Raw genomic sequence first — 256,225 nt, 5'->3', positions numbered from 1 at the left:
ATGCCCAGCCTGTTCCTGAGGCAAAAGACAACTGGCTACCTAAACTGCACTCCTCTCCACTGCATTGCTGAACAGATTGTTATATGGCATGGAACATTGCTTTGGACAGTTTGGGTTGTATCTGCCTCTATCCCTTCCCCACCTCTTGTGCACCCCTGATCTATTCACTGGTTGGGTAGCAGGAGAAGCAGAGGCTGCCTTGATGCTGTACAAATGCTGCCCAGCAATAAAAAGAGTCTATATAGCAGCATTGTTTTGGTCACAAATCCAAAACATAGCATCATACAAGCTGCCATGAAGAGAATTAACTCCATCCCAGCCAGACCTAGTACACACAGATGTAGGAAAATCCCACTGAGGATACAGTGTGCAGAAAAACAGAAAAAAAACCCAACATGACTGACTGTATCAGAAACCTACATACTTCAAACTAACAAAGTAGCATTATTATTATGAGCTGAAATATTTTACAATATATGTTTCTGTATAAATGGTGTCATCTCAGAGATTCTGCTGGGCAAGTACAGGTATGCTAGGTTTGCAGCAATGGGCTGAGGTGCTTTCCAGCTTAAAATCACCTGGCTACCTAGCAACATAGCGTTGATACTGGATGTTGCTCCTGTGAAATAAGTGGAAACACCTTTTAGTGAGCTCATTTTCTTATGCTATCTTGATAAAAGTCTAGTAAAAGGGGAAATGGGATTTAATATGCAATGGCCCCAACCATCGTGATTTTAGATACAAATGTTTTGAGGTCACCTAAATATTCAGCAAATACTCATGATGAAAATGATGCAAAATGAAACAGCAGGAGGGCTGGGGTTGATCCACTTAGATGCATGAAGAAAGCAAGTGTGCATTATGTCATTTTATCACAAACATTGAATAAAGGGTGTTTACTGTAACAGCACAAGTTTTCTTCACAGCAAAATCTCATCAGCACTGTAGCATTTTTTGTGCAACTCAGAGGTCTGTGCCTCTACACATACAAAGCCCAACTGATTTGGGCTGGGAAAATATGATAACTGGCATACACAGCCTGGGGAAATTTCTCATGGACAAGGGTCCTCTTGTAGGTAACCCATGATTTTGAAAACTCATAGGCACACAAAGCCTATGTTGATTCTAGGTGTGAATATTTAAGCACTATGTGCAAAATTAAAAACCAATATACTGATATCTCTTGGAAACAAGCTTGAAATATTAACCCTACTTTATTTCTAAGATATCCCAACTTTCTCTTGCTCTGCTATTTTTTCCCCATTTCTTAACTAGTAAAATCATTTGTAATGACTATTAGCAAACATGCTATAGAAGCAGCTGAACTCCATTTACACATATTTCTCTGTACCCTTTTGGACTGCTTGAATCTGTAGGACAGAGCATAATGGGAATGTTATCTCCCTGTGGAGAGAGAAACTCTCCCTCAAAAATAATACAAAATATTTGCAAGTATTATACATGAAAGGCTTCTTTGTCACAATGGAGATCTGCCCGCTTAACGTGAAAATCTGGATGGACTTGAGGCATGCAGGAAAACATTGCTTGTTCCTTCTGCTCAGTTCTATCCCAAAATCAGCACCTAAGGCAGTTAAAAACAGTCCAGCCCACATGGCAGTCTGCTAAGGGAAGGTTTCAGAACCTGCACCTTACAGTTTTATTTAGTTCCTATCACTGTGGTAACAAACTACTGCACAAATTAAGTGCCACAAATTCACAACTGAATACAGTCCTTCACTACCAACTTGCAATATCGTTGGTCTTCACAGAATCACCACAAATGAGTGCTCCTGATCTCTTAGTCCAGGTCTTTCTTACAGTGCAGTAGCAGTAAAGGCTCTGGTTGCCATTTGTGGGGTTTATATAGTGATAAGGAGCCACACAGAAGTGATGTCTCTGCAGGTAATGCAGGTATGGTCTCTACACAAAAGTGTTGCAGCCAAAATTTCCAATGGAGGCTGGCCACAGAAATTGTGAGAGTTGAAGGATGGCAGTACCCATCCTCAGCAAAGAGTCAGAAGCACAAGAAACAGCAAATTGGCCACTATGGAGTATAACTCCCAGGCAATATGTGATTTTGAGAAAGATGAAAGAGAGGCTCTGTGTTTGTTTAAAGCCCTGCTTCCAGGAGTTAGGGGGGAAAGTATAAAGACATTTTAAGGAAAATTCAACTGAAGAAGAGCTGGAAACACTAATTAGAGGCAGGGGTTGGTGTCACCACAGAAATTGGGAAATGCAAAGATTTATGTAATTAGGAGTTTTAAAAGGAAAGAAAAGGTGGGGTGTTCAATGCAGCAGAAGGTGGAGAGGCAGCAGAAAGAAACAAAGTGGAAAAGAGATACTCAGGATGATGAGCTGGAAAGATGACCTATAAAAGAGATTTTGGAACCTGGATAAAGAACCTTTATCAAAACTGAAGGTTAGGAGCTTGTGGCAGCCAGCCTGTGAAATGAAGAGGATTTTAGTTGCATGGAGAAAGAGCAAAAGTCACTCTGTACAAGAAGGAGCTGCCAGATTTAAAGTACCTGGACCTGTGTGAAAATTAAATGTGATCCTCCCTTTTGTTTTAAAATAATGTATGAAGTAAATGCTAAAAGATGAGACCTCCTGCAAATTTAGGAGGAGAAAAGCCCAGGTTACTGTAACAAATTTGTGATGGTCTCCAGGCACACCAACTAATTATGGCACTTGTGACAGTCTTGTCGGGACAGTCCTGTGAAAACGCAAGGTGGTTGACCTATGAGCCAGTGGCAACAGGAGTTATTTTAAGGAAGTGTTGTTCATACAAACTAGCAAGAAACAAGTCAGAGGAGAGAGCATCTGCATTAGATGTTGTGGCATCTTCATTCAGCTCACTCCTGTGGGCTGAGCTACTCAGAGTCCATCCCATGCATTGCCTGAGCACTGTTTGACCAGTGCTGCACAGCAAGAGCCCCACTGGGATCCCACTGCCTCTGGAGAGGATTGTGTGTAAAACACACAGCTCTCCAAGGGTCATGGAAAATGGAATGATGAGCAAATATTGTTGGAGCATGGTGCTAATAACACCAAGGCTGTGGGTTTGGTCCCCATTTGCTTAACAGCTGGACTTGATCCTTGTGGGTCCCTCCAGCTCAGAATATCCTGTGGCTGTGATTCTGTGAGATGTGCTGGGTGGAGGGAGTGCTCTCCAAGGGCCCAGCAGTCTCTTGGAAACTTGCATTTTTGAGGTTCCAGGGCTGGATGCAAGGAGACAGAGCAGAGGGATGGGTGAGAGGATGATATGAAGAGGAAGGCAGTGGACTGGGATGATCATCTGGACACACAAGAGGAGAGAGGCAGGTTCAGATCTGAGCAGAAGGAAGTGGGTCTGACACAGAGAGAAAGACCTTAGAGTCATCCCTGCACAGCTGGTAACCAGAACTGCACAGTGGCTTCAGAATTTAATGGTTAGAGGTCCTGGTACCCCATTGAACTCTCAAATTAATTATTGTTGTTGGTCTACATGTAAACATGGACTATTACAAGATAAGTCTGCTTGCATCAGTCATGAATTGATCCCAAAATACATGCAATATTGCAACTAACTTTATTCAGCATTTACATCCTTTGATTATATATTTTACTGAGGATTTAAATAACACATTTAAAAACCCATGGATTTCAAGCCTGGGGTACACTCATGTTCACTAACCTCAAATTTGAAATTAGGTACCTAACCCCTTTGCCTAATTTATGAAAATAAGAAGTTAATTATCATTCTTATTTTTAAGTTTATAAAATAAAAATTTGCTGCTCAAAAGCTACTCTAGCAGGACTTCATTTACTGTACAGAAATTTCCAGAATATGTATTTATGTTTCTCCTTTATAAGGAGAAGCATTGACAATGTGGTAAAATAAAGAGGACTTTCAGTGTGGTTCAGTTTACTACAGTAAGAGGTTAAAAAGTAAATAATCCTACATTACTTGCTAAAATATTTACAGTATTTCTGAAATTCCTCTTTCAGTTACAGACATCCAGAATGGATGTGTCTTTAAGATTTATAAAAAGTGATACACAATATAAATAAGTGCATATACCCAGGGGGAAAGGTCTCTGAGGAGTGATTCAGAAGACAAATTCACTGCAAAGTAATTTTTTTCTAATGAAAGCTTCACTTGACAGAGTCCCTGCTAAGACAAATCTTTCAGAAAAAAAAAGTTTGTGAGTGATAGAGTCCTAAGGAAAGCCCCTGATAATTCCAGCTTCCTGAGTTCACAACACAAGACTCTCATAATTGCATGTGGTGCTCCAAGCATCCCAAAGGAGGTGACACTAAGCCCTCATTCCTCCACACCAATTAAATGAAACAAAATCTCTGTTGTTTTAGACCCATCTTTTCAGCTAGTGCCCCCAGTTCATATCTAGCTACTTTGTCATAGCAGAACCTTATGCTGATTGAAAATATTTCAGTCAATTTCTCAGTTGTTGTTGGGATCAAGAAGGGGAAAGATGGAAAGCCAGTAAATCAGAATAACTGATGATGCCACAAGAAGCTCCTTGTAAAAAGAGCAACAGCAGAGAAAAGAGACTATCAAGAGGAAGAGAGGGGAGCATATTCTGAATATTCTTCAGGGTAAAACAGGTAAGGTGTAGGACAGGGTCATTCAATGAACAGGGAGATATCCACAGCTGCATCAGAATGAAGGAAGGAACTTAGCTGTGATATGACCTCTTGGGTAACTTCTTGCCATTCTTTTACTGCACAACAGAATTACTCTTGGTGCTGTTTCCCTCTGAATCTGGGTCATTTTGAACTTTCAAACCAGCAGTGTTGTAGTGCCCAACCATTGCTATAAACCAGATCCTTCTCCAGTGTGCTCCAAGGCACAGCAACCACAGATCCCCTGTTGCTCTCAGAGGGTTCATTGTACCTGCAGCTCCAGGTGCTGGACAGAAATGAACATTTTCTGTCATTTAACTGAGTCCAGTGTTGGGTGCTGTCTAAATTTGATTTTTATTTGTTGTGTACTCAAAACAGGATGATTCTACAGCATCACTCTATTTTTTTTCAACTTTTACACCAAGGACTAGAGATTGGCCTTGGGAAGTGATAGCCAGTGACCTAGCAGGGCCTTCTGTGGTGCAGTGTTATCCAAAGATTATCTATCTTTCCAAATAAACAGCTCAGCTGCTGTGATTCATGGTCTGTGTTTGATGTCAACAAGAACATTGGTCCCAGTAACGACAAAGAGCTCAGGCTGCTTCTAGCCTTCCACCCAGCTGAGCAGCTTTCATGATGAGTAAATGAGTGCACTTTTGTATCATAGATCTTCAGAGAATAACTTGAAGAGAAGACTTGCCTTACTGTGTTCAAAATGATTTTAAAAGATAACTGATACTTTTTTTGCTGCAAGTCCCAGTTCCCAAGTTATGTTCCTTGCTGCTTCAGTATTGTCCTTCATTAAGTGTATTTTTGTCTGTCTTAATTAGGCTGAAGTCATGTATCTGTATTTTAGAGTAAGAGTTCATCAGGTAATGCAACTAGGGAATAAAAGGAAAATATATTTTCAGTTTATTTGGTGTACTGAAAAGAATGTCAGGAAGGAAATTTTTAATAAAAGACAGTTTTATGGCTCCTCTTCTTGCTTCACAACATGATCTAATTATGTACTCGTTCAAATGACAGTTCCCTTGTGATTCTCATTTAAGAGAAGTGCTAACCAATGCAATGATCAAAACCAACACTGTAGAACAATTCCATCATATTCAGGATACAAGTCCATCACGGGACTGTCTGATCACCAGATTTGCTGGTGTCTAGCCTGAGGGCATTAAATACATGACTGACACATTTGTCTATTTGCAGAGTCTATCTATTCATGTTTTCCAAAGTTTAAAAATCTGTTCTTCTGGAAAAAAAAAATCTTTCCTCCTGAATAAAAATTAAGCCAGCACTGTGCTTTTCTTCCACTGTCTGAGCACTCTGGTAGTGCAGCCAGGCCACGGGCAGGCAGCTGGAGCATCCCTGCACGGCTGTGATCTGGCACCCAGGCTTCTGTGCCTGCCCCAGCAGTGGCAAATACAGAACACTGGCTGAAGGTTCATAGATGGCAAAATTCACCTTTGAGTGTAGGTGAGCAACAGGAGTCAAAGGGATTAATTTATTTCCCTACTCCCCCAGCGGTTTCTGAACTCCCTATTTATCCTCTGAGGGAGAGGGCTCTAGTGTTTGTGATGCCAAATTCAGCAATACATGTCTGAAAACATCACTGACTTCCTGTACTCTTTCAAATGAAAGCAGAGAGATTTCTATTTCCCTCTGTTTAAATCTGATTTATAATACAGTTTAACAAAGTACCTAGAAGCATTTTAAATACCATGTTAACATAAAAACAAGAGCCCAAATTCTTGTAATTCTTTGTGTTCTTTTTAATTCCAGTCTGAAAATCTATGCAGATAACATACTATATAGATAACACTTTTAATTTATTCATTATATCCTGATAATTTTTCATATAAGTAATTACATTAATAAACTCAGCATAGTCCTTTGAAGTTCAATTTGGAAAGTACCATGTTATCTGCATGTAATAAACCTCATGTATCTATCCTCCCTCTTCTACTATCACATCCAGTGACGACTATTACAAGCTTTTTAAAACATTCCTCTGCTCAGTTTAATAGGGATTTTTACAGTATCATTACACATTCTAATTGGGCAATTAGGGGTTTCATGCCACTAATCGAAATGCAGGGCGAGTGACTGAACTAGTGCAAGTGATGTCAAAAGAAATGAGCTAAAAGGACAGTCACAGTTTTACCTACAGAGTGACAAAACCCAGAGTCATGTCTCAGGCATGTCACTGCAGCCCAGAGCAAAGCCCCTGAACGAAATGCATCTGGTCAAAAATTAACCCATGGGAAAAAGGATTCTCTAAATTTCTCTGTGAAGATGGATTTGTACTATGCCTCACTACTATTTCAATTTTGATGCCCAAATCCCCTTGTGCTAGAGGATTTCCTGCAAACAACCATTTTATTGCCTGTTTTGGAATACATTCAGCCTGGGCAGCTTTGGCCAACCATTGTATTCTATGTTTGATGAGGGGACAAACTCATCAGCATTGAGCATTGGGATAATCTTGAATTCTCCTTTTTCACTTTCATAGCCCCATGTTAGAGCACTAAACAGTCTCTTCTCTGACACAGGGGCCCATATGAATATTTGGTAAGCTCCAGGGGAAAATATTCACTTCTTTTGCTAATATCAAGCACATTGCAGTCTGATGAAGCTGATGCTTCTGATATTCCTAGAACATGGACACATAATAAAGGCAAGAGTCATCACAGCTGATGGGTTCTGCTTAGGAATATACTCCTATGTTGATCTGTTTGTTATTAGAAACATGGGGGTTTTTTCCATATTATTTTCTTCACAGATGGGAATGGCATTTTGATAAAAGGGGAATTGGAGAAGGGCTTGGATCCTGACTACCTCAGGATAATTTGGAAAATTTCCCCCTTAGAAATCATAGTCTGTCTGATCCCACTGACTCAAATTCACTATGTATCAACCTACAACATTTTAGTTCTGTGAATCACCCTCATCTTGAGGACAGAACTGAAAACCTAAATGAAGTCTGTGTTTCAGCAGGAGCTATTCAGAGCACCAGCTAGTCATGACTTTAGCAACCCAGGACAGATGTTCAGTCTGTTTAAAATTATTTAAAAAACACTCCCTAAATGTCTTTATTCTTTGTTATTCAGGTGTGAAGCTCCCTTGCAGCAGCAAGAGACACTCAGGAGGATGACACTTGACACTGCTGTGCTGACATTTGGATCTTTGCAAAAATTCCATCAGACCAACAGTAACCCTTGAGGGAAAACTTGGGGATATCACTGAGACCCAGAAAGAAGTTATACTAAAACCCAGAAAGAAATTGGTTCTCCTAATCCACCACATCTGATCTCCGCTGGTGAGTACTGAAGAACGGAAATGCTTTTCTAGACCACCAACTCTGTCAGGAGCCCACTCTGCACATGGTATTGCATCTGAGGGGAGGCCTGAATGAGCCATCTCTTCACCAGCTTGCCCAGAAATGCAGCCATGACAAGATGGTGCCATGCAAATTCCATGTGCCTCCTCTTGCTTTGCAACTGCAATGAAAGCATCGTAGCCATACCAACAACCGTGTCCCAGGAATGAGCTGAGGTTGAGCCTTTGTCCTGCTGTTCAAAGAAAGCATAAAACATCATAAAAACAAAGGCTGTGTGCTGTTCAAATAAAGCATCAAAGCACTGTACTGCTCTGTTGCAAAAATTTCAGCTCTGCCACAAACCATCTTGTTTAAAATAAGTTACTCAGTGGTGGTAAAAAAATTTATTAGGAGTCAAGTGGATTTTCCCTGCGTGCTCACTAACACCTTCTTACAACCCAGGAGGTCTGGGAAACAGGATTTCCCTCTGCAGATGCCATGCTGACTCTTCCACAGCAGGCTCAATTGTCCAGGGTAACTGATCTGAATTCACACTGTAGTGATCTAGGTTATTGGAATTTCAAGAATATACGTGAAGAAAGCAGCATTAAAGAAAACTATGGTATTGCAATATAAGAGGCAAAATCATTACCATGGAGATTACCACCTTGAAATGTTGCAAACCCTCTTTTGCCAGGACTGAGAACTTAGGTCATCTGGTAACAAGAATTGTGATGTTCATAAAAAGGAAAAAGAAATAATGAAACCAAGTAATGGGAACTTAAAGGACTCTCCTTGAGGGCAAAAGTGGTAGGTGTGTGTGATTCCTGAACTGAAGCATGGGAAATGAGTAACTAGGGCTGCTCTGAGAACACTAAGTGCCAGATACTATTTCAAGCCAGGTTACCATTAGGGGTACACAAAAGGTTGCCCTTGGGATGCAGGTCAGAGAAGTATTGAGCTTAGCAACTGTGACAGAAAGAGTGGTATGAAATCCACATCAGCTTGAGGTAATTAAACATTTCCTAATCCTTTTTGCCATGCTGCTACTTGACAACTCCTTGCAGAGATTGGACTGAAGGTCAAATTAAAAAGAAAAGAAGAAAACAAAAACCAACAACAACAAACAGCTGCCAAGTCTTTGGACCAACTGTAAATATCTTTATCTTCTTCCTGCATCTTACTTCAACATGTTAATACACAAACAGATTCAAGCTTACAGGGTTCTCTAAGTGACTTTGCTTAGTCTATCACCCATTTATCTGCCATGCCAGCACTTGACTCAAAGTGACAGCTTAGAAATTCTGCCCTCTATTACTTTTTCTTGTTTAAAAGCAATTGCTATATCAGCAAGAGAAAAGTCACTCCATTTGATTAATAATACATACTGATGGTCGAGACATTCAGTCAGAAAACTGATAAATTGTTAAGCTGTTGAAATCCACCTGCAGGTTTCTTTAGGTCTAGACTTACCTTCTGACCTTCCCATTTCATGGAAGCTCACTTAGGACACCACCAACTATTTTCTCTGAAACTATGTAAGATAGAGAAAAGGAAAGTTTGTGCTTTTCAGACAGCCTTTCTATAAACAAACACTAAGCCTGGTTATTGATGCAGCAAGTGAATCAACCTGGGAATTTCTGATGCAGCAATACAATGTAGTTGCATATTTTCATTTCTATCAAAGATGACAGGACATAACAAAATACAAAAATGCGAATCTAATCAGAGTTGTGCAAAAGAGAACACCATTTGTTGATCATTGCTTTAGTGTTTTTCCACTATTTCCCTTCTGCCTCCTTTCACAACTCACAACTCTTCCCATTTATGGATGGTTTGGCTCATTCACTACTTGCACATATCCTAGCCTGCACCACTTTACTATGGCTTAAAACAACAACAAGGAGTCAAAGTGGAACAAAGAATTTTGTTCTCATCTCTGACATTCAACATCTCTTGTAGGAACTCAGCATCAGAAAAGAAAGCAGAGTTTATTTTTCTTGATAACTAAGGTGTGTTGTTGAGGACAAACACTTGAATTCACACATGGCAAGGCCTAGCCAGGAAGCTAACACTGAGTTGACAAAATAGAGCTCTGGGTTTCAGAGTCAATGTACACTTCTATACATTTAAACATTTAATCCTCTCATGCCAAGTCCAAAGCCTTAATGATGCCACAATAAGGACTAAATGTATTTGCTCAGCCAGATATTGAGTATAAACCATGTGAAGCCATTAAAATAAATAAAGGTTTCCAATGTTGCTTGAAGGCATCAGAATCACGACCCCTTCTTTTAAGTTTTGGGTGAAGGAGCTTTGGAGGAAGGGTCTCAGAAGATTCTGTCAAGTGCCAGCAAGCAGAAACACAACTTTAGGAATACTCTGGAGATATTTATACTTCAGTCCTGACATGCCACTTTCTACATAATTTTGAGAAGTTCCTTTCTCTCTGCCCTTCAAGTGGTTGTTCTAGCCCACACAGAAAGGATAAATCAATCACCAGCAAGCTTGGCCCTGCTGCATTTGGAAAGATGGGAGCCTGTGTGAGCCTTGAAAAGCTTCCACCCATGTAACCTCCCCAGCTCATGATTTGAAGCAGAGGGGCAGTCTGAGATGCTGGCTGATTAGAACCCCAAAACCAAAGATGATGAAGCCCAGATTCAGACAGGCACTGTGGGAACAGCCACATGCAATTCCTGCTAGCTTCACTGTCTCCCCAGACTATTGACTTACCCTCTCCTCATCACTTTTTCTCAAAGTGTCTTTCATCCTCTCTGTTCCTGTTTGGCCCCTGACACTCAAAGACAGCAAGAAAAGCATCCTAGCTGTTTCTGCCCCATTTCTCTCTGGACTGGCTCAAATCTAGAGAACTGTATGTCCAGCAGCTCAGCTGGGGCATCCTAGGATTGCAAGCCACAGGCGCACAGCCCAGAGCCACTCCTTGTGCACCTGCTTGGCATAACAAGAACTTTGAAAGGATACATGAAGAAATCTATGTATGGGAGTCTGAAACAAAGATACCCTAAGAAAAAATATTTGACCATTTTCCAAAATTACTTTTGTACATCTACTTAATAATCGAATAACAATTAAGAAAGGCATGTTACAGACAACTAAATGGAGTCATCAACAAATCCAAGATTCCTGAAGTGGCAAAAGTGTTCCTGCACTATGACAAGTTAAAACAACATGCTTCAATTTTCCAAAATTTTCTTCACTAATATAAATTACACCCAGCAATATCAGTCTCAAAAGGTAAACACAAATTTTAATTTTTTCATTTCCCAGACTGCTCTTCTTTTCAGACAGCAATACCTTCACTACTAAAATTTAAAAGCAATAACCGGTAAAACTGTAAATAGAGGAAAGGGAATAGATTTTGAATGAAGGGGAAATCAGAAAATCACAATGAACAGAGATACAACTCTCAGGCCCAGGTTATACTGTTTCCCTACTTTTATTTTGTTATTATGTTGCATACCTTCTGTTTCTTTTGTTGAAAAAGTGTGGAGGAGGGGAAACACACCCAAGATGATAAATGCCTTTGTTCATACACCTGAGAAACAAAGATACAATGATACCTTTCTAAAGCTGTTTTCCCAATTGTGGCTACACTGAATACAAAGGCAAATAACCCTTCCTGTGGTAAGCCACAGAAAGAAATAGTGACATACAAAAAAGCAGAGAAGCTAATTAATGTAATAAGGGTATTTTCCATCCAATTATTTGCTCCAATGAACACAGAAAAGAAAGGTTAAATAATCTGAAAAGTCCAGGGATTTTGTGAGGATTTTTGCATTTTCTATTAAGCTCTAAAGCTGGTGTCCACAACAGTCTCATTAAATTAGTAGTCTTAACTGTGTAAGCAAAAATATACCATACTGGATGTCCAGCTTAACATTTTGTACAAAGTTAAAGCTTACCATAAGGTAAATTTGACCACAGTCATTACCTTTTCATGTCCACAACTGCCACAACTATTTTGGTTCTCTGAGTACTTTACCATCTTTGAAATTGTAAGAAAGGTTGTTCCTCCTGCCCTTTTTGATAGAATACACAACAGCCTTTCATACACGGTAGCAGGTGCTGAAGAAAAATGCTTTTCTATTAAGTCAGGAATGTCACTCCTTGGTCATGAGACAGCAGACAGACCTTCATCATTTTTGCAAAAGTTATCTCCAGGGAAAACCATCAGCATGTTTCATTTCCACACTATCAACTCACTCTTATCACAGACCATCATTCTTCTGAGACAGGCATTTGAATAATACTTCAGATTTGACAATGGCTGACAGATAAAGAAACATGAAATTAAACACAGTGCCTACTAATAAAGCACTAAATGTGAGTTAAAGAAAAAAGAAAAAACAGACCAGTATTTCATTAACACTAATTACAATACAGATTCAGAAAGTAGGAAACCTATTTTTATATACATTCCTGAGAAATTGTACAGAGAAACAGTATGAAGAGGTAAAGCCAGTGAAAGAACACTGTACCAAAACCAGTGATAAGTGTTATTTACTAAACCTAAGCAGATTCTTAGACACTGCAAGGAATGGCAATTTACATCCTCACCCACAGGCATGATCTAATTCCTGCCACAGACAACCAGCAAAGATGCACTTTTTTCCTTCTCCAAAGTCATACTCAGAAACTTCTTTTAAACCAAGTTAATTTAAAATGGTATGGAACAACAGAAGTAAACAGAATCATATTCAAGATGTTAAAGATTCATATTCAAGATTCAAGATGTTAAAGAGTTTATTTTAGGAATGTGGACAAAAATAACACCAACATCTTCAATACTGTACATTTGTTTAACAGATAATAAACAGCAAGGGAGATGATTTAAAGTGTGCAGAATAAACAAGAACATTAGACTGGGGGGACAGAAGAGCTCTTTGCTTGTCACATCGTACTGGTAAGCTACTAAAAGTGCTCAAGGAAACACCTCTATGAAAAGTAAGACAGGAAATAAATCACATCATGGAAATACCAAAAGAACAATAAAAGGTTAAAAAAAATACTGCCTACTTATTGTACTGGCTCTGGCAGGGACTGAGGTAACTTTCTTCATAGCAGCCCTTATGGTGCTGCTTTGCTTTGGATTTGTGGCAAGAATAGTGCTGGTAACACACGAGTGCTTTGGCTTTTGCTGAGCATTGCTTGCACAGCATCAAGGTTTCATTTCTCCCCCACTCTGCTTGCTCCAGCAACTAGGCCAGGGGGGAGCAAGAAGCTGGGAGAGGACACAGTTGGCACATCTGGCCAAAACTGACCCAAACTGATCCTATTCCAGGCTCACCAAGACAACTGGAGGGGAGGCTGGGCAGAGGTCTGCTTCTGGGAGGTGGCAATTGCCTTGGCAGAACTTGTTCCCTGTACCCTCCTGCTCCTACTGTGCCTTTATCTCAACCCTTTGCTGTTCCCATTCTCTCCTGCATCCCCCCAAGGGAGGGAGGAAGCAGCTGGGCAGTGCTTCAGCTGCTGGCCAGGGTCAGCCCTGGTAAACTGCAGGATCTGGGCAACTTTATACTATTGTTTTTTTCAATATACATTAAGTTTGCAGAAGAAAGTGCTCACACAGGCTGATGTTTCTTAAATTTAGGAACACCTAACTATGTTTGTTTCAAGATCAACTTTCCTCCAATTTTGCTAACTGTATTTGAAGTACATATTAACATTCCCACAACTGAATTTAATTATTCAAAGACAAATATGCTCCTCTCTGTCAGCCCTTACACATTACACTCTTGGAAGATGCTTTTCCAGGCAAAAGAATCTCCACCCACAAGAATATGCATGATGTATTTTTCATCAACTACTTCTGCTATGTGGAGCTGTGCTTCCATGTTGCTTTTTGTTATATATATATATAAAATCTCTATTTAGGAACATGAGAACAACTGCTTTAAGTAGCAGTTAAGACTGAATTCAAAATCACACTATTGTGACTATTAACCATCTAAGTCAAGTAATAAAATATAGATTTTAAGAAGAGGAAGGATAAACTTCAGTGAACATTTCAACAACAAAAAAACATTTATGGAAAATTAGTTCCATACATGTAGGAGATAGAAAGATGTTATTTCAGAAAGTCTTGAGCTGCTTCTAGTTTTACAACTAGGAAAAAACACTTTGGAGAGGAAAAAACACTTTGGAGAGAAAAAACCAAAAGTGAAAGAGCACAAAGGGCTAATGAAAACAAACTGTCTTCCTGGATTCTGGAGTACAGCTCTTGTGGAAGGTGCTCATCTTCATTCATTCTCAAATCTGCTGTAAGGGTTATCAGAATCCTGGAGAAGACCTGTAAAACAAAATGGGACTACAGTTATCATTTTCTTTTTACAGAAAAACTCTGAGTTACTGACTTCACTGCTATTGGTAACTGCATGTAACAAATCCAAAAGGCAATTCTTGTAATAACTGCTCTATTACCCAGACAGTCAAGTACTATAATAAACTGCAAGTGTTCTTAAGCACTCTTATTTCTCAGACAATAATAACAAATAAGTATTTAATGATTTAGCAGGGAGAGAAGATTTTTCTATGAAAAATTATTACAGAAAAACCATTACTCATCTGTGATGTATACCCCAAAAAATGCACTTGTGAGAGTCAAGTTGAAAAGAATCCAAGTATAGAGATGCGTCAAGAAGAACAGATTCCGAGTGGCCAGTTTATAAATGCAAGTGACTATAAGATCATCATCTTTTTAAAATGTAAGATGTTGCTACTTTGACTTAGTTCTACTTCAATTATACCCAACCATCTGTCACATTCAGCCACTTACAGCTTATCTGCAACAGGACAATAATCTCTAAGAAAAAATGAAGATCACTTCTTATGTGCACTAAAACCACCAGGGACCAGAACGAGAGCATCACTTAATCCAAGCTACAGTATGCTTCCCTCATGAAGATTCTTAATGACTTTATACTAGAATACTGTCACAGCAAGCACTGCAAAGCCATCCAATTATGCTGAGTGCCTGGATATGCAGAGCATCCTCTGTATAGGTTAGCTGAGCAGTCACTGTGCCACACAGAAAATAATTTCAAAGAGGCTTCAAACCACACTTTAAAGCTGGGGTAGGCAGGAGACTGAAAATAAAGGAGTCCTATAAGAGTGCAGAGGCTGACCTTATGCTATGAAAGGACAGGACACTATTGCTATCTTTTCTGCCAAGGTTTTTATACTGATGTGTAACAAGGACTCTTCCATGGCTCATTTGTCTAAGTGTGGAGACAGAGGACAGTGCAGCTGAGCAACTCCAAATCACAAATGTTCAGATTCACAATAATGAAAAAAAATATTTCTAGTCACTGCCAAACCTTGTAAGAACTCCTCTCAGTCCTTTTCACAGCATACCTCTTTCCACATGTACCTGCACACAGATATTGAACATTCACAGTTTTATCTGGAAGTCAAAACCTAATGGTGCTGGAGGCAGACTACACTATTGCCTACCTTGTACAGTTGGTGAGCTTCATTTGAACTGCCAGGTTATTTTAAGATGCCAGTCAAGCAGCACAACTGCTCAGGGCTGATTACTGTATCAGTTACTGCCACTAACTACCTGATAGGGAACAGTAAATATTTGGAATAAAGAATAAATATGACAAGTCCTATAATCACTCAAATAAACAAGATTACACGCAGTCAACTTGCAAAATGTTAATATCCAAACTATCCCTCATATATATGACCCTTACTTGTCCAAGGAGTAAGCCAGTAACATCTTTAAAGCTGCAGCCAGGTAACATGACACATAGTCTATTTACCTGGTATAATACCTTGGTATTATAGAGGTACTATCCATTTCTATAATTGTTTTTGGAAGAATAAATAAATAAACAAAAATTAAGCATTTGCTTAAAAAGAATGTGCTTAGATGATATAATTGCCAAAATAAACTACAATATTTTCAGATTTTGAAATTTATATATTTTAAGCTTCTAGAATGTGGTTACTTCTCAGATTTTAGTATTACCTTTCATGCACTTAACAAGCAGTTGTGATGTCCACTATGTCTATTCTAGCTGTCAAGTAAACTAACAAGCAATAAAAAATCCTCTCTTATCCTTGGCCTGCCATTCAACCTTCAGCCCCTTCAGGTAATATTCCTGCATTAATTTAACCCCAGCCCAAAGAGAGAAGAAACATTTATTTAATACCAGATTGTCACCACTCCCACCCTTCCTCCAGACTTGTTAATACTTTGGCAGTTAGGATATATGGCTCCTAATATATTTAGTTACATGAAACACAACTGAGTAGTCCAATTTAAAAAAAAAATTGCAGTACTCCTGTATTTCACCCCTTTGAAACACAAAACACATTTACCAAAAATCAGCATCAATACTGGAAATTACCACTATTACTACAATTACCATTGCATAAACTCCCTGCACTCATTAAGTTCCATTTAGAAATAAATGCACCTAACTTCAAGAAGCTTTCCACAAAGCAGCAAGATGTGGTACCATATTCCCTGACAAAATGAACATAGGCTGCAGACTTTTCTCTGTGGAGTCTGGCAAGTGCTTATTATATTTTTTGCTATTTCATTCAGGACACATACTCAACACTTCACAGGTCTGAAAGTAGCACAGTAAACCACTAGATACTGTTCTTTACAGCTTGAACAGCTGAAACCCAATGGATTTCAAAAGATTTTCTACATCCAGTACTGCCAATTTCAAATTAACCAGAGGATCATGTAAGAATCCTGATAAACCTTTCCTACATCATTCTGAGGAGTGAATATACTCTCCTCTTCCCCTGCCCCAAAATACTCAGCTAAAAGCCATTTTAGAAAACTAATCCTCATATTTCAAGTGAATGTGTCATTTTTACTTCTCACTCCATATGCAATTCCCAGTAGTACTTGCTTTAATTTTACTGAATTATGTTTAGGAATGAACAGATCTAATCAACACCAATCAGGAATTAATATGCCTAACTTAAAGTACTCTCACCTGTTTCATCACAAAATACTGAAACTAAATAGGCTTTAAGAACTATGGGTCAATCCAGTGTGAATATTTTTGGTTCTGACTTCAGAAATTGATCTCCCAGGAAAAAGGGACTCCAAGAGAAATGGCAAGCCCTCCTTCCAAATGAGGATAACCAGGGGTTACAATATCTGATACACTTTGCTTTCAGCCTTGCTCTCAAGCCTGCATCTAGCATTAAATTTCTTTTATCCTCATAATTTTAAGTACATCATAAGATTACATAAGAGGAGTGAGACAGCAGCTCATCACTTGCACCAACTCTTACTGAAGAAGTATCAGGCTCCAGTAAGTGGAAAAAACTATATGGAGAGACATACAAAAATAGGAGCATGACAAAAACCTTCTGTCAGCTGCCACAGCTGCCCTGCCAGTGCCACTCTGAGGAGCTGGCAGCCCATGCTAATGGGGCAGCACATCTGGTTCAGCTGAAGCTCTGCTGCTGCCTGGAACCAGACAGGAGTTGTCTCTCCACTGTTTCCTGTCTGATATGAGAGCCACTACCCAAGTTGTCATTTACCCTCAGGGGTTCAGAGAAACCAGATGTTTGCATCTTCAGGAGCCTTGTTTGCAATCAAGTCCATTGCATGTCACTGGTGAACTTGAATATTGGCACACAGGTCACTTAAAATTCTTACTTCTATTTGCCTTCATTTTGAGGTTAGTATTTGACCTACTTAGCAGTATCTATGAAACACTCAAAAATTTGAAAGGTATAGTAAAGTATCTTTCATCAGTTTATAGGAAACAATGAAGCATATTAGTAAATATGAAATGACAAAACAATGGTCAAAAGAAATTAATACCTCTTTCCAGCATATTCATTTATATTGTATACTAACTATGCATGTTCCCAGTCATTGAGATCTGACTCTCATCATGTATCAACAGTGCCCAAAAGAGAGAATTAACAACTGAAATACTTACACGAGACTGTGTATAGCTGAAAACAAAAAAACCAACCTAGTTTGCTGCATGTCTCCACCCCTTATTAAACTTTTCCTCTTTATTTCTAGACCCCCATATTAACAACTGTATTCTTAACAAATAAACTAAATAGCTTTCAGTGTTTGGCAATGTAAGGTTCTCCTGCCTTGCATTCAGAACACTAAAGGTGAAGACAAAGTATCTACTTTGAACAGAAGAAACATTTACCGTCATAAACTACTGAATATAAAAACCAAAGCCTTACATAAAATAAAAAAGAAAGGATTATATATCATTAAAATAGCTAATCAAAACCTTTGCAGAACTAAAGCAATGAAATGATAATCATTTTGCAAAAATTAAATGAAAAAAATCCACTAATACTTTGCAAAATCCTCAAATAAATAAATAATAAAGCAGCTTCTCACTAATGCTATACTGAACACACAATAGAAGCAAATGCAGCAGGAATTAAATTGTAGTTCCTTTGTGTACTACACAAGCTGCAAAGTACTCCGAATTCTACTTTAAATTTTTCCTAAGAGTCAACATATAATTTGTGTAATCATATTGCATTCATATATGTGAGCAAATGAAAAATACTATCAAATTGTGCAACAAAGAAACAATTGAAAGTGTGTACTCCTGGTTGCTAAAGCTCTCTATTGCTTCCAATGCTCCCAAAGGATTGTGGCTAGAGTGACACCTGCAGTGCATTATAAATGTGTAATTACCATTTAAATGGAGTATGGAAAGCTGGGGATGAAATGGGAAAAGGCATTCCCTTAAAGCCAACCAAATACTGAAATTTCGGGCATCATCATCTTTATCTACAGTCAGGTTAACAAAGTCATTGTCATTCTGCCACTCATCCATGCCTACTTAACTGAGAATCCTCTCTGCAGTCTGTAAGAGTGCAAAATAATCTAGTGCCTCCATAATTATTTGCAGCAATTTTTATTAGATTATGTTTAATATACTAACATCTGTATTTTCTAGACAGTAAAATATGTGACAGAAGACCCAAGTCTCACGGAATTATTCTGACCACCATTTGTCTATTATCAGAATGCAACCCTTATATTCAAAAGCAATTATATTTTCGAATTTCAAAATTTATACATATTTTGTATTTAATTTTTCCTTAGTTACATACATCCTTTAAGTATGTTATGTGAGAGTTAAATTTTTTTTAAAAACAAAAATTAACCATGAGATTCCAGGCCTTAAATTGATATATCTGATAATATAAATTAATATTTGTTTTAGCAATACAGCAAACCTGTCAATAAACTTTATATGGAAATTTGCTAATAAAATTTAAGTTTCATAGTCCAATTGCAATCTTGTGCAGGTAAGCTGCATTGCAAAACCTAAGTGAAGAAAGAAGTGAGTATGTCTGACTTCTTACAAGAAGGAACACTTTCCATTAACACAATGAATGTATGAACTTGTTTCTCATTTATTCATTGATAGTGGAGGCAAAATGACACGTAGCTCTCCTATGACTGTGGACAGTATAGCTACAAGCAATACTTGATTTATTGAATTTGATGTCTGTATTCTCAAGGCATTGCATTACACAGTTTTAAATTTCAGGGAACTCAAGTATTCCAACAAGATCCAGCAAAGCATCCCACAAAGCTCTGGAAGTAGAGCACTGAACAGACAACTGTCTTCAGTAAAATGCACGGCCATGCAGAGACAAATGAACTGGTTTCAAAGCAGAACATAACTTTCACATCCCTGAACCCCAGATATGGGAACTGCAATTCTGCACCCAGGACTGCATCTGGGCTGCATCCAGAGATGCAAAGGTCCATCTGCACTGAGTGCTGCAAGTTACTGTGAGGATACAGCCATTGCCCTAAGTGCTTCACCAGATCTTTCCCAATGATTCCAACTTGCTGAGATTTACTGTCAGGTCTCTTCTAAGGAGAAACAATCACAAAAAGCCTGTATTGTTTTATGTTGTGCTTGGATTTTGTTTGCTTTTGTCACATCTGGACTATTGTTGTCAACCACTCAAACAACTCTTGATACTGAACTGTGGTTGAGATACAGGGTTAATTTTCCTGTAAAACACCACAGAAGAACTTCCTTGACTGATGTTTAACAAAAATTACTTCCAGTTTCCACAACATTCTTTCCTCAGTAGCTCAAGCTTCACAGTGTAGTTTTCCTCCATTCCAGCAAAGGATCATTCTTTTACAAATGTTCTCCAGGCAGAGAATTCCCTACAGAGTTTGTCTGTATCACTTCTGCATCAGGCAAAGGGCAGGCTGCAGATTCATGAAGGCATTCCTAGACTCTGCCAATCAGTTTAACAAGAGGATGAAAATCAACAGCTTTGAGTGATTGTTCAGACCCCTAGAAACACCTTCTCTGACATTAGTGCAATTTGCATAATAAAAAATGCAGCAGTTTTAGCAGATCTGTCTCTGAATACACAGTACTGTTAACCCTATGAACAAATCAAATGAAAAGTGCAAGCACTGACAAGCCTACATAATAAGAGCTCCCTACACAACACAGCAGGTCCTACAGTCTTGTGATGTGATATTCTTCTACAACTGGACCACAGCTCCACTTAAAAACAAAGAAAAAAATAATTTATCCCTACATTAGGCTGCATCCTCCACCCTTCTTTTTCAAGCTTGATTTAAAAAGCTTGCTATCTACTAGTCAGTCTGTCCTCCTTCAATAGCCATGACTCCAGCAGCAAAGTTCAAGTAGGCTGATTTATCACATTCAATAACAAACAAAAAAGCCCCCAAACTCAGTCTTCTTACTTAGGAACAGACAGAACAAAACACTTATTTTAACCAATATATTTAAATGCCCATCCCAAGCACACTGTCTTCTTGACCAGTTGGACAGTTAGTGCAGGAAGAGAACAGGAGCATAAACATGCAAGAATCAGGTGTCAGAAGACAGGCATCAGCAGAAGACTGGGCTTGGTTACTTCTGCTGCTCATAAAACAGGTTATTTCTGCTGTGAATTTTAACAATCATTAGGGAAAAGGAATCAACTTAGGCAGAGTATCAAAACAAGATGATACTTACCATACTTCTTACGTATTTCATCATGCTTCATTTTTCTTTCATGTTTCCTACAAGAAATAAAGGCATCAGAAGAACATTCAGACTCTTTTGAGCTGTAAGCAAACTATAATTACATCCAAAAAGGACATCAGCATTTTTTACATTAGTACTAGTAATCACATACAATTTAAAAAAAAAAATCACACTTAGCAGTTATATATTTATTATATATATATATATTATCTTTCTATTTACACTTCATCTGTAAGTATTTACATACACTGTGTCTATAAGACTTACCACAAATTCTTATCAACATAATTTAATGTGAACATAAGATGTATGACAATAAAAAGAAACACTTTTCTAGGTAGAAGTAAAGCATCCACATATATGCACCCATTCACACTGAGGTGTTCATCTATACATAAGAAAAAAGGCACTACTCTACACTGGAACACTCCTTAATGCTTTCAAGCAGGGAGCATAATTGTAAAACTTAGCTTTGCACAGAACATACTTTGAAATACTAATTCAATTTAGTAATTCTAAAAGTGTCGCAGACATCTTTTCACTAAAAATCCTTTCTTTAGGACTTTTCCTTCTGAGAAGCTAAGAGGCCTCAAAGACAGAATGTAAACAATGGTTATCTGCTGCTGTGGAATGCAACAGGTGCACCTGTGATTGGCCCATCTTGGATGTGTATAATTAATGGCCAATCAAGGACCGAGCTATCTCAGACAGAGTCCGAGAGCTGCCTTTGTTGTCATTCTTTTCCTTTCTATTCTTAGCTTAGTTAGCATCTGGGAAAACCTGTCCTTCTTTTTCTTTTTAGTATAGTTATAATGTAATATATATATATCATAAAAAAATAAATCAAGCCTTCTCATCATGGAGTCAACATTCTCGTCTCTTCCCTCATCCAAGAACCCCTGTGAACATGGTCACACTAAAAGGATAAAAAGGTGTTTTACTATTTTGCTTAAGATGTACAGCAAGTGTAAGTGAAAACTACTGCTTTCTAAAATCCTGCATGGCATCCATGCAGAGAATAAATTAAAATCTTGTGCTAAATATAAATTGGTTTTTATGTTGTCTGACCGTAAGACTGTTTTTAAGGCTGTATCTAATATTGACAAACTTAAATTATTCACATAAACCAACTGCTGATGAGTCGATTTCTCCTTCCCTTTTGCAAAGGTGAAGGGGGGAAAAATGAAATATGTTTAAATGGAAAAAATTCCATCTTTTATCAGATAGGCTTCCTATATTACAAAGGAAGGATCTATTTTGCTTGTTTTAAAAAACAAACAAAAAACATAACTGCTTAATGAGTATGAGCCGGGATCTATGTATCTTGAGGAAAAGACATGGAATTTGGGAAAAAAAAGTTCCTCTAACAAAAATTAAAAAAAAAAAAAAAAAATGCACCCTTTGCTACCCCCTGTCAAAATTCAACCCAGTTAGACAAGTTGTGACTTCTGCCGGATTCCAATTTGCACGTATTCAGCAGAAAGCTGTTAAGCACTGACAGCTTAATTCACCAAAGATTCCATCTGCCCTATGCATATTCCACCTCCAAACAATTCCTACTGCTAATCAGACCCTGTGTGTCCTCAGAAGCAATTATCCTGCTTCCTACAGAGCTGAGGGTTGAAGTGGCCTTTTCCAGCAATTGCACTTCTGGGAAAGCATGCAGATAAAGCACAATGAGAAAAACCAAACAAGACAGACTCAAAAGCTTCCACTACTGTTTCCCAGAGACACCCATGTCCCTTACAACCCCCTGCATTATTAAGCCCAGGCAGCATTGTAAACAAAGCAACCTGGCCAAAATGCAGTAATGGAGGCTGGAGAGTCAGGGGAATGAAATTCATGTAGAAGAACAAAGTCAGGATTGAGACATTGAAGAGAAGAGAAAAAAGAGGAGACAAATGTACCCACTGAAGGTAACCTGATAACAGGATTTCTGCTTTCTGTGGTACATAACAGGAAGATATTATATGGGGCAAGGGATCTCAGGAAGAGAATAGAGAAATTCTGCTTAAAGCAGCCTTCTCCAACATAAAGCTAAATCCTTCTATTGTATAGTTTGTGAGCTCAAACCAAGTTTATTACAGGTGGTACTAATGGCATTTCTTCCTTGTTTTGCATATGCCTGTCTGAAGACTCATTGCTGCAGTTTCAGCTACTGAAACCTCAGTACTTCAGCAGCCAGTGTGAATCAGTTCTGAATTCAGAAAGCACCTGCTTAAGAAGGGGATGGTGCAAAATCAAGCTCTGTAGGCTTTAAACCTCAGAAAGGTTAGGGATACTTCCCTAGGCTACTCAAAACAAACCACCAAATATCTAATTAAGTTTGAAGGGTAAAACCATTAATATCAGTGAAGCATTCAAACTGACAGGCATCACTTCACCCACGAGTAAATCCTTGCTCAGTAAATAAGGCCTAGGTACACATCAACCCAGAGGAACCAGACACAGCTCTGAACAGGCAGTCTCTGAATCAGCCACCCAGAGTTACTGTACCACCCACATCTCACATGATGATCAGCTCAAGTCACTTCAGTCTTCTGAGTTGGTTGTTTCTTAACACTGCTGCTATTACTCCATCTTATACATGCTGAAGTCTTGGCTTCTCAATGCAAGCTGTCCCCACTGCCATAAGCTGAGGAAGTATTTTTCCCAATACTAACAATTCACATAATAATTTTCCATACTTGGTTCTTCACAAATAAACTGCCATCCTTTCCCTGGCCTCTCTCCTTGTTCTTCCTTCTATCAATTTATACTTGGCACTAGATCTTATTGCTTAGCATTTGTTTATAAACTTCTAAAACAAGTAATTATTTATAAATTATATAAATCTAACCTAAAATACAAATACCATGTATTTGAAGCAGTAAATAATTGAGTGTATAGAAAAAGACTCACTACTCAATGCTATACTTAAAAATGATTTTCCATGTTAGAGATGATGAAGTCAAATAAAGGACTAAAGCTATGCAATAAGATACCTGTTTTGAGTCCAAAATTGAACTCCAGACATCCTTCTCTTTATGCCCGTCCCTATAAGTGCAAACTCAAACCATCACCAATGATTTTCAACCCTCTCAGTAAACTGACAGCTACTTTCAGCCTTGTGTAGACAAGTAGAAAGCCAACATAATTACCCTTACTTTTCACTTTAATATGCATCTTCCAAAGAGACACTAAAGTATCCATAATTAACTGAATTTCAATGCAAACAAGTATAAAACTTAAAAAGCAGACTTTTACAGTGTACCTGAAAGACAGAAAATACTAGGTGCTGCAATCATCTTAAACCTTCCACAAAAAACATTTCCATGGAACACTATGGAACTTGGGCCTCCTTGCTTTGTTTTTACCATTCACTAATGGAATCATGAAATGAAGCTCAGGCTAGTCCTCTTCACCTTTCATTGCAAACTGATATGAACCATACACGAGCCGATTAAGCTGTATTTGAAGTAGCTGTATCCCACAGAAAAAACAAACATGTAAGATGACAAGAAAAAAACAAAGCCAGATAGACACAAGGTCAATGCTGTGCCTATTTTCCTCCCATATTTATCTGAACATTTATCTCATATTTATCTGAACATCTATTCAGCTATTTTCACAAACTATGTGAAAACTTCACAGTAGAAAGGAAGGACTACACAGTACAAGGCAGTGCTTTCCTCTGCAGGTTGCTTGTCAAAAATGGGTTGTTGAGAATATTTATTTGTTCTACAGCCTGCTAGTAGCAATTCATTCTCCAAAGGTTTTAGAGGAAGCAGGCAGTGGGTAGGGTGAGGTGCTCTAGGTGCTGGAAGTGGCTTACTCCTCGTGTTTTCCCATGACCCCCAGCCACACACACAATTGGTATGCATGTTCAGAACATGGAAACACCCCAGGGCTGCTGCTAAGCTCCTGCAATTAAAGCAGTTTCTGTTTCACAGACGAACTCCTGAGACAAGCTGGGAAAGAGGAATGCTGCTCTAAATAAGGCTGCAGGAATCATTCTGGCAAAGCAGCTGCTCCCAGTGATCTCTGTTCCTAGGCTGAATTCAAGAATGGAGTTGATATTAGCTCTAGGTTGCACCACTTGCTTGGTGTGTGCACAGCACACCTTACACTCCAGATGCATCAGACTTCCTACAGATTAACTGTACCAAGCTGATACACAAATCACAGTGGAAAGGTTACAGAACACAATCATCCCATTATGCACGTAGTCAGAAGTCTTTGCTTTATAACAAACACGGGTAAGTACCCTCTTAACTAAACAAAGCAGCATGATTAAGGATGTACATTTCATCACAAGGTACATGGTTTTGGCATACAAAAAACTGTTGATATTCCTAACTGGTTCCCTCCTCTTTAGAAAGAAACAAAAGCATTATAGGAGAAACATCTCGTTCATACTAGCACTCGGCCTACTGTGCTGTGACTAGTTATAACTGGATTAACAAGAAGAGAATTCCCCTTTCTTCTGATCCATTGCAAATATTCAGCATAACTTATCTGAGAAACTGTGTGTGAGCATACTACCTGAACTGGACACCTATTTCTTACCCTTTGATGCACATTCAAGTCTGTCACTTTCAGCTAACAAATTCAGATGTTTATGAAAACAAATTTACATCTGTTCTCTTCTTGGATAATGTTTGTCATTACCTTGCAATGATGCACAGAGCAGTCATGGTACCTGCCTCACTGAGCATCAACTTGTTTGCTCCCTGTTCATTTACAGCAATATAGCTCCTAATCAGGTTCATCAATCTCATAATAAAGCTCTGTTTGGTAAAAACCTGACACTGTCATGCCTAACATCACAATGCCTCTTTGTTTAGTACTCCATGTATTTCTTAGAAAGGCAGAATACTCCTACATCATCAGGAAGTGTATAGCTATAGATCAAGCTGTCAAGACTTACCTCTGAAGAGACTGTAGCCTTCTCTCCTCTCTCTTCCTAGCTAGCTGCTCCTCTTCTTCCTCTAGTCTGTTAGAAAAATGAGGGAAGGAAAGCATAAGAGGAGGAAAAAGCAACTTTATTGCTAATCTATCATTATTTACTACTTCATAGCCATGTAAAATTTCACAGCTGAGTAAGTTTGATTTACAAGTTTGTGAATTTATCCTTTCACATTTTATAATATCCAAATGCTCTATTCATTGCAGTAATATGCCCTTCAGCCTCCACAGAACTATTTACAGCTTCTTAGGAAGAGGATGCAGACTGTTCCAGAAGCAGGATTCCTAACTGCCCTTTTCCCCATGTGTCACACCCCATTTAAGAGTCACTGTTCTGCTTGTGCACAGTTAAGTCCATTTTTGTCCTTTGGAAGATGATTGATGCTTCATAAGCCTTTGATGCCAGAACAATTTATCTTTCCAATAACCATTACTATCCAATCTCAAGCTGCCCCCAGGAAATGAGTCTGTTCTGGAATGAGCAAGGATTTACCTGAGCATCAGCTGTGTGATTCTGGGAAATGCTGAACCTACACAGTACATCTGAGCTGTGCTTGTGCAGATATGCTCTACTGAATTCTCTGCTGCACTTTAGCTTTGTGTCCTGCCTTGCAGAAAGCTCAGTTTCACTTAACCATTAGACAGACTGTGTAAGACTTGTAGGACTCTAAAGCAAATTGTCAAACCATTTTTCTGTTAGTTCTTCCCTGACAGAATTTATGATGATTCTTCAGGATTGGTAAATGGACAACTGCCATGCTTGCTAATTAGTAATTAGTAAATGGACAACTGCTAGGTGCTAATCACCTTCCAAAAGGGAATAAAGTTCTGAAGATGTCTGAGTTGAATAATTACAATATTAATACACCTAAGCAGCATTACCACTCATCTGCAGCCACCAAGATCCAAGTTAAGCAAGAGTGACATCCAGTGGTTAATTACAGCATGTCAAACGCTTTAATATACAAAATTCAGACATATTCAGCTCTGGAAATATGAACTCAATTCCTCCATGTGCTCAAACAGTCCATATATCTCTCTCAACATTTTAGTTATTTCAATGCAAGCCAGTACTTAAAAGTCCATGCAATGTTTCAGAAACAAATTTCTTAGTTCCAGCTTTTTCCACCTAAAGAATTAAAAAAATCTTGGGGGAGCAGGAAACACATGCAACAGGTCACTTTTATTTGAAAACAATGTTAGACTCTTTTGGAAAACGAATCAATTCTCCACATCAGCATGTCCAGCATGACTAAAAGCTCCCATTCTTGGGCACCCTTCTGTAAAACTGCTTTACTGGAGACTCCATGTCTTATAATTATGCAATAATCTTCACAATTGGTGTTGCAAAATATGAAAGCATAAAATAAATCAAATGTTGATGTATGATTCAGAAAATACATTTCTTCCCTGTAATTAAACAGTATTAAGTATCTTCTGATTTCTGGACACTTGGAATGAATTGTTCTTCCAAATTCAGAAAGTTTGAGATTATACAAATAAAAGCATGGTTGATAACTGAAGTTCATGAGAGTTTAGTAGTTTCACAAATAATAGCTGTTCATGGAACTGCCAAGTACAAGGAAGCAGACCTTAAGAAGTCCAAAATCACAGGATAAAAATAAAAACTATGCACCAATATTGCTAGAATTCCTGGGGTAGGACAGACACAGATGAGCCAACTGCATTACTGATGTGGGGGATGATGCATATAAGTATTCTCTGTGTTCAAGGAAAACCTAAGTTCAGGCTTCTCAAACACTTAAAACACCACAGTTGAAGAACTCCCTAAAGAAACACTGATACTCCTGCAAAACAAGGTTACACCTTAGAGCTCAGAGGATACATCTAAAAAAGAATCAGCTAAACAGATCCAGTACTACATTTCCACAACCCTTCCTTCCTCCTATTCACAAAAAAAAAAGAAGTTTCTTTTGTGGAAAATGAGTCCCCAAAAATAAGGAAGAAGACAGCAGAAGAATTCCTGCTGAGAACCACTGGGCTTAAAGCAAATAAGGTACCACGCTTCAGTGTAATAACACATTCTGACTCCTCCTGAAATAAGCTGGACCCCAGATTGACAAGACCTTTAAATCCTCTAAGGGTCACAAGATTAAGCTTGACACCTTTGGAGTCTTGGCATAAGATGACTCTCAACTAACCCTCTAGTTTTAGAATTAGATGTTACAGTATGGATTGACAACTTAGCTACTAAAACTGAAGTCCAGCACAAATATCTCTTTTCACAGGATTCAAGCTTTATTTGCTGACATGTCAGCTACAGGGGCCTACTCAGTTGTTCTGCAGAGGATGCTGGCAGATCTTATGTAAGATCTAAACCTGTTCTTTACATCTCCAGGGCTTATCAGCACAGGTCTAAAGAGTATTCATTTTTGCACTAGGGCAGATTTGGTATACCAGCCTACCAACAGAACAGGTACACACTTCTTTCTCAGGAAAGAAAGAAAAGAATGAGGTGTTATTTACAATTATTTTCACATTTCTTTAAAGCCACAGATGTACTGTATTTCTCTGGCTTTAAGGTCAGCACTAAGCAATGTACAGTTACATAAGTTCTTTTGAAAAAAACAAAACCAAATCTCAAACAGGAGCGACTCAAAGGTATTTTAAAAAATATAGGAATCATTTCAAACCAAGAAATAAGGTTGCCATTTTACTCATACAAGAAGTACTGAAAGACAAAAAGAACAGAGCTAGCTGAAACTACACTGTCCAGAAAGCTTTAAAACTGGAGTGATAAAGGGAAGCATGTTGTGTGTCCCACTTCACACCACAGTACTGACATACCTATTTTAGCTACTCATCAACTGCTTCCCTCCTTTTAAGAATATTAGCTACTCAGAGAAGTCAGTTTAAAAAAAATTCTACAAGTTCTCCAAGATCTCAAGAACATTTAATTTTTGCAGTACTACTTTCCTTGAAAATAGGTAAATTATTCTTAGTATCTTAGACCAAAGAAGTATTATTTTACATGTAGAATATCTTTTTGAATTGGCAAAGACAGCTAATCCCTTATATACTGACTGCTGACAGATCCTAGAGCAACTTTGAAAGATGGATACCAAGTGCCATATAGGACATTGTTGCTCAGTTACTTTCTACTCACCTGGTCCATTTTTGCTGTACCATGAGCTTGCCTTGAAAGAAATTATTTACACCATTATCAGAAGAAGCAAGGATTTACTTGGTCACTGAAAGATTTCATGTCCAATGTTAATAAGACAGTGTAAAATGTAGAAATGTAAAGCAACAGCTTACCTGAAGTCAGACACATCAGTGCTGTTACCACTAGAAAAATCACTTCAGTGTCATTCCAGCATCATTTCCAGTGTCATACTACTTGTCACTAAATATCTCTTATCTTGTTGTCTTTCTCAAACAAATAAAGCAAAGTGATCAAAACTGCTTCCAAATGAAAATATTCTTAGTATACTGGAGACTAAAAATTGTGGGTAGATAGGGAAGACCAGGACCCAGTGTTGGTAGAGAAAACAAATACACGTTTACCTCCTCCTCCTGGATCGCCTTCTGCAGTAAGAGCAGTAACAGCAACAGACTGTGAGTGACACCAGAATGAGTCCAGCTACCACAGCCATAGCAATGATTAAAGCCTCAAAGTTTACTGAAAAACATGAATATATTCAACTTGTTAGACTCCATCAGTAACATTTATCTTTCTGATAACTCGTCCCTTCCTTCCCACATGCTTGTTCATCCCTATATGCAAAACACGATTCTGTTGAACTACCCCAGATGAAATGCAGTATACCACATTAAAACTTTGTTATCATGAATAATCTACACTGAATAGACATTAAGTAAAACCACATATCTCATTCTGTTACTTCCCTGCAAGTTACAAAGAAGTATACTTCATCCCATAAAGTAAAACTTTTTCAAAAGATTTGTTTTAAACAAAATTTATTTTTTTCAAAAGTATACTACTTAACTGAAGCAAAAAAGGTTTTTGGACCTATTAAAGTGAAGGAAAAGACTGTCAGTTTTCAGTCTACACTCCTGGCAACAGTACCTATTTCATCTGCTTACTATTCATGAAAACACCCAACACAACTAAGCTACTTTGTATTACACACAAGTTCTTCACTTCACTCTGATTAATAATCTGTCAACACATGAAATTCATATAAAATTGTAACTGGAAGCCAGTAATTTGTTTTTGACTTTGAAAGCTGCACTGTTCACCTTCATTTTCGGCAATGGTGAACAACATTCATCTCTTAATTTTATTTGCTAAAAGAAAAAAAAACAACATCACCACCACCTTCACAAGTTAATTAATTTTTGTGCTGTGTTTGTAGGTGACAGTCCCATATAACCCCACTGCATATTGCTGCTTGTAATTTGTAAAAAACCTATTAAGGAGATGCATATTTGAGGGTGTTTTTGTTGTTTGGGTTTGGGGGTTTTTTTCTACTTTTTTTTTACTGAGAATGTGCTCCATTATGAAGTGTTCATTCTATGTTTAAGCTACAGTCAATTTAGAAACACAAATGGCACAGAACATAGAAGCCACTTCCACAGCAGCAGTAAACTGTCAAGACCACCCTGAGTATCAGTAGAAAAGAATGTGCTTCTCTACCTGGTGTGTTTGAGAGTGTTAACTTACTTCATAGCAGCTCATTTGATGCTGGGTTTTGGATTTCTGGCTCAAACATGCTGGTAACACACCAATGTTTCAGCTGCTGCTGAACAGGCTTGAAGAGCCTGTTTTCCCAAATATTTTCCCACCTCCTCCCTGCCCCCTTCCCTCTATTCCCCCCAGTGAGGAGGGCTGGACACAGGCAAGAGAGTGAGAGAAGTCGGGGGGGGATGCAAACAGAAGGCTTGAGCCAAACTGGCCACCAGATAATGTCATGATCAGTGAAAAAATCTGAGGTAAAGGACAGGTAAGTGGAGGGCAAAACTGGCTTCCAAGGGGAGAGCCAATTCCAATGGGCACTTATTGTTTGAGGACTGGCTGAGCACGTCTGCCTAAGAGGGGTGGTAAAAAAAATTGTGTTTTTTTCTTCTCCCTCCTTTTCCTTCCCTTTTTAAACTGTCCTTATCTCAATCAAGGAGGTTTTCTGCTCTTGTTCCTTTTTCTTCCTCCATCCCACTGGGGCCATGGGAGAGAGGGAGGAAGCAAGCAGCTCTGTGAGTACTCAGATACTGGCAGGAGTCAGCCCTCCACACTTCCAGAAAAGTCTGCTAAACATTTCATAATAAAAGCCTTTACTACAACACTGCAAGCCCAGTTTTCTTAAAAGTGAGTTTTATCACTGAAATGATATTTGTATCATACCCTAAAAAACTCTAACAAAAGTTTAAACACAAATGCCTGTTCTCAGAAAACAAAGCACAAAGCCTTTCTCTAAGAACATAGAATTGATAAAGTTCACCTGTACTTTTTCATCTAGTCACTCTGCAGCAGTCATTAAGTGGCAGTGTTCAGAAACTTGCATGTTCCACTTTAACAGCAATCTTCTACTTCTGCTACCCTAAATTTAGACTGCTGCAAAATCTCTCTGCCTTAAGCATGGTAACTTTCTTCGGTCAACAGTGTCACTGATCGTTCACCCCCACTTGTTTTTGTCCTTTAGCCTCCTGGTGTCCATGCACAAACACACAGAAAGCAGCAAGTCTTTGCTCTGCTGGACTCAAGCTGTACTCTTGCTTCACACAAGAAGCTTTCCCATGCCTTAGGTGTTCTCTGTTCCAGTCTAGTCTGAATCTAGATCTGTAAACACATTAGTACAAAAACACCTCCAAATATTTCACCCTGATGGCAGCACATGCTCAGCCGTGTATTTTGTAGTAAAACATGCACAGCAAATAGAAACTGAAGAACAACTACACCATGCAGGATTACAACCCACAGTGGCACCATGCATGTTCCTTTTAAACCTCATCTACATTGCCTTTGGTACCCATCAATTTCACTGTTATTTCAGTTGTTTAAGCAAAAACAGCATTCAAGAATTTCTGTGTGACTCTATTCCTGTGGTATTGGTTCACTGCTGCCATTGGAATATTATAGAACTGTGGATCTAGACAAATCATCCAACACTTTCAGAAATTTTAAATAAAGTAAAAATGCTTTAAAGCCATTGCATCACCATACCTACACTGACTGGGGCTATGGCTCCAAATCATAACCACTGCCTCCTTGCCCTGCACCTCCAAATAAATTATAAGGAAACAGCTCTAGCAAGCTTACTTTAATCATACTCATAAATAATTCTCTACAGAAAAAGTAAAATTAGTACCTACTCCAGCAAACTCCCCATCGAGCATTTGAGAGAGAACACAATGAAGATGGTGGAAAAATACTTCTTACAGGGTAATCAATACATGTGCTGTTGGTGTAACACCAAAGGCACTGTGCAAAAGAAACAAGAAAAAGCCCAAATTATTAATCTTCAAAAACAGTTAACAATTTAGTGCACCACTACAAAGACAGTCTTCTCATGTGAATGTAATACTAGAGAAATGGAAGTGCTTTGTCTTCAACAGTCTACAGAAGTCCTCATGCAATTTCTCAGTAAAACCTAAACTGAATGGTGAATAAGAACATTTTGTACTTACAAGTAACATTAGCCTGAAAATATCTGGAAATATATTGAGGTACTCTGCATACTTGAGGGTAAAACGGCTTTGGGTTTAAAAATACTGGAATTAACAAATATAAAACACAAAATCAGACTGCTGACTGTTCAGACTGCTGAATTTTAAAACACTTCATATCTTTAAGGAATAAAAATATACCTATAATCTTACTTCAGCCTTGCATTTGTTTATCAACAGAAAGAAAATAGTAAAGAATTCTTTAAAGTCTGCAGGAGCTTTTGCTGCAAGGTAATGAATGATACAGCCTCATCCAGTCTGAGTTGCAAAGTACTCTGTGTACCTTAATTGCACATATCTGTTCACATATCTGGATATTTTTAAATTTCAAGTTTTATGTGTATTATAGATAAAATTCCAGCACAATATTTCTGCTTCTGAAGCCATCTCTAAGCATCAAGCTTAGGTTCCGGTTTTCAGCTGTTAAAATAAATACTTACTCAGAAATCATTTACCACACAACTCAAACAAGGAAATAGTTTTGAATAACAGCAATAGGAATCTCTCACAGGACATGTTTTTTTAGGATTCATTATAAAAAGAGTTCAGCCAGGAACTATGCTTTATCTAACAGTACTATCAAGAACATCTCTGCCATACATCCTCAATTACACAAAGCCTGTTATCTTGCTCTTAATAGATTACAAAACATTAAATACAAAGGAAACCATTTGTAGCAGATTCTGCTTTCTTGAAAAGCGTGGACAAAAGAAGAATATATTACTATTTTGTAGTTGGTGTACTGTACAATTTAAACATACCCATAAGGACACATCAAGAAAAAAAACTAAGAAAAGAGAATTCATTTTGCAAAAACTGTGTCCTTTTAATTATGAATGCTAGATGAAAACATGCTTTTTTTGGTTCAAATATTTAATAAGAATTAACAGTTCAAAAATAGTAACCAATAGGGGGCATAATAAAAGTCACTGTTAAAACTCTGAACATAATGTAGACCCTGTTTTGAGTAGGAAGCTAGATTAGGTGGCTCATGAGGTCTCTTCTAGTCCAAATGACTGTACACTGCTGGTGACAACTGGGAGCCCGAAAGGCCAGCTGTATCCCTCTGATACAGAGACTCCTGCATCTAACTACTGAAAATGTGTCTAACCCAAAAGGCAATATCTGACACAGCTACTGGCTGGAGCAGAGGCTGAAGTACAAGAAAATATTTCTGTTGACTCATTCTCAATGATAAAAGAATCTGACAAAACACGATCACCAATACAATTCAATTAATATTTTTCCCTTAAAGCCAAAATATGCATAAGAGAAGCAGGTAAGTTCAGATATTTCTCAGTCTTCCCTGGTGAAAAAGTTTTCCAGTAATGGAAACTTATATGCAACTTCACGACTCCTGAAATGTTTCTTTTCAGTGACATCTGAAGTTTGAATTTGAAATAATCTCTCACTTCTGCTCTGCAGGGACTAATGCCTTCTGCATGCCTATCACAATCCTTATCATAGAGCTAAAGAAGTTTTTAGCAAAGAACAGACACAAATTCTAACATTTAAATGTCTGCCTTATTGCAATCTCATTGGAAATACACTTTGCTACTAACAGTGGCTTAGCCTGGCAGTCTTCAGCACAGAGTCAGTGGAGGGACCAGCACACTCTGCCTCAGTCACAGGCACTTCTTGCAGCCTCTTTAGAGAAAGGCACTTCCAGTTAATTTGCATTAATTAGCAAATAAATGTTGTGCATTATTAGAACAACACAAGAAAAGGTGTTTTAAATGCCTGGGACTGAGTTTATTAGATGGACATTTAAGCAAGTGCTGTCCACAAAATGAGGATGAGTCTGAGGCAGCAGCAAAATCAACCTGCTCAGGTGAGCTGTAAAAGCCCTGAGCACACACTGACACTGGAAGCCTGGACTCGGTCTGTCCTCTCCAGACAAACACAGAACACCCTGAGTGAGCAAACCATGGAGCAACCCTGGCAAAGGGAAAGCACGCTGGCATCACGTGTGACAGATGGGAAGCAACACATCAGTTGATTCTATCACTTAAATAAGACACAAGCAGCCTAAGAAAGCCTAACAGTTTGATTTCATATAAAATGGAAATTCTTATCAATCAAAAAAGATGTTAAAATACCTTACCGAAACATTTTTTAGACATTCTTCACAGGACTTCTGGGAAAATGCTGAACATGCTAGAAAAACGAACAAAACCAAAATACAGAGATTATATACTTATTTTTATTCCAAAAGGTCAAGCATTTATCACAATATTTAAGCTTTTTTTTTTTCCTAATCCTAGATACAAGCAATAATTTTGACTGAAGTAATGAAATCTCAGTAATTCCATTCCAGGAGAATTGCAGCAAACAGAGATAAAACACATTTAAGTTCCACCTAAGACACAGGAAAAGATCACCAAATGGAGCATTAGTCACAACAAGTTGTCAATTTGAGGTACAGTGAGTTGCTTGTGAAACAACTATATATTTCAATGTTTTCTTCTCATAATTAACTATTAAATATTTTTGATACTAAACATTAAATGCATTTTATGTACCAGTATATTCATCTTTAATTTATATATGCATATAGAAAACCCCCTTACCAGTTAATCTAGTAACAAATTGTTACAGGTACCAATTCACAGCCTAAGTGCTGTTAAGCCCATGTACCAAAAAAAACCAACTGAAGAGAAGCAGGTTCAGATATACTCAAAAATTTTCCAACAGTTTTCAACATGGAGTACCACCATGCTTATTTAAAAAATTACTTCATTACTTTTTCAGTGTGAGATTTCAAACACCCAAACAAACATGCTTTCTGAGCATCAATTAGTAAGGCTAATTTGCTTCAAGTTAGTTGTCTCAAAAAACTGGAGGCTCCCTATTCAAGTATAAACCCTTCACTAAAGGAAATTCAACACCTCTAGCTGGGATCTAGACACACCTGTCAAGGTGCACTTGAGATACCCACATTTGACGCCAGCCAACCTGACACACACCTTTGTGGTCACATCTGTTGGCGGCAACTAAATCAGCGGAGGAGCTTCACCACCCGACTGCTAAAAGCAGCAAAGAGATAAATGATTCCAACAGAACAGAAAGGGACGGGCACCTCCGTCAGCTTCTCCTGAGCCACATTCCTTATTATCTCCCAGGGCTGAACAAACCCTGGCGACTGTGTACTCTAGGATAACCCTGCTTAAGCAAGGGAGGTTGGACCAGGAGACCACTGTGGTCCCTTCCAATCTGCTCCTGTGATTCTGTGACTGCTGTCTCCGTGCTAAGGTCAGACATCCCCAGGGCCCCGCAGGCGGGCAAACCCCAGCGCCATCAGCCCGTCCTTCGGCCGGGAGCGGGCTGCTCCTTCCCGGCCCACGGGACCCCGCCGGACACAGCACCACGGCAAGCCCCGAGCTCTCCTCATGGCGCTCCGGACACAGCACCACGGCAAGCCCCGAGCTCTCCTCATGGCGCTCCGGACACAGCACCACGGCAAGCCCCGAGCTCTCCTCATGGCGCTCCGGGGACAGCACCACGGCAAGCCCCGAGCTCTCCTCATGGCGCTCCGGGGACAGCACCACGGCAAGCCCCGAGCTCTCCTCATGGCGCTCCGGGGACAGCACTACGGCAAGCCCCGAGCTCTCCTCATGGCGCTCCGGGCGCCGCTGGGCCCCTACAGGCCTCGGGCGAGCCCGAGCCCGTGTCCGCCGCCGCGCCGCTCTGTCCGAGCGCGGACCCCGGCCAGGCCCGCCCGGGAAGGCCGCACGGCCGCACCTGGGCAGAGAAGGGAGCGACGCCGCGCCGCCCGCCCCTCCTTACCCTGCGCCGGCGACGGCGGAACCGTGGTGCGGATCTGCTCCAGCCCCGCCGCGGCGCGGCCCCACAGCAGCGCCAGGCCCTGCAGCCACAGCGGCCACCGCCGCGCCGCCTCCATGGCCGGGAGGGCACCGGACAGAACCCGCTCGCTCCGGGACCTGGCCCCGCGCAGCCGCCGCCAGTGCCGGGGGCGGAGCGGGCTCGGGGCGGAGCGGGCTCGGGCCGGGCCGCGCCTTCCTCGTTCTAGGGGCGCGGAGTGAGGGGCTGGGCTGTGGCTGCTGCTTGTCCGCAGTCACTGGAGGGCGAGATCTGACATACACAGGGCCTTCTCCTCTCCCTTCTTCGTCTGATGTGACGCCCTTATGCCTGTGAGGGCAAGGAGGTGGCGAGGATCCTGGCCCTGCCTCCTGGTTTCGTTCCTTAGTGAGGATGCCCAGCAGGCTGCCAGAGCCAACGGAGTCAAAGACATCCCCAAGCCAGGGCTGGCCAGAGAAATTAATAAAGAGATGGCAGCAAATAGAAAATTTGCTATGACCTCCCCATTTTAAAAGACTAAGGAGGTGTTGGTTATTGCATGGTGATGCGCTTCTCAGGGCCTTTGGGAAGCATTTAGCACTCTTTCAAGTGCCAGGGATATACAGAACACCCAGATAAATCTGCAAGATACAGGAACAAAAGAAAGACCCTAAATCCTCTGAGATGGCAGGGTAAGGACACACAAGATATTTTGGGCATCTAAGTGGCCTTAGCTGTGGCTAGGCACCAAATTGAGTCCTCAGTGGGCAATTAAGTGACTTGCCATGCTGTGACAGCCAACCTTGCTTTAGTTAAACAATCCTACTGCTGAACTTCATTGGCTTCTCTGACTTGTTCAGGAATTGGGAGTTTGATATTTATCAATCAACAGCTGGAGTAACGGTGTAGGTTTTGTTAGTGCTCAAAGATTCTGCTTCAAGCAGGAAGCAAAAACTCCTGCCAAGTATGGCATTGTTCGGTTAGTAGTGACTCCAGCTGCTTGTGACCTCCCTTCTCAAACACTCCTTCTCTTCTATTTGGACCATTTTTATTACTCTTGTGTAATAAGGCCATTGTTGCTATAGAAAGTACTGCAATTGGTTTGTGGACATAGGGACAGCAGATCTGGGCTGTTAGAGAGGTTTTTGTAAACATATTTCAGACTTAACAAGAAATAAAGGGAATGTTTTTCACAGTGCTTGACCTTGCCATCCTATCTGGTTTTAGACACTTTATTCACCTTACTGCACTTTAGAGATTAATCTCCCTGAAGTCCTACATGGTAAGAGATGAGTAGCTCCAGGAAAAATTCAGAGGGAATTAGGATAACTGCTAGTATCTCTGGTGGCTTAGGCCAATGTGTAAAACTGACGAGATCAAACCTAAATAAAGTGCCCTTACCTTAAATTAAGTTTCAACCTATGCATTAAAAAGTTGTTTACATTTGATTTTGTCTGTTATCTTCAGATTTTTGCCAGCAGCACTAGAATCCCTGCTTCTTGGTCGTCAGGGATATATTAGCTATAGTGTGGGATACAAGTCATATGAAGACAAAGATTTTTTTTTTACCTGAGGTTAAATATAGGGCAATATTATTATGACTTCAGTGTGCTTCAGTTGGCAGAATCCTTGAATTGCTGGGGTTGGAAGAAGCCTTTAAAGGCCATCTAGTACCACGCTGCAATGAGCAGGGACATCTGAAGACCAGGTTTTACCATATGTTAAAGCCTATAAATCTTTATGCTCTGAAAAACTTTTTTTCTTGTTTCTTGAAGTCACTTGGAACAGGCTCTTGGGATAGCAGAGAGACACAGGTGACAAAGAGTGCCAAAGATAAGGAACTGTTTACAAGTAATAATTCAATAGACTGTAGCTAGGGAGGCATATGACAGAGGTGTATCAAGTCATGAATGGCACAGAAAAAATGAACACAAAAGGGCTTTTTTCTAATAGAAGAACTAGAGGGCATTAAAGACAGTTATCATGTAGAAGACTGAAAAAAAGTTCTTAGAAGAAAATAAAGCGCCTTAAATTGCAAAACTCTGGATATTAAGGACATGAAAAGTTTAGATTAGGCCAAAACTTTAGATTTTTTTCCATAAATATGTCTGTTAACAGTTATTAAATATCCAGATACCTCTGGTTCAGAAAGTCCTTGAATCACACTGCTTGTAGTTGTGTGCAATTGCTGAGGAAGATGCATTATATGATTGCTTTGTTCTGACAGTCTTCCTTAGGCATTTGTTGCTGACTGCCATTTTAGGTGAGATACTGAGTTAAAAGTGCCCTTGAAATGACTTTATAGAGCTGTTCTTATTAATTTTCTTTTTCTTCAAAGCTTATGTTATATTCCACCTGATTGCACTGAATTATGTTTAAGGCAAAGGGGAAATCTTTTTGCTTTTTTTTTTTTAATGGTATCTTTTTTTGGATGTTTTTATGTCTTCAGTGAAGAGTGACTAGTCATAAAACAGCTCGAATTCCAAGCTTTCCAAAATTTGGGATTTTTCATTGAGTTGCTTCTAATACAGTTATGTTAGAGGAAGTGTTTAGCTGCAGCCAAGTGGGAGATGAGGGGAAAACAGAATTTGCTGAGAGCTCTTCAGAAGTATGGATACATCCATCTTCTCAGATTTAGTTTTATTATGCCTTTGGGGGAAAAAAACTCCATTAATATAATTTATGAACAGCTGTGGTAATTCTCTCACACTAACTATTCCTACAGTAATGAAATACTTTTTCTTGGTTAGGTAGCCACTCCCTCAGCAGACATAAATTGCCAGGAAATGGAGTGTAGATGACAAGAAAAAGTGATCTACCAAGAAACTGACTTTGGAACAAGTCAGTATATATAAAGATTTCAAAAAAAAAAAAAAAAAGAAATCTTAGCACTTAAAACAGTTTTTGATTATTTTCTAATTCCATACATATTTCAAATGATAAAGATTTTTTTTCAGCTCTATAGATTTTGCCTGGGGTTGTTTCTACTCATGCATTTTCAGCATCACCTCTGGCCCCTTTGCCTCATCTCTGCTCTACCCTTGTGATAGAACAGCTTAATGAGCCATTCCCTGGGTACCTGAACAAGGAACAGATTGGGCTGACAGAATCTTGTCTTCTTTTTTTAGCTTGTTTATTTTCTGTTATCACAAGTGCCAACAATCTCAAAGGTGATATATGGTGTGTTTCAAAGGTGAAACTGGGTGTGTTCAGTTGATTCCCTTAGTGGCAGTATTACTTCATCACTGTGGCAGAGTTTGCCCATCTTGCCTGATTGCAGTATGTGTAAATAATTCAGCTGATGAGTCACAAATGATGATTAGAATGCCACTGGGTTTTTTTCTGTGTTGGGCTTAGGAACACAGGCCTTGGTTAGAGACTTTTACTACAGCAATACGTGTTTCAAAAAGCTTTTTTTGAAAAAAGCTGGACCACAAATGCATCTTCAGGTTGCAATTTGATTTGTAATTAGATCAGTGTTCCCACAAAAAGCAGTCTGTACTTCTCTCTCCCTGAATAATTGTTCTTGCAGCTGAAAAACGCTGTGGTACATGCAACAAAAACATATCTGTAGTCCTGCAGAGAACTGATGCAACTGGAAGTTAGTTTTTCAGTGAGATCAGGGATACTCTATGGGTTCACTGAGCAGGGGACCAAATTCTTGTGCTGGCACAGCAGAGGAGGAATTGTACCCCATGGGCTTTTGTTTGTTTGTTTGTTTTCTCAGTTCCAGAACCAGCTTAAATGTCTGATGGCTTCATATAAATGCTTCAGGGCATTGTTGAAGTGATGTGAGAGGGTTTGTGTGAGATCTAGTACTTTATTAAAGTACTAAGTGATTAAATACCTACAGGGAGCAGATCTGCTGAGTAAGGACATGCACCATGATATAGTCTTCCTTAAGAGTCTATTCAAATTTTAATAAAACAGTTTTTACAAATATCTTCTTAAAAATATTAATAATACTATTTTACAAAGCAAAATGTACAACTATGAGTTCAGACTATTTCTCAGGGTCAGATACAGAAAATTAGATCTTCCAGGTCAATATCCACCTTCTGTCATATAATAACCAGTCTTCCATAAATAATCTTCAGTGAAACAGATCTCTTGGAGGTGCTAATAATTAAAAGTGGGAAGTATCATAAACAACCAATCTCTGATCCTGCAAAAACAGAGATAGCAGATATTTGCAGAGATCAGAGCAGTGTGGTTTATTCAAGGTTTTTGTGGGTTTGCTATAAATGCAACAGCCCAATTTCAGCTTTCAGACAAACTCTGGGATTAAACCAGAGACTGGCTTTTAAATAGTATTATTCAATTCAGATATGATCAGCTGAACACTGCTGGGACAGTTATAGAAAGTCAATCTCCTCAGCTGATGTGGGGTTTTGCTGTCATGGAAGTAAGATTTGCACCTGTTGCAGACATCTTTTCACTAAAAATCCTTTTTTTAGGATTTTTCCTTCTGGGAGGCTGGGAGGCCTCGGGGACAGAATGTAAACAATGGTTATCTGCTGCTGTGGAATGCAACAGCTCCACCTGTGATTGGCCCATCTTGGATGTTTATAATTAATGGCCAATCAAGGACCGAGCTATCTCAGACAGAGTCCGAGAGCTGCCTTTGTTATCATTCTTTTCCTTTCTATTCTTAGCTTAGCTACCTTCTGAGGAAACCTTTTCCTTTCCTTTTCTTTTTATTATAGTTATAATGTAATATATATATATATATATCATAAAATAATAAATCAAGCCTTCTGATCATGGAGTCAACATTCTTGTCTCTTCCCTCATCCAAGAACCCCTGTGAACATGGTCACATGCACCCACAGTGAGTTTTTGCTTGCAAAGAGGTAGCCTAGAGGAGCAGTTCAGTGTCTCTGCTAAAGGTCCTGGTAGCAGATGATGTTCCTTTATTTTCATTGCACAGTACTCAGGTGACCACACACAATGTTTGGGGAATAAATATACTTTTAGAAGAGTATCTGCATAATTACTCAATTATCTTGTGATTATACTGAGAGATAAAAATACTAGTCTCATCAAAAAAGGCATATACTGAAAATTCTTGCTTTCTGACCTACATGTTCTTCTGACATAAAGGGTTTTTTTTTTAAGGAATAGTTGAGAATAGCTTTATGTGCACTGTTCTGCGAAATGGTTAATAGTCCTGAATTTCAGTCAAATTGAATTATAGTCTCTTATTAGTTAATTATAATCTCTATTGTAATACTAGTATCACCAAAATGACAAGCCAAGTGCTTCAAACTTTTATTTCAAACTAAAATGCACTGCCAGTCAAATCTGGCAGTGCATAAACAGCTGTTAACATTTAGTCCTCACTAATATTTCAAGAAAAGATAGAGTAATGAATTTTCTAATATATCGTGTACCAAACTGATCCCTCCTAGCAGGGCTAACTAATTTATTTTGAAAAGCATTGAACATATTTAGACAAAGACTAATTGTTAAAAGCAGCATTTCTTCAATGGCAGGGCTGATTTGGTTTCTGGCTGAGCAGTGTTGCGTTAAAAATGGACAGAGTTTTCAAGAACAACAGTGTCTGGGGCCTTGGCATAGGCTATTGCTCAGACCCCCCAAACAGGCGGGCTCGTTGCAGTCTGGGTAGTGACAGGAGTTACTGGGTCAGGGGAGACTCCCTGAACTGCTTCTCTGCTCAATTCTCAATTGTCTCTCATGCCAGCTGGCTCCTGATCCTGTGAGACTACTTCAGCATGTGCATTATCCATTGTCATAGAGTACTTTAAAATAAAGCATCTTGCTGTATTAACTATGTGCAAAAAGACTGCCCTGTGTGACCATGTCTGTATTTACAAGAACAGTTTCTAAAATTTGCATGCATCCTACCTGCAATCCCAGCAGTTCTGCAGCAGGAACCACCAGGAGGGTCTGAAAGGGCCAGATTCTTCACCCAGGATGTTATGGGACAAATTCAGGTGTAGAAAATTGACTTGGAACCAGTAGGAGCTGCTTGGGAGGAACCTTCAGGACTGTCTGAATTCCTCACCTGAAAATCTTTTGCAATAGTTAGTCAGATATTTTTATTGTGGAGCTGAGGAGGAGCCAAGTCTGTCACCTTGCTTTTGCTCAGCTGTGTGTCTCTTCTGTGCAGGGACTAGGTGAGGAATTCCTGGAGCAGCCAGGGAGTTAAGGAGTTTGGGGCACTGAGTGTGCATACAGGGACACCCCTAGGACCCAGCTACACCACAATTACAACTAAAGGACAGCTTGACTTTCATCCATTTATCTCACACTAAACTTGGATACCAAAGCTCTTGCCAGAGCACCTCTGTAATTAAAACCTTGCAGAACAGCATCCAGCTATGAAATAAGATAGGCAGCTTGTGATTTCCTGTGGGTCTGTCTTGAGATTTAACTGAACACAGGTTTTTCCTGGGAACGTGGCTATAATGCCATGCAGATCATGCTCTTTCAAATTGCTATTGCTCTCTTGAGAAATCTATTTCCACAATTCTGCACTTTTTCCCAGAATAAATTAATGTAATGATACTTAATTGCATGTTTTGTATTTATCATTGGCTTTTCTTTATTTTGTCTTGCCTCAGTCATAGCTGGGCAAGAGAGACATTGTAGTGCAACAGTCACTTGGGATAAGGTAAACGGGAGAGTCACAAAACAAGAGCCCAACAAAAGAAGGGTTCTGTTGCATTCCAGAAATTACTAACTCCACTACTGGTTTAACAAACTGACAGATAATATCCTTTGGCTGTTATTTCCCAGGACTTATCTTGCATGTGAAAGACTTCCATTGTCAAAAAACTGGCAAAAATCAGCCAACGTTTTAATGCCAAAGTATGGGATAATTATTTACCCACACAGATGCTCTTATTTAGTCCATTTTATAAACTGTGAGAGGACCAGATTTTTTCTTGGCATTTCACAATATATATCATATGAGTTAACAGACTGTTTCAGTTGGACATCGGATCTTTTCCTTAATACTGTGTATTTCCTGCCTTGTCAGCGCTTCAACTTTTCTTTCCCCTGCTGTAGACTTGGATTTGGTTCAGAATGCCATATAGCTATGCAAAAACTCGTACTGAGATCTCATATATCTCTGTTCTGGTTTTTTTCCATACAAAGTGTTAATATAATTTGCTTCTTGGATCAACTTAAGTAATTCAAGATTCCTAATACCAAAACACCCTGTTGTGGCTTTGGGCTATCTTCCTCCCTCCATCACTTTAATTCAGACCAATTAAGAAATAGTATCTGTGTCTAATTATTGCCCAGAAATTTCATGTAATACCAGTTCTACACCATCGCAGAAAAGGAATCCCTTCTGTCATATGCAATATAAAATTCCCAGCCTTATTAAAAAACAGGAATGTATCATTCCAGCACACATCCCCAAATTACCTCATCTGGAATTTTGACTGTAGCAAGTACTTATATGTTGCTGCTATGAAGAAGTTAAGATACAGAAGTTAAGAAGCAGAGAAGATACTGCTGATTACCCTGCTTAGTCTCACAATATACACTCACCTGTATTGACCAAAGCAGATAACTACTATTTTAGAAAGTTGCAGCTTTACAAATGTTACCATGAACACAGCATCCTGTCCAAATCTCCTTGCTTGTGCCACTGACCTGTAATGTTGGGAATCTGGGAGTTTACAAATGTCTGCCTTTACATCTCAGACATTTTCAACACAACTGTGATCAAATCCTTATTTTGATTTACAGATCTTTCTAGGCAGTGGGTGACAGACTTGTTTATAGAGGGGTTATATACTGACTGGGGATTTCCAGTTTGAACTCTATGTCCAAATTTCTGATATTTTCCCTCCATGCCTGTGCCAAGGGAAAAGGAAAATCCTGCCTTCTCCGACATTCTCCCTTCTTATGTGCAGCCAGAGTTGTGCACTTTGCACAACAGACACAACAGACACAGTAGCTGGACACAGACAATATTTTCAGGAAATGTAATAATAATTTAAAGTCATAGAGCAAACTTTAAGAGCTCAAGAAAACAAATTGATAAAACAAATTGTTACCTCCCTACCATTAGGAACTTGTGTTTAATCCTGTTAGAAAGATGTGACACCAGAGCCAGAAATAAACTCAAGAAAATGTGCTGAAGTATTTCAGTAAAGGCTAATATCAAGATGAAATGCAAAACATTGTAAAAATAGCTGTAAGAAAAATATTTTCCAGAACCAATACAGGAAACATGACCAATTTTAGTTTGCTAACTTACAATAATATTCAAGCAAATCTAGGCTTATATTATCTTTGACAGACTACACAGGAGCTTCTGCAGCCCCTTATGCCATCTTTGGGGCCCTACAAAAATAATGAGATGTCACCTGAGATATTGTCTTGTAAAAAATGGTTCCTGGAGGGCTGCTGTGGACTTCTGGACCCAGAGAACTGACTTGCCCATGCTAGGAAAGCAGGAGAAGGACCCTGAAATTCTTTAGGGAATGAAGCCATCCATGAAAAAAAGACAGTGATGATGTACAGAAAAGCTATTAGAAGGACAATTTTCTAGGGACAGAAAATTGTCCAAACTGTCCAAGGCAACCTTTTTTCTCTAGAAATGGTAATCTAGTTGGCTGACCAGAGAGTCAAAAACTGCAGGGTTTTAGTACTTTTGTATGCACACACAAGAAGCTCAGAGGCATATTTAATCAAATCATGTTGTTTTCATTTTATTTGTCTAATAAGACCTTTTTGAGTTCTTTTAGTGAGTTTCAAACCAAAAAGTGATTGTGATGTGTTTGAATCTTACCATGAGCAGTGAAATTCACTCTGAGCAAATTCTGTTCTGCCAAGTGTTCAAGATCTTCTGTAGCAGCTCTAAGTAGATTAGTGCTGAGAGCCTGAGAGAATGACAGCTCCCAGAGGACCTCTCAAGCGAGGCATGCAGGCATCAGCCACCAAGATTAGCGGATCTCAGGGCTCTCATAACTCCTGGCTAATTAAGGTGCAGCCACACAGCATCTGAAAGTGTACATGCAAACTAACTGGGACTGCTGCAGCTTAATGACTGATGAGCTCCATAGCAGCTGACACAGGAACTGCTGAAAGCCCCACCAGCATCTCAGCTTAGCCACAGCACCAGAAACCCCATGTTGTGGCTGCCAGTGTCCCAGTGTACCATGAAGCTTGCAGAGCCAGCTCTTTCCCGGCTGTTCAGCTGACTGTCCCAAGTATTTGCAAGGGAAATGTCCTCACCTCTGCAGCTGTGGAGGTCAACAGAATTTGGTCAGAGTTGCAGGTAAGTTAGATCTGAAGGTGCCCCCACCACAAGCCTAACAAAGAGCAGAAAGGTGAGTATGTTTTTTTTGTTAACTGGGCTTGTATTCCCTGGGAGATGTATAATTGAATCAGACAGAATAGGCAGCTAAATTCGTGCAATCTCACTTACCTGAAGCTGTATTGTAGAAAACATGCCCTCCACTAAGCCCATTTTGTGAGACTGCAATTCCTTCCAGCTGCTTCCTGAGATAACAGTTTTGCCAGGAAATTCAACCTGTCTACAGAATACCATGGCAAAACAGTAGAAAGAACCTGAGCATTTTATTGTTGCTGACTTGAATGAAGAGTCAAACAGTGAAATGATAGTAATCCATGGTGCTGAGTCCTAGAGATAACACTAAGCTATTCACATCTAGCCTATAAATTAATATAAATACCTTACTATCTGGCACTATTAATCTACTAAAAAATTAGCTCTTTTCTTACTAATATCATCATCAGTTTCTGCATACATACATAGTCTAAAGCAGTGTGATCTTCAAATTCAATAGAAGTCAACTCCTTTTTGTGCTTCATTACCTTTTTTTTTGCCATTCTGTTTTTCTGAGTGAATTAGGATGAAATGAAAGAAACAAAGGAACAAACTTTGAAGTGTTTTGAAACATGATTTTTTTTTTGGTCTGGCTAATAAATGTTCTGTGTTTTTCTCCAAATGCAGCATTTTTCAACAACTTCTATGATTGATAAAATCAAACCACCTTGGAAAATTTTCAAATTAACAGAATCTTTCTTATGCAAATTGCTCACTAAGTGAGAAAACAAAGGTATCAAAGTAAGGCTTCATGAAGAATCAACCTAAGACTGCCATCTTGCCCTTCTTCCACTCACATACTCCCACTGCCTCCTTTGTGTTGGCAGTAGAGCTTGTGACCAAGAGGCAGACCAGATTAGCCACCTGGGGGGTTGGAAACTAAATAAGCAGAAAAGAAAAAAAGCAAAAGGAACAATAAGACATGATTTCATCTCCTGGTAGCAGACTATATTTACATCTGCTTAAGCCCATCAAAAAAAATCACACGCTGAAGCCTCTTGAATAGTAAGTCACAAAGGGTCTGCAGTAATAGGAGATAGACCCAGGACCTGTTTTAGGAAACAACTTATTTTTTACATAACTGCTAGTATTTATTTAAACTCCAACGTGAATTTGTAATTGATCTTACACGTTTGCTTATAAATATTTTGTGGCTTTTGCAACAAAACTAGAGCAGTATCAATGGTTACCACTCTGACTGGTGGAAGGGCTGTAATATGGGGTGATAAGATCACAGAGAGACTGGAGAGCACCAGGCTTTGGTGCTATAATGTCAGTGATGGCTACACAGCAGGCACAGCATAAAGCTAAGATGTGGTATTGAACACTTGGGTCAATGACTGTGATCCCCAAGGACACATCCTGTCTGGGCAGTACTTGCATGCTGTGTTTTACAAGTTTGCTTGGATTCCTCTAGGAGTCTTGGATGTCACATAAAGCTTATTCAAATACTTAGGGCTTTCATTACATATTTTTCTCTTTGTTAGAACAGAAACTAGGACAACAGCATCTCTTGGAAGTCCAGTTGTCTGGTCTCTCTCCTCAAAACTCATACACTACAGCTCACCATAATTTCTATTGCCCTTTCTCAGCCTCTACATCTCCTTGCAGCTGCCACACCCAAAAGACAAGGGCCTGAGTACTGCCCAGCCTGAGTAACCAAATTGACTCTTTGGTACAGAGACAAAAAGCAGTTTTGAAAACAGTAAATACTTCTTACCCTCCAATGAGGCCTCTGTTATGTCCCTCTTGATGAATAATGATGCAGCAATGGAACAAAAATCTTACAGGAAAGCTTATGCTGCTTCTGAGGTGCACTGCTGCTCAGTAGGTACATGAAGGGATAAGTAACATTACACACCTAATGAACCACACATGTGAACTCAAGTCCTGTGAAATAAAACAAGGGAAAAACTGCCAAGACATTTGTTTCCAATGAGCACAAATAGGTGGGGTAGTTTTACAGGAATTTTAATATTAAAAAAATGAGTCACTCCCACATTTTGGGAGAAACTGAGTTCTCTGCATTCCAGTATTTACGCCAACATCCAACCAACCCCTAGGTTTATACCAGATCAAAAAGAGAGGAGGACTGTCTGAAAGTGACAGCAAAGGAGGAAATCAACCCGCTGAAGCAGAGATTATAAAATCATTTTTCCACCCCCTCAAATGAGCTGTGGTACTGAGACAACTGCTTTTTACTGTGCCTACTGCACAAGAACAGTTCTCATACAATCTATTTCCCAAAACAGATAAAACCTAAATCTCCTAGAATGCCAGCTGGGAAGACTAGAAATCCTGAGGAATTACCAGCAAGTGTCACTCTATTCTGCAAAAGAATTCAGATTTTGTGAATTTGAACTATGGTATCAGCATTTTTAACACTCAAAAGGATTTTGTATTTTGCTCCTTAACATTGGGGAAAGGCTCAGTGTAGCAATGTGGGTTTAGATGGTGGTCACTGCTACCTATAGCTATTCCCCAGTAAGTATCTCCTGTGGAAAAGCTGCCTGGGGAAGGGTTTGGGCAGGGCACTCAAGTCCACACACCCCACTCACCATGGCTAGCTCAGTGAAGAGAGGCAGAAGGGCCAGCTCCAGCAAGGTATGGCCAGCTCCAGCAAGGTTTATTGCATCCACCACACCAAAGGAAACCGGGGACAAAAGACCAGGCCATGTGGTGTGCACAAGGTGAAGTATGGCGTCAGTGGCCAAGGGTTTGAGGGCACTGGGGTGGCACAAGGGGCTGGGAAAAGGGCATCAGCCTACAGGGAAGATGGAGCTGCCACCAGGGATACCAAACCAGTGAGGAAACAGGGAAAGGAGAAACTATGAGAATGTGGGACACATGGGGAAAGGAATGGGATGGATCATGGTGTTGTGCAAGACTCCATGGGGAAGTCCTTTCTGTCCACTTAGGTGGGGAAAACTCTATGGTATGTCTTTCCAAGGCAATGCCCTGGGGATTTCCCTGAGGGGGAAGGACTCAGAGGATTCCACAGCTCTGTACTGAGTCACTGTAACCTGCTGAGCTGTAGTAGCCAGGAGCAGCACACTAAAGAAGTGAAGCATCAAGAACCACTACCATCCACTGGAGTGCCACAAGTCCCTGGGATGCCCAAATGACTTTCACAGGTCAGGAGGCAGCATAATCTCCAGCTGACAGCACATCCTGTACAGCAGATGGGAGGGCAGGAGTTTGGCTTATCCTCCCTTTTCAGAAGGGCTGGTTTGGGGCTTTGTGATACTTAAAAAAAATTGTTTTGTTTCGCTCAAAGCAGGAGTCCTATAAAATTAGGCAGCTAAAATGCAGTATACACATTTTAAACCAGTTAAGGTTTAAAATACTTGGGTGATCAACAGTGGTCACCTGAAACAGTCTGGTGATCAATATCGAAAGGTAAAGTCGTTCATATTCTAGTAGCTACTGTTTTCAACAAAATTAATCAAAATACACTGCATCTGTATGAGACTCTTTTATTAAAAATACATATCTTCTGTTTCACATAAAAAGAACCAACACTTAACACAATTTAAAAGAAGTTGGACAGGAACTACTTGAAAAAAGACAGGTTCCTGTAATCTCAGAGCACCCAACCTTTACTGCACAAGCTACAAATTAAAATCTTTCTGGTTTTTTCTGTTAAAGTCTTTCACAGCAGTGCCCAGGAAGGTGCAGCTGGTCAGAGGCAGGGGTGCTAACTGCTCCCCAAAGGCTGTTCCCTGGCAGACATACCTGCAGGACACATGTGCTCTCTTCCAGTCCAGGGAGGCCTGTCACTCCCCAGCCCTGGTGCTGGGCACGATGGCAACCTTAGCAAAAAATAAAAAAAGCTGGAGTGGCACTCAGCTCAAGTGTCACAGGTTGGCCATGTCTTTCTGTAACAAAGGAAATACAGCACAGCACTTCCAGGTAATTTCACTTAGGATTCAGCAGAAACATAATAACAGCATTGATGAAAGAAAACCAGCTATGCTTCGGTGATAGAACATGATGCAACAGTCTTCTTGCTAACTGAAACCTATGCTGGAATCCATTATCTTCTGGAGCCCTACTTTTCATAACTCATTCATCTCTGGCTTTTAGAAAGACACAATTTTCACACCAACAAGTTATCAGCTTAGGCAGCAGCAAATACTAATTAAAAGTTCTGTGCATAAAAATCAAAGTCAGAATACAAAAGAGCTGTCAGAGGCATCTGCTATTAAAGTGCACAGAGAACAACACTGGCTAAACTTATATTCTTGTAGAAAGCAACAGTTTGCCAGGCTGTCATTCTTGTTCTGGAGATGCTGAAAATTCAGCTCCTTTTTAAGTCACCAAGAGATACATTCATCAACTCTTAAAAATGACGAAAATGCTTGGCAAATTCAGGCTCAAAGAGTTTATCAGAGGCTGACTGTAACATTTACTGGCCAACTCATAACTGAAGCAAGGCACAAAGAAGAAAAGACACTGAAGTGATGCAGAAGCAAGATGACATTAAATCACATACCAGTGGCCCCTTTGCTTTGACCTTACAAGGCATTAAGGGAGATGGGCAGCTAAACCAGCAACAGTGTTGGACAAGCAGATGAACAGTAAAGCAAAGTTCAGTTTTGAAGAAAAAAAACTTGGCTTGCATGTCATTACACGTGTTCTAATCCCATGCAAGTCATGATCTGATTAAAAAAGATACTTCATACTCTCACACCCTGTAAACCTAAGAGAGTATCATGTTTGGAGGCATATCTCCCCTTACATACTTTTTACTGTCTACAGTGTTAATTCCTTAAGACTGCTGTTAAATCAAGCACTGTGTTAAAGGCCTGGCTCTTTACTGACTATGCTCGCAATTATGATAGAGATCAGCTTCCTCCCTCAGTCCACTGAAGTCTGAGATCTGCCAGCTAAAACACAATCTTTCTTTGCATACTGTTATTTCACAAATTTTAACAGACCAAGATTTGCCCAGTACAGTACTTGTTTCTATTCCTAACACCTAGAGGAGGAAACTAAATGGTTTTCAGGACCTTGCATGAATCTTCAGAACTGGAATTAAAGAAACTGACTTTTTTTTTAGAAAACCAAATTTATTCTGGGGTTAATGAAATGCAAATATCCACTAAGCTCCAGAATGCCACCAATCAAAACAGCTTTCCTTACTGGGATGACATCTTAAACATAAGATCTTAATTTACCAAAACCTGAGAGAATCAAATGCTTGCTTTAATTATAGCACTCTTCAACTCACTGTCATGGAATTTTCAAGTAATGTCAAAGCCCATATTAAAGAGCTTGGATCCTTAGGGCTCATCTGCTGCTCTGTATTTTAGAAGGCAAAAAGTGATTTAAAGACATCCCAGGTTGGGAATTTACAATCCCTCTTCATCCTTGTAGAGCTACACAGTGAAGCTCAAAAGTTATTCAAAATAGCATCTTACGGAAAATAGGAATAGGGAACTTTCTGCATTTATGAGGCGGCAGCAGGGGAAATAACTGGATTTTAAAACAGCTGAATTTGAAAGTGTTAAAGAACCAAGCTGAAAAGGTTAAGTCTTAATCAGTAATGAAATAAGCTAGAGCATGAAAAGTCCATCAACCATAAAGATCAACTCTGAAAAAAACACAAGCTTATTGGTCCTTGTATATACACTTTTAAAAAACATCTAGATTAAAAAAAAATCTCTCCCCAGGGTTATAATTCCCCTTTCAGAGAAATGTTGTTATAGCTTGTATACAGTGTTTCAAAAGGATCTTTGATAGTCTTCATAATGCTCTGTGGTTTTCCTAACCCTTTTTGTAGGGAGTCACATTTCTCTCCAGAACTGAACACTTGGTATCATACTTCAAAATCCACTTTTAAGAAGGCCTTCAAATAAAAAGACATCAAAGGTTCTAATCACAATTTTTAAATACTAGTGTTTTTACTTTTAATCACAAAATAGATCTTGTGAATTTGCTAACTTAGTAAAAAACAGACTAGAAATAAAATTCACAAAAGATTTCTAGCCCGCAGTAATTCACAAAATGCTATTAGAGCACAGAACAACCTTCATAGTTAAATCAGTTGTATTCCTTCTGACAGTTACTTCGAAAATAAAGGGTATTTTGGCACTAATTCTGTTACAGAAGTTCCAAAGCAGGTATCTGTTTGTGTGTACAGCAAAAAACAAAGAACAGTGCACAGAACTGAAGTAGTCTGCCAAACACCCTTTTCAGACATCACATATTACAATATGTGGATCTGGATGAACAAGAAACTCAGTGAAACCCCTACACCCAGTTCCACTGCCTGCATCTGGACAATACACGGGTGCAAGGGTCATACAATGAGATCAGAATTTAGGAATAGCTTATTAAATCTCAAAGACGTTCAAACCTCCTTTGACATCAGCAAGCAAAAGGATGGATACATACAATTGTTAGTGTACTGATCCAGCATTAGCAGCAATTGTGACTGTAGTGAGCTCAGAGTCAAAAAAATAAGAAGAAAAAAAAGGAAAGGTGGTCAAGAAGTAACAAACAGACCAGAACAGCAACAGACTTGCTGAACTCAGGCCTCCATGGCTTTGTGCCTTGGGAAACTTGACCTTACAAAGAATTATGCTCAGTGCAGGGCAGCACAGAGAATCAAGCCTACAATTTTCATGGCTTGAATGAACACAAGAACTTGGCTTCCAAGGCTTTGTCTCCTTAAGATGAATGTGTCACAACAGGAATGTCGATTTCTACGGCAGAGAGGCGAGAACGTGCGGAGTAGGGCTGAGAGGCATAGCTGTGCATGCTGGGGGCGTGGGAATACAGGGGCTGCCAGAAAGGAGAAGGGAGGCTTTTGCATGCACAGTACCACAGGAACAGCATGATGGAAGTGAAAAACAGACCGCCAGCACTGGCAATGGCAATAAATACAGAGATGTCAAAGCTGAAGACGGGCTCGTATTTCCTGTTCAGATAATTGTTATAAAAGATGACCCAGATGGACGGAGTGAGACAAATGGCACAGGCAAGCAGGAACAAGAGGCCGGCCACGAGATGGCAGCCTGCGCTGTTTACCAGGCACTTGGCCAGCTTGACGTTTGGCACGGTCGATACAAAGGCTGTGTTACACATGCCAATCATGCACAGGAACAGAGCTGAGACAGCAGTGAACATACTCAGAGGAAGGGCAAACTGAAGAACGCGCAAATCCAGCTGATCCACAGCCGTGTACCACTGTGGGTCATAGATCACACAGTCTCTGCTCCCATCAAAGCGCGCACACTTAATCCAGAGTCCAGTGTAAACCGTCACATTCCTCTCATTCTTGTTGTACGTGTACAGTCTCATCTGCCTCCAGTTGGGAAGCAGAACTGCTGCAAGGAGCCCAGCTACTGAGGCTGTTCCACTGAGGAAGGCCAGCACGGTCGCCGCATGAACATCCCGGCAGCCCATATTTGCCCACAGAGGTTGCTTCCTGCGATTAGAAAGAAAAATATAAACGAAAACCATGGACACAGGACTAACTACAGTTGATTGTTGATTTTAATAAACTTAGATGACAGCTAGTAGGCACTAACTTTGTGGCACCTTCTTTGTCTGACACGCTTAAGACAGTGGTAACACTGTCTTAAAAACCACTAAATTCATGCTTTAATGAAATGTCAGCTTATTTCACAGACTTACGATTTCTCAACTGACAGACTGCTGAAGTCACTGTGTTCAAGGTAAAAAAACAAGCACATTTGAATGTGTGAGTCTACATACACAGCCATGATTTAAGTTCACCTGTCCTCAGCTGGCAGCTCCTTGTCTTTAGCCCAGATACAATATCAGAGTGCATGCTCAGTCCTACCATGCTGCTGCGTGAGTAAAAGGGAATTGTTAATCCTGCATGAGTAAAAGGGAGTTGCTTAAAATTTTCATCATTAGACTGGCAGGGAATGCATATAGGCATGTAGGCAGTTATACACATTTTATATAGGCCAAACTGTTGACAAGAGCTGTGAGATGGTGGTGGAGGATCTGTTGAGTAACTTACTATGAATTTTTCAACAGCAACTAACAGTTCTGCCACACTACTCCTGCCTTTCAGAATCAACTGGCCAAGCACACAATTACAGAAAGCAGATGACTTTTCAGCTTTCACATTTTTCACTCCAGAGCAAGTGTTAATACTGATTCCTTTTCAATATTACCACTGTCTGCATAGCTACTATAGCCTCTTGTCTATAGAGATGCTGAGAAACAGTCTCAATGATGGCCCTTTACAAAACAAACAAAAACTTAAAAAAAAAAAAGACTCAATTCAAGTTATCAGTTATCCCGTCTCTGCATGACCAAGATATTTCAAAGAAGCCTAATACATAACAGGCACTGAGCATTTACCCCAGAGTGTACTTGAAGCTGGACACTAAGAATTATAGTACCTAAAAATGAACAGATGCTTTGCAAATTCTTACTGAGCACCATTCAGTTATAAACTCCTCCTGAAACTTCTTCCAAATTATTATACAGCACTGTACATATCTATCAAATGTCCAAAGTCATAAGTACCAGAAGTTCTGCTTAATGCATATACAGGTAACTGAATATCTGTATCACAGAAAGGTTACAGACATGGCTGCAAACAAAAAGGCAATCAAATCCGATCCCTCACTCTCCTTTTATACCTGCAAACATCCAATTACCAGGGAGGTCCAGTTTTCAGGTAAGGAATTCCCATGTATATTGGAAACACACTAAAAGCATTATCAAGCCATACAGCTAGCCAGCATTCTATTGATTTATAGACAAATAAATGAAGTTCAATTTGTTTCCTAAGAAACCATTAGGCAATTATTTTATGCCATCTAACCCTGAAGAATTGCACTGTAATGTGGACACTTTCATTTAAGTGCTGATCACAGCCTAGATTCCAAAGAAGCACTCTGGAAAGAAATAATGACAACCACATTTATGCTAACAACTACCTTATTTGTCAAAAAGACAGCATTACATTGTTGCTAAGGATAGCTGAGCGTGGGCAAGCTTCTCTTCCCATGGCAGTAAACTTTTCAGATGGCAGGTCATTAACAGGATAGCCCCTGGGTGGGGGGGGACCAGAGAAGTATTTCCATTATGATTATTTTAATATGATGCCTAACTTTAGCTTCAGTAAGGTAAAAACAATCAACTTGCAAGAAAATGGAACCATAACAAATGATCTTCAGGGGTAAATCTAATCTTACATCAGATTTTGCTTTCTTCAAGCTTGATGCTTTTGATCTTCCATAAAGAGCTTGCCTTACCCTGGATAAAACTTCCATGCAGACGGGGCATACTCCAAGATAGAGCTATACGTGAACCAGCTGAAATAAACACATGACTGACCATTTTCAGAAAGCTGCTGTTTCTGAAAATTCATTTGCAGTAGTAGATTACAGCAAATAGGCATGTTACCCCCCATCCCTTCCATCAGGGGAGACCTATCCCATCTTGCAAATATTGCTGGCTTGATGATTGTAATTATAGCTTTAGAGCCCTGATGAAGACAGCAACAAAACAAGTGTTGTCTTAATTAGATGGCTTCAGTGCACTTACCAGCAGTGTCCTCAAACCAACAGAAACTTTAGCAACTTCTCTAAGCAGGAAAAAGGTGTTACTGCATCTAAGAAACAGAACAAAGAAAGAGTCAACATCACATTTGTTTCATGCAATTTCAGCAACAGCATTTACATTGCAATTCAGGAATTAGGAATATCAGTTATGTTTGCATTAGGCCAACTCCATCACCTTCTACAATTTGCTCTTATTTAAAAAACACAACTCAAACTACTATTTTTTCTTTCTTCAATTTTTTTCTCCAGAGCTTGTTCTCTATCTATTCATCTCAAAAGCCAAAGGTGCAAAAAACCTGCTTCTCTCATGGGTGTTCCAAGACACAGAGTTTGCATCCTGAATTTTATGTTTTTAGCAAAAAATCTGTAAGAAGTCATACAGAATGATTACTGCAGATGTTAAGGTTCCAGGCTGCACTTAAACAGCAGTGAGGAAAGGGTGCAATGATTATTTAATGTCAGAAAACAAAGGACAAACTCTAAACTGTTTATATATCTCGTGGGTCTCTATTCCTTCCTGCCTTCTACACAAAGGTTTCAAGGAAATTGGAGAAAACCAGGAAACACTGGTAATGCCTTTTCAATGGCTGTCCAGCTTTTCCAGAGGAACAGATCCTCTTGTGGATTTTCTACCCCCACATCTAAGTCCCAAGATCAAATCTGCAGGTCATAATAGGTACATCATTTTACTACTGGACAGCATCAGACCTCCAAGTATGTCAGTATGCAACTGTTAAAAGTTACAACCTACAGCCGAATTTGTTGGGCAAAGAAAGAGTTTATTCTAAACTACCCATATCAAACCCTGAAATATTATAAAATTCATAAAATATATGAATAGGCTCCGTCACCTACAAAAACATCAAAGAAATCCTTCTATCAAACTATCTAGGCAAGTAAGAGACTTTACAACACAGTCATGAACCCTGATTTTTTCACTGAATGAGAAAGAGGGTTTCAGATTTGGAAACTCATTAATAAGAATGCTATTGCACATAAGACACAACTGCAGACACACAGCCTGGAGCAGCAGCTTTTGTTCACTAACATTACTGATGAATTTTCAAGCTTTCTGTGCACTTTGCAGCTGAAGCCAAGATAAACACACAGACCTCCCTCTGCAGGTTCACACCCATGAACAACCACAACAACATAATTAAGTAGAAAATTAGTGCAGGCAAACAAAGCTGTCAGAGGGAGCTGTGCCCAGCCCTGGAGTCCCTCCCATTAAATGATGAAACCTGTGCTATAATAAACAGATTCAGAGCAGCTATGGAATATTCCCCAATACCCAACTCATTTTTGCAGAAATTGAGTTTCTTTTGGTTTTTTCTTCCTCCCTTTAGTCCATCTGATTTTACTGTCTAATCCTGGTGGTGTTTAACAACTAGGGACCTCAATCACTTGTCAGCTAGTTGTCCAAGGGAAGAAAACACACTTTGGCCAGATAAAACCCTGCCTTGCCTTAGATTCTTGACTTCAGCTTCTTCCATCCCAAGGATTTTAAAGCTGTACTGTGAAAGGCTCTTCTATGTGATCCACAGAAGCTACCAGTCCTAATAGCACCCTTTAGTAGGGACAGATTTTACCCCCAATTCTAAAGATCCATGTTGCTGTAATGAGAGATGTTGGATGAAGCTGGTTAAAAACTGGTAAGTCATTAAAGGCATTATTTTATTACAAGATAAAATAATGAAAAAAAGACAACAAAAGGGACATTTACTGTAGACATAATTCAGAAATGAATAAAACCAGCTCTGTTCCCTTGCATGGCCTTGAAAAGCCCACGGTCTGGGAAGCATCACTGTTTTGTAAAGCCCTGTAGGAGAGAAGTCACAGTATAATCCATCAACACAAACGACTGCCTGACTATCCACAACAGCATGAGCAGTTCAAAATTTTTCACGAGTTTTGGCTAACTGGCCACCAGAAACTGGAGGCCTAAAGCTCGCCAGTTTCAAGGGACTGACTCAGAACCACTGCCACCAGTCTTTTTTTTTTTTGATTCTGGGAATCAATCATGCAGTTCTACGTTCTACAAAACTCCTATTAAAATTAAATACACATGTACCAGGTTAGAATTAACGATCCTAGTTAAAAAATTAGGACTTCCAAGAAAACCTTGGAGCAGGGGTAATTATTTTACCGACTGAATCGTCAAGAGTAGCTGACGCACGGAGGGAACACACAGCGTCCCCCCGGGGAGCACCGCCGATCCCCGCCCGCGACAGCGAGCCCGGACTCGCGGGGGAGCCGGGAAGCGCCGCAGGGCCCGGGCTGGCCGTGCCGGGGCCGCGCCCGCTCACCGAGCCCGCTCACCGAGCCCGCTCACCTTTCCGCCGCGCTCATGAGGCGCCATGGCCGCCGCCCCGGCCGCGGAGCCGCCGCGCTGAGGGGAGGCCGCGGCCGCGCGGGGCCTTGTGGGGCGGGGCGGCGGCGCCGGCGCAGTGCGGGCCCGGGCCGGCCCGGCGCACCCCGGCTCTCGGCCGCCCTGCCGGGCCCGCCCGCTCGGCGCTCTCCGCCAGCCCGGGCTGCAAACGCCGGTGCTCTACCACACGTCCCTACGGTAAGGCAGCTGAGCGCAGGTCCGAGGAACCTGACTGCGGCAGGCAGCTGCGGCCCGCGGCGGACAGCTCCAGTAAACCACGCTGCCTCTCAGTACAAACACACCCCCTCTCCTCCCTTAACCTCACTCATTAAGACCGGCGTTCACAAAGTCTGGAAAAAACAAAATGCTGTTTTCAGCTATGAAATAGCCTGCAGAAAAGGAGCCTCAGGGGTGATGAGATCACTGTACAACCCCCTGAAAGGAGGTTGTAGCCAGGTGGGGGTCGGTCTTCTCTCCCAGGCAACCAGTGACAGGATGAGAAGCGATGGCCTCAATCTGTACTAAGGCGGATTCAGATTGGACATCACGAGGAATTTCTTCACAGAAAGGGTAATGGGCTACCCAGGAAGGTGGAGGGAAGAGGTGTTTAAGGAAACACTGAATGCCATGGTCTAGTTGACAAGGTAGTGTTTGATCATTGGTTAGACTCAATCTCACAGGTCTTTCCCAACCTAATTCATTCTGCAACTCTGTAAAACAGACAGCCTATTCTTAGCATCACTGAAAGCATATTAGCCCCGAACAAACACAGTAAAATGAGAGGAAAATCACAGTAAGAACCAATACCAATGATAAAATAAATGCATTATTGTGGAGGGATAGAATGTAAGAAAATAGTGCAGAAGGTAGTCACACCTGAGGAGTTGCAGCTCCACTAATCACCAAAGATTAGGAGCAACCCTGCCCTTAATAGGCCACAGCTGTGTCCAATAAGACAAGCACTACAAAAGAGTGGGTTAGGTGGGTGAGGAGAGAGTTAGTGTTTGTTGGCTGTGCTGTGCGGAGAGTTGGAGTTTGTTGTCTGTACTGAGAAGGAGTCAATGCTGTGGGGAGCTGTGCGTGAGAAATTGCTGACAAGGTGTGGGACTTTTGCAATAAGATAACAATGCATTATGAGAAACCATACCTTTCCTCCCAGTGACTGATTTAACAAAATCTAAAGAAGCAGGGTATGATACATACATTACAAAACCAAACCAAACTAGAAGGCTTTGATGTATTCAATCTTATTTTGCTTTGCAAGCAATTTAATAGCTTTGAAGTAGAAAACACCCTGACAATAGAGGACTTTGAATTTTTTTAAAAATTAAAATGTGATTGTGACTTCTTGTAATATATAATCTAGAACACTAAATATTTCCAAAAATGTACAACTCTGTTGAGAAGAAACCACTTTCTTCACTGAAATGTAACATAAACCAAATAACTCCATAAAAGGAGGGGATCACAAATTAAGCATGGGAATTTGAAATCAGGATTTATACAACTAAGATTACAGTAGGCACCAGCAGGTGCAAAAAAAACCTCCAACATTACAAATCAGTCTTGCTTTTTGTGCTCCTACAAGTCACTTCCTAGTAGCCATTTATATGTGTTTTCCTTTAAATCCTTAAAACCAACAAAGCCTGTCACAATAGCAGAACTTATGTTCACCTTAGAAGGCCCAGACTCTGGAAAATTCCTCCACCAGAAACTTCCTTTGGTTCTTCTGATGCCCACAGGATATGAAGAGTTGTTGAACTTGCTCCTTCGTGCAAGTTCTATTCCCTCCATTCCTCTCACTTGGCAAAAATATTCCAGGGATCATCAGTTGTTAAGCAGTGCTTTGAGTTACACGTACTTTGGTCTTTACATTGTTGAGCTTTGTAGCCAACATAAATAAAAACCCCTTGTCTCTTTCCCCACTGTGCCCTACCTACATGCCTAAACAAATAGAGGGAAGCAGGCAGTGAGGGAAGAGGGAACAATTAAATGGAAAGTCTGCACAACAAAGGCTTCATGTGCATAGTTAAAATACGAAAATGTGCTGGACCCATTCAGGAATGTCAGCTTCTATTCATTTGTTCTTCTTTGGGAGTTTGTAAAAGCAGGAGCTTCTTTTTCCGATATTCCTCATTCACCTGCTCTGCTTGCTCATCTATGGATTTTCTTAGACATGTTTTGAGTTCCTCAATTCCTTCTCCGGTATACGTAGATATAGGAATCACCTCTCTGAATTCAAGAGTATTTTCTGGAATCATTTCTTCCTCTAGTAAGTGAAAGAAGTCTGAAAAATTGTATTGCAAGAGTTAGTACAATCCCCAAATACTGTATCACTACAAAGCCCATAAAATCCCATTAAATGTAGAAAATAAACTTTAATAAATTACAGTAATAAACATAGCTGCAATTAATATACATACTATCTGCATAATTAGTCTTCTCAAATCTCAGAAGACAAGCACTGATATAGCAGTTATACTATTCTTAATGCATAATGCTGCCATGAGAAGATTCTATACACTTCCAATGAGCACAAAGATATCCCAAGTTGCAGATTATGGGAGAATAGGGTCTTAAGCTTTTCTGGTTTCTACACACTCCAGGAAAGAGAAAGCAATTCACCCCAATGTAATTGCAAGACTAAAATAAACCTACATAGACCTTTCCAGAATTTTCATGTGTTTAGGCCAAAATCACATGACAAATGGTACATATGTCAGTGCCTGTGAGGGGACCTTCGATGCAGGTTACTCTTATTCCAGACACCTAGACCAGAAACTTACTCTCCCATATCATGGTTGGGAAAGATCATCTGGGATATCTCTATTTTACTACAATCTTTTCAAAACAGTGAAGCCATTACAAATGCATATAAACAGAGCTCTTAATGCAGGAACTGATTTTAAACATATGTTCAAATAATACATTTAATAGCTGACTTCAGTTTCAAACAACTCTCTGCCAATGCAGCGTTATCCATATGAAATCTTACTACTAATTTTGATGAAAGTTATTACTGGAATTTCCTTTACCCTGAGGATTCTCTAGTTGTGTCAAAAGTTCATCCAAGTTATCCTTTGCACAAGGCAAATCCATTTTATTGATGGCAAGAAGTGCAGGCTTTGTTACAAGTTCCTCTTTGTAGAGCTCCAGTTCCTTAAAAGAAAAGTAAATTTCCCTTAGTAAGTATTTGTAGTTTAACAAGTGCTACTTCAATTTTACATCTCCTCTTGCATTTTTAATTGCCTAAATAGCCCTTCTTGCCCAAGCAGCTGTGAGTTTGACTCAGGTGCTCAAGGCTGATCTATTACAGCACAGAAGAAAATAATGTTCAGTGATTCATTTTTTTGCTCAAAGACAGATTTCAGGTAAACAGGCTAGCTCATTCTGAAATGCCAGTTACAGAAAGAATGACAGTTTTGGTTTTTGTTTATACTGACATCTATGAACACAAACTCAATTTCAGAAAAACTTCAGACCTATAAAACATATAAGAAAATCCTTTGTAGAGTGTTATAATTCTTAAACATTTTAATATTAGAAAATCCCAACCTGAATAAACGAAAAATAAACAGCAATACCTGAAATGTATAAGATTAATCAATTTTTTAAAATTACATAATATTTATTATTTGAATCAGAAGCATAGTTAAGAGATGGAAACAGTGAATGTCTGCAAAGCTGGGGCCTGATGTCGGTCTATGCAGTAAGGGCATCAAGGCAGGCTTTAACTGTAACCACACATTTCTACTTCTTAAAATGCTACTGGATTGGGGAACTGAATATTATGTCTCTTTTTACCTTTACTTGACTGTAAGAAATATCCCACATGCTGCACAGGTTAATCAATTCTATTAACAATTGTGTGGTACTCAACATAAACTAGAGCGGTTTAACCTGGACAAGTAAAAATTTTGGAGAATCTCTTTGGTCACTGTCCTTATATTATAAATCCAGAAGACACCCCAACATTTGAATGTTTCTCAATCAAAACTAAGCCATTCTCTTGACTCAACATAACTACAGCTGTCACATAGGAAGATGAGAACTTACCTTTGTTAGAAGCAATATCGTTTCAAAGGCTGTTCTGAACTGAGTCTTCATAGACAGCTGAAACCCAGAAATATCAACCTGAAAAAGTTACACAAAAACAAGTTTTGTGGTGTAAAATTTTGTTACAGTATCAAGGTACTCTTCATCACTTTGCCCTGGAATGTCCATGGCAATGTGTTCACTCCTGGGCAAATAACAGAAAGCAACTAAACAGCAATGGAACATCAGACACTGTAGGCACAAACTCATTAATTCTCATTCAGTGTTTCTCAAAGGTCTGGTTTTTAAACTTCTTATGGGACTCTTATAGAAAAAAAAATCATGCTTTTGTTATGCTTGGAACACTTCACTGTTCTAAATTAATTGGAAATTTTAAATGATAAATTCCATTTAAGAACTTAATTTATCATTAGTCATTTGAATGGTCCATTCTGTAAACACAATTACAGCTATAGTTATCACAATCACACAAATTACAAATGACTTTCTAAATTCCAACTACATTGCAATTAAGATATATTTTATTTATTGCACTTTGATTTCAATAAAATGTAAATTTTATTTAACTTACAACTAAGAGAAGTTGTTTGGTTCTCTCTACATGTTTGAGAAATTTATGGCCCATTCCTTTGTTTGCATGTGCACCTTCAATCAGTCCTGGGAGATCAGCTACTGAAATCTAGGAAAACAAAAGTTTCAAACAAAATACTTCCAGTGAGCAAACCCAAGGGCTTTCAACTATCAACAGTGATTATCACTATACATGAACAAAAGAACCCAGACAAAATAATATGCATTGGCTGTTTCAATACATTTACAATCTAACATTAGAAGTAGATTAAACAAAATGCTGCTATTACACAGACCCGCTGCTCCTCATGTTCCCCTGTCTATTTTTTATAGCCATCTGCAAAGTACAAAATAGAGGGTAATAATACCTCAGCAGAGATCTTACAAGATTTAGCTATTACCTGAGAATAAAACAGACTCTGAAAGGTGAGCAGCTTAGGCTATCACATTTGTAGAGAATTCGTACTGTCACTGAGACAGCAAATAAAGTCTGTTCCTTGTGGCTACAGAGTATCATTACTCCAAATACAAACCCACTTAACACTACTCCCCTGAGCATGAGAAACTACAAGAATTTGATTTCTGCTCTTCAGCTCAAATGAGACTTTGATTACTCAATCAGCTTCCAGACAGAGCCCAGCAAAGACTGCCACAATGAACAGGGACCTCGTCACTTTCTCTGCTGGTTGAGAGACCTGTTGGACAGCTGAGGCAGACCAAAGAAAAGCAGAATGATAATGAAACCCCCAAAATGGCTACTCAGTAAGTCACAGAAAGCTAAGACAGAGAGTGAGGTAAAGAAGAGCAAAGGTAGGGTCTTCAAATCTATCCAATGCCCATTTAGAACTGGATTAAACTGAACAATCCCTGAAGCGAGCATATCATAAAATTTCCAGTGTGCTACTTAGTGCAGAAGGGGGCTCAGATACTCTGGTAGAAAATGTAAGTGATTATGTTAGTTTTCATGATCTAGCACTGAGACCTGAAACCCAACTCTACTCAGGTCTTCTACTTCTGTGTCTTTTTTTTTTTTTTCCCAAGCAGTAACTACAGACAGCACTAGGAAACTTGCACATATTTTCTTTTTTATATTGTACTATGATAAAATGAGCAAATAGTTACATATCTCTTTAAAAATATCAATGTTCTTTAGGAAAAAATGAATCATTGTCCTTTGAGTGATACAGAAAAGACACCTCAATTATTGCTGTTAATTACATGGTTTATATTTTGGCTTCAGCAGTTGCAATATGGAGAGTACTTCCTCTTACCCCTAGAAATTCCCCGTGATCACAACCCTTAGTTCCCTTGACTTTAGGAAACAAGTATTTTGTCCATATGGTTCCTATATAGCCCCCAACAGTGTGGTATAAAAACCATGAACTGTAGAAATGGCCAACAATAAGGATCACCGGCTATGACAAGAAAAAGACTTCAGAAAAGAAAGCCAGGAGTTCAAGTAGATCTCTTGCTGGAGAAAGATACACCAGTATGAGCAAGAGATCCTCATTTATGGTAGACAGTTTTTTGAAAGGGCTATGAAAAATCCTGTTTATTTGCAGCATAGCTTTCCAGGATAAGCTACCCTAAACTAGCAGATAAAATGAACGTAAAACCAAAATTCCCTTAGACATATTGCATCTCTGCAGGGAAGCAGACAAACTAGACTTACTTTCTTTAATACACAGTTTACTTGAAGTTTGTTAAATTAAGGTTTCAAGCATCAGCTACTGAATCTCCCTAGCATTAGTGGTTCTGAAAGCAGAAACAATAGTTTTTTGTCTTTTCATATCTGGGGGTTATGTTTTCTGGTTAACTCATCTGAAACCCTTTCATGCACTCGCCTTTTATCTTGAAAATGATGAGTCCAGTGCTGCATGTATCATACACTTCAAAAACAAAGTAAAAGCACATCAAAGAAGATTCAAGCTTGAGGAATGAAAATGTTTGCTGCAATTTTTAAGTGAAGCTGGGGTCCAAAATCTATTAGTCTCTCTAGTCTCATTTAACACTGGTTTCCCCATCAGTGGATACTGTACAAAGGATTCCAGGAACCACAGAATTAATCTGACAACTTTTATCTGAAGAAGCTGGGTGGAACAGAGCTCACAAAAATTTAAGTGGTAGGGCCATAACTCCAGCAGTCTTTCACAACCACAGCCTATTTCAAAAGGAACTGGACCCAGGTGCCTCACCTCTCAGGTAGTGCACTATCCGGGCTGTTCAGGTAATCACTATCACATCACACTATTTCAGTTTTTAATTCAAAAACCCAACCCACTAAACAAAAAAAAAAACCTATGCCCCCAAAAACAAACCAAATCAACAAAAATGCCACAAAGACAAAAAAAAACCTAAAAAAAAAGTTAGAACAGCCAATCTTGAAAGTCATAACAAGAAGTTATGGTGGCAGGGTTATAATCACAAAACTCCCTGCCATTCACTAATGTAGATCTTCAGCTATTGGACAAATCTGCCATTATTTGCATCCTGAAAATTACTCAGTCCAGAGCTCTCTGTACAGGCAACTTGCAAAAAATTTGCTTCTTCTAAATAAAAATAATAGGCTGATTTCTGAAACGATTTTTTTCCAAGTCCTAAACTTTTAAGAGTACACTAGGACACTGCAATCTCAATTCCATAAACAATTTCATGTCTCTAAGATTGTAAACCAGGATTAGAACCACAGAAGGAAGGGAAGGGAAAATGAGAAGCCATTTATTAAAGTGACTTGAAATAAGCTCTACATTATAATACTGTATTTGGCTATGAAACTCTCTTATTATTACTTCATAAAACAGAACTTTTCTCACAACTCCTGTTAAGCCCATGCAATTTCATTTGACATGCATATGCATATGAAAATACCTACAAGTTTTCATTCTCCTTCTGAAATTCTGTTAAGCAACATAAGTAGTCACTCCATATAACTTTAACAAACAATCAGAGTGAGGTTTCATACTGACCTGCTTATAATCTGCATACATGATCTTTCCTAGTTCAGGCTGTATTGTCGTGACTGCAGCAAGGGGACAGGAAGAAAACAAAATTGGTTTCAACATTTAAAAAAAGTTAAACTTACAAAACATTTAAATACTGTAGAACTTTCTCAGTGTATTTAAACAAATGTGCAGTAGCAAAAAAAAAATAAAGAAGGGAAAAGGAATAAAGAAAAAGCAAAATAAAATAGATGAAAATTAGGCCAAAAAAATCCAGTGCTTCACCAAGTCTTATCTCTTTCTGCAGTTCTGCCCCAGTCATTCCAAAATGGGAACAGGAAGGTAGAGAAGTCTCAGACACAAAAACTATTACCTAGACTATGGATTAGCTTCCAAACAGGGATAAAACAATGAAAGATAAAGTGAGATATGACTCTTCAAACTGAGAAAAGGCTGTAGAGGATTGGGAATGGTGCAAAAAGGTCAGTAGTAATTACTGGTACTTGCACTCTTACTTTTTAATTAAAGAAGTTCAGATAACTAATTTGAACTTACTGATAGAAAAACAAAAATTTTCTATTTTTCAGTGGACAGATTAAAACCCCAAAATCTTCTCTGTTGCAAGTGACAGTAAGTTCTAAAGCATATAAGATGTTTAGGCAAAGGAACTTGACAGTATGTATTCTGTAGACTGAGGATATTGCACACCACAGAGAATCTCAGTTGCAATACAAGGGGCTGAGACAAAAATAAATGTTAAATAGACCCTGCATTAACAGGTTGAAGCGTTATGGGGGTGTATACATGAAAAACTGAGGTGGGTAAAGGAACTGGACACTGAGGCAGCAAGTATCTCCTTAAAGTATTTCTTATAATTAAAAAGCCAGGCAACATTGCTACCCTATTCTTTATTATAAACCTTTACTATAAGCAAGTTAGCAAAAAGACTTATTTTCTTTCTCAGGAAATATTACTGCTCTAAAAATAAGAGTATGAACTTACATGCATAATTTGCAATCTCAGGTTTGGCATGAGAAATCTTGCTTAACAAGGATGACTTTCCTGCATTTGGAAACCTAGAAGGAAAGTCAGGATTAATACACTGAACAAACACCTGTATTGTGATGGTGTTCACAGGGGTTCTTGGATGAGGGAAGAGACGAGAATGTTGACTGCATGTTTCAGAATCCATGATTTATTATTTTATGATATATATTACATTAAAACTATACTAAAAGAATAGAAGAAAAGGTTTCATCAGAGATAACAAAAGCTTCTGTCTTGGACAGAGTCCAAGCCAGCTGACTGTGATTGGCCATTAACTAGAAACAGCTCTATGAGACCAATTACAGATCCACCTGTTGCATCCCACAGCAGCAGACAATCATTGTTTACATTTTGTTCCTGAGGCCTCTCAGCTTCTCAGGAGGAAAAATCCTAAGGAAAGGATTTTTCATCAAAGTTGTCTGCAACACTATATGATTCCTGTGTATTTATTTCCAAACATGCTCTTTGATGCTATCAACTCATTCTTGCACCCATTTACTCAGACTATTTTTTTTAATATAAAACAAACAAGCCCCAGATCACTATGATTTACTTTTTGACATCAAATCTGAATAATTTTTCTATATCTAACGATGCTTCCAAGGATGCAGGCAGGAGAGTTATGTAAATACATGTGTAATATATTTAAGGGAAATCTTTCAAAGTCAGACAGAAATACAGCATTACCATCCAGGTACACTTGGATTCACTCTTAACATGCTACAGCTAATTTTGTAAATTATGCTTCCATTCTAAAAAGCTGTCATGCAAATATATCTTACCAGTTGAATTTACAGTCTCTCAGCATACACATCAGAGTTTATGAAGTCTACACTTTTAGTACCAATGATACCTATGCTAGAGTTTAGCTAACAGAGCAAAACAAATGTGAACTCAGAGAGAGTGGTTTTAAGGCAGTTGTATGAGGGATCCTGAAATTAGTCCCAACCTACCTATTCTGCTACCAAGTAAACCTAAGAGAACACCTAGGAGCTGGTCTGTGCACACCTGTCTGTTATAACATCTTCACTTTACAAGGGATAGCTATACCTGCATCCTACAACAAGTGTTCCTTAAGGGATACACCAGCTTTTACAAAAGCTTCTTCACAGAATACACCCACTGAAATGAAAACCTAAGTTAAGACTGAAATTGTAACACCCACTTGTTTTAAAGATTAACCTGAGCTGGAAAAGGCACAATAGCTTTGATGCACGTGACACTTGAAGTTAATCCTGACACCCAAGGATAGACTACAGTTCTTATTCTTAGCACATACTCCATTCAGAAACTCCACACAAGACTTTATTCCAAATTCACAAATATTCATGTCAGAATGATCCAAGACAACTCTGTCTACAGGGAACTCAACACAGTCACAAGATACAAAGGCAGGTGTCCCACAGAAAACCAAACTGTCTCTACTTGAATGCATGGAGAACCATGGCCTGTTAACAAGGCTGGTATTATATTGTAGGCCTATATAAAGGGACTGTACATAAATCTTTCTTAAAAAAATGAAAGCAACCTAATGGCTCTTGTTATAAATAGGGAAACTATGGAGTGTAGTTTTCATACACTCTGATGTTGAAAGGTGCCTTAAAGACATTCCACAAGGTTACTCTGGTCATGTACTCATGAAAGCACTTTGTTTCCACTGAAGTAGATTATGTTCTTTGAAGTTTAAATTGCAACCTAGACTAACACATCACAACCTGTACCCAAATTTGATGGGCCTTTCTCAAGTATACATAGGTTTTTTTTTTTACTTGATCTAATAGCAAACCACTCACAAAAAAGGCAAAAATAGCAAACAAAAAGAGATCAAAGTACAACCACAACCATTGGAGGCTGATTCATACTCTCAATAAGAAAATTATATGCTTCTCTAATTGACTGATAATGATTTTTGTGTCCATTTTGAAGGAAAACTGTCAGCTGAAATACAAGATTAAAGAAGCATCAGTATCATAAAACTCCTGTACTTTCACAGTGATCAAAACAAGAAAAAAATTCTGTCATGTAATTACTGAAGACCAACTGAAAATTGTATAACTTTAGAGAAATTTTACACTGTCAAAATTATTCCTAACAACAAATAAAGAAAAATATAGTGTATCAACCTGTCTTCAAATTTCCATTTTTTATCCATGCTGTCTTCAAGTTTCCATATTTTATTGGTATATACCAACTAGACTATTTTCACCTCAAACTCATCATTTCATGTTTCCTATGTTTTTTTTATTAATAAGGACCACAGGGCTGATTTATGTTAGCAGATGCTGAATAGAACAATAGTTGTACTACACTACAAGTGTAGGCTGTTGAAAGCTTTCTCCAAATAAAAATATATTTATCTGTATTGTTATAAAAGAGCAACATCGATATGTAAGTCCTACTGTTCTAGTTTGTAATTCCTTCCTTCCAACATTACAAGCTGGTTTTTTGGGAGAGTAGGAAACATAGCCTTTGGCATTGTCTTCAGAATTGCTACTGAAAGGATCTACTTGGGCCAGTGCCATGAAGTTAAACATGCAATATGCAGTGTTCTTGGCTCTGTTTTGCACCTCCTACCTACTTAATAAATATTGTGCTAATAATATTGTGGCCATCACTGCAACTGCTAAATACAATTATATTACTAATTATGTATTATCCTGATTCATGAAGCCCTTCACTCATCAAAACATAATGAACACTTTCAAGAGTTAAAATTAATTTTAATAGCTTTAAACTCAATCTGATTTTTCAAACTGCAAATAACTTAGGTGACAATGCAAATGCACAATTAACACTCATCATCCAAACACCCAAATTTCTTTGAAATCAAATTTGAAATGTACTACTTTGTTTTCTAATATTAGTTTTCAAACTACTGTACTTACCCAACTAAGCCAACATCTGCTATAAGTTTCAAATCAAGGTGAACCGTTCTCCTCTGACCTTTGCAAGGCAGAAAGTTTGTAGCCAAAGAGCCTCCAAGACCTCCACGAGCTGCTAAGAATCTCTCTCCTGCTGCATTAAGCTCTCCTGAAAATAAATTTATTAGTGAAAAAACACAATCCCTTGCAGTAGCTCACTTGTGATTTTCCATTTAAATGTCTCCAGTTATAAGACAATTTTGTGTACGCTTCCTTGCAAGAACTGTGCCCTCAAGGTGATAGTGACTTTTTCCTTGTTTGGCAACAAATTAAAGTCATCACACCCCAGTATTCTTCTCTGTTATACAATCAGTCACCTCAAGAAAACTGCAGGCAGGCCAAGTATGGCCAAGATACTTGGAGGGTTTTCTGAACCTTCCAATATTTGAATTCAAGAATGCAAGGAAAAATATGCATTGATAGAGATGTGGCTCCCTTCAGATGGTTTATATTTTTCCATTAAGATGCAGACTATGATATCTCCCTTAGGGTTAAAATAATTTAAAAAAAATAAAAAGAACAACACTTGAATATCTTTAGCCCCATGATATGCCTGCATCATAAACAAATCTTGCAATACATCCAATGTAGTAAAACATCCAAACCAGGGCAATTTGGGAGTTTAGTTTTAATTCTAAACAGTCTGAAAAGAAAAAACTCTGAGAAACTGCAAAGGCACCATTGAGAGCTATTCCAAGATTATTGAAAGAGATCTTCCTGGTGTGTAAAAAACAGATATGCATTTTAAGTAATCTAAAATTCAGCAAGGATCTTTGTCTTTTGAGCATTTTCATAATTCAGTAAAGATATAGGGACACTTACTTGGGTTTATGGAGACATAAGTTATGTGAGGTCACGAATGGTTCTGTGGAGGATCAGTATGGCTTCCAGCCTTTAATACTTGTTTCCAACAGCAAAGGACTTGTATGTAGTGATACAAATCAACTACTGCTAATTTCTGGAAGGGGTCCCTGCTTTTCCAACAATTTTTACAATGTATTTGTCAATTCTTTGGCCAAACAGAAAAAACACAGACATATTTTGGAAAACGTGTAACCTTAAAACATCCTAGTATTAGAAATTCACTAGATGTTATCAACAAATGTGACAAACATTAGGTACCTTAAAACAAAGCAAAGGTTCTTACCAATCTGCTTGCCATCATCATCAAGAACTGAAATTCCCAAAGGCACATGAACTTCACAATCTTTTCCTTTTTCACCTTTTAGAGCTTTAACGCTTGGAGAAATGAAATCAGGCTTAGTACTTTAGGCTGACATTTTGCTTTCTGGAAAAGACGTAAATAACAACTTTCATTAAATAGATTCTTACCTGCTGTTGGCTCCTGTTCCAGCTACAAATCGCTTCTGGGGATATTTCTCCCTAATGCTCTTTAAGGTAGTCCTTTCTCGGGCGACGAACCAGACATCACCACCTCTTCCTCCTTCCCCTCCCAGGTTAGGATAACCCATTCCACCGGTTCCTCCTCTCACATAGACCCGCAAATCGTCTATGAAGTTGCTGTACTAATAAAACAACAGTTTCAACACCAGTTAATTACCTTCTCTTTATATTTCACAGAATCGTGCGTAAAACCGCTTGGACTGATCTTTCATGGCAATAGATGAAACTTCAGAAAGCAGAGCGTATAGTTTTTAATCAAGGTTTGGCATAGCTTCTCCGGCAGCGACACCTCACGGCGCGCAGGGCCCCGGGCCGGGCCGGCGGAGTCCCGCGTGTGCCGCCAGGGCGGGACATCGCCACGGGCCCTGAGGGCGCCGGGCGCTGCGGGCAGCACGGGCGGGGCGGGACGGGACCGGTCCGCGCCACCGGCACACGGGAACTCCCGGAGAGGCCCCGCAAGCGGGACCGCGGCTCCCCGCCAGTCCTCCCCGCCACCCGAGCGCCGCCTGCGGCACCGTCCCCACCGCTCCCCGGGCCGGCCGCACTGACCTTCCGCAGCACCGCCGCGCCGCACCGCACCATGGCGGGAGCAGCGGCCGCCCGGGCCCGTGGCTGTGCAGAGGGCACGGGGCAGGAGGGCGGGCGGGCTCCGGGTGCCGCACGGTGGCAGCGCAGATCCGGCCCCGCTCCGGCCCTGCAGGCGCGCAGGCGCGGCCAGGCCCAGCCCTGGGCTCCCCGCGCCGCTGCAGCTGCAGCTGCGGGGCCGGCGGCTCCTCCCAGCCCCGGCGCGGCGGGGCTGGCCCCGCTGCCTGGCACGGCTGGGCCCGCGCCTCGGGCCGAAGGGCGGCAGCGACGCCGAGACCCGCAGCGCCAGAGGGAGTTAACAAATCGTCCGGAGAGTTACCGAGGATGAGAACGGGTCCTGCCTCACCAGTGAAACAGGCCTCATAACCTCAAAGGAGGGACCCTGGGCAAAGGAACACCTGGGCGTTTATTGCACGTTCCTGTTGAGTTGGCTCCGGCTATGTCACTGGCCATCTCTTGTCATCTGCTGTGTCTTTTGTCCCTTGGCTGGCGCCACAGGTCACCGTACCCTTTTTAATGCAAGGGATTGGTGCCAGCTCATGGGCTTTAGAATCCCGCAGTGGGAGGTGGCGACCACCAGTACACCAAATGAAAAGAAGACTGAGCATGTGGACTAAATAGTATAGGAAAGGAAATAACAATTTAAGCAAAAGAAGATAGGATACTAATAAATTACTAGATAACTTGTAGCCAATGAACTGTGACTTTGCTTGGTAAAATGTATATATATATAGTGTAAAGTTTTGAGAATTGGTACTCTTGATTTGTGGGAAACTTCCACCTCGCACCCTGCACAGGGGAAAGGAGAGGTTGGAAAGGAGAGGTTTAGAAACCTGGCTTTGTCTGTGTTTAGAGAGTCCCTAAATTGGCAGCAACAGGAATGCCTGAGAGGAGAGCTCCAGCTGCAGGAGCTGCCAGGTTGTGGTTAACAGCAGTGCTCGCTCTCCAGCAGCGTGTTCTCCTTGGAACCTGTGTGCTGGCTCGAGAGAGCATCTGCTGCTGGCTGTCCCCATGCAGCTGGACCCTTTAAAAGCTGTTGGTCATATTGCTGGTGTGCCCTCCCTTAAGAAACGGAGTCCTGATCTTTAAATTATGCTAATTTTCAGGATAAGTATGACAGTTAAAAATACATGGCTTTAATAAGGTTTAAAGTACTTTGTGGTTTTTAAATGGTCATGAATAAGAAATTATTTCATAAATTGTGGCATCAGTAAGGTGTGAAGAGTAAAAGTGGTGACAAAATCATAGAGTGGTTTGTATTGGAAGGGACCTTAAAGATCATCCAGTTCCAATCCCCCTGTCATGAGCAGGGACACCTTCCCCTAGACCAGGTTGCTCCAAAGCTCTTGTCAACCTTGCCTTGAATTCTTCCAGGGATGGGGCATCCACAGCTTCTCTGGGCAACCTGTGCAGTGCCTCACCACCCTCACAGTAAAGGACATTTTCTGTGTATCTAACCTAAATATTCCCTCTTTTCGTTACCACCTATTGCCCCTTGTAAGTCCCTCTGTACTATCACTACGGATAAGTCCCTCTGCAGCTTCCCTGTATGGCCACTCCACATACTTGAAGGTTACTCTGAAGTCTCAACACAATCTTTGCCAGGCCAAACAGCTCAAATTTTCCTGGCCTGTCTTCAGAGGAGAGATCATCCAGTCCCCTTAGCAACTTCATGGCCTCCTCTGGGCTTGCTTCAACACTTCAATGTCTTTGTTGTGTTGGGGGTACCAGAACTGCACACAGTGTTCCAGGTGGAATCTCATGAGAGCAGAGCAGAGGAGAAAAATCACCCCTGAGTTCTTTCATAAGCTTTTATTTTGTAGGTAAATATTTCTTAGACAATATGACTATGTTTTGAAGCAGGTAATATGTGAAATCTACTGGGAAGTGTTTTGAACTGATCAGTTAAGAATGTTATGACTGGAAAGTAGCAAATGTGGGCCTGGTCTTGAGGCATTTAACTGAGGGCTTGCAGGCTGAGACTCCTCTTCCATACTCAGATGTCGCCAGAGGTCAAACCACGTCATGAACAGCTCCCTGTGATCTTCATCTCTCCCTCTCCAAGTCTTTGAAGTTAGGTCAGCTGAACCTGGGCTGTAATTGCTTATCTTTGAAAAGAAGAAAAGTGACCTGGCCAACCACAGACCCTAAAATCTGGTCTCAGTCTCACTACAAAGCTTTGAAAAAATTCAAATTTGCTGTATTAATTCCCCAAAACATTTGACATGGTATCATCTGGGAAGGAATGAGCATATTTGGGTTAGGAGAGAAACTGAAAAAATGAGATAGCCACAAAGAAGGTTGAAAAGAAAGGTGTCAGGCTTAAAGGATTTGTTTTAGGATGGTCTTATTTGATATTTTTTGTAGTAATCCTGAAAAAATCAGTAAGAGCATGCTCATGAAACTTGGAAATGAGATATACTTAGGAATCACTGTAAGTTCAGAAACGTGCTACTTTTGGTTGGGATAGAGTTGATTTTTTTCACAGTGACTTGAATTGGGCTGTGGTTTGGATTTGTGCTAAGAAGAGTGTTGATAATGCAGGGAATTTTATTGCTAGCAGGGCTTGCATGGAGCCAAGGCCTTTTCTGCTCCTCACCCCACTCTACCAGTGAGTGGGCTGTGAGTTCCTGGGAAACTGGGAAGGGACACAGCCAGGACAGCTGGCCCCAGCTGACCAAAGCATATCCCATACCATGTGGCAGCATGATCAGTAAAAAAGGCCAGGGAAAGAAGAAGGAAGGGAGGAGAACAGCTCAAAGTCATGGTTTTTGTCTTCCCACATCACCGTTAGGTGTCACAGGGCCCTGCTTTTCTGCAGATGGCTGAACACCAGCCTGCCCATGGGAATTTGTGAATGATTCCTTGTTTTGCTTTGTTTGCTGCATGGCTTTTGTTTTCCCTATTAAAGTTTCTGCATCTCAACCCACTTTTACACTTCCAATTCTTTCCCCCATCCTGCTCATGAGGGAGTGAGGGAGCAGCTGCATGGTGCTTAGTTGCTAGCTGGGATTAAAGCACCACAAGAATCTCAGGAGATGGATTTCATTTAATGTAGGGAGGTATTAAGGTCATTGTGTAAGGCCCTGGTAAAATCTCTTTTGGGTTACTGTGAAAACCTAATCAGTTGTTCGGTAGCTGAGCTAATGTTGAACTAAGAGAGGACTAGAGGGAAGCTGGGTTCATCATCAGAGACCTTGAGAGCCTTTCAAAAGAACAGATCTTAGAATGGCTCAGCTTGTTTACTGCAATAAAACAAAACCAGAAAGGAGACATAAGTGCTGTGTATTAATATATCAGGAAAATAAACATGAAGGATGAAAACCATTTAAATGAAGGGGAAAGACACAAGAACAAACAGGTATGTACTATTCAGTAATAAATATATCAGGAAACCAGAATCATGTTTCTAGTCATTACTACAATTGACTAATGAAACTGCTTTTTCATGGAATTAGTGGGAACAAAAATATTTCTATTTTTAATATGGCACTTGATAAATGTATGAGGTGATTGTACAACAGAGGGTTTTTTGTAGTGGCAGGGAACAAGTCCCTGTCATTCAGGAGGATCTTCCTGTTCTGTGTTACCATGCCAATTCATAGTACAAACAGCAGAACATTTTGTCCAGATTTGTGATTAATAATATGGGAAGGACTTGTCAGTTTTTTTTGAATAGTAGGCAAGGTTCAGAAGTCCTTATGAATGCAACAGTTAGATTGTGTTACTGTGCCTTCAGTAAAGCATATGAATGTCAGCATACTATAGAAAAGAACAGAAAGAAGGAAGTAAGCAAAAGAACTTTTAAGTGAGATGAAAAAAGCACAAGTAAGTTGTAGATAGTTCTTCAAGGATCAAGTCACAGGCCCAGAGCCCTCCTTGGATACCAGTACAAGTATGTATCAAATTACACCATGGTTTTGTGCTGTGTTATGCTTTTGTGGTACACAGTGTTTGAATTTAGTCCTTACAACTGTTAAGAGCAGCCTGGTCTGAAATTGGTCCACTTAGCAGAGCCTTAAATTCAGTGTGCTGCACTTGCTTAACGTCCAGCAGAAGGTTAATGTGTTAATGTGTTAATGTGGGGACTGGCCCAGAGGTGCCAGCAGAGCTACGAACCAGTGTTAATTGATGTCATTTAATCAGTCCACAACTTGACCTCAAAAAACAGAAATAGAGAAAAGCTGGTCTCCTATATGTTATGAGTTAAAGGTGTTGAACTTATTGACATAACACTAGATTTGTTTCAACAGAGTGCAAGTTTATGCCAACAAGCTCATGCCAGCAGGGAATTAAGCAACATTTCATTTGAAATGTGGCATTGTGCATTTTCTGGATCCTTTAAAAACATTAAGTGGCTCATCACACATACATGATGCTAAGAATTACTGAAACAGAATCATTTAACACTCTGAAGTTTGAGGATATTTAGATGTTTCATTGTCCAAATACCTGACTTCAAAAATGTATCTGGTCTCCTGAAGAGACTCTCTTTGCCAGGGCAGGACTGATTCTATCACCTTTCTCTCCTGCTTGCACTGGGTATGTCATACTTGATTCTCAGTAACAGGGCTGTGAGCACTTCATTGTCAAGCCTGATGGCAGAACATCACTCTGTCATTTTTTACTTTAGAAGCTGCTAATCAGTGATGCAGAGGGTGACTCAATTCTTTATCCTCAGTGAATCAATCCTGTTTACGAACAAGTGTGCCTATGTCACAGATATATATATATATAATTCAGTCACAAAAGGCTGGCAGCATTTTAAAGCTTTCCAAACTGACTTATATAGTCAATGCATATTCTGAGTTACATGATAAGCAATGCTTCAGAACTGTGTACTTCACGTATTTGTATATGATTGCTTGAAAATCACAAGGGTACAGCCACCTCAAATCACAGTTTTATCCCTCTGTTTCTTTTCTCTCTTGGTATAAATTACTAAGTAGTGTACTGTCATCAGACCTAACAAGAAGAAGCCATAAAATCTCTTCCCCCAACAATTTTAAAACTTCCACCAGCAGATTTTTGAAATTTGCTTTATGTGATGCAAGTCAGTCAGTCTCAGACTTTTTCTCAGTCTAGAAAACAACTAACTTGGATGGAAATATGTAGAAAATAAGCATAAATATTTTTGCAATACAGCTTTATTTAACATAGAATTGAAATAATCAAAAAATGAAAGTCAGTTTTTCTTTCCTTGCCTTTCTGAACGTGCACACAGCTGGTAAGTTTGCATAATGGTCTTTCTAATCGAGAGAAATAACTTCACCAACATACCCAAGGTCCAAATATTGTAAAATATTGATGTATTAATTTTACAGTTTTATGGGAAAAGATAAAGAGATTTACCCAACAGCAAGGGTACACTCTTCAGTACCATAAAATCCCACTAGATGGAAGCACCTCAGCTGTCATAATAGAAGGAATAAATAGAAGTACAAAAGTTTAACACACCTGCCATGGAAAGGTATCACTGCTGGAAGAATTTTGAGGGAAACATTTTATTTTGCCCAGATTAAACCTATCAACTAAAAAATTAAATATCACAGAAGTAGATACTTTTACTATGAGCCATCTAATAAAACTCAGTGTCAAGCAGCTGTGCTGGAGTCCTTGTGTTTATATGTATACTGTATGCTGTATGCTGCAGCTTTGGAATTCTTTTGGAAGCCCTGCAGAATTAAGAACACAACACAATTTTTCTCTAAATCACATTTACATTTAGTCATTATCTCAAAAAAACCTTCCTAATGTACATGGATAGGTTCTCTGCTTTAAAGATTTCCCCTTCAGCCCAAGCTTTTTTGTAGCTTTCAGATATGTTAGATATTTCAAAGGTGGTCACAGCCTGGTTTTTCTTGGCTTTCCTTGACTTTTCTTGTTCTGAAATAGAAATTTAAGTGACTAACTTAACAAACATGATCAGTGACTGTCTTCATGATGCTTCCATTCTACACATTTCATGTAACATTTCACAGGATTATTAGTTTCCAATAATTTTGATCTCCACTGACTTGAATTCATGGGTTCATCCTTGTTCCATGTGGCATTCCCCCACAGGTGATGATCCCTCAGTGCATGACTGACAAAGTGGATAACATCAGAAAGGAAAATAAAATACAGAAGTCAGCCTTCAGAACCTTTTTCACATAGAGATGTGATTTTTTTAGATATTATCAGAGAATCTTCATGTAGATTCCTAAGAGAACATTGTTGACGAGGTGACATTTTTAAAAGAAGCATTTTTATTTGAAAAGATTTTCCCAACAAAAATCTATTCCTCAGCATTTTGATTTCTATAGGTGTGTTCTGCAAGTTTTAAGACTAGAAATGGTGGATTTAACTAGAAAAAGGAAAAGCAAGAGAAGAGTGATAAAAATGAATTTGTAGGATGAAGAAATATGATGAAAAGCTGCCTTCAGTGGCTGTTGGAGTAGAAGGAAAATCACTGTGTTTGCACCAGTAGCCTGTGCTGCTACATCTAGATGTTTTAAGCAGAAATGAAATGAGAAGGGATTGAAGCAGCCAAGCAGCTGTGGAACTGCTCACCTCTTTAGATGCCTTTAAATGCCTTTGAAATTTTGGCTGTTTCACTGTGACATTGACAACACTAATAAATTTGATAGTGCATAAAGCAAACAAAAAGGGAAAATTTTCTTAACTTGAAAAGTTACTGAATGCTGTTTTTTATTAGTGATACAAGAGAGCTTGCTTAAAGAGAGGTTCCTTGTGAAGTCTTTCGAATGCTTTAATTTCTTTTTTATGAACACTGCCTTAGAATTTCAAGGAATAATTACATCTAAATAGAGTTTTAGCTCCTTTCAGTGATACGAGTTCAGAAGTAAGCTAACTATATTCCTGTCTTGCAGATATTTCCTTCTATTTAATTGTGTAGTTTCAAACATGCCATACTTTTTGAAGCAAGATTTTGAAACTGTGTTGACATGGCTTAGTTGGTAAAGCTTCCAGAGGATACAAAATTATTGTGAACACTGTCATTTCAGAGTAGATTTGTATTTGTGCTTAAGCATTGTATATTTTGATTTTTGACAGAACTTACGAAATTTTTACTTGTAAAAAACTATCTGACTGTTCCTGTCATGCTGAACTCCACCAAATCATGTTGTGAAACATTAACAGACCAAATTTTACCATGTATTTGTTCTTTTTCATTACTTTTAACATTGTCCCTGCATGTTCTGGTGGGCAAACAGGAACATGCATGGAAACCTACGTTTATGAATGGCAGTTTATGACATGAGAGTGTTCATGTTCCTGATTAGGATTTGCTATCCACTATGTTTTCCTCCCTCTGAGAGCCCTGTGTCCCTCCCCCTGGCTCACCCCCACCCCGAAGGCAGTGTCTCCAGGTGATGCCCCAGCCCAGGCTGGGCTGACACTGGGCGCTGCTGCAGAGAGAGGTGGGGCTGCCACAGCTCCCTCCACCCTTCCCCCGACCCGAGTTCAGCTGCTGCTGCTGCTGCTGCTGCTTTGCCAGTGGCACAGTCGTCCCTGTGCACTGTAACCTCGGCATCCTCGGAGCATCCAGCAGCTGCCAGGGACTTGCAGCCCTCTCATGAGTGCCTTTCTTTATCTCCAAGTGGCTGACTTCTCTTTTTCAAGGCTACTGTTTTCCATCTCCTCCCTCAAATACTGTAAGTACAACTTCTGCTGTGGCTCTTTAGTTACTGCCTTTGTGAAATTCCTCTCTCTTGTACTGAATCGTGGGAGTTACTAGTTTAGAGTCTCTGAGGTTTGTTGTGGTCTCTGCTCCTGTTTGTGCTGTTCAAATGGGCCTTTAGCATTTCAGTTTTTAGCTGGATTAAAACATGAAATCAGAACAACTCAAAATGTTGGTTGTTTCCTGGCTGCCGTTTTCCTACTTTGTAGGAAATTGCCAATGTGTCCTTCCTCTGAACACTGGTGCCTAGTGAAGTGGAAATGAGAAAAGAAGCATTTCCATCCCTATTTGTTTGCTGGAACCAGTTTTCTAAGAACCCAAAGAAGAAAACTAATGCATGCTGATAAGCTCTCAGGATGCTGAGGCAGGTAATCCTGCTGCCTGCTGAAATGGAGCTGACCCGGGCTTTTAGGAAGGAGCTAGGTTGGAGGGTATCTGTCTGCCTCAGTTCCTTGGGTTCTGAAGCTGAAGTAAAGAAATACATGATTAGGGACCTCAGGTGGCTGCAGCAGTGTGATTGCACATTCAAACTATAAATCATCCCAGAACTCTGAGGCCACAGCAAAAAGGCCTATTTCAAGCTGTCCTGGTTCCTGACCCAGTTTGGTGTGACTGTGAACTCCATGGTGTCACCCCAACTCTGTATTCTTACAGACATTCCACATAAATGTTGTATGATCTATGGATTATTCTCTCTTTAATTGCATCACTAGGAATTGCAGAAAGGATGTCAGTGTGTTAGCACTTTGAAGAGATCACAGACTAACTTTTAATATTGATGGTGCCCACAGATATTTTGAGTGGAAGAGCACACTTGCAATTCTGGCCAAATTCCTAGTAAAATTTGCACAGCTGCCCAAAATGTTGCCTTTTTTCTGTACAAAACCTCACATCATTTTCATAATTGTATTTTACACTCCAAATTGGAAACTGTGAGAATAAGCATGGCACCAACTACTTAAAAGGGAATTGATTCAGGATACCAAAATAAGGGGCACTGTCTGAAAGTTTTGACTGACTTCTTTCTCTTTAGACTTCTTCCTATGCTTGTCATTTTTGTTTGATTTGTTTTCTCTTTATGTTTATCCTCCTGTTCCTCTGCACTTTATCTTGATAGAAAGGACTGATTAAAAAAAAAAAATCAGGTGTTTCAGTGCTGTTCTGTCTAAACTTGATTCAAGGATTTGTAATACACATCATAGGAAGAGACTGCATTTTTCCCAGGGGGAATCTCTGTATAGTAAAGAATACATACTCTGTAGCATTTGAAGTTCTTATTATGCCTCCTGTTTTATTGCTCTTTCCATCTCCAATTCTCCAGATACTTTCTCTGTTTTCCATATATACTAGAAATAATAATGCCAAATAATGCCAAAATCTTACTTAATTTTCTAATATAAGCCAAAAAGGAATTTTCCCTCTTCCATTCTTGGAAGCAACAGCTGCTGAATGAGTTCATAGCATGCCTACACTCACCCAGTACACTGTACAGTCTGACTTACCATTCCTTACCATCTTTCTGAGTCAGACTTTTCATGAAAGACTAGCTGTTTTCAATTGTTATTTGTTTGCAGTAACTTAAAATAGCATACCACTAGGACTCTTTAAGCATCTGATATTAACTGATTTTACTGACAATCCAAGCACAGGAAGCTAAGGGAAGAAGTGCTGGTCTCAAGGAGCAGTTCTGACATTGGCTATGGTCACTTCAAACTTTTTGCTTTGGGTTTTCATATTCTAAATAGCATTACCAATTTCTAGGTGCAAACCTAGCTTCCAGCATTAGGGTTAGACTGGTATTTATTCCACGGTTTGGAAAAAAAGTATTTTTCTGAATAAAATGATCTCTTATAAATGATCTCTTGGGGTACCCATGAGAGTTATGTGACAATGAACTATATAATGTCAGAATCACTGTGATTTTATTCCCTTATTTTCAGGTATCTTCTTCAAGTATGGAATTTGTATGGAAACGATGGTGGTATCTTCAGCTGGGCTGTATGTTATTAGTGAATTTGGTTTATGCCAATCTAGAGTATCAAAAAGAAACCCCTCCAAGCCTGCGTGAGATTGACCATCAGTGCTGGGAGGTATCGTCCCATGGGCTGGTGGAAATGAAGAAACTCAAGGTAGCAGATACAGTCATTGCTCTCTGGGACTTCATGATGTTCCTAAAGGAATCCCCTAAGCCCAAGCACAATGATCTCTTCAATGATTTAGCCCAGAACTTCTGGGATATGTATGTAGACTGTGTGCTCTCAAGATCCCATGGAATGGGCAGAAGACAATTAACATCTCCCAAATATTCTTCCACGTACTCACACAGAACCTTAGGAGGTAACTATAGCTATAGGATATGGTACTAATATTAAACTGAACCAATGCTCCATCCTCACCCTTCATTGCTTAGACAACTCAATATACTAATTTCTAATTTTCTGTCTTTACTTGTCAAAAGTGTTTGCATCTTTCAATGGTAGCTACTTTCAAAATACACGAGATACTGGTAGTTAAGAGTATCACATCTCTATCTTTAACAAAGTGTAAAAAACACTGGGTATGCATGTGGAAGTGTGTGGAAATGGATGCTGCATTCTCTGATTATCACTGTGTGCATATAAATGAGAATACATGGATAAGTAATTACAATACTGAAAGTTTCCTGGTATTAGGAGCTCAGTCTCAGCTTTGGGAAATCATTGTTCTGCAGAAGGGAAGCTCAAATCCCTGACAGTTTGAGCCCTATTTTTCCCAGTAAAACTACTGACATATAATGTGATGTCATGGTCACTGTGATCACCAAACAGTGACAGGTTCTGGTCATCATGATCGGGTTTGAGTCTGAACTGAGATCATGTAGGTGACTTTACATCTTATTAATCACTCCTAGATCTGTTGACCTCATTCCTCCTCAGTAACAGGCTTTTTTCTGATGTACCCTGTCAGATGATTCAGGTTCTTGGAATGAACATGAAGAACATTTAATCATAGCATTTCTAATATATTGCTTGGACAATAACTACCTGTCTTTCATAATCTTGCAGGGTCTGCTTTCACCAATCCACTTTAGGCCAAAAGGGGAGAAAATGAAGACACTTAAACAAGGCAACATCAAAATGAAGGAGCATAAAATGACAATGTGTATTGTAGATGTTTGGACAAATCCTTCGGCATGGTTCAACCCTTTTTTTTTCTCTTTTATTTTTGTATCAAGTACTTAATCACTCCTAAACTGATAAGTACATGAACCCCCACACTGTCCCTTTTGCTTTCCTGTCTTGCAGTCTACTAAGCTTGCCTTTTCCTCCCTCCATGTGTGAATGTGTTCTGAGTCAACACATTTGTTTTCCCACATAAACTTTAAAGTCTGGATGTGTCATATTTTTGTAGAGTCATGTATTTTCCAGTAATTCTCTTTTTAAAAGTTAATTTTGATGGAAACCCAAAATATTTTTATACATTATACAGAACTGAGAAAATGTGAACAAATTTATTTTATAAATTGTCTTGCACATACAATTAACCTTAAGAACTGAAAAAAAAAAGAAAAAAGAAGGAAGTGAGACATTAAGCTAAAGGGAAGGATTATGCTCATTGTAATAATGTCCTGTGCAGTCTAGACTTTGTATTTTATCATTGCTTAGTCTAAGCTATGGATTAATTAAAGTATTTTTCTAAGCAGCAAGGTCTGAATAGCAGTAGCTTTCTTGCCTATTAATATGTTCTTTGATGCCACTAGTATGTGACATGCTTTACACAAGACTGCAAATAAGGTGATGCAGCCCATCCCTATCACTGCAGCTGAGATGGGACCTGTGCACCAACTGGTTCAAAAGAGGGACAGGCTGATTCAACTGCTGCTCCCAGTGTAAACCATTGAGCATGGATAAAATAATTCAAGGAGGTTAACTGCCTCCTAAATCCAATTCTTCTGAGCATAAAAAACCCTGAGAAATGCTGACTGTTCTCTGCTTTACGCCTTGTGCAATGCAGCTTGTTCAGTCCCTGTTGTGTTTTAGACTTTTATGAGATTACAGGTGGTTTTAATTATTTTAGGAAATAGTACTCATGCTGTAAAAGCATATAAACCTTCATAAGGAACAAGAAATCCATCTCACATAATGCCTAGCTCATATACAGTTTGTAAAATATCCAACAAGTCTCACAGATTTGTAAATGTTCATTTAGGTAAATACAATATTGAACTGCATCTTCTAAAATATATCTCCTACAGTATTCTGGAGAAGGTACAAAAGTAGTAAGAGATTTTTTTGACCCATGAACATCACTTTATGGCAGAAATAACATTTTTGAGCAGATGGAGTTATTACACAGCCAAACACAGCAACTTCAGGAATTGATACATTATGATGAGCAGCAGGTTGAGAGCAATTATCTAACCTGCCCCAGCAGTATCCAGTTGATAAAGCTGTGTACTGCATTGCATTTACAACAGAAGCTTTAACTGGCATAAACAATATTAAAAAATGCCCCTTGTTCACCTACATTGATCACCTACAGAAGTGTTAAAGTATAATAACATTTTTAAGGGATTGTTTCCTCTATTAGTGGTCTTTTAATTGAATGCCAGAGCAAGGTATCCTATGCAGTTTTAAAAGCTTTACCTTTCTTCAGGCACTAAGTCTGTTTTAGTTAGTTTTCTGTAAGACACAAAAGTGCTTAGCATCCACCATAATTGTTTCCAGAATGTTTGAACAATCAATTGCTATGGTCACCCTGTGCTGTCTGCCAAAGGGGCAGGTGATTATGAGCCCCAGGTCACAGCAGCAGTGAAACAAATTCCAGGTGGAAATGCTATGTGTACATCCATGAGAGCTGTGGGAAGCCACAGCTGACTGCTCCTGGCATGTCAGCATGAGGGATTAACAGTGAATGGGATTATCTTTTCCTCCCCCACTACCCCCTCTTTTTGCACCCCTGGGTTACAAGCAGGGACGGCAAGCCCAGCTTCTTGGGTGTTGAATGTTCCCCCCTGCAACAGCCAAACTATGGTTCATGGCTGTCTGACAAAATCAAATGCTGTTTGTGCTGTGTGCTGCTTGTGTTAGTACTGATTTATGAAGGATAAATGTAACTATTTGGGGAAATTCTGTCCCCTTCATTCTCCAGTCATTATTAATTAACATTAATGCTTAATTACCAAGAGCATTTGCAGCTGCTCATTTACAGTCAGGGTGTCTGTAGCAGAAACAATACAGTTGTGGGAGAATGCCATGGGGCTCACTTTGTGACTGATATAAAGTTTTTGCAAAAACAAAGCTGATTACTGGTTCTTTATCCATACCTTGGCTACAGTGTATTGTTGTAGTTTTTGCTCAGAAATTGGAAGGACTTACATGTCCTCTACGTTTTTTTTAATGGGCCTTTGCCTTGCTGCCCATTGTAATGAGTCACCTACACATTCACATATGTGTATGTAAAAAGGCAAGTAAAAACCCCTCCAAACATCACAGTCTTTGGTCTCCTAGTAAAATATGTATCATTTGGTTTTAATTGTAAAAAGACAATAGACCACACATTCTCTAAACCAGTAATAAAGCAGCAAGGCTGCTGCAGAGCTGTCAGAGAAATATAAACATAAACTGAGCAAGACTATTTGACACAGGACTTGAGTTAGAGAATCTTTATATACCTTGGCTAACCTTTCTTGTAGGCAGGCAAGAAATACAAATAGGCTAGTTTAATAAAGCTAACTTTATACAGATAGTCTTGGGAAAATGTAATAACTAATTAGACTATAGTTAAAAATTATAAGTCAGCAAAGGGTCACCATAAAAAGTTTAATTAAATTAGCACAACTCAATTCAATTTCTCTAAGTATTAGATAACTTTTCTACTGTACAATGTGATGACTTTCTTACTCAACAAGGGTGTAACAGACCTGCCCATAAAAAAATCCTTCTGATTTTTGGAAAATGCATATATAGAGATTTTTCTAAACTTCAAATATCACTTTTCATATGTATGTTTTATTTTATGTTATTACTTTCTTACGGTTCTTCTTTTTATAAAATTTAGGTAGTCAATTTTGAAACAAAACTCTTTGCCTTTATTTTAATGCCACTATTTCTATGTTTGTCTTGTTGTGTGAGAAACATTTTGAAGATACACACACCCTATCCCATCCCTCTTTCACGAAGTAAAAAAAAGTGAGTTGGAGTATGTTTAGCTCAAATTTATTTCCTTTTTTTCAAGCTGGCAGTTAAAAAAACAAAAGTTTGTGCTTTTCTCAAGATATTGGTGACAGGCAAAAAAGACAAACTAAGTGCCAGTTTGTATGTCACAGCATAAAAGCTTGCAATGTCACAGAAATTTATGCCACAGCACTAGACAGCAACTGGTTTTAAAATTAAGAGCCTCAGGGAGTCTTGTGCTATTGTATAACAGTGAATTGTGGCATTGACCAAATTAAAAAAGAAAATAGCTCAGAAATTGAGTCATCTACACAAAGGTCTGCTCTCACCAGTTTGTGCAGGCATTCTAGAGGTGCAAAGGTGGAAGAAGATGAATTCTTTCTGGAGACAATGGGGATCAGAGCCCAACAATTATTAGATTAGTAAGATCAGTTAAAGAGCTGTGAGCAACCCAAATGGAAAAGGACATTCCAGAAGGCCTCTCCAACAGGCTGGGAGAAAATGCTGGCACAAACAAGCTCCTTAGTGAGTATTTAGATGAAAACTTGGATGTCAGAAGTCCTGATGCTAAAAGTGGCAATTCAAGAAACAAAATGGGCTTGGACAAAAACTATGTGGGTATGGTATTCAGGGAAATGAAGAATCAAATGTGTTTATGTGAAGATTTATCACCCTGCTCAATGAGATGTTTAAACTGCAATGTATGGAATGTGCCAGGAAGAGATGGAAATTAAAACAGTGGACCTGTTGACAGTGGATATTAGCACACAAAGTCACTAAAATAACATACCTTTGTACCATACTGTATAGGGGGCTTTATTAATAAAGCATCCCTATATTATATAATTAAGGGAAGATATAATTTTACTCTTTTGATGTTCTAAGCAATTTTTCAAGTCATTAAAAACAGATTTTATCTTGTATCTACACACAGGTAGCTACATATTAATATACCACTCTTTGGAACAGCATCTATTCTACAGGTACCGATTTTTTCTTGGCTGAGTCCAATGTTTTATCTCTTTTGATTGTTTCTGAAGGCTCTACAAACAGAGGACTTTCTATGAGCATGGTCTGTATTAGACAGTTGCCCTTCCACAGTTACACAGCGACCAGGTGCAACCTGAAATACAAAATAAATACATTGCTTAACTCTCATGCTAGCATTTGAAATGAGAGGAGAGTTAAATCATGAACTGCCTTTTGAAAATATTGTTCAGTTGGTGGAGATGCCCTCAGGTTTCTGAGGGCCACTAAAACTATCCTTTATACTAAATTCACAGTTTGTTTCCATCAATACAAAAGAAAGGAGAGAGTGTTTCTTCAGTGGGTGCTTTTACATGCTCTGCCTTTCTGCCTTCGAGTCTGATTTAGGAATTGCAAAAAAGAAAATCAAGCTTTTATCCAATAGAAGTTTGCTGTACAATGTTATTTGGATTCATATAGGATGTCAGCCACAGTCTGTGACCTCAGAATTCCACTATAAATTATTACTTATTTCTCCAAATAAGGAAAGAAAAAAAAAAGAACAGGCCCTCTTTCTCTCAAAATGCAATTGCATAGAACTACTTCTCCAGGAAATCTCCAAGATTGAAAGACACATACCCTTTCCAGATTCATTACTACTCTTTATATTGAAAAGGTTGGGGGTCTTGTAATAAATATCCTTGAGTATATTAGAAGACAGCTCTGTCTTCTAATCATGACCTACTGAAAAAAAAACAAAAATACAACTCCTTGCATGCCTGTAGCTCACGTTTGATTAGTTGACCTTGACTGGTTTGCAATAGTCATCTTAGCTTAATCTTCATCTCTCCCTGCTGAGGGTGTTTGGCAGATTGTTGCATTAAAAAATTTTCCACCCATGTCTGTCATTTGTAATTCCCCTAAGCAAAATACCTGAGGCATGTTATATGATGTTGCCGATACATTTGTTTTCTCAATACACCTATTCTGCAAAATGGACTAATCTTCTCCTTGTTTTTATCTACAGTTATTGAAATATTGATTGTAGAACCATGAAGGTATTTTCTTGTTAATTGCTCTCCCTCTAAGATATGAACATTCAGAGCTTGAGGTTCAAGCCTTTAAAATAAAATATGACAATATATTTCTCTCCACTAACAAATTCCAGATTACTCATGCTTATATCAAAATTTTTCAGATACTTTCTGCAAAATATTGCTGTTTAACAGTCTCACTATTGTTTATGCAAGTACCTAAATAATTGTTCCAGTCCACTTCATCTTGCATTCCCAGATGTGTCCTTCCATATCTTTCTGAAGTTTAAGATAATGTGGGAAAAATCCTAGTCCAGCACTCAGACAATCCCCTTGCTTCCTATTAGGTTCCTTGCTTTTCCATCACATCAAACATGAACGTCCTCTTTTCTTTTTCAATTTGCAGCCACATTATTATTCATGCCAGAGAGCCCAAAATAGGCTCAAGTCTCCTAAAAGTCTCTTACCTTCATACAAGTTTGAAAACAGCACCTCAAGTTTATTTTTTTTCATTTTTCCTCACATGTAAGAGTAACTTATAAGCAACAAAGAAACTATTCCCTTTAAATCCTCCTTAGCTGTGATGCTTACATGGAAATAATACAGTTAGCTCAAAAACAGTTTATTGGCTAGACTGAGGATTCCCCCACGTTTTGTCAAAACTCAACATCTAAATATGCTGTTAGGTGTGAATTAGATCTTAACAAAGGCTTTTTGTTTTCTCACACTTCAATTAACTGATAGAAATGAGAACAAAATGGTTTCTGCAGATGCAACAAGTAGTGTATCTGCAGGCAGTCAGGGACATGGCACTGATAAAGGACACCTCAATGGATGTATCAAAGGTTGCACAGATGTACTCAACAATGAAAGGTGGAGGTCTTGACCTCAGCAAGGTTATCATGAATGGCTGTGTCACGACAGGTACATGTCACATAGCAGAGGGCCCATCTTGCCCACACTTTTTCAGAGTAATCTGCAGATCTGAATCTCATCTGGCCAAGTGCTTGTCTAAGGCTATGTCAGAATGGGAAGTGGTGATTTGCAGAAGATATAGGTTCTTTCTTATGTACTTGGAGCTTGTCAACATAAACGTTATTAAAGAAAGTGTAAACAGCAGCATGTATACAGCCACTTAGCTATTTGTGAAAATAAAACAGTGTTATTAAGGATTACTTACTGTTGTATGGAGTTTTGGAATATCAGTAGAATGTTCTGGTCCATTGTGAAGCTTTGTCTTAGATCTGGAAGCCTCTATTAATGTTTTCTGACGCATTTTTGCTTTCTAAAGATAGTCAGAAAAAAGGCAAAATTGTTTTAATCTACATTAATTGTGTCATTTGCACTCATGTGAAAATATACAAACAATGTGAAAAAATAAATCCGGTTATAATTCTATTTTCCTTTAATTGTAAGTACCCTCCCCCTGTTTTTTGACTCTTTTTTGTACTGAACACCCAAAGCCAGAATAAATGGCTGTGGCACTGCAAGGGTAGGAAGGGAATCCCTGCTTGCTGTTGGGGCTGTGCTCTGTGCAATGCAGCCCTTGGTGCTGTGAGCCTTCATGGCCACAAGAGCACACTGCTGCCTCAGCTGTCACCCCACACAGGCCACACAGCCGCCTCTCCAGGCAGACCCAGCTCTACTGAGGCATCTCAACACAATCTCAATACATCCCAGGTGAATGACTTCACATTTTCATTTCCTGAAATTCATGAGCTTTTGGTCAGCCCATCCATCCAGCTTCTGAATAGCAACCCTATCTCCCAGCATATGGATTGCTTCCTCCAGTTCAGTGTCACAGATCTGCAGAATCACAGAATGATTTTGGTTGGAAAGGACCTTAAAGTTTATCTAGTTCCAACTCCCCTGCCATGGGCAGGGACACCAGACCAGGTTGCTCAGAGCCCCATCCAACCTGGCCTTAAACAGTTCCTGGGATGAGGCATTCACACATTAAGCTTGATGAGGATGGATAGTGATTCAATATCCAAGTCACTAATGAAAATGTTAAATCAACACTATATTATCAACACTATAATTAACTCAGAGGACTATCACTCAAAACTGACCACTAGTTAAACTTCAATCTGATCATGGTCCTTTAGAGCCCATCCAGCCAGTTTTTCCCACAGCTTGCAGTTGACCTGTATGTAATCTACTCCATGTATTCCCATTTTGACTACAAATGCTACACAGGACCATGCTGAAAACCTTGCTAAAGCCAAGGGAATAAGCATCCCCTTCCTCTTTTTCCAGAACAAATAATTTTATCACAGAAGGCAACTGTGTTGGCAAGGCATGATTTGCCCTTAGTAAATTCATGACAGTCTATAACAATCTCCTTCCTCCCCATGTGCCTAAAACTGCTTCTCAGTTTAACTCAGATAAAACTAATGAGTCTGTAGTTCTTCTGTCCCTTTTTAATTTCTAATTCTAGCATACATCTTTCCACAGGCCAAGAAGATGCTTGCATAGAAAGAAAATTGTTCTCCTTTTCAAGTCCTTTGGGAAATGAAGAAAAATTAAATTTTTCTGCCAAAGCTTTTCTTTCAAGTCCGATTTCATTCATTTTTCAACTTAGTCTGGTTGCCAAACCAGTCCCCTAATATTTTTATGTTGTTTTGGGAAAGTGACAATATTGCTAGAAGAAACTCCTTTCATCATAAAATATTTCCCATCTTGAAAGATGTGTGCTGTACTAAAAAAAGAGAATGAAGAATTAGAAAAAATAAAGAAAAGTAAGAACAGACTCATAGTCTCAGCAGTTTTAGAAGAAATACACATATATACACCCACTCCCCAACTGCAAGTGACAATGCTGATCCCCAATTTGTGGTTGTAGTCAGAAGAATCAAAGATTGTATAACTTTTCCAATACATCTTATGGTTACTTCTTCTATGTCTGTGTGAATATAAAATTTACTATCACTTCTACTTGAACATCCTTACAATTCATTAAGAAATGTGTTTGGAACTTCACAATTATTATAACAACATCATGATTGTAAATTTTTTGCTCCATCAGGCTTAGGTTTCTTACCTTCAATGCCTCATAGTTCGATGTCCGAGCCAAGAAATTTTCCCAAGATTTATTTATCATTTCTCTCTGTGTTTGACTAGCTTGGATCTGTAATAGAAATGAGATTTACAGCATGCAACACGATGCTGGTATCAAATCTCTTCTAATTTCATTGCTTGTGCCATCTGAAAAGAACATTCAGCTCCGCCCCTTTGGCTACCTTAGCTCATCCCTCTCACCTGAGACTGGACAATAATGTAGTAAAGTACCTGCCCTTTAAAAACTGCATTTATGCACTGCCCTTATAAACAAAGAGGTTTTTGTGCAAACTAATTTTCCTCTTTTCCAACATGTATGTTGGATGAGGCCCAGCTCTTTGAGGAGTGCTTTCTGTATTCTTACTCTCAAATGCTGAGTAAAAGTGATAGAATCAGTTCAGGTGACAAAAGTGCTGTCATCATAATGCAGGACAATCCCTCAAAAACACTAGCATGAGATTTCAGACAACTGGGCCAAATGATCTTATTTCTCAGAAAGCAGGAGAGGGTGAGACGATGGATGAGCAAAACCACAAAATGTCTGCCTTATAACCAAAGCTGGAAAATATCTATACCTTCTCATTCTCAGCATGCTGGGAAGCACAAAGCCCTACTTTCTGAAGTAATAAAGGCCTGTGAATATTCAGCAAGGGAGCTTATAACAGGGACTTGTATTTCATTTTAAGAAGCAGGTGCAGTTGTAATAAGCACTTTGTACTGTCATCTGCTACAGATGAACACGAGTGCAACTCTATGGTAAAATAATGATCATTTCTCATTACTCCATTGCTGATGCATCACTGATGATACTACTTCATTTTTTCATGTTACTCTCTAAATACTGTGGAATTTATAGAAGCTGGGAGGACTGAGGTTAACCTAATTTAATTTAAAGGTAAAATTTGGCTGCTGCAACAGATTTAAACTTTTCAAGCAGTGCTCAGGAACAGGATTCTCAACATTATATAATAAGAAAATCTGCATAAGAATGGGAAAAAAAAGCTTAGGTGGGCTTTCCTTATTTAAATACTCCTTTGTCTTACTTCCTTGTAAATTTTTTTCTCTTCCTTGATTTCCTGGTCGTGTTGTCTTCCAAGCGCTTCAGTCTGCAGACCAAGAACCATTCTTCCAGTATTTTCTGTCACCTCTAAAATAAGCTTCAAGGTGCTCTCATCTGATGTAACAGGCCTGAATTCTTCTTTTATTTCTGCAGATATTTCACTCCAAACCTCTCCAACCTGTGTGTGAAACATACACCATATTCAGTTTTTATCACATTCTTCAGTTCCAATTATTCAAAATAAAACAGAGCAACCACATCTCTCCTTATTTTTGTTTGACTTCTTAAAATTTTTATGCAAGGTTAGACTATGCTACTACTATGCCAGTAGTAGTGGCATAGTATAAGCCTCCTTAAGCCTTCCCAAGACCAAACTTGATTCAAAGAGGGGCAACAAGAATGCTGATAACTACAGAAATTCTGAAGGAATAGCTTCAAGATACCAATTTACAAGAGCAAAGTGTTGAGTCCTGTTGTTGTTCTATTTTTCTAGAGTCCCATACTGCTGTTGTTATCAGATTTCTAAAGTCCATACCTCCTCAGTGTATTCTCATGGCTGCAGATCTTCACAGCACAGACTCCTTCTTCTGCATGCTGTTCTCCCTCAGTTCAGGGCTCCTCCAAGGCTCTCCCTGACTGGCTAACCTGCCCCCTTTTATCCCAGTTATCTTCATTGGTCACAGCTGCAGCCCATCAAGGACAACTGGGACCTCCTGGGGCAAAGTCTATACAGATATTCAAGTACAATACATTTCCTCTACTATAGAGTCCTACTTCCTGCTTCTTAAAATCCTAAATTGCAGACATTATTAGAGCAAACTGCAACACAAACTATCAACAGAAGCTGGAATTATCAACCAAAGACTGTCTTGCTATTTCCTGAGCACTGCAAGCTCTCACAGACTTTGTTCCTAAGTATAAATTTATCATAAACTAAAGCATTGTTTGAGCAAGACAGCTCTCCAGTTCTCACAAAGCTTGTTACCCTGTGCCCTATAGGCACACCATTCTTAACTTTACACTGGATGGATGGATGGATGGATGGGCACTGCACATGGGGACAAAGCAAAGTACAGAGAAAACTTTACAAAAATGTGGTTTTAATGCCATTTTTAATAGTGTCCCCTTAAACTGACCTTACTGTGCAAGGACACAAGGACACAGTCCTACTGTCCAGTCCTTCCCCAGTTTCTTACTCCTAGCACATTCCTGTCTTGATCTGGCAAACAGTTAAAACTATTTTTTTTCCAAGTTATTTTAAAGTAGCATTAGTTTCTAGTCTTATTTTCTGCATGGTCACAAACATTTGTAGCAATATGAAGCAAGAAGATGGGGATTGATGCAATGCTGCAGGTGGGATTGTTTCTTTTGCTGTTGAATACTGGCTTTCAATATGTGAAATTAGAGGTGACTTGTGACATAGGGGACAGCTTTTGAAGGGTTATTTGTTTGTTGTGTCCTGAGATATACTTGCTATTTTTCGGAATGCAGGTACAATAGTATTATTTGCTTGAACTATACTCACTTTAAAGTCAATATAATGTTGTATAATAGCAAGCGTAACAACGTCCTTAGCAGACAAGCCAGGTAAATTTTCAAAACCTAAAAGAATATTAATCACAACAGTATGATGAATTGATCTTAAAATATAATATTCTAAAAATCTTATTTGTCATATAAACACATGCAAAATCTTCACCATACATACACCAGTCAGTCACTTTTGATCCTGAGCATTTTTTGCTGATAAAAACCCCGTTTCTCTATAATACACTCTCTCTGTACTAAAATCTTTACTTATGAATGGCTCTGTCAGCCTTCCAATCATTTGGATGTTACACTTTTGTGGTAAGGGTTTGATTTCTATTAAAGCAGACAAACAGGTGAGTCTACTGATCACAAGTTCTAGAGCAGCAGTTCAGCACATAAAGAGTTTGCTCTAACTGTGAAGTAGCCAACAGGAAAATTATACTAGTGCTTTGTTCCAAAGCTGTGAAATGAGAGTGTCCCTCCATCTTGTAGATTATTGTCTTCAGCATAATGCCTTGAGCATCATGACTCCATTTTTACAAAATGTTCCCAGTATGTGTAAAAGAATAAGGTAGGGAAGTATGGTTGCTGAGACTATGTTTCAATTTTTTTGCACACTGAATGATTATAGCACTTAATTAAAAAAATGTAAATATAGTCTATCAAATATCAAGTCTTTCTAGACTTCATCATAGCATCTGTGTGGTAACTGGGAAAGTAGCATCTGCCTAGAGTATAATTACATCATGTTTTGAAGTTAAGAAATACTGTAAATAAAGACCATTTAGCACCACTGCTTTTCTAGATTACAGGCTGTTATGGAGCAACCCAGGAAGTTGCTGATAAAAGACTATAAAATCTGTCCATATGTTATTGTCAAATTTCCTATAATTTCAGTACTTCCCAGGAGACAGTGCAATGTATATAACTAACATGGAGGATATCTGTGAATATAGAAGACAGCTGAAAGAAAATCTTACGCCTTTTTATTTTAGTAAAGAAACCAGCTGTGATCCAACATTCAATATAATTAACACTACTAAAATTAGTAAGAGCCTGGAGCTCCTACAACAGAGGAGCAAGTAGCTATAGATTATTAGAGAAACTAAGGATGTTTTCAAACCAGCTCATTCTCTAGGTAAAGCAGAGAATGGCAAGCAATCTCAGAACAATTACTGATTACCTTTGAACCTGCAGAGGATGGACATGAAAACAAAAATAAGCCTAAAAAATCCCCTGAAACAAATAATTAGATAATGTTTATGCAGCTAAATGTTAACAGAAAAAAAATTAATATCCAACATGAATTACTGAAAACTAAGACCCAACTTTTCTCTACAGACAAAAAAAAAATCTCATGGATGTGGAAGAATTTATCACTTATCTTTAGTTCAGTCAGTCAAGGTTTTAAGACAAGGGTATAATGAGTATTCAGTGCACAAACAATGAAAAATTAAGAGGGACTACCACACTTTGAAAGAAAATATTAAAATGCAAATTTTTTTAATCTTGCTACTCTGAAAAACTATCTAAAAACACAGAATTTAATTCAGTGAGGACAAATAGAAAATTCTAACTGTAGGAATAGCCACCTGTACAACATTCTAAGTTGAATGAGCAAACAATATCATGCCACCAGGAATACAGCTACTGTTACATTTATGTCTGAATGTTTATTTACAAGATGTGTAGAGTAACATAACTCTATCTGGCTGTGAGGCTTCTGCTGCAGTACTGTGTTCAGCTTTGGTACACTACAGACCAAGAAGAATTTGATTCAATTGAAAGACTACAGAAAAAAACAAGAATAACTAGAGATTGTGTTAGAAAATGCAATCAATGAGTAATATCTTTCTCAGTCTAGAGAAATAAATGTAAAAGTGCAAAAAGATATGAAAGAGATATTGTGTGTAGGAAAATAAATTGCAAAGAATTTCAAGCAAATTTTAGGTTTAGTCCTAAGAAAATTCTTCCTGGTGGTAGGGGTAGCAAAGTAGTGGGGAAGTCTTGAAATTCTAAAAAGAGGGACTTAACTAATAACATAATGACCAAGCATCTATCAATTAGAGAGTACTGATGCTGAATCACAATGTTTTCTTTGACTTTGTTTTTTTTTAATAGTAACTTTATTTATAAGTTCAGTTTAATAACAAATATGACACTAACAAGGCAACTCATTTGTCTTACCTAGCTTGCAAAATAATGAATAAATTTTTGCCCGTGCACTCTCTGAAACTTCCATGATGGAAAAACTGGGACAGCAGGCAGGCACTGGAATGACCTTTTGCTGTTTCTGGAACCTGGTAATAAGAGGTCTCTTGGTGTCTAATATAAAAACACAAAACCAAAGAAGAAGAATGAAGTATCCTCTAAGTATGTTGCCAAACTTAGAGGAAATCCATCTTTGTGGACAGCATGTAAATAATTTTGATTGTTTGGCCAAGAGTTGAGCATAATCTGGGTCAGGAAATTTTAATCAGCATGACTAAAAATTTGTGAGAACAGCACTCACTTCTTTTTACAACATAGAACAAAATAAAATGCCTTTTGTAGAAGAAATTAAGCAGTTTTAACTGTCTAGCATTAGAAAAGCTGGTCATTGTTCTGTTCAATACTTGGTCTATTCCCAGCTGATCTAGAAAATGCCATATAGAGGCCAGAATAAAATGAAAATAAATGAATAACTAAAATGAAATAAAAAATAAATGAAACTGAAGATATTTTATGTTTGGTAAAAATTATAGTGTAAAGTTATAAATGCTGTTATTTACTGTCATCAGAATTCAGACTACAAGAGCAAAGAATGTCATTATTTTACTGGACTGCTCACAGTTCCACATGCATCACAAAACTTACCAACAATCTTTCCATATTGATCACGTTGGACTCCCAAATCCATCTCCTCCTGTCTCCATAACTGTACTAGAACATTAGCTGCTGTCTGATCTCTCTTCCCTCGCCAGATACTCATGTGCAGAACGGTTTTAGGGTTGTCAGAAAATTCAACCAAGGCTCCAAGAATTATATTGGACAGGTTGTTGTCCTTTACCTTTATCAAGGATAAAGTAAAGAAAGTTTTAAACTGTTCAAAACACATTGATGCCTTCTTTCTGAGAAATTGTGTACTATGTAACCAAGTAACTGCAAGCCTTTAATCACTAGTATTTGCACAAAATTAGTGTATAAGCTTGTACATCCTTAAAGTTTCTGTCATTCTACTATGCAAAGTTCCATAAATCAAGGAACACGAGGACAGGATCATATAAGATGCATTCCTGTGTGCACAATCACACAGTAGTTTTTGTGTACATGGCTCCAGGATCATATGCTGGAGAATACACTGCTACCAAGGTTTATTGTTGTAAGAAACAGAACTCTGAAGGCAGAGGGTGAGCAGTACCTCACATGACACCTTCTGTTTTGTGGCCAGATCTTCTGGCAGCAGCTGAGAGGAGGCAAGGGCTTCAAACTGAGAAAGGGTCAGTTTAGATTAAATATTGAGGCTGATGAGGGACTGGAACAGCTTGCCCAGAGAAGCTGTGTATGCCCCAACCCTGAAGGCTGGATAGGACAGGCTGGAGGTGGCTTTGAGCAACGTGATCTAGTGGAAGGTGGCCCTGCCCATGGCCAGGGGAGTTGGAGCTGGGTGATGTTTAAGGTCCCTTCCAACCCAGGCCATTCTATGGTTCTGTTATTGTGAGGGTCTGCAGCCTTGCACTGCAAGATCAGGGGCTGACAGTACAACCAGTGTGAATGAGGAGTGAATGACCCAAGGAAGGTGCATTTTTATTTCCTAAGAGTGGAGATGTCTGTGCCAGCTCCATGTCTAAGATCCACAGAAGTAGCTATACACACAAGATATATGTACAAGGTAATTTCAAACATAAAATCTGTTAAAGCCATCAAGTGCTCTTACTAACTTCAATATGAAGAACTGAAATGCTTTTTTGAAGAGAGATGTCATCCAAACTGAGAGCAAAGTTTGGGTTTTCTTTTCAAAAACAGTATAATTTTGTTAAATTAAAAACTCCCTCTGTCAAATATGTATTAAAAAAAAAAAAGATACAGGGAAAACCTATACAATGATTTCTGAGCAGATATCTGGGTATCTCTCAGGCAGTTAAATATACTTGGGTTTTTTTTTTTTGTGTTGGTTTTTGTTTGGTTTTTTTTTTTTTGGTTTTGTTTGGTTGGGTTTTTTGTATCATACCAGTCTTAGGAGATACTGCAACAAAAATAACAAAATTTGCCATGTTGTTTTCCTACTCATTCATTCTACAAAACCAGTAATAAAAATACCTACTGCCAACAAATCCAGAAGGAGAAAAACGCCCTGCTTCTCAATAAAGGAGTCCTCTGCAATGCAACATCCAATGACACAAGACCTTAAACAGAAATAATATCCCTTATGTAGAAAAACTTTTATGATTCTGAACATTCTACAATCATCAGATTTATTTTACTGAATTTCATACCATTTGGTATGCAATATTCAGGGAGCAGAAAAATCATGTTTCATGTGCCTTTCATTTACACCTATAACTAAATATACCCTGCTTGACTGCTCTTTCTTCTCCTGCAGGTGGCACACCTTCCTCGAAGCAGCCTGACAAATTTGGCAGGCTCTGAATGAATTGGAATATGTATTTGAACTGAAACTAACTCAGTAAACGAGTTTAAAATTTAACCAGGTTATGTCCCTAATCTGGTTTATTGTAGGGCTGCATGAATATTTCTGCCAGCAAAAACAAGGGGGTGAGTCAAGCAATACTTTTTTTGGCAACTGTTTGCTTGTCCCAGATTAAAATGATCATAAAGCCAGCATTCAATGTTGCCGTTGCTTCTTTATTTCCTCTGCTATGGTCATTAACAGAGAAACTAGAGATCTCCTGTATCAGTGTTTTTTCCCAGTAAATATATTTGATTTTTAATGTATTTATCAACCTCTGCCTTAAAACAAGTAAAGTTTTTATTTTCCTCCTATGTACTGGCAATCTTTAAAATATTTCTAGCCCAATATAGCCAGTTTACAGACAATTCTTGTGTTTACATAGTTTTTGCTAATATTGGTCTATTCTTGCCTGCTGTTTACCTCTCTGAAGTTATTTACAGACTCTAACCATATGCCTCTCTTAGAAAGTCTTGAGTAACTCTGCATGTCAGGAGGTCACTCTGTGTGGGGAGTAAGGTTGTCACACTGAATCCATATTTAGAAAATCTTACAGGCAGTGTATTCCATTTCTTTTGCATCATTTTTAATTAAATTTTATGAAGAATTTTTATACATTATAAACAGAAGAAAGGCCTACATATGCAGAGAAAGGTCATAGCATTGCAGAAAAAATACAACACTTGACATTTTTCCAAGTTACTGCTGCTAAAATACTTCACTAACCACAAGCAGTCCAGTGCACTGAGGAGGAGACAATTGTGGCCTTTTCCACTACATAACCTCGTTGGATCCAACTTTAAGTATGAGATGAGAATACCAATTCCTTCACAGCTGAATAGTTCCTGTTGAAATGTTAATTAAAACAATGTTTCTTAAGCCATATTTACTAGATTTAAACATGTAAGAAAATACAATGGAAAATGGGAAATGTAAATATTTATATTGCAATAAATTTGGTCCGCTTGTTAGAGCAGGAGGTAGACATAAGAAAAAAAATTTTCAGTTTTTCCAAAGTTCAAATTCATTTCTTAACACACTTTCATATATCAATTTAAAAATGATATAAATTAATAATCAAATAGGTTCAACACTTGCTAGTGGATTTCTGACTGTTTTTATATTTTAGCTGGGTCAAGAAACATGACTCATTAACAATGAACTAAAATTGACACCTGCTATTCAATTAAAACACAAAAAAGTACTCTCCTTTATAAGAAAATATAATCTGTTTTTTGACACTTTCTGCACAGTAAAAGGTAGAAAGATACATACCTTTTTGTTGTTATCATCTTCACAGAGAACAGACAAAATAAAGAATACGTCAACTTGGATTTCCAGTAGAGCAATACTGTCTTTTTCTTTAGATATGCCTGCTGCATACTTTAGGATGTCTGTAAATGGATATATTTTATATATATGAATGTTCCTATACACATGTCAAAATTCTATTACAGCTGCTGCTTTTTACAAAACTCAAATTTATATGAAAGGATTTTTAAAGTAAGTTCATTTTTATCTCCTGCGTTTCAGTAACAGCTTCCACAAGTGGTGCACTCTGATGCTGCAGCTTCATGGCCTCTACTCTTGGTGACAGAGTTAATGACAGCAGCTTGCACTGACTTCTCCCTTGTTCAGACTCTGTGCTGCCCCTTAGATTGTGCCAGTGTAAGGAACTCAGGGAACTGATATGAATTAAAGAACTCTTAGAAAAAGACAACAAACTGGCTGCTTCACCCACAGTTTCACAAATGTTTGAACTGACAGTGGAAATGTGGGAAAGAAATGAAATACCACCATTGCTGAGAAAGTCAGCCTTGGAACCACTATGTGGAAGAGGGCATTCATACACAAAATTCCCCTAGAGTAAAAGTTACTTGATTCTGATATGTAAGGTATAGTAATAATTTTTATTTCACTAAAAGCTGTAGGTTTCCACAGAGTTTTCACTGAAGTTGAACTGAGGTTATAAAATAATTAATTTCTAGGCTTTTTATTAGAACACAGTCTTTGAATTCCAAAGGATCTTTCTTGTTTTGTTTCCTTCAGAGTACTGAAAACTTTCTGATATTGTAAGAAAAGAACTTAAACCAGCTTGTTTTGGAACTTAAAACCAAATTTAACAGTAGGTATGTGTTACTGAACAAGAAGTGCTCTAAAATTGCAGGAGCAGTGATTAAGCAGTTTTATTCTGCTTTTTTTCTTCATGCTGTTCAAATAAAGGTACCTTGTTATTATTTTTATTCTACGCTAAAGAGGAGTTGTGGAAAGCAACACCCTGATAGACCGAGGTGGAAAAATACTCATGGGCTGGAATTTCTGGGGACTGCCACAACGAAAACAAGATCTACCAAATGCAGTAACAAAGTGAGAAGGGGCAGCTTTTGCTCTGAAATTAAACATCTAGACTTTTAAAACTGGCTGTTTTGCTTAACTCATTCAATGTGTAGTGAAATGAAAAAAAAATTAACATCAAATCAGTTACATCTTGGATGAATTTGTTGAGGTTTTTTTAGTTTTTCAGCTGTTGAAGGACACACTAAAAACACAGCACACAAAAACACATGAACATTCTCAGTGTCAACAGAAATGTACTAATTAAAGAACAGCAATACAAATTGTGCTTTACCCAGTAGCTGGCTAATTGCTCCCTGGTCACACAAATTAGTGTTCACAGCATTATCATAAAGGGCCACAACAGATCTCAGAGCTCGGAGGCTGTAGTGCATTTGCGCGAGTTTGGTGCCACGACCACCTGCTCCATGGAAACTGTTACCTCGACCAAAGAAAGGATCTGTGGAGCAATCACAACCAATACTGGTTTTGGCACACAATCTATGTTCAGAATAATGTGCTCAGGAAAAATAAAAACAAAACAAACCAAACCCCAAAAAACCCAAAACACAACAACAACCCCCAAACCCTACTGAAGTTAGAAATTATTCTTGTTTAAAACCATGTAGTAAATAAACCTTTTTGTTTAGAACTATACTTTTTACATGCATAATAAAGGTAACATTTTGGTGAACATTTAAAATTATTACACATTTTTTACCCTTACTAGGTTCATGAGCAGTTTTACAAACTCAAAATATGTTATGTTTGGTATGACATTTAATATCCACCTTTTGATCTCCATTCAACCCAATTAAAAATTTCTTAGGAAAGCTAGGAAGACGTACCAATTTTATGATGAAAAATACCTATCCTTAGAAATCTGGGCAGTAAAACTGAGTGCACTTAGTTCTATTTCTGCTTAGCCCACACTCTTATCTGATGCCCAGAAGCCAGGTGTAGTCTGGAACCTGTCTCACCATGTACAACACTGAGTTTACATGTCCTGTCTCATGGCAGGAATTCCTGCTTGGACTTCTTGCCACAAGGGAAGGACCTGGCTCACTTAAAACACAGACAGTAGAGGTGTTTGTCTGAGGGAATATCAATATAATGGTACACCAGGAGAGGGGCACCAGCTCATCCTTTAGTAGGAAAAAGAGGTTGGTTGTTTTTTGGAAACATATGCTTCCTAGGTGGCCTATGAAAAAGAATCATTCTGACATCATGAGTTTTACATTTTCCTTTCCTGTCAAAGAAAGTAGGTTCAGCTGAACTGTTTTGAGGTTACCTGTGTGTGAAAGCCATGAGTACCCACTGACCTTGGCCTATACACCATTCTAGAAACATGAGGAGAAGAGTATTCGCTTGGCAGGACAAATATTTGTCTACTAACAAAGGAGCCACCGAAGCTAAAACAGCAAGTGCATGAAGCTGTAATTCTTCATATTGGGCAGCAGACCAGTCAGGAAATCCAGACCTTTGATTTTGTTTTACATAATAAAGCAAAGCTGGGATCACATGATTTTCACTGAGGAGCTGCAGAGTCCAGACAAAGAAAAAGAGAGACAGTTTACAGGTTTCACATGCAAATAAGAAAAATCTAAAGGGTGAGTCAACTTAATCTGTCCTACAATAACAAAATTAATTTTTAATTGAGAAAATATGTCATGAACAGTACAAGTACAGGCAAACTCTTTTTATATTCTGTAGCTTTCCCAGAGATTGTGGTTTGCTAAATTTTATTATATTCTTCAGGTGTATTTCAACAATGCTCTGCAGTCACTTGTCAGCAATTTCCCTAGCATGGTCTAAGTTCGTAACTTTCTAAAATAGAAATTGCATCCTACTTATCAACAGCAGGGCTTGGTCTGAAGCTATGTATTAATTCTTGATTTGGAGAACAGAGAATTTCAGTGTACTGTACTATGGTAGATGGAGAGATAAGTAATATTCTTGTGATTCTTTTCCCTTTTTTAAAAAAAAAATATTATTTCTGTTCTGTTACAACTTACCTGTGCAGCAGATAGGTCTTTCGATAAGATTCCTATTATATTAAATAGTAACTTCTTCATCTCAAAATCTTCGTAGGAGTAGGTAAGTTTAAAACCTTTTACCAAAGGATTGGGAAGTTTAACTATGATGGAAATGGTAGATAAGTTACAAAAAACTCATAATTAAAAGTAAATATTGTGTAATTATGCACTATGGAATCTCTTACCTTCAGTACATGTTGCAAGTACTATTAAGATTTTTGCGAATCCACTTTCCTAATAGGCATTCAAAAAACACACATTAATTAAATTGCAGTGAAATTAAGACTTATGATTTACTTTTGGCTTGACTTTTTTCTTCAGAACACAGAATTTAATGTATCCTATGGCAGAATAAACAGAATTTTATCAACGAATTGAACAACCATTTGGACATTATACAACAATAACTAACTGCAGTCCTAAGGGTACAATTAGTTAAACCCATGTTTCATTCAGTCTGAACAAGTCTGAACTTCTGTGGGGAAGTCCCAAACATCACTACTATAACCTAACAAAAAAAATTCTCAGTGCTTTTAGAGCCATTTTTTAAAATGCATTTGGTCATATTTTACATCAGGATCATCAGTACATATGAAAACCGCATGTATGGGCAAGAAGAATTTACCAATACCACATATGAAAAGCTCAGAAATAAAATCTTGTAAATCACAGCTCCTAGAGAGCTAACAGAAGGACAATAATGTCTAATGTAACTACGGATAGGACCAAAGCCAGGAGGTGTCTATGCAGCACATTAGAGGCAAAGGAGAGTTGTTTCTGAGGTAAGCAATTAGGAAACAGGTTTTTTTCTAGCACAAAGATAATAATATCATTATGAACTTTACATAAATTTCACAGTTTGCTTGTGATGAGAAAACTTTTCCTTTTCAAAGGTTCAGACTCCTGTGCTGATTTGTGAGCTATATAAAATATAAGACTAACTTTTCTGAAGTTGCTTGGATAGTATATTAAGAAGAAAAGGGAACATTCTGAAGGACATTGCTATAGTATTATCTATAAGGCAGAATTAAATAGTAATGTTAATGTTTTTTCCACCTTATATTTATACCTTGTAAAATCTCTAGGCAGGCTGAGAGTAAAAAACATAAATTAAGTTGTTTTAATATTTTCTTTGCATAGAAACAATTTTTCTTCCTTTTAGTATAAGGAATTAAAAATACATAGCTGGTTTATTTACTTTGTAGGAATAAAATGCCCTGTTTCTACAGCCAGATAAACAAATTGAATGTTTTAGATATTCAATATGTTGCTGCAATTGTATAACAGATATTTCATATTAGTTGGTGTTAAATTAAAAGCTTGAATTAAAAGTCTGTAATCTTCATTTAGTAATACAGCCAACTGGTAAACTTCTCTTCAACAGGAAAGTAATATATTCCTGAACAGCCAATTAATCCACAGGGACCTGATTGCTTAATTATTCAGTATGTATGTCCCAACTTCATTTGAAGCTGTAAATCTCAAATGTAAAACAAGAGACTAAAGCAATATTAACATCTATATAAAGATAATTTCTCTGCAAGTTTCTCATAAAAATTCTGGACTATTACAAAAGAATGAGTCATCTACATTTCAGGCAAGTCATGGTAGTGCATTGTGTGACGTAGTCTTTGAAAGAATTTATGTGCCTCTTATTAACTGGACCTAATTATTTTCTCAGAATCTTAGAGCTCCTGAGCTGATTTCTGCACACCCTTCTTGTTCCCAGTTATGAGGCACACATTGGATTTGGGTCATCTGAATATAGCCTACATCTTCAAACAAAAAATGAGATTTAGTGCAAAACTCTTTTTAGGAGAATGGCATATTCAAGAATCCATACAAGAATACAAGAATTAACATTAAATTCTGCACATAGATACTGTTAATGTGATTTCCTAAGAATTAAATAAAGTTGATAGTATTCTGGACTAATTACCTACAGATTTTAAGTCTCTTTGAGGTAAAGACAACCACAGAAAGAAAAAATGTTTTCTTGCTCAGCAAATCCAAGTAAGAAAAAAAAGCACAGGAGAAATAAATGTTAGAACCCAAATGGGGAAGAATACCAAGCTTATAAAAGCAAAGAAGAAGCCACTAGTGTCTGGAATACAACTCTAAATACTTACAACCATAGGTACTGCAGAGCTTTCAGATAGTAAGGTGGCAATCACCAAGAGGTCATTCCGTAGCTGATGATCGCAGTGCCGGAAGCCACAGGCGAGCTCTACAAATGCTTCTTTCAAAGCACTTCAAAGAAAAAGAAATGCATTTTACCTTTTCCTTTGATATTCTAATGCTGGATAGCTCTACATATATGAATCCTCATTCAGCATCATACTTTTCAAAGCCTTAGGGTTTAACTACAAGAGAAATCGCTTAAAACTTTATTATGAGTGGATTCCTTTGGGTACCACTAGACATCCCATTTATTCGTAGATGCAAGATGCATATAGTAAAAATTGCATCTTCCACTGTTTGTGTTATAACCAATTAATATAAAGACACAGTATTTACTAAATGTGGAACTGGACATTGCTGAATGACTATTGAGAAGGAATAGTCTAATCTTAAATAGTTAAAACAGTCTAACTCACTAAGGAAGAACCTGTTATTTACTCCAGCAGAGGATCTAGAAATAAACCTTGTATATCATGGCATAGAAATTCCTTGTAATTTTGTAACATCAGCACTTCAACAGTGAAGGAATACTGGCCTGTTATGCCTAATGTGGGAGCTTCAAAATGATGCACTTAACCTTCTATTGTACAAAGCAATAGATAGAGCTATTCCTCCTGCACTATGCAGAAGAGCACCTTGTTCTTGCCCTGTAACAGCAACTACTATCTTAATACTGAAATCTTAATGAGGATGTCATCAGAGATCCATTTGCATTTCTCTCAGTTAACTTCAAACAAAATGCTACACAACAGAATGATCCAGATGTCTCCACAATGACAAAATTAATTCATTAAATGCTCCCTGTACTTACTGTACACATTCCAAGCTTCTGAGCTGAATAACAGCTGCTTCTTTTGAGGCTTTTTCTAGCAGGTTCCATAGGATATCTGAGGATCGGAACAGCAGCTGTCCCGAGGGATCAGCACCATTTAGACACAAACAAAGCCTTCTGGCTGCTTGGACGTTCACCATTTGTTCACAACTTTCTCCTGAAATTATGTAAATCAGACTAATTAATTCTCTATAGGTCAGTAATTGTTTCAGGCATGGTCAGAGAACAAATGACTTAAGATCAATGGTAATAAGATTATTGAAAGAACAGTTTGTACTAACCAGAGGTGGAAAGATGCTGGAGAGCTTTAAGTACCCACAACTTCTCAGTAAGTTGATTTTCAACTAATGTTAGTGACAAAACAAGAATTTCTGCTAATCCTCCTGTTTCAGCCATCCGGATTTTATAGTTTGGACTTGTTGGCTGGTAACCTGTACATACAGTAGCTTTAATTAAAATGCAGTAAATTGCAGTAAAATTAAATGCAGTAAAACCCCAGAATTTTGATTACTTCATAAACTGTTCATAGTTTTTAAGAAAGGATTGTAAATCAAGTATCATATTTCAAGCAGTTAAGAAAACCAATCCAATACACAAGAGCTGCTTTTCTTTTATCTGAATAGTGCCTATAAAACATCCAACTGACTCACCCTCAAGCAGACTTCAATGCTATAGAAACAAATTACTTGCTTAGAATTTAGACAATGAAAGCAAAAGCAAGACTATAGAAGTGGAAAACTTTCTTCAGTCATCAGTAACCTAGTTCTCTTCAGTAGCCTGTTGACTAGAGAATTATTGCATTCTATCATCATATTACTTAAAATAGGTGAATCCAAACGTTGATTTACAAGCTTGACTTTCTAATGTGTCTGTGCTTTTACTTTTGTCCATGCATATGAAATCTGTATTTCATTACTAAATTATGGGGAAGGTGAAGCACTGAGAAAATAAATTCATATTTATGCTTATATTATGATATCTCATGAGAGCAAAGTTTATTTTAAACAGCTTAAATATATATATGTGTATATATACACACTATATATATATATATATCAAATTTCATAAAGTACCAGATTGATAAATACAGATATTGCACATGGTGAAATGAGGTTTAACTGAGCACACACTCTGATAGGCTTAAAGTTGATATTACTTTACAGATAAGAGAACTCTGCAGGGTCAGACTTTGGCAAGATGTACATATATGCTTAGAGATGAAATATTTGACTTAAAAAATCAGACTGAAACACATTCTTCATTTCAAGATAACATATCCTATTTTCTAAATTGGATGAAGAAAAACAAAATTGCTCAATAACATTCATTTATCCTGATGGAATTATTTACAGATACAGAACTAAATGCACACATAGCTATGTGCAGGGTTTGAGTCTTGTTTGTAAGGTAAAAACAGATTTGGATGCTTTCCTATTTTTAGAATTTTGAAAGGGTTGTAGTAGCAGCAGCTTCTTTAGGCCTCCTAAAATAGATGAAAACTTATAAAAGGGCACAGGGTTAGTACCCCACTGCAGGAACACAGCAGGGGAGCACAGTGATATCAAGCATGCTCCTTGACCTGCCCTCCTGAGCCACACTGCGCCAATATTCACTTGAGGTTGGCTGCCAATAAAGACAGTGCAGTCTCAGAGCATGGGATGCTGTGCCCCTCTGGGAGGGATCCATGACTGACTTCACCTGACCACAGCCTCTGGCACTATCCTAAGAGTCAAAGGAATTATATAATAGTGGATTCTGATCATGCCTGAGTTCATGCATAGCCTCTTTCTGCAGAGATAAGTCACACCATTTATTCAAACCTATGCTCAAAGGTGTCCATATAATATGAACTCAATCAAATTTAAACGGATTCAGATCTATCCCTCACAACACAAGTGAGAGCAGAGCTGCTTCTCTCCAGGCTACATATGAAATCCTGAAAACCACATTTCCCTCCTTATCTATTCTGATCCTAACTGCTTTTTTTTTCCCCCTCCATTACCCACATTTCAGAGATCTTGTATCACTTCACATTTTCTGGATGCTATTTAATGATAATTTTGTAAGTGTAATAATTAATTCCTTGTACATTGATGAACTTATTTCAGATTTAGAATACGCACCTCTATAAAAACATGTTAATTATATATTTGCCAATGTTATATATTTAATATATGAGATACAGTAACCATAGTTATAAAGAAAAATTAATCAATAGCTAATTTAAAGAGGCATTTCAAAGTAGTTGGGATCATTAAAAAATAAAAATACCCTGCTTTACCTGAAAGTAGTTTTCCTGGTAGCTCCATATTAAAAAAATTAACAACACTCTTACAGATTTGTATTCTAACCTGAGAGCTTTGCACGCTCATCAAGTAACCTGTCAGAAAGAGAAATAAATGTAATTAACAGACTTTATAATTTTTTAGAAAGTACTCTTAACACAGTATTCTTCTTTTTACAGAACTTAGTATTACCTACAAATTTGTAATTTCATGCAAAGTTTCATTATAAAATATTCAAGAGGCAGAGACTCCCACACTGGAGAGGACAAAGGCATCTTAGAGGAGTAGCCTAAGTTTAATCAAAAGTTACCTTCTCTGCTTTATGGCTACAAACACTTAGAAGGCACTGGATAGTATTCCAGAAGTTGGGGAATTCTGAGGAAAGCTACTAAGCTACTACACTAAGCTGTTGTCATCACTACCATGCCATTAGAAACTCTTCTAAGCAGATATGATATGAAATAAAGGGAGCATAGAAGCCGGAAGGATACATATTCCTGGCATCCCAGGTTTCAGTGTTTACAGTGACACCCCCATTTCTCAGATCAAAATGAAATGGAACAGGCTAGATACACGTCTACTTCTTCATGTGCACTGATAACATTTTCTCATGTAGCTTTTGATTCTGCAAGCCAATCTTCAGGTTAGCTGCAGAGCAAAGTAAAAACTGCTTCGAATATGAAAAAATACAGAGGATTGAATGAATAATTTAAAGAAATTACCTACATTTACTAAGGAGTAACAATAAATTAAAATCATTCTAATAATACAGTTGATTTTATTGTGGCATAATAATAATTTTATTGTGGCATATCAGGTTACACTCACCCAGTTGTGTAATGGATTGTGAAACTTCAACGGAATAGTTTGCTTCATCAGATGATTTCCTTTTTAGAAATGGTAACCTGCAAAATGAAATTTAAAAATATTACAACAATGTAATAGTTAATGAAGCCACCAGAAAAGTTCAGTAGCTCTTCTCTTCTTCCTTGACAATTTTTTCAGATAAAGACACATTTTCTAGGATGAATGCACTCTTTGCAATGCTGATTCTACTCTGAAAGCTTAATAATCAATAATCTGCAATTACATGTTGGCAATCAGTGGTAAATGTTCATAGATAATATTTTAATAATTCAAATATGATGCAACAAGACATGCTGAACAAACAAATGTCATTTAAATGTGGAAGACTAAATCCTACAACCTAGGCACTATCAGGCTATTACAGAACTAGGCTATGTGCAGAGGTGGAAAAAAGGGACCTTATCTATGGGCAAGACCTCTTGAAATGGATAAAAGTAAACCAAATAAACTGACTCCAAATAGCACAATAACAAATTTATTTTTAAAAACAGGATATTAATAAATACTCAATAACATATTCAAAATACTCAGATAGACATAAACATTTAAGTGCTAAAAACTGTCTAACAGTAAACATTACAATATTATGCTAAGGTCTCTGCAGTACATACTGTGGAAGCAGCTTTCCAGTAAGTTTACCTCTGTAAACACTGCCAGAGGAAAAGAAAGTAAAGAACAAACAATGGAATAACTGCTGGGAGAGGCAGGGGAGGGAGAAACAAGACATTGAAAAAAAGAAAGTGGGAAGAAGACAGGTAAACAGAAGCAGTTACAAAAGAGTGGAATATTTTACTATTTTACTGGAGAAATTAATGCATCTGAAACTGAATCCTAAAAAAAAAAAAATCCCCTAACTCTGGTTAAAGACTTCTCTGTCATACGAAGTAGTAGTGAATTGTGGTGGAATTTCCATATTACAGAAATTAAAGCAAAACCCAAGGGTGCAATTTTCTAAAATATATTCATTGCAGAAACCATAATTAGTGCTGAACTGCTCTAAAAGAGGAAAAGTCTCACAGATACATTTTACCGACTTTATACACTCATTCTCAGTTTTGTCATGCTTCTAGCAAACACCAAAGAAAATTAAACTCCATGATGTACCTCCTCACTCCCCACTGTGTAGCAGCAAAGAAAAACAGTACATCTCAGGGTGCTTAGGGAACTAAAAGATTCAGCTGAGAAATTCTGTGTTTAATAAACCTAACAGCTGAGAGGAAGCTATGTAAAAATTTATCTGAATATCTCTTTTACTAGTTTTCTATCTGGTGGGGTTTTTTTTTCCCTTATTCTCCTGATATGAAATTAAATACAGGAGTAACTGTAGCTACTAGCATACCATAAATAACTTACTGAATTATTGAGGAGGAGAAAACTACCGATGAGTGCAGATAACACCTAAATTCTATTCTACAGATTACTTAAAATATAGTATTGTTATAAACAAAAAAATCTGCCAATTTTTTTTTTGTGAGAAAAAGGCTACAAAAACTAGAAGGATATCCAATAGCACTAGGACTGGCTAGTAACACCTAAACTTGTAATGAGTGATGTGAAAGTAAAAGGTACCTTGTTGTTCTACTATTAGATTTTTAAAGTCTATACTTCTTTGCTGTATTCTCATAGCTGCAGATCTTCACTAACTCTTCTTGCTGCATGCTGTTCTCTCTCAGTTTAGGGCTCCTCGAAGGCTCTCCCTGACTGGCTAACCTGCCCCTTTTTATCTCAGTCATCTTCATTGGTCACAGCTGCAGCTCAATTAAGGACATCGCAGCTGCAGCTCATCAAGGGTAACAGACTTCCGGGGCAAAGCCTCTATACACATATTCAAATACATTTCTTCTACTATATTTCCCCCTTTTCTTTTACACAAGTTAACAGTTGTACAGATTTTCAAGTACAATACATACATTTCTCTATGACTCACAGGTTATGTTCAACACTCACATTTCTCTATGACTCACAGGCCATGTTCAACACACATAGCTCCTTGCTCAAAGGCCATACTCTTTTACAGCTCTCTGACTTAAAGGCTATGTTCTGTCACAGCTCTTGGCTGCCACAGCTTTCAGCTGTCTCATCTTTTGCTAGCTACTACCACAGCTCTTGGCTGTTCTGTTGCAGATCTTGGCTGCCACAGCTCTCGGCTGTTTCATGTTGTTGCAGCTCTTGGCTGTCTTGTCTTCTGCTAACTATCACGTCAGGGTCACCACTTGTTGTTCTTCTATTAGATTTTTAAAGTCTATACTTCTTTGCTGAATACTCATGGCTGCAGATCTTCACTGACTCTCCTTGCTGCATGCTGTTCTCTCTCAGTTTAGGGCTCCTCGAAGGCTCTCCCTGACTAGCTTACCTGCCCCCTTTTATCTTGGTCATCTTCATTGGTTACAGCTGCAGCTCAATTAAGGACATTGCAGCTGCAGCCCATCAAGGGCAACTGGGACTTCTGGGGCAAAGCCTCTATACACATATTCAAATACATTTCTTCTACTATAGTACCTTATTGTTGTCTTGTTGCATGTGTGAGAGTGAGTCACAAACAAAACCAGGCTACTCTTCCCTGGGCAGGTGGCCAAAGAAGTGTGTGTGACCTGCAAACCAGACTAATGTTCCCCAGACATGTGAGGCGGCCATAGCTGTAAGAGAGTGAGTGACACACAGGCAGCCTCACAGGTGAATGAGCATCGGAGGCAACCAGAGTTGGCCCTTCCAAGAGGCCCAGAGATACTGAGCCCTAGAGGCCAGCCCCAAGGTGAGGGGGGCCTACAGGCACCCGTGATTTTCTAGCAATAAAGATCCACTTTGTGACGTGAGAGTGTGGAGGAATGTGTGAAAGTGAAGGAGAAATAAAAGTGGGTGAATGTAGACGAATTAAAGTATAAGTAATGTAGATTGTGCATTATGAGTTTTACCACATCTCGTTGGAAGGAAGTGTATTGTGTTGAAAAATAGTGTGAGAAAAAAATTTGTTTTAAGTGTAAGGGGTTGAAAGGAAAGTAGTATTTAAGTTGTTAGTGAAAGTAAGAAACAGAGGCAAGAGATGAATAGATAAGATCTTGAAAATAGAACAGAAAACCAGTAAGTTTAATACACAGAAAAATAGGAGAAAAAAGCACTTTAAGAGTTAAGTTAGCGAACAGAAATACAACTCCCTGCAAGATACAGAGTATGTAGGAGTTGATGAGAGAAACATGCAGCTATGGAAAAAGAGAAATTAACCAATTATACATTAACCAAAGAAACTGAGTTTTGATAGAATCATAAAATAGCAGACCATTAATGCCTATATTTGAAAGCCCGTTTCAGGTACTCCTCATCACTAATTCGACTGTGAAGACCAAAAGAAAAGGGTTGGACCCACATCACTCTCACCCCCTGGCATTGGACCAGGATTCAACATCAGTTTTTCCCTCTGGCATTGGACCGGACTACACATCAGTTAGTCCCTCTGGCATTCTGGCATTGGACCAGACTCCACCCCACTCTCCCTCTGGCATTGGGCCTCTGGCATTGGACCAGACTCCACCCCACTCTCTCTCTGGCATTAGACCAGACTCCATCAGTTTTTCCCTCTGGCATTGGGCCAGAGTCTACACCACTCTCACCCCCAGGTACAGGACCAGATCAGACATCAGCTTCTCCCTCTGGCATTGGACCGGATTCCACATCACTCTCACCTCCGGGCACTGGACAGGATTCAACCACATCACAAGTTAATTCACCCAAGTATACTGTGATAAAAGGATCAAAAGATTTAAAGCTGACTCTCAGAAAGAAGAGTCAAAAAGACTGAACTGTATAGGAAAATAATTGGTATCAGAGCCCTAACATAGCTTAAAATGTTTCAGGACAGTTCTGTGTAAAATGAGTTTGTAAAAAGTTTAAGACTGTAAATAAGTAATTCTAGTTAAGTTCCCCCAAATTGGTTCTAAAGACTCCAGGTTAATCCTCTACGGAGCACTCCCCTAAGAGAGACTAAAATTGGTAGGGAACAGACCAAGAGAGGTTTAACCAGAGGAGCAGGTAGAAGAGACTCTAGAGAGCTTGGAAGCTTCTCAGTAAAAATCCCCAAGAGGCAAGGCCGGGTGGGCAGGCTGTGCAAGATGGCCCATACCGGACTCTTGGGAAGGGTAGCAATGATGGCTTTCATTGCTGGTGGTGCTCTGGGAGCCCAGGAGAGCAGTGCAGTGAGTGCTACCAACCCCTCTAGGAGGAGGAAGAAGTGAGCTCCTTGTCTAGAGTCCACATCAATTCTAACCCTAATCGTGTTAACCTCTCCCAATTGGTCCTTTATCAGAAAAATAAGAGAGTGTATTAGATAGCCCAGAATACTGCCACTTTTAGGCAGCCACTCCTGGGAGAGTGCCCTATAGGAGAAGCCTGGTTGTGCTTTGAATGTAATGCTGCTAAAGCAAGCTCAGTAGATCTAGTCAAAAGAAAAGAAATGGTAAAAACAGTAAGAAAGATGGTTTGTAAGAAGTATTTAGCAGTAAAGAATTCAGCTCCCCAGTAGATCCCAAGAGATTCAAATAAATTAGTCTGTTGAGAAAAAAGAAAGAGACAAGTGTACCCACCGTGAAGTATACGAATGTTATGAGTATACTGCAAAAGAGATAAACCCCTTTTAGAAAATGAAAGAACTGTGTAAATATTGAGAATGCCCAACTGAAAAAAACACATTTCAAGAGAGCCCTAAAAACCTAGTTTTGGTCTCTGGTACTACGGCATACACTAAATTGTCAGGGGACTGGTCTGGCAGCTGCACCGCTAGAATGATAAAACCAGCTTTCCTCTTATTACCCAAAGAAACTAGATCAAGTTTAGGAGTTCCTATATACAAAGATTTAAGAGAAACCAAACAGAAGAGGCAAAGTGCAATAGAAATTGAGAAAATCCAAAGTTGTAAAAGCCAAGTTCAGACTCCAATATCTATGTTAAACAGAATCATCAGGCTCCAAGCAGTATTAGAGATAAAGAGTGCAATTATTAAAAACATTTCAAATGAAATTAAAAAATTAGCATGTGTAAATAACCAAGAACAAACTCCTACACTTGATTCCAGTTGGTGAAATAACCTACAGATTTTCAAAAAAAGATGTATGAGAAAAAGTAGGTTTGCTCACTGTGTGTATACTTGGAAGATTGCTCTTTTTACTATGCTTATTTTCCTGTTTTATTAAAATAGTAGGATTGGCCATGCAGACCAACCTAAAGATCTCAAAAAATTCTACCTGAAGAAACCAAGAAAGGTAACAAAGTTAAGTAACCATGATTACCAGAGTGCTCAAGAAATTTATAATCAATACAAAAAAATTAAATATGAAGCTCATGAGTCAAAAATTACAAGTTGATGCCAGCTTAAATTTAAGCTCGATCAAAGAAAAAGAAGGGGGACTGTTATAAACAAAAAATCTGCCAATTTTTTTGTGAGAAAAAGGTTACAAAAACTAGTCAGACCACTGTTGCTGCTAAAGCACTACCTGTTTGTTATGACAATTACAAGTCACTGTCGTTAATGGTTTTTTTGTATCAGTAAAGGCCCTGGCTAGGGCTAAGTTAATGGCTCTTCTCCGAGTCAGTGAAAAGACAAGACTTGGGAGATGGGGGGGTATGCAAAATAACCTCAGGACCTGCATGCCATGAGAAGCTGCTACTCCAAACTTACTGAAAAGACCCCCAAACCAACGAGCCAATATAGAGTTGAGAAATTGGAGTGATGTCTGGACGTGAGGAGCGGAGTGCTGAGCCTGCAGAGATGCTGGGGGCCTTCGTTACCCCTCACCCTGACCGCGAAAATCCTCTCGGACCGGCACAGGGAGAGACTGAAGCTATAAAGATCAACATCAAAGTCATGCCCAAAAAGCCCCACCGAGGACTGGACCTCCAGCTCTGCCCCCAGTGGACAAAGCTGCAAATATATTTTCCTCCTGCGAGTCACCCTGGGAGACACGACGGAAACTGTAGACCCGTCGAGCTTCCCAACCTTGAGCTGATCACCTTTAATAAAGGCATTAAAAGGAGAAAAAGTCTCCTGCCCTGTTCATTTCAGTATGACAACAAAGATGTCCAGAAATTCATGCAATACATTTTAAAAGTAAATATAAATCCTAAACCCTGTTGACGTTCATTCTCTCCTGTAATATGGCTTGTCATTTTACAATGCTTACCTTCAGGTATTAGAGTGTCTTTGTGTCCCCCTAAGTTTTTAAACTCACTTAAGAGCTTGTCTGAAACAGCAAAACACACTGCAGTATCACTCAGCTGCTGAATCCTTTGAGGCCATCAGTCCCAGATTGACTGGGGCAATAAGAGACCTTGGGGAACCTCACTTCCAAGCAAGCTGGGGCCCAGTGCAACACAGTTCTGAATTATGTAGCATCTAACTGCACAGATGCCGAACTGTTAAAATAGATTCCTCATCCATGTCACCAGAAACTGCACATAAGTAAAAGACAACTGATGAAAAGCAAGGATGGATACCTTGCAGTTACAGGTGCTTTGTAGATAAATGCTGTATGGATATGCCAGTTTCCTTAGAAAATGTATAAACCTGTTAATAAGCAGTATTTAAATCTCTAAAAGAGGGGCTTAGGTACTTACCCAAACAATTTAATAAGTTCACATAAAGGTTCAGTGAAAGCCTCTTGTTCATGCAATTTTTCTGCACACAGGTTAAGAATTTCAGTAATTTGTGCAACATCCTTAAGGGGCTTTTAATGTGAAATTAAGGAAATCAGATAATCTGTACCACTATGAATCAGCAGAAAAAGCTGAAAACTGTGCTCATCACTCTTCAAAGACATAGCCAAGAAAAAAGAAGGCCAATATTTACAAAGTTAGGAGTTTTAAAAGAAGTATGTGAGTCAATACTTAGGCTTTTCAAAGCAGCCTTACTTTTACATAAGTACAACTTTTGCAAATCTGATTTAGGTGTCGTTTCAGATGAACTTACTGGAAGCTCAGCACTAAATTCCAAAAAATGAAGGATGAAAAGCTTTTACATCACAATGTCAGATTTACCTATCTAAATTTTGAGACGGCCTTGTGATATTTAAATTGTTTTCTCCTCTAGTCCCAAGTGACTAACTGAAATTTGAAAATCTGGACCCAAATACATATGGAGATTATTTAAGGGTAGAGGCACAAAATCAAAGCTGAATTGATACTAAAAAGTTAATACCAATCTACTGACTCACAGAAACTGCCTTGAAGTACAGAACTCAGTTGTAATGTGATGCCTTAAATCACTGTGCAGTTATCTGAACTGTATGAAATTAATAACATTTTTCCACATACCAACACCCTCCTTAGTACTTCTCATTATTGGAACCTTTCAGTTTGTACTGTAAATATGAAAAAAGGTTTCAGATAAATTAGTCTGATTTCATCTTTCTTTAAAATGTCTCCTTTCTGGAAGTCTATTTTATTTTGCTATTTTATCTGCTGTTTTTCAAGTAGTGGCAATTTTTATGTTTTTCTATTCTGAGTTTAAAGTACACCAGTTACATTTTGGACACTTTCAGCCACTGTACAGGTGAGAACCTTCTACTGAATTTTGTGACAAATGAATCTCATATCCAAGAGTCTTGTCAACCTGCCAACCTTGGCTGTGTGCACACAAGGGGGCCAGTGATGAGAATGTATATCCCTATTCTCCACAGGGAAGCACAGTACAGCATCAAATACTTTACTGAAAAGTCAGACTATTACCATACATAAAACACCATGACTTTAGAATTCTAAAGTGGCAAAAAGGATACAAATCCATTTTCAAAATGCTTGACTACCTTCTTCAGAGCTTTCAGCTGCTCCTTTTCCAAATCTTTCTTAAATAAAAGAATGAAAAACAGGTTTTAATTGCAGTTTGCCCAAGAGCCTTAAATGATTATGTTTATGCCCTTTTAAGTTTAAATGAAAGTGGAAACCAGATTTGAAAGTTTACAAGACGCAACAAAATTCTCAAAGTGCTTTGAAACAGGATTAACTCCACGATGAATCCTCATTTCTAAGTATGAAGTCTGTTCTCTTGTAACTGAAGAGGCTTTCAAAAACTCCTGTTCAAACGTGTTGACTCTTTCTCTTAAATTCTTTGTGATTCTTTGTAAAGCAGCTAAGAAAACCAAACCTATGTTATACACAACACAAATGTGTAAGCATGTAGATCTAGGTGGCTTAGAGTGCTCTGCACCTCTAGGAACAGCCTTCAAATTCAAAGCTGAAAACAGCTGAAGTGAGGATATGTCAGACTGTGTCAGTGATGTGCAGCTTTTATTTCAGCTCTCCTGAGCACCTGCAACTTGAGGCAGGCCAGAATCCTACAGGCATTTTATTATATCTACATATCATATCTACAGAAGCAGTAAACAATAACATCTGGCAGTTTTCCTTCAGTCAGTAAGTTTATTATTTCAGCTCTGTATTAAAAAAGGGGAAGAGGGGAAGATATAACTACTTCTCTGAGGGGCATTAATCTAAAATGTGCTAGTTTAATCAGGTCCTTTTTTAAAAGCATAAATTATCCATATTTTGATCAAAATTATTTGATGGCTTAGTGAATTTAATCTGCCAAATCATCTTGTGGAGACTAAAAATCATCTGTGAAAGCCCATGTTTCTCCTGTGTGTGCAGGTAGTTGTATTTATTCTTCAACATTGACCTTTGTATATTTCACCTGCATTTAAAATCATCTCCCTGGAGAACTGTTAGCAGTTAACTTGGAAAATTACATTAATTCATGGCATACTTTCAGTAAGGTTCTATGTACACCTGTTTCCCAGCTGTAGGTTTCAGTACTCTAAAATTCTCAAATATGCTAGAAATTCTGCATGTCTGGTTTTTGAATGCTCATGCCTTTGTCTTTTTTTAAGTTCCTGTGTGATCTTCTCTTTCCCTATGTATTTTTTAAATATAAATCCATAACTGACAAAATTTTTAAAAACAACAATTATCATCTTTAGAAGCATTCAAATACCAGAAGATATACCCATCTTTCTGCTCTGTATCTCCAGCCACCTATGTTGGGTATAATAAACCCATCTGAGTTTATTCAGGTTGGGTGCTAAAGTAACTATATAAAAAATTTGTCAAAACCCTATAACCACCTGTGTAACAGAGACAGCGAGGTACCAGGGTTACTTACTGAGCCCGAATCTCCGAGTAGTGCGATGAGGTGATCCAAATCCACTGACCTCGACTGTGTATCCTGAAAAAGCAACACTTTGAACCTTTTTTCTTTTAAACTGATTTTTAAATTTTGTTTTTAAGGCGTTTAAAATGTGAAATAGCCGTGTTAAACCAACATGAATTTACTCAGGGATGGGTAAATTCAAGCACACATCGGGGTTTGTTCTCAGCGTGAGAAAGGCGGCAGGGAAGGGCAGGGCAGGGCAGAGGGCAGGGCAGAGGGCAGGGCACGGCACACGGCAGGGCAGGTACAGGGCAGGGCACAGGGCAGGGTGCGGCACAGGGCAGGGCCGGGCCGGGCCGGGCAAGCGCACAGGGCAGGGCAGGGCACAGGGCAGGGCCGGGCCGGGCCGGGCAGGGCAGGGCACAGGGCAGGCCCAAGGCAGGGCCGGGCAGGGCACAGGGCAGGGCAGGGCGCAGGGCGCAGGGCAGGGCGCGGCCGGGCAGGGCAGGGCACAGAGCACGGCAGGGCAGGCACAGGGTAGAGCACAGGGCAGGGCACAGGGCAGGGCACAGGGCAGGGCCGGGCCGGGCCGGGCAGGGCAGGGCACAGGGCAGGGCAGGGCGCAGGGCAGGGCAGGGCGCAGGGCAGGGCGCGGCCGGGCAGGGCAGGTCAGGCACAGGGCAGAGCATAGGGCACAGGGCAGGGCACAGGGCAGGGCCGGGCTGGGCACAGTGGTCGGGCCAGCACCGGGGCTGGAGGTGCCCCTGCCCGCGGGAGAGCTCACCTGAGCGGCGTCCGCGGCGTTCGAGCGCCTCTCCCCGCCGCTGCGAGAGGGGCCGAGGGCCGGGGAGCGGGAGGCCGCCCGTGGGCCGGGGGGCTCGGCCGCGGCCAGCGAGGCCATGGCGGCTCCGCCGCGGCGGCAGCGCGGCCCGGCCGTTGCCATGGGAGCGGCACGGTGCCGAGGCCCGGCCCGGCCCGGCCCTTCTGCCGCCTGCCGCTGCCTCAGCTCTCCTCCACCCGGCCAGAAATGGCACTTCGCGGGCTGCTGCCTGTGAACGCGGCCATTCCCCCACCCCGTCTACATGCTGGGCAGGTGGAAGGGAAGAGGCCGGTGGGTCCGTAACAAGTAATCGTTAAAAAAACCCTCCATGAGATGCCACCACGACAAACTCCAAACAGGAAAGCGCTGCCTGGGGCAGCCTGGCAGCGGGGAAAATGGCAAAAGTAACCTTTTCTGTGTACAGACTGATACAAAAAAGTAATAAAGGCCGGGACAGAAGAGTGAGGGGATGTAGGTATCTTCTACTAGCAAACAGTGAGCAGCTGTTTGAGGTCTAGTTGACAGCTGAGACTCAAAGACAACACAGCGCTCGGTGCGCTCACCGGTACTCTACTGGATGCTCACTTCAGCTGCCATTCCTGGGATCTGAACACACCTGGGGCAAGTTGCACACACGCCACGTTGGATATGCACATATCCCCAGTCTTTCAGTGCCAACCTCGGTTTTCATTGACAAATAATTAACTACAATGATTCCAAACAAATATTTGAATATGTGAATAAATTTATTAAATGCTAACATATCTGGAGATTTAAACAGCTAGTTTTTATATTAAAATATGTGATTGATAACAATCAAGAAAGACAACTTTATGGCTCCAAATATAACCAACACAGTCCTTATTTTCATTTTTCCCAGCTTGCATGCTACACACTCTTCCCATTTCATACTTGCCTTCTGCAAAAATAAGGTGCATCTCATATTTAGTACTCACACACGCTCTAGTGTTCTCTTTTCATCAAAGGGAAAATACACATATTGTGTATTTGTGTATACACAAAAATACCTGTGCACTCTCTGCATTTAGTAGAAATTCATCCTGTATGCAACTCCAAAATGATGGCAAAATTACAGCCTAGCATAGTATAGGACTCTGAATTTAGAAAATGCAATGGCCCCTTTGACATCCATGACATCCTGAGCTGTGATCACAGAACACAGGTCATACAAAGGCAGGACTGTAGCACATTTTTAAAGTGCCCTCACATGATGTGACAGTGCAGTTGCCAGCCTTGGAGCTGGTGTTTGACACTCTTCATCTGTCCATGTACACACATCTTTCCATTACTATAACCACCTTACTGGCCTTTCCATGTTCTACTTAAGTATATGTTTCTGTGAACATTCTGTATTGTATTCAGGCTTATACTGGAAGGAACAAGATTTTCTATTAAGCATCTGAGATTAAAAGTGCTGACAATGGTTGTATGTCTTAAGGCATTCAGCTGAAAAAGCTGAATTATATATATATTTTTTCTCTTGGTGCCAAGATAGGAACTGAAGTTGTATGTATTCAAAGTTTTAAAGCTTATATTAGAAAACCTGCTTACATTTATTTCTATTGTAGCCTAAGTGATTTCAAGTTTGGTTGCTCTGTGTTTTGAATGACAAATGTATAGAGAATATACCTAAATTGGGCAACTTAGTCTGTAAATTATAAGCTTAAGTCACATGGCACTTGTTGGCTCACTGTTCCAAAGATCATATTGCAAAGCTCCATTTGCTCACTGTGCACCTTCTTCAAAATGAAGCTTTTAAAATTTAGGATAAAAGCTACATTATGCAAGTTTGACTACAGGGATTCTTCTGCCCTTGGCAAATGGAAAAGAGCCATTCTCAAAATCATGCAATCAACTGTGATAATATTTACTCAAAAGTTAATAAACCCCAAATAGGCTTATACTGTATTTTTATCACATCTACTTATTCCATTGGTAATGAAAATATTCAAGACACCAAGGCCTTACTTACGAGAGTATTGAATTTTAAGTCTTACAAATGCTAAGAAATATGTTAAAAACGTAGACTTGATGTAAAGAGGATTTCTGTTTTGACTGAGGACAAACTATTTTGGTGTGAAGACACAGTTCAGCAAACTCTGTTCTTGAGGTAAAACTTAAATTTCATAAAACCACAGGACTCTGTGTGTAGAACACAGTTGCATGTTAGAAGATCAAGGTTACATATCTAGGTCTGCCATTAATCTCCTGTTGACTTTGCTGAGTGAATTATTTCCTCTAGCACTCAGTATTCGCTGTTTTACAAAATAAGTTGCATGCTTTTAAGGGACTATTATTCAGTATTTACCTTTCATGTGCTGCAATGAGGGTCTTCAGCTCCTGGTCAAGTGATGTCCTTTTCTTGGCTATATTCAACATGTAGATTCTGTCCAAAGCCATCTGCACTCTTTATCAAATATGACACTGAGGTCTTTAAAGTACATAAATCTTTCTAAGATTCTTTCTAAGTCTGTTGACTCCTCAACTTCCTTTTCATTCTCCTTTCATTTTTTTTTTGTCTGTCCTGACAGACCTTCTATGTTTGATACTTACAGAATAAAAGGAAAAGACCTTTGAAGTGGCTGGCAGTAGACTCAGCCTTAAACCCATCAAGTCAAAAGAGCTTCCAACATCTGGATTTACCTGCCTGTACTATTAAAATACAGTGCTGAGGTCACGGAGTGGTATGGAATGGAGGGGAACTTTCACACTGATCTTTATTACTGTAAGGAAACACAGTAAATCACAGGACACAGAACTTACACTCTTGTACAGTACAAGGTAAGCCTGGAGAAGGGTGTAAGTTTGGGGCCCCAGCTGCTGGCATGATATCAACATTCAGTAAAACAAGCACTGAGATATAGAGAAATGGAGAGATTAAAAAAAATAGAAGCCAAGAAAACAAAGACTTCAAGGTCCAAAATGTTACTATTAGGTTAGGCATGGCACAAACCAATATTAAATGTTCTGAATTTTAAAAACACCTATATTCCATTTGGGAGTCTGGGAAGGCTATGTAGCCTAATGTGAAAGCAATGCAAATGCTGCCAGCTCCACTGACCCATGCATCTTTACTTCTCTGAACTCAGAACAGTTTATGCTGCTGATGGACAGGTAAGCAGCTTTATACCTCTCATGTATTGTTTTCCTCTTCTGCTGGCATAAGCCTCTTAGAAAAAAAGTTACTTATTTCCAAAAGAAGGACTGCAAAGTGCTTCACCTGTTTGTTTCATTTGAAGAGTAATTCTATTTCATACACACAACAGGACACTTGGCAAACATACTGGTGCCTAGCAATCTCATCATAGCCAAACTTTTTGTTGAATGAAAAGTGGACTGAATATATGCTGACAGTACTGTATCTGAAAGCATGGAGAATATCTTAGAGTAGAATAAGGGATATAGCTATACAGTGTGTCTGTGTGAAAAAGCTGTAATCCTGATACTGAAAAATAAATAAACTGCCCTTAGAATATTTTTATGAACTCACATTCAAATTTTATCTCTCAGAGAAAATGTTGATCGGAGCACCCATGTATTAGAAAGAAGCACAAGATAAAATTTATTCTGCATAAGCACAGAAGAAAAAGCAAAATACCTTACACTGATTTTTTATTGATTTTTGTGTAAAACACAGTCTGTGGAAAAATAGATAAGAGCATTACTAATAATTTATAATAGCCCTGTTCAGAGAGACAGCACAAACAGTCTGACAAACACAACTACAAAGAGAATATTACACATGGGAGACATATTATGCTTACTTTAAGACACTGCCAACAAGGCATGAGAAACAATATATAATGACAGAGATCATTGTTAAGTCAGTTAAGTCACCTATTTTAAAGGCTGTAATCTAATTGATTCAAGCAGTATCATATGGTGATACAATATCAGAACTGCAACATTATTCATTATATTGACAGAAAATACTACAGGATGAACAGCCAAGAATTCAAAACCTTGTGTATTAGGAGATGCACTGTCTGCAAGGAACTATGCATATGCATTCATTACCACTGCATATGTGAAAATATTAACACTGAAAAATTCAATCTATCTAGTTTTTATGCACCTGATACATCTAACTTTCAGAGGAAAGCTGTTTCCTAACTGTATTCATACCTGTGAAATTTATTGCCACTGGGGAACTCATTGCCTTATATTAATGAACTATTTCCTTTAATGCCAGTTGGGCAGCTAATACCATACAGACACAAACATAGAGACACACCAATTTATAGGCAATTAATGCCAAATAAAAATATTCTTGGCACATCATATAATTTACAATGTTGGAACAAAGAATTAAATGTGGCAACAATTCACAGTAACCATTACCACAAGCTAAAGAACTTGCAAAACAATTACAAAATAATTAATCTCTAAATAACTCAAAAACTCTAAATAATTCAAGAACATGTGCACTTAATTAACTTGTACGTAGTTGCAACAGCTAAGAGAATTTTAAGACAAAATTAAAGACACGTGGAACCTATGATAGAACTGTTTTAGACAGTGTTAAGAAAGAACACAATATCCATGGAAAACAAATAACCTGTTGCTAAATACATAGAAGTCTCCATTTTATAATATGTTTACAATTCTGTATCACATATTAAGCTCTATTTTTTAAACTGTACAATAATTAAGAGAAATTAGGCTTATATCATTACTTATTTTCATTAGGCAGTTAAGGAATTTATATAAAGCTACACAAAAATAATTTTATAGCAGACTATTCCCCAAAATATGTATTTATTCTCCTAAGTAACTAAGATGTCTAAATGAATTTAGTTGTTTATATTTAGGCAATCTAAACTAAACAATTAGCCTCAGGTATTTTTCCAATGAGAAGCCTATGGTGAGTTTATAGAAATCAATGTGTTTGGTCAGATGAATAAGATCCCTTGTGGGACTAAACATATGCTGGATATAAAGTTTGCTAAATGCATGAGTCTTGTTTACCTTCAGTTTTAACAGTGTCTTGTTAGAGCAAATTGGTCCTTAAAGAACACTACAAAATATTAAATAACAAGTCAACATGCTATTCCAGTTAGAAGTAAATACATGGCCTAACAGGAAACCATGTGTCACTTTTGTAGCACAAATATTTCACAAAATGCCTTCATATAGTTGATCTAAAAATATTGTCTATTTATTAATACTTCAATATTTCAACCTTTCAAGTAACATATAAAATTAAAACACATTTTTAAGTTTCTACACACAATTTTAAAATAAGAATGACTCATCATTACTCTCTCCAGACATCTTTGGCAATTTATAATGTAGCAGTTTAATCACTGTTGAATAAATTTAATGATGAAGTAACTTTTTGCATAGGAAAGAGGGCCAAAACATTTCTGTATATACTGTCAGTGGATGCATTACAGTACAGTATCTATGGCCTTTGACAGTAATTTTCAGTTAGTACAATATCATGGTTCTGCAACATTATCACTATTGTATGAAAATAATTAAATAATTGTAGGGAATGTGAATGTCAACCACATATTCCACAGAAATGTAAAATTACTGTAAAATAATAGCAGCATATTTAATTTTTAAATGTAGTCAGATTGTCAATGGTAATACTTTCTGCCTAAATCTGTTCAGAGGTATGAAATTCTACTCTCAGTTATACCAGCCCATTCTAGTGATTTTAGTTAGGTTTCCCATGCAGGACTGGGGTAGAACGTAGAGTGGTATTTATCCCATTAAAATTATCCAAGATTAATTATCTAAGATTTTAAAAGCTAATTTTATTTAAAGGAATGAAGTACAATGCTTCAAGTTTGTGTGGTTTCACTCTGCATTAATGAAATAGGAAACAGTCCAGGACAATCAATTCTGCAAGCCTTTTAAGAAATATACACCTTTTGGAATGCCATTACAGACAAAGTTAGGTTAGAAGTTGTAATTGTTACTTGTTCTTCATTTTTATGTGAAAATCTCATTTGTAGTAGTTTAGGCTCCTGTCTGTCTCCAGCAGCAACAGGGTTTTCAGTTAATGTCTAGAATGTTTGGTAAAAAAGTATTGTACTTGTATATCATCACCAGTCTCACTGAAATAGCTGTATATTGGAGGAGGAACAATAAAATAAATACCCTGAAACAAACTTATTTGGTTTTGGAAAAAAGAAAGAATACAAATATTTATTTATTTATTTATTTATTTGATAGATTTATTGAATCTTTTTTTCCTTCCTTATTTTTCTGTTCAAAAATAGGAGAGTTTCATATTTCTAAAATGCTTGATAAATTTTTTGAGAATGTAGCTATTAAATACAGTAATCCAGAGGCAGCACCTGTCTCGAATAAATCCAAAATAATTGATTTCCAAGAGGTTGAGAAGTTGTGTTAGGAAAAAATTCACTGGACACTTGCTTTCTTTTTAGAAGCATCTACCACTTGTCAGCTACTGGAGACAACTCTCAAAGACCTTAGCCTGACCAATTACTGCTGTTATTATAATTTATTTTTCCAAAAATAGTGAAATAAAATTAATTATTTTCCTTCCAACTGACTCCTCACCAAGGCTTAAAAAGGAGGATAAATCTGAGCTTTCCAACTACTTGAAATTGAAAATTTGTGAACTAAAATAAAGTATCAAATATCTGTTGACCCATATAACAGTTGTATTTTTCAAACAATGTATTCACAAACCTTCCTTTTCAAGAATCCACTGGCCTCTTATTCAATACAAAACATGTCTAAAGACATATAAAAATACTTTAATTCTGAAAAAACATCATTAAAGTATTTTATTTTCATCTCTAGATTTGAACATGCTTAAAATGAAAGGAAGTTCAATTATCTCTCATTTTGCAACAAACCCAGAATATACACAGGGTTGATGTGTAAGTCTGGGGAATTTGGATACTAGCATAAAAATAAAATAGTTGTAGATATTTTGGATTTTAAATTAATTTAAGAACAACTAACATGAATTCTTTAGGCTTAGGTTGGCATAACTGGGGGCAGAGTTTGATTCTAGAATCTTCTTTTCTGTGAATTTCATTACAAGCAGAGATAATGAGATTTACAGGACCAGTGATGTTTAAGGATAAATTCAAGCTTAATTCTATATATTTCTGATACATGATAGGACAAATTCTATCAAAGCAATAAATAATAAGAGAAGGTTCAGCTAAGAAAATTAGAGATTTTAAACAGTGCAAATATAGATAAGAAAAAATGTAATTTAATACAAGAAAATTAGAACCAAATACACAATCTGATTCACTGAAATAGAAGTTCTGCTAATTAAGCAGTAGCAGCCTGAAGGTATGAGTTGAGTTTGGTTGTTTTGTTAGAGAAGAGTAATTACTACTGACACAGCAGTAGTAATAAGCAATTGTGAACATTATTTAGAATCCAACAGCAAATGCAAATGTCAGGGTTTAAGAGATTTTTAAGTATAATAATAATTTGGTTTCTCAAAACTTCAGGCATATCCCAGAGACACTTGTAAAAGTTAGACCTTTATATAAAAATAGAAGATTGGATTTGCACAAAAAGATACTAAGAATTTAAGACACATTCTGGGAAATTCATATATAATAACTTAAACTCCAGTGTAGACACATACAGAACATGAGTATTGTGATGCTTCCAATATATTGGAAGTTTCACAGTGGAAATGGATTTTTATTGTTGCTGAATTGTCAGCTTTTCTTTTTGTTTTAAAATATCTCCACATATTTCAAAGTCATTAAAAAATCAAAAACTAGTTTACACACGTATCTTTCTATAAATGTATAGCACTGTTTTGAATCTTCATTATATGATGTATGGAAATAAAGAGATGCCAAAGGTCTAAAATCCTACTTAATACTTTGAAAAAAAAAGTTTAGTACAGTACCCTTTGCTTACAAGATGTCACACCATTATTGAGACTGGATTTGCATATTCCAATCATGTAATGGTGTAAAACCACACACAAATAAATATACTGTACATGTGCAATACACTTGACCAAGTGCAAGGTGCTGCCCCTGGCCTGGGGTAACCCCCAGTATCCATCCAGGCTGGGGATGAAGGGATTGAGAGCAGCCCTGCCCAGAGGGACCTGGGGGTGCTGGTGGAGGAGAGGCTGACCCTGACCCAGCCATGGGCACTCACAGCCCAGAGAGCCAAACCTGCACTGGGCTGCACCAAGAGCAGCCTGGGCAGCAGGACAGGGAGGTTTTGTCCCTCTGCTCTGCTCTGGGGACAGAGACCCCACCTGGAACACGGCACCCAGCTCTGGGGTGCAGCACAGGAAGGACAGGGACCTGCTGGGGTCCAGAGCAGGGCCACTGAGATGGTCAGAGGGCTGGGGAGCCTCTCCTGTGAGGAAAGGGGGAGAGAATTGGGTTTGTGCAGCCTGGAAGGGATGGCTTAGGGGTGACCTGACTGCAGCTTTCCAGTTCCTGAAGGGAGCCTACAAGAGAGCTGGAGAGGGCAATGGCATGTAGTGACAGGACAAGGGGGAATGGCTATAAACTAAATGAGAGTCAGTTTAGATTGGGTTTAGATTTAGATTTTTGGAGGAAAATCTTTACGAGGGTGGTGAGGCACTAGCAGAGGGTGTCCAGAGAAGTTGTGGATGCCCCATCCCTGGAAGTGTTCAAAGCCAGGGTGGATGGGGCTTTGAGTAACTTGGTCTAGTGAAAGTTGTCAAGGCCCATGACAGGGGCATTGGAATTTACTGATCTGTAAGGTCCCTTCCAACTCAAACCATTCTGTGATTCTGTGATCATTACAAATTAATTTCTTTCAAACCCTAGTTATTTCCTAAATAATTTACTTTATATTCTGAACTCATTAACCCAGAAATGTGGTTTTAATAGAAAAAACACTGCCCAGAAAATGTCATATTAATAAGCAGCACTCTAACACATATCCTCTAAGGCAAAAAATATCTGTAAAGCCTGGTTCTAATAAAATATTTTTGTGATATAACTGTGCAAAGGAACATTATTTTTTTTATTTCATAATCATCTGCCCTCTGTAATCTAAAACAAAAATATTTTTGTAGTTATCAGAAATAGTTGTCTTCTAGTTATAAACTTCCATAGTTTGGTTAAGAGCTTGTACTATATGTCAAGCAAGAGACTTTACAAAGACTCCTACTTAACTAAACTCCTAAAAATGCAAGTTTATTTGACATAGACAAAAAAACCCAAAGCCCAAACATGTACAACAGTGTTAACAAATATCATCACATTACAGTTATCCTTTCTGGGGAGAGATGTGGAACAGACCCACTTACTTCTTCTATAACATGGCTTTTCTCCCATCCTCTTCGAATTCTCCTCAGTTTCCTACTTACACATGGCAAAAGTAAGATGATCTTACCTACAATTACAATGGAAGGCAGAACAAGGGCAAGAACAAAATTTGGTGGTGTATAAAATCTGTAATACTCTTCTTCAAAAGCTCTCTTCCATCCATAAATCAGTACATGGAAGGTACTTATAAGTAGAGCAATGTATCCAAGTGTAGACTGTGAAGAAAGAGAAAACAGAAAAAAAAAATATATATAATAGCACTTGGTCCTTCACCTGACAGCTCTAATACATTATTTGGATTATTTTAACATTTCTATTAGACATCAAGTTAAGATCTCTTACCTATTCACTACATTAAGTTAGCAATATATGGTTTTAAGTTACCATTCTAAAACTTACTGACTGAACTGAGCACTGATTTACAGAGTACCTTTGCTAACATCTACAGGCCTTAGTCAAAGCTGAAATGATGTTGCCCAAATTCTAAGTAATGGAAGCCAACTTCAGGATAGGTATGCCAATAAGAAACAATTCCAGAGTAGTTACTAGAACAACATCCATTATGATTGGAAATTAAGTTTCCTAATTCTTAATTATGAGGATAGATCACTTCCAAGATTCCTTATTATGGAACAATGCAATTCTGTTGGCAGAGATTTGGGCCTAAACTTGCATATTTTTATCACTTTGAGATGCACAGCTTACTTCTGCCTCACAAAGGCCTACATCCACTTGCCTGATGTTAGCATAAACCATCCCTTACCTTCTCCCTCAGTTGTTGCTGACTGTTTAATGGGAATATCTGAACTGCAGGGCTTGGCCATAATAGCACAAAGCAGTGCTGCAGTCTACCATAAACCAGCAGAGCTGGATAAAAGATGAAAAGAGAGGGTTCCCACAGCAGCCTGCAGAGGAAGGACCTCTCAGCACATAAATCTAGAGCTTGCCACAGAATGTGGTGATAACAGGGATCACTCAGCAGTTCTGTGAATCCACCTTTTTAAGGACCCTGTAGCTGTAATGCTTTGCAGATTTCACAACGCATCAACTTAACTTTCCCAAACCATGACTGAAGAAGACTACTATGCTTTGATCTCTGGTGGTGATCAAATGAAGAACTCTTTCTGGTCAAAACTGATGTAATGACTAACTTGGCTGGGAAACATTTGTAGAAAATCATTGAAACAGAGAACAAGCATTAAGAAAGGAAACTGGCTACCAAGGTATGGTCTAATTCCAGCAAACAGACAAGCAAAGAAAAATGCAGCCCAAGGGTCCATAATAGGTAGTAAAATAATTAATTCCTTCTACTTCAAGATTAAGCAGCTTCTAAAGCAAGAAGAATGTCTGAGCTAATACTATTTGCAAGGATTCACAGGTATAACGGTATAAAAAGAAAATATTTCTGTTAATTTCTAGGGACCGCTACCCTGTTTTTTGACTTTCCAATATTTATGTATTTTTTTGCCAATGGTTTCAGGGCCATTTTGTTAATCTTTATATATGCTGCATACTTTTTTCTTAAAAAAAAATTGTTCCCAAAATATCCCATAGTAAACAGAACATTTAGACAAACACTTGAGAATATGAAAACAGGGTACGTGGTATTTGAACGGAACTTCTGGTAAGAAATTTGGACAGCAAACAATACAGTCAAACCTGGTGTTATAATATGTTGTTACAGATTTTTGTTGGTATGACTGTCCTGAATTCATTGTTACATTACTGGCAGCAGGGAGAAGGGCACAAGTGAATAATATCCCTCATTTCTTCATCAGGATTACTGATGAGAAATATAACAATTCTTGAAAATACAAACAGAAGGGAAATATTATACATTCATTCCCAATTATTTTATTTTAGTGCTTATTTTTTATAGTTTTGAGACATCTATATATGTCTATCTAATGGTCAAAATGGAAACTAAGAAGTACATCCAGTATATTTTAAACTAACAACAAAAGGACAAGAAAAACACATGATGCAGTTTTATTAAGTTCTTTTTTTTCTTGCCCTGTGAAGAGTTGCCATATGCTTCTCTGAAGTGTTGGTAGAGCATGTGCTAGTGTGTACTGCTCAATTTCAACGACACATCTAAAACTAACAAAGACATTGCTGTAGCTTCTGTCAGCTACCAATGTCAGCTATGTTCATCAACTGGGCTCTTAATTACCATTACCAGACTCCAGATGATAATTACTTTAAGAGTAGAGGACTTCTGAAAGCAGCAAGAAGAAATACTGTTTCTTCACTGGTAAATTCACATTGAACAGTAAAGTGAGCAGAAAAATCAGTTGTAATTCCTGGCAACCCTCTGCCTGGGCTTTAGGATGGCTGCTGGGAAAAGTGGAAGAGTATCTTTGACTGCTTTGTTTTCTTATCTTCCATAATACTATGTTCCCTGAAAGCTGAGTAATAGATTAGCACATTTCCTATGGACTCCCAAATCTTTTAGCTTTTCTCTAAGTCCTCCCTCTTTTGTTTCTTTTCCTTCCTGATCAAAGTCAGCTTTTAGCCAATATGGGAGATTTCCAGCTAAGGCTACTGATAAATTGGACAAACTGGTATTGTTTGAGAAAGGAACCAACAAAACTTAATGGAGCAGGAAAGATGAAAGAGAAAAAACCTTAAAATGTTACCAGCAAGATGAACCTATTTAGAGACAAAATGTGCTGTGAGGCAAATCTGCTTCAGGAATTTCCACATTCACAATGGTCGAGTAGTTCCAAGCAATTTATATATACAAACGGTATTTTCTAAATTCACCATTTATGCAAGATGTACTTCAGATTCTCTGTGTAACAGCTATTGCTAAACTTAAAAACTGTTTGTAGTAACTTCTGACTGGAATCTTACCCACAAACTTGCTAAATACTCAGGCCTTAGTCTACCTTACTCTGGGGAGAAAGTACCCTATTACTGTGGGAGAACTAAGTTGGGGCAGCCTTTCTCAAAGTGTATGCATGAGAAATATTTTACACTGCCTGCAAAAAACTTTAGGATTGGGCTAGCAGAGGAAAGGAGTATCTACAAAAAAGTCAGCTTCCTACCACTCAAATGGCAGATTTGTGTTGTTTTTTGCTAAAAAAACATGAAGCTCAGCTTTCAAAACCAATCTGCTCTGTCCATTGCCACTTTAAATGATGGAATTTGGACTTGAAGTTTTAGACTGGAAAACAGAAACAGCAGTCATTACATTATATATATTACATTATATATTTACAGTTTAACTTTCCTCACTAGACTGAAGGACCAAGTGCAGGATAGCTTGCAGACAACACTCTCCATTTCCTTGTATTTTATGTGAACAGTCAAAGACTGGTTTCAATAAATGTCTTTTTTTTCTGTTTACAGTGTGTTGGTTTAAGCTGTTTATTCTGCCTGCTCTGACAAAATACAAATTCTTTTCTATTTCTTGCCCATGTCTTCCTTTGCTCCTTATCCAATATATTTAGATGAGAAAAAGAAGAATACTGAAGTGGCATTTAAGAAAATTGATGCATTAGTTTATCAGCCCCAGCTTTCTTCCCTGCTGCTTTTCTCAGTAAACTTCAGCTCTGGGTTATGTTAACGTGACTGCAAAGTTTCACACTAAGTTTCAGTCATCCAGGATCTCCTACTGAGAAAACTTCATCACTGTCTCATTCTGTGGCTCCTCTATCTGGATGTTATGAGTGTTTCTCTCCAAATCATGATGAAGTAATCAAACCTTTGTTTTGTACAGTGGTCAACTCTGTACTGTAGCAATTCCTCTTTTCTGTTGGTCTCTTAGCTCTTTCTAGGACTGACACAGTAATTTCCTTTTGCACTATTAAACCTTCTCGTATCTCACTTTGTTCATATGCGTACTATGAGTGAAGCCTGCACTACTTGTCCTCTCAAAGTCCTTTTCCCTTGATGAATTTTTGGAGCTGCTGACACCTGTGTTTGAAACCAGGCTAGGTAAGATGGAGGCATCTCCAAAAGAATTTTGCATATCAAAGACAGCAATTCTGTGCAAAACTACTGACAACTGGTGACTCTTTAGATTATTAGGAAGACTGTGTTTGAAGACCTCATTGAACTGCTGTAGACTGAGGAGATGCTGCTTAGGGCTTCTTCTACTGGAACAAGGCTAGTCTATACTGGACATTTTAATAAACTCAGATTTTCCTAGTAGGATTCAAGACTATGTTCTCGTGGTAAAACTATTTAGAAGAGGCCACACCCTTATTTTGATGAAACTACATTTTCTAAGATGAGCAAGCAAGAATGTGCTGTTCTCAGTGGGAAGTGTTGAGCTGGGACACTGAGTTTGCTGACCAACTGATTCTTCATCTGTCAGATGTGAAACAAGTCCAGCAGCTGTTGTGGCAAATCATCTGAGATTCAGGACTAAAGCTAGAGACATACTGCTTTTCCCAACTGAAAAGAAAAGCAGCAATGGGATGATAGGTTAGTAGTTCTGCTGTTTATCCCCCGACACAGAAAAGATTGAGAAATTTAAGTTTAATTTTCCTTCACTGAAATGAAGTTCAGTAGAAGAAAAACATAAAAGAGAGTAAGTATTATAATGTTTTATCTGTTCTCCTTGCATACTGGGGACAGTGAAAATTATACAGAAATACAGACTCCTTTTACTCTAGTAAGCAATCACTGAAAGTCTGTCTTCTGATTGAAGAAATCAAGAAGAATTTTTTTGACAAGTAACTAAATGGAGAATAACACACATCCTGAGAATTAATGACAAAGTAAATACTCACTAACATTAAGAAATTTTTTAGTAGTTCAATACTTTTGTGATTAATGAAGTAGTTCATTACCAATACCAGTTATCTTCTGCACATAATAAAGTATGAACTGTAACATACATCCCGAGCAAACAACTTATTCCCAAACAACTTCCTCAAAATACTGACAGATGGGTCATTAAAGTTCATAATTATTTAGATTTGGAACTATTTTGACTTAATTTACAGTGGAAATAACTGCAGTAAATATGCAGTTCTAGATACATCATTGTGATTATTGTATGGGTTTTGACTCAGTCGCACAAGCCTGAATTTTCGAAATATGAGTAAGGAAAAATAAGACAAAAATGCTGTTTTTGTGGCTGGAAGTTATTACTGGATAAAGGCATCATCTCACTCACAAGTGAATACATATTTTTCCCTTTTGCACTGATGTTTTATATCACCCAACAGCAGTACTACTGTCCCCACACAGAGAAATCCAGATGGCAGAGATATTGTAACAATACACTTGAGGTTTTAGTCTCTCTGAAGGTTTAAAGCCATGACTGTGAATAAACAATTCTATCAGGGTAACTCCACTTTGAAAAACTTTTCAGCAAACTTTTTGTAGGTCTACCTGCAGTTTTCCAGTAATGGAAATCAGAAGGAAAAGAAAAGACATCACAGACAGACGCCAAACAACTACAGCCTTTGAAGTGTTCCCCACCATTCTCTTCAAAAATATCTGTAAATTATGAAGTGCAACCCAAGCCCTGAACTTTAAAGTCAGCGCCCACATTCTGAAATGAACAGGACTCAGAATTAAGCAATATTATTAGGCTAAGCTGAAAAAAATGTTAATCAGAAAAGACTGAGCTAAGACTACAGTACTAAAGCCAAAGTCAGAAAACAAAACATAACAAACCCAAAAACTGTGCACACTTAAGAATTTTCACCCAACTGAATCCTAATAAAATTTCTTATACCTGACTGCTTCCTAGAACTACTGGCAGTTATGTGTAAGAGCAAGCACTGAGCTGTTCATTAAAGCCTGTGTTTCTCAGTATTTTATGCTGGTTAGATTTCCATGTTCTAGATATTTACCTGAGGAAGAAAGGCAGCAGATGGTGTGCCAGGGCCTTGAAAAAAAAGCCTCTGATTTTAATAAGCAACGCTCCATATTTTACTAGTGAGTATTTTCAGCTAATGGGAACAATGCAGTTGAGAGCTGTGTCAAGTCCCACAGTGGATGAGAAGTAAAATTTAAACAATGGCACCATGGCTGTCAGAGGATTGTGCAATAAAAATCTTTCAGGGCAAATTAAGTCTTCAGTTTTAATAGCTGTGTGCATCTACCTATACAAGTATCTCATCAGTATCACTGCATTTAGCAGGTTTGTCCAAATTTATCTAATTTGAATTTAGCAACAAGTTCTAAGAACAGAAAATGAATAGATTAGTGATCATTTGGTCTTAGCTATGTTGGTTATTTAAGATCAAGAAGTGTAAAATAAAAAGTCCTGTTCTACACTCATGAAATGCTCAATGTGTCTTCATGGTAACATATTTACTGAGTAATTGTTTTTATTGAATTACCAGAGGCAGAGGAAAAAAGGCTCTTGTCACATTGCAAGGAGCTTTTTTTTATGATGTTGATCATGAGTGTGATGAAGGAATTCTTGTTAACACCAAAACCCCCTTATTAAAAAAGTAACACACCTGAATAAAACTGAACTCCCTCCAGTTTAAGGCACTGTTTACTGAAGGGATGGAAGTTACTGCCAGCAAGGAAAGCAATCCAAGACTCATTATTCCAAAGGAGATATACATTTCAATTCGCCACACTTCTTCCTCATTCCAAGAATTTTCAACATTTGCATGAACCTGATGAAAGAGCAGAAAGGATGAACTTTATTCTAAAGAATATTAAAAATACCAACAGAAGTAATTTTGTTGACCTAAAGTTCACAGTCACGGGACAACTATAAAATGCAGTCAAATATTTCAGAGGTTTCCTCATGCCTTGGAGAAAAACAACTATTTCCTTACTGCTGGTATTGGCTTTTGCTAAATTAAAAATATACTAAACATGGAAATTTTAGATGAGATGCTAAAAAAACATGTAACATTATATACCATTTACAACAATACTGTCATAAAATCAGGTAATTCTGCACATTCTTATACACTGTAGAAGAGGAGCTGTGTTCTTCAGACTCTGCAAACTTAAATTCTGTAACATAAGTTGCAATTTCTTTTTTTGTTTGGAAATTAGATTTTAGATTTTTTAATTACATTTAGAAATAACTTAGCATAATTTCCTTCAGCTTTTCTATGCTGAGTCCAGGCTTGCTTCTCTCTTTCACTATTGCCATCAGATTTTTCCAAGATGGTTCTTGTGGAGAGTTTTACCAGAAAAAAAGAAACAATTCAGGACCTTAACAACTATGAAACTTAGATATTCAATTCTTTTTTCCACTTCCAGGTTAACTATTGCAATATGACATGTCTTGAAAAAGGTGCACCAGAAATATTAGCAAGTGAAAGTTTTACAGTATCATTAAAACTAAGATAATTTCTTAGTAAACGTACCAGTGAATCCTTTAGCATTACTAATTTTAAGTGTGAATTACGGTTTCATGCTGCCTATTACAGTTTTGCCCTTCCCCTAAGTTCAGTTTTTGATGCTAGCTCTTTTGGAGTTTGCGATGCTCCCTGTAAATTTGTTACATTTTATTTTATTTCCTTATTTGGTCTTCCTTTCTGTTTTATCATTTCTCTCTTTGCTATAGATTTTATGTGGTGAATGGCAATGCTGTTTTTTGGGCAATGCTGCTTTTCTGCCACTTTAAAGGTTACAATAAGCTGTCTCCCTGATAGACAGCAGCATCAGACCCTCTTCTAGAGATGACAGATTTGTTGGAGAACGTTTCAGGATTATGCAAGATCAATTGTTCCTGGAAACTATGAGTCAATTTCTATTGTGTGCAATAGATGATGTCCACGGAATTTTAAAAGAATAAAGTATTTTCAGCATTGGTCCAAAATGTTACAAAATATCAGCATCTTCTTTTTTTCCTTTTTGGAACACAGAAGCATCTGTAAGTATGATTACAGTATCTGTCCTTATATTTTTCATATTTGTAAATGCACTTATGATACTTCCCCCATGTGTTAAGTATACATAGAAAGAAACATACCTCAGAATCTTCCTGCTGTTGCTCTTATCCTGTCTATCCTACATTCTTATTGTGTATATTGCTATCAGGAATTTGAGTGGGACATGTCCTTGATTTCAGCAGGACACGTCCTTGATTCCCCCTGCCACATAAACTTGACTGCAGATTGACCCACAAGGTGAGCCAAATGCACAGATATTCTTTTAGTCTCTTTATCTGGCACCACCTATGCATACGATAACCCATAACTATTGTGCCAAAAGCAGTAGAACAGATTAAGAAAAACCCAATTACTATATTCAGGAGCCATATGCACCCAGCCAAAGCATTTTTGGCTTATTGAACTAAAGACTGTCTTACCTGTTGGTATGCCATGTTGAGGAACAAGTACCTCTCTGATCTCCTCATAGGCAAGCAGAGGCTGTACACCACGTGCACTGTGGCAAAGAAAAAACTGAGCAGTCCAAGCTGCTTCCGACACTGGAGCCAGCTGTCCAGCCAAGGAGGAAAGCGCCGGTACTTAGTGCCATAGTAAAGCTGATAAGCAGCTGCAATAAGTCCTGATAAATATACTAGAGAAAGCAAAGTGATAGCAACAATTGGCAAGGTCTTGTTGACAATCTCAATGGGAATCTTGTAAAAGTCACTCTGCTGATTTCTCATGTAGGGATGGATGACATCTCTGACAAAGGAATAGATGAAGAAAAATGTTGCCAGGCTAATGGCAATGAGTACAGGCCCCTTCCACAGGGTGAACAGGCGCAGAGGCAGGTTTTCAATCTCCCTTGAAGATGACAGTGCCCCCAAATCAATGGGAATGAAACTGAGCTGACGGGCAAGCTCAATAACTTGATGGCGAGCCTGAACATTGTTACTGCATATATAGACCTGTTGGGAGAGTCAAGGGAACTGTCTGTAGTCACAGAAAAAGATTCAAAGGTAAACAAAAAACCAGCAAAATCCACCAAAAACCTTAAGGGCTTCAAAATCAAAACTACATCACAACTGCTAAAACTGTACACTTTATCCCAGCTTATATTACCGATGTGACAATAAAATCACATAAAAATCTAGCCAAAGTGCAAACATGCACTTTGACTTAGTAACAGAGTAATCAAAACAAAATTGGCTTTTTCTTGGATTTAATAATAGGGAATGTCTTGGTAATCTGTACACTGAAACCTGTCATACTGAAATGTCTACAGGACTGGACTAACTTGAAGCTACAGCTAAAAGCATTTAAGAAAATCCAAAATCTCTCAAAAGTACAGGAATCTTGAACAATGACCCTTAAACAACTTTAGCATCCACAGACTGAGAAGCAGCGATCTGTGTAATCTCTCAGTGGGTAACAATTTTAGCGTTATTTCACAACCCAGATTTCCACAGATTTCAGATTTGAGTATTTAACAGAAAAGACAAAAACAAGCAGCCAAATAACTTATTCTAAAGGCCAGTTTTTTACAGAGACAAAGAAGTGTACTGCTACAAAGTACTTCAAGCTTCCATTAAAATTTACAATGGGCTATAGTTTGCCCAACACTATTTGCTGACCATCTGCATTGAAGCAAATATGATCTGTTTTGACTGAAGTGAATTAGTATTGTGCTATTCTGAAAGGGAATGAAAGAAGTATGGTGAAGTTATTTTTTAGATTATGCTAATTCCATATCAATTGCATTCCATTTAAATCTACCTGAAGTGCCAGAAAACTGAATTTAGTCTCCAGCAGTCATGTTACATCATGTTATTTATTATGTATTTCTCAGATTTCATAAAGCTGTGAAGGACTGGATGCTTGCACAGGTATAAATCCTTTACATCACTTCAGCAAAACATGAAAAACATAAAGGTGCATTTTCTATATGCAGGATGGATTTCAGAACATACTGGGAAGGACTTTGAACATGATGTTCCCAAGCAGCCCTGGATCAAATGAATGATCACTTAGAAACATATGTGCCTCCTTCTGTTCCCATATTTATGATTTTGGGACACTCTAAGAGCTAGATAATTTCTTTCAATCACTTTGCTGCTACATTAAATGCAAGCACTTTTAGAACAGCTGATTCTTGACCTCTGGGATTGGGACCTGAGATTTCTGTGCATCTCTTTCAATAGTTCACCCCAACACAGCCCCTAAAATGCACTGGAAAAGACTGTCTCTACCCTTGTATAAAGCATAAGGAAACACATGAATGTATTTCCTATGGAAATTAAGACTCAACTCTTCTCCTCAGTCGGTCGTCACCCAAAGATCAGTTTATTCTAAGCTAGTATTCACATTTCCTCTGCAGTCTTTAAAGACAAACAGGCAACACAGGGAAAAAACTGGACCACTTATTTTGTCTTACAGTGGGATGAACTAAACTCTGAGGGTTTTATTGGCTACTAAAATGTAAGCTAAAGGTCCAACATTTTAGGGATGTTAACTCAGGGAATGTAAATTTCATGAGTTCTGACTGTTACACTCAGTTCCTGTCATTTTCATCTTACAAATAAGTTAAATTAATACAAATAAAAACATTTACCTGTCTGCTGGCATCTTTTGGTCCTAACTGTAGTGACCAAGCTGAAATGACATTGAATCCTTTGACAATTAGGGAATCGGGAAAAAGTGATGCCAAATACTCTGCATTGGAGTCTGGATATTGGTCTACTCTTGTATTATTGCTGACATCAATCAGAATTTTACCAGCAAGTAAATGTTTGAGATCCCACAAAGAGGTGTAATGTTCTCTGTGTATGGCTACAAAAATGACGTTTGTTTTAGCCACTGCATCTTCATGGTGAGTGACATCAACCACATGGGGAAAGAAGTCAGCAGCATGTTTAGGGTTTCTGCTCCCTACGACCACGTGGTACCCACATCTGATGAGTCTGATTGTCAGTGACTTAGCAAAGTCTCCACTTCCAATGATGCCTATCGTGACCTTACTGGCATCCTTGATGCCATTGGCAGCATTTGGTAGAAAAGTTTCATTGAGGTTCTTGGGACTCCCCATCATAGAGATTGTTTCCATGCTTCCAAGACACCAAACCTACAATGATTTCTGTAGGGAAAAAAAAAAGGAAAGAGAAAAAAAGGAAAAAGAAAAAACAAAAGAAGGAAAAATCAGCATCATACAATTTTATGAGACCTCAAAATCCATTAACACCTCTGGAAGCAAAATCTTTGGTTCTAAGTTTCATATTATATTTTTTTCCTTAATCAAGTATGTGCTACTCAATTTTGTCTTGCAATATGTCACCAATAGAAGGAGAAACAAGCAACACTTCAGCACTTCAATAATAGTTACTTAAGTGCAAAACAATTTTTTCATCTTCTATTTCTTATCTTCCACTGCCCTGGAATACTGGACCACAATGTAACTTTGTACTCCTGAAACTAATGGTAAATAGAATAATGAGTAGAAACATGTAAAGAAAATTGGCAAATAGTAGAATGTAGAGAGCATTGGGCTGTGATCAGCATGAGATCAGTGAGTACATGGAAGCTGAATTCCATTAAAAGTTTACGCAGGTTATTCTTGTGATATCCTCTCCTGGCCACGAAGGAGGAGATGCAAAAGTCTCAAAGATGCAAACATCATGACATCATGACAAACATCCATCTGACACACTCACCTGTCAGCTGGAAAATGGGCTGCCCATGTGGATCCAATGGCAGAAACAACAAAGAAATTTATCAAGACCTAGTTGTGAGATCACTAATGACATTTCTAGGTCAGACTGCTTGGTCTGGCCATGGATGTATAAGGATTAACTGTGGATGCAAGGGTAAAAGATTCAAGGCCATGAGTCACAAATATGCTTAACACAATTTTCTATCCAGGCAAGTAAAATAAATCCTAGAAACAAACACACGGGACAGCCTTCCAGAGAAAGCAGGAATAGCCAGATTTCACCCAATAATAAAAGGGAAGATAATTTTAGGACTGAAATTCAGTGTAGTAAGGGATGTTTTGAAGAAGAACAGAAGCTAAGGCTCACAGGAAAATAAAATAAATACTATTATATCCTTGGCCACAGAACTGCATTAAAGCTCTAAGAAAGACATTAAAAACCAACAAAACAATGCTCAGGAGAGAAGTCTGCACACGAAACCACAGTTACAACCTAGGTGGTTCTGCATCACTGGCGGGGGTTGACTCTGGCTGGAGGCCAGGTGTCCAAAAAGGTGCTGCTCTATCACTCCTCCTCAGCTGGGCTGAGGAGAGAAAATACCACAGAAGGCTCATGAGCTGAGATAAGGACAGGGAGAGATCACTCACCAGTTACCACCAGAGGCAAACCAGACTCTACTTGGGAAAATTAACTGACTTTATTACCAATCAAAATCAGAGCAGGGCAATGAGAAGTAAAACAAATCCTAAAGAAACACCTTCTCCTCACCCTAGTAAGCTTCTTCCTGGGCTTAACTTTATTCCCAATTCTCTGCCTGCTTCCCCTGTGCAGCACAGGGAGACAGGGAATGGATGCTATGGTCAGTTCATCACATGCTGTTTATGCTGCTGCTTCCTCCTCAGCAGAGAAGACCTTCTTCTGCACCAGCATGAGGTTCCTCCCATAGTGGAGTCTCTACATCCTTCTCTAGTGTGAGTCCTTCTCACAGGCTACAGTTCACAGACTCCTCCAGTGAGGGTCCCTTCCAGAGAGTGCAATCCTTCAGGAACAGGCTGCTGCAGTGTGGGTCCCCATGGGGTCACAAGCCCTACCAGGAAACCTGCTCCAATGTGGGCTCCTCTCTCCACAGGTCCATGCCAGGAGCCTGTTCCACCCCTTCCCATGGGGTCACAGCCTCCTCTCAGGCATCCACCTATACTGGTGTGGGGCTCCTCCGTGGGCTGCAGGTGGATCTCTGCTCTACCATGAACCTCATGGGCTGCAGAGGGACAGCTGCCTCACCATGGCCTGCACCACAGGCTGCAGGGGAATGTCTAATCCAGTGCTCAGGGCACCTCCTTCTTCTTCTTCACTGGCCTTGGTGTCTACATGAGTTGTTTCTCTCATGTGTTGTCATCCTCTGTTCTGCACTGCAATTACTTTTTTCCTCTTCTTACCTATGTTACCTGAGAGGTAACAGCCAGTGCTGATGGGCTGGGCCCTGGTGAGCCATGGTCCACCCCAGACCCAGCTGACACTGGCCCCATTAGACACAGGGGAGAATTCCTGCAGCTTCTCACAGAAACCACCCCTACAGCACTCCTCCCCATCCTGCTACCAAAGTCTTGCCAGGCAAAGCCAATATAATTGTAGAACAGGAATAAAGTCTGAAAATTAGGAAGCAATGAGGAGAGGCAGGCTAAGAAGGAGCAAAAAGAAACCACAAGGTTGCTGTCTTGGGAGCAATCAACAACAGACCACACAGAACCTTTTCCTGAGCTACCATCCAAGAGCTGATATGATGGTAGTTAATCATCAGTGGGGGACATTAACCAGCCATTGGCTAGTAATACAGCATGTGTGGTGAACAACCCCCCACAATTAAAAGCAGCTTTGTGTTCCAGAAATTAGAGGAAGCTACTAGAAGAATGGGCATTTTTCATTTCAGCTTTGACTAGAAGGTACAAACTCACCAAAACTGGACTCAGAAGTTAAAGACAGAAAGATATATGTGAAAGTGACCACAAAGTTAGTATTCAAAGAAGATTCTAACAGTGAATCCTTCTGGCAGAGCACAAAGATTTTTATGCATGCACTCAAAAAAGCATTGACTTTTTCCTTACCATGTGACCTGAAACGTATTTAACACATGACCAAACTACCAGTATTTCCTGTATCAGGATGGGTTTGCATCCAGGAACATGAGAATATCTAACGAGATAAGAGAGGTAACTGGATATGACAGAACATGTATGCTTTCACCATGTGATTACAGCAGCCCATTTCAGTTCTTACCATGTAACCAGGATGTGCTGCAAAACTGAGATTGAAAGGGAACCACCATAAGGAAATGGGCTACCAGCACCATTTAACCATGCTGCAGCCTACTTTCAGTTTTAGTCCAAAGGATCTTGGGGAGAGTGGGCACACAGGACTTGGATGATTAATTGCTCTGGTGAGCTGAATTTGGCCTGCTGGCCAAAGCTTCCCACTGCCTGTTCTAAGGAAAATACAGTGCAAGTAAGAGAATCAAACTAACAGACTTCATAGAAAACCCTCAGGGAACAGGCTGACACGACTTTTAGACAAGTAATCCAAGAGATGTACAAAAGCAGAGTGCTAGCAGTTACTGAAAGGGACTATATTAAATGCACAACTGCAATTCAGAGGCAGGAGTGTATAACTGCAACAGGAGAGCTTTCCTGACCTGAAAAATCACACAAGATTAAAAAAATAAAATGTTGTGTGCATGGCTAAGGAGCACTATAAAAAGACAAAGAAACAGTGCCATCATGTAGGGATAAAATCAGAACAAGGATGGTACAGAAGTGAGTTTGTAACTAGTGAAGAAGATAAATGGCAACAAGTAAAAGTTCCATAAATACAATAAAAAGACAAAAGACAGAAGGCAAAGTTTATAACTTCACAGGAAAAGGAACAAGTTACAACTCATACTCTTGCTAAACGTCTTCTTTATTTCAGCCTTCAGCATAAAAGTTAACTGTGAATAGGTATTTAAAGAAATTCCTTCTACAGGGAGACGGTGAGGTCAAAGTGGGAACGGTAATTTAAGAGTAAAGGATAAAGTTAAAGATAAGATAAAGATTTTCAAGTCAGCAGACAATTATGAAATCAGCCCTTGAGGCTTAAAATGCTGACCAAAGTGACATCTTCAGAAGTAAAGAGATGACAAGACAGGCAGACTAGCACATATTGCTTAAAGAAGGGAGGACGACTAAGGAAAACAAAGACTTGTTAGCCTAACTTCAGCCCCTGGACAGATTTTTCATCAAGTTATTGTGCAATCCATTAGTAAATAAATGGGAAGCAGATGATAAGAAGCAGTCGAGGTGGGTTGTTCAGGAAGAAATTTCAACAAAACAAACCTTCTTTTACGAACTAACTCATTCCAGAATTACAAAAAATAATAAAAGCGACATAGATTTGACATATGCTCTTAAATTAGCTAACAGAACATCACAGAGCTATGTCAGCCAGATGGTGACACACGTGAAAAACTGCTTCGGGAAAAGTAACTACGGGAGGAGGAAACCGCACCAAGGCAAGCCGGGCCGTGCGTGTGTGAGCCCCGCTCGGGCGGGCACTTACGGGGCGCGGGCTGAGGCGCGGGGCTGGCGGGAGGCCGGGCGCGGGCCGGTGCCCCCTGGGCGGCAGCGCGGAGCGGAGATCCAGCCCGGAGCAGCTCGGCGGGGCCCCGGTCCGGGCCGGCATCTCCAGCTGCAACGACAACACCGCCCGTGACAGGAGCGGCGGCCCCGCCGCCCGCCGCGCACGGCCGGGGCAGCGCTGCCAGGCCCGCCTGCCGCGGGGCGGGGGCTCGGCGGCCCCGCCAGGTACCGGAGCGCCCCCGCGTTTGCCCGAGGCCGGGCCGCAGCGCTCCGTGGGGCGCCGGCACCGCCAGAGCCCGCCCGGAGACCGGGGCAGCCGCGGCGCAGCCGCCGCGATGGGCAGCAGGGAGAGCCCCGCGGGCGGCGGCTGCGCCCAGGAGCGCCCGGCAGGGATGGGCCCCGTCCCGCCCCGGCCCGGCCCCAGCGCCGCTCACCTCCGCCCGCCCGCCAGGAGCACCGCGCCGCCGCCGCTCCTCCTCGCACTCGGGCCCGCAGTGCCGGGCGGGCGGGGAGGCGGCGCCTGTCCTGCCGCTGCGGTCCGCCCCCTGCGGCCGCTCCGCCACCGCCGCCACCGCCACCGCGGCCGGGCGGCTCCGGGGGACGTGGGAGCCTTGGTGGGTGATAGCTGATCAGGAGCCGGCAGTGTGTCCGTGCGGTCAGGAGGGCCAGTGGTAGCCTGGGGTGCATCGGGAAGCGTGTGGCCAGCAGGTGGTCTTACCCCTGTATTCGGCCCTGGTGAGGCGGCCTCTGGAGTGCTGAGACCATTCTGGGCTCATCAGTGCAAGAAAAAGTACAGGAGAGGGTCCAAGGGACACAACAAAGATGGTGAGAGATCTGGAGCATCTCTCTTACGAGCAGAGACTGCGGGAGGTTGGCCTGTTTAGTGTGGAGAAGACTGAGAGGGACTCTTATCAATGCATATAAATGTCTCAAAGACAGGTGTCAAGAGGGTGGTGCCAGGTTCTTTTCAGTCGTGCCCAGCAACAGGACAAGGAGCAATTGCCATAAACCAAAACTCAAAAATTTCCACCTCAACACGAGGAAAAACTACTGCACATTGAGAGTGACAGAGCACTGGAACTGGCTGCCCAGGGAGGTTGTGGAGCCCATCTCTGGAGACATTCAAAACCCATCCAGATGTTTTCCTGGGTAACTGCTCCAGGTTACCCTGCCTTTACAGGTGTTGGTTAGATAGCTCCAGAGGTCCCTTCTAACTTCAGCAATTCTGTTTTTCTGTGTTTCTGTGTTCTGTGACAGCACAGGGGGTTGGTGTAGAGGAAGAGGGCTGTGGATGGCCCTGCAGTGCCCTCAGCTTCGGCCACTGTACTGTGCTCCAGCCCCTCTGGCCTGTGCAATGCCCCCAACACAGGCAGAGATGGACCTGGGGGCTGCTGGCACAGGAGCAGCTGTGAGCAGCTGGCCCATCCTCAGCAGGAACTCGTCACCAGCCGCCTTACCTTATCCTCTCCTGGCAGAAGGGTACTGCTGCAACCTGTGCCAGCTGCAGGGCTATGGAACTGTACCATCATATGTCACAGAATCGCAGGGTTGGAAGGGAACCTTAAAGGTCACCGAGTCCAACACCCTTGCAATGAGCATGAACATCCTCCACTATATCTGGTTGTTCAGAGCTCCGTCCAGCCTGACTGAATATTTCCAATCATGGGGCACCCACCACCTCTCTGGGCAACCTATTCCTGCATTTCACCACCTTTCTCATGCAAAATTAATTGTGAGGGGGTGTTGGGTGTCCCTGTAGCCCAGAACAGCTTTCCAGGTTTGGTTAGCTGGGAGGTCACTCCCCATGTTTGCTGTGTGCCCCGTATACTCTGTGGAGGTGGGAGTTCTCCTCTAATTTCAGTGTAATAATAATTTATTATTACTCAAAATAAGAAAGATGGATCAGCCACATGAAAGCAAAGCTGTGCCCCAAGATCTGAATTGTATCTTGTTTGACATGGAAATTTCCAGTTGAAGACAAATGGAGCTTTTCCCTGAAAAAGCATAGCTTTGGATTTTAACATGCTCTGACTTACCTAATAAATTCTACCTTTCATTAAGCTATGCTGTATATGTTACAAGATATAACCCTCAATTCTTTGTTTTTAATGCATTTCAAACTGACCAATCCATATGAAAATGTGTCTCATGTTGCAGTAAAAACTGATGAATGCACAGGTGATTGAAAAGAAGCCATAAACACTTAAACACTGAAGGTGACAGTTTTCATCTTTTGTGTGTGCATACTGATTTGTTTCTATAACATATTAACCGAGGACTTCAGCAAAATTAATCATGCAATCAATAAAAACATTTGGTTCCACATATAATCATGATAACCATCCTATAGAATTTGAAAAGATGACTCTGACACTTTTCTGTTGTAGTTCAGAAGCCATTCATTACCCCCCCCCAATTATTAAATAATTAATTTTCTTCATGGTGAAAACATATATTTTTAAAGTATTTTTTAATTTGGTAAACAGGTGCATGGAAATTATATTGCTTGATTTTCCAAACTGCATTTTCAGCTCCTAGTCACTGAGGACTGAGTTGCTACTCCACAGAAAAAAACCAAAAAGGTGAATCCATTGACAGACCACTCAGAACTGAATTGGTGCTTTCCATGGTGAGAACTGGCATTTCAGCTCTTCATTTTCTTGTTCTAATATTCTCCTTTGCAATTGATTCAAAAGTCATTATCCCAGGCTTGTTTTTTGGTAGCCAGTACAGCTACAATAGTATGAGCTCAAAAATTTTAGTCCAGCCAAAAAAATATATCAAAACAAAAGAGCAAACTGTTCTTTCCTGCGTTATTTGTGGCTGATTCTCTTTATACGCTACTTTATTTGACTCCTGTTATCAGAAAAGTATTTATATGAAAATGAGCACTTGAGTTACATGCCTCAAAATGATCATGTATCACACAAAATCAGGGCAGTCACAGTCTTATAATTCTTTATTTATTTGAGTTAAAGCCTTAATAAGAAAGCTATAAATTGGAATGTTTGTCATTGCTTTCCTGTGGGATTTTTTAAACATTATTGCACCATAAAGTCTTGAACCGAAGACTCACCCATTGGTTTAGGAGATGACCAATTTATCTGTGTTGATTCTTTTAACAAGCAGGGAGCATTTTTCCTACACAGGTATGTGACTAACAATGCATGATTTGTTGCCTGTTTCTTGAGCAGCTGTTTGGCCTTGTGAGTGCTCTCTAGCTGCATTTTCATGGGAAAGCATCACAGGTTCTGTCCTCCAGCCTGCACTATGTAATGTGTGTCAGCTCATACCCTGGTCCTTCATTCCTAACCCACAGCCCCATGGATATAATTCAATGTCATTTTGTTGTTAATTTCTTCTCCAGTTGTTTCTCATCTTGCTCTGTGCAAACCTATCTGACTTTAGCCTTTGGCACAGGGGTAAATGAGGGAACTCTTGAGATGTGGCCATTTACCAGGCTGTTGGACAGACACCACTAACTTGGTATCTAGTACATTTAAAAATTAAAATCGAGGCAGTTTGATGGATTTAACTTGTTTTTATGTTTTCCTTCTACCTTTTTGAGGTTTTGCAATTTGAAAATGCTTGTTTGAAATTGGGACTAAAACAACTACAGCCTTCCTTCCATTGCTGTGTAACTGATCTGTTCAAACAGGAAAAGCATAGAGGGCCCTATTTTGCATGGAGATTTTCATGAGAGCAAGGGTATATAAATACCTTTATATACTTAAGCTCTCAGCAAAATTGGATCATGTCTCTGTAGTAAGAGGATGAAATTGGATAGTTACAGTTCTCTCAAATTATGTACCAAGATCTATAGTCAGTGTGGTTCTCAGGTAGCCTGTTAAATTACTATCTTAAACAATCTGTTAAAATAGGAGTTTATTTTCTCTTAGCAGGTGTTTATTTGTTTTTTAGCAAAGTCCAGGGCAGCATTATATTTCTTCCTTTAAGGGATAGAACATAACAAAGGACTTTCCAAATGGTAAATGGAACAGATATTCTAGTTCTTCCTCTTGGCAATGGGAAAGCAAAGCCCTGGGGATTTCCTTGTGGCAAGAGTATGAAAACAAACACATAAAATTTTGCTTCCTATCGGGGCAACAAAACCAAATAGAATAATTTTTGGCATACTATGCTCAATACAGCTAATTTTATAACCTAGCAGAAAAATACAGTGTTTCCCAGCCAGGAACATTTAGACCAACTAATTTTTTCTTATGGCAGCCTGCAATTACTCTAAAAATAAAACTTATACTTCTTCCCCATTCTTTGTAAGGACAACATGAATCTGAGAGATATGTTATTGTTTACTTGAAAAAAAGGGGTGTTTTTGTTGAAATAAATAGATTATTAAAAATACCACCACCTTACTATTAATTAATTGAAGAACAAAAATGAATGGTAAACACCTCAACTAAAGTCTCTTCCTTCACTTGTTGGATTTCATCAGTTTGTGATGTCCCTTGTTCAGTAACTGTCCAGGTATCACTACTTCTTCAGACCTCGTAGGATCTGAATTTCTGTAGTCAAAAACAAGGAAAGAAGCACTAACGGAAAAAACTGACACCATTTAGATATTCTTTTGAGAAAGAGAGAAGAATGTAGTATAGAAAAAGGAAAGGAAAAAAGAGGGAAAAAAGAGAAAGAGTGAAGGAAAGAGAAGAAATGCCTTTATAGAGCACATTTAATAAACTATAGTTGAGAAATACTGGCAAGTCATGTGAAACAAGACAATGCATCTCTTTCATCCCAAGAGAAATTACAAAATAAGGGTGATTCACCTAAAGTAGAGGATTAGTCCTCCCCTCCTTTTTGCCCCACACAAGAAAAAAAAATCCGGGTTTACGCTTCTATTTCTAAGGCAATCCAAGAAGAAAAACAGTGAGGATTGTTTCTGATTTTATGATCTATCTGATTAAATTTATTCACCAGAAAGAAACTGAAGGAAGGAAGGAAACCTTTCCTAGATTTCTCTGACTATGGTTTTCCATAGCTATTGTGATGCCCAGTTGAGGGGTTTCAGGACCTTTATTCTTGGTTTCATGTGAAGAACAAAGTCACGTGTGACCTTTCCACTTCTTCTTGAAACAATATTTGCTTTGTGGTGTATGTAAGAGGTCAGAATTTTTTTTCTTGATTTGTGGCTGCTCATCTTTAAAAATATCTACAAAATGAGACAGTAGGTTCTAAAAGTGTGGTCTTATGGCTGCAATAACTGTTGGACCTAAAGTCAGGGGAAAAGTAGATTATTTTTCTAATGCAAACAATTGCATCCAGACCAAAGCTTTCAGTCAGTTGACTTCCTAAAGAAGAACAGACATGCCCTCCTTCCCAGTGAAGTATGAATATTGCAAAACTGAAAAACTTATTCAAAAGACTCTAATACTTGCCTGAATACTAAAGCAGCTGAGGAAAGCATAGGCTGGACTGTGGCTTGGCCACCATTTGACAGCCTAAGACTAGTGTGTTTTACTTTTTTAGCTCTTTGATTTCAAATTTCCTTCATGAAGCTGCAGACTACAGGTTTTTCTTGAGGGCAGAAGTGAAAATCAAAATCACAGAATGTTTTAGGTTGGAAGGGATCACAGTGGGTCATCTGGTCCAACCACCCTACCCATGCAGGGTTATCCTAGAGCACATGGGACAGGATTGTGTTCTTGAATATCCCCAGTGAGGGAGACTCCACAACCTTTCTGGACAATCTGTTCCAGTGCTCGGTCACCTGCACACTAAAGAAGTTCTTCCTCGTGTTCAGGTGGAATTTCCTGTGCATCAGTTTCTGCATGTTGCCTCCTGTCCTATTGCTTGGAAGCACTGGGAAGAGCCTGGTCCATCCTCTTGACCCCCTCCCTTCAGATACTGACAGGCATGGATGAAGTCCCCTCTCAGTTGTCTCTTCTCAAGGCTGAACAGACCCAGTTCCCCCAGCCTTTCCTTGTAAGAGAGATGCTCCTGTCCCCCAGTCATCTTTGTTCTTCTCTGCTGGACCCACCCCAGGACCTTCAGGTCTCTCTTGTACTGATAAGCCCAAAACTGAACACAGCATGTGGCCTCACCAGAGGTGAGTGGAGGGGCAGGATCACCCCCCTTGACCTGCTGGCAATTCTCTTCCTAATGCACCTCAGGATACCATTGGCCTTCAAGGTCACAAGGGCACTGCTGGCTCATGGACAGTTTGGTGTCCACTAGGACCCCTGGATCCTTCTCCTCAGAGATCCTTTCCAACATTTCAGCCCCCAGTCTGTACTGGTGAGATACTACACTGCATATTATGTATCATTATGGTGGTAAAAACGTAAAAATACTTAATACTAATGGACTAATTAATACTAAAATTAATAATAATGTAATATCATTATTATATGTACCTGGTCATATATTAGTTCTTCAGTTCATTGATTGTGAACATGAATGGGATCATGCTGGCTGTACAATATTCCCTGACAAACAAAAATGAAACCATAATTCAGTAGTAAGTTAGCACTGTAAAAGGAAAATCTGTATGTTTATAGAGCAATGAAATACTAATTGAGTTCCCAGTCCAGTGAAGAATTATGTAGTTAATTCCACAGATATGAAAAGTGAGATCAACAAGTTGCGAAAGATCCTAAGAGCTAAGCTATTTTCCACTATCAAGGCAATAGCTTTTTCTTTAGAATTTAAATTGTCATTCCTAACATATTTGTTTTCCAGCCACCAAACTTACAGGAATGTATTAGTCTTAGTGATTTACTCTTGATATAAGGGAGCATAACAAACCATACTTGGTCAGACCAATAGCCTATCTAACCGACTAATACATGTTCAAGAGCAGCAAAACAAAATGGTGTTTAAGGAGAGTATGCAATCTTGGCCATTATATTTTGTACTCTCCTCCCAAATCCATATTTACCATATCCTCTCAAATCCATATTTATCCATATTTACTAGTGATGTCATAGGGTACATACCTACAAAGCCCTTTTGGTGTTGCTTTAGGGGCTGTTGTTTCTGGGTTTGTCTAACCTCCTTTTGAACCTGCTGATTCTGTTTGCCTCCACAGCCCTCTGTGGCAGCAAGATCCAGAATTTGCTCACTGCAAGAAGCAGCACATTCTTAATCGGTTGCAAACTGATTTCCTACTATTTTTATTGAATCCTTTCTATTCCTGGTAAGGTAGATTTGGTTAAAAATAGCTCTGTGCTTATCTTGTCCACTGTTTTTAATATTTTGTAAATCTTTATTTAATCCCCTTCCACCTTCTCCCCTCTCATTTGAAGAGCTCCCACCTTTTTAGTCTCTTCCTTTCATGCAGCTGCTCCACACACTCTGCTCATGTGAGAAGTGCTTCTCTGTGTTGCTGGGTTAAATTATCAAAGCCTAATTGTGGCAAAAACAAGACCCAGCGAGGGTCAGAGGAGCAGTAACAGGCAAAGGAAGCTCAGCAAGCTGATCAATAAAGATGAAGCCAAATTGCCTACTGACAAGACTATCCAAGGGGAATGACCAGAACATTGTCACTGGGGTGAAACCTGCCAGGTCATCAAACAGAGAAACTGTTTCCCCTGAATTTAATGTGAACTGAAAAGGGTATTTTTTAAGAGAAGTGGGACTTGCAAGAGAAAAAGAATTATCTGAAAATTATTATTGGCTGTTTTAGGGGGATTGTAAGAATGTGCAAGGGTTACTGTGGGATGTTTAGGGAGGGATCAAAGGTGGGGAAAGGGTGGCATCAAGGAGGATAAGGTTGGAATAGGATAGAATAGAATAGAATAGAATAGAATAGAATAGAATAGAATAGAATAGAATAGAAGGGGGTATTCAATTAAAATTAAATTATACCCCACTTCCATCTCCCAAACTTTCTGTAGATTCACAGTTTCCCCCTGCTTCACTCATTCATCCTCACCTCATTCTAGTGTATCTCATTCCTACCTACCCTATGTACTTCATTTTCTCTTCCTCACCATTGGCATTCCCCACCACCAATTTTCCGTTACATTTTAAGCATCTTGGTGTCAAAAAGGTGTAATAACTCAATTATGGAAGAATTTCCAGGGATGTTGTACTGGTTTTGACACCAGTAGGGAACTACGCTCCAGATATGCCACTCCCTTTCCCCTGCCCCTTCTGGTAAGGGAGGGACAATGAAGCACAGACTATGGATTAAAATAGCAATTTACTAAAAGAGCAAAACAATGATATAAGACACACAAAATAAAACCAGCAGTTGTTATTAATAGTAAAAGTATGCAAAAGAGAAGATGTTTTTACCCACAAAAGGGTATTTATCACCAGGAACAAACCCAAGATGGCAGACACTTCACATAGCTCTGATTTCATGCTGCCTGGCCCCCTGGCTCATTTGCACCTCATAGCTGTCCTGTCAGCACCACGGGTCCATGGTTTTGTTCTGGAGAAAACAGGAAGGAAAGTCTGGTGGGTGGCAGAGGGACCAGGTCAGCAGGGTTAATGGTGACAGCCCCTCCACTGTGGCAAGCCAGATGCACTCCCTGTTCCAGCACCCCAGCTTTTCCTGCTGAAACCAGCTCCCAGCAATGGATGATGTTTGTGGTATAGAATAAACATCTGGGCAAGGCCACCAAGCCCCTTCTCTGTAATCAGGGCAGAGGTGCTTAGGAATAACTGAGTAAGGATGTTAAACAGGGCTGAATAAAACTTTGTGAGATTGCATGGCTCAGCTGCTGTATTGGGATATGGAGTGTTTCAGGCCAGGTTGATAATAAAAAACGGTAACAAATTTTATTGCTCTTCCCTTGATAAGGCTGTCTTGATGGCAAGTACCTGGCAGGATAGAGTCCATCCCAAACACTGGAGGAGGTGAACAAGTTATTGGTAATTGCATCCAAGACAGTGAAGACATTAAGTATTTCTGTGACTGCAGGGGACAAATCTTGCTCTGAATAACTGAATAAAAGTCCCATTTATTTAATTGGCAATTTTGTCTCTGCAACAACCAAATGATGATGATTTAATATTTGAAGTAGAATAGTGATATCAGCACAAGGCTAAAACTAAAGTTCATAGGAATTTTCTGAATTTAGAGTAATGCACCATCGCAATCTGGTTTCAGTTGGTTCCTTATTTTGCATAAGTAAGGTTTAAGAGTGCTTTAGTTTCATTGTGTTTTACATAAGAGTTTTCCTTTGTTTAGCACATGATGTATACTTTAGCAGGAAATAAAACAGCTAAGTCTGCTGTTATTTGAAAATAACTCAGTTTATATAAAGGTCATTATGAAAAATGGAGCAACATCTATGACTCGTTTCCCAAACTTCAGAAGCGGTATGTCACTGAACCACTTAAAACCTCACTCATGTTCATCTGTATCAGTAGATTTTGAACAGATTTCCCCGGAAATGCCTGAAATGGTATTTCAGGGTTGGAGAAATGTTTGCAACTGAATAGGTTGTGCAGGTCAAACTCCACACAAACCTGGGCTCTTTGTATTTATTCATTCCATTCGCCAGCTCCATGTGGATAACCAATGCTTCCATTCCCTCTGTTTCAAGGATTCACTTCAGAGTTTTCAGACTGTCCCACCAGTCATTCAGTTGTCCTCCATTTTACCCATCTCTCTTGCTAAGGGTTTCTATTCCCTACTAACTTAAGGATGTTCATTGATCTTATTCAGTACCCTCCACCTAACTTATTTTTACCCTTTAACATCCACTGGGCTCTTTTACTCTTTCATAAGAAAATCTGAGTGCTTGCGATGTCTCCTTTCCTCTTTTTCACAGATTGCCAATTGTCCTGTTTCTTCTGATTCCATGTTGATGCCTCTTTGCACAGCTTCATAGTCCTGGAATACACTTTGGTCTGTCATTAATTATCAGGAAATAAATAAAGATGTGAAAAATTGATGTGAATAAATAAAGATGTACAAAGTCTATTGGAAATTAGAAGGGGGAAATTATGTTTTTAATTAGAAAGGGGAAATTATGATTTTAATTATGGATGACATCTAACAATTGTTAGATGTCTAAACTAAAGTTGCAGAGATACTTTAGGAGCTTTGAAAGTGGCTTGGTTTTTTTCCCAGTTCCAGCTTCTTGTTTATTTTCTTTTTAAGGATTTCCTGTTAGAATATTTTTGAATGAATGAGATACACTGTTCAGAAGTTATTCTGGTACATGCACAGGTACAGGCAGTTTTATATATGAGTCACAGGACTGAAAAAATAAAGTAGAGAAATAATTAGAGGTGGGTTATATGGCCATTCCTTTAAGTCCAGCAATAAGATCCTTCTCAGCATGCCAAGTAATGGAGATATTCATGTGGAAAAATCTTTTCAGTAGAGTACATTCAACAATAAATTGTAAGCACATATATAAAGACTACATATGACTGCAAACTACAAATATGACCATCCAGTTAAAAAATCCTCACATTTGCCTTGCTTCTTTTTTAGTAGTGAGCCCAAAAAAAAAAAGACATTTAAGGACCAAATACTTCTATCAGTAGCAATATTAGTATTCTGCAAGTCCCACAGTGACTACACATCTTTAACCAAGTCAAAGATACAGCATATTTATCTCAGCAATGTACTTCCATGCTATGAAGATGAAATATACATAAAAAAGAAACAATAAATATGAAACAGCTAAAACTTCTGTTGTATCATCTTTATTGAAAGTAGCTGTGGTCTTTTTTATGTTTGAAGAGTTTAGTTCATGGATTGGTTTTATGTATTTTCAGCTGAAAATCTCTGAAAACTTATTACGCCTACTTAATAAATTAGCCTCACTTCATCCATTCAAAGTGTTAAATTTAATCTACAGAAAAGTTCAAAGAATGATGCAAAAATTGAACTCTGAGGCAACTGAATTTAGTGAGACTTGTTTGAATAAAAGAAATAATAAGAAGTAATTTTGCGATCAGCAACAGAATATGCTCATGGGATCAAGAAATCCTGGCATTACTGAAAAAACATCAGTGGCAATGATCAGCCATTGCCAGACACTTACAGCGACAACAGCAGATTACATTCTTCAGGGGTGGTTTCAGTGTGTTTCCAAAAATTGGTCTTTTTGTTTTGGTTTTTTAATTTATTTCTTTAATGGTATTTAAAGAAAATCAGTTTAAAAGAAATTAGTTTGAATTTCAAAAACGGTTAGCATAACATTTTGTGTTGTTAAGGGACTAGAAAGTCTGGATGTAGGAGAAAAGGGGAGATGTGAGATCACCATCTCTACAAATGAAACCACAAAGCCCACAGTCACGTAGACACCAGTTAGTTTTATATGGGTTTTGATGACAGTTTCTAGAGCACATTTTTGCCCACTGATTCATGGAAAACTAAGAACATGACAAAAAAAGTGAAGCAAGGGAATATTCTTGAATATCCACTGAAATAGGATGAAATAATGCAAGTTTTAACTTTTAGGAGCACTTGGAACTTTTCATTTAGGGCCGGTTTAAGTTAAGCTGCCTGTTTACACCATTCCTCTTTGAGTCCTTCCTACTGACATATGTAGGATGCTGACTGTCAGGTGAATCAGACCCATGAGTGGATCTGGCTGAATCATTCTTCTCTCTGCTTTACTTTTCAACTGGATCCAATGCCCTACTCTGATGAACTTCACATCTTTAACAGCTTGCAGCAATGACAGAACAGAGAAGAGTGGCCAAAGGGAGGGATTGCTTACAGTAAATGCTGCTGTCAACAGGAATTTGCATTTCACAATAGCCAACACAGCCCTGGCTCTAGCTTCCTGAACAATGGTTAGTTCTGTCACTTATTGGGAAGAGTATTCTGGATATGATCTCTCCAAATGAATTTGGCATAAAATTCCTTAGGCCCCATTAAGGAATATGTCTCTCAAATACCTTGGAGACATGTAACAATAGAAAAAAGTACTTTGCAGGCCTTAGAGACACATTTTAATGCCACTGCCACTAGAATGATAGATTCTTACACAAAAGTGTGCCCATACATGCCTTTCCTCAATGCCTCAATGCCCTTGCTATTCTTGAACTTTTATTGTTCTTTGATCAGCATTTCCAGAGATCTTGGGTCTCCCTCCAAAGCTTTCTCTTCCTTTTCAAAAATCTCGGAATGCTAGAATATACAGTTAAAGGTACTGTCAGGAAAAATGCAATTTCATTACACTAGGAAAGTGTCCATTTTGCTTTTTGCATCTTTGTTTTCTTTTCTTTGGAGGCTCAAGGCTCTTCACTAGCATGGAGGAAATGGTTTCCCTTGACTTTCTATCAGCAGCTCTTCTAGAGTGTACTGTGCCTTTTTACCCTTTTACCCTGGATGTATATGACACAACAGCAGATACAGCATACATTGAAGCATTTAATGATATACAGTTTTATAAAACTAATTAGTGTTATACAAATAAGTGCCTGAAATGTGCACACACATTCAGTTAATGTATTGTAATAGTATATAGGCCTATTAATACACTGAATTTGAAACAAGTACATAAACATAAATTAAAAGGTACATATGAATGTAGATTCACCAGTATTGAACTAAACCGTGTCTGCCACAAACTGAGAAATTAAATACTGTCAACAGCATTTTCTTCTTAGCCCTGTGTAGATCTTCCTCACTGTTGTATCTGAATGCCTTAAAAGCAAATCATAGAATAATTTACATTGAGTCCAACCATAAATCTAACACTGCCAAGCCTATTATGAGAACATGTCCCTAAGCACCACATCTACATGTCTTTTAAATACCTCCAGGGATAGTGAGTCAACCACTTCCCTGAGCAGCCTGCAGACTGGGAAGTGAGTTATTAAGATGTAGTTTACTAAAGACTTAGAAAGCAGAGAAGAGACTCACTATGAAGTCTCAAGTACTGGCTATAAGCATTCAATGGTAGTTTCTAGAAAAATGTCTAGATGTGACACAGAAAACCTGGCTTCTACTTGAAACAATCAGTAGGGAAAAACACACTTCAATGTTTGTATGTCATGTGTGATTTCTGGAATAGCTTTTGTAGACTGTATGTAAATTTCATGTCGTAGAAGACACTTTTGGGTTTCCCTCTGGGCAATGCTAGAGAAAAGTCTGAAGTAAGTGTGCTTAATGTCCCCTGCTAAATGATGAGCTTAAAAGGTCAGTTTGGATAGCATGTGATGATCTTGAAATTGGTTTGCCCCTCTAATTTATGTTATCAATTCAAACCATATTAACTAGTTGAAATGAATGAAGTTATGCTGTCTTGGACTACCTTGTGTAACAAGTGCATATAGCTTATTAAAGTTTTATTTCATTTATAGAAATATAAATGCAAATGCATTGAGCACCATATTTTTCCTACTCTGTCAGAAACTTAGATTAACACTGCAGTCCAGCTTCCTGTATTGTAGGGTTTTGGCCTCTGTCATGCATTACTGGTTTGATACATAATGCCACAGATTTCAATTTATATTACATAGGTCACCATGTCCCCAGTTACTTTCACAGTATTACATTACATGCAAATTTAAAAAGGCCAACTTTTAAGTTGCAATAATTGAATGGTAACAACCCAGAAAATACAAAATGTAATATCCCTGTAGCTATTTAATTTGTCTGTTATTTATGCTCCATGTGAAAGTCCAGAAAGAGACAACAGATTCATTAGCACCGTGCATAACATTTTTTTTAGGCATATGTTGTTTTCCTGTTTGTTTTAATAGCAGAGCCATTACCAATTACAGTTCTCATTCAGAGGATTCCAGCAATAGGTGGCATCAACAGTCCATGTCCTAGTCAACTCCTGCAGGCAGACTGGCAGAAATGTTCCTGATGTTGAGTGGAAATATATACTACTGAATAACATATTTCAAAACAGATACTAACAAATGAATTATTCATTTAAAACTTTCAGCTAGACCTATGCAATGTAAGGAAAGTAGGATTTAATGAGCTTATTAAAGTTATTAGGAAAATTTCTGTAAAGGCAAATGCAGTTGGAAACCATTTAACATGACAATCTCACTAAATCATTGGCAAGATTCAAATGCCTATTTTTAATGTTTTTCTTCCAGTCACACAATTGTGTTGGCCCTAGAGTAAACAAAAAAACACATTTACCTGATGGATTTATCCCACTGGAATAATTTGTGCAAAAAAAGTTTAGCACATGGCAAGGGCTGCAGGCTTAGGTCAAAAGCATGGAAAATTTCCAGCATCAGAAACAAAAGAATGTGTTCATGGAATAAAAAATGGGAAATGTTTTATCGTTTCAAGTAAACAGAGACACACCTAGTCCTGGATAAGATGGAAATCTGAGTCTAAAACCTCTTTTTTTAGACTGTGCCCAAGCCTCAGGAGATATTTACCTTGTAAAGATCCCTGTAATTCTGCTTGCTCAGTTGTGTATGTTCAAGACCTGGCAGGAATACACAGTTTCTGTCTGGCTCATATGCCAAGGTCCCCACTCTGCAGAATGATACACGGGCTGCTGGTGCTAAGAGGCAATGGGATGATAAATACTCCAGTTTTTGTCCCATTATAATTTTGAGATTTAATGAAGGTACACGCATGGCTGTGTGAAGCAGAAAGCATTCCTGGGCTCTATGGTGTAATCATTTTTTTACTTTCTGTGGTCATCTGGAGAAACAATTTATGTTTGCTTTTGCATACAAAAGAACTGGGACTGAGACAATGAAACACTTGGATTTTAAAAGCAGTGAGTCAGAAGAAAGAAATCATCAAATACCAAAACACTGAATAGATTAAAGTGTAAAATAGAGTTTTTTGTTTTCTGTCTTTGAAAATGACAAAATTGCATCAAGTATCTCATACTCCTGAAGTCCAAAAAAAAAGTGAGAAAGAAACATCTATAGCAAACGTGAAAACAGAGCTCATGAGTGAAAATTTCATAGCTTTGAGCATATTTAGATACATAGACAGGAAATGTCCATATCTGATCTACAGTCTGGAAGTTATGCTGGTTTGATTGGCTTGTGTCTTTGCTTCCCAACCATTTCTGATTTTTCTTATCCTCTTCCTAAAACATGGGAGGAGCAGTACGCATTTACAGAGCAGAACAACAATAGGAAGAAAAACTGCAACCATAAATGAAGGTGGCGTATACCAGATGAATTGGTTAGCATCAACCCACTTATTCCAAGCAAACACCAGTGCATGAACAGTGCATAGCAGCAGGGCTAAATATCCCATCTTGCTCTGAAAAGAGAAAGAAAATAACAAGCTATTTATTTTTTCCAACTTGGCAAAAAAAGTACTCTGTTAAGCAAATACAGAAATCTGGATGGGCCTTGACCAACATGCTCAAGTCAAAGAAAAGCAACCATTGGCTTTAAACTAAAAGGTAACAACTGTAAGTCAAGACTCCAACTGTACTCCTTTATGCCCATGTAAAAGAAAATGGAAGAGGCGCATTTTTCAAGTAATGCTACGATACTTAGCTAAAATACAGAAGAGATTGCAGGTTATTCCTGAAACATGCTCAATCCTGAATATCTCAATTTACATCTGTATAATAAATTACTTTAATTCCATGAAAAATCATTATGAGTTCAAAACCAGATATATTAAGGGATTAACTGAATGCTTGCAAAGAAAAATGTTAAGCTAAATTAAAATCACAAACTCGAGTAAGTCTAGTACTATGGCAAAAGCCCTGCAAAACTACAGGAAACTCAAGTCTTTCATTTCACTTACAGTGGTAAATTTGGCTTAGCTTGTTTACAAAATTCAGGAGTAAAGAAAATTTACTAGTAATTTTAACTAGTAATCTTGTCACTTAATAATCTTGTACTCATCAATGAAGTCAAACACTGTATTTCCAACTGCTTAATGCTACAGCTTCCAACTGCTGTTCTGCTACAGAACATGATTTTTAGGTAATAAAGTTATTTGTTTATAAAGTAAGTCCAACACAGAAGTATTACTCATCTGGGTTTCTTCACCACAGTCTTTCAATAGTGAAAGCAGTCATGCATTTGGAGACTTCCTCCTGACTTTTCTATATTCTCTATATACTTACAAATTATGGACTTCATAGAGTGGGCAGAAGTATCAAATCAGTAATTGGTGATTATACACTTCAGATCTGCTTTTAAAATATAAATCAAAATTTCAAATGCCAGGTACTCTGTAGACTTAAGTCTAGTGTGACCATACTGATGTCAGCAGAACCACCCTGATTATTACTGCATATGACACAAGAAAATCAAGAACAACACGAATGCCCGGGTTAAGGAAACAAGCACAGCTGTAGCAAACTCGAGACTGGCTGGATTTGATTATTCAGCATCTGTTCTAAGATGTGTCTTTCAGAATAACCTGTGTGTGCTATATGGAAACAGCACTGACTGATTCAATGCCACCTACTCCAAATTCAGCAGGACGTGGGACGTTCTGGAGAGATAAGATACCTGGAAGATGACTTCAGCGCCAGAACTAAGAAAAGGTCTCAAAGGGACAACTGCTGCTGGTCACAAAGTCAGGAGGAGAAAAAAAAGTGGTATGGAGTTGTCTTTTCTTTCCATTTTATACACTGAACACAAGAGCCTGTTCTGACAAAAGAGTAATGGAAAGAACATTTCTCACAAACCAGTTAACAAAGAGTATGGAACAAACCTTTCCACTGGTTTCACTAACTTTGTGTTTGATATTTCTAACTCCTAATGGCCTTAGCTGATAACACACAGTTCTACAAATGGGACTAACAACACGCAGTAATGATATTTGTTCATCCACACCTGAATGTAGTGGAACTCTCTCCAGGTCAAAGAGAGACTGACAGATGGAATTGATGTTATTGCCAACAGGGCCAGCAAAGCAAGTCCCAGAATTCCTAGAGACACATAAATCTCCATTCTCCAAACATCATGTTCAATCCAGGCATTTTCTTTTTTTTGTTTGACCTGCCAAAAGAACACCATAAAAATTACAGATTGGCACACTTAGCTGTTTGTGTTAAATATAATTTTACTGTTTTCACCATAATATTAATGAAATAAGCAAAGAAAAACAGTATTTTGCTTTGTTTGAATGTCTTTGAATATAACTGCTGTTTACTTCTGATGACAAAGCCTTCACTGATATATCCAGAGCAAAGGTGAGCTTTTAGAGAGAAGCATTTAGACTTAATCAGTGTCTTGGCCCAGGAGAGCCTGATTCTGAGGCCTCTTAATCTGCCTTCACAGCAAGGATAAATCTTGGTTTTGACAAGAAAAAAACCCCACCTATGGCTAAATACCATATCAAGGAGATTATAACAACAGGAAATATATTAACAGCTCTACTTCAGGGAGGTAATTCAGCAGGCCTTCTTAATAAAAATATCCTGCCATGGTAGTTGTTTAGCTCTGTTTTTTTTTAAAAACACAACTTGTTACATTTGTGATTTTAATAAACTGATGTCAAAGCTTCTCTTACTACAACTACTTGCAACAGCACTTTGATCCTGCTAGTGATCACCATGGCACAATATGCCCCAAATATGGTAATTTCTGCATCTTGACTGGAATCTCAAGGAAATTTCTAGTAATCCATTCCCATCAGATTACCAGTAAGGCTGATTTCAGAGTTTTCAACAGATAATTTGACTGTTTACAAAAACCTTAAGAATCTATTGACATCATCATATTATGCTTTTAATTATTTTTAATAATAAAGACTTTAGGGGTAACAAAAACATATATTTGCAGTCTATACCTTACATTGGAATATTCCTAATACTGCATTACTTATGGCACCAAGGAAATGGGTGAGTATTAGGAACTCTCTGGTTACAGAGGATATTGGAGAACTTTGCAAGCCAATTATTGACCATCAGTCAGAAGCATCATTGAAATCCTATCTTTAAATAAGGTAGTGTGTATCAGCCCAAATGTGAGCCATCAGTATTCACAAATTTAGTTTGTGCAAATACAGATTACTGTGATTTAGCTCAGCCCTCCTTCACTGTGGCAAAGGTGTCCAAAAATGTTGTGTTCAGTGCTCAGTTTTTGTTTCTAGATTTCAGTGGTCCAGAGAAGAAATCTACACTAAACTAGTAGTGTGCCAAAGACTTAAATGTTCCTGTGAGATACAATTTTGCATTTTATAGATGGGAAAAAAATCCCAAATTAAGAAAATTACTTATTTAATATATATTGGCACAGCTGTGATGACTCTTGACTCTATTATATGCTTTGGCAACTAGGTCCTGCTCCATCCCTGAACAGTGCTCTCTGTGAATGTACTTGAAAATCAAACAAAGGCAATGAAAATGACTTTCCCCCATCCAGATTTGCAAGGATTTTCTGAATACAGAAAGGTTGGTGTTCGTGTGCCCATCGTACCTGCTGGAATGCCCAGTTCAGCAGCTTGTATCTGTATGATCTTCTCATTGGATAGCACAGGCTATAGCAGGCGTGTAATGTAGCAAAGAAGAAACTGAGAAGTCCAAATTGTTTCCTTGATAACATCCATCTATCCAGCCACTGGGGAAACCTTTTATACTTGGTGCCAAAGTACAGCTGGAAACTAGCAGCTAATATTCCTGGTAAATACACTAGTGCTAAAAGGGTAATTGAAGTCACTGGTAAAACTTTGTTTATGACAAGGATTGGAATTTTATAGAAAACGTTTTCCTTTTTGGTTATAAAAGGATATATGACATCTCTCATGGAAGTGTAAATAAATGTTAATAATGAGATCACAGATGCTATCTTCATTGGCAAGTGCCACTTAGGGAACAGATCCTGCTTGCAGTGCCGTTCTGAAGAGTGTTCAAACTCACCAAAATGGTGTGCTTGATGTAAATCAAAAAGTGCAGCTGCTTCTGCTGGATTGGCAACCTGCATATCCACATTCTGGAAGGGACAGAACAGAAATACAAAGTGAGTTCAAGAGAAGATAAGAAACTTCTGTAATGACAGTATTTGCCATCATGACTTTTACAACTTACTGCAGTGGAACCATATACAAAACATATGCACTGTTAAAGACAAGGTAACTTGGAAACATAATATTTCAAACAGCATAGTCAGCACTTTAAGTAAAGCACTTGTAGCGTAGATTTCCCATTCTTCATTATCTGCAGTGATTTTAAAATAGATTTGCATTCCAGGAAGATAATGATACTGCAAGGAAGGAAGGATTACATTATGTGAAGCATCATTTCAACTTCTTATTATATAAGTTATAAATTTCACTTTTCAGCTATAGACTTAATGATGTAGCCCAAATACCATGAACAAGGAAGGATTAAAGGATTTTTTTCTCTGGATCTTTTTTTGTGTGAAGTGGAAAACTTCCTGAGTGCAATGTTGCTATCATGAAGATTCCCCCAAAGATAAATTTTATATTCCTGTGTAAAAATCCCAAATTATTTCTATGGAGTTTTGCTCATCTGATAAGATACAATTAGCAGCTACTCTCATGTAGTTTTTAGCTGCCTCAAGCTTTGTTTATTTTTTATCATGGACTGTGATTAAATTGAATGAGATGTTCTCTATCTTTTTATCTCTTCACATCAATATTGTGACAACATTTCAGAAATATTCGTGATATGCCAGTGTGATGGTAACACTGTCGCTGCACAAAAGTGAATCAAGGACTGCAATATTCTATGTGACATATGAGCTGCTTTTTTACAGAAACATTACCAAATAGTTAAGATTTCCTGTACTTCTTCTTGGCATGATGTTCTGACCTGCATTCTGATCAATTGCACCATGACCACCTTCCCTCTTCTCCATTGTGGAAACTCCCTGCAAAACAAATACAGGATGTAAAACAGGTTTTGAAATGCCATACTGGAACTTTGCGGCCTATTTTCGCTCAAATTGTTTTCTTCCTTGTCCTCCACACATTTGCTGGAAAAGGCACAGTCAACTAGGGAAAGGAAAGTCTGTCCTCTGAGAAGGGAAAAAGCTCAGCTTATTTTCTGGGCAAAACAGAGAATAAAAGAGAGCATAAATCAACAGAACAAAATTACTAATGAAAAATAATATTTAAGCCTAATATCCATGTCACCAGTGGAATTAATGCATTAATTCAAGTTTTTAAATGACCACAAATTAGTTTGAAACAGCTTGCATAAAAAGCATGTAAAATGTTGTGAAGATTTTAAGTTCATGAGACTTTCTGGTGCAAGAAGCCCATGGAGATGTGGTTTCTAATATATTTTAGGGTTTAGGATTGGTCGACCTGACAGTCTCTCTGGGGCTTTAGAGGTGTATTCTCCCTTCAAGATTGTCAAGAAACTGTAGCTTTGCTCATGCTGTTTCCAGGTATTTTGGCAATACTCATCACCACAAGTAGCAGTAGAAAAGGTTTTAAGCTATTAGGAATGACAAAAAATCAGATGGCAGAAAAAGAAGAAAAAAGGAAGAGAATTGATAAACAGAAAGAGATGTTTCTGAAAATCCTAGGATAGCAGGAGAGACAGTATTTTGAAGAGCATAAAATAACTACAGGGCCTGCAAGGACCTTGCAACAAGGACTTGCCAGGTGTGTGTCACACTGTTGCACACTGCAGGAGGAGAGGCCCTGGCACCACCCTACTGGAAGCTCAGAGTGCCATACCACAGGGTGACTTTCTGTGACAACCTTTAAGAAAATTACTAGGTGGCTCTTCCCTGTACTTTTCTACTGAACAGCTGAATTACTCAACTGTTGTTCTAACTGATTCTTTTATATGCATAAATCTTTTGGGAAATTATATGGAGAAATCAGACTTTGACCATTTTTTTTTTACTGTGTCTGGTTCCTTCAGTGGATGAGTCTTACAGTCTTTTACTGTCTGCTATGAGGGTTTGCTCTCTGCCAGGCCACCAGGCAGCTGAAGCTGAAGTATTCCTTTGGAAGTGCTTTTTCCTTAGTATTTCTCTTTGGATTTTTCCCTCCTGATAGTCAGCTCTCCCTTTGAGCATAACCTTTCAGACAAGTGTTACAGAGGAGGGTCAACAAGAATTCTGTCTGAAGGTCAGGCTGTTAAGCCATTCCTACACCAGCTAATGGTGTAGAAAAAGGTTATCCTTTGTATATCCTGCACACAAGAAAGCATGGACGCACGAAGGCACACTTCTGTTTTTCCCCCCTATTCCTAGGGCTAGTCCTGGTGATTTTATCAAAAGTTTTGGGGTATTGTGCATGTTCACAAAGCTTCAGATTTTAGAATTTCTACTTCTACATGTTTCAATAGACAAAATTTCTAGCTGTTACAATTCAAAGAACAGTTTACAAATGGAACTTTACCTGTAAAAAGCCTAATAACAAATTAACAGTGAAATCCACATCTATTTTTAAGGAACTTATAATATGAAGGTCTTTCAGGCCTACCTTCTGGCTACCACACTGTCTTAGAGGTCCAAAAGCATAATTTAGTTCGGGAAGCTCTATATGGAAAAGCCTGATTCACCCAGTTCTCATTCTCCTATCACTCTTCATTCAGAAAATTTAGAAACAAAGAGTCCATGATTAGTTTCCAGTTAAAGGTTTATATTGATGAGGATGAAATAAATGATGCCATGATGTGAACAAAAGCAACCCATGAGCTAGAATGCCAGCTGCTAATCCTAAAAGCTGATTTATTGGCTTTTTTGGGATACAATATTTAATACAATGTTAAATAGAGCATTAAAGGTTTATGCAGCAGAAAACAAGACAGAAAGAAAGTGTGTGAATGCATGTGCTCATCCAGGGAACTATGGGTTTCAGCCATACGACTGCATGCAAGGAAACTCAAGTGTCATATCATCATATTCCACTTGGCTTCTGATACCAGTTAACACGAAATTATTTCCCAGTAACAAAGCACAGTAATAGCCTTTGAAAACCCCAAAAGAAGAGCACCTACAATTCACTACTCAGTGCCTTACAAATTACTAGAAAGAAGTCATCTAGACTATATGTCTTTTTGAAATACATCTGAAGAAACATTAGGGGTCCTGCAAGAGACAGAGTTAGTCATCTAACCCAGGGCTGTTATGAAAGGGAACAGTTATATTAACGTTCATCCTCAGTGCACATCCCTTCTGCTCTGGGACGCAGCTGTCACCGAGGGTGGAGGGCGTCCCGCTGCAGAAAGCCAAGTTTCCAGCGCTGTGAGTACTGAATTTTGTACCGGGACAGCACGCTCATTGTAACGCTGAACCATCAGGGATCCACACTGTGCAGACACCCCGGGAAAACATCATCCCAAGTCACTGGGAAGTTTTTCTGAGTAAGGAGTTTCAGGGCTGGTTTCATGAAAAAAGAAAAAAATGGGTGAAACAGACAGGCTATGATAATAACGAGGAGGTGATGGAAGGGGTGCGGGACAGTGCCTGCACCCTTCTCTCGGCACTATCGGAAAATTACAGCATGAAACTTCTGGGCATGAGCATCTCGCTTTCCAAGTGCCGGCTGCACCGTGCAGGACGCTGCAGGCACTCGGCACGCGAGCTCAGAACTTTCCCCGCTCTTCAAAAATTCTGCTGAGCTCGGTGGAAAACTGAATGAAAGCCCAGAGGCTGGGAGCCGGAGAGCGTCGCTCGGCGCTCCTCCTGGGCCAGAACGAGCCCGGAGCACTCCGCCCCAGGGAGCCCGAGCCCGCCGGGCTTCCCCGCCTGGCCCGGCCCGGCCCGGCCCGGCCGCGTGGCGGGCGGGGCCCGGTTCGGAACGCGCCACAGCCCGGCCGGGCGGGCGCACACGGACGGACACCGCCGCGGCGGGGCTGCGGGCACGGCCGGCCCCTGTCCGTCCCCGGGCTCACTCACCTCGGCCCGGCAGCCCGGCCTCTCCTTCCCGCCGCAGGTCCCGCCGCGGGGGGCGGCGGCAGCGGCGGCCCCGGCTCGGCTCCGTCCGCGGCGGGCAGCGCCCGGCAGCGTCGCTCGGAGGAGAAGGCGGCCTCGGGACGGCAGCGGAGCGCCTGCCGGACTCTGAGGAGATGAGAGGCGGGGGAGACCGGCCGCAGCCTCCACCTCCCCTCCCGGCCCCGCCTTCCGCGCCCATCCCGCTCCCCTCCGCCCGGCCGGTGTGAGCCGTGCCCCGGCCCGAGCGGCGGCGGGACGGCGCGGCCTCCCGGAGGGGACTCCCCGCCGAAAGAGCGCCCTGCCGTGGGTCTGCTGGGCCCTCGGCCGGACAAAGGGCGCATTCACCTGCTCCCTCCCCGCCCCGCCGCAGGGAGGAGATGGTGGAGGAGGTGGAGGAGGTGGTACCGGTACCGAGGTGCGCTCCCCCCCTCTCCGGGCGGCCCTGGCCTCCACCGGCCGGAGCCCTGCCGGCAGCCCCGCCGCTTGGGACGGGGTGCGCTGCGGGTCACAGCACGCTCCGGGCCCGCCAGTGGCCCCAGGCCCTTCGGATCCCGGGAACCCTTCTGCTCTCCTTTCATTCCGTTCTTTCTTCCCAGCCGGTTCCTCCAAACGGGCCACTCTCCTAAACCTGACAAAATGCCCTATTAATCCCTGCTTCGCCTACGAGCAGTCCTCACTTTTTTTTTTTTTCTTAAAGTACCATGATCCTGTAAGTTTTTTGCTGTTGTTGTTTGTTTGTTTGTTGGTTTTTAACCTGTGTTGGCAATTTTGAAAAGGCAGTTGTCTCCTGAAAATTTAGTCACACAGTAGTGTGAACGATCATTATCTTATGAAATATCTGCTTAGTGCATATTTTGACATCTAGTGACTTCCTGACGTTGAAGAACACGTGGCCAGTTTGTGTCAGAAATGTTTTCATGCAGAGCTCATTGTATCCTGCTCAGGATGTCTTCACAGAAATTATGCCAAGTTCCATGTCATTGTATCTTGGGAGAGGAGTAGTTTTTTTTTTTTTCTCCTTTTCAGTAGATGGACGTAGACTCCAGCTGGATGCTACATCTGGAAGAAAAGAGGAGATTGCCTTAGAAGGAATAGAAGACAGAGTAATTGTATCTTCTGTGTTAAAAGCTTAACTTTTAAAATTTTTTAGTTACCTTCATTAGCATATTTTTCTGTGCTTTGCATAAAGGCTATTTCCCACATGTTTTCCATTAGTTACTTTTTTTGCAAGGGATGCTAACTTGGGTTTGCTCTCACTTTGTGTAAGTGCCGTTTAATTTCCTTCCCTGCTCTTTTTTTGCGCGGTCGGTTTGGGATTTTCCCCCGTTCTCATCAGCAGGGTGACGCCTGGCGGTGGGAGCGCAGGGGACGAGGCTGCCTGTGCCAAGGTGCGCCGGCCGGTTCCAACCCCGGCTAAGGAGACTTTGCAGGCCAGGGTGCTAAAAGCGTGTTCCTAGGGAACTCCTTGGCAAAGCACGTCTCAGAAGCCCTGGTGTAAGCTAGTGTTGTGGGAACTACATTTGTAAAAGATAGCTGAAGATGCCGAGAGATTGCAGCATCTGGATATCCTATCTTGAGAACAGAGTATACTATCTTAAGGATAGAATATCCTTAAGGTATCCTTAGATTTTTTGTAAAACACACAAGAGCTCTGCTCCTTCCTATGCATGCTCAGAAGATGAAATGAAAAGCCAGCCCGAGTGTGAACCTGGCTATTAAATAAGTACCTGGTGATCTGTTCTGCACAGATGCTTTTAGGTATCTCTGGACAAGCCATCCCCTCTCTAGTCTGCATCCTGAGTACCAGTAGGTGCCTGTCTGTGAATAAAATTGGAAAGCTGGTTTTACGTGGGTGCTGACAAAGTGGAAATAGATTCTAATGCTAGTGAAACCTTTCCTTTCATGCCTACCCTAAGGCATGAATTCCACGTCACTCAAAGTACCACTTAAGAATGGTTACTGGAAAGCAAGCTGCATGGCAGTCCTGCAAACCATTATGCCCAGATGATACCAGTGCATGCTCACAGCTTTGAACTGGTGTTTATGAGATGTGCTCTGTAAGAAGTCTGAGGCTGAAGGTTGGAAACACCACAGGAATCAGGAATTGATTCAAAATGAGAAAATTTCTCTTGGCACATGGAAAATGGGCATGATGCCACTAACAAGAATGTAAAGTTGTGCAAGTTTGGCTAGCTCCAGAGGTTTAGAATAGTGTCAGTATGCTTCATTTCATGTACAAGCTGGGGGAGAAAGAATAATATTGTGGTTGCTGAAGTGTGTTGCCAGGGTACCTTTTGCTGTGTCACCGACTTCTGGGCCCTCCCAGGGGACTCCCCTGTTGGGGGAGACCCTCCTGGAGTGATCTTGTGTCAGGAAAGAGAGATGCTCTGGATTTTTTTGGTCTTTGGGTTCTTGTTTATTATTATCTTATCTAGAGTTTTGCATGCTGTCCGTACAAGGCTCAGTGCACTGGAAAAGCACCGCAAAAATGGCTAACAGTCTTTTGTTACAAGGTCTTTTAAAGCTAAAGTATCCAATTAAGAACTGACACCTAGATTATTTCCCTTTTAACTGATAAACCCAATAACTGATCCCCAAAGGTCCACAATGCAGATTTTTCTGCCCAATTACATAATGCAACCCAAACCCATCAAGAAGAAGGAAGAAGAAGCATGAAGAAGAAGCCCAGGATGAAACCTGTGCCCTCCATCTTGCTTCCATCCACTACATGCTAAAAATCCTAAAATCTAAATTTCCCACCTAAGTGATATACCTACACTACTCTCTACAATGTACTTCACACCTTAGTGGATTCTAGTCTATTCTGGAGTTTCAGAAACTTTCCCCATGAATGAGGGTCAAAGTCAGTGCCCCCCTGGGGGTCAGGGCACCCCAGAGCAGACAGGGAAATATTCCTGGTGCCCTGCGATTCCAGAGTGTGTCAGGGTTTTTTCCAGAGAAAAAAAATACTCTGGTGACACTGTCTTAGTCCATCTGTGTTTTATTCCTTCTATATTCTGATCAAAGTCTGTGTGTGATGTTGACCATAAACATGAGGGAATGCTTGATTACATTTTCTGGAGGAAAGAAGTCTTGCATAATTGACAAGATTTCCAGATGGTTCTTTAATCTTGATAACAGATTCATCAGAGTTTTACATGGTGTGTAAACTGTCCACACCACACACCATGGTCTGTGGTGTGGACAGTTTGCTTCTGCAACTTCTCTTAAACTAGGAGTTCTGAGAACAGCTTGCCAAATGGCTGGAAAAGAGGTGCTGTGTTCCAGTAACACACAGACCTACATATAATCACACTAACAGTCTTGCTCATAACTTGTTGAGTAAGCCAAGTGTAACTATTGAGTGTCAGCAGGATGACTGACTACAGCATGCCCGTGGGTGACTCAGAAATGGTGCTACAGAGGGTGAGCTGGTGTGGAAAGATGGAAACCATTCCCTGTAATTTAACCAAGTGCAAATGAGCTGGGTTCAGCCAGGTTGAAATGCTTAAGTGGTGACTGAGTTTCCAGGATGGCACTTGAAGGGTTCACTAGAGGGTTACCAAGGTGGTAAAGGGCTCACAGCCCATGCTCCTTGGGGAGAGACATGGGGACATGGGCTTGCTTTGTCTGGTGAAGAACAGACTAAGGGATGGCCTAGTAGCAACCCTCTAAACCTGAAGGGAAGGTACAAAGGTAAGCAAGCCCAACTCTTGTTGGTAGTTCCAGTGAGTGTAAAAACAGTCAGGGATCACAAATGGCAGTTTGAAGGTTCACGTTGGGTACTAGGGAAATATTCTTCACTGAGAAGATAGTGAAAATCTTCACTGTGTCCATTGCTTCCTGTCTTTCCTTTGAACTCCACTGAGAAGAGTGTGGCTCCATATTCTTTACTGTCTTCCTCCCTCTGGTATTCATATGTAATGTTAAGAGCTTCCACAAGCCTTCTGATCTCCAGGCTGAATAGTTCCAGCTCTCTCAACCTGTCATTGTAGGAGAAGAGCTTCAGTCCTTTAATCTTCTTCATGATGACGTGCACAGAAACAAGTTCAGTACATCTGTGTCTTGCTTGTACTGAGGAATCCAGAACTGAACACAGCAGTGCAGATGAGTCTCAGAGAGGCTGAGGGAAGGGGAAGGAGGACTGGCCTTGACCAGCTGGCAGTGCTCTTCCTATTGCAGCTTAGGACCTGGTCTGCTATTGACAGGGGTCTTCCTTTGAGTGGGACAATGCACACAAAATTTAACTGCTTAATGTTTTTGTCCCTGGAAATACGTGAGTGACACCAAGAGGACTCTTGCTCAGAATCCCCAAACTCAGCAGTGTGTGAAAAGGAACATAAAAATATAGGTGCTACAGAGAACCATGCATGAATTTGGAAAATTATGAAAGAATTTGAAAATAAATTTTGAAATGCTATCAAATCTAAACTGATTTTGAAATTACAGCCTAAGAAACTGCAGTGTTGACTACTAAAAAGGAGTTGGGAATGGAAGTGGCAAGTGCCCTGTGTTCATGTTGAGAGTATGAGTTGCAGATGCAGCTGGTAGAGAATACTTGTCCCTTGTGGACTAAGGCTATTTGAGAACAGAGGCATCAGACAACGTATTTGGTTTACTGTCATTAAATAAGCTTCTTTATCCAGGAAGAGATCAGATAAGCATACAACTGCTGTATTCCCTGTTGAATGAGTATGTAGTAAAGGACCAGCTGTTCTTAGTGAGTAACATAGTTAAAGTGAAAAAATTTTTGTACTTGGCCTGGATTTATCACACAAATCCTGATTCAAAGAAGTGGCACTCAAGCTCCTTGAAATAGTTGAATTCCTCTGGAGGATTTAAGTCATCGGTGCCAAGTAACGGGAAGCTGAGGAAAACAGCTACAGTGAAAAAACAGAGAGGCTCAAGATTGTTTGAGGGGGCTGTTCAATCTTGTCCAACATGTGTAAGAAACAAAATTATGTACTACATATTTTGAATTATGAGAAATCAACAAAGTCACATGACACTCAATTTTTTTAACTGATACTTTTAGACATTGTTGAAAGTACAAGTAAAGACCACATGACAACCACAGTTAAAGTTCAATGAAATGAGTTGAAAAATAACTCAAAGTAGAGAAGAATAGCAGTATTTTATTTCCTCATTCACTATAAAAAATTGCATTCTGGATTTCAAGTATATAATTTATAGACAAATACAGAAAGCACTTACATTCTTAATTTTTTGAACTAACACCTTCCACAACATTCCTTTCTGATAATGCATGTTGTTTCTTGGAAGCAGCACAGAAGAATTTGTTTTATATTTAAGAAAAAAAATTGATTGAATCAGACAGTGGTATTCTTTGGGTATAATCACACACTCTTAAAGAAATGCTTGCCCTTCCTGGTGTGTTTGTTACTTTTACTTACATAACATCTAAAATTACTATTATCCTTTGAGACAGCTGTGGTACTTCTCTGTGGAGTCTTGTTGATTTCAGGATTTTACCACACACATGCCACTGGAGTATAGAGCTGACTGCCTGAAAATACTTATAATAATAAAACCAGTGATAATAAAAATAACAGTAATTTATATACAGATTAACAACAACAACAAAGCCACAGCAACCCTGACACACTTCAAGACTGTAAAATGTAAAGAATACAAGGAAGGGAATAGACTTACAGGGAAAGGGTTACTGAACAAAGACAGAATATTGGTCATGTGGGGTTTTTTTTTAAAAGGAAATCTTTTTGCCTAAATCTGATTATTTAATAACAAACGGCAGTGATATATTTTCTTCTGTGGTATACAGGGGTATTCATTACCTCTAATTCTTAAAAAAGATAGGGTTTTACAGTATTTCTACAAGAAGCCATTGAAATTAAAATTCTTTGGAACATGTGTTATGAAAAAGTGTGGCCTGTTACTTGTGGCTGTGGTTCTTTGATGGATTTTGTGGCTGCCATTGTTTAACCCCAACTAGCAACTAAGCTCCAGGCAGCAGCTTCCTCACTCCCTCCTCAATAGAATGGGGAGGTGAATTGGGAAGATAAAAGTAAGAAAACTCCGGGGCTGAGATAAAGACATTTTGATAAGTAAGAAAAAAAGCTATGTTCACAAGCAAAGCAAAGCCACTTCCCATGGGCAGGCTGGTGCTCAGCCATCCCAGGAAAGTCAGACTCCATCAAATGTAATGGTGACTTGGGAAGACAAACACCATCACTCCTGACATCCCCCCTTCCATTTCCCCCCCAGCTTTATAGGCTGAGCAGGATGCCTCATGGTCTGGGATGTTGTTTGGATCAGTTGGGGTCAGCTGTCCTGGCTGTGCCCCCTCCCAAATTCCTGTGCATCCTCAGACCACTCATAGATGGGGTGAAGAGCAGAAAAGGCCTTGACTCTGTACAAGCCCTGCTAAGCAGCAACAAAAATACCTCTCTATTATCAGCACTGATTGCAGTGCACATCCAAAACACAGCCCCATGCCAGCCATTGTGAAGAAAATGAGCTCTACCCCAGCCAGAACAGCACAGTGGTTTAGGAATGGCATTCTAATGTCATTATAGTTCCCATGAGGAGTTACAAAGGCATGTGATGACACAAAATTGTCAAAATGTTGTAGCGTCCCTCCTACAACCAAATTCTTTCCCAGGACATCTACTTTAGAAATTTATCAGAAAGTCTTGTTCCAATACCATATTTTAAACTCCTTACAGTTTGTAAGGAATTTTTGGCTCTCCACGTACTACCAAACTTGCAGAATTTTTTCCCATTACCTTAGTGCCTACAAACCCCAGTCCCTGCTGTCAGATGTGGTGCAGACACAAACCACAGGCACTGACAACTTCTCTGCAGGCCATGATATAGGTTTCACTTGAGAAACAGTTGGAGACAGGTGATGCAAGCACATGGGGAAGAAGCTGAAATGAAAATGGTTTTAGGAATGTAATGAGATGATGGTTTGGATGTCAGGCTGTGGTGATAACTGTCCAGTGTGATGATAGCAGTCTCAACTGCTGGATGCCATTGTAATAGCAACAGCTTCCTCATTTTAAAGAGGGATTTGAAAGAAGACAAGGAATTGGCTTTGTCAGAATTTATATGTAATTTCTTGGTTACTAAGATGCCTTTGTGAAGTGACTAGGTGGGAGAAATTCTTAAGGGTAAGAGTGTTAAGGATACCGAGTGTTAAGGGTACTGAGAAATTCTTAAGGGTAAGAGTGTTAAGGGTACCTAAATTTGTGAGATGCTGTTAGAAATTTGATACAATCTGAACAACTGTGAAACAGAACCTGCTGATGCATTTGAAATTACTTAAATATTTTAATATAGTAATACCATAATTAATTTAAATAAAGCAAAGTTGTCTGCCATCCAATTTGGGGAAAAACTTTTTTATGTAGAACTATTGCATTAATACATTTATTATGGTTGACTGGTAAGGGAATTGTTGCTCACATGCAAAGACTGACAACACAATTACACATATGTCTTCAATATGGAAGTAATTGTGCTAATTAGAGCTTGTTAAGTTGATATTTTGCTAGATTTGGAATTAATTTTCAACAATTCTGCTGCTAATATTGATATATCAATCGTAAGTTTTTAGAGCAAGTGTATTTTTAGATCTGAACAGTTTTCTTATTTACAAAGGAAAAGACCTTTTGTCCAAAACTTAGTACTGAAATTCTAATTTAGGATTCTGACTGTTCAAAAACTTGTCTGTGGTCAAATTTAAAGTGTTTCTGCCATCCGGAAGCACTATTCTATGTCACTAGCTTCATGCTGTAAACAACACTAGATAGCTGAAGCTAATTGTCAGAAATAATCCAAGACATTATATCTAAAATGAGATATTTTTTTGGACTTACTCCCATTGCCTGGGGCACTGGTCTACTTTAGAAGCAGAGCAGGGATTCAAAAAATAACTGGAGCAGGAAATGAGGCAGGGCTGGAAGAGACAGGGAACTCAAGCAGAGCAAGAACAGCAGGCTCTAGCATGCAGGTTCCAGAGAAAAGCTGTAAGCTTCCATCTAACAACCATCCTGTCACAAATGAGGTTTGCAGGAGATGCAAAAACTGGGTGGAGTGGTAGATGTAGTAGGTGGTTGTGCTATCATTCAGATTTGCTTCAGCAGGCTGGAGAAATGGGCCAATGTGAAGTTCAGTAATTTATATACAGATTAACAACAATCCTGCAGTTGAGAAGAAATAAACCTGTACACCAGAATGGGCTGGTGGCTGACCAGCTGGAAAGAGACTTGGCAGAAAAGGCCTTGGAGGTCCTGGGGAGACACCAAATAAACATGAGCACCCTTGAAACACCCATCAATCTCCTGGGCAGCAGGAAGCAGAATTGCCAGAGAGCTGAGGGAAGAAGTTCTCCTTCTCCTCTGTCAGTCCACATCTAGAATGCTGTGTACAGTTCTGGCTCTCCATCCTTGAATGAGTCCAGCAAGGGCTGACACAGACAGTTAAAGGATTGGATCATCTGACATAAGCAAAGATGGGCTCATAGCTTGGAGGAGCGAAGGCATGGGGATATTTTATCTATGTTAAATACCTGGGAGTAAAGAACAGACATTTCTCAATGACAGAACAAGAGGCAAATTGGATACAAATTGAAACTGGAAATTCCACGTAAACTTTAAAGAAATATTCCTGATGGGCTGTGCTTGAGATTGCATTGATTGTGAAAAGACTGAAGTGAAACTTCACCCTAATGACTGTGGATGGTTTCAGGAACTGGACTTGAGATTGCACTAATTTGAATATAGAAGTTGAGTGATGACACAAGAGCTTGATGAGAACTTCAAATCCATATCAGAGGAAGTGTAGTCAGAAATCTCCTTTAGGGTAATTTTTTTGGTTTGGTTATTGCCCGTACTTGAATTCTAGAGAAGAAGTTTGCTTTTCTGCTATTTTGCTATTTGATTTGGCACACTTGTTTGACTTGAGTTGTTTACCTAAGGTGACTTACCATTAATGGTCCTCTGAAAATTCTGTCTCTGCCAATTCTAATCAAGATCTCAATGAAAATGGAGGCAGGGAAAGTGTGGTGAAAGAAAAGATAGACACAGACCTGGATTTAATCATTGCAGGCTGACAAATTTAAGCTTGGCAATCACTTCACAAAGAGATGAGAGTCAAGCCAGAAGCTCTAAACTACTTAGTAGAAAAATTGTATGTATCCTGTCTCCTATCTAGTTTCAAAAACAATATTAGAAGATGAAACTGTAGAGGAACCCAGTCTGAGCATTCATGAAGAGCAGCAAAGCTGAGGAAACAAGGTTTTCTTAAAATGATTTATTATAATATTTCTCTGATTGTCAATGTGGATCTGTAACAGCCCTGGTTTTGGCATAAACTACAACATGGTATTTTTTTCCTTCCTAATCTGCATCAGCTGATAACATTGTCCTGACTTAGTCAAATGGTTCATGAAGAAAAAAATAGCAACTTCAAAGACAGGAACTATGGTCCTAAATATTAAAGTGATCTACAAGAGGTTGAGTATTGCTATTTATCTTTTACTCTCACTTAAGAAATCCCCTATGATTACAAGCACTTCTTTCTTATTGCCTAAAATAACTATCTGGAGCTTTGTGGATTCCATTCTGCAGGGCATTTGTCTAACTTTTAGGTGTTGTGGTGCTTTACATGCCTAAGAAACTGAAGTAGGCTGATATGCTTAAGGATGCCTTAGTGTCTTTGAGGAACTTGACTGATGACCACTGTTGTGGTATTTAATGAATGTTCATTAATAAACTGGTGTGGTAAATTATAAACCTTTTATTTTGTCTGTAAGAAGATACTCCTTTTGATTGACTAATGACTAAACCATTCCCAATTCTACCAACTCCCACTTGTAAATTTAGAGCTTTCAGCCAAACAAAAATCATCCTAATATACAGTATCAAAATACAACTTAGAAGGGAAAGTTAAAATCAAGTATTCTGAATAGATGTGATTTAGTATCCTTTGTGTTTTGTAGTCTAGTGTTTAATTTTGGGCTCATAAGTGTTATTTTATGTTGACAGAAATTGAAAATCCTGATTTTTGTTGCTTATCCTGACTGTCTTGTTTGAAAGTAAATAATGTGTTTCTATATTATCTAAAAGTCAGTGATATAAAAATAGTTGAAAGAAATAGTACATTTCAATAATGGTGCTGGTAAAGTTATAAAAATAAATTATAGAATTTTTTCCAATTTTGGTTATATTTGTACCAAGGTCTGCCTTATTATTACTGCTTTGGCACTGAAGAAAAAACCCAGGTTCTGTTTTAGTATGTTTTTTGCAGTTAATTTGTATAAAGCATACATAGTTATTTGTAACCCTAGGTAAAAAATGACAGGTCAGATTTTTATAATGCCTTTTAAAGGAATAAAGGTGTAACACATTTAATAGATTTAACAGATCAGTAGAGCAAAGTAAAATGGTGATGAAATAAGTTCTTCTGGTAGTACATTAATTTCAAGTGCAAGTTCACACAGAACATTCAGATGTTGCAAGAATTTTCATAAATGAGTAAATACTGTGTCAGTGCTAGCTGTATATACATACACTTGTAATTAAGAAAAGGGCTAGAAATGATATAACAGAATAAGAAATACTCTTTTCCCAAACAATCTTTCCTCTTGCTCTAAAATGTAGTTATATTGTAAAATCAGAGGTACTAAATGAAACATTGAAGCTGTTTGGTGTAGAGTAGTGCATGTGGATTGGGATAAACAGGACTGCATTGGAGCTGAGAAACAAGTTGGCTTGTATTTAAAATGGAATAATTTGAAAATGGTTGGTGGTGGTGCCTAATTCTACTGTTGCGGGGTTGATTCAGCATCACCTCTGCCTGGCACTAGTGTTGTGTTATTGTTGGTGGAATCGTTCCTTGTTTAGCATCACAAAAGAATGTGGCTTAACCCTATAGAATGTCCTCTGTGGAAATTCCTCAGTAAATTATGGGACAATTTAATTTATGTGTTAGAATATTTCATACTGAATGAGGTTGTGGTCCTTTAAATACTGCATAAAAATACTCCTACTTTTGCTTTTACCCTTGAAAAGCAGCACTTTTATTGAGTAATACACAGGAGCAAAGTTAATCCATATGCTAGCATATGCTTTTCTGCTAGAAAGGCTTTTGAGTTCTGATGGCATGGGAAATGACAAAACTCTCTCATTAAATAGCTTCTCCCCTTACTTCCACGCTGACCACCTCTACTTTTATTCACAAATTCATCTAGCTATCTTTCTGAAACACATAAAGTTATATTTTTGCTCAAGGGAAGAAACAATAGCTTCCAGTATATTCTCTCTCCTCACCCCAGCTGTTGACTTTTCCACATGGCCAGCTGTTTCCCAGTGACAACCTATGTATGATATTACTATATTTCTGGAAAACAGCTTCTACTCTCCCTGCTCCATTCTTGGCCATGTTCTGTGGCCTAAAGAGTAAAACTTCAGTATCAGTGTGGGACTTTTGTTTGTTTAGTTATTTTGTTTAGTTTTTTTTATTGTTGAAGACCAAATATGAACTGAAGAAGTAATTTCCATTGTCCTAATTAAAATATTTCATTTTATCTGGGAGAAACAGGAAACTTGGATGTGGATGACTTCATTTTGAGAAAAAAACTGCATGATGTCCTGTAATATGTCAAAGAAAAGCTCTGGGTGAGGAGAAATAGACAAATACTCAATGTTGGATCTTGTTCAGGTTCTCTGAAAAGTTCTTTGTTGTTCTCCCCAGTACTACTATTACTAAATTAGCCACAGTGACAGAACATGCTCATACCCTGATACAGCCCTAAGAACTTCCAGCTTGCAGCAGCCAAGATTTCTGCTAGTGATTTAAACTAGCACATAGCTTTTGTAGGGGTGAAACCCTGGCCAACAGGCTGTTGTGGTCAGGGGCAGATATTTTGCCACTGACTTTGGCAGACTTTGTATCTGGTAATTTGTAAGAAGCTCTTACACCAGAAGCTCCAAAATGCAGGTTGGTGTCAGACTCAGTGCTTGCTTTCTTCCGAAGCTGAACACTAGACAAGAAAGCAGCCGTGATTTCCATGGTGGGCATGCACAGCGCCTTGCTGACACTCAACAGAGGCACCTGGGCTACAAGGTTGGGTGTTTTTTTGGCTTCCTGGGTATTTCTTAGTTTATGTTTTGCTGCAATATCTCAGGTCTGCTGTGTGCTAAGAAAAGGAACATATAAAGTTACCATAACTCAGTTGGTGTTCAATAACTTGTTAAGCTGCTGTCAAATTGTAACAAGGCGTGAAGTCTGAGCATGAATACAAGTACCACTCGAAGGAACAAATGGGAATTAAAATGTTATATCAATTATGGTTTTTATAGCAGGAGTAAATCTGTTTTAATTACTGAAATGGGTTAAGCCATGTCCAACAAGAAGGAAAACACAATGAAAGTGTCTATTTCCTAAACTATCAGAACTACATGAAACAGCCTTCCTGAAGTAATAAACATTTAGAATTAAGCAATGAAATCTCTGTAATTAAATACTTCATAAGGGAGGCATAAACTTATGGTGAAAGAGAAGAAAGGTGAGATAAGAAATAAAGCAAATTAATATTTTCACTGAGGTTATTTAATTTTGTTTTTCAGTTGTTGATTTTTTCTACAATAGGTGTTTACTGCATAAATCCACTATGAACAGAAGTTCACCAAATCATCAAGGGTGCTGAAAAGGAAGGTGCCAGCATATGCTGCTCATCAAAGCTTTTGACAAATCCCAGAGCATAAACAAGATAATTAATGCTGGAGGGAGATTTCAGAGTGATATCTTCCATAGTGCTCATATTTTATCTGGATGAGATGTACAGAAGTATAAACCCCAACACAGCAATGCTTCCCAGCTATTTCAGAGTATCTGTTTTCTCAGCTGAATGTCTGTCCCCTGAGCCAGACACTGTCCTGAGGAAGCATTTTTAGAGGGGCTGTTGTGTGGTTGGTGGGAGACACAAGGCAGACTGGAGGAAAGCATCCAGGACTAGGACTCTGATGACTTCCTTCTTGGCCACTTTCAACAGCTTATGGGATGCCTTTGGAAAAGATCACTGCTTTGTGTCTCTGTTTCCCCTCTTTAACATGAGGATGTTCTTCCTGATATCCATGAAAATATTTTGAAGTCACTTAGGGGAAATACTACAGCAGAGAAGGATAGTAGCAACTATCAACTAACAATTGCAACAATCAACTAACAGCAACTAACAATTGCTGTACTTACAGTCATGGGATGTGCTAAACTGTAAGTCTGAGACTTCACTAAGTCTGTGGCACCAAAGTACAAATGCTTCTGTTACTTATATTTACCTTTCCTACAGGTTTACACACTTCTCTCCCTCATGTTCCTTATTCTTACCCAGTGGAATAGAGAAAGTTTATCAGGGTGCTCAGGGTGTTCTGGGTTCTTTCAATTCATTCAGGCACTTTGTGGCAGCCAGACAGTAGCTGTGCTGCTTCCTGACTGAGTAACATTTTGTAAATGAAGGAAGAGAAGCCCTTAAAAAATGAGCAGGTGTACTCAATGTCCTCAAGCCATTTGGTCTCAGCATGTGATAAATACTTGACTCTCTTTTGTAGAGGTACAAGTTAAAATAATATTCATCTCTCTTGCATGAACATTTTTTATGATTTTTTAGAATGTAAAATGGTTTCACTTGGAAGCACATTTTGGGTTATGTTTCCTGAGAATAGTGGATGACTTGGGTGGTGAGGAAAAGCTTTTAGGGATTAGGAATGTCTGATGGTCTGCCACTATATTAGAACAGCCTTAAAATTGTTTTAAGTGTTACCAGTCAGAGCTGGTCTCATAAGAACCATTCACTGCATGGAATAATAGGGTAGATGGTGATAACCATTCATCCTCTTGGCCTTTGTGCTTCTCTGCTAAGAGTACAGGAAGTAAGTGTAGAAAGGTGACTGCCAGTTCCATGATTTTTGAGGCAATGCTGAAGATTACATTACAGATTATGGGAATAAATGTAATGATATTGTGCATTTTCTTTGGAATTATAAATACTTTTGTCATGAATAAACCCTTTGCATATGTCTTTATGCAGTAAAGTCTTCTCCAGTTGCATTTTAAGTGCTGTTGCTGTTTAAACTTTACATTAGAATATTTGTAATAATAATCTAATAAATGTTATGTATGCCTTTCTATGACACCAAGCAGCCTTCATTGTGAAATAGGATTCTGCTGTACATTAACAAATGTGAATTCTAATAATGATGAAAGAGTAGCTAAATATCAGAAGAAAACAAACACATAGTGGGAGCTATTGATCTATGGAGAGAAAACAAGTAGACACTAGCTCTTAAGTCAGCATATCTGGAGACTTCATAAATTTGTGTTCAATCGAAGTACCTCAGGAGGGCTGTGAATCAACAGCAATGAACCTTTCTGTTACTGACTTCAGAATAAAATAAATTTCAGGGTTTTTTTTTGTCTGACCTTTTCCTTGTTCTTTATGTTGTGGTTGGTTTTGAGGTTTTTTTCTTTTTTCTTGGTTTAGACTTTGAAAATATTGAGTCTGAAAAGTTGTATCATCTTGCACATTCTGATCTGGATACGTTTTTGGATATACTGGATATAATTTTTTTCATTTGTAGGGTTTGTTTGTTTGCTTGTTTCATTGCTGTTTGTGTACTGATTTTTAAAAGTAAAAATGCAAAAATAATTAAAGAAAAGCAATAAGAAAAAAGTTTGACCACAAGGTGGCATTGAAGACACACAAAATACACAATCCTACATTTGCATAGAAAACAGTTTAAAAGAAAAATCTGCTTTGCCTAAGCTATAAGAATGTTATTGTTAAAAAAGTTTCCAGTTAGGTTGCATTTTAATTCACCCTGAAACTCCAAAAGAAGTTTGGCTTATTGAAGTAACTTACTTCTTGATAAAAGTCTGTTATTGACTTGTGTGAAGCGTGTGCAAGACAGGAAAAGAATGGCTTTGCCTTGCGTTGTCTAATGCTTGAGAATAGATGACAGAGGGCTGGGATGGCTGGGATTGAAATGGAAACACCCAAGGCACTGCCCATCCATCATTGCCAGGGCACAATCAACATGGCTAAGGAGCCTTTCTTTTGCTCTTCCCATCCTGGCTCTGTTTGAGAGCTAAGGAGGAGCCAAAATTGACCTCTTTGGCCCATGGTGAAATCTCTGCAGGCTGCACTGCTGGCTGCAGCCCCCAGGGGTGTTTGGGTCACTGCTGTCTTTGGGGCACATCATCTATGGCTGCTCCTCTGCCTGCCAAACGTTGATCTAGTTAAATAACACATATGACATTGCATTCTTTTGCCCCAGAAACTGATTTTGTCTTAAAAATTATTTCCTTTATTATACTTATTAGTTATGACTGTAGCTAAATAATCTAGTTTTGCTCTATAGAAAATAATAATTAAAGGGATAACTTCTTCCTCAAGTAGTATTACCCTGGGGCTTCTTAGTTTCCTTTTATGTTCTTAAATTGTTCCTCACTTGTGCAGAAACATAAAACTTGAAGAACACACACACACATATATTAACGTCATTGCTGAAACACTCAGATGTGTTTCTGGTTTAGCCCATTGGCAAGGTCAAATTCCTGTAAATGTCTTTTGTTAGCTCTGTGTTTTTCCAATCCATTTTCTCCTGAACATTAGTCAAATATATTATGGAAAGTAGGGGCGATGTATACAATGGAAGATAGCTTCATTTATTTGTACATCTGCTTTTCACAACTTTTAATCCATAGAACACTTGATCTATAAGACATCAAAACTTGTCTTCAGAAAAAAAATAGTTTTAAACAAGTTATGATGTCTTTAGCATATAAACAAAGAAGTAAGCAAATAAAATAGTGGGAAATGTGAGTTAAAAAACAAATATTCAAGGTTTGGCCTGATTTTTATTTAGTTGGGAATTAGAATGCATTGTGACCACCCTCTTTTTACAAAGCTGTAAGTGGTTCTCCTTGTGAAAAGAGGTTAAAGAATGCTGTTAGCCAGTACCCTACTGGATGTGTGATCCAGCCAGCTTAAAAAACTGACAGCCAGTCCTCTGGGAAGCTGCATCACTGTGTGATAAATTTCTTTGCAAGGGAATTTTCATGCCATACAGCCCAGATTTACTTGGCATCACATGATGTTCATCAGATCCCACTATTTTCTAAGCCTGAAACAAGCTGGAAGTTAAACCTACAAATGCTGCAGTGTTTTAAGATTCTGTATTCTTAAAAGCCAATGGATAATTTGGCGTAGGTTAATCCCATTAAAATGAGAAACAAATTAGCTTGACATTGAGGATGGGAAAATCAATCTTTACTTTACTGAGAGCAATCCTTTATTTTCACACCAGGAATTGGAAAATGCTTTTCCTGCCTTCCCAGGTTTTGGTATATGTATTTAAGATTTTTTTTTTTGTCTCAATATAGTTCAAGACAACCAGGGGAAACTGTTGACATGAAATACATTATATGTATTTACTTGAATCACATCTCTTTCTGAATAATAAATTTTCTGAATTTATTAAGTGAACTTGTGTCGTTTGGGTTTCTTGTTCTTCCAAGGACTCACAGCTGTAGATTTCTTAGATTAGCTCAGTTTGGAATGTTTGTGCAGTTTTGATGGCAATTGCAAATACTTAGTTAACTTGTCCTAATTAAATTCTTTGCAAACTGTTGATGAGCCCTGAACAGATGAAATTAAATCAAGGAGATGGAGACATCATAAACATATAGTTAAATACTTGCAGAGACCAACATATGGAAATTGTTATTTTTGTTAAGTTCATGCTGTGAGGCACTTTTTGAGCTGCATTCTCTTTTTTTAGTTTTTTTGGGGTTTTTTTTGGGATGTGTGTGTGTGTGTGTGTGTGAGTGTCTTAATCAGTCAGAGTAAAGGTGCCATGTAAAAGTTTGAAGTAGTTACCTGGGAGTATTGGGGTGGCTACTGAGAAACTCACAGCTGTTTTGTAGTCAGCAGAGCTGATTCCCCACTGGAGTGGGTGCTGGAAATGCCTGAATGTGGCCTTAGATGTGAGGTGGCTGCAGCCTCTTGCATTAGCTCTGTGTGTATCTTGTGGTGCTCCCTCTGTGCTGTGTGGCATAGAAAAAATCGCAGCACTGTTGATTCGCCTTCCTGAGATGGGATTCTCTATTGTGGATCTTCTGCTGGTGCAGAGTTCTCTTGTCAGATTTGGCTCTAAAGAAATTTATTCTCCTCTCAATTTCACTCTCTCCCCTGTACTGCTGTTATCACTGCTGCATGTATAGAGCTCTTAAGATTGAGGAAGGATGTGCAGTGTGCATGTCCAATTGAGGCTGGAAAGTCACCAAGGGATTGGTTCTCCCCATCAGGAGGAAACTCAGTGTTGAAATGAGCTCAGATTCCTTTGTGGAATTAAGGAAATGCTCCCATGTTCCTGATAGCACCCTTGCAGCAAATGGAAAATACAGCTCTGTGCTGGGAACAACAACAACAACAAAAAAAGCCAAAACAACAAAATACTGTACTTTGGATGAGATACAAAACATCATATTCTGAAATTTGACCTGAGTTTAAAAAATATATATTTAAAAACTCATCCCTCTTGTGTGTTGCAATTAGTGTTGCAGAAACCTGCTGCCTTCTGGAAGACAGACTTCAGGGGATAAACTGTATTTCTTTTCCTCCACAGTTATAAAAGAAAAATAATTGTTTGTAGACAACAAAACAACCACCTTCTTTCCCAGCTGCCTAAAAAATAGTGGGTGTAGTTTCTGGGGATTTTTGTCAGAAGTCTTAAGCAGTCCTTCAGTTAAAATAATGAAGTATTTGGTTGCATTGATACTATTCCATATAAACTTGAGGTAACTCCAAAATTTAAAGCTTTTGGATGAGGTCACTGGTAATCTGAAATTCATCTCTTATATGGTAGATAAAAAAATGCAGTCATTTGGAAAGAGATTTATGTGGATGAAAACAGATAAATTTTTCATATTTGAATGGAGAGGGAAGGACTTTCTTGAAGAGGAAAAAAAAGGTTAAACCAGGAAAATTCATGTTGACAGTTTCAGAAAAGGAAGGCAATCTGTGATATTTTTAGGCTTGCTTCAAATATAATTTATATATATAAGCTGAAATGTCAAAAAGACAGTGGTACTTGAATTTTAGTGAATTTCTTTGGGAAGTGTTCACTCAAGTACATATTGGCCTTAACATGTCCCTTAATATGTCCCTTTTAGTTCCAAATGTGAAAATTACAAATCTAAAGCATGGCTCTCTAAGTCCTCCTACATGTTATGGAATATAAAAGGTCCAATTAACACTGCAGTTCTACTGCACTTTATACTTAGAGTTTGGATACTGCTTCAGATATGGCTTTCCTTAGAATACATAAAAGTTGTGCTGAGGAAAAATTTTCCCTACTGCCACATACACAATATCACCATCAGTAATGCCAAGAATCAGCACTGGCTGCTGCTATTCTTAGCTGATAACATCCCTTTGGCCATCATGCCTGGATTTCCCTCTGTGAAAGCTGCAGTGCTGAGAGTTGACTAGATGCATGCCTGGATCTAGCCCTGATAAGGAGCTTGACTATGCTGTAAATTGTGCCTAGGACTGGGAACTTGAAAGGACAGGGGATTTGCAAAGTAAATGTAGCTTTTGCGAGATAGCTGGAGCCCAGTCAGGGGGTGGCAACCCTTATCAGTGTCTGTTAAAGCTTCAAAGTGGGGCATAGAGAATCTCTGGATAATGGTTGGTTTGAATAAATCTTTGAATAATAACTCTTGTTATTATCATTGTCCTATTTTAATCTTTGTCTACAACTTTTGTTATACAAAGGACCGATGACTAAGCTTGTCCTGTTGTGTACAAAACACATCTCCTTTCAGGTTATCCTCCTTAGTTCATGCTGTTTATTTCCCTCTCAAGGTATGTAGTGAATGCTTTTTACTTTCCCGTGCAGACAGAAAATATCTTCAATTAGATATTTATCTGAAGCAGTTATCGGCTTTAGCTGTGTTTGTTACATAATGGGATTCCCATGCAGCAAACCCAAGCAGGCCTGCCCTGCAGCCCCCTCTAATAACAGCAAGAGGTGCACATTAAACTCACAGTATGGTCACATTCATTTCACAGCAACTTTATACATTATCACAGGACAAAAATAGAATTAGCAGCCAAAAATGTTCTAACCAGGAAACAGCATATAAGAGGGATAAAGAGCGAACAATTTACAGCTATCAATTACGAATATTTAATGATAGCAAGGTACTTTTTTTGCAGGGCTTATCTTAGCTGGACCCCTTCTTGCCAACAGGAGCTTCATTTTTTTTTTTCCCAAAAAAATTTAATTCCAGTTTAAACAATTATTACTAAGCCCTTAAGTCTAACTTCTCATGTTTTTTTCTTATACCCTTGGTACAGGACTTCACATTGAGAGCCTAAAGCAGCCTTCGCCTTTCTTCCTATTGAAAACATTTTGCTTCTTACACCTTGGGAGATAAAGACCAGAATGAAAAGAACACACAAGTGGGAAGTGATGTGCTCTTTTCAAATGCATTTTGCTCAAAATATGTACTAAGCTGTTGTTAGTTGTTAGACTAATATAAACCAAGATCTTTCTAGTTTTCAGGTGTTGTCTCATTGATTTGAAATCTGAATAATTGATATCTGAAATCTGCAAGGCTGTTGACATCTGCTGCTTTGAGACTGAAACACGCTGAATACTACTAATTGTTCATTGAACTATGGAGCCTCTTATGCAATTAGACCACGTTTTTTTGATGAGAAAATCAATTTTAAATTAAAGGACTGCACTAGGGAAAGGTGTAGCTTAAAGGTTCTACCTAAAAGGAAATTGGAAAACTATACTAGAATTGTAGTGCTTTATCATGCAGCAGATCTGAAGAGCTTTTATTCCTGCAGTGCACCTTGGTACCTGAACATGAGCTTTTTGCAGAACATGGTCATTCACTTTCAGAAGTTTAGTTACATTATTTTGGAGTTGGTGTGATTGTTGTACTGATGATAAGACAGTGTTTGGAGACCAGAGTATGCATGAATGCCAGCAGATGTATACACAGGACAACTGAACAGTGAGTGATGCTCAGGGAATCTTATTTGATGCACTCACATGTTATTTAATTGCAGAAGTATTTTTTCCTAGTGAAGTACAAATTCATTTTTTTGCCAGGAGAGTAAATGCAATAGGTACAAAGAGCACCTTTATGACATCCTGAGGCCATGGTGTTTTCCCCCTCTTTATTCTTATGCTGCCAAAGCAGGCAAGCAAACTCAGACATAGAGCTGCCAACTGGGCTACTCCACTTTGTACCGACTAGAACAACCTGAGCTGACATCCTTTCACACCTCTCCTAGCTAATGCTGACTCTCCTTTTCACCCTTTGCTTTGCTTCTAGGTGGATGTGAGATGCCTCTGCTTCATGTCAGGTGAAGGTGTGGAACTCAGCTAAGTCTTAGGTTTGTAAGCTCCTTAGTCAATCCTCTTATGCTCTGTCTGAAGATGGCAAATGATCTTCTTTTCAATTACTATCATTGCTTAATCTGGCTTGGCTTGACGGTGTTAACTCATGAGTTCACATTGATACATTAAAAGTCTTATATTTAGGCTGAGCTGCTTGAATCCTTGCCTGTAGTCATGGACAGATGGACTGGTGATGGACAGATGTATCAGTGTCCAATACTCATAAGATGATCCCCTCACAGTGTCAGAGATAGTGACCTTTCTGGGAATAGAATATGTCTCACTCACATGTAATCTACTTAATCTTCTGAGAACAGAAAGTACAGTGATGATGTGAAAAGGTTGAAATGCATCCTTTCAGTCAAAGCATTGGTTGGCTTGAGTCAGAAATAGTTATGTATTTATAAAAAACTTGAGTACTACATAAATACAGGCATATCTGTGCACATGCAAGTGTGAAGCATTTAGATTATGTCCCTTTACATTTCCCAATTATGGCAACCAGTATGTGTTAAAGAAGGCTTTTTGTTCCACCTACACTTAACAGAGAAAACACCCTCATCTCCTTGGCAATAAAAAGAGGCATTATTTTAATTTGTCTCATTGATGGTGCTTTCAATTAGTTATGCAAATTTCCTGACACGAAGTGAAAATAAGAATGCTGGAAAGATCCTTCAGCTCAGTTCAGTTCAGTTCAGTTCAGTTCAGTACCTTCTCCTTTAACTAGTCTGCCGAGGACTTTTTGTTAGATATTGTTATAATACTGATTTCAACATAGAATTCACATGGTATTATCTTTATATTTGACATACCTTTTATATCTAAACCTGTATTAAGTGTAATTTCATGCACTACATCACATTAAAGGAAGTTGCAAAGAGATGCTAAAGGTATTCTCGTGTGAACTCGATATGCTCTCTTTGGTGGATATTTTCTTACAGACAGATTATTTCTGCACAATTTGGCTTGGTGGACTACACCCAATGTTGAGTCTTACAGTCAGAATTCAGCAAGTTGTTATGTGCCTGAAATGCAATAGTCTTGTTAGAGCAAATAAAATAAATACCACCATCGAATAGGTGCTACCCTTATTGAGATATGGAAGGCATTGTACCAAATTCTTTTATAAATTCCATCACTGGATCTGCCTTGTGTCTTTTTTGCTTTGATTTCCCCATATTTCTTTTCCAACAATAAGTTTCTTTCATCCCTTCTTTGGTGCACAAAAAGGTAGGAGTGGGTTTATCTGAACAAAAGGGGTCTCACCCAAAAGTTCCTGTCTGCAATTTGTAACTACTTGAGTCCTTGAGCTGTGCTAACCCAAGTTTGTTGTAACAGACATAAATTACACTTTATTGTGCTGCTCCAGCTGTGTGCTTAGGGAATTATTTTCAAGGTAATATATATGTTTCTGTCTCACTGTTCTCTGTGTCTTCTAGACTGGGAGGGCAGCTTTAATTTGCTCAGGAGGGGTTGGTAGGGAGGGATAGTGACTCAGTTTCTATTTGTGCTCTGCATTTCTTTCTTCCCTGAGGTAAAGCGATCGACAGCTTGGGTTACACAAGTCTCTTTGTAGAGAATCATTGACCCACTCTTCCATTTGTGAGCGTTGGTCTCAACCTTGTCAGGATGTAAACTGATAAAAGTATTTGTGAAGCCCTTATCTGTGTGCTGAATCACTTTTCTTTGTTGTCTTTTGAACTCTGATGAAACCCATAGAAAAATGTGGTGACTCTTGTCTGGGGTCATCTCTAGTGCAGGCACAGGGAGCATGGCCTGTAATGCATGACCATTCCAACACATGCATGGAGAAGCAGCAGGAAGACGAGGAGAGGCCTCATCTCCTGCTTAGCTGAACCTGGGACCAAGCATGACAGGTGCCTCTGGCTGGGGGCTGGCAAGTCTGGGGGTTATTGTGAGTAAACACTAAAGTAGTTTGTGTAATTCCTTTAATGTCAAAGAAACTTAGGCATTCACTCAGAGAATTTCAAGCCCAAGTGCATTTAATTTAATGTGCTGTTATTCTATTAGTGAAGTGGATAACTTCCAGCAGCTTGGTTATGTGTCTGCACTTAGCACTTGTTGCCTTGATCAATTCAAACTTCTAGAATGGCAGTTCTGGTTGTTACTGTGTCTAATCCTGATTCAAGACTGCAAATATTTTTGCTCATTGCATTTTGCTATTTCAGAATACGCCCTGACCTGAAAGAATTGAAATTCCGAGGAAGCATATTAGGGACCACAAAAGCCTTAACCTTAGAGCTACCTCAAAACCTTCACATAAATTAGGACATATGTAGATTGTGATAATTTAATGTAGAAAGTCGTACTTTCTGGTTTTCAAAACTGGTTCTTTAGAGGTACACTTTTATTTATTCATGCACTAGCTCAACAGCTTGAATAAACCAGAGGTGTCATCAGTTTAAATACAGACATATGTGCTGTAATGGATGGTCCCATTGCAAAAAAATTCACAATGTGTTTGCAGAGGGGTGGCAGTGGTGATATTCAGAAAATGATATGGAAAGCATGAGGGAGGAAAGGCTGTACAGAAAATTGTGTAGCTGTGGACAAGTCCTGAAAAGGGGGTGCATGGGGCTGTCCTGAATGAATACTGGCTGAGCATGACTGAATACAAGATACAGGTAGACACTGACTTATGAAGAAGTAGAATTTCTATAAATAGTTCAGTTTAGTGTCCAGGGAAGACTATTCAGTAGGAAGGTTACAAAGTGGGAAGGATGGGAAGCAGGCATAACTTCTGAGTACTCTGTTAAAGAGTAGGACATCTATATTTCTAAAGTGTCATGAATGTTCCATGGAGCAACAGAAACACACCAAAAGATTAGTCAAATTGTTGGATAATTTATACTTTTTATGATGTGCAACATAGAAAGGCTAGTAAAACCACTAAAGTGTTAAAACATTTGTCTTGTGCCTTCAGTAGAAGAAAGAATATATTAAAATTGCAACATAAAGGTCTTCTTAAACTGGAAATGGAGAGAGAAAAGAAGGAGTCATGATTCCAGGAAGTACTTTGAATATCAAAGGCAACCCTGAATATTTCATTTGCTTTGAAAGGACACTGATCAAGCTTTGAATGTTTCATTTGCATTAAAAAGGGACAAGAATACACAGCTAAGAGAAATCATCCAGGATTGGAGGAAATCAGCCAGCAGATGGAGTAATTTGATGAATTCTGCATCCTTACCTTCTGCAACAAGAGTTTTTGGGTGACTATTAATTCTTGAGTTCCTAAGAAGAAACCATTTTGCTGTTAAAATTTAGATGTGCACTATTAAGTGTTTTACAATTTGCAATCCAGTTTAAAAGTTTCTAATTAATTGTGCAAACTTTATCTTCAGAAATTAGCATTTATTGTGCTTTAAGCTTTCATACTCACATAGTACTATGGGGAAGTTTGGGTGAAGCTGAGAAATTGGGGATTTATAATCTCTTTAAATGCAGAACCAATTTATATAAAACAACTACCTTGGGACAATCTGCACACAAAATAATGTTTTTAAGGAACATGTGTGCTTTTCTGGTAAGCCAGGAGCTGGTCTGCTGCTTATTAAATGCAGAAATTGGTCCAGCAAACAACCATCCTAAAGGCAGCAGTCTGTGGAAATATCTTAGCATGAAGCATGTGAAATGAAGCAAGTTCCTGCAAGACTTTTTCATCTGCTCTACTTGACCTTAGGATCAATTGGATTGGAGCAGAGTCAAACCACTGTAGCTAACCTGACTCTTATCCTCAAATAAGATTGTTTGAAGGTTTGGCCTGAAACCATGCCTAAGTCAGAGAGTTCAGTTTGACAGCAGCTTTCAACTTTTATTTTGTAACTCCACCCTTCCCTCTACCCAAGCCTTTAATGTTGTCTCTTTGCAACCTCAGAATACAAACTTTGTGAAATCTTCATTTGTGGAGGTCCTCAGGGATTCCAAAAGTCTGCCATTACTCTGCTCTGTAGATAGGCATAGAATTTGTGAATCTCATTTTGCCAACCTAGCATTTTTTAAAAAGAAAAATGTTTAAATTAAATGAAGGAAGAGTGATAGTGGTGAAAACCCCAATGGTGAGTGGGTATTAACGCAAACAGTGTTAACCTGCTGGGTAGAATTAGCCATTTCACCTCCCAGTTCTCCTCAAAGACATTTTGGTAAGCAAAACCAGAATTTACAACAGAGTTGTGACAATTAATGAAATTGAAGAACCTTCTTTACAGAAGTTTGGAGGGTACTTGTGGATGGCACGAATTACTGCTCAATTTATTTGACATATTATGACGCAGAGGTTCTTGCCAGAGCCCTTGGCTTGTAAACTGAAAAAAACCCCAAACCTCTTATTACTCTAATTAGACACATAAATCAGGTCAAATTTATTCTGTTTTGGCAAGAGGTGGACAAGTCATAAATACAATTGTAATTGTGCTTTGTAGGAATTTGAAGGAATGCTTTGTAGCATTTCTGCTGGGCACTAAAAAAAGATGGAGTTGGTTGGGATTTTTTCCTAACCCTTGAAGGGTTAGTGCCCCTTTTAAGAATCAGATTAAATTGTTGTATATTAACCCCTCATTAGGGCAAATAATAGATAATTAGGTTTCAGAATCTTTTTCATTAAAGAGGGAAAGTCTTTGCTACTCTTCTGTACTCTGTTGTTTTCTGTAAGTTATATCATCCATGCAACAAATTAAAAAGTTTTTTGCAGATAATATCTGGTTTTAAAACACATAAAGACTTGCCTTCAAATTATGAGAATGCATGGAGAACTGTGTACCTAATATGTGTGCAAATGTTGCAGAAAATTCTTTGCTATAGGATAGATGAAATACAATTTTCAGGTTTAGGAAATTACATTAAAATATCTAGGATTTTAATGCTAGGAAGTGAAAATAGCTGAATGTGCTGGCTTGGGCTGAGGTAGAATTATTTTTCTCCACAGTGTCTGGTGTGGGCTTCCATTTTGGATTTGTGGTAGGAACAGTGTTGGCAATACAGAGATTTTTTTTCTGTTAATGAAGAGTGCTTTCACAGTGTCAAGGTTTCTTCTGCTCCTCACCCCACCCCACCTTTGGGTGGGTTTGGGGTGCACAAGGAATCAGGGGGAGCACACAACAGGAAAACTGACCCCAGTGATCCAGTGGACATCCCAGACCATATTGTGTCATCCTTAGCATATACTTTTGGGGGAAGAGAAGGAAGGAGGGATCAGTGCACTTTTCACATCTAAAATTCCAACACTCAGCAATAACTGAAGTATCTCTGCAATAGAAACCCTTTTTTCAGCACAAATCCAAAACGCAGCTCCATGATAGCTACTGTGAAGAAAATTAACTTCACCCCAGCAAAACCAGCCACACAAAATCAATGCCATTATTTCACTAAACACTGAGAACTGGTTAAATGAAGGTATTTTCTTTCAGATTCTCTAAGAAAAGAAAGATGGAAATTATTATTTCTACCAAGATTAAGTAAGCCTACCTACCTCTATAGATATTCCTACCTCTATAGTAATTGCTGAAAATGGGGGTGCTCCTAAAAATGAGAACCACCTTCTTATACTTACTCTGACACTATTTGCTGCTAAAGCTGTAGTGGTATCATATTTGTATTAAAACAGGCCATACAATGTCTACTTTCTGTCACAAATGAAATGACATTGTGCTGTAGCTCAAATGGTTCTGGACATTGAATTTTAGTTAATCTGCAGCATTCATTGTATATTGGATACTCATTCAGATAAAGGCCTACTTAGAGGATCAACATCAATTTAGGATCAACATCAATTTTGTGGTAGGAACAGTATTTACAATTTAGGCTTCATCCCATGTTGAGAAAGTTTCAAGCTAAAACATGAAGAGAAAGGTTCAGGGAAGACCGGCTGCCTCACATGTATATATACACCTCCAAAAATATCTCTGTTAGTAACAGAGGCCTGGATTCCACCTATCTTGAGCTGCCAAGAAGTCTAGCATGTTCTTAAATAAGGTGATATGTTTAGATATATCATATCAGAATGAAGTCCCAAAATATTTATGCCACTGAAATACCCAAATCCTCTTCTTCCTGAAAGTCATACTGTTTATACAGGCTGCCAACCATGCCGTGTTAGTTTCCATTGACATACCAAAGTTCACACAGGCAAGTATTATAAAATTATAAAAATATACTTAAATAGAAAGAATTTTATGTATTATAAAATTATATATATATGGATTATTTATATGCACACATGTGCACATAGACCAGTAGAGAGACACACACATAAAGTTATAAAATGTAACAAGAACTGGGAGGAAACACTTCACTCTCAGAATGAAAAAGACCAACATAGGAGATAAAAGGAGCATTCTTTGAGTGCTATATATATATAATTCAGTTTTAACAGAAATAATCTTTTAATGCCTTGGCCATTTATTTCAGGGGCCTTAAGAAATAGAAGTTGAACCAACTGACTGATATTGAAGGTGTAGGAGAAGAAATATCAGGTAGGTTTTGGTTCAAGTCTGATACCAGTGTAATTCTAATACACTTAGTTTACTTTAATAAATGGTGTTTCTACACAGTGTAGAGCAGGCAGTTTACTAAAGTTTTGGAGATTGTGAGATGTGAAAGAGAATACTGAATGAAAAGCACCTGTTAAGGAATCTTAGTCTCCTTGAATCTGTTAAATGGATTTCCTAGTCAGAGACCTAGACAGCTGGAGTTAAAACCCTCTTTTTTTTTCTGTATTATTTTCCCTTCTTTTTCACTTTGCATATTTTTCTCTCTGACTTTATTTGCCCTATTTTTGTGTGTTTATTTGCCCTGTGTTTGTCAGTGTGTTTCATATTAATCAGTGTGTGTCATATTAATCAGTGCAGAGGAACTACTGTGTTCTGTGTTCAATATACAGGCATCCAATCACTGAGAGAGTGTTTTCATCTCTTCTCATGCTTAAATTTTTTTTTTCTTGTGTTGACACAATTTTTTTGGTCTGATTAAAAAACAAAGATAAAAACAGAGGAAAGCTAAAAGTGTTTAATAAATAATTAAGGGGATATGTTGTCAATCCTTTGACAGCCAGAAAAGGAAATACATGAAGAATTTTAAATTAAAATACAACCCCAGCAGGACATGCAGACAATGGTTTTTGAAGTATGCCACAGGCACTTTGTGCATTACACTTAAAAAAATCAGTATGGTTCATACCCAAAGGATGCTAAAAATATATTTTTGGTTGGCAGATTCACAAAGTGCTCTGTTAATTGAATGGGAATTTATCTTAATCCCACAAAGTTTGCAATTAATTTTCCTGACATAGCATAGTAGTATTTTTTAGGAGGAAATACTAAGAAAGCAGAGCACTGACTGGTAAGTTCTAACTGAGTCTAAGAATTAAAAGTCTCAGAATTTTTAAAACATGAGTTTCCTGTTACCCCATGTGTGTAAGTCTTATACTCTTTCAAATGTAAATACTTTCTTTTTATATGTTAAAGACTTAATCAGTTGTCCTTGTGGAGATAAAATTTCTGTTTGTGGACATAGTGACTCTTAGATAAGATGGATGCAGTATGATCCCCAAGTTTACATGAAGTAAGCAGCAGCAATCCAAAGTCATTGTACCCTCATATCTTTAACCAGAATTTGATTTGAAGGATATGTTTTGAATTCTGAATTTAACCATCTCCTCTGTAGACTAAACCTGTCCTAATTTCCTAATTAAATGTGTTCATAACCACATTTACCCATTTTTTCCAGTGTACTTGTTGCATTTTCTCCAAATTAATTATTCTTTTCCCTGGTGTTTATCCTTCTAATGTAGAGACCCATCTTTTTCACTCCTCACTTTCATTTTGCTAAGATATACAGGACAAATCCTTATAGTGTTCAATGTAGTACTCATTTCTCTAGCTTCCAAATCATCTCAGCATCCTTCCAGTTTGAGTTCACATTTTTTGAAAAGAAAGATGTCCACCTAGATAAGTTCTCTGTGAGATCTGGTAATATAGCAGTCATCTTCCATATTCCCACAGGAGTGCAGACTTCATTTGATATAACCTAGGATCATATCTGTGCTTTCCATGAAGGCATTGCAGCAGCAGGCAAATTGTGTCTAAAACTAACCAACAGTTCAAGACTTCAGGGCTCTTTTCCTTCCTCACTAGCATTTCCCTACCAATGAACTCCCAGGTTATGGCAGAAATACTTGCTATATGCCCTGACTGTGGGTCTTTGTACCTTTTCCTATATAAATTCTATTTGTTTCCAGTACATAATTTCTTTCCATGCAAGTTTAGAGTCATCCAACCATATAAATTTTTTAATTATTCTACTGTTAATCTCACCATGCTGTGGTCATTAATGGTGACTGTTTATTGAGAAATTCCACTACAATGACAACTATTCCTTTTAGAACAACTGACTATTTTATTTCTGTTTTACCTACCTTCAATTCTTGTAGTCTTTATTTTAACTGATAATTTCTTATAGCATGAACACAGGAAAAAATTTCTTGAAGACAACTTTGTCCTTATCTTTTCAGTCTTAAAAATCAGTTCTCTTATTGAAGAAGGGAGCTGGCATGATTCACATTGAAGCAGGATTTTGTATCACATTTTCTTTAGGTTCAAGTCCTAATCTTTAGTAAAAATGTCTCTGATTTTGGACCTATAAAACACCTTGAGTTCTGTATGGTTGTCATTACTGCTCATCAAGAGGATTATCTTTGTCCCAGTGTGGTCCATGGAGACCATACATGGATCCTGTGCTCCTTACTCACTGGATTTTGTCCAAAATCAAGGTTACACTAACTCGCCTTAGTATTCACTCCAAAATGACTTTATTTTTTCCATTACATTTATGACTAATATTTCATTGTCACAGATTTGAGAGGTTGAGGGGTTTTTTCCTCTTACAAGGAGTTAAATGGGACCAGAAAAGAAACGATTCTGAGGCTCTCTGTCCTAGCTGGATACTAGTTTCTGCTATTCAAAAATTTACCTAATCGATTGTAGAAATGCAAGAGAAACCATGATAATGACTCTGAGAGCTTACTGAATTCTGTTAGAACAGACTTTCAATTAAATATTGTTATGAAAACATTTCCTCCTCATTTTTCAGTTAGTAACTTTCAGTCTCTCTAATGCTATCTGATGCCTGCTGAGATCTTTAGTTCCCAGGCCATTTCAGGTCTCTCTTCTCAATATATTTTCTTTTAAGCTTCTTTTCCCACTTCAAGATCAAGAAATATTCCTGCATCCCAGATTACTGTGTTATAGTAACTCCTACATGCCCTCAAATTCCCAGGAATACTATTGCTCTCTGGTTTTTGTCTTATTGGACTGCTGGACAAACAGAAATTCAGACCTCTCTAGAAATATGTGGATTTTGTTCCATTACATATAATCTGTTCTTGGAGATGGGTGTTATACCAGGCCCTGCATGTGAATTCCAAAATCAATGTGACTCCTGTGGATAGACTTCAGCTGTGCATACCCCAATCACCTGCTGCATATTGTTTTGCTGCCTTTGTACATTTCTGGGAACAGAACTGGAATGAAACCCTGTTTTTACGGCCAATGGGGCCTTCTCTTATTCAGATATGTGGAACACTGTGGGCACAGTGGTATTGTTGAGCCTTAACAGAATTAGGCCCATGGCATTCAGCTTTCCTGTGTGCCATGCTTCTCTCTGATAAATTAATTTAATAAGAGTGGGACAGCAACAAACAATTACTCCAGTGGAAAAATTGACAACAGTGTGGAAACTCTGATGCAGTGGACTTCTTTCCTCCCACAGTTAAAAATCTGCTTTTCATTATACTTTTCCTCCTGCAATGTAACATCCTGTCTTTGGCATGTTCATAGATCAAAGGTATTTTTTCCCTTGACTGGAGACATAATTTGCTCATGTACAGTTTCAAAACTGACTGAACTCTGTTGTACCATGGTAGCCATGGTTAGTCTCTGTGCACTTAATCCAGAGGGCTGTCCTACATTTGACTTCCAAGTCCTTAGCTAGCTCTTGTGTTTGACTCTGCAGGTTCAAAAGTCCCCATTGTGCTGGGAAAATAAAGAAATCTGCGTGCCAAGGCAAGAAAAAGGTAATTGAACAAATTTCTCTGGTGGCCATTTCAGGTATGCAGCCTTTAGAAATCAACAGAAGGAGCACTCAAGATCTCATCCTTAATGCCATTAGAAATCCACTTCATAATGCTGTCAAACACAATGTAGTTCTTTGGTAGCAGGAGTTTTAAATCTTTCTAGTTGAACAGGAATCAAACTTCTAATCTAAGCTGTGGATAAATAGAAGATATGTTATATAAAATAATAAACTTGATGCCTTTGACAAGGCTTTCAATTTTCATGTGACAGATGAAAACTGTGATGATAGATGACAATGAATCTTGAACCAGGTTCTAAATATAAATGATGACTATACTTCTAATGATACTAAGTGATTAGAAAGACATAAACAAATGGTAAACAGGGAAAACAAAAGGGGAAAAGTACTAAGGAAAGAAAGTTGGAGAAGAGAAAAATTCACAAAGTAGTTGATTATAAGTAGGATGCCAAAGGATGTCTGAAAAGAGGATGAGATTTTAATTATGTTTCCAGAAAATTAGGCTGCTTCTGAGGGCAATTAAAGAAAATAGAGGTCATAAAGGGAATGTTCACAGAGATATATGTAAATTTGAATCTTGTTGGTCAGAGAAAAGAGTAAAATAATTTCTTTATATCACGGAAAGTTTGCATTATTGGAAAAATTTTCCAGTATCTTGGACTAAGTGGTCTGCAGGAAGCATGACTGTAAGTAAAAATAAATCTGTAGAGAACCTGTAGCCCCCATAAAATCATAGCAAATAACAGCATAAAGTTGTTTTAGCATTTTATATCCTTCAACTTTCATTCATGGAATTAATTCTAGAAAACAAGTTATAGTGTTTTTAAGAGGTAGAAGATTATTACATTGGAATTGGTTGTGAAAATTTAAATTGGAACCATAAAGAAGATTCACAAATATGTTCAGTTATGGCAGAAACAGAAGTTATGAAGCCTGGTGAGTGACAATCTAAAGTGCACAGTGATCTTACTGTGGATTTACCAAAATAGCACTACTTCATAAGAAATCAAGGTTTGACACTCTGTGAGACATTTAGAAATGAAGCACCCTCAGAATACTGAGCAAGGGGATTGCTATGTAAGCACATGAGTAACACACACACATGGAGTTCCACTTCTCTTAAGATTCTGCCTGATATCAAATAACCTTTTTTTGGTCAGTGGGACAAATAACTTGATTTCTGTACAGGGAGAGAAATCCCTGTTTCCTTTGCTTATGCTGTTTTGTGTGTGAAAAGATTCAGGGTGAAAGTTCAATTGAGCACATGAATTTTGTGGCATGATTGTGAGATCACCAAATTCTGTTCACTTATTAAATACTTTAGTAGAAATGTCCTTGGATTGAAGTCTGCTCTTGTAAGATCAAAACAAGTGCTGGTTTTCATCTTATGTTTTAAAATTAAATTCTTGTAATTCAGATGGATTGAGATCCATCTTGTGCTACTCTGTTGCTAAAAGCATAAAGGTAAGTGGAGGTAATTCTGATGTCAATTCAAGGGGTTTCCTACCTCTCTTCAGCTTTCAGTTTCAAGCCAGCTCCCATTGGGATTCAATATATAAGAATGCAGGGGGATGTGAGTTGTGACATCCAGTGCTTCCAAGCTGCAAAGTCAGATGCTGGAATGGAATTCAAGAGCCTCTTAAGGTCCTTAATTTGCTTCCATAGGAAATGAGGGCTGTCACATGCCTTGGGTTTATAGCACAGCACATGTGGGAGTTGAAAACAGCTGGTAGAAAACACTAGAGAAAGAGCTACAGATGAGATTTTCTTTTGTGTTAGGTCTCTCTCTGAAGCAGCTGTTCAGAAAGAGAAACTGTTTCCAAGGTTCACACACCTGAGCTGGATAGGTGGGTACAGAAAATTGAATCCCTTTTTTTCTTTGAAACAGACACTGGATGTGCATTTGTCTTCACACCATTCAGAAAATGCTCTAGGTTTTTTCAGCACATTTCAAAGTACCTCCGTAATACATAGCCATATTCATATTATGTCCTAGTTTTCTGCTGTTGGGGGAACTTTTATTTTAGATTAGAAGGATGAAGCAAATAAATCTTCAGAGAAAGAAATGTATTTCCAGCTCTCCACAGTGTAACTAACAAAGTATAATAATAGCCAATGAAGAGTCTAGCATCAAGAATATAGTAATAATTGCCTAATTGCATATACAACAGGTGTAAATTAAATAAGTAGATAAATGAAGCCTGAAATAAGCAACTCTACAGGGAAAAAAATTAATATAAAAGATGATAGACATAGAGAAGAGTTTTTCACAGCCTGACCACAAGAAAACCTTCTGCAGGGAAAATGTGTTTTATAGTTCTCTCCAAGATAGGCAAAAAGATTTGGGCGTAGCTGGGTCTCCAGATTCAGAGGAATGCTTTGAAGTGCTGCTTGTAAAGTTGAAATGATATTGAACAGGTGCCTATCAAGGAGTGCTGAGCTTCATTAAGTATTGTATATGGCAGTAAAGTGAGTAGAAAATGAAAGGAAGAATCAGCACATTACCAGTTGGTTAAATGGGCTGGTTGTCTGCTGATTAGTAATTTAAAATGATTAATCAAAGCAATAGCATAAGAAAACAACCAAAAATCAAAGAAAGGCTGTGAGAAGAAAGAAAAGTTTTTCAGTGGCACAGTATTGTAGAGGAGACTGGAGTAAAGGACCCTGCAGGGTCTGGGAACCAATGGCAAAGAGGCACGAGTAGGTGCATGCAGAGCTCCAAAGACTGTATTCAGCACATATTCATTTTTCACATAGGCACAGCTCAGAAGAATAAATGGGAGGTAAGGGCCTTTCATGGGAAGTATATTTTTGTAACTGCACTCACAGAGTGCAAAACCCAGATCTTCTGTGACCTCCTTCAATTTGTTTCTGTACTTCTTTCATAATGTCCATTTCTTTGGTGGCTCAGTTTCTTCTTCATGTGTTCATAATTGTTCATTCCTTCCATTTGCCTTGTTATAGCACAAATATTTCTAAGAGTTTTAAGTGTAAAAGCTCTATGCCATATCTCTTCCAAGGAACTCTGTATGTTCCAGCTGGTTTTAACGTGACCAGTGAATATCTTTTGCAACGTATATTATCATCTCAATTCCCTTTTATCCAGTTTATAGCCATTTTGCTTTTAGTAAAGAGGGTCAGAATATGAGAAACTGTGCAGTGTAAAATTTTATTGCTGAGTACTTCCACTTTAGAAGTTGTTTCTACACAGGCAGATTGTATTAAAGATTGAAACTGCAGCTTCACTGGACTTGGCATATTTAGGAAGAAGGTAATACTTTCTGAATTCAGATGTCATTTTTATGTGTATTGAAAGCAGAAACTCATTTAGAGGCACATGTTAAAAATCTTGAGAAATCCTCTATGCCTTTTGTTAATACTACCTGTAGTATTGAAAGGTGATTGTGGGGAGGCCTCCATTTAAGTGACCTTGAGCAGGTTATCAGTCAATGTTTCATTCAAAGTGATAAAATAAGTGAGAAAAATGTTCATTTTATAACTTGAAAATTATTTTGCCCAGTTCCTGAATCAATCCTGTGTTTTGCTTAAGCATCCACAGTGGAAAGAGGGACACATTCCACACGATTAGTAAATTCTTTAGATGCTATCATTACAATACCTGTTCATTTTATCCAGATGCTTCAAATAAATTGTTACATCTCTAAATATGTGCTTTTTAAATGCTGTTAACCATGTGCATTAATTTAAGGAAAGGCTCGTTCTACCATAAAAAGCTAAGACAGAGTATTGGAAATGTCTATGTTCAGTGGATAAGCTAAGGATATATGCAAAATCAAAACTATGTATTGTCTTAATGGGGCTTCCACAAAGTCCATTTATCTGAACTTTAACATTACATTCTATGAGAAGCCAATATCTTTTTCAAAACCTTTTAAGGTTTCATTTTTATTCACATGATCAAGTCTATAGATTAAATTACAGAAAGTGAACAATCTGCCATGAAAGGCCAACTGATTTCAGTACTTCATAGTTTCCTTTAGATAGAAACAGAGAAAGGCTTTGATTCTATCAGTCACTAGGGAACTCTATGAGATCAGGGCAGGTTGATATTTCTCAAACTCACTCTGTAGTTCATACATGACACACAGGTGTCATATTTTATCTTACTAGAGAGATTGTATCTGAACTTTTGGAAACAACTAAACAGTGGGAAGTGGTACCACTCATTATAACAAACTGAAAAACCCTTGACGTTTTTGTCCGTTGTATTAGATTTACTTGTATAGCTAGAGATGAACAAGACAGCAGTTGTACATCTGTTCTCTCAGGTTCCTCTCATAATTTATCTCCACATGTAATCCTAACTCTGCTTTTCCAAGTTCTTGCTCTCTTCTGTAAATTTGTTACTCAGCACTCAGGAAGGTAAGACCAAAGGACCTTGAGGCAAGACAACAAGAGGCACACAGCACCATTCCAAATACACAAGCTGCTGGCCTCATGGAAAACTCTTTGAAGTTCCTATGGAGCAACATGCTGCACAGATCACCTTTTACCTTTACCTTTACTTTTAACATGTACCTCTAGGAAAATGTCTCCCCCATGAGCAGATAAGGGTCTGGGAATAAGTTAAAGAAAATCTGTATAAATGTGTTACTTGACTCATCCTCTGTTTGTGCTGAGATGATTTGAACTGGCAGAAGGGCTTTTTCTAAAAGGCTCTCTCCTAGGGTTAAAATTTATGCAATTCTGAATTTATCATGTCACCTATATACAAAAATTCTTTTAATGTATTTAAACAGGTTATTCCATAGATTATACATAATATTAAACAAGATAGCTGAAAATTCAACTTGACATCCTTCTTCCCTTGTCTGATGGCACATCATCTCTCTATTTTTCTGCACTGTATGATATCTTGGCAAACTTTCCAATGCCCTAAAATAATAAAGAAAATCTATATTTTTCCTGTTTAAGATCCCAGTTCTGAGATTGCTCATGTTCTATTTTTGGAAGATTAGCAGGATAGCAGCCTGTTATAATTTATTCAAAGAAGGAGAAAGGTCAATCAAATATTTTTTACATTATATTTTTTTCTGGCTTTCAGGGGCAGAATTATAATCAATAGCAATATAACCAATTCTACATAATTTTCTTTTCAGCTCTAAGTAGTATGTACCAAAATCAGTAAATCTTTATCTCTCTAAAAAACAAATAGGAAAGGCTAGGAATGGGTGGATCCAAAGGATCTCTGAAGGCATTCTTTTCAAGAGGCTGAGTTTGCACAGCCATTGCATTTATTGGACCTGTGCTCTTCTAAAAAGTATGATTTTAAAACCTACAGAGATGATATTTTTCACTGAGCTTTGACTCCCCATGGACTGTGTTGTCCTTCTGCTATGCTGTTAAATACAAAGGTGACATGGGACTCAAATTCTTTGTCATGAGCTAAACCTTAGATCTCATCAGCAAAACATACTGGGGGGAAATATATAAAAGCTTAGAATTCTGCAAAACAATTAAATAAAATAAAGAGACCATTTTCTTGGCCGTGATCCACATCTCAGATATGTTTGTATGATCACAATTTTTAAAAAACATATTATTTATTGACATACAGATAATAAATTTTAAAAAGATCTTTTGAAGAATGAGAGGCATTCCTTAAAAAGCAAAAAAAATTAGCAGGATTTTATTTCTCAGCCAACATTTGGAACCTTGCAAACGTATCCTAGGATTAAAATATCAGCATCATTAAAAAAGAACCATGTGGCATTTCTGTTAAATTCACTGCATCCCCCTTTTTTTTTTATTGTAACTCTCTGGTTTTTCATAGCTTATAGGTATGAATCATTTATCTCTAAAACAACTTTGAAAATTAGCTTTATTTTTTTAATATTTTGCTTCAGGAAGAAAATGCAGGCAATAATCTTATACACCATCTTTTAGGACTCTCTACATCAAAATCTTTATTGAAAATTCAAAGTATCCATTTTTTTACCTGGAAGGTTTTCTCTGCAAATAGAGTGAATACAACACTGAGGTGACACATGTTTACATGGAGATAGGAAATGCCTAGCGGGTCCTCTCTAGTCACAGATACTGGTTTAGCAAAGCTGTACCTCCTAAAGTCTGCATACTAATAGGAGATTCTCTTGGAACTAAGCTTGCATTTGGCTTCACATTTTGTAATATAAAGTTATCACTCAATTACAAATGTTAAGGGCAAGCTATGTAGGGCTAGCAAATCACCAGCAGTTTCTAGCAAGCAGTGGGTCTGCTAGTTAAGCGTTTTTTGTAGCATATATTTTTCTTTAACAGAAAAGATGGTAAGACAAGGCATTTTAGTGAACCCACCACATGATAAACTGAAAATTTTCTCCTCAGCAGTTAGGTGCCCAGTTTCCAACAAAATTTGATAGGTTTTTGGTGTCTCATTTCTTTAGAAAATCACTGTTTTCTAACACCATGGATACGACATGGCTTTCAATACATGGAACTCACTGGAGAAATTCTATGGTAAATAAAGTTCATCCATGCAACAGATTGAAATTGCCCTTTGCCCAAAATAACCACTGCAAGTTAGTCTCAGAATTCGTGAAGGAAATCAATGATTACCACCCCAGTCCATCCCAGGCACACCAAATAACTCTGGCTATATACCTGTATGCCAGTGTTGCAACATGGAAGGAGTGGATCAGCAAGGCAAAACAGCTGGCACAGAGGAGCTCACATCTGGATGTGCAGAGCGTGGGGGTTTTGCTGCTGTCATACGGAGTCCTGTGCGCTGCACCCCACTAACAGCCCAAGTGCCCTTGCTGATGTGACACAGAGCCACTCTCAAATGTCCTGCAGAGAGCAGCAACTGAAACTGCTTGGGACATCCAGTTCAAAAGCACTTTCCTGATCTGAAGTGAAAGGCCAATGGAGATATATCCTGCAAATCATTTGTGGGACGTGCCCTCTGGCAAGACAGCACCTTTGAAATGCTTTTTGTCTCAGCTGTGGTGCTCTGCATACACAAGCAGGAGTGGACCTGTTTCAGGTTCTTTGTGGAACACAGCATGAACAAAATCTAAGTAAACAGTGCATTCTGAGTGCAATATCTCAGAAATGTTCCTGATTTCTCTGAAATGCTGCAATTCCCCAAGTTTCTCTCAGCACACTTAGATAAAATTACATTGTATGACAGCACTGTGCTGAGTGTGCTTGCCTTTAGTGAGTTGATTAAAAGGTTCCTGTTCTTGGGAATTGCTAATGCCTTGAAATTTGTCTCCACATGCTTGGCTGTGCCAGTAGTATTTCATCTATACTATGTGCTGGTTGGATCCTGCCAAGGAGTTGAGCAAAAATCTTATTTCTGTGATGCAGCAGCAAGATGCTTGCAGTACTTTAAATTGCTGTAGATGAAAGAGGCAATTTACACCTTGAGCATCATCAAAGATGATTTCAGCACATTTTGTTTCTTGTTACTAGCAGCATAGCTATTTCTGTTATTCAAGTGAAAATAAGCACCGAATTAATAAAGTCCTGGAATTTTTAACTTACAAACTGGCTCTGCCTGGCTTCCCTCTAGCCAGCAGAAGTGTCACATCAGGCCAGCAGAATCCATTCAGAATTTATAAGTTTTCTTATCCTAGCAACGTAAATGTAAAATGTTTGATAAAAATCTCTTATTTATTTCACTAGTTTCACATTCATTTCAAAGGAGGTGAAAAACCTCCATATTTTAGTGGGTAGCTGTATGTTTCCTTGATTTAGAAAAAGGTATTTGGTGGGCATAGTGGGGTTGTTATTTAAGATGAGGGCTAAGGGCCTAAAGGCCTGCCAATTTCACATTGGAAGAGGAAGTGGCATTTCTGCTTTTAAAATAAAGAAAATGTTTTATTTCCTAAAAAATAAAAAATTAGGATATTGATCAAATTTTCTGAAAATTTGCAGATAATTAATGTTGTGCAAATTATGAAATGCAATTTTATGGAGGAATTGAGATATAATAAACCTCTTCTGTAGATATTAATGTATCAGTATATAATCCTGGAATTCTGACCCACTGATTTTCCCATTGTATAAGATTGTTTCAGAAAAACACTTTCCAATGGAGATTTTTTTCTCTCTATAATTGCATAAGTCTGAAATTTAAGTACAATCAATATGAGGTCACTACAGATTAACCTAACTTTACTGGATACAGAGTCATCTGAGGGACTTCAGCAAAAGATTTATTTTAATTTAGAATCCAAAGTTTCACTTTATGATTTTTTTTTATAAACCAAAAGGATTAAGTCTTATGTCAGTGGAAGACATGGAGTATTTTACCACATCAGCTTACCTGAATTTCTGCTTATTAAGGGCAGAATTTATCCTCTTATGATGTGAGTCCATAATATATATGGGAAGAAAAATATTAAATTAGACATAGGTAGAAACAGCAAGACAGATTTAGAGAAGTGTTTTTTGGTAGAAGAAGTTTAATGAAAATGAAAAAATAATTTAACCCCCAAACAAAATGCTGACATATACTGTGCTGAAGTGCTTCAAATGTCAGCCTCTCATCCTGAACAATTCTTGAAAAACATAGGAACGTGTATTTGAGAGCATTTGATTTTCTTGTCTTCCCATGAACTGATAAGAGCTGAAACAGTGAATTAATATATATTTTTTTAAGTGTTTAAATGAGAGCAATACAATATTACTTCATGAGACAGCTACTAAAGAAAGAATTACAGTACAGAAGAAGGAAGAGCTTTAGTGAAGAGACGTTTAATGTTGTCATAAATGTGCTAAACTATTGACTGGCTGCTCTCATTTGTGGTGTTTTTGTGTTCCAGAGACAGATGTTTTAAATCATTTATTACCTGTTTGAAGAAGTTAATGAATAGTATGAAAAGAGGAAATTTTTGTTCTTTCCTTTTTTTCCTTCTGTAAGGATGTTTACTGTCTGGCACAATGATTATTCAATTTTCAGTGATGTTCACCACTTTCTGCTGCTGATTAAATTCCTCTTTGGTTTCCCTGCCAAATCTGCTGGATTAAATTAACAAACTCTGTCTGCTTTAGTGGGAATGACCTTCACTGACCTTCAGCTTGTACAAAATAATAATCTTTTCAGTGATTTATTGATTCAGTGCTCTTTATCTTCTTTTAAAGTAATATGCAATGGAAATGTTTGCCTTTACCTTGACTGAATTTGCAGACATGCACTCCTTATTTCATTATGCCAGAGACTTTGGCCCTTTATATGTAATATTTTTGTACTCTTTGCTATTAACACTGTTTTTTCTTCAGAAGTTTCACTGGAGCTTGACTATGCTAAGGAAAAAGCTTCATGTGATCCTTCAATCTATAATAGGGCCCAGTTTTGAAAATTATCCACATCAAAGGACCAATTTAAGAAGTTTAAGTCCTTTCTCTTTTTTCTAAAGTAAATACAATTTTTGTTTAATTACTTCTTCCATTCATTTTCATTTGTTGTCAAACAGGTAGTGAGGAAACTGTAGAGAAATTATGTTAGGAGCAAATGTGAAAAGGACCTAAATTACAGTGCGTGTAAGAAACTTTAATCATACTTCCATTGCTATTTAACCATATTCCATTGCTATTGCTACTTTTGAATTCAAGAGAAACACAAGTACAAGCTCTCCTCTCCTTTTTGCAGGATAGATTTCTACTAGGTGGTTTTGCAGTCCTTGCATTGTATGTGTGGGCTGTGAATGCTGCCTTGGCTGGTGAAATCTGATGGCCATGGCTAAGGAATAATACTCATGATCTGCTGTGGAAAAATCTGTGGGCACAGATAGCTTCAGATAGCATCTGGATTGAAGAAAGAGAAAGGTTGTTCACAGAATCACAAAACTACAGCTTTGAAGCCAAGAATCCAGGTGTTTCAACTCACTCTGGTGGGCTATAAATTGACCAATGGAAATTTTTCTTAAGGAGTCAAAAGCTGTGGATACAGGAAAACTGAGACTCTGCAGAAGAACTAAACATTGTTTCATATTTTTCTGTTTAGTTTCATTTTTCTCTTCTTTTGGGTTTGCCAAGGGGAAGATATTTTTATTTTACAGCATTGGTTGTCACTTCACTTTTGAAAATACAGTTAATAGTGAAGTCTTTGTAGATCCAAATCCCATCACCCTTCAGGTGAATGTTGTTTTCCCCATTAGACAGGTGCAAAAACTTTTAAAAAAAGATTCCCTTTATGCATAGCTTTGGAATGGATATTTTTCTTTTGTTGTCAAAAGGATATTTTTAAAAATCTGCTTTGTTGACATGACTGCAATATGAAACCATTTCTAAGCTATTTCAGTAAATCGGTTCTTTGGTTTATCCCGGTTGCAGAGCTTCAGCAAATCCTTTTTATGTGAAATGTAACGGAAAAATGGCTGCAATACATTTCAAGCAAAAGACAAGACGAGCACTTACCGACATCTTAAGCGACCCATTGATTTGTTGATGACACTGATGAAGGACAGAGTCCCTTAGTAAAGAGAGATGAGGTAACCACATAATACTCTGACACTGGTGTTTTTGTGTTATCGTTGTCTGTGCACACGGATAAAAACCAAAACAGCCATCTAAACCATCCTTTAGTGCTTGTATTGATTGCTGGTTCTCATACCAGCCCTGTTATGAATTGGCCATTTATCACTTCAGAGGAAATGAACATCCCCAGATTTTGAGCTACAGCTTCCGTAACAAGGGTCTTTTCAGATAAAAAAATCAACATGCCAGATGAAAGCAAAAATAAGAACTATATTTTCTAGCCTTACATGTGTGAAAGGATCAGGACAGGGTGTTTGCTGCATGCATGTTGTCTCTTGTGACACGCTGGCTGCACTCAGAAAGTCCCCTGCAAAGCCATTTGGTTGTCTTCCTCTGCAGCACCCAGGAGGGTAATAGCTGTCAGGGCACTCTCTAGGACACATTCCTGTGCATTAGAGCAGTAATAAAAGTCACTGCCGTGCTCAAATAAAATTTTGGTGAGGTCCAGAGGCTGTAGCTTTGGTCTGAGCTTCAAATTCCATTTAAAAATTGTTGTGTTTGCCTTCATTCTGCAACCTTCCACATTCTGCTTTTCTTGTTTTCTCTAAGTTTTATGTAAAAGACTTTGGTTTGCTTTGAGAGCACATAAATGTCACAACCATATTTTACTGATGATAACTTTTACTTTGAAGAGGGTCTCATTTTCCTGCTGTGCATTTGGCAGCTGAAACGGGCTAGTATTATTTGCTTTACACAAGAAAATAAAGGATAGACATTTTCTAAATTGATTGTCTGAGACTTAAATACCTATCGAGTTTTTTACTTAAATGTCCTGTTTTCAACAGCTATATTCTATCTCACCTCTATTTCTTTGAGGTTTGGAGAAAAAGCCTCAGTAAGAAATACTTTTGAAAACAAGTCCTGCTTGGCATCTAAATTAAATCTTGGTATCTTGCTAAATAGTTTGAGTTTTGGATATCTTGCTCTTGTAAACATATCTGCTAATTTTGGTGGGAACAGCTAGCTGGTTTGATGCTGTCATCTTAAGCTCCATTCTTAATGTGATTTGGCATTCCCTACATGTCTTTCTTGTAAGTATTTCTATATTTTGATCTCAATTATCCAGTTGCTGGTTTACTATCATTTTGCAGTCTCTAAAAACAAGAGACATTAGATAATTATTTTGGATTAGGAACCATGAATCAGTCCATCCAACTGGCCTAGCAAAGATCTTATTTCATATGAAATAATCTGAAATGACTCTGAAGGCTCTTTGAAATGTAAAAATACTTTCAAATTGTAAAGTAGGTTTATGAAGGTATCTGGTGCTTTTGCCATCAGTCAGTCAAAACCCTAACTTACCATAGTTATGTATCTCTGATCTCATGTATAGACTGTGTGGGAAAACAGGTTCCTCCATGGAGAGTGCCAGATCTTGGATGAAGTGTTTTGAGATGTCTTAGTGAGATGGGATGGAGTGGAACAATGCATCTCTATGTAGACTATGTAACCCTTGTGACTTTGGTCTGGAAGGAGTCTTACTGCATTAGATAAATAGAAATAAGTATGCAGGAAAAGGTTGTTAATACTAGCTATTGTGTTGAGAGTATTCCTCCATATTAATTTTTTTTGTGGCTGTCAGAAATCAATTCTTTCCTTATTTTAAAATATCATTGCTGTGTCTAAGAAAAATACAAACCATGAGACATCCTTTCACCTGAGAGAAAATTGCATTTTCAGTGGGTAGGGGCTGTCCCACATTATGTTAGTGATGAATTGCAGTTTCCTGTATGAAAGATTCATTGACTTAAACTTTGTGTCTCCCTATCAACAGGCAGAAGATAAGCTGTCTCTGTCAGAAATGTGTGATGTAAGTGACAGGATGCCAAATACATGGTCTTGGGAAGAATTTGCTTTCTCCTGCTGTGAATCATGGATGCCTGAGCTGCATTTTTTCTACAAACTGCAAATGACTGTGAGGGCATCCACACTGAGTAGTAGACATACACAACAGGTAGCTAAACAAGGACCCAGAAATTCTTAGGTGTGATTTTAAAATGAATCACAAGGTCTTCTTATCCCTGCATGACTCTGGGAGGAGTTGCCTTTTGAGACTCACCCTGAGCCAACAGGATTTCTGGCTTGCTCTCACCGTGAGAGAATGGCACTCAAACTAGAAATCAGCCAAACCATGCTTAACCAGGTCATGGAGAAAAGTCACTGAGGATGAACTTGACTTTTGCAGCTGAAAATGGGTGGGAAAAATGCTCTTTTACGATGTGTGCTTCACTGTTAAGGTACAGTTGATCTGGAACTGCTGTGTCTAAAGATGAAGCAGCATCTTAAAAAGCAAAATGAATCTGAAATTTAAATTAATCTGATTCTAAATTAATCTGATGTTTTTCATCTGAAGTGCTTATTGCCCTTAGTTTGGTGACAAACAATGCTGTTAATTCCATATGCACACTGTTTTAAACTTAGCTTTCCCTTTTCCTCTCTATAAACTGCTCACTTGACCAGACCATAGGTATGGAGAACCTGTTGAATCCTGAACTTCAACTTTTTTTGAAATGTAGCTTCATTAATCCAACATCAAAAACCCCTTCTCACTTTTTTTTGCAGCCATATATTAAGTAACAAGGATGATAATCACACAGGATAAATAAAATTATCTGTATTTTATAGAAGGAAGTTAAATGTAACTATGTACTTTTATGATTGTCTTTTCTGACCATGTTACAACTCCTGGTTTCTTAGCCTGTTAACTTTGCTTTGCACCTGTCTCAGAGCATTCAATAACAATAAATCCCAGATGAACAGGCTAGCTAAGGACATCCATGTATATTTCTCATTGTTTCTGATATTATGACAGTCTTAATCTGATGTTAGGTCTTTGAGGACTTGAAAGGGAGGTTACTGAAAAAATGCACGTTCAAAATATCCTGAATATCTGTAGGTTAGAAATATTGTTTAGAACCGCCCTGAAACTGCTGTGAATAACTCCAAAGAACGAGGTATGATGAGGAATGGGACAAAGCACATGATTATGGAACTACAAGTGGGTCTAAAACCCTATTTAGCTTTTTCTAACCCCAACAATGATATGAATGCAGCCTGACCACTGAGCTAATAATAGTTTATAATTTTTCTTTGTTTCCTGAGGCAAAGTGAAGGTACATTTCAATGGTGCAGTGACTAGGACAGACAGCAAGGTGACTGGCACCTTGGATGAACACAGTGAATGCTAGGCAGCTAAGAAGATGCAGCATATATAATTATTGTGGTAAAGTTAAATGCTCCAATTAAAAAAGAACTTCAGATTATGACCAACAGCTGGCCAAACAAATGCTTCCCTTAAATAAGATAGAAATAGTGCTGACCTGCATCTATGAAGAGCTTACAGCTTGTTAGCCAATGTGCTTTTTGTTGAAATTTGACATACATGTTTTACCCTGTTAACACATTTCTTCCTGTAAGCACATAAACTAAATTTGATCTGGTCTGTGGTATAATTAATGATTTATTTGGAAGTCAAAGGAAAAATTACCTTTCTTTTTTTTGTACCTTGACTGATATAAGACTTCCTTTTGACAATGTAACATCACTAACACATTCTTTAAAACAAAGGAAGGAACATATTCTTGAGTTCACACAATAGCAATAAGAAATTATTGCATTTTTATAGTTCATCTTGCATGGAACATGCTCTCAGGAGAAAGTTTGATATAAAATTTATCTTTCGAGGTGAAATGAAGGGGGGAAAAAAGCAAATCTCAGCTTTCCATTCTTATTCATGTCATCACGATTGACTGTTGCCTGTTTATCTGTGGAGCTCCTTCTCTGCCTTTGCGGCTCTCATGAGGAGGCAATGGGAGCCATACATGAGGCACATTGCATGTCCACCAGCTGCTCAGTCATCCTCGAGGCAATGGGAAAACAAACAAAACAAAACTGCTGTTTTCCAAATGCTTTCTAAAAGTAATCTTTCATCAGGATGGATTGTAGATTCACTGGGTAGATTAAAACATGCAAAAGTTGCTTGCATGTCAGTGGTACAGTCTCAGCTTTGATAAACAAGGTTGTTTGATAAGCAAGATTGTTCTGAAGCCCACCTCCTGTTGCTGTCCATCTCAGAGTTAAGAGTTAACCTCTCACTACCACCTGTCCAACCTGATTAGACTGATCTTATGCTGCTTTTCTATGAGTTTAATGCTTTCTGCAGTTTCAGGAATTGTTTCAAATTAACTTTTTTTGGGTGGTCCTAAGTCTAGAGTTCTGTCAGCAGTGATCCCTCTATGCCCTGCTTCTGCTTCATAGTCCCTCTTAATCACTTTCTCTCTTTGTCAAGGACTAGCCTAAAAAGTAGACTGAATGTTAAATGGGACAAAGGGCCTATTTTGGCTGTCAAAGATGTCAGTGTGATGGCATTAAGTGCACCATGTTGCAGTAGGATGGTTTATATGTCTCAGCCTAGTTGAGAACTAACCTTAAGCTTGACTCTAAATATCAGCAAGAACAGATCCTGTGTCTCCTTCTAAAGAGGTTTCTTTTTGCTTCTTCCAGCACAACCCCAGTCCTTGTACTTTTTCTGTGGAAGGGGTGGGCTGGAAGAATTTTCTGGTTGACTCGCACAGTTTTATTATGGATATTGAATACTCTTGGAAACAATGGAGGAAAAGATTGGGCCAATAGGAAGGGCAGGGAATTTAAGTTAAAAGTTCAATGGAGATGCAAATGTAAAACTCCTTTTCTCATACTGGTGTCTGAGCTTTCTTGGCTTCTGTTAAAGGAGAGCATTGATCACATTGGAGAAATGAAATGTGGGTTTGCATCTTTGTGCTGGCTGAATTAAGTCTTTTATCTAATTTTGGACACATGCTTTTAGGTAGTGCTTAATCTCTCAAGTCAAATAATCCTCTCTTTTGTTTTTTGAACTACCTTGCCTGGAGTAAGTTGCTATTACTGAAGAATCTTCTCAAGTGTGGATGATTACCCAGTATTTAATTGACATCTGTAGTTTTTAGCTATGTTACAAGATGAATCTTTTTCTTAAATGTCTCTTAACTTTAAAGATCTTCCTACTTAGAGCAAAATCTTAGGGGGAAAATCTTCAGGTAGAGTGAAGACAATGGAAACTATTCTATTATGCCAATGGAAACTATTTTGATTTACAGCTACTGAACCTCTCACACAAGATATTGATTTAATATTTTGTTTCCTAATGGGAACAGAGTCTGAATAGCTTCCAAATTCTTTTTTCTTGCCCTGTTCCTTCTTCTTCTGCATATAAAAACCCATTTGATTATTTTATTAACCAATCTTGTTGCAGTTTTTTTTTTACACAATATAATAAAATCCCTTCAGATTGTTTATGTAAGTTCACTTATTTATTTATGCAAAATTGCTACATTCTTCACTTTTTTTCTCATTTTCCATGGTGTTCAAATTAAATATTTTATTCATTGGTTGCAGTTGTGCCCACCATGCATATTACTTTGTGATTGAATATGATTGATGTCCTGTCTTCTAATCACCTATCTATACAAGCCATCTTTGTCAATACTGGTTCATTTTTCTTTTTCTTTGCCAAGAGGCAAGTGCAGGAAATCAAATAAATGTGTATAATACTGCTTCAGAATTAAGTTTATAACACAAAATCTGAAAAGCAGTAGAAAAATAGTGGGAGACAGCTGGGCAAAGTCCAGGACACTCTTGGAAGGTTTCACACTGTAATCAGTTGGGTTTTTATCAGTGTTCCCTGTAGGACTGGATGGGTAAATAGTATCAACACTAAAATATATTCAATTTGAAAAAGAGGCTGCAAGTGTGCACTGGGAAATTAACATTTTAAAATTACCTCTCTTTCTATTTTAGTGAAGAGAGCTTTGTTTTAATTTTTTTTTAGTTATTCAAAGACTGTTTGTTAATAGATCCTACCATACATATATATATATATATAAAATATCCCACTTTTATAGTACAAGGTCATAATGTATCATAATTTCTCCATCTCAGAGTACTAAAAATATACTTCTTGATTTTTTATTAGCTTTTTGGAGCAATACGTTTTTTTCATTTTGTACATCAGTTAGGACAGGGCCTCATGCTGCCTCATGACTACAGCAAGAATTAGGCTTTTTGCTCCATGATTCTTGTTACAATGCAGTCATGTCATTTTTCAGTGTGTTCAATAAAGACCCTCCTCTCCTCTGAGAAAATGTTAATATTAAGGCTTTCCCAACAGTCCTAGGTCTTCACTCCTGACTGTTGAGCAGTATTTGAGGGACAGTGTAAGATACAGAATCTTATCTCTTATTTAGCCTCTATAAGGCTGGATAAAAATGTGTGTTTAGGTGCAGGGTTGAAAGAAATTCTGAAAGTCACCAGCACTGTGTAACCTCAGGGCTTAAATCCATTATGGCTTTTCTTCTACACTTGAGACTATTAACATTAGCAAAGTAATTGGCAAAATACTCAGTTTGAAAAGTTCTTTCAAGAAGACTGTTTGTGTGCTTAGAAAGGAACAGATGCAAAAATAATTGGCTGTATCAGGTCTTAGTGTAAGCCCTGACATGACTTGTTCCAACAGTTCCTAAAAAACCCTTCAAACTGGAATTCCATTCTTAACAAAACATTGAAAAGTTTTGTAAGAAAAGAAAATGTTGCGGTTTGTTTTGATTAAAAAAAAAATTAATGGTTCTAGAATGCCTGCAAAGAAATCCCACAAAAACCCAACAAAACAGGAGGTAAGCTACAAAGATAACAATAAATATCCACATGAATGACAGAGTTGTCATTCTTCTTTATATCATGGCCATTTATAACCTGGTGGGCTTTTCACCTCAAAGTATGATGAGATAATGAAATTTAACTACTCAGGAAAGTAAAAGACCATATATTTTATAAGAAATTATTGAATTCTATATAGGCAGTGGTGGCCATATATTCTCTTTGCTTGTTACATACTACCTGTAACGCACATTTGTCTCCTGCTAAACTATGTGAGCAGTCACATTTGGATTTTTTTAATTGAACTTTTACATTATTCTCCCAGCATTTGCTTCAGGCAGGGCAGAACCAAATTCTGTTGAAATGAACAGACATATTCCCAAACATTCTATGGCTTTAGGTTCATAAAATTTTAATTAACTGGCAACAAGTGCCAATCTTTTTGTGTAAGCACTTCTTTCCCATGTTTTATTTCAAAATGTAACCATGATCATTATATCCTGGCTCCTTTATCATGATAAAGCATGATAAACAAACTATATCCCTTGTAGATCACAAGGAAAATATTTGGTTTTTTACCATTCAGCTGTTCCCCCTCTTCAAATGCACCTTCTGTTTAATAGGTCCTAGTACCTGACTTCAAACTTGTGCTTGAACATGGGTGCTGTAGGAGAAAATGTTACATTTTCAGCTCTTGAAAGAGACACAGAATTAGATCTCAGCTATTTTAAATAGTTCTCTGGACCAAAAAATTTGATTGTCCAGAAAATGAAACTTTTATTAAGTTCTTGATGTTCACAGTGTAAGAAATTATTTCTTCTATTTTTACCAGCAAAACTTACCTTTCATAATGTTCAACATCTGTTACCTTCATTCATTTTTGTACTTAGAAAGTCTATTTTGTAAGGTGTTGGAAACAAATAGAAAAGAAGCAAATTCCTTTTGTACCACTGAATGAGGCACAGCAGAGGCACAATCACCTCAAATATGATTTCCCACTTTTAAGTGACACTTTGGGTTAAATTAATTCTCAATTTTTGTGCTAATAAATAAAATTTATATTTGTGATAAATAAGATATTTGACTTTAATTTTATTTAATATTTGAATGTTTGGCTAAACCAAAACATTCTTTTATCTTGTGATAGAGATTACTATAATGAGGGAGATTGTATGAAGGGTCAAAAATCTGAAATGGATCCTTAGAGAAACATTAAGTGATGTAAAATAAGTTAGAGGTTATTAACAGCCAGAGCTGCCTCAAAGCTAGTGTTTATTTTCCTTTTCCAGACTTTTTATGTTTAAAGTTGATAGGTGGTGATGACAATATTTCAGTGTTTATTATGGGGCAGTGTTCTTATATTTATAAATCTAGGAACGTGTTGTCTGACCCTTGCCATTTTAGATGTAGGGTGTGTTATAAAAGAGGGGCACTGTCAGGTAGAGTTAGGTCACTATTAATTTAGTGCATGGATTAGATCCCACGCTGTTGTAGTGCGTTTTTATATTTTGTAATACTTTGAAGTAGTTTTGTTTTGTATTCCCATATTTTTCCCAAATGGTTTATCCCAGACTGTACCCCCCTCCCTTTACCTGTGTTATCCCTCTCCCGGGATGAGATCATCTCCAAACCCCCGCCCCGGCTCTCTGTCAATCACTCTGCATCCCATCCCCTCCATCCAGAAGTTTTGGTCCAAGTCGTCGAGTGATGAGCCAGAGGCCGGGGTCAGCCCCCCAAGCCTTGCCCCATACGCTGTCATAAATGTCTATCCCCCAGTACCCATCCCTTAGAGTTACTCATTGGTTGGTAAAATGTTATCTACTTTTGGTTTCCACCTCCCTTTAAATGTGACCTTGGCACAGCTCCCGGGGCTCTCGGTAGGAGGCCCCTGAGGTGCAGGAGCTCCCTTGGGATCCTAGTAAAACCTTGGATTAACCCCTGCTCGGAGTCGGCCCTTTCTCTTCTACCGATGTCTCTGGTGTCTCTTGTGCTGCACAGGCGACCAGCCCAGGTGCCCTCAGCACCCTCGGGGCACAGAGAGTGTCTCCCTGCCAGCCCAGGTGCCCTCAGCACCCTCGGGGCACACACAGAGAGTGTCTCCCTGCCAGCCCAGGTGCCCTCAGCACCCTCGGGGCACACACAGACAGTGTCTCCCTGTCAGCCCAGGTGCCCTCAGTACCCTCGGGGCACAGAGAGTGTCTCCCTGCCAGCCCAGGTGCCCTCAGTACCCTCGGGGCACACACAGACAGTGTCTCCCTGCCAGCCCAGGTGCCCTCAGTACCCTCGGGGCACACACAGACAGTGTCTCCCTGTCAGCCCAGGTGCCCTCAGCACCCTCGGGGCACAGAGAGTGTCTCCCCCCAGCCCAGGTGCCCTCAGCACCCTCGGGGCACACACAGACAGTGTCTCCCTGCTGTCAGCCCAGGTGCCCTCAGCACCCTCGGGGCACACACAGACAGTGTCTCCCTGCTGTCAGCCCAGGTGCCCTCAGCACCCTCGGGGCACACACAGACAGTGTCTCCCTGCCAGCCCAGGTGCCCTCAGCACCCTTGGGGCACACACAGAGAGTGTCTCCCTGCTGTCAGCCCAGGTGCCCTCAGCACCCTCGGGGCACAGAGAGTGTCTCCCCCCAGCCCAGGTGCCCTCAGCACCCTCGGGGCACACACAGAGAGTGTCTCCCTGCCAGCCCAGGTGCCCTCAGTACCCTCGGGGCACACACAGAGAGTGTCTCCCTGCCAGCCCAGGTGCCCTCAGCACCCTCGGGGCACAGAGAGTGTCTCCCCCCAGCCCAGGTGCCCTCAGCACCCTCGGGGCACACACAGACAGTGTCTCCCTGCCAGCCCAGGTGCCCTCAGTACCCTCGGGGCACACACAGAGAGTGTCTCCCTGCCAGCCCAGGTGCCCTCAGCACCCTCGGGGCACAGAGAGTGTCTGCCCCCAGCCCAGGTGCCCTCAGCACCCTCGGGGCACACACAGACAGTGTCTCCCTGCTGTCAGCCCAGGTGCCCTCAGCACCCTCGGGGCACACACAGACAGTGTCTCCCTGCCAGCCCAGGTGCCCTCAGCACCCTTGGGGCACACACAGAGAGTGTCTCCCTGCTGTCAGCCCAGGTGCCCTCAGCACCCTCGGGGCACAGAGAGTGTCTCCCCCCAGCCCAGGTGCCCTCAGCACCCTCGGGGCACACACAGACAGTGTCTCCCTGCCAGCCCAGGTGCCCTCAGTACCCTCGGGGCACACACAGACAGTGTCTCCCTGCCAGCCCAGGTGCCCTCAGTACCCTCGGGGCACACACAGACAGTGTCTCCCCTCCAGCCCAGGTGCCCTCAGTACCCTTGGGGCACACACAGAGAGTCTCTCCCCGCTGTCGGCCGTGTCGGGGCTGCCCTCCCCGGTGTCTGCCGACTCGAGACTGGCCCAGGGTTCTTGAGAGGCTCGCAGAGAGACAGAGACACCACACTAAGTTGGAACTGCAAGCCTGATACTGTGTTTGGTTTCCAGGGGTCCATGAACGTTCCTTGCATGCTGGACATGTCTGAGTACTTGCTTTGTTTGAGTAAGTCATAAATGCTGCAGTTATATCACCTTCAGTACAATTTCCAGAGTACAAAGGGGAAAGCCACATTTTAATGAATGTAAAATTAACTTAAACAAAGATCTTCTAAGTTCAAGTCTGAACCTGGCTGGATAAAAGAACATTTTCTTGAATACGAGAGAATAGCTGGAGTTTTGAATAAGATGATAATAAAAAGAATGCCAGCAATGAAAATGTAAATATATATTCAAACTAAGTTATTTTTTAAGATTTTATTGACTGTATCAGTAAAAATATTGCTTTTACATATATTTTTTATAGTGAAGTATATTTTGTTAAATAAGTTCTTTCATTTACTTCCAAATAGAATTACCTCAATTATCTCTTAAATAAGTGAAAAAATGCTTTTAATTCTTTTCTATTGTGTTTTCACAGATTTGCCACAAATAGAGAAGAATAGAAAGACAAGTATTATGCTGGTGCCTAGGCTGTGGCATCTGCTATTCCATGTGGTTTATGTCATTGACAAATGGAAAAGATTCTGTGTGCTAATCTGAATAGAAGCTCTTCAAAGGAATGACCCATCACAAGCTGGTCACTGGTGTTGACAATACTATTATTATCTAGAGACAATGCAAGATGAGTACAATGGAAACTTCCTAGAGTGGAGAAAATATTGGTGAATTTTTTCATCTACAAATATAATGCATGCTGCCCTGAGGGTGGTTAGGACTGGATAAACTGGTAAATAGAACTAGGGGGACATATGAGAGCATTTCAATGCCAGTAAGTTGGATGGCTTTTTCCTTTTTTTCCCCATTATTGATGTACTATACTTCAGTAAAGTAAGCTGGGCTAGTTCTTCAGAGAGGAAATGGTGTGGCTAAAGAAAGTCCTTCAAAGTCTTCAGGCTAATCTTTTGCTTTGTGTTTTAAAGGAGGATATAAAGCAACATGAACAAACACTAAGAGAAGAATCACTTGGTTTTCTCACAGGTGCCTTCAGTTTATTTAGCCTTTGGAAAACTGATGCATGTCTCCTCAAAGCTGGAGCAGATTTTGCTGACTTAAGCCTGTCTGTGGGTAACTCTTCATGGTCACTTCTGCCAAATCTTCCACTGCCACTGCAACCCGTGCAGCCTGGTGTTAGAGAAACACTGTGAGGGAGGGAGGTGACAAATGGAAAATATGGGGAGGAACGAGGAAAAAAAACAACAGAGGAGATCAAGTCTCAGTTCCTGACCAGGGAGTGAGCAGAGGAGTGAAGTTTGTCACCAGGTCTTTAATACAGCTCTTAGCAGGAATGTAATTCCTATTTGTGACAGTTTCAGGCTTTCACATATATATTTGTCCTTTTGGATAATAATGTTTTGCAAAGGCACTAGAACCCTGGTTAAAAGGATTTATTTTTTGTCCTCATTTTCATTCCTTTCTTTCTGCTCTCTTTTTAAGTTACTAGACAGTGTGGTCAAAAAACTCTGGTATCTTTTAGGAAATGACGCAGTAATCACGAAGCTCTTGCAAACCATTCAAGTGAGTCACAAATACCTGTCATCAGAAAGGAAAGATATATAGTGAGTTGTGATCAGATGTAATTTTTCTATTGTTTATCTGAAATATTTATCTTGTAAGATTTCTACAAAAATGAAAACACAAAACTTATATAAAAGTCTGGATGTTATGCAGAAAAACCAGATATGTAATTCCTAACTTCAGTTCAACCAACTCAATTTTTTTTTCAGGAATGTCAGGTTCTAGTGGAAAAATACAGGAAAGAGCTATGTTAAGAAATAATTCAACAAAAAAAATCTGAATAATGAAAGCATTTGAGAAAATCTGGTGAGTATTTATAAATAGAAGAAACAAAGATGTCAGAATGTGAATTGCAAGTGCTCTGTTTTAAGGAAAATATAACTAAAAAATACAATAAAATCCCCCATCCTAAACACCAAAAACCAGAAAGAAAGGTTCAAGTGGCTGCTATCTGAAATGAAAGAGCAATGGAGGTTGTCATGTGTAAATAGGGAGGTTTATAAAGGAAAGAAGGATGCTTGAATGGTAGGTTACCATTATTATTTCAGGAATTAGATAACCAATGCATTAAATTTTAGTTTTCTAATAATTTATTTCCCAGAATTTTACAGTAATTCTCAGAAATATTAAAAAACTGAGACTATTTACCACTGACTATATTGTATACTCTGAACAGCTGGTTGTTGAAATAGGTCATATTTTTACATCACAAGCATTTCCACAAGCTGACTGCTTCCTGGATCCCCCCTCATAGGATATTTCTCTTTCTGCAATAGGAACCCAGGCACACTGTGCATGCAGAGTGTTTCAGTGAATATGCTAAATCATTGTATTGACATGCTGCTAGTTCCACTCACTAGACCTTGCTTTTGGTCATGTAGAACACTATCAGCTTGGGAAATGCTTGTAAGGTCTAACAAAACACTTAGGACACCATGTACTCTGGGGACTGTGTGATGGAGTAAAGGGAAAATTCAGTCTGCTGGGAACTCAGGAGTGACTCTCCATCACAATCTTTACTCTCTGTTGTGTACAAAAAAATCACAGTGAAGGATACCAGAGCCTTACTGGGATCCTCTGCATCCTAGGAAAGGTATGGGACAATACAAACTTACTACACAAAAAGTCAGGACCCAGCTTTGTTCTGGAAGTAGTACTTCTAGAGGTGAGCACCAAACCTGACATAGAGTCAGTCTCAACCCTGAGGGTTAGAGCAGCTTCTGGAACAGTATAGCAGGAGCTTCCTCAAGGACATATTTTATAAGTATTAAAAGCAGTGGATCATGGTTCAAAACATAGCTGGTTGCCTTTTTGTTCCATGAAATTTCTTCCTTGTACTTTTAGTGTGGGTGAAGTCTGCACCTTCTTCATATCTGGGCATTGTTCTGAATCCCATAGGGGCTTAAAAGGGATTTATGTACCTTACAGCTCAGGATAGCCAGTTCTGAGTGATCAGCAAAACAGAACTCTCTCTCTGTATATATATATGTGTGCCAAATCAAACAGGGAGCGCCAACTGGACTCAAGGGTATGTTGCTGCTGAACAAGGAACTAGTTTCTCATAAATTTTGGGGTTAAAGATTAGTTGTCTCTGTAAGGCCTGTGTAGTTGCATAATTCTCAAGTTTTAGCAGGTTTTTGGTTGATCCAAGAAGCAATCACTGCTTGAAGGCAACAGGACATTGAAATATTGCTGTCACCACTTATGCAAAGCAAGTGAAAGAAAACTTCTCTGACCAAAAGTATTACATTCCCAAAGAAAGCAGGCAGTCCATTATGGTGTTTCAGCTCTTCTTAAAAGGAGAAATACTTGTTCCAATATCAAGCTCCAATCTCCTATGTTGCAATTCAAGCTTTTCTGTCTCAACTTTAATGTACATTACCTCATATATATATATATTCATGTAGGTAATTGCATATAAAAAAAATTCTGATATACTAGAAAATGTTATTGCTCCAGTTCTTTGTTAGACAAAACTATTGTGGTTTTCCTTAATCTCCCCTCATAGATCATGTTCTCTACAGTTTTCTTCAATGCACCTTAACATGATTTCATCTACAAATTAGTTCTCTAGTTTGTATACTAGAACATTTAAATTTATTCTAGATATTACGAAAGTCTCATTAAAGTGAAAATATATCACAGCTGTGACATTTCCCTTATTCAGTTAGGCCAGCAATCAAGGAAAGAAATCATGTCAACTTGACATGATTTGTTCCTGTAGTCCATGTTTTCTCTTTTTTATTACCATCTTACTGCTTTGTGCCTTAGAAAAAAAATTTTAGCAAATTGCCCCAGAGTGTTTCAAGGAAGAACAGTTCAAGGACTGGTTTGTACCCTCCCAAGCAGAGATATGTTCCCCTTTTTGAAGTGTGACTTTGTGATTGCCCTGTATTTCTCTTCAGGGAATTCTACTCTTCTTCACCAACTCTCCAAGGTAAGTGCTATGATTCAGAGATTATAGGGGTTGCTTTGTTAAGGATACTTAATTGAAAGTCATTGAACTAAGCTAAATTGAAAATCTCTATCTTTTTCAATGTCCTCGCCCATATTCAGGAAGACATGCCTATCTATCTCCTTGAAACATTTAATTTAATTAAGTATTGGATCATAGTTAACATCTATTTGAAAACTGAAAGAATGCATTGGATGCTATGGCCTTCCTCAGGTCATTCATTATATCATCTCCTTAATACTTCCTTTTACTTCTCTAATGTGTCATGTATTTGTAGAATCTTTTATTGTTGCTTGTTATGTCCCCTGTTAATTGCAACTCAGCCTTAACCTTGCTGAATTTAATGAATTTGAGCAATTCTTTTATATCCTTAAGATGTGTGCCCTTGTTTTCATTCTGTGTGCAGATCTTTTTCTATTTTCAGATCTCTAAACTGCTACTAATAAAGTCAAAATATCTTCTACTAGAATTCTTATCTTTGAGGTAGTTTCAGTTGTGTCATTGGCATGTTTCCAGTAACCACCAGGTCTCTCACTTTTTAAAAAACCCCACATCATCCATGCAAAAGACCTGACAAATAATTTCTGCTGATGTCTGCTTTCTCAAAGTGCTGTCAATATTTTTTAGGCCTTTTTTTTTTCTGTTTCCAACAGTGTCTCCTTAACCCAAATGATTTTCTGCCTCTGGCAGAATTATTTTAAAATAGCTACTGTCCTAATAATTTTCCTAATAAAGTCCTAATAATTTTCCTTTCAAAGAAAAGACTGTTTCCATTACATGCAGAAAATATTTTGAGCCCTACAATATAATTGTTCCAAAATACGTAAAGGAAAGTCATGTCCCTAGTTGCCAACAAGCTGTCTCCCATGGGTTGTTTCTAAACAACCATATCCAGCAGCCTCTCATTGTTTTGGAAGTGGAGATATTGCCTTAAAATCTCTTTTTTTTCTATTCCAAAAACCATTGAAACTGTCCTTCACTGTATGTGATTTTCCCAAAGTTCAGAAAGTGCTCTTGATAAATAACCCCTCTACCACTGCATCTCAGGTGCTTCTCACCAACACCCCTCCCACTCCAGGTGCTTCCTTGTATACTTAAAATATTCCACTGGAATTTGTGACACCAATTATACAAATTAGTTAAGCCTTTGAGTTTGTTCCTCATGTCCTGACTATGTACCTAGAAGATATTTCAGATATTCCATTACTTGTGATGTTATTCTTTTACTTGCCTCATAGTTTCTCTTTTCTTCATCTTAATTGCTAGATGAAGGTTGCTTTCCACTAAGAAGGAAAGGTGGCTAAAGACAGCTCTTCTCTTTTGTTCCTCTAATTTTGAAACCAAGCATGTATTACCACTGAGATGCTGTCTTATTCTCACTGTAGATTGTATATCCATTCCCTCTCCTGTCCTTCATGTCACAAACAGACTAACTACATTTTGCAGGTTATCAGTGACTGCTCCAGGTGACAGTGACATTGCCCTGGGAGTAGTGATAGAAAAGTAAGAATTGTGCCAATGGATTATAGTGTATTTGTCATCTTGCAGTCTGATGAAGTACAAATTATCTAGCTATTAAATCTGGTATTCCTGCTTTGGAGCAGAGTAAGAAGAGTTACCCTAACCCTAGTACTAGAGCTGAAGTCACCACATCTAAATGAAAAAATGACAGCCTATTTTAAGCCATGATTTTCTTTCTTATCTAAAATCAAAGAAGAATCAATTTTCTCCACATGGCTACATTTGAGAAAGATTTGGGGTGGCTTTGAGATGGACCTTTTTCTGGTATGAAGGAAAAGCATAAAATCACAAAAGTATTTGCTATGGTCTGGTTGAAGATCACATTTCTGTTTTTAAAAGAAGAGACAGTCAGTGTGGGTAAACCAGAGCAGTGTCATTTTGCTGTTAAAAAGAAGTTAGTTCAGTGACTGTCCACAAAAATCAAATTGTTAGGTATTTCAGCAGCCTGAGTTACAGCTTCTCTTGGGAAGCATGATACTGAAATACAGAGCCCTTCATTCCAAGGTCATTGACTCAGATCTACCCCCAGGTGACAGAGCAAAAAAACCCCAAAACCCTTACCTGATGGCTTTTTGACGACACATGTGAAGAAAGCCAGTGGATTACAATCAAATAGATTGTAAAACCACCCTGCAAAACTACTGTCAGAGCCACTGGTGCCTCAGCAAAATGGCCAAGGACAAAAGAGTCATGGAGAATCTACTTACTGCAAATTCCCTCTGGCAGCTGCTGAGGCCTGTGATGATGGACATGTACCTGTCCTAGCACTGCACTGAGCTCTTGTGGGGAGCAGTGCTGGGCAGTGAAGGACTTCGACCACTAACTGCTCTAAGATAAAAGAATCCATATCAGGAAACCATGTGTGCTCGAGGTCTAACCCAGGATTAGTAATTTCTATCACACATATCTGAGGTCCTCCCACCCATTTTGAAGTGAAAGGTAAAAGTGTTTGACAGGTTAAAGCAGTTCTGAAATTTATCCTGGCAGAAGCCTTCTCCTGGTGGGCTGTGCCACAAAAACTTGTTTTCTTGTAGTGCCACCCAATGTGTTAAGAAGAAAAGAGGGATTCAGTGCAGTCTGCTAAGTTTGTGGATTCATCCTCAGAAATACTTATAGAGCAGCACTCCAGGGGGTTTTAGCTTTGAGGGAGGAATAAAGCTAACAGGATATCCATGGATCACCCACAGAATTCAGTTAACCTCTCAAATGTACTCCTGTACTGAGCTTCAGTTTGCACTGGGGAGCAGCCTCAGAGCATGATTCCCTTTGTGTGGAAGTTATCTGGAAGATGCACTCCAGGAGTTCACCAGTGGTGAGCTGGCAGTCAGTCTGTGAGAGCAGAACACAGCTAGTCTGATGCCGAAAAAAACCCCATGCAATACGAGGAGGGAGGATGCCAGGTCCCCACCAGCTATTTCACTTTACAGAGTCCCTTCTGTTGGTCTCTATTGCTTGTTAATATAGATGTAGCTCAGATGGACTAAGGGATTTTGGCATCCTATAGACATGTGAGTTATATTTTGCACTTAGGATCAAAAATTGTATGCAGTATATGCTTAAAAATGAGATAGAAAAATAAAATTTTTGTTGCACTTAGCTCAGTGGTTTTCATTACGTGTCATCTTTATCAAAGTAAAAGAAAAACTCCTAGTGGATTTAATACTTAGCAATTGCCAACAGTATGTCAGGATAAAATGTATCGTTAAGCACAATAGTATAGCCAGTCTCATTCTTAAGCTGATCTAGGGAGTTCTTGAAATGACCTTGGAGGCCGAGAATGAAGAGCAGACATAGTCAAAAATGCTTTTTGCCTTCTGATGCCAGTGGGCTGGATTTGACCATCAGTGTATCACAGAACGTCCCAAGCTTTCACACTGAATGTAATGATTTTGGTGACTGTGGAAAGCATTTCTACAGATATGTAAGACTGAAATGTTAGTGGCTTTTTTTCTAATCTTGGCACACTCAGGTTTTTACATTTCTGCACCAAACATATTTGCAAATATGCTTAATTGTAGCAGACCTGTTAATTATGGAAATAATTCAAGGATAAGATAAAAACACTAGGACAAGACATAAAAAATTTCAGATTTTTTTCCTTTTCTATAATACTGTGACAGTCATGTTTTACTTCATGTGGAGAAAATAATGTCAGGAGGATACAAATCACCAGTTTGCTACAGCTGAAAACAGCACAGCTGGCAGATGAGTATTTTAATGTATTTCTAGATTAAGGAAGGCAGTTTAAAGAAAACATCATGCAAAAATTCAATCTGTTATGGGTTTAAAATAAAGTCCTCATCTGTGCCATGGTAGAGTGGATACCTACCTTATGTTTTATCATATTTCAGTGGATTATTTTCCTAATGAAGCTTGTGTCCCCCTTAAGCATTCTTCGGATATTTTGTGTTAACTTTTGTCTATAATAATGCAATGATTGAGTGCAATAGTGGATTTTCCTTTAGTAAGGTTCTATCAGGACACTTTTCTTAACAAATTAAACTCTAACTGAAAGCAATCTATACAGGCAAGGAAAACAAAATGCCACATATTAATTCCAATGAGCTCTTTAATTCTCACAAAATTGGATTTTTTTCAAAATTAGTAAGGGTTTTGTAACAGGAGGAAAATAGAAATTTGGTTCCTGTTTATATTTGTTTTAATACCTCTTTTTCTCTTCCAATCCTTAAATAATACCTCTATAGTACACTTTATCTGGAATAATACGGTTGGAGCTTAAGAGACTAGAAATCAATACTCAACACTTCATCCATGGCCCGAGATTCCTGTACTTTCAAGAAGCCCAGATTGAGGGAGAAGTAGATTTTAGTTACTCCTGAGAATAAGTTAGAATACAGTGGTATTAAATATGTGTAAGGAATGGCATCTAAACTGCAGAACATGAAAAAAACATGTAAAGAAGGTGCAGAGAACACAAAAAAAACATGTAAAGAAGGTGCAGAGAACATCTGTCTTTAGTTATGTGTACCTATTGTCTGAGGTTTGGAACAGACAAGATATTTGTCCATGCCTTTTTTCACAGAGGAGTGCTTGGAACCCAAGCTTGAAATTTGGAGCATTATGTAGGGGGATCCAGTATGAAGGTGATATAGAATATAATCTTATCCCCTAAGGAGTTGGAGCTGAACCAATTACTAAAAATTAGGAGCAGGCCTAATGTTAACAGGCCACACCTGTGGCCAATAAGAACAGTGGGATAAAAGAGTGGATTGGTGGGCTCTGGAGTTGGAGGCTTGGGTGGCTGCTGTAAGGATCAGGAAGAGGCAGTGCTCAGAGGAGCTGCCTATGAGAAGCATCCAGAAGGTATGAAGCTCTGGCAATATGGAATCCTTGCCCTGTAATGATAGCGGAACTCTTGATGTATAAGACAACAGCAGTAGGAATGGTGTCAGGCCACTTTGCACTTCTTTGGGTCAATATGGGGTCAGTCCTGACTTCCTGCACGCTCTTCCATAAATTGTACTGGTTGTCCATGCACCTTCAGGTAAGAATGAATTCTCTTAGGAGAGTATCCCACAGGCTAATATATCACAGGAATCTGATTTTCCCTCCTCTGTGCTCTGCAAGAGTGTCAATCTCTTCATTGCAGCCCATCATGACTCATTTTACTCTACTAACTGGTGTCTGTACCTGAGGTGCTCCAAATAAGCTAAATATAACAGCAGAAAGACATCACCATGGCTTTGACTAACCTTTTCACACGATTTTTTTCCTTGCATGCCTCCCTGGGAGACAGGACACAGCAGAGGGCATTCACCTTTCCCTTGGCAGTAATAAATGTCTATAACCCAGACATTGGTTGGTCGTTTTTTGTGCTCTCTGGCACCAGCTGATTTATTTAAAGCCTGTTACCTATTTGCCCACATTTTTTTCCCCCTTCTGATAGGAAGATGGCATTCTCTCTCTCCCTTGGTGGTGGCTGCTTTCCCTGCCTTCCCCCCCTCTGTCCTTAGAGAGCCTTTACTTGGATTCCTTTCAGTTGTGGCCCTGCTAAATGATTTATGTGGAGCTTTCCTCCTGCATCAGTCTCAGCCTCATGCCTTTCTTCAGTGAAGACAGTCTGGCATTCTCTCTCCTCACTCCAAAAGGAATATTATCAATCTCAGTCAAGGATATTATTTGGGGCTAATCCTACAAACCCTATGCTAAAACTCTCCTTCTGATAACCTTATCCAAGATTAGAAGATTTTTTTTTTTAACTAAGTACATCTAGTTTTCAAGACTGGATATGGTTTGTGATATCAAGGATTTGGGTGGGTGCTTTTTGGGCATAATATACTAATTAAGGCTGAATGTCCCATTACAGTTCAGTGGAAAATCCCCAGGTAAATTTGGTCATGCTGATCAGCCACTGACTTTTTATCTCATTTTTTACCTTCTCCTTTTAAAGATAATCTTTCAAAATTGAAGAACCTAATAGTCACCAAAGTGTTACCATCAGAATAAGAAAGCCATGCATGGTTCCTTCAGGATGATCTGACAGTTTTTTAACTTAGCCTCTCACCTTTTCTCCACTCCAATAATGACACAGGGTTAGCAGCTGCATGCCCAAGTGGTCTTCTTTTGTTTAAGTCCTATATGTAAAGAATATATAGGAAGAGAAAGAGATTTGCTCATTAGTCAAATCTGCAGATGACAGGCAGTTATTTAGAATAGTCAAATTCAGGGTTATAAAACATGTAGTGAAGTATGTGCAAGGTCAAGGAATACTGAATGATACAAACTCCAGGGGAATAGGCCTACAGTGGGGAACAGAGACCTGATGGCTCTGACCAGTCCAGCCACACTGACCCCTTCATTTTGGTGCACAGGTCTGTACTGCTCCTGGCACAGCTGCTGAGCAGCATTTCTGAAATCTTAGTGAGACACCTGAAACTCAAACTCACTGCACATAACCACTGCTCTTGTGAGAGGGATCTGCACAACATGTATGAAGAGGGGGATCTGCATAAAGAGAAAAGGTGCTCACAGTTCCTTTGCTGATAAAAGTAAACAAGAAAGTAGAAACTAATATATACTATTGTTCTTGTATGAGCTACTGCTCAGTTGCTTGTTATCCTATCTAAGGGAGGATATCATCAAATTAAAGAGCAATCAAAAAAATGGTCATAGTGTGATTAGGTGTTTGAAAATCCCTCTAATTATGATGCTTAAATGATGGGTAATGTCTATTTTAGGCAGAGATGTGGAGGGTTAAGGAGAGAAAATTAAAAAGACTAGCAATTTAGAGATGACAGATAATGAAATTCTGCTCTCCTTACCTCATAAAAAAGGGAACAAAAATATTTTTCAGAAATATCATAAATTTAAAACTTGCAAAGGAAATTGTTTTTCAAACTTGGTGGAATTAAGCTATGAGACTTTTGAAGACTTATGTATCCCATAAGACACATAGGGTTTATTTACAACCAATTTTGATGCAATGGAAAGGAGGTATGTAGCTATTTTGATTATTATTATTATGTATAGAAATGCAACAATATAAAAGTAGAAAGAGATCACTTAAGAAAATATATAAGGAGAAGAAAGAGCTAGAAAGGATAAGAATAAAAAGATATCCCCACCTGTGGATTAGAAAGATATCTCCACCTGTGGATTTAGCCAGGAGACTTGATTGTTGCAGTTTCTGTGTCCATTGTTCAAAGGCATAGTCACAGTCTTGATCTGTCAGGGGTGGGGGAAGCCCACAAAACACAGAGTTCAATGGGTTAGCATCTTTATTAACATATTTATTCTGTTTATTTATGCTTATAACATGTTTAGGTGGGAATGCCCAGGTACCTCCCCTGGAAGGAGGGAATTTTCCCCTCTCTGTTGCAGTGCTGTGGATCTGTTGTGGTGGGTGCACCCCCTGTGCTCCAGTATCCTGATTTTCCTCTTGGATTAAGTAGTTTAATAGATACAGATATGAAAACAGTTCAGATGATGAGAGTAAATGCTAAAACAAAGTGCTAGAAGGAAAAGAGACCATTGTGACACAGGTTTTGAGATACTTTTTAACAACCTGGGTTTGAAAAGCCTCTCTTTGTTAGTGAGGAGTTGGTATTGCCAGTCACCATCTGCAGATAAGGGGGGGGTCTGTATGGCAGGTCTGGGCCAGCATAAACATTCTCAACAGTATTGCAGCACTAGCTGAAAACACAGCGTGGGTTAAAAATCCTCTGAAAAATGTCTGTGAAATTTATTGTTCAGTTTGGGAGGAGCAAAGTCAGTTTACCTGTATTTCATGCCAGCTGCAGCATCTGTTCCCAAGGAAGTGTGACTGAGTCCTTGACTGTGTCTCTCAGTAAGATTTGCAAAACTTTTCTGAGTGATCCTGCACAACTGGAGAGGTGAGGAGCTGGTCATGGGCCTGATTTTTTGGAGGTACTGAACAGCCATGTATCACTCTGACTTTAGCTGGAGCTGTGGGTATTCAAGGTTTCTGGTAGATTGGAGTATTTCCCAAAAGTTTAATCAATCTTTATGGAATTACATTTTTATTAGTCATGAAATGCATTTTTTTGCATTGAATATTTTTCTCCAAAAAGCAATTAAGTGATGCATGAAAGGCAGAGAAGTAACTGCATTAAATTCAAAAGGTTTAAGGAATAATAATTTGATTTATAAAGATCAATTACATTCTAAATGTAATTCAGCAGACTCAGAAATCCCTTACTACAACTTTTACAAACTTTTACTACTTGTCTTCTTAATCCTCACATAGGAATGGGAATACTCTGCATCTTAATACCCATGTAAAATTTGGTCTAACTTAGAAGTAGTTAATTTCCTTTATAGTCTCCTGAGAATTCACTATTTGCTGAAGATTGCTTAAACTGAAGAAAAACATAGCATGATACACATGTCAGTAATCTGTAAGTGGGATTGCTAGGAAAGATTTGAGGTAAATGTCTGAAAAAGACGACTCCCAGTGATGAGAAAAATCTTGGTGTCTACAGCAGGCCGGAATTAAAAGGCTGCATACAGTGTTTTTTTTCTCTGCTAGCAGTGAATATAATGATGAGTAGTTTTCAAATTACTGTCTGTAGACACCAAGGAATTTGAGTCTGTCCTGGTTGTCAGCACAAAAAAAATGTTAATTAACAACTTAGCCAGGGATGGGACCAGTGGCAGAGGAAGCAGCTCCTGAGAAAGGCAATTATGAGAAGTGCACTGTGAGATGGAGTTTCTAAAACAGCTGAACCTCTGGGAAATTAAATGGTGATGGCATTTCATGAAGTGCCCCTGTTTTGGCTGTTCTTTTCACATTTATAACAGCTGAGAGCCCTTGTCCTAGAGCCCCCAGTAACCCCTGTACCAGCCCAGAAGAGATGGCATTGCTCCTCGGGAGCTCGTTGGGTGTTGAACAGCCTGGTGCAGTGGGACACGAGCTCAGGATCACCCCAGGGACAGCTGTGGTACAGGTGTCTGGCCTGAAGCATCCAATGGTCAGAGGGCAGATTCAGGATTGCTCAAACCTGACATGCCCCAAGTGTAAGGAAACATATGGATAGGAGACAGCCAAGAGAAAACCCAGAGACTATGAGACAATTCTGGTCACCTTGATAAGCAATTATCTTAGCAGACAGACTGCCTAAATACTTTCAGAACTAAATATTTGTGCTTTGATGCAGGTTTTACATAGATTAAGCCCAATTGCTAAACAGCAGTAGCAAACTATAAAGTCACAGGCTTTTTCCTAATGATTTTCCAACAGAAAGTTTTGGCAATGCTTATTTCTGTTGCATGTAAAGTGCTTAGATTTACTGACTAGTAAATAAAAAGTGTGAGTTCTTATACTATAAAATAAGAAAATGTGCTATTTCACAGATTCATAGGTTGGTTGTTTTCATTTTTGCTTTAGCAGACCATAAAAGAAATGTAACATGAATGAAGGTAGGAGAATAAGCATTTCTGAAGAGCTGATGGAAACTTAGTGGAGATGAGTTTTACAGCTTGTATATCTTTCCTATCAGCAGCAATGCACACACTTGGAGCCTGTAGGGGTAGAAATAGTCTTACTGTTTAGGTAAACATTTTTTAAAATAGCTGTTGGCAATTTTTTTGCTCAGCTAAGATTAGTTGCTGATATACTTAGTTTAACAGCAACCTTCACATTAACAAAAAACTTCTCTGATGCTAACTACAGTGCTCTGAAAGCCATAGATGTGCAGGGCAGAATTCTGTAGAAATATATAACAAACTGAAATTTAATACAGCTCTGCACGGTATGGTATCTTATTGAACAGAAGATATTTATTTAACAACCCTCCAAGAAAACTAATAGGTTAATTTTTTTCTGTACACATACTACTTCTTTTGCCATTGTAATTGTGCATGAATATAAAGCCTGAAGCTATCTTTTCAATCAATGGAAATTTCTTTACTGACTTAAGAGAGTGCAAGTGTATATAGATGCAATGCTGTTCCTCAGCGGTATACCAGAACAGCCTTGCCATTTTATCCAGGCTAGCTACTGCCAGCCAATTTTACTGTCAGTTCTGATACATCTGTTTCTGTAAAATCTGAATTTGTGTTTACTGAAGTTTTCTGTAGTTCTCAGTTCATGGGTTAATTTTTTTTTATTAGATCCTTTAGCTATGCTTATTTCATCAGACCCTTCCATCATCTGTTATCTGTTGATCTACTGCCTAAACTGCTGAACTGTTCACCAATTGAAGTGATGCTTTATCTCCCTCTAATTTCTATGCTTCTGTTAATGGAAAAGAAACAGCAACTGGAGAACTGAAGTGGGACAGCATGTTATGCAGAAAAATGTAATAGGTTATAAATTTATAGCAATATAATAGGTTATAAATTTATTTCTTAGTTATCTCATTCCAGCACCCAGCCCTCTGAGGAGACAAGCTGTCCTTGTTAGAAGCTTGCCTCTGTAGTGTTAGCTGATTAGTACAGCTGCAGATCTTGCTGCAAAAGGGGTTAGGCTGTTTTTAGTTCTCCAGAAGTGTTATTCAGTTGAGTCTGAACAAAGCTGATTCCCAGACACAATGCCAGGGAACAATGCTGATTCCCAGACATAGGATATTCTGGTAATTTTGAAGTTAAAAATAGATGTTTTTGGAGATTTTTTTTAAAGTAAGTTTCTCAAGCTTATTCAGCAAAACCAGTGTAAAAGTAGGGCACAGTTCCTTACTTCATGTGTCACCTTAGAGCACAGATTGCTCACAATTCCGATTTTAAAAATAAAGATTAAATACAACTTCTGGAAAAATGAAGGGTAGAACACCTCATAAATGTTTTAATAATCATCCTTTTTCCAAAGTGCAAGAGCATTTCAGCATGGAGCTGATAGATGCAACACTATAAATCCCCCTATTAGCATAAAGATTTAATGTTAACAAGTTAATTTAATGCTAACTTAATTTCTAGGAAGTCCAAGAGTCCAAAACATGTCTAAAAATCTATTTATCTTTCCCTGTTCTCTGTTCTAATGGGCTTCAGGGTGGGCTACACGGATTTGGCCATATTTCTTTGAACAATTCAAAGTTATCTTGAAAGTCGGTGCTTGTTCTTACTTCAATCTAAAAATAAAGTTGCTGAGTCATCAGTAATTACAGTTTCAATGTGAGAACAAAGTAGGAAAAAGATCAAAAGCAGAAAAAAGACATCATTAAGGAAGACTGAGAAGCTTAGTGAATGGTGTCTGAACTGGATTAAAGAAAATATTCAAAACTGGTAATTGTGTGGCACTGAGAAGATCTTAGGCTTATTGGGTACTAAGAAATACATGTGAGAGTCAAATTAATGATTAAATTTGTTTTTACTAGCATCTCATTAAAGATATCAGATGGCCACTGAGTTCTACTGAGAGAACTGTAGTTTTCAAACCAGTTTTGTTTGGTTGCTCCCATTATGCTCCTGGAGGTTTGATATGCTTCTGTTTCATTAAAAACAAGGGCTTGTTCTGCAACCCCTCCTTTCTTCCAAGCCCCTTTAAAAATGAATTGGTTCAAATGATTTTTCTGAGACCTGAAGACCTGTGGGTCTTGTTTTTCTGGGCACTCCATATTCCTTTTGAAAGATAAGCATTGCATTGGTCTTCTTTCTGTCTTTTACTCTGACCTTCCAACACCATAGAGATAACTCATTACCTCTAAGCTCAAATTTCCCTCCTTCTAAAGCAAATGATTAAAACATTAAATCCATCAATGCAGTTATAAAATTAATGAACATTTGGGTTTAGTCATATCAGAGAAAAAGGGGTTTTAAAAGGAAAACAAAGTGTACTTACTAGATGTGTATGAAAACACTTAGACTAACTGAGAGTTCTATGGAAATACTACACCGAAAACATTCTAAAACTTATACTAAAAATGTTTTTTAACTGCAGATATTAATTCCAAATCAATATTTCCATATGAATATATAGATTCAAATATACATTCCCATTTTCTATCACCTTTGAAAATACCCCCCTTAAATAATAAGCAAAAGTAACAACTGAATGAAATAATGTTTTCTATTAAATGGGAATTACAAAGTGCTTTAGCCAAATATTGCTGATTATTTTATCTCTAATCATAAAATGGGCTGGATTGGAAGGGACCTTAAAGACCATTCAGTTTCAATGCCCCTGATGTGGACAGGCATGCCTTTCACTAGACTTGTGTGGGGTTTTATTTTTTTATTCCTTCCCTTCCCTTTTAATTTTTAAAGTTTTTTGCAAAAGGAAAAAAAAAAAAGCTAGTGGGGATTTGTTTCAAAGTATAGACCTGGATAATCTAATTGCAAATGCCTATTGGTGATAACAATGTGTCAGCATTCTGATTAACCAAAATCCTGGCTTATGAAAACAAAGTGCCCTAAAATATAAACCAAGCATAGTATGCAAAGTAGATATAATAATTGCAGATACAAAAGACAACCTTGACAGCAGAGCTGGGAAGGAATTCACCAGTGCTGGACAAGCACATGGACAAGTGACCCATTTGACACTAGAAAGTCAGTGTGTATAGACACAAGGTGATGTAAATGAGAGACAATTGTAATTTCACAGGCATGGTGATGAACTCTGAAGGAGCCATCACCACTTTGGAAAGAGAACTTGGAGGAAAGAAAAAGGAGACATAATGCTGTTAGTGGCCAAATCTGTATTCTAAACTGCAAATCCCATGTGTAGGAGGAGTTCATCTAATACCAGAAGGAGAGGCAGAAAAGGTCCTTGAGGAGGCAAGAAAGCTGATCAATAGTATGAAATTGCATTCAAATTAGAAAATGACTGACTAGAGCTGCCCCAGGTGGGGCTGGTGACAGAACAGGTAGACCAGAGTTGATAAATTAGCCAGGCGGATTCACAGTCCTTTCTCCTTGTAAAAGACTTATAAGTTATTGAAAATATTGATCAGGTCTCAGTTTTAGAGCAGACATAAGATGGTAACTTCTCAAAACAGTGCATAGGTCAGCTAGAGGGTGGCTTTCTGCATTAAAAGTAGATGTCAGAAGTTTTCAGATCTCTAAAAAGCAAATAAACTAATGAGAAATGTCAGTTCAGGAATATTGTTTTATATGAAGAATAATTTCTGGCTCAGGAAATCCTTGATCTATATAGGTCATTGGGAACCTGCAAAAATATATTGGAGTGGAGTCATGCATTGTCTATTTACAGAATTTCTGTACCCTCTCCTAAGTAAGGGTGTTGACTTGTGGAAGATAATGGGGGTCAGGCATGGTTACATGACTTTTTTTCTGTGGATGATGTTTATTGAGCCATTGCCCTTTGCAAGGCCAGAGCTAAAAAATATTAAGTTTGGAATATAAACATAAGCTATAGTCTAAAACTTGCACTGCTCCTGTTTTACCCTGTGATGGTAGAGAAGCACTTTGGTTTTAGTAGTGGAAAAATTGTACCTTGTGTTTGATCTGGGCTGAGAGACATCATTTTGTGATAATTTCAGATGAAATGTGCAAAGATGGAATATGCACAATACCAGTTGTTGACCTCAGCCTAGCTGTTCTGGTGGGCATTATCAGAGATTTTTTTTCTAAGAAATGCTTTGCAATTCCTCAAGCTGTCTCAGAAACCAAAACCACAGCCACTCTCTCTTTCTCTTTGCTATGACACAATGCTGGGACTGCATTTATTCTCAGTTCTGTTCCTGTGTATAAGGTAACCAATAGCACATCCTGAGCAATTCCATAATTATTTCTGCCTGTGTCTACAATAATGATTTTTTTCAGTGCTCTTTTGTAATTTTGATCTCTACTTCAATATTTAGAAATTAATGAACTGCTTGTTTGGCCTTAAAAATGATATTTTAAAATTGCTTTCTTAAGCAGTGATTGTAAAGAGGTGTGGATGCCTCTTAAAAGAAAGTACAGAGGGACAGGGACACCACAAACTTCGGTCTCCAATACTGTACTTAGCCTGTAATTAGAAAACATGTCTTTCTAGAAAATTAATTAGTGCTAAATTTAATTAAAAATATGATAAGGAAGGTGAGTCAGGAGGGCCTGACAATGTTCATGTCCATTTAATGTATTTCTCTTTCCCTCCTTCCCTGTCATCAATTAAATACATAAGAAGAAATTAAGCCTTCTGCAGCTTTCTATTAATTTGGTTTTGGAGCAACATCTGGTGGGGAGAAACCCTCTCTTAATAATAATTCTCTGTACAGGATGAACATTGTTGAAGCAGTACAATCCCTACATCCTAGTTGATGTATTTTATACTGCTCACTCTCAGTTAAAAATCCAGAATGGATCAGAGTGATTCTTTCAGTGCACTGTGTTTTTCAATATTATGTGATGATTATTTCCTCATCTGATAAGACAAGCCCACTAGTAATGTTCATCAAACATTCCACCTAATCCACTCTTTACCTGGGAGCTGCAAAACTACAACTCCCAGAGATTTGGAATAAGTTTTTCATTTGACACTGTTAATACACAATGCCAGTATTAAATCTCTACTTGTGCACTCAATGAACTTCTTGGAAGTCACCAAGCTGTCTTAAGTTACCAGCTTTTATAGTTTCCTTGGGCTACAGAGTGAAACCTGAGAGAGAATTAATAGTTTAATTCTGGATATTCTATGGTTTGTTGAATGGAATCGAATGTCTGTGACCCTAAATGTAAATTCTCAAATTACTTACAAACAGGGAATTGAATGTCTTGTGTGTGTTTATTCATGGAAACATCTGCAGAATCCCCCTGTCTTTCAATTAATCAGTAAAAGCTTTAGAAAATGGGTTTTAAAAACATGCACTTGGTAATAAAGTGATACTGGAATGGAGTGTAACAAGAAAAGTCTTTTTTCTAAGTGGTTATTGCTGGAGTAGATTACAAAAAACCCCACAGGAATGGAACTTCACTGTCTTAGACTTCCAAATTAAGTGCCTCAGTGGGGCTTGATATAAAAAAGTTCTCAAAGAGATCAGTTTCCAGTTTTATATAAATGGGGCATTTTGGAGCTACTTCATGTTTAATAGATATATTAAAGTTAATATAATCTATGTTAAGTTCCTGAAAATAATCCAAAGTAACAGTGGAGCATCAGTTTGAATTTTTATATTCAAACCCAAAGAAATGTTTGTCTAATGAGTTATTTTACTAACCATTCTTGCATTTCCAGAGATACTAAACTAATTTATCTACTAGAATGGGAAGGAATGAAATTCTAAATTCTTTTAACTTCACACAGATCTAGTTCTGGTATTATTTGCTTGAGCAATATGAAAACATCTATTTCTACAACAAATGTTAATCCTACCATGTAATTTCTGGTTAAAATCAGGCAGGGTAAGAAGAAAAAGTTCACAAGTGCTTTCCACAAATGTGCTGGTCCAGTCACTCACCAAACCATACTCTCTGGGTAGGATCAATATAAAGCTAAAATTCTTAATAAGAATTATACAGATATCCCTTATGAGAATTTTAAGTGTTTTTTCTGTAGGGAAAACGTTCCACTTATTGCTCACCGAGAGTCTTGAAGAGTGTTTGGATTTCTTTTGGTGTTCAGTGATGGAAAACTTTTTAGTGGTCTAGGAAAGTGTTTTCTAGACATTCTATCAGTATCTACATGTACAACTAGATGTGACAAGCACAAACACAAAAATCACTCTGTAAATTGATAAATTCGTCTGTTGAATCTGGATGTGAATGCTGGAGCTTGTGAAAATAGATGATATTAGGAAGAGGGTTATTCATGGAGAAAAAAAAAGTGGGTATCCTCAGGATTCACATTTTGCCAACATTATTTTGCAATAGAAACAAAGTTAGACTAACAGTAAAAACTGCAAATCATTGAAATTCAGTAAGCCAAGATGTTTGTGAAAAACTCTGATCCTCTTTAATTGAATATGATTTGGGTAACTGCTATGAGTGGAAAATTCTCAGGGAGACATTTCTGTAACGTAGTTCAAAAACCAAGCAAAGTAAAACTAGCACCAGCACAGTATTTGTTGTCCAGTAAACTGATTAAAAACTTAGAAATATTTCTAACACATATTTATGTTAGAAATGTTGACTATTCAATTAAAAAAGAAAGTCTTTATGACATCTTGGGGCTGTTAGAATGTTGTTGAGAACTAATTCAGTGATTAAGGATAATGTGGGAATTACAGACTTTAAAAAATGTCAGCATTTTCTATTTTATGAAATATAAACATATATTTGAAATATGATCCATTCAATATTGTCTTTTCAGCAAATACCTATACTGATTTTATGGAATAAAAATTGGACTGGGATAATTCTCTATTAAATTCCTGTAATTGTCATGATTTTTCACAAACAATAAACACTCAGTTTGTAATCACGTCATATAAGAGCGTGTCTCATATGTCACTCTGGTTTTGATCTCATCCTGCTTATCTAAATATTCTGTCACCTGTTGCTGTCTCAGTGCTGGCTGTCCCTGTCCTGAAGCTGTGTTGGCACATGCAGAGACTGGGCAGCACTGAGTACTCTGATCTTTGCTGCCCATCTGCCATTAGGTTGTCTCTCCAGGTGACAATTTCCCTGTGGGGAGTAGTCAAAGGGGTTGATGTACCAAACCTCCTTGGCTGGAAAACAGATGTGTGCTCTCTAAAAATACTGCATTTGCAACCACTGCCTGTGGGTGTCCCCTTCATGCGGCTGCTCTCATGGTGAAGAGCTTGGCCATGCTGCCTGATGTCTCCCCTCTTTCCCCCCTCATTTAGCAGGGCCCTGACTCTCTCCTCGAGGTGATGGATCCAGGTAGAGCAGGACTGACAAATTTCAATCCTGCTTTCGGCTGCACCATCCTTCTCACTCTTGCCTTGCCAACATGTACAGTTCTTAATACAATAGCTCAAGATTTTTTCACCTAATGCTCAGCATGCAGTTTCTCCTATAAGGCCAGAAGGAATAGCAGAAAAGGCCTGATTTAAAAGGGGTGGAAGGGAATGGAAGAATGGTATAATCCAGTGAGTATGGTATACTCCAGTGAGGTCCCTGCACCACTCTGCAGTCACAGAACACCTGTGGCTGGAAGTGCTGTATAGAGGATACCTCTGCAACCTAAAATATACACACAAGTTACAGGAATTTCTAGCCCTGCCATGGCAAGGCAACTTTGTGCCTTCTTTCTTCTCTGTATTCCACTTCAAAAGTCAATAGATTTCAAGTTTCTGACCTCATTAAAATGATTCTGAGAACTAATTTTCCTGAACCTCAAGACATTGCTGGGTTTTGTTGTCTTAGAAGCATGTCTGAATGTTCTTCTCACGGACTATGAAAAGGATAGTTGTGTAAGCTCAGTGAAGAAAATATAGCTTAAAATGTAGATTAGTGTTTATATTTAGCATGTATGCCACCTGATCTAACTTTTTTTAAAAGTAGTATGTGTTTCTGGTTTCTTGTGAATATTTGGTTGCATCCAAGGAGACGAAAAGCCCTGAGAACTCATGTACTAAAAGTTCCAAAGCATAGTGAAGAGAAATCTTATATTCTTATAGTGACTTTTTCATTATTTTCCCAGTTTATGCAAATGGACAGTAGCTTGGAATATTGAAATAAAAATAATAATTACGTGCTTATTACTAACAAGCACTGTATAAATCTTTGAAGGTATTTTCACAAGGTTTTACATTACATCGAAAATGTCTCATTGGTTGAGATTTTTGCAGGACCTTTAGTATGAAGATTTGTTTTAAATGAAGAGAAAATAGTGAAAGATTAGTCTATAGCTCAGGCATTCTATCATTTTCTGAAGGTATACACTGAGAAATCATTTAATGTGTGCAGAAATACTTTAGTCAGAATATGCTACTACTATATAATTTGTCAAATCCTAAATCTTGTGCCGACTGAGAAGCTGCTGTAAATACTATTTCAAATTGTTTTCAGATGGGAATGTTATCTTAGAAAATTCACATGATAAAAGGCAAGAGAAGCTTTGCTGTTTGCTTGTCTTTCACAGCTGTTGTAGGACAAGATATATTGATTGCTGTGATTTTTTTTTTTATTTTACTGGTAACCTGAGAATTTTGAAATCAACCAGTATTTGCAGGTTGTTTTTTTTTTTTTCCTCAAACAGGGATAACACTTTTAGGTCTGTTTTTTGATATATCTTTTAAAATGGTTGTACAGATATAACCTGGAGAGCTGAGCATCTTTTCATGCCCACTGAGGGTCCAGTTTTCCTGATATGCATAATTTTTCTTTACCTTTTATATCCAGGTTTTACTTCCTTTATTTTTGACAGGGACTGAAATTCAGCTTCCCATTCATTTTGATACTCTGAGAGGACCTTAGGACCTTAGCAGCACAACAGAACAACCTGTTGGCTCTGTGCTGTAATCAAGTTACATCAAAATCTGAGTAAGGAAAAACAGCTATTCACTCTGATTTCATAATGCATTGCCAAAGAGGCAGCAAATGAACTTAGCAAGCAGCTGTGCAAGAACAAAAGGAAGGCTTTTTCAAAGAACTGTTTCCTTAACCCCTTTTTGATAGACATGGATGAGAAAAATTCAGGTAGGGACCTGAGGCAGAGACCAAGAGACACAAGACCATAATTTTCCAGCTGCTGTTAAATACAAAGAGATGCCTGTTGTGATTCCCTCAGTCACAGAGCATGGAAGCTGTGGGGACCCCTCCATGGTGTCATTCATTATGTGTCTCATATTGTTGACCTCTGATACTGGACATTATGGGAGATAGGATATAAAAAAGGTATTCCCAAACTCTTGTGCTACAGAACACTCTTGTTCTTATAGGAAAATCCCTTGCTGCTGTTCTCAGAGGAAAAAGAAAAAACAAGTAAGACTTGGATGTGTTTAGGAATTGGTGCAATGTTAAGTATCCCAAGTATTTTGGCATTTGAGATTTTTTTCTTTCCCATTACAAAAGACAGGAAGAAAGGAGACAGTACTTCATGTTGCTTAGTTCTTCAGATGTCCATAGCCCTGAAACTGTTCCAGAATCAGAGAATTATGTTAATAGTAATTACAGATTTTTCTCTTTTCGAGACTGGCATGTAGAACACTGGCATGGGATGAGAAAAAACCAAAACACCCCACCATACTACCCGTGAATTAATATTAATCTGGAAAAAAGTGAATGTTGTTGTGACCATTCCTAATTGCACAATTTCTCTTACCTTTGGAAATGGAGTTTAGGGAGGAGTGTTTTGTCCAGCTGCTCTGCAGCTGTTACTATTCCAGATTTACTCCCATGACAGAAGTTTATACCCCCAAAATTTGTTAATATCATTCATATATGACAACTGGCCTGGATGTGTGCCTGACCATGTGAAGATCTGAGTAATTTCATCACAATCAAATATATAACTGGTAGAAATCGCAATAAAATTAAAAAAAATACTGAAATGCTTGGCAACACTTTTAGGTTTCCAACTAAGGTGTCTGTGTTTAGATGCAATGGCATTTTAGCAAGGGAATTGTAGAGCAAATAAGTAATTCAGTTTCTACTATATTGTTTGCAGTTACATCTGGTCCTGGCGTTTATCTTAATTCTGTGAAACTACAAAGAGAATAATTCAACATAATTTTGTGTATGAACTTGTGATATAGGTGGCTTTGATTTGTTATAAGCCATTAGGATTTTATTTGATTAGCATGGCTTTGGCCATTTGAGTTAAATGATCAACTTGGCAGGTAAAAGCAAGGTCTTTGCACAACCATAACAAAAAATTGCAAAAACATTTCTAGCTAAGAAAATTGTAGAAGTGAGAGGGAGCAAGAAGGTTAGATGGTGTCTTTAGCCCAGGTTTGGGGCCCTGTATTTGAAAATACAGGGCTCAGAATCTCTTAAAATTATGAGAGGAAGAAAACCAATCCCAAATGAACCATGCTTCATTTAAGATAAAGGTAGAAATAATTCTCTAAGACAGAAAATATCTGTTTATTATTACGCTGTGATAGTAGCATCACAGTTCATTCAGATTTTCTGTTTGCAGATTCCTTTAGTGATCAAACATTGTGCTATTTTTGTGTTCTTGCAACTTCTGCTTCCTATAATAATTCAGTTTTGATGGTGATGGGATGGAGCTTAATTAAGACTTTCTAATATTCATTGTGAATATATGGGGCTGAACATGCAGTCTTCCACAATTTTTATTTTTTATGTGTGAAACACCTATTAACAATAAAGCATCTGTTCTCTTAAAGGGAGCCATTTTTCACACACATTGGCATTGGGAGCTCTTGTGATCAATTAATAGTGCAGGTGTAAATGCTCTGCTTGGTTCAGGAGCCTTAATGGCACTTTGCAAATCTGCTGGTTTTCTTCATGCAAATCATTTTATCTACACAAATCTGTCAGTTTACATGTGAAATAATCAGTGTCTCTAAATCAAAGCAAGCCCCTTTTTTTGGCACAAAATGCTAGTCATATATCCCACTTATTCCCTGCTACAGTTATAAATGGTAAATGGCAGCCTTTTAAGAAATTCCCCTGTGGTGCAGCTAGCAGGAGATTGCTCAAGTGTATAATAATCAAATCTGACCAGATGGTGATGAGGCTGGGTACTAAATGTTTTTTAAACTCTCCTGCTAGGTTTTCTCATTTAAAAGAGGAGAAATCCCACTGTAAGGCATACATGATTTGAAAGACACTTTTCTATGAGGCATACAGCATTTCCTATTCTGCCACATAGTGCAACACTTCACATTATCAGGCAGTGTAGAGAAGGGTCATGACTTATTTAGAAAGTTAATGTGTTACTCAAGGAGAGCACCAGCCTGATGGCTCTGGAGAAGAAAGTGGCACTGGGTGTGATGCCATCTTTTAGTTTCTATTTTATATGGGCAGCGATTAATATTCTGAAGATTTTGCCTCTTCTTGTGGCAACTCAGTTTTGACACTAGATTTTTCATCTTTTTATTGAAAAAGCCCATGCCTTGTGATTGCAAGGAGTACTACTCTTTGTGATTGAAATACATTTAGTGCAAAATGTCTTCCTCTGTCTGCTGATGGCAGGCTGAAGCCTGAAGTCCCATGAACCTACGTTGTCCTATTTCTGTTCTCCTGGTGAGTGTGGCTGTGGTGTGGTGTCTCCAGGCACCCTCTCTTCTGTCATTCCATCTCTTCCATGGGATGTCCCTTCTTTCCTTTCTTAGATTTTATTCTGTTATTGATTTATCCATACACCACGTATTTTGCTGCCTCCATGCATACCTTAAATGTGTTTGAGCTAAAAGTCATCTTAAGTCCAGGAAAAAAGATCCCCTCTAATTCTCTGAGCTCCTTTTAAAAAATGTTTTATATTTCTCAGATGAAACTGGAGGTTAATGATAAATAGAGAAATAACCTGATTTTGAACATTCTTGTTACTTAAGTTGCTTTCATGTGAAAGCTGGGGTACCTGTTGCTCACAGTCTATTCAGCACAATATCTAGCAAGAGACTGCTAGCAGAAGCTAGTTATTGATTCAACATTAGCTTTTGAAAAAGAAAAGCAAATTGCTTTCTGCAGCAGTGAGATCTGAGGAAACAACAAAGCGAGTGTTCAAAAAATGTGAAAGCACCTTGAAAGTGCAAAGCACCTTGAAAGTGCAAAGCTTCATCTAAGATTGTGTATGCCTGTACAGGAACTCTGTTCTTCCTACAGAACCCCCTAAATCATCACCTTAACTGACAAATGCACTTCCTGCATTTTCAAAGAGGGTGGAAGAAATTCTTTAGTCAGGTAAGAAACGTCCCTTGCCATAATGCTGACAAAGCCCTGGCCTTTCTGTGCTCCTCTGGAGAGCAGTGACAGAGGAGAGCACAGCTGAGTTATTGGCTTGGCAGGTGAATCATTAATTTCCAAATCAGCACACTTTGTCTGACAGCTGCTGCCCTTCCCCAGAGGAAGAGGAGGCTGCCAAAACTCTGGCTTCCCTCTGGATCTGGGCTGTCCATGGGTGCATGAGCCTGGAGCTCTGCCTTCATCTGCATGTGGATGTAACCTCCTTCTTCTGGCAGGACAGGCAGCTGAACATGCAGCCAGCACCCAGGAGAAGGATGCTGAAGGGTGCTGCAGCCTCTCCTGCTGCCTGCAGTGCCATGAGCAGGCCAGAGGGCTGGGCAAGGCTTGGGTGCAGCTTTGTCTGTGCTGTTTGCCTCAGCTATTGCCATCTGAAACCAGGACAGCCTTATTTTTTTTTTTCTTCCAGAGAATTAAATGGCTGCTACAATTGAAAAGGAAGGAAAGCAGGGCTGTGCTTGTGCCTTTCCTCCAGGGGTATGGGCAGATCTTACCATTTCCAATCTGTGGTGTCCTAACCCCATGAATTGAGGCTTACACAGTGCTCCTCTACACACAACCTCTATTTTCCAGTCTCCCTGTCTTCTTGTGACTCTGGAAGTTCTGATATAATTTTTGTGAAATTAGAGATTTTTCCTTGTTGCATGAATTTAATTTATTATTTGCTGTACCTGTAGCCGTCTGGCCCTCATTAAGAACAAAACCTTCAGTATCTCAGCAGTTTATTCATCCCAGACGTTTCACTTAAAAATAATCCCTTCTTCTTCAGAGTTGTCATTCCTGTGTTTTACTTGCATTCAGAGCTGATCCTACCACAAAAGCAATTCCCTAGTGTCAAAACTCTACTCTGGCAGTCATTTTCTTATCCTTTTTTTAAGTTCTGAATACAGGAAGAAAGGCCTATGATCCTTCAGTTTCTCTTATTGTGTGGCTTTTGTTTTGGGGGGGGGGGATGTGTGTGTCTTTTTTTGCATCATTTAATGTCTGCTCTCTTTTTCTTTGCCATAATTTCATTTATTCATTTTTATATTTCATGTGTTGTGAAAATTGCACCAGCTGGTACACCTCCTGAAATGACATGTCCTGATTAAAGGACTTGCTGACCTACCAGCTACTGAATAATTATATCCTCAGGTGGGGAAATTGCACCAGCCTAAAATGCTCTTCCAAGTGATATTCAGACAATTGCTGAATACTCTTATGTCTGTACACATATTTGGTGTGAAAGATTGGTAACTAAGGCTTTAAGATAAAGCAAAGCAGTTCTTCTGTATTCCAGGGAAGATCAGAATTACCAAATGAGAAATGCCTTTCCTGCCAGGCAGTAGTAACAAATAAAATAAAGCTGTGCACAATCCTGAAACTGTTCCTGATTGAAAGAAGAGGTTGTCCTAACCTGTACAGCATCCAACTCTGCAATTCAGAAAGAGCGGTCTGAAAAATGAAGAATTGTTTGGAGGGTTTGCAAAAGTATGTTTAATTAAACTGTTTGAAGCAAGAAAAGCTACTTAAGGGCTTATTGTCAGCCAAGAAGCAGAAAGACATGTTGATGGTTAAGTGAGGCTGCTGTGGTAGTTGTCAATGTTTCATGTACTTCTGCTGCAAACTAAAATGACAAAGCCAAGGAGATTAACCAGAGCATTCAGTGGCAAGTGATGGCTAATAGGAGCTACTGGCTCAGCTGAGAGGAGCACAGTGAACCAGGCAGGCAGGACAGCTCTGGTTTGCCACTCCAGGGTACAGAAGCCATTTTTGCATGAAAGGAAAGCAGTGAACTGCCCTTAGCAATTGCATCCCCAAGAAAGGACTGTAAAAATGTTATAATTTTGGTATGACATAATGGGTTTTTCTATGCACAGTGGATGAATTCCCTGGTTACCTATCATTTTGCTGTTTTTCTTTTCTCTTTTTAAAGTAAAATGGTTTGTTAAGCCAGCTGATTCACATTAGATGAGCTTCTTTAGCAGCAGAATGTTGAGTTTTTCCAGCATTATGGATGAGATTTTTAATCAATGTCTCATTAGCAACCCTTTCAAATTTGAACCCATTCCTTCCATTATGTTCCTGGCAGAGATGTTGCAGTTACATTAATCCAGTTTTTATACTTTAAATTTTGGGATGAAACCAGCTCTAGGTACATAAGTGATTATTTTGCACAATTTCATGCCAAGGGCTTTTTTGTGGAGCCACAAGAAATCAACTCCTAAACCAGTGAAAAGAAACAAAAGAAAATCCTGTTCCACTGTCCTCAGATAATTGTCAGGACTCTGTAAAAATATTTCAGAGCCCTATGCAATGCTACAGGCTTGTGGATGAGGATCTGGGTGCAGGGGTGGTTTGGCCTGGAGAAAAGGAGGCTCAGGGGGATTTTATTGGTCTCTATTACTACTCAAGAGATGCTGTAGCCAGGTGGAGTTGGTCTCTTCTCCCAGCTAACAAGTGGTAGGATGAGAGGACATTGCCTCAGATTGCCCTAGGAGAAATTTGGGCTGGATATAAGGACAAAAGTATTCACTGAAAGGGTTGTCAAGCATTGGAATGGGATGCCCAGGGAAGTGGTGAAATCACCATTGCTGAAGGTAGATGTGGTGTTTGGGGACACAATTTCATGGGGAACATGGCAGTGGTGGGTGAAAAGTCTTACAGGTCTTTTCAACTGAAAAAAATTCTATGGTTCTATGATTTTATGATGCATATTAAGGTCCTGGGAATTAGCCTCACATTCCTCAGTGACAAAAAGTAAGGAACTGCTTTGCAGGTGGTTGTAAGCTTGGAAAGGCACTTATGCTCCTAGTCCTACAAATAAACTCCCAGCACTTTGCAAAACCTTTGAATAAGATTCATTTAGCTCAGTAAGGAGCTATGGCAGAATTCAACCACAAAGCCAACAACTACACCAGAGGGATCTCAAATGGTGAGTACTGTAGTTCCAGGTGAGAAACTGTGCTTTGCAGCTCCTGTCTGTTAAAATTGTCATTGTGAAGATGAAAAACCCTGAAAGTTTGGGGCTATAAAAGAGGCTGAAATGCAGTCACCACCAACACATGAACACAGGGAAGAAGGAGGAGGGAACGGCACAGTCAAGGTGGGAGAAACTATGTGGGATTAGTGAGTCTATTTTTCATATCTGTTTCTAAAAGTGAGTGCCAAAGGGGCCTTGCCTGAAAGAGCTTTCTGGAAAACAGTACTTTTCAAGGGTCAGCCTGCTGTGGGAACTGGGGTGAGGCTGGAAATGTGAATACAAGGCTGAAACCCTGCTTTGGACATTGATATATGAAATGGAGGTCACCATTTAAGTCCATTTCATGGAGACTGAGATTTTAAACACTGATTCGTCTTCAGTTTTAAAAGAAAAGTAGAAATGTGGAGTCCTTGTCTGAAGAGAATGAGGCTGGGAATCCTGGCTATCTGTAAGCATTTTCAGATTTCAGTACATGACATGACACTAAGCAATCTGTCACTGGAAAGTCACCCAATTTTCTAAGCTTTTGACAGATTTCTATAAAACTGAGCAAGGTGCCAGGAAGTATTTGGATTTCAGTTAACTTGCAAATTCTGATGAAGGTACATTTTAACAATAAATCTCTTCCAAGAGCTCTTGTTATGGCTTTAGTTTTTGTATGGATTTAAGATACAGCTTGATAAATTATTTATGGCAGTAATCTTATGCATATGCTTCTTGGGAAAGTTTCACAGACAGCTCTCAAGTCATCTTATTTTAACAAAGTTCATGAAAATAGTAGGAGATCATCAAACATGGAGCAACTTCAATTAACTCCTAATTGAGAAACCTTTCTGAAACCAGAGTACAGGCCCAACTTCATTCTTACGAGATTCTTCATGCAGGAAAAAAAAATTCGTACAGTTTAGGTAGCAGCATGATTTAAATACCTTTTATTTATTTAACAGCATGATTGGAACCAGCCAGGACTCAGTATTTTCTGAAGGAAAGTTTCTTTTAGCAAAAGTTTAGCTTTGATCATTGAAAGCTTAAAGAGGAGGTAATTATCAGTTTGGTCTGGTTTTATCCATTTTGGAAACTGGAAAAGACTTTTTCTGCCTTGTATTAGTTGTATAGCTGCTGAGAGAGATGGAGCTGGGGAAAAAAGATTTTTTTTTCTTTAGTTATTTTTGAGAGAGAAAAAGCTGAGGAATTAAGGGCTTGTAGGGAGAGGCAATTGGACACAGACATGCAAGTTTCAGAAGATGTGTCTGCCATAGTGCACAAAAATCTTTAAAAAAGAAAAGGCAGAAGCTCTTCTCAGGCAGAGGTTGCATTTTTGGTATTCAGAAAAACAGGAAAAAGAAGTAAATATTGCTTATATTGAAAAATTTAAATTGGGATGACCTAAAAAAAGTACTTGCTCTGACAGACAGAGGAACATATAACCTATAAACCGGCAGCTGACAGTGACCACTTGCAAAAGTCCTCGTGTATCTTTTGGGGACATATATAGATGTTTCAGAGAAAATATTTATTTTTTGTGACACTGATGAGGGGAAGTACCTTTAATAAGGTCTAAAGGACACTAGAAGATCTATGCTTTTACACAGAGGTATTTATTATCACAGTGCTCAATAGTATCTGAAAGCCTCAGTGTCTATGTCCTGATCCATCATTGCTTTTGTCTGTAATACCCCATAATAAGAATATATATTGTAATACAATTATGTGTTATAGGCAAAAACCCCCATAATGACCAGTAGTTTAAGTAAAGTTTTCCATGCCTGTGCCTGCAAATAAGTGTAGGAATTTTATCACCCACTATATCTCTTAAGAACATTGTAAATCGTGCTCTCCGTTGGTTTAGGTCAACTTGTGTTCAGCATGGGGCCACTATGAGGGGAAATTTTGACTGTTCTAGTGTTGAAGATAAGGTTAAAATTATTTAGTAATCTTTGTGAAGCTACAATTCATGCATTTAAACGAAGTAATCTCTTTACAGCTATAAGAGAAAGCAATGTGAATTTGAAAACACATTAATCATTGGAGTTTGTAATGAATAATCCATTTGTTTCTGCATGTTATCTGATGATATACGGCAAAGTGTGTTTTACTGCTTTTGTTTACACATTGCAGCTTTTATGAAATGTATTATGTGCAGAACTTAGTTGGAATTCTTTGTTTGCTTTGCCTTTTTTCTTTTGAGTGCACTTTTCATGTCTGGGAGTTTAACCAGCACCTTTCCCTTTCCTCCAGCTTTTCCACCTTCTAATGGCTGTCTTCAAATATTTCAGCCAAATTTTGCCAGCAGGTAATTAGGCTCTCAAAGTTTTGTGAAAATGTGTAGCCAGTGGAGGAGGAAGTCTGTAGAAGTGCCTCAGTTGAGAAATCTGTTATACTATGAGCACTCAGGTCACAGGATTCCAGGAAATTCTGTGTGGAAAGATCTGAGAAGGAGCAGGAATGCAGCAAGAATAGAGGAAGAATGCACACTGCTTTGGGTACAAGAGCAGTGATGCATAACTGCATCTGCAATCCTTGCTGTGTCCAAGCCGTGCTATGAGCTCATGTCACATCCTATCATAAAGATAAGATGTGGTCAATGTATGCCCTAAGGGACCAAGTTTGCAGAGTAAAACTTGGAACTTACTTTTCTTCCAGCATAGATAGCCTCTGAGATCTAGAATTATGCAAGATCTAAATCCATAGGAACTGGGATCCTTCAGCATCAGTACCTGTGGAAATACAGGCTTTCCTTCTCCCTCCTTTTCTTATTTTAAAAAGTGCATTTAAAGAAAAGACTAAAATATGATCTGTAATGGAAAACTCATCTTCTAGACAGACACAGCCATCTGCAGAGTTCTGCTGTGCCACTAATTGAAATGAATGTAAAATTTTCTTATGCCACATTTCTTTGTATTTCACCAGTTGTCCTCCAGAAAATCAAAATACTCCTCTTCAAAGAGAAAAAAGTATCACATTTATGCTGCTCTTTTGCTGCAGTAATAAAATAGAGTTGGATCAAGAGGGTCTGAGGATAGAAAGTGTTAGAGAAACATTCTGTCACATTCCCCAGGTTTCTTGCTAGTCCTGATCCTCAGCTGTGAGCCATTCTGGTGTGTAACAGCTGAGGTGTGGGCTGTTCATGCTGTCAGGTAGGTCTCAGTAATTTCCATCAAGGGAGTTATTCATAAGATGGACTTGAAAAGTCCAAGCTGATGAAGGTGGACTTTTTCTAAAATAGATAATTAAAATACCAACAAAATCAGATCTGTCCTGTGCTTGGCAAATGCTCCATTTTTGTTGTATGACAAGCATTTTTATCTTGACAGTATGCCTACAGGAGAAAGTAATATTTCCCATAACTTCAGGAAGAGATAAATTATAGCCTTCTCTTTGTCACACTAAATAAAAAATAACAAACCTAGTGAGCTTTTCTATTAATATTTGGTTAAATAAAGCACCGGCAAAGAAATATTTGTCCTTTGAGTGTAAAACCCAATTATAAAGTTCCAATAGACTGAATGATACAACTCTATAATAAATAAATCTTTCTCACAAACAAGTGTGTATTTTCCTCAAAAATGCCTGTATTTAAGTATTCAATTATCTATAAGCATTCTGATTCTTCCCCCTTTCCCCCCCACCCACTGCATCAGAAGGAGAACAACTCTGTTAGACTTGGGGACTTTTCTACATAGATAAATGGGTAGAATATCAAAGAAAACAAATAGTAGTTTATTTCCATTTGACAACTGAAATATTTAGATTCAGGTAAACCTAAAACAAATGTGTTTGCTTTTTTTTCCTTGTAACTGAAACAGAGGAGCAAAAAAGAACCAAAAAATTCCTATAGATAAAAACAACTATTTTTTTTTCTATAAAAGAAATTGCAGTTTTATATTCTTGACCAGCTGAACTTTTCAGTTTACAGTGATACTTTTAGGGTGCTGTGGTGTTTTGGCTCCTTTTTTTATGAAGCAGTGCAATATATTGCTTTCTGATGACTGTCCCACAGAGGGAAAAAATAACTCATTATTGCTTCAGATAACTGAGTTCTCTTGAAGTGAAGTAGTAGAGGTCAGCAATTTCACCTCAAAAACACTGGGCTCCAGTTCCTCAACAAATATTGGGTGAGTGATGTTTTTTTACTATTGAGCCTGTTTGCAACTCAGAGATTTTTATGGGCCTCGGAATTATCAACTCATATTTTCAGAAACTTATTAATTCCCATAAACCCATTTCTATCAGTCCCTAACAAGTAGTTATGAGACCTGAACTACTTTTCTGACATCTAATGAGTAATGATTTAAAATAGAATTTTCATGATCTGAGTGTCTCTTGAATTGTTCCCCTTGAAATTCAAAAAATCCATTCTTATATTTTCTTATTGTTATGGAAACAATAAAGCTAATATTTCATGTAGTTCTTCAGAAATGACAGGGGGTTTTGTATCCTGGTGCTTTTTTTTAAACTTCTCTGGGGCATTTATCATTAAAATACAATCTTATATTCCAAGAACTTAGTTATGATTAATTTCAGCTGCAAGACTGAGCATACAGTACTTCCACTGCCAGATCTCAAGTGTCTAAAAAATGAGCTTTAAAATCTAAGGAAGACAATAATCAACTAAACATTTTTATGATAAATTATTTACTTGGCATCTGTAGTAGGCATCTGGGTAGAAGGCAGTTATCTAGGACACCTTTTTACTCCCTTAACCTGTTTTTCCTTCGCATTCAATGCATCTTCCACCTCCTACAATACATGACAGGTTTCCTAGAAACAAAAGACTATTGTACAACATGAATTAGTCTTGTTGTCCATGGGGAATCCTTTGGAAAAATAGTAAACGAGCACTTACTACTGGGGGCAAATAAGAGTCTTGACTTGACTCTAGAAGTTTTTAATGGACTGTTTTTATTAGATTTCCTTGGCTGTACCTCTTGGAGTCCTTGTGAGGTAAAATTCCTGTAATCTCTGGAGAAGTGCATGACAGAGAAAGAGAAGTGCTGCTAAGGTGGAATGTGCAGAATAAGGAACTGATGAAGTTTACTGACCTAGTCTTAGTAACACTGTGAAAACATTTTTTATTTCTTAAGATGGGGAGACCAGAATATGAACATTTGCATGAATTTTGGCATGAGAAGAAAAATGCCTGTCCTTGCTGTAAAGGATTTGTGTTATAAATGCCTTTGCCCCAGCACAAAGGCTCTGACAGTTCTCAGTACAATGGCTAGAAAATGTTACAAGCACGAAGTGTTTTGTTCTGTGAAGAAGTTGAGTAATTTTAAACTGAAATAAAAACAACAGAAGGACTGGAGAATGTTGAAATGAATGGTTAGTATTAGTGAAATTATAAGTAACCAAAAAGTGGGTCTTATCCACTGTCAATCAACTTTAAATGGAGGCAGTATTATCACTGAAATCTATTGAATGAATGGGAAGAACGTTAAAGCAGTTGACACAAATAATTTTCAAATAAGACCATGTGCTTATCAGACAGGAATAGATTTTCTTTTTCAAAACAGCTATAGCAGTCTGAATTATTTAGAGAGAAAAGTCCTTCTAGAGAGCTTCTGGTATTTTCTCTGGCTTTTAGAGGGGCAAAATCCAAATGAAACCCATGTGGAAGAAAGGTTTAGGCTATCACTATTAAGGATGAAAGTGAAAATTCAGTTCTGCAAATATGTGGGTGCACTTGCCTTTGAACTCATGTGTAGTTCCATTTATTTATCTGAACAAAGCTGTACTTTTTTTTTTAATAATCAAGGCCTACATCTGCAAAATAAAATTTTTGTGCAACTGAGTTCCACATGAACTCATGAGTGTTGGTTACCTTATGAGACAGTAATGAAGGTCCAAAGAGTTTTCCCCTCATGTGAATTCCCATTAAAAATCCTATCTACTCAAGTTATTAGTTTTAGGTATCTGTGCAGAGATAAGGAAATAGGGTAGACAAACACAGACTCTGAACCCAGAAAGGTTTTCTTATGCTCCCGCCTTTGCCATTTTTTCCCTCAAGTCTAAAATTTATTTTGGAAGAAGGTACGATCTGAGCAGTAATTATTTTGAAGACATATATATATATATGTATACACAGTCTTGATTCACAGTGGTACTGTCAAACCTTTGAATGGTCCATTGACCTAAGCAAAATACTTCCTGACTCTCCACACACAGCTCCAGAGAGCCACTAACCTCACCTTGAAAACGTGAATAGCCGGTAAATATAACAATACTGAACGATACTTTTTCACAATATAATATTGTGAAAAATATAAATACATATGTATGCATTTGCATAAACCTGCACATATTAGCACATACATAAGCTACGAAGTACAGTATATAAAGCTTCTCATTTTCTTAAATTACAGCAGCTATTTGCAAGAGTTTGTCAAACTTTTTGAGAATCAGAGAAAAAAAAACTATTGTAAACAAAGTCTACAGTGAGAAGAAATTTTTTTTTTCATTTTTAATGGATTGTGTTTGCCAGAAACTACCTGATGGATTGTGTTTCTGAATTCTTCTTATTGTGTCGCTCAATGACTGTCTTTCAGCAAATTTTGGCTTTTGCATTTTCTTGTCTGTCTAGTAGAAATTAAATTGCTCATTAAGAATTTCATCTTGAAGGGTGACTTACTGTCTGTGTCCAAATAATTAGATTTAGATGATGGTGTTCAAGAGGTTCCACTGTACCCCTCAAACAGCTTGGTCTTTAATACAATAGTGATCAGCGTTTCATAGAAACAGATAAAAAAATCAGTTACTGGAAATTTTCAAAACATTGATCAGTAAACTTGTTAGCGTTCAAAAACACATAATCACAGAAGCGATTATATGCGGTGCTTTTTATTCAAGAGCTCTGGGAATTGGGGTAGTTTCCACCCAAATCTGATTCCGACCATACATTCGAGGTGAACGTGTTTTATACTCTATCATTATATAACTTTCATGATAATTATCAAACTTATATTGTTCAATTGTATACACAGATTTCAGCTAAACATAGCCCCCTTTAAATTTCCAACATAGTTTCTCACAATTCTTCTTATGGTTATATAATAATTATATTTAATTGCTAAACAATCATCACATCTAACAATTATATCATTTATCATACTGCTTATGCAGGTGCAGTGATCTGAGAAAACACAAAGCCTAATATTTTCAAAGACTATTTTTAACATTTTCCAGGGCTCCACTATCAAACTGACAATAATGGAAGTTTGAATATTTTAAGCATTTAGGCTGCAGGTACTTTTCCACTGTCATTTTCTCTCACAGCCCAAATACAGGAACTAGGGAGCCCTTCCTATTCAGCTGGGTGTGAATGAGGCTTCTGGGTCCAAAAACTTTTGAGGTGATTGTGCAACATTCCTTGGATATTCTCCTTCAGGCAGAAATTTTCCAGAAGGATCAACGAGGTTGCTGGTAATTGACACCACCACCTACAGAGGGTATGAGGAAGACAGATGGGAATGGACAGCTGCTTGGTAGACAGATGTTTCTGCTACCGACAGGGCACTCAATGGGAGAAATCTGGGTTAATGGTGCAAAAGGAATGATAAATTAGATTATGTCCCAACAAGAATGTTATACAGAGCTCTTCTTTTCAATGCCAACACAAAATGCTTAGAGTTGTTAAGACACCGGTAACATTCTCCATGCATACCTCAAAAGCAGAGTTTATGTCTATGATGAAATATTCATCAGTTTGATTTTCTGTGAATGCAGAGCTGCCACCTACAGCTCTACTATTGCACAGGAATAGTCATCAGTCTGATTTTCTGTGAATGTGCAACTTCTCTGCAGGCACCTCAGGATAGTGACTCAACTGATTTCTCCAGTCTCAGAGTCCTTCCACTCATCTCAAAAGCAGAAATAGTTTCTCTACATGCTTTCTTCTTCCCATGTGACTGATGGAGTGGCAGGTCTTTAAAGGGTCTTCTTCCTGGTGATCCCAAAGATGTTCAGCCTTTCTGGGACCTGCAGCTTGCTATGAGGCTCTATATTAATTGTTCAGACAGTTACCTAGCACAGCATGCCAGGGCCACCACCTCCATAAGCGATTGACAGCTGTGGCAGAGGTGCATGGGATACCCACAGCCATGGAGACCAGCTGGAATACACTGAAGATTCCCAAATGGTCTCTCAAGAGTGTGTGTGTGTGTGGATAAATGGAGCTCTGAAATCCTCACACACCTACAGGACTGGACTGATTTTGGGATCTCTCTCACCGGAAGTTTCTTAGCTGACTGTCTAGATATCTGAGCAGTTTCTGGGATGTTTCAGTGTTGGCTGCTGCAGTATGACATGACACCTTTTAGTTATGCAGCTCTGAATACACGTGGCTTGAACAGAATTCAGCAGTACTGTGATTGCTGTCCTTTGTTTTGACTTTGAGATGCCTAATATCTTCCTGCACCTCATGATGTACTGAAGGAATTCGCTTTTATTTTTTTTTGCTTGCCTACACTAATTTAAAAATTATATTTCTTTAATGAAATTAAACACCTCTTTATGATATGCTTTTTTGAATAATTGGTAGTAGTACACCTGTAATGGCTGAGATTAGCATAACCATTTGTTACATGGCACCTGGTCATCTTCCTCTGTCTGGTCCAACTGTCTGGTTTTCTGTCAAGAAACTGTCCTCCCTTTTTCCTTGACCATTTTTATTGTTCAGAATACTCTCAAATTTTCTGAATAATTTTCTGCCTAGCAGTTTGAAATATCTAGGTAGGTATAGATATTTCTATATCTATATATATAGATATATCTATCTATATATAGATAGATATATCTATATAAATAGTCAAACACTGGCATAGGTTTTTGCTTTTCAGGCTCTTGGGTTAACCTTTCGTATTGTCAGCATCACTTGACTTCCAGAATCTTTCAAGTACTGCATCCACCTTCTCTCCACCAACCCTAAGAGATGTAGTGTAGGTTGTTTTAGTCCCTGAATGAGGTTCCTCTATCTAGCACAATGAAGAATAGCCCTGGCTGGTGAGGGCTTATTTGAAGAGTTGCTGTTAAGAATATATTTATAAGAAAAATGATCAGTGTGGGATGGATATTCCTTATGCAAATGATAACCTTTTGGTCCTGGCCTTAGTAGTACTCCAAAATACTATGGACTACAAGTCCCAAAGGAGGAACAACTTAGAACAACCTACCTGAGGAGTGTCTCAAACAATGTTCCTGCAAACTCTTTTCTGTGATGAACTGGTCTTACCCAAGGAAAATACTCAAAGAGCATTTTCATCAAGGAATTCCCAACTGGCCTAGTATTCAGAGCAATGCAAGACTTGTGCTCAGATAGAACGAGCATTCAGGGAAGAGAGATGTTCTCATTAGACTTCACTAGCACTGTGTGATATCTACCAGATTTCCATATCTGAGCTGACAGAGATGATTTAGAGTGCAAATAAACTATTAACATAATTAGATTAGACATACCATGGTGCAATTAGAATTTTCTCTGTCAGACCATTCTTCATTAACAGAACTTATTCAGAACATACTGTCTGCTTCCTGCTTCTCCTAGACTAATTAGTTACGTGTACGCATGCTTGGATTACTTAATTATTTTCACTTTTCACCATTAACATTTTGCTGAACTGGGACATAATGTCACTCAGAAAGAGGCTGTGGAACTGACTTGGGTCCAGCAGAGTTGGAATCCAGACTTCCACCAGACTGAAATGACAGTAAGGGTAGGGAAGACCTTAGAACACAGAAAACATACATGGAAGGAGTTAATAGATTTACTGTGAAAAGAGGAAGATTTCAACAAAAATGCTGCTTGGAGACAGATCTTGCTGCTTACAAACAGAACTGAGAAAATAGATCCCAGATAAAGGAGGAACATTACTGGGATTTGGGAGAAGGAAAATATGAGGGACAGGAGAGGAGCGCTTTTATGATTTTTTTTTCTTTTTAATAACAAGATGTTGTGCTCTTGTAGTTATCTTCTGATGTGTTAATTCAAAGGTCTCCACAGGCTTTGGCTTTCTAAGCCTTTAAATTAAACCTGATCATGTAGTAGCTTTGGTTGGAAAAAAAAAGTAAATTTGAAGTCTGTTTGGGGAAAGAACCTCAAACAACCACATCTTTGGAGATGTCAGTTGAAATGTTTGTTAACCTTGCCTTTAGAAGGCAATTTGGGAATGAAAAATACCATTTCAAAACAAAAATAAAAGTTGACATTAAATGAAATGTCAAAACAGAGTGACTCAACATTTCTAAAATATCTCCTTTTCTCAACAGTCTTCCACTGAAGCTATTTTCCAAATGTGGAATGAAGGCAATTTCCAGCTCCTTCTATCTGGACTGACATCATGCTACATTTATTTTATGACCCAGTATTTGCCAACACTTTTGGCCAGTACTAGTCCTGTTTTTCTGTGAGGGAGGCTTACAAAATCACTTCTCCCAATGCCTTGGTATAGTTCTACCTGCAGGAGAAGCTGCTTTCTCTGCCAAGATAACAGAAACTCAGCCCAGGATGAAGCACAGTGCCCTCAGTGGACAATGCAGCTGTGTAGCTCAGATGAGCACACTGGAAAGGGATGGTGTTGCAACATCACCAGAATGGACAGGGGTTTTTCTCGATTTTTTATTTTTAGACTAAAAAGTGTGTTTTCCTGTTTAGCTGTGGTGAAAATGCTGACATCATCTTTCATCTTAATGACTAAGTATTCAGGTATGCACTGTTACCCATTCTAATATCCCCTCTGGCTTTTGACCTCTCCAGTAAACAAACCAGCTGGCAGCTCCTTATTGAATCAGAAGGAAAAGAACAGTGTGGCAATGCACTTCTGGTCCCACCTGCAGGTTTTTTGGATTTAAAAAAAACACAGAAAATAGTGATTGAGTAACCTTGTATCTTCCAACACACACCATTGAAGGTAGAATGATTAATTCCTTCAGTTTGTTTAATCTTAATTCAGTTGTATCAGGTTTTTTCTCATAAGTAAAACCTGAACCCTTGATAATCTGGTATGGCAAATGTTCTTAACTTGGTTATCTACCAGACAGACAAATCAGGACCTGTTCAGCTTGTTTCACCAGTCAGAATTTCAGATTTAAGAGTCTTTTCTTGGGCTTAATATATCATTTTGAGAATCTTGGTCCTCAGTAATTCTGATAGCTGCACTGATATAAAGAAAATTATAATGAATTTCAGTGAATTTGAAGATTGAAGAAATATTCCCATGGTATGTTTGTAACAGGGAATATTCTGTTCTGTTGTATTCTACATTCAATATATCTCTCAATTCTAGCTAATAAATTGATAACATTTATGAGGTTTTTCTAATATAAAAGGATGGATTCATAGAAAACTTAAATGTGGTGCAAAGGGGCAGACTTAACAT

At 38.7% G+C, this 256,225-nt stretch overlaps 6 protein-coding genes across 8 annotated transcripts; 1 reads left to right on the top strand and 5 right to left on the bottom strand.

Annotated features, from left to right (window-relative positions):
- Positions 1-12,685: 12,685 nt before the first annotated feature.
- PTTG1IP2 (PTTG1IP family member 2) lies at positions 12,686-36,566 on the bottom strand. The gene is made up of 7 exons (XM_054645048.2): positions 36,343-36,566; positions 34,661-34,713; positions 32,203-32,311; positions 29,440-29,554; positions 25,874-25,939; positions 20,953-20,999; positions 12,686-14,249 (listed from the first exon to the last, which is right to left on the bottom strand). The coding sequence occupies exons 1-7, from the start codon at positions 36,455-36,457 to the stop codon at positions 14,200-14,202; spliced, it is 555 nt and encodes a 184-aa protein (XP_054501023.2). The 5' UTR covers positions 36,458-36,566; the 3' UTR covers positions 12,686-14,199.
- Positions 36,567-49,153: 12,587 nt separating this feature from the next.
- Positions 49,154-57,734, bottom strand: CLDN12 (claudin 12). Of its 2 annotated transcripts, none has more exons than XM_054634087.2 (3): positions 57,581-57,734; positions 55,232-55,298; positions 49,154-53,126 (listed from the first exon to the last, which is right to left on the bottom strand). In XM_054634087.2, the coding sequence occupies exon 3, from the start codon at positions 53,102-53,104 to the stop codon at positions 52,367-52,369; it is 738 nt and encodes a 245-aa protein (XP_054490062.1). In that variant the 5' UTR covers positions 53,105-53,126; positions 55,232-55,298; positions 57,581-57,734; the 3' UTR covers positions 49,154-52,366. The 2 variants fall into 2 exon arrangements, with proteins under 2 accessions (XP_054490062.1, XP_054490071.1); XM_054634096.2 differs by lacking the exon at positions 57,581-57,734 and adding an exon at positions 57,320-57,465.
- A 1,939-nt stretch (positions 57,735-59,673) lies between these two features.
- CFAP69 (cilia and flagella associated protein 69) lies at positions 59,674-117,926 on the bottom strand. The gene is given in 31 exon segments (XM_077174720.1): positions 59,674-59,903; positions 60,652-60,775; positions 61,673-61,750; positions 62,244-62,351; positions 65,209-65,261; positions 66,184-66,257; positions 69,114-69,258; positions 70,297-70,388; positions 70,482-70,675; positions 88,158-88,262; positions 90,021-90,107; positions 91,081-91,275; positions 92,623-92,699; positions 94,815-94,952; positions 95,484-95,676; positions 96,931-97,012; positions 98,023-98,141; positions 98,572-98,690; positions 99,926-100,090; positions 100,953-101,169; positions 101,646-101,767; positions 101,852-101,900; positions 103,796-103,916; positions 104,659-104,836; positions 104,961-105,110; positions 106,961-107,059; positions 107,793-107,869; positions 114,432-114,541; positions 115,592-115,657; positions 116,971-117,033; positions 117,743-117,926. Coding segments are annotated over 31 exon segments (3,789 nt in total). The 5' UTR covers positions 117,902-117,926.
- FAM237B (family with sequence similarity 237 member B) lies at positions 80,758-82,377 on the top strand. Its single transcript, XM_054642202.2, has 2 exons — positions 80,758-81,159; positions 81,867-82,377. The coding sequence occupies exons 1-2, from the start codon at positions 80,778-80,780 to the stop codon at positions 81,890-81,892; spliced, it is 408 nt and encodes a 135-aa protein (XP_054498177.2). The 5' UTR covers positions 80,758-80,777; the 3' UTR covers positions 81,893-82,377.
- A 3,409-nt stretch (positions 117,927-121,335) lies between the features above and the next one.
- On the bottom strand, positions 121,336-142,824 carry STEAP2 (STEAP2 metalloreductase). Of its 2 annotated transcripts, XM_054640389.2 has the most exons (6): positions 142,638-142,824; positions 142,184-142,312; positions 137,500-138,021; positions 135,329-135,856; positions 133,509-133,673; positions 121,336-127,292 (listed from the first exon to the last, which is right to left on the bottom strand). In XM_054640389.2, the coding sequence occupies exons 3-6, from the start codon at positions 137,989-137,991 to the stop codon at positions 127,008-127,010; spliced, it is 1,470 nt and encodes a 489-aa protein (XP_054496364.2). In that variant the 5' UTR covers positions 137,992-138,021; positions 142,184-142,312; positions 142,638-142,824; the 3' UTR covers positions 121,336-127,007. The 2 variants fall into 2 exon arrangements, with proteins under 2 accessions (XP_054496364.2, XP_077030824.1); XM_077174709.1 differs by lacking the exon at positions 142,184-142,312.
- An 11,669-nt stretch (positions 142,825-154,493) lies between these two features.
- On the bottom strand, positions 154,494-165,225 carry STEAP1 (STEAP family member 1). The gene is made up of 5 exons (XM_077174708.1): positions 164,878-165,225; positions 161,782-161,886; positions 160,474-160,986; positions 158,887-159,051; positions 154,494-157,345 (listed from the first exon to the last, which is right to left on the bottom strand). The coding sequence occupies exons 2-5, from the start codon at positions 161,872-161,874 to the stop codon at positions 157,088-157,090; spliced, it is 1,029 nt and encodes a 342-aa protein (XP_077030823.1). The 5' UTR covers positions 161,875-161,886; positions 164,878-165,225; the 3' UTR covers positions 154,494-157,087.
- Between the last annotated feature and the right edge of the window lie 91,000 nt (positions 165,226-256,225).

Source organism: Agelaius phoeniceus, chromosome 1, assembly GCF_051311805.1.
Source record: "Agelaius phoeniceus isolate bAgePho1 chromosome 1, bAgePho1.hap1, whole genome shotgun sequence".
Taxonomy (NCBI): domain Eukaryota; kingdom Metazoa; phylum Chordata; class Aves; order Passeriformes; family Icteridae; genus Agelaius; species Agelaius phoeniceus.
Note: the sequence above shows the minus strand (reverse complement) of the source record. Positions and strands in the feature narration are given on the sequence as shown.

What these genes read in the sequence shown, in the direction of transcription:
- PTTG1IP2 (XM_054645048.2), bottom strand. Translation starts at nt 36,457, where the DNA reads ATGGAGGCGGCGCGGCGGTGGCCGCTGTGGCTGCAGGGCCTGGCGCTG. An exon ending in AGGCGATCCAGGAGGAGGAG is followed by an intron (nt 25,940 to 29,439) that starts GTAAACGTGTAT and finishes TTTTTCTAACAG; the next exon opens with ACTAGAGGAAGAAGAGGAGC. An exon ending in AGGCTACAGTCTCTTCAGAG is followed by an intron (nt 21,000 to 25,873) that starts GTAAGTCTTGAC and finishes TATTTCTTGTAG; the next exon opens with GAAACATGAAAGAAAAATGA.
- CLDN12 (XM_054634087.2), bottom strand. Translation starts at nt 53,104, where the DNA reads ATGGGCTGCCGGGATGTTCATGCGGCGACCGTGCTGGCCTTCCTCAGT.
- FAM237B (XM_054642202.2), top strand. Translation starts at nt 80,778, where the DNA reads ATGGAATTTGTATGGAAACGATGGTGGTATCTTCAGCTGGGCTGTATG. An exon ending in CTCACACAGAACCTTAGGAG is followed by an intron (nt 81,160 to 81,866) that starts GTAACTATAGCT and finishes ATAATCTTGCAG; the next exon opens with GGTCTGCTTTCACCAATCCA.
- STEAP2 (XM_054640389.2), bottom strand. Translation starts at nt 137,991, where the DNA reads ATGGAAACAATCTCTATGATGGGGAGTCCCAAGAACCTCAATGAAACT. An exon ending in CAAAAGATGCCAGCAGACAG is followed by an intron (nt 135,857 to 137,499) that starts GTAAATGTTTTT and finishes CTCTCCCAACAG; the next exon opens with GTCTATATATGCAGTAACAA. An exon ending in GGGAGTTCAGTTTTATTCAG is followed by an intron (nt 127,293 to 133,508) that starts GTGTGTTACTTT and finishes CTTTCTTCACAG; the next exon opens with TCTACACTTGGATACATTGC.
- STEAP1 (XM_077174708.1), bottom strand. Translation starts at nt 161,874, where the DNA reads ATGGAGAAGAGGGAAGGTGGTCATGGTGCAATTGATCAGAATGCAGGT. An exon ending in TGAACTGGGCATTCCAGCAG is followed by an intron (nt 159,052 to 160,473) that starts GTACGATGGGCA and finishes TTCTTTTGGCAG; the next exon opens with GTCAAACAAAAAAAAGAAAA. An exon ending in GAGAGTTCCACTACATTCAG is followed by an intron (nt 157,346 to 158,886) that starts GTGTGGATGAAC and finishes TTCTCTTTTCAG; the next exon opens with AGCAAGATGGGATATTTAGC.